General features: G+C 57.9%; 16 protein-coding genes, 1 long non-coding RNA gene and 1 pseudogene across 36 annotated transcripts in view; 11 read left to right on the plus strand and 7 right to left on the minus strand.

Moving 5' to 3' along the window:
• The first annotated feature begins 316 nt into the window (after window positions 1–316).
• Window positions 317–35,648, plus strand: LOC128086400 (SCO-spondin). The gene is made up of 105 exons (XM_052695006.1): window positions 317–414; window positions 497–703; window positions 791–873; window positions 962–1,132; window positions 1,203–1,402; window positions 1,535–1,637; window positions 1,799–1,957; window positions 2,059–2,144; window positions 2,286–2,408; window positions 2,474–2,636; window positions 3,974–4,214; window positions 4,303–4,441; window positions 4,511–4,637; window positions 4,718–4,890; window positions 4,963–5,184; window positions 5,255–5,420; window positions 6,164–6,416; window positions 7,094–7,274; window positions 7,858–7,952; window positions 8,018–8,274; window positions 8,342–8,476; window positions 8,565–8,767; window positions 8,878–9,005; window positions 9,093–9,202; window positions 9,384–9,533; window positions 9,605–9,698; window positions 9,786–10,186; window positions 10,308–10,538; window positions 10,616–10,801; window positions 10,997–11,233; window positions 11,404–11,526; window positions 11,612–11,703; window positions 11,900–12,137; window positions 12,736–12,888; window positions 12,969–13,103; window positions 13,196–13,378; window positions 13,449–13,599; window positions 13,720–13,879; window positions 13,980–14,034; window positions 14,123–14,233; window positions 14,359–14,577; window positions 14,680–14,777; window positions 15,105–15,246; window positions 15,318–15,492; window positions 15,580–15,649; window positions 15,739–15,955; window positions 16,161–16,307; window positions 16,388–16,543; window positions 17,183–17,347; window positions 17,786–17,965; window positions 18,109–18,231; window positions 18,316–18,445; window positions 18,535–18,660; window positions 18,736–18,827; window positions 18,935–19,108; window positions 19,272–19,436; window positions 19,509–19,761; window positions 19,837–19,883; window positions 19,960–20,130; window positions 20,519–20,647; window positions 20,983–21,128; window positions 21,210–21,304; window positions 21,376–21,428; window positions 22,000–22,158; window positions 22,251–22,330; window positions 22,411–22,580; window positions 22,732–22,778; window positions 22,864–23,064; window positions 23,261–23,431; window positions 23,526–23,708; window positions 24,381–24,477; window positions 24,587–24,810; window positions 25,306–25,458; window positions 26,153–26,319; window positions 26,495–26,655; window positions 26,747–26,967; window positions 27,045–27,080; window positions 27,166–27,339; window positions 27,432–27,641; window positions 27,742–27,909; window positions 28,196–28,327; window positions 28,939–29,179; window positions 29,269–29,421; window positions 29,858–29,904; window positions 30,000–30,188; window positions 30,256–30,402; window positions 30,640–30,770; window positions 31,137–31,261; window positions 31,353–31,399; window positions 31,648–31,869; window positions 31,944–32,105; window positions 32,178–32,294; window positions 32,382–32,520; window positions 32,640–32,842; window positions 32,917–33,081; window positions 33,156–33,283; window positions 33,353–33,498; window positions 33,598–33,644; window positions 33,725–33,889; window positions 34,133–34,341; window positions 34,426–34,521; window positions 35,033–35,093; window positions 35,192–35,322; window positions 35,405–35,555; window positions 35,626–35,648. Exons 1-105 carry the CDS (start codon window positions 317–319, stop codon window positions 35,646–35,648), a joined length of 15,795 nt encoding a protein of 5,264 aa, XP_052550966.1.
• Window positions 35,649–38,014: 2,366 nt separating this feature from the next.
• Window positions 38,015–39,566, plus strand: LOC128086441 (GTPase IMAP family member 1-like). Its single transcript, XM_052695115.1, has 2 exons — window positions 38,015–38,375; window positions 38,880–39,566. Exons 1-2 carry the CDS (start codon window positions 38,096–38,098, stop codon window positions 39,500–39,502), a joined length of 903 nt encoding a protein of 300 aa, XP_052551075.1. The 5' UTR covers window positions 38,015–38,095; the 3' UTR covers window positions 39,503–39,566.
• A 2,846-nt stretch (window positions 39,567–42,412) lies between these two features.
• LOC128086444 (GTPase IMAP family member 1-like) lies at window positions 42,413–44,789 on the plus strand. 2 transcript variants are annotated; one of them, XM_052695121.1, is made up of 2 exons: window positions 42,413–42,575; window positions 43,452–44,789. In XM_052695121.1, exon 2 carries the CDS (start codon window positions 43,510–43,512, stop codon window positions 44,323–44,325), a length of 816 nt encoding a protein of 271 aa, XP_052551081.1. In that variant the 5' UTR covers window positions 42,413–42,575; window positions 43,452–43,509; the 3' UTR covers window positions 44,326–44,789. The 2 variants fall into 2 exon arrangements, with proteins under 2 accessions (XP_052551081.1, XP_052551080.1); XM_052695120.1 differs by lacking the exon at window positions 42,413–42,575 and adding an exon at window positions 42,668–42,727.
• Window positions 44,790–47,949: 3,160 nt separating this feature from the next.
• On the minus strand, window positions 47,950–50,379 carry LOC128086463 (uncharacterized). The gene is made up of 2 exons (XR_008209373.1): window positions 50,120–50,379; window positions 47,950–49,543 (listed from the first exon to the last, which is right to left on the minus strand). It is a non-coding gene; the product is annotated as an uncharacterized LOC128086463 (long non-coding RNA).
• A 163-nt stretch (window positions 50,380–50,542) lies between these two features.
• On the plus strand, window positions 50,543–52,839 carry LOC128085213 (zinc finger protein 707-like). The gene is made up of 4 exons (XM_052692299.1): window positions 50,543–50,646; window positions 51,124–51,250; window positions 52,009–52,119; window positions 52,703–52,839. Exons 1-4 carry the CDS (start codon window positions 50,641–50,643, stop codon window positions 52,837–52,839), a joined length of 381 nt encoding a protein of 126 aa, XP_052548259.1. The 5' UTR covers window positions 50,543–50,640.
• A 9,086-nt stretch (window positions 52,840–61,925) lies between these two features.
• KRBA1 (KRAB-A domain containing 1) lies at window positions 61,926–66,629 on the minus strand. Of its 2 annotated transcripts, none has more exons than XM_052695071.1 (9): window positions 66,284–66,629; window positions 65,113–65,239; window positions 64,785–64,976; window positions 64,598–64,705; window positions 64,207–64,356; window positions 63,652–63,816; window positions 63,188–63,304; window positions 62,876–63,013; window positions 61,926–62,793 (listed from the first exon to the last, which is right to left on the minus strand). In XM_052695071.1, the coding sequence occupies exons 1-9, from the start codon at window positions 66,299–66,301 to the stop codon at window positions 62,135–62,137; spliced, it is 1,674 nt and encodes a 557-aa protein (XP_052551031.1). In that variant the 5' UTR covers window positions 66,302–66,629; the 3' UTR covers window positions 61,926–62,134. The 2 variants fall into 2 exon arrangements, with proteins under 2 accessions (XP_052551031.1, XP_052551030.1); XM_052695070.1 differs by having other exon boundaries at window positions 64,785–65,009.
• Window positions 66,630–66,741: 112 nt separating this feature from the next.
• On the plus strand, window positions 66,742–74,977 carry LOC128086413 (zinc finger protein 282-like). Of its 3 annotated transcripts, none has more exons than XM_052695053.1 (7): window positions 66,742–66,804; window positions 67,136–67,432; window positions 67,961–68,087; window positions 69,090–69,500; window positions 70,516–70,707; window positions 71,345–71,458; window positions 72,097–74,977. In XM_052695053.1, the coding sequence occupies exons 1-7, from the start codon at window positions 66,781–66,783 to the stop codon at window positions 72,930–72,932; spliced, it is 2,001 nt and encodes a 666-aa protein (XP_052551013.1). In that variant the 5' UTR covers window positions 66,742–66,780; the 3' UTR covers window positions 72,933–74,977. The 3 variants fall into 3 exon arrangements, with proteins under 3 accessions (XP_052551013.1, XP_052551014.1, XP_052551015.1); XM_052695054.1 differs by having other exon boundaries at window positions 70,519–70,707; XM_052695055.1 differs by lacking the exons at window positions 66,742–66,804; window positions 67,136–67,432; window positions 67,961–68,087 and adding an exon at window positions 68,130–68,978.
• On the minus strand, window positions 73,373–81,431 carry LOC128086420 (zinc finger protein 398-like). 2 transcript variants are annotated; one of them, XM_052695069.1, is made up of 5 exons: window positions 81,359–81,431; window positions 80,788–81,183; window positions 79,787–79,913; window positions 78,483–78,602; window positions 73,373–77,848 (listed from the first exon to the last, which is right to left on the minus strand). In XM_052695069.1, the coding sequence occupies exons 1-5, from the start codon at window positions 81,380–81,382 to the stop codon at window positions 76,797–76,799; spliced, it is 1,719 nt and encodes a 572-aa protein (XP_052551029.1). In that variant the 5' UTR covers window positions 81,383–81,431; the 3' UTR covers window positions 73,373–76,796. The 2 variants fall into 2 exon arrangements, with proteins under 2 accessions (XP_052551029.1, XP_052551028.1); XM_052695068.1 differs by having other exon boundaries at window positions 73,373–77,851.
• A 301-nt stretch (window positions 81,432–81,732) lies between these two features.
• LOC128086423 (zinc finger protein 777-like) lies at window positions 81,733–86,754 on the minus strand. 2 transcript variants are annotated; one of them, XM_052695084.1, is made up of 5 exons: window positions 86,577–86,754; window positions 85,450–85,576; window positions 84,376–84,486; window positions 83,754–84,107; window positions 81,733–83,237 (listed from the first exon to the last, which is right to left on the minus strand). In XM_052695084.1, the coding sequence occupies exons 1-5, from the start codon at window positions 86,736–86,738 to the stop codon at window positions 82,438–82,440; spliced, it is 1,554 nt and encodes a 517-aa protein (XP_052551044.1). In that variant the 5' UTR covers window positions 86,739–86,754; the 3' UTR covers window positions 81,733–82,437. The 2 variants fall into 2 exon arrangements, with proteins under 2 accessions (XP_052551044.1, XP_052551043.1); XM_052695083.1 differs by having other exon boundaries at window positions 81,733–83,240.
• A 140-nt stretch (window positions 86,755–86,894) lies between these two features.
• LOC128086412 (zinc finger protein 777-like) lies at window positions 86,895–101,854 on the plus strand. 4 transcript variants are annotated; one of them, XM_052695051.1, is made up of 9 exons: window positions 86,895–86,961; window positions 87,782–88,221; window positions 88,904–89,030; window positions 89,543–89,650; window positions 90,249–90,359; window positions 97,735–97,830; window positions 98,264–98,371; window positions 98,547–98,660; window positions 100,170–101,854. In XM_052695051.1, the coding sequence occupies exons 2-9, from the start codon at window positions 87,850–87,852 to the stop codon at window positions 101,117–101,119; spliced, it is 1,986 nt and encodes a 661-aa protein (XP_052551011.1). In that variant the 5' UTR covers window positions 86,895–86,961; window positions 87,782–87,849; the 3' UTR covers window positions 101,120–101,854. The 4 variants fall into 4 exon arrangements, with proteins under 4 accessions (XP_052551011.1, XP_052551010.1, XP_052551009.1 ...); XM_052695050.1 differs by having other exon boundaries at window positions 86,900–86,961; window positions 87,779–88,221; XM_052695049.1 differs by lacking the exon at window positions 86,895–86,961 and adding an exon at window positions 86,978–87,356 and having other exon boundaries at window positions 87,779–88,221.
• A 5,143-nt stretch (window positions 101,855–106,997) lies between these two features.
• On the plus strand, window positions 106,998–112,281 carry ZNF282 (zinc finger protein 282). The gene is made up of 6 exons (XM_052695067.1): window positions 106,998–107,110; window positions 108,265–108,666; window positions 108,755–108,881; window positions 108,990–109,103; window positions 109,886–110,218; window positions 110,669–112,281. Exons 1-6 carry the CDS (start codon window positions 107,087–107,089, stop codon window positions 111,394–111,396), a joined length of 1,728 nt encoding a protein of 575 aa, XP_052551027.1. The 5' UTR covers window positions 106,998–107,086; the 3' UTR covers window positions 111,397–112,281.
• LOC128086417 (uncharacterized) lies at window positions 112,162–117,765 on the minus strand. Of its 2 annotated transcripts, none has more exons than XM_052695062.1 (4): window positions 117,609–117,765; window positions 115,513–115,911; window positions 114,198–114,401; window positions 112,162–113,624 (listed from the first exon to the last, which is right to left on the minus strand). In XM_052695062.1, exons 2-4 carry the CDS (start codon window positions 115,898–115,900, stop codon window positions 112,603–112,605), a joined length of 1,614 nt encoding a protein of 537 aa, XP_052551022.1. In that variant the 5' UTR covers window positions 115,901–115,911; window positions 117,609–117,765; the 3' UTR covers window positions 112,162–112,602. The 2 variants fall into 2 exon arrangements, with proteins under 2 accessions (XP_052551022.1, XP_052551021.1); XM_052695061.1 differs by having other exon boundaries at window positions 115,513–116,139.
• Window positions 117,766–118,902: 1,137 nt separating this feature from the next.
• LOC128086431 (tigger transposable element-derived protein 3-like) lies at window positions 118,903–121,009 on the minus strand. Its single transcript, XM_052695101.1, has 2 exons — window positions 120,904–121,009; window positions 118,903–120,798 (listed from the first exon to the last, which is right to left on the minus strand). The coding sequence occupies exons 1-2, from the start codon at window positions 120,935–120,937 to the stop codon at window positions 119,111–119,113; spliced, it is 1,722 nt and encodes a 573-aa protein (XP_052551061.1). The 5' UTR covers window positions 120,938–121,009; the 3' UTR covers window positions 118,903–119,110.
• A 1,221-nt stretch (window positions 121,010–122,230) lies between these two features.
• LOC128085214 (zinc finger protein 777-like) lies at window positions 122,231–141,045 on the plus strand. Its single transcript, XM_052692301.1, has 13 exons — window positions 122,231–122,631; window positions 122,747–123,145; window positions 125,341–125,467; window positions 127,117–127,230; window positions 127,472–127,600; window positions 128,862–129,765; window positions 130,888–130,909; window positions 134,784–134,888; window positions 135,160–135,552; window positions 136,490–136,616; window positions 137,088–137,201; window positions 137,881–138,135; window positions 139,603–141,045. The coding sequence occupies exons 1-13, from the start codon at window positions 122,608–122,610 to the stop codon at window positions 140,688–140,690; spliced, it is 3,801 nt and encodes a 1,266-aa protein (XP_052548261.1). The 5' UTR covers window positions 122,231–122,607; the 3' UTR covers window positions 140,691–141,045.
• On the minus strand, window positions 130,583–133,487 carry LOC128086460 (uncharacterized; annotated as a pseudogene).
• A 2,216-nt stretch (window positions 141,046–143,261) lies between the features above and the next one.
• Window positions 143,262–148,584, plus strand: LOC128086426 (E3 ubiquitin-protein ligase TRIM7-like). The gene is made up of 7 exons (XM_052695089.1): window positions 143,262–143,698; window positions 145,516–145,602; window positions 146,048–146,278; window positions 146,428–146,450; window positions 146,691–146,806; window positions 146,980–147,012; window positions 147,917–148,584. The coding sequence occupies exons 1-7, from the start codon at window positions 143,279–143,281 to the stop codon at window positions 148,426–148,428; spliced, it is 1,422 nt and encodes a 473-aa protein (XP_052551049.1). The 5' UTR covers window positions 143,262–143,278; the 3' UTR covers window positions 148,429–148,584.
• Window positions 148,585–148,681: 97 nt separating this feature from the next.
• On the plus strand, window positions 148,682–161,796 carry CDC25A (cell division cycle 25A). The gene is made up of 17 exons (XM_052695058.1): window positions 148,682–149,290; window positions 149,375–149,684; window positions 151,380–151,465; window positions 153,537–153,591; window positions 154,216–154,251; window positions 154,391–154,427; window positions 154,785–154,886; window positions 155,676–155,786; window positions 156,394–156,528; window positions 157,122–157,196; window positions 158,181–158,333; window positions 158,601–158,693; window positions 159,017–159,079; window positions 159,168–159,266; window positions 159,742–159,872; window positions 159,972–160,083; window positions 161,315–161,796. The coding sequence occupies exons 1-17, from the start codon at window positions 149,179–149,181 to the stop codon at window positions 161,453–161,455; spliced, it is 1,851 nt and encodes a 616-aa protein (XP_052551018.1). The 5' UTR covers window positions 148,682–149,178; the 3' UTR covers window positions 161,456–161,796.
• A 15,221-nt stretch (window positions 161,797–177,017) lies between these two features.
• Window positions 177,018–269,778, plus strand: part of MAP4 (microtubule associated protein 4) — a 114,864-nt gene continuing 22,103 nt past the window's right edge. For 7 of the 10 annotated variants that reach the window (XR_008209370.1, XM_052695007.1, XM_052695012.1 and 4 more), the window contains exons 1-13: window positions 177,018–177,140; window positions 198,301–198,354; window positions 213,931–214,181; window positions 221,885–221,950; window positions 244,151–244,282; window positions 245,926–246,036; window positions 246,592–246,720; window positions 247,728–247,802; window positions 248,256–248,384; window positions 249,289–249,861; window positions 250,416–250,562; window positions 252,442–252,612; window positions 253,636–257,544. Coding sequence is in view for 9 of the 10 variants with exons in the window: in XM_052695007.1 (XP_052550967.1) it covers window positions 213,950–214,181; window positions 221,885–221,950; window positions 244,151–244,282; window positions 245,926–246,036; window positions 246,592–246,720; window positions 247,728–247,802; window positions 248,256–248,384; window positions 249,289–249,861; window positions 250,416–250,562; window positions 252,442–252,612; window positions 253,636–257,544 (5,674 nt within the window). In the remaining variant the exon portion in view is untranslated. The remainder of the gene's footprint in view (window positions 177,141–198,300; window positions 198,355–213,930; window positions 214,182–221,884; window positions 221,951–244,150; window positions 244,283–245,925; window positions 246,037–246,591; window positions 246,721–247,727; window positions 247,803–248,255; window positions 248,385–249,288; window positions 249,862–250,415; window positions 250,563–252,441; window positions 252,613–253,635; window positions 257,545–269,778) is intronic. The other 3 variants (XM_052695010.1, XM_052695015.1, XM_052695016.1) reach the window with 3 other exon arrangements.

Here is a 269,778-nt window from a genome sequence, read left to right on the forward strand (position 1 = left end):
GCTGTGGGTCTGGCTGGCCCCAGGTGAGGAGCTGGGAGTGGGGATATTGGGCACTGTACCCCCGAGTTCCAGTCCTGACATGGTCCCACTGGGCAGGGGGCGTCCCATGGGCAAAGCAATAGGGACTAGGACCACATCCCCATTCCTGCCATGCCCACCCCGGTGTGTGCCCTGAACTGGGGACCCCAGGAAGGATCCCTGAATGACACGAAGGAGTGGGGCTGGAGCTGACAGTGGGGCTGTCCCTGAGCGCTGCGAGTTCTCCATTAATACTGCCACCAAATCTCCTTCTCTGCAGGCTGGGAAGTGGTGTGCGATGCTGAGGATGGTGCGGTGGCAGCGGTGTGGGTCCCCTGTGGTTACGGGCATCGTGGCCGTGCTGCTGCTCTGCGTGGTGACTGAGGCTGCCAGAGGGTGAGTGCTGCGTCCCCGCGGGTCCCCACGCCAGGATGGGCGCACTGAGGTGACACCAGTTGGGTGGTGGGTGCCGCTGCAGGAGGTGGTGTGAGCAGACAGAGCAGGTGACAGAGGAGGAGGTGGTGACACCCCGGCGTGAGGACGTGGTGCCGTGCCCCAGCATGTACCAGTACAGCCTGGCAGGTTGGCGCATCGACCTCAGCCGCATGCGCCACGTCTATGGGGGGGAGCACGGCGTGCCCCCAACCAGCACCCATCCCGGGGCTGCCATGTGCTACATCTACAGGTGAGTGCAGGGGGTGACATCGGTGGGTGAGGGGCACGTCTGTCCCTCTGCCCTCTGCCTGATGCCGAGGCCGTGCCCACTCTGCAGACCCCCGGAGACGCAGCTGGTGGTGCGGAACCGCACGGTGCGTGCCTGCTGTGCCGGCTGGAGCGGGCCCCACTGCACAGAAGGTAGGGGCTGGGGGATGCGACGACACTGTGGTGATGCAGTGTGGGGCTGGGGAGCACCACAGTGCTGAGCTGCTGTGCTGTGCGGCAGCGGAAGGCTCACTGGGACAGTGCCACTCCAGCTGGCAGTGCCAGGACGCGCTGGGTGCCCACAACCTCTCCGCCATGAGCATGGCCGAGTGCTGCCGCCGGCCCTGGGGGCACAGCTGGAGGAACGGCTCCTCTGCTCTCTGCTTCACCTGCAGCCGCCAGCCCCTCACCGGTGAGCGCAGGGCACGGGGGGGCGGGGTGTCATTGGGTGCCCACTGAGCAGCACTCGCCCCCCGCTGCAGGTGACGTTCCCCTGCCTGCAGCACCGCGAGGTCCTGCTGCCAGGCATCGTGGACCCACCGCCAGCTGCACCACGTGGGCCGGATCCCGGTACCGCAGCTTCGACGGGCGGCACTTTGGCTTCCAGGGCGAGTGTGCCTACAGCCTGGCCGCCTCCACCGACAGCACCTGGGCTGTCAGCATCACCACAGGCAGCGCGCCGGTACCCACCACCCCCGGGGGGATGAGGAGGTGTTGGGGGGCTGGGTTACCCCGTGGATCATTGCTCTGGGGTAGGGGCTGTCCCCACTGCTGTCCCCCCACCTGGTCCCCGCTCACGGCCGCTGTCCCACAGGTGCTGCACATGATGTTTGGGCTGGACACCGTGGTGGCACGGGGGCTCAACGTCTCTGTGAATGGCGTGGCAGTGCCGGAGGGACAGCCGCACCTGCACGGCGGTGAGGGCTGAGGGGCAGCTGCGTGTTCCCATCCCCATGTGACAGCGCCGCTGGGGACGCAGTGGTTCGGGGTGGCACAAGCAGACAGTGCCAACCTCAGCCCTCACCATTCCCCTCGTTATCTCTGCGCCCTGCTGAGTGCCCTGGTTGCGTCCCTGCAGGGATCAGTGTCTCCTGGCTTGGGGACTTTGTGGCTGTGGACAGCGGGCTGGGTGTGCGCCTCAGGTTGGACGGGCGCGGGACGGTCTATGTGACGGTCAGCGCGGAGCTGCGGGGCAGCACACAGGGGCTCTGTGGCCCCTACAATGACGACCCGACTGGTAACACCCCATGTGTCACAGCACCACTGTTTGGTGATGGGGAACTCAGGGTGGCTGTGCTGAGGGCACGTGCCATGTCCCCAACCCCACTTTGCCCACAGATGACTTCCTGCGGGTTGAAGGGGACGTTGCCCCGTTGGCTGCCAGCTTTGGGAACTCCTGGAGGATCCTGGATGCCGACCCTGAGGTATGGGGCCGGGCAGAGCACGGACAGGGCTGAGATGGGGACCATCCCCTGTGGGGCTCCCTTGGGGCTGCGTCCCCACCCCACTCCCAGCACAGCCCTACAGCAGTGGGATGTCTCCGATCTGATCCCACCCTGGCGCAGCTCTCCTGCAGTGATGTGGTGGAGCCCCGTCCCAGCTGTGCCGTGGGCAGCACAGCACAGCGGGCGGCCGAGGCCACGTGTGGGATGCTGCTCACCGACCCCTTCCACCAGTGCCACGAAGCGGTGAGTCCTACTGGTGGTGTCGAGGCACATGGACCCCCATGCCCTGACGGTCCGTCCCACACCAGGTCGACCCCCGTGGCTTTTACGAGGCCTGCCTGGAGCTGCACTGCAGGGAGGGGGGAACGGGGCCCTCGCCACCCGCTGCTGTCTGCGACACGTTGGCCGCCTACGTGCGGGACTGCGCCCAGCGGAGAGCCTACATCGAGTGGCGCCGGCCGGGCCTCTGCGGTACGGGCTGTGGGGCTGGGCTGCATCCCACCCTGCTGGGACCCCATCCCCAATAGCTCATGTGTGGGACCCCTGGTGGGTTGTATGTGCACCCCTAGGGGTGTGTGTGCATTCCAGCTGCTCTTGAGGGTACCCCAAGGGCTCCTGTGGGTGCCCCAATGGCTTTTACATACACCCTGATCACTTCTGCATGCACCCGTTGGCTCACTTGTGCACCTCAATGGCTCACCAAAGCACTCGTGTGCGCTCCAGTGGATTGTGGTGGGACATGGGGGGATGTGGTGGGATGGGGGTGGTGGGATGCAGTTGACTGGAAATGGTGGGATGGATTTGGGTCATGGGGAGGTGGATGTGGTGGGATGTGATGGCACAGGTTTGGGATATGGTGGGATGGAATGCTGTTGAGTGGCTGTGGCTGAATACCATGGGATGGATGTGGTGGGATAGAGGGGGAGAGATTCTAGATGTTTAGAATGGGCCCAGTGGGACTTGATGGGATGGATTTGGGATACGGGGGGATGGATGTGGTGGGATGGATTTGGGATACGGGGGGATGGATGTGGTGGGATGGATTTGGGATACGGGGGGATGGACGTGGTGGGATGGATTTGGGATATGGGGGGATGGATGTGGTGGGATGGATTTGGGATATGGGGGGATGGACGTGGTGGGATGGATTTGGGATACGGGGGGATGGACATGGTGGGATGGTTTTGGGATACGGGGGGATGGACGTGGTGGGATGGATTTGGGATACGGGGGGATGGATGTGGTGGGATGGTTTTGGGATACGGGGGGATGGACGTGGTGGGATGGATTTGGGATACGGGGGGATGGATGTGGTGGGATGGTTTTGGGATATGGGGGGATGGATGTGGTGGGATGGTTTTGGGATATGGGGGGATGGACGTGGTGGAATGGATTTGGGATACAGGGGGATGGACGTGGTGGAATGGTTTTGGGATATGGGGGGATGGACGTGGTGGAATGGTTTTGGGATACGGGGGGATGGACGTGGTGGGATGGATTTGGGATACGGGGGGATGGATGTGGTGGATGCAGTGGAACACAGTGGGATGTGGTGGGATGAATGCAATGGGTTATGGTGGGATATGGTCAGAAAGATCTGGGACATGGTAAGATGGAGATGTAAGTGGGATGTGATAGGATGGACTTGGGACACGGTAAGGTTGAAGTGGCGTGATGAGGTGGAACGTATGGGGATGTGGCGGGATGGAAGCAGCGCATCATGGTGCGATGTGGGCCAGCTGCAGTGGACACGTTGGCATTCTGTGTGCCACTCTGGCACAGCAGAGCTGATCCCTGGCACCCCGCAGAGCGGCAGTGCGGCCAGGGGCAGCGCTACTCGGACTGCGTGTCCTCCTGCCCCGCCAGCTGCGTGGCTGCAGGCACTGCCGAGGAGGGGCACTGCCGGGACGACTGCGCCAGCGGCTGCGAGTGCAACCCGGGGCTCCTCCTGGATGGGGGGGCCTGCATCCCACAGAGCGCCTGCCCCTGCCTGCACCGCGGCCGCACTTATGCCCCAGGGCAGAGCGTCCGCCAGCGCTGCAACCGGTGGTGAGCACTGCGGAACGGGGAGAGCACTGCGGCAGGAGGGACCCCGTGTGGGGGCTGAGCACCCCCTGTGCTGTCCCTGCCCTCGCAGCACGTGCCGGGGGGGACGATGGGTCTGCACCCAGGACCGGTGTGCGGCGGAGTGCGCGGTGCTGGGGGGTCTGCACTACGTCACCTTTGACCACCGACGCTTCTCCTTCCCTGGCGCTTGCGAGTACACCCTGGTGCAGGTATGGGGGTGCCGGGCTGGGGGCTGTGGTGGGGGAGTTCCCAGGGCTCAGGGTGGTCCTTGCCTGCAGGACTTTGTGGAGGGGATGCTGCGGATCACAGCGGAGCAGGAGGTGTGTGGTGGCCACCAGCCCCTCGGCTGCCTCCGGGCGCTCTCCATCACAGTGCCAGGGGCCTCAGCCCACCTGCACAGCACAGGTTACCCCAGCTTGGACCAGGGTGAAGGGCACCGAGCAGGGTCCACACTCCCCTTACATCCTTTCCTGCACCCCACACAGGAGAGGTGGTGGTGGACGGGCGCGTGGTGCCGCTGCCCTTTGCCAGTGCTGCGCTGACCGTACGCCGAGCCTCCTCCTCCTTCCTGCTGCTCCAGACCTTTGGGGCCCACCTGCTGTGGGGCCTGGAGATCCCTGCAGCGTACATCACCCTGCAGCCTGCCTTCGCCAACAAGGTGAATCCCACTCGGTTCGCCATGCCCTGCACCATCTCTGCCCTGTGCCCCAACGCCATCCCTGTGCTGCAGGTGCGTGGGCTCTGCGGGACCTACAACTGGGACCAGCGGGATGACTTTGCCACGCCGGTGGGTGATGTGGAAGTCAGTGTCACTGCCTTTGCCAACAAGTACCGGGTGTCCACCGACTGCCCTGCGCTCGGCCCCGTCCCCTTTGAGCCCTGCAGCACCTATGCCCCGCGGAGGGAACTCGCTGCTACTGCCTGTGCCATCCTGCACGGCGCATCCTTCCAGGTGCTGAGCGGCCCCACGGTGTGCCAACACTGCGGTGTGCACTGCTCTGCACGTCCCCTCCTGTCCGCAGCCCTGCCACCACCTCGTGGACTGGGAGCCCTTCCACCAGCTCTGCCTCTATGATGTCTGTGCCTGCCCAGCTGGAAAGCACTGCCTGTGCCCTGCGCTGGCTGCCTACGCCCGGCAGTGTGCCCAGGAGGGAGCAGCCCTGAGCTGGAGGAATGAGAGCTTCTGCGGTGCGGGGCCTGGGGATGTGATGGGGGGTGGTGGGGAAAGGACGGGTCGGGACAAGATGAATGGGGTGGGATGAGATGGGATGAGATGGCCTGGATAGATGGGATTGGATGGGATGGGGTGGGACAGGATGGGGTGAGTGGGTTCCGATGGATGGGACAGGGTAGGTGGAATGAAATGGGATGGGATGAGATGACACAGGATGGATAGAATAGGATGGCGCAGAATGAGACTAGGGAGGGGAATGGAATGGAATGAAACGGTATGGATCAGGATAAGATGTGTCAAGATAGATGGGATGGGGTGTGACAGATGAGGTGGGGTGAGATGGACCAGGATGCTGAAGGGTGGGATGGGATAAGATGGGGTAGAATCAGACGGGATGGAATTGATGAGATGGGATAGGATAGAATGGGATGGGACACGATGGGATGGGGTGGAATGGGACAGGTGAGAATGGAATAGGATAAGACAGAATGGGATAGCTGAAGATGGGATGGAATAGATTAAATGAGATGGGTTGCACAGGATGGATGGGATGAGATGGATGAGATGAGATAGAATGGTTGTGATGGGAGGAGGGGGACAGGAAGAGATGGAACAGGATGGATGGGAGGGATGGGCTGAGGGGCATGGGGCAGAACAGGATGGATGTGATGGATAGGGCCGGGCGCTGGGGTGCAGGGCTGTGCAGGGCAAAGCAGGGTGACCGTTGTCATTCCCTGCACCGTGTCCATCCCTGCAGGCACTCAGTGCACAGGGGGCCAGGTGTACCAGGAGTGCAGCAGCCCCTGCGGCCGGACCTGTGCCGACCTGCGTCTGGACAGGGCCAGCTCCTGCCCCGGCCTCAATGACATCTGCATCTCTGGCTGCAACTGCCCCCAGGGGCTGGTGCTGGATGATGGGGGGCAGTGCGTCCCACCGGGCGTCTGTCCCTGCCAACACGGCGCCGAGATCTACCCAGCAGGCAGCAAGATCTGGCAGGGCTGCAGTGCCTGGTGCGTGCCATGGGGTTCTGCCTCTGGGGGCTCTGGGGGACTGGTGGGGCTGGGGTCTTCCCAGCTGGATCTCCTGGTCTGAGGGTGATGGGCTGCAGCAGGAGGTGGCTGTGGGGCCAGGTGGGCCAGAATGCTGCTGGAGGTGTGGGGTGGTGGTAGGAGACACCTGATGAAATCACCCTATGGCCTGTTTGTGATGGTACTGCAGGATAGGTGGGTTTCATTGGATGTCTGTGCCACATGGCGGCGATGCAGCCTCCAAAGGTGCTGTCACCATCCTTCTGGTGGGACTGGGGGCCGAGACACACATGCAGAGGGGATCTGGGCTCTATGGTCCAATTACCCTCCAGGGGATCAGAACAAGCACGTAGCTGTGTGAGGACCTGGGTGCTGCTGGAGGCTCCCTCCCTCCTTGGGGACAGCATCTCAGGGAGTCCTGGGAGTGCTGGGGATGCACAGGGCTGTCTGGGAGGATCCCACCCATCCCACTTGCCCCATCTCAGTTGTCTCATCCATCGCACCATCCCTCCCATCCTGCCCATCTCATCCCATCTGACCCGTTCCAGCCGTCCCATGCCATACTGTCTCATCTCATCCCACCCACTCCACATTTCCCAAAGCCGATGCCCTGCACAGATGTGCCAGCCCTCACTGCAGCCCCCCTCGTCCACCCCCAGTGTCTGCACTGCGGGTGCCTGGAGCTGCACCGATGCCCCCTGCCCCGACGCTGCCTTCTGCCCCGGGGACCTGGTCTATGTTTTTGGGTCCTGTTTGCGCACCTGTGACAGCGCTGAGCCCAATGGAACGTGCACAGGGATCGCTGATGGCTGCGTCTGCCCCCCAGGCACTGTCTTCCTGGTGGGTTCCCCCAGCTCTGCTGCTCCATCCTTGCCTGGGCACGTGTTGGGAGGAGGGGTCGGGGGAACCTGGGTGTTGGGGGGCTCTGAAGCCTTAAGGAGTAGAGTGGAGGGGACTCGGGGAACTGGGGAGCTGAGTGGGGGCACCATAGGGAACTGCAACTGTGGGCTAGGGGATGGGAAGCACTGGGGAGCTGAATGTGGGGTTACAAGGAAATGAGTTGGGGCTGTAGAGTATTGGACTGTGGACAGTATGGGACTTGGAGCTGGGTGTAGGGGACTTAAAGTACGATGGAGCTGGGGGATGTGGAGCCTTGGAGAGCTAGGTTTAGTGATGGGGTCATCTGGGACATGGGATTTTGGGGAGCTGGATCGAGTGGAGGTGGGGCACTGGGGAGCGGGATGTATGGGATGTGGGATATCCGATGTGGGGCCCCGGGAGCTGGATGTACGGGTTCTTGGGCACTGGGATATTGGGCTGGAGAAAGGCCTGGGCGCACTGGGATGCAGGCAGGTTCCCAGCCCATCTGCTGGTGCCTGTGCTTCGACATTCCCACGCGTCACTCTGCGGCTGATGTGTGCAGGACGAGCGCTGCGTGCCCCCGGAGCAGTGCCCCTGCCAGCACAACGGGCGGCTGTACCAGGCCAACGACACCATCGTCAGGGACTGCAACACCTGGTGAGCCTCGGCACACGTGGGCAGGCAGTGCTGGCGCAGCCCCGGTGCTCAGCGCCGTCCCGCAGCGTGTGCCGCCAGCAGCGCTGGCAGTGCAGCAGCGAGGACTGCGTGGGGACCTGCGTGGCCACGGGGGACCCCCACTACATCACCTTCGACGGGAGGGCCTTCTCCTTCCTGGGGGACTGCGAATACGTGCTGGTGCGTGAGGTCAGTGGGCTCTTCACCGTCACCGCCGAGAACGTCCCCTGCGGCACCGGCGGCGTCACCTGCACCAAGTCGGTGGTGGTGGAGCTGGGCAACGCCGTGGTGCACATGCTGCGGGGTGAGCTCATGGGGGCACGGGGGGACGGGGCAAAAGGGAAGAGCGCTCACGGTCCCGCTGCCTGCAGGAAGGGACGTGACGGTGAATGGGGTCTCGGTGCGTCCCCCCAAAGCCTACAGCGGGAACGGGCTGACGCTGCAGCGCGCCGGCACCTTCCTGCTGCTGCTGTCTCGCCTGGGACTGGCGGTGCTGTGGGACGGAGGTGAGACTTGGGGATGTGACAGCCACGTGGGGGTGCGGCACCCAGTGCGGGGACGGCCCCCGGCTCACCCAGCACCGGTGTCCTGCAGGCACGCGGGTGTACGTCCGGCTGCAGCCGCAGCACCGGGGCCGCGTGGTGGGGCTGTGCGGGAACTTCGACCGCGACGCGGAGAATGACCTGACCAGCCAGCAGGGCGTGCTGGAACCCACCGCCGAGCTCTTCGGCAACTCTTGGCGAGTCAGCCTGCTCTGCCCTGAGGTGGACGGCGCGACCGCACGGCACCCCTGCACCGTACGGATGGGCGCAGCGTGGGGGGACCCACGGGGCTGGTTATCGTGGGGACAACAGCGTGGGGTAAAGCAGGGGGGCTTCCGGTGGTGATGGTGACAGCTTCCCACCAGGAGAACCCACACCGGGCAACGTGGGCCCGCAAGCGCTGCAGCATCCTGACACAGCAGCTCTTTGTGCCCTGCCACGATGAGGTGCCGTGCCAGCGCTTCTACGACTGGTGCATCTTCGACGCCTGTGGGTACGTGCTGGGCTGCAGCCACCTCAGGCTCCCCGAGCCCCTGCCTGTCCCTGTCCCGGCCATCATCCTGCTGTGCCCTGCCTGCAGCTGTGACTCCGGGGGGGACTGCGAGTGTCTGTGCACAGCCATCGCCACCTACGCTGAGGAGTGCAGCCAGCGCGGCATCCACGTCCGCTGGAGGAGCCAGGACCTGTGCCGTGAGTCCTCATCCACAGCGCCCAGGTTGTGCTGGGGGTTCTGGGATGGGGTCCGGGATGAGTCCGGCACATGTGTTCCAGGATGGGGCCCAGGATGTGGGGTGCCTGGGGTGGGATCTGGGCTGTGCAGGCTCACCCCATGGCCGGCAAAATGTGACTTCAACACTCTGTGCCTCCGCAGCCATGCAGTGCGATGGGGGGCAGGAATATAGTGCCTGCGGCCCCCCCTGCCCCCAAACCTGCCAGAACTTGGGCCTGGAGCTGCCCGAGCACTGTGACACCATGTCCTGCCTGGAGGGCTGCTTCTGCCCCGAGGGGAAGGTGCTGCACGGTGAGCAGAGGGCTGCGGGAGGGCTTCCCCTTGCCGCCCTTTCTGACTCCTCCATCCCTCCCCGCTGTCAGAGGGCAGCTGTATCGACCCCGCCGAGTGCCCGTGCTTCATGCAGGGCATCGCCTTCCCAGACAGCGCTGTGGTGCAGCAGGGCTGCAGGAACTGGTGAGCGCGGCCAATGCCCATTCCCCATCCCCTCCCCTCCCATCCCGCACCCCACCTGCAGCCCATCCTGACCGCTGCTCCCCGCAGCACGTGCACCGCAGGGCTGTGGCAATGCGCACCCGCGGCAGAGCCCTGCCCGGCACAGCCCCGCTGCCCGGACTCGGAGTTCCCGTGCCGCACCGGCGGGCGCTGCGTGCCGGGCGCGTGGCTCTGCGACAACGAGGACGACTGCGGGGACGGCTCGGATGAGGTCTGTGCCCCGCGCTGCGCCCCGCACCAGCACCGCTGCGCTGACGGGCAGTGCGTGCCCTGGGCTGCCCGCTGCGATGGTTTGTCCGACTGCGGGGACGGCTCGGATGAGCGCGGCTGCCCACCCCCCCCCTGCGCCCCGCCGGAGTTCCGCTGCGCCGGCGGCCGCTGCATCCCGCGGGCGCGGGTCTGCGATGGGGAGCTGGACTGCGGCTTCGCCGACGACTCAGACGAGGCAGGCGAGTGGCCCCGGTGGCACCGGCTGTGGGCAGCGAGCACCACGGGTGGTTTGGGGACAGTTCTGCGTGTTCCCATCCCTGGGGCTGTGCCCGCGGCGGGCTCTGACCGCTGTCCCCGCAGGCTGCAGCCCGAGCTGTGGTGCGGGTGAGTTCCAGTGCGCGGCGGGACGTTGCGTGCCGTACCCACACCGCTGCAACGGACACGATGACTGCGGGGACTTCAGCGACGAGCGGGGCTGCGTCTGCCCGGCCGGCCACTTCCAGTGCCCTGATGCTCTGTGCCTGCCCCCGGCCGCCCTCTGCGATGGGACGCGGGACTGCGGGGATGGCACTGATGAGGCGTTCTGCCCAGGTGAGGGGCTGCGGCTGTGGCGAGCACGGGACTGAGCGTCTGGTGACGTGGCCCTAGGACTGTCCCCTTCCCCACAGACCGCATCACCTGTGCCCCAGGACAGCTCCCCTGCCCCGATGGCTCCTGTGTCAGCGAGGTGAAGCTCTGCGATGGCGTTTGGGACTGCAGAGATGGATGGGACGAGAGCTCTGTGCGCTGCGTGGTGTCCTGGGCCCCCCCTGCACCCACCGACCTGCCCACAGTGCCTGCTAATGGCACAGCAGGTGAGGGCACAGGTGTCCCCTGCGCTCCCCACATCCCCAGTGCAATCAGTGGGAACACTTCGCTCTTTGCTGGAGAAGCCCGAGGCGCCCTCTACCCCTGCTGGGGTTCTGCAGGGAAGGGGAAGAAGGCACATGGGGTCCATGCGTGGGGTTCCTTCTCGCTGTATCACCCCATGGTGACATCTCCCCCAGCAGCACCCGTGTGCGGACCCTACGAGTTCCCATGCCGGAGCGGGCAGTGCGTGCCGCGGGGCTGGGTGTGCGACAGCGAGGCCGACTGCCCCGACGACAGCGACGAGCTGGGCTGCAACCGGAGCTGTGCGCTGGGACGCTTCCCCTGCGCCCTGGGTGCCCACTGCATCCCCTACAACCACCTCTGTGATGGCGTCCCCCACTGCCCCGACCACTCCGATGAAAGCGATGACAACTGTGGTGAGGCGCAGCGTGTCCCCTCGTGTCCCTTCCCCAGCCCTGGGAGGCCATCTAGGGAGCAGGACCCTCAGAGGGGGTCAGCAAGGCTGCACTCCTTACTTGGTGCCTCACACCATCCCAGGGACCCCCCCTGTGGTGTCAGACCTGATGGGATGCTGTCCCCACTGCAGGCTCTACCCAGATCCCGCCGTGCCCAGGGCGTTTCGTCTGCAACAACCGTGTGTGTGTGAATGCAACCAGGGTGTGTGACGGGGCGATCGACTGCCCCCAGGGCGAGGATGAGCTGGCCTGCGGTGAGGGGAGACCGCGAGGGTGACAGGGAGCAGCGGGACTGGGGGACACGTGTGGGTGCTCACGGCACCCCTGTCCCTGTTGCAGAAGGCCGTGTCCCCACTGGCGAGAGGAACCAGACTGTGGGTCCCTGTGCCGAGTACAGCTGTGGGGACGGCAAGTGCATCTCCTTCAAGCAGGTATGGCCATGGGATGGGGATCCATTGATGCCATGGGATGGGGATCCATTGATGCCATGGGATGGGGAACCCAGCGATGCCATGGGATGGGGTCCACAGCGGTGCCCACTCTCCTGTCCTGGTGCCCTGTCGGGGTCCCTGTGGTGTTCCCCCATCTCCCTGCCCGCTGGGGGCTCAGCATCGCTCTGTGCCACAGGTGTGCAACGGGCTGCCTGACTGCAGGGACGGGGATGTGGCCTCAGGGTGGCTGCCCACAGATGAGAGGGACTGCGGGCACTGGGGCCCCTGGGCACCCTGGGGGATCTGCAGCCGCTCCTGTGGCCTCGGCCAGCAGCTTCAGGCACGGAAGTGCAGCCAGAGAGCCCCAGGTGTGCTGCACCAGTGCCACGGTGAAGCCACGCAGGCAAGGCCCTGCTTCATCACTGCCTGCCCTGGTGAGTGGGCATGGGGCTTGGATGGGTCTGCATGTGGGATGCAGGGAGTCCCAGGACTGGGAATGTCCAAGGAGTCCTGTTGTTCCATGGGCTGAGTTCCTGGGAGATTTAGGGATTTCTGTGGCTGGGGGTGCCCAGTGGATTTGGGGATTCCTGTTGCTGGGAGTTCCTGGGAGATTTGGATATTCCCGTTGCTGGAGAAATCAGTGGATTTGGGGATTTCTGTGGCCAGAGCTTCTGGATGCACAAAGGGGATTCCCACCACCAGGTCTGTTTTGGGGATCTGGGGGCAGTTCCCAAGGCTGAAGCTGCTCTGGGAAATGGGGAAGGTCTCCTACTACCAGATCTGCCCGGGGGGGTTGGGGCTTCCCATGGCTGGGGCTGCTAGAGGGAACTGATGGGGGTTGCATGACTTGGGCTGTCTGTGGGATGTGTGGGCTGCTTGGAGCGCCAGGGGAAATCCCATTGCCAAGGCTGCCTGGGGGAACAGGAGTTCCCAAAACTGGGATTTATGTGGGAAGTGGGGTCCTCGGAAGTGGGGCAGCAGGTACACGGTCAGGATGGTGCCCTCCACCCTCACTTCTCCCTCTGCCTGCAGTGGACGGTGCCTGGAGTGAGTGGACGATGTGGTCCAACTGCACGCAGGGCTGTGAGGGGGTGGTGGTACGGCAGCGGCACTGCCAGCCCCCCCGGGACGGCGGCCGGCCCTGCGCCGCACTGCCCGCCACGGCCCACGCCACGCTGGAGATCGGTGGGTGACCCCCACCCTGAGACCCCCCCCTCCCATGGCCGGGAGCTCACACACCCCCTGACTCCTCACCTGTGCCCCAGGCACGTGCCAGCAGGACGGGTGCCCCCCTGCCTCCTGTCCCAAGGGGCTGCAGCCCCGGCCCTGCGCCCCATGCCCCGCATCCTGCGCCGACCTCGCCGCCCGCACGCCTTGCAGCCAGGAGCAGTGCACCCCAGGTGAGGCCGTGCGCTGCCATCGTCCCTGCTGCGTGTTCCACCCCTGTGTGCCCACAACCCACCGGGCTCAGGGGTCTCGGTGGTGCCCACAGGGTGCTGGTGCGCAGAGGGGTTGGTGCTGGATGGCGAGCGCGGCTGCGTGCGCCCACGGGAGTGTCGCTGCGAGGTGGACGGGCTGCACTACTGGCCAGGGCAGCGCATGAAGCTCAATTGCCACCTCTGCACCTGCCTGGATGGGCAGCCCCGGCGCTGCCGCCACAACCCTGCCTGCTCTGGTGCGTCCTGCTCTTGTGCTCACCAGCTGGCACGATGCCGGGGCTGCTCTCACCGCGTTTGTGCCCACAGTGAGCTGCAGTTGGTCTGCCTGGTCACCCTGGGGTGAATGCCTGGGGCCCTGCGGCGTGCAGAGCATCCAGTGGTCCTTCCGCAGCCCCAGCCACCCCAGCAAGCACGGCACCAACCGGCAGTGCCACGGCATCTACCGCAAGGCCCGCAGGTGATGGTGCCCATCGTGTTCTGTGTGCTGTGCGCCACGTGCCGTGTGCTGTGCGCCATGTGCCGTGTCCTGCGTGCCACACACCGTGTGCTGAGTCTCTGCTGATGTCTCCTCTCACAGGTGCCAGACAGAGCCATGCCAGGAGTGTGAGCACCAGGGCCGGAGCCGTGCGCAGGGGGACCGCTGGCGCTGGGGGCCCTGCCATGTCTGCCAGTGCCTGCCCGGCCCCGAGGTGCGCTGCTCGCCATACTGTGCCCGCAGCGCCATGGGCTGCCCACAGGTGAGGTGCTGGGGTTTGCACTGAGCTCTCCATGCATGAGGTGGGATGTGGCAGTGCCGCCGCGGTGCTTGGGTGATGACAGGGCCTTCTCTTCACTCAGGGCCAGGTGCTGGTGGAGGGAAAGGGGGATTCCTGCTGCTTCTGTGCACAGATAGGTGAGCTCAGGGTTGGGGTGTGGGGGGTAAGGTCTCACTGGATTCCCGCTGGCACCTGGGAGCTGCACAGAGGCTGTCCCTACTGCAGGTGACAACGTGACAGCCGTCCCCACGGCACTGACAGTGGAGCACCCCAGCACCGTGCCAGGAGAGCCCCCCGGCAGCCCACTGCCCACATTCCCACTGCCTCCCCCGGGCGGTACGAGAGCTCTGCTCACAGTGTGCCGTGTCCCCACACATCCTCCCTCTCATGGGAATGGGACCCTGTGAGGTCACTCCCTCCCTGCAGGGGGATGCCTCCAAACCCACTCCCTCTGCCCACAGACCCCTGCTACAGCCCCCTGGGCATCGCCTCCCTGCCCGATAGCAGCTTCACCGCCTCAGCTGAGCAGCAGCAGCACCCAGCCCAGGCCGCCCGCCTGCACCACATCTCCCCAGGGCTGGACCTGCAGGGCTGGGCCCCCCCAGCTGACACCCCTCCCGGGCTGCCTTCCCAGCCACCCTTCCTGCAGCTGGACCTGCTGCAGACCACCAACCTCACTGGTGGGTGCTGCACGCCATGTGGATTTGGCACCGCCACACAGTGCGCCGGTGGTGCCAGAGCATGCAGCTGCATGCCAACACGTGCCATATCTCCCCCAACAGGGGTGGTGGTACAGGGGGCCGGGGCTGGGGATGCCTTCATCACTGCCTTCCAGCTGCAGTTCAGCACGGATGGGAACCAATGGCACGACTACCGACAGGCCTCTGCCAGCAGCTGGCCGGAGCCCAAGGTGCTGCTTGTGCCATGGGCACCTGCATGGGGTGTGTGTGAGGGGGATGGGGGTGAGGGGGGCTGCACAGGACTGTCCCGAAGTTCCACGAGTGTCCCTTTGCAGCCAGTAACATGACGACCCCATGTCCCCTTCCCTGCATGTGTGGCTGGGTGCAGGTGTGCTGGTGCTGCGCGCGGGGATTTGGGTTTGTGAGTGGGTTTGCACATGGGTGCGTGCATGGGTGCGCACAGGGGGGTGCGCACGGGTATGCGCCTAGATGCACAACCCTTCACACTCATCACTGCCCTCCCACAGCTCTTCCAGGGCAACTGGGATGCCACCACGCCAGTGGAGCAGCCGCTGGACCACATGGTGCAGGCACGCTACGTCCGCGTCGTCCCTCGGCGCTTCCACAACGCCATCTTCCTGCGGGCAGAGCTGCTGGGCTGCCCAACAGGTACCCTGCGCTGTGCTGTGGGGGTTACCCCCAGACCTCTTCTCCCTGCCCACCTCTCCCTCTCCCCAAAGTGCCCCTGGCCGTGACGGTGACGCCGGCATCCTGTGGCACGGGGGAGTTCTGGTGCGGGCTCAGCTGCGTCACAGCATCCCGGAGATGTGATGGTGTCATTGACTGCCCTGGGGGTGCCGACGAGGCCGGCTGTGAGCCCCCCAGCAGCACCACGCTGCCCACCCACCCTGCCAGGTACTGACAGCAGTGGGGGCTGGGGGTGCCTTGGCGTGCCGCATTTGGGGCACACAGCCCCTCACTGCCCAGCTCTGCATCTTGCAGCCTCACAACCCCTGGCAGTGCCGGCATCCTGGGGCTGACTACAGAGCCACCTGTGGCCTCTCCAGCAGCGGTGAGCCCTGGGACTTGGGGACAAGCGGGGGGGCAGGAGCCATGCGGCACACAGAGCAGCAGTGGTGACACTCATCTCCCTGTGTGCAGGTGCCAGCAGGGACAAGCACGTGGCCCACTGTTGGCTCCACCAGCCCTGCTGTGCCACCTGCCACCAGGCTGCCAGGTGTCCCCACCCCCACCATCACCCCCGAGGGGCCACCCTCTCCTAGTCCCCCCTCACCTGGCATGGCAGCAGTAACGGTGTCACGCCCTGTGACAGGACTGCCTGTGCCCCCCACTGGGGTCCCCACTCCAACATCTGCAGGTAAGGAGGCATGACTTGGCATCAGCCCTGTGTGAGGTGTGAGGGGGGGGGACGACTTCCCCAGCACCTGGCGCCATAGGGGTGGGGATGTGAATGTCCCCAGGGTGACACGGGGACAATGTACATCTTGCTGCTGGCTGGGTGTGCCATGAGGTGGGTGGTAATAACCCACGGCTCCCACTTGTCCCAGCAGCCCCCACCACAGTCCCTCATTTCCCACCGGAGCCACCCCTGCCCCGGCTCCTGTGCCCCCCAGACCAGTTCCTCTGTGATGCCTTGGGCTGTGTGGATGCAGCCATGGTCTGTGATGGGCAGCAGGACTGCCTGGATGGCTCTGATGAGGCGCACTGCGGTGAGCCCCCCAGCACCCCCCTGCCCCCACAGAGCCTGGGGTTGCTGAGCCCCAGCTCAACACAAGGGCCTGTCCCACAGGAGCCCCCCCTGCCTCCAGCAGCCCCCCAGCACCCCTGGCCTGGCCCACCTGCTCCCCCAAGCAGTTCTCCTGCAGCACTGGTGAGTGCCTGGCCCTGGAGAAGCGCTGCGACCTGAACCACGACTGCGCCGATGGCTCCGATGAGAGCAGCTGTGGTGTGTGGGGGGAATGGGGCAGGGATGGGGATGGGATGGGGATGACAAAGGGATGGGGAGGAGATGAGGTTGAAATGGGGATGGGGATGGGATGGGGATGGGGATAAGAATGGGATGGGGTAGGGATAGGATAGAGATTGGAATGGGGATGGGATGAGAATAGCAGATGATGATATGGGCATGGAGATGGGGACGGGAATGGAGTGTAATATGGGTGGGATTGAGGGAATGAGAATAAGATTGGGATAAGATAGGTGGGGATGGTGATGTTAGTGAAGAGAATTGAATGGAATGGTGATGGAGCTGGGGATGGGAATGCATTTGGCGTGGGGATGGGGACAGGGACAGTGACAGGAATGCAGAAGACATGAGGAATGGGGATGGGGATAGGAATGTGGAGAGGGAAGGGGTGGGGATGGGGATGGGGAAAGGGCATCCCTCCATCACCAGGCATCCTGTGCTGGCCAGCTCCAGTGTGAAAGTGATGGGATAGATGTTGGGAGTGCCAGAGCTGGTGACACCAGAGCTGGAAGGCACCAAGAGGGGCTGAGCTCAATCCCTGTGGGCCTTTCCAAAGGGGATAAGCTCTGGGCATAGGGAGGCCCCAGGGCAGACCTCACCCATCTCCATCCCCGCCAGCCGACTGCATCCTGTCCCCATGGGGTGGCTGGAGCCAGTGCAGCCACTCGTGCGGGTTGGGGGTGACATCTCGACAGCGGGTCCTGCTGCGGGCTGCCCTGCCTGGGGGCACCTGCCTCACCCCCCGCCTTGATACCCGCTCCTGCTTCCTGCGTGCCTGCCCAGGTACTGACCCTGGGCCCCACACCGTGCTGGGGTTTGTGATTGCATGGCTAGGGGTTGAGCCTCATGGCAGGGTATGGCACGGTGGCACAGTGTGGTGGCGTGGTGGGGGGGTGGGGGACAATGACAGCACAGTGACAGGGCATGGCGGTGGTGTGCGGTGGGGGGGCTCAGTGTGGGGCACAACGGGGGGGCAGGATGGTGGGATATGGTGACAGGACACGGTGGTGGGGCATGGCGGCACAGCAGTGTGGCAAAGCATGATGGGTGGCACATCCCTGCACACCAGCCCCATGGGCATGGCCATCCCTGCAACTGGAGGGTGGAATGGGGGGCTGTGAGGGGGGATTGTGTGGGGTCAGCACAGCCCAGCTGAGGGGGGGGCAGGGCTGAGCAGGGGACAGAGGGCGCCCGCACTGCCCCTGTTCCACTGCCCCCCAGTGCCCGGTGCCTGGGCAGCCTGGAGTGCGTGGTCCTCCTGTGATGCTGAGTGTGGGGGGGGGATGCGGAGCCGCATCCGGAGCTGCACCGACCCCCCACCCAAGAACGGTGGCCAGCCCTGTGTTGGAGAGGCCCTGCAGAGCCAGTCCTGCAACCTACAGCCCTGCGGGGCCACCCGAGGTACGGCAGCAGGGACATTGGGATGGGGACACGAAGGGGTGGGTGTGATGGGACGGGGGCACGGCGCTGCGGGGACTCTTGTGGCACCAGGGTGATATGGGGGAGCACTCCGTCCACATAGCAGCCCGGCTCTGCTCCCACAGAGTGCGGCCCTGGCATGGTGCTGGTGCAGGAAGGGGACTGCGCCCAGGGCCTGGTGCCACCCTGTCCCCAAATCTGTGGGGACCTGAGTGCCACCAGCAGCTGCCAGAGTCCCTGCCAGGACGGTGAGTGACAGAGCGGGCACAGCGCAGGGGGGGGGCTGGGTGCTGGTGTTGGCACACCGGCGCTGATGCCGTGCTGCTGGGCAGGCTGCCGGTGCCCGCCGGGGCTCTTCCTGCAGGAGAGCACCTGTGTCAATGCCAGCCACTGCCACTGTCACCAGGGCCAGCAGCGCTGGCTGCCCGGCCAGGTCTTCCTGCAGGACGGCTGCAGCCGATGGTGAGCAGTGACACCGTGTCCCCCTGCAGCCAGGGCCATCCCATGCACTTCTCCTTATCCCCGTGGCTGAACCCAGCTTCTGTTCCCAGCGTGTGCCAGGATGGGGTGGTGACATGTGAGGACGTGGCCTGTCCCATCGCCTGCGCCTGGTCTGCCTGGACACCGTGGAGCTTCTGTGACCGTAGCTGCGGTGTGGGCATGCAGGAGAGGTTCAGGTGTGGGTCTGGGGAGGGGACCTGACTGCACGATGCTGGGTGCGGATGTGGGACAAGGCACTGTTGTCCCCACAGATCCCCATCCAACCCCACGGCAGCCAATGGTGGAGCCCCGTGTGATGGGGACAGCCGGGAAGTGCGTGAATGCCACACACCCTGTGCCACCAGTACGTGCATGCCACCGCCCTGGGGACGGGACATTTGCTTTCCCTTCCACACCCGCTGCCTGTTGCCCACTGTGGCTGCTCCAGCACCACGCATCCATCTGTCCCAGCTGAGCCTAGCAGTGGTTGGAGCTCCTGGACCCCGTGGTCCCCCTGTTCCCAGAGCTGCTTCCACCACGTGGACCGGCGTGGCCACCGGCACCGCTTCAGGCACTGCGAGGGGATGGGGACCTGCCCAGGGCTGGGGGTGCAGAAGGAGCCCTGTGACACAGCTCCCTGCCCAGGTGGGTGCTACCGGGGCTGGGGGGGGGGCACAACACATCACTGAGACCCTGTCGTGAGGTTTTGTGGGGTGCCTCAAGGCAGAGTGGGTGCCCATGGAGAGGTGGTGCCCATGGTGAGGCAGGGTCCCACGGCGAGGTGGAGTCCCAGCCCATCTCCCTGCAGTGGCAGGTGTCTGGATGCCTTGGTCTGCCTGGTCTGAGTGCTCTGCTCCGTGCGACGCTGGTGTGCAGACACGCAGCCGAACCTGCACCCCCCCTGCTTTCGGTGGTGCCGAGTGCGCGGGGCCCCTCCTCCAGACCCGTGGCTGCAACCGGCAGCCCTGCAGAGGTGAGTGCCACGTGGGACACGGGGTTGCAGCACCGGCACTGACACCAACCCTGCACCTGCTCTGCCCTGCAGCACAGTGCCCTGACGCCATGCGATACCTCACGGCAGAGGAGTGCCAGCACAGTGGGGAGCGATGCCCACAGATCTGCCAGGACCTGGGCACTGGTGTGGCATGCATTGCACAATGCCAGCCTGGCTGCCACTGCCCTGCTGGGCTCCTGCTGCAGAACAGGACCTGCGTGCCACCCAGCCACTGCCTCTGCCACCACCAAGGCCGCCTGTACCAGCCTGGGGACATCATTGCACTCGATACTTGCAACAACTGGTGCGGGGGGCACTGGGGATGGAGTCTGGGGGGTTCCCCCCACCTTCACCCCTTGCTCACAGCACCTTTCCACAGCACCTGTGTGGCAGGGCAGATGGTGTGCAGCACAGAGATCTGCCCAGGTAGCACTGAGTGGCAACTGCAGGGATGGGGGGGTCCCAGGGCCTCCTGGTGCAGTGAATCTCCATGTCTCACCAGTGCCCTGCACCTGGAGCAACTGGACAGCCTGGAGCACCTGCAGCCACAGCTGTGATGTGGGGATGAGGCGGCGCTATCGGGTGCCCGTTGTGCCCCCCCTGGCCAGGGGGGATCCACTTTGCCAGGGACCCAGCATGGAGGTGGAGTTCTGCAGCCTGCAGCCCTGCCGTGGTGAGCAGCCCCCACCCCAGGGACTGTAGGGAGGGTCCCATGGAATGAGTGTCCTTAGGGAGGGAGCTGTTAGGTGGGTATCCCTGGAAGGAGTGCAATTGGGTAAGCACCACGGGGTGGGTAGCCGTAGGGAGGGTTCTGTGGGGTGGGGGCCACAGGATGGGTGTGCGTAGGGCAGGTGCCAAGGGGGTGGGCTGTCCCTGGGGAATGTCTGCAGGTGGGTATCTCTTGGGGCTGGCACCCATGGGGTGGGTGTCCCTGCATTGGGTGTCCCTGGGGAGGACAACCCCTAGACGGCTGTCTATGGGATGGGGGTGTCCCTGGGGTGGGTATCTTGGGGAGTTTCTGGGGCTGGTTGCAGCACCCAAAATCCCCGTGTGCACAGCAGCTGTGGCCCCATGGGGTCCGTGGTCGGGCTGCTCGGTGACCTGCGGGGGTGGCTACAGGAACCGCACGCGGGAAGGTCCCCCCGTGCACAGCCTGGAGTTCAGCACCTGCAACCCCACACCCTGCCCCGGTGAGCCCCCGTCCATCTGTCTGTCCATCTGTCCGTCCATCTGCCCTTCCCTCCACCCCTCCGTCCATCCATCCCTCTGTCTGTCCCCTTCCAGCAGCCCCTGTACCAGCAACCTCTGTTCCCACCCCCTGTGGTTCTCATCCCCATGTCCCCACCACACCATCCCCAGGCTGTCCCAGTGCCCTGTGCGCATGGTGTCCACGCTGTGTCCACCCACCCCATAAAGCCCCACACTGGGGTCACCCCAGCTGTCCCGCAGTGGGCAGACAGCTGCGTGTCAGTGCCGCCAAGCATGGTGACCCAGCTGGGGGGGCTCGATTGTGTTCCTTCCCCAGGCAAGGAGCCGGGGGTCTGCCCTCCTGGCAAGCAGTGGCGGGCGTGCGCCCAGGGCCCGGCCTCATGTGCAGAGCTGAGCACGGCCCCCCCTGTTGATGGGGGCTGCCACCCCGGCTGCTACTGTCCCCCGGGGGCACTGCTCCTGGTGAGTGGGGGTGAGGGTGTGAAGAAGGGGGGGCTCTGTGCAGGCACCCCCAAACAGCAGCACGGCGCTGTGTCCCTGCAGAGCAATGAGTGTGTGGCCGAGGCGGAGTGTCCCTGTGCCGTGGATGGTGTCCTCTATCAGCCCGGGGATGTTGTGCCACGGGGCTGCCACAACTGGTCGGTGCCCATCGAGGGGGTGAGTCTGGATAATGCTGGCCCCCCTGCCAACCGCTCACTTCTGTCCCCAGCTCCTGCATCTCCGGTCGGGTCACCAACTGCTCTCAGGAGGACTGCAGTGATGGTGAGAGCGAGGCCCCCACCAGCCCCACGCTGCAGGGATGGTGCCAACCCCAGCCCTGGTGGCACTGTGGGTCCCCTCCTGCTGCCTCTGTGGCCCCTGGTGGCCGTGGCTGGATTGTGGCAATAGGAATGGGGGTCTCACTCGTGAACCTTTGCCTGGGGACCTGGCCCTAAAGGGAGGGAACTGCCCCAAAGGGAGGAATGTTCCTCAGAAGGGATAGATTTACCCTAAAATGGTGCAAATTGGTGTTCCAAAAATGGTTTTCCCTGACCAAAAAGGAAGAGTGCGCCATGGAGGGAGGGATGTGCTCCAGAATGGATTGGTGTGTCCCAACATGGGGGACCTGCTCTGAAAGGGAGAGACTTGCCCTAAAGGGGACAGATGTACCCAAAAAGGGAGAAAGTGACCCCAGATGGGGGAGACCTGCCCCCACAGGGGAGGGTCTGCCCCAAAAGTGATGAATCTGCCCTAAAACAAGGGGATCTGCCCCAAAGCAAGTTCCCAGTCATCCCATCCATCCCCAAGCCAATGCTATGGGTGGGCTCATGCTGACACCCCATGCCCCGGGCAGTGGATGGGCCCTGGACCCCCTGGACACCCTGGAGTGAGTGCTCAGCCTCCTGCGGGCCGGGCCTCCAGCGCCGGTACCGCTTCTGCTCTGCACACCCCGGGGTGCCCTGTGCTGAGCCACAGCCCCAGGAGCGTCCCTGCACCCGACAGCCCTGCCACAGTAAGTGCCTAAAGCTGAGAGCGGGGATGGGAGGTGGTGGGGATGGTGATGGGGGATCATCCTGTGCTGACGGCCCGTTCCCCAAAACGCAGCTCCCGACTGTACCGCCGTGCCGGGATCGGCGTTCAGCCACTGCGGGCCCCCCTGTCCCCGCTCCTGCGATGACATCTCGGTGAGTGGCGACCCCTCATCGTCCCATCCCATCCCCTCATCACGTCCCCAGCGCTCACCGGGGCCGTGTCCCCATGGCAGCACTGCACGTGGCACTGCCAGCCCGGCTGTTACTGCACCAACGGCACGCTGCTGGATGCAACAGGCACAGCGTGCGTGGCCCCTGAGAGCTGCACCTGCCTGGATGCGCGCAGCGGGCAGCGGCACCGGCCTGGGCAGAGCGTGCCACGAGGTGATGGCTGCAACAACTGGTGAGCGGGGCGCGGTGAGGGCAGCGGGGCACAGCATCCGCCTCATCCCCATTGTCATCCCCGTTGCCGTCTCGTCCCCATTCCCCATCTCACCCCCATCCCTACCTCTTCCCCGTTCCCATCCCTGCCTCTCGTTGCTCTCTGCCCGCAGCACGTGCACCCAAGGGAGACTGCTGTGCACCGGGCTGCCCTGCCCCGGTGAGTGCGGGGGTCCCCCGTGGAGGGAACGCGGTGTCACTGTGCAAAGAGATGCTGCCAACTGTCCCCCCCCCCCCACCCACAGTGCCCGGTGCCTGGTGTGAGTGGTCCCCATGGACGCCATGCTTGAGGAGCTGTGGGGATGAGGCTGCCACGCGGCACCGTGTCTGCTCCTGCCCTGCCCCACAGCAGGGGGGGCCAGGCTGCCCCAGAGGACAGGAGGGCCACGGGGACACCGGGATGCAGATGCAGCACCAGAAGTGCCCCCCCGTGCCACCCTGCCCTGGTAGGTGTTGGGAGAGGTGTTGGGGTCTGGTGCCACGCTCAGTGCCCACCATCACGGCCATTCTGGGGGTATCCCATACTCAGTGCCCGCTGGGCTGCCCCATGTCAGTGCCTGTAAGTTCTATGGTGGGGGGCCATGTTGGGGGAGCCATGCTGGGGGCGTCCCATGCTCAGTGCCCACCTCTCTCCCCTCACAGAGGACGGGGCCTGGGGTGCCTGGGGGCCCTGGTCAGGCTGTGGGGGCTGCGGGGGGCAGGCAGTGCGCACCCGCTCCTGCTCCAGCCCCCCTGCCCGCTTCGGGGGGCTGTCCTGTGCCGGGGAGGCACGCCAGAGCCGGCCCTGCCCATGGGCCACCAGCACCTGCCCAGGTGAGGCTGCGGGGTCCTGGGGTCACGGTCCCCTCACCGCTATATCCGTGTCCACCCCCCTGCCGTCCCCTCTACACACTGCTGCTCCCTGCAGAGTGTGGTGGCGGTCTGGTGGCCTTCGCCTGCGGCAAGCCGTGTCCCCGCTCCTGCGAGGACCTGCGGGAGGACACTGCCTGCATGGCCACCCCCCGCTGCCTGCCCGCCTGCGCCTGTCCCCATGGGCAGCTGCTGCAGGACGGCGACTGCGTGTCCCCGGAGCGCTGCCGCTGTGCATGGGGTGCGTGCTGGGGACACATGCTGGGCGGTGGTCTGGGTGTGCTGGGTGCAATGGGGTGATGGGGATGGGGTACGGGGTGCAGATTTGGGGTACAGGACGAAATGGGATTTCAGGGATGGAGTACAGACTGCTATGGGGTGGTGGAGTTGCAGTGTAGGTTGCATTGGGGTGGCGGAGATGGGGTGCAGGGATGGGGTGTATGGTGCAATTGCATTGCAAGCAGGGGGTGTGTGGTGTCATGGGATGGCAGGAACGGGGTGCAGGGTGCAAGGAGATGATCGGGATTGCACACACCATGCGTGGATGGGGTGCAGAACGCTATGGAATGGCAGGGGTGGATGTAGGGTAGTGTGGATGGGATGTAGAGTGCGATGGGGTTGCAAGGGTGAGGTGCAGGATACTGTGGGGCTGTGGGGATGGGGTACAGCATGCAATAGGGTTGCAAGGGTAGTGTATGAGGTGTTGTGAAGTGATGGGGGGTACAGGATGCAATGGGATGGCAGGGTTGGGATGCAGAGTGCTGCAGGGTTGCAAGGATGGGATGCACCATGCAATGCCATGGCAAAGAATGCAGGAACGGGGCTGTGCTGTGACACGAGCTGGGCACAGGAGGAGGGCTGGGGTGAAGGATGTCATTGTGCATCAGGTGATGTGTGCCTGTGCCCCCCACAGGACCCTCTGAGAATGGGAGCATCTGGGAGCAGGACGGGGCCGTCCCCATGCGGGAGCTGCAGCCTGGTGAGACCTTGCAGAGACACTGCCAGAACTGGTGAGAGCCCCCATCCCCACACCCAGCCCCCAATGGAGGACCTGTGGGACCATCCTGGTGCACAGGGGTGGCACGTGGGCCCCCCCTCACCTTGCTCCCTGTCCCCCAGCACATGCAAGGCTGGCACACTGCAATGCCGTGCAGAGCCTGGGTGCCGCGTGGATGGGGGCTGGAGCCCCTGGGGGCCGTGGTCCCCCTGCTCCCCCGGCTGCCACGCTGGCACCCAGCTCGCCTCCCGCCAGTGCAACAACCCCACACCCCAACTCGGGGGTCGGGGCTGCTCCGGGCACAGCCAGCGCCAGAGACCCTGTCCTGCCACTGAGGGCTGCCCAGGTGGGGGCTGCGGAGCACCCGGGGGGCATGGAGGGTAGAGGGGGTGTGGTGGGCATGGAGTAGTTGGGTACACAGGGACGTGGGATGCGTGGGGCATGTGGGGTGGGTGGGGTGTCAAGGGATGGCCCAGGGGTCGATGGGATGCACAGGGTGTGCGGGGTGCATAGGGTATGTGATGTTTATGGGGTGTACAGGGTGCATGGGGTGCATTTGTGGCATGGCTGAGGTAGAAGGGACTGGCACAGGGTGCCTGGGAATGATGGGGTGCCGTGGGGTAGTACGAGGTGGGGGAGACATGGATGGCGTGGGGTGGGGTGGGGATCCCTGCAGGGCACCCTGTGGCACGGTGCCATGCTCTGCAGTGCCGTGCTGCGCAGTGCAGTGCAGTCCTGCACAGAGCAATGCAGTGCCATGCGGTGCCACTGCTGCCACAGCCCTAATGACACATGGGTCAGGGTCCTTTGTCATCCCCATGCCCCTTCCCCTGCCCTGCAGAAGAGGAGCCGTGGGGCGAGTGGTCCCTGTGGGGGCCCTGCAGCGTTTCCTGTGGTGGGGGGGAGCAGCTCCGCCGTCGGGACTGCCCCCACCCGGGGGGGTGCCCAGGGTTGGCCCTGCAGAGCAAGACCTGCAACAGCCACGTGTGTCGGGGTGAGTGCTGCGCCCTGTCAGTGACACAGGTGGCACCGTGTGTGGGGTCCTCGGGCCAGCATTTGGGGCACAGGGTGGCTGCAAGAGCAGGGAGTGGCACGGCGTGTGCAGGGTGACATGGGGTGACACAGATTGGGTGGAGTGGCATGGGTGGCACGGAGTCCTTGGGGTGGCACGGATCAGATGGAGTGGAATGAGGTGGGTGGTGGGACATGAGGCGGGAGGATATGCATGGGACAGTACAGTGTCCTCGGGGGTGGAACTGATTACCTGAAGTGGCAACAGGTGGATGGAGGGGCATGGGGTGGCACGGTGTGCGCAGGATGCTATGGGGTGGCACGAGGTGGGAGGGGGCAGATGGAGTGGCATGATGTGTGGGGGGCAGCACAGGTTGGGTGGGGTTGCGCAGGATTGCACACAGTGGGTGAGGGGACACAAGGCGTCATGGTGTGCACAGGGTGGCACAGAGCAGCAGGGAGTGGGTGGAAGGATCTGGGGTGCACGGGATGGGACGGGGTGCTCAGGGTGGACAGGATTGGACAGGTTGGTGCCTGGTGGATGAGTGAAGGGGTGGATGGGGTGGCATGGCACCCGCAAGCCCTGTCCTGCACGTGAGCCAGAGCTGCAGCGGGGAGTCCAGAGGCTCCAGGAGCCCTCCCTGGGTCCAGCCCCACTCAGCCCCATCCCTGCACAGAGGCGGGCTGCCCACCGGGACGGCTGTACCGCGAGTGCCAGCAGGGTGAGGGCTGCCCCTACAGCTGTGCCCACCTCGCCGGCCGCATCGCCTGCTTCCCCGGGGGGTGCCAGGAGGGCTGCCACTGCCCCGCCGGCACCCTGCTGCACCACGGCCACTGCCTGCAGGTGAGCTCCTGCACCAGGGACCCTGTGGGTGCAGCCTCCTCCTTGCACGCTGCCTGGCTGAGGGGTCTTTGCTTGGTCCTCCTGTGCTCAGGGGGGGCTTTGGCGTGGGTGCTCCCTGGGGCTATGAGTGCTCCCTGCTCCCATGGGTGACCCCACGGATGTGTCACTGGTGCAGGAGTGCCCCTGCGTGCTGACTGCCGAGGTTCTGAGGGAGCTCCGGAACAGCTCTGCTGACCCCCAGGCAGTCTCCCCTCTCCTGGGCACCCAGGGACCCCCATTGGCACTGGACCAGGAGGTGCCACCCGGCAGCACCATCCACTCTGCCTGCGCCTCCTGGTGAGAGCCCGGCCCCCTCCCCACTCATCCTGACCTCCAAATCCCCACCCCATTCTCACCCCATGTCGTTGTCCCCCCCCCATTCTCCCAGCACCTGCCTCCACGGCCGCCTCAACTGCTCGGAGCCCGTGTGCCCGCGGGACGGGGGCTTCTCGCCCTGGGGTCCCTGGAGCAGCTGCTCGCGGAGCTGCGGGGGTCTGGGGGTGATGACGCGCCGGAGGGGCTGCACCAATCCCGAGCCCGCCCGGGGGGGCCGGGACTGCGCCGGGCCGCGCTCCGACAGCAAGTACTGCCAGAGCCCCGAGTGCCCAGGTGCGTGACGGCCCCTTGCCCCGCCGTGCCGCGGCTGTGGGATGCGGGGGTGACACCGCGTGCTCTGCTCCCCGCAGCCGTCCCCACGACGGAGCCCGGCCCCGGTGTCCCAGGTAAGGGCTGTGCTGCCGGGGGGCATCTGGGACAGGGAGGACCTCGCGGGACCCACCCGGCTGTCAGCACCCCGCTCCCGGGCAGGTGCGGAGGAAGAGGACGGTTTCGGCCCCTGGTCCCCCTGGAGCCCCTGCTCCAAGACTTGCACGCACCCCGAGCGCCCGGCCACCAAGACCCGCGAGCGTCCGTGCGTCAGGGCGGCCGCCTGCAGCGGGGACAGCTTCCAGGAGCAGCCGTGCAACCTTCCCCTCTGCTCAGGTCGGTCCGGCCCCCCCTCCCCGCGCCTTCCGCACGAGCTCCGCGCTGCGTGGCACGGCCGGCAGGCGCTGCCACCCCCCGCGTCCCCGCAGACGCCCCCCCGTGCCAAGGCGAGGACTGCGCCGGCCTGAACTGCTCGTGGGCGCCGTGGGGGCCGTGGGCCGAGTGCTCCCGCAGCTGCGGTGTGGGGCGGCAGCAGCGGCTGCGGGCGTACAGCCCCCCCGGCGCGGGCGGCCGCTGGTGCCCGGGGATCCTCAGCGCCTTCGTGCAGCGCCGCTTCTGCAGCCTGCAGGCGTGCAAAGGTGGGGGGCGGCCGGGGGGTGGCGGCAGCCCGAGGGGTTTTGCTGAGCTCCGGGTGGCCCGTGGGAGTGACGCCCGTGCCCTCGTGTCCGCCGGCTGCAGTGGACGGTGCGTGGTCGGCATGGAGCCCCTGGACCCGCTGCGACCGCATGTGTGGGGGGGGGCGAGCGGTGCGCAGCCGGTCCTGCACCCGACCCCCCCCCAAGAACGGGGGACAGCGCTGCCATGGAGAGAGACACCAACTGCGCCTCTGCAACGCCCAGCCCTGCGGTGGGGGGGAGTGTGGAGGGGTGGGAAAGGGGAGGGATGGGGGTGGGGGTGGGGATGGGGGCAGGAAAGGGAATGGAGATGGGGACAGGAACGGGGATGGGGATGGAGATAGGATGGATATGGGGAAGGGGATGGGGTCTGGATGGGGATGGGATGGGGATGGAAATGGAGGTAGGGATAGGGATGGAAATGGGAACAGAGATGCAGACAGGAGTGGGGATGGGGATGAGGATGGGGATGGAGTGGGACCTCAGCGCTGGTGCCGCTGACAAGTGCCCCCTCCCAGGTGACAGCTGCCCCCCTGGCATGGCCCTGGTGACCTGTGCCAACCGCTGCCCCCGGCACTGTGGGGACCTACAGGAGGGCATCGTCTGTGGGGAGGAGGAGCACTGTGAGCCCGGCTGCCGCTGCCCCAATGGTGAGTGCCACTCTTGTGTTGTCACTGCACCCCTGAGGGATCACGGCCTGGGAGATGCTCAGGGGTTTTGGAGTGCACTTGGTGGGTGTGAGTGGCAGCAGGGCTCCGTGCTATGTGTGTGCACTGCAAATGCCCACAGTGCTGGGAACGCATTGCAAGCACAGTCATGCACTGCAAGAACGCTTGCAGGCAGAGCTACACATGCACTACAAGCACATGTGCACTGCAGACATGCCCAGAGCTGGCTGCAGTGTCAACATGCTTGCATGGCTGCACATGCACTGCAAACCCACACGGTGCTGGGAGCGCACTGCAAAGTGCTTGTGGGCAATGCTGTGCAGTGATGGGCACTGCAGGTGCTCAGTGCTAGCAATGCAAACCTGCAGAGCTGCACATGCATGATGTGCAGAACTGCGTGCACACTGCAAATCCAGTGCTGGGCATGCGCTGCAAATGCAAATGCGTGTAGAACTGTGTGTGCACTGCCAACGCACATGCATGTACAGCTGCATCCTCCACGTCAGGCAGTGCATCCAGCCGGAGGCTGAGCCAGGCGTTGCACACTCACATGCACACACACAGGCTTCCGTGGTGACGCTGCCCTCCCGCAGGCACCCTGGAGCAGGACGGGGGCTGTGTGCCCCTCGCACACTGCGAGTGCACAGACGCGCAGGGCCGCGGTTGGGTGCCGGGCAGCTCGCATCGCGATGGCTGCAACAACTGCACGTGCCTGGAGGGCCGCCTGCGCTGCACCGACCGCCTCTGCGCCCCGCTGCGCTGCCACTGGAGCCGCTGGTCCCACTGGTCTCCGTGCAGTGTCACCTGCGGGGACGGCCAGCAGACGCGCTTCAGGTGGGGACGTGGCGCTGCCAGTGCGTGGCCAGGCACCGTGGGCCGTGAGGACCCGTCAGCTCCGTGTCCTCTGCTTTGTGCCTCGACAGGACACCCGCGGTGGGCTCATGGGACGAGGAGTGCCAAGGGGAGCAGATGGAGAACCGGGGCTGTGCCGCGGGACCCTGCCCTCCGCTGTGCCCCCAGGGCAGCTGGGAGAGGAGGCTGGGAGACACGTGGCTGCAGGGCGAGTGCCAGCAATGGTCAGTGCCCCAAGGAGGGGATGTGGGGTGTGCGGGGCTGCTCCTGCATTGCCTGCAACATGGGCGTTACCTACCCCGTGGGTACAACCTACCCTTTGGGTGTCACCCATCCCGTTGGCATCACCCACCCCATGGGCACCATCACCAGCCCCATGGGCGCCACCCACCCTACAAGTGCCCTGCTCCATGGGCACCACCTACCCTGCAGGTATCATCCACACCTTTAGTTACCTATCCCATGGGCATCACGTATTCCTTGAGCATCACCCACCCCATGAGCATCACCACCCCGTGGATACCACCCACCTCCTTGGGCACCACCTGCCCTATGGGCATCTCCTGCCCCATAAGCATCACTTACCTCTTGAGCATCCTGCACCCCATTACCATCACCACCCGCCCCATGCTCACTGATCCTTTTTATCCTCTCCTACAGCACCTGCACGCCAGAGGGCACCGTTTGCGAGGACACCGCCTGTGCCGGTGGGTGCCGTGCAGTCCCAAACATCCCCGGGGCTCTGGGGATGGAGGGGACCGGGTGACACTGTGGCCCGTGACGTGCCACCTCTCCATCCCAGGGGCTGAACACTGCACATGGAGCACATGGAGTCCCTGCTCCCGGAGCTGTGGCACCGGCCTGACCTCCCGGGAGGGCTCCTGTCCTTGCCCTTCCCCGGGTCCCCCTGGTGCCCTCTGCAACGCCAGCACCGGAGATGGAGCCAGAGCTCACCAGGAGGTGCAGGCCTGCTTCCTTCGCCCCTGCCCAGGTAGGGGATCAGCACGGGTGTGGGGCGGTGGAGCCATACCCATTCCTCACCCTCTGCTCTGCCATAGCTGAGTGTTCCTGGAGTGTCTGGAGTTCCTGGAGCAACTGCTCCTGCAGCTCCCCACTGCAGCACCGGCATCGGCACCGGCACGGCGCCGGCCTCTGCGTGGGGCTGGACGTGGAGCTGCGCACCTGCAACACCTCGGGATGCTCTGGTGAGGATGGGGATGGCAGGGATCTTCCTGCCCCAGCACAGCCCTCCCCACATCCTGCCCTTTCTGTGTGCTGCCTGTCTGTCTTAGTGATGCTTGGGGTGCCCCTGCCCTGGTCCTGTGTATCCCCATGCGCTCACAGGGGTGTCCCTTCATCCCTTCCAATCCCTGTGCACTCTCTGGGATGTCCCTTCCTGCCACCATACACTCCCCGCCCGCATCCTGCCCTTGTGCCCACAGAATCCAGCTGTGAGCCCCCCTTCGAGTTCCGGACCTGCAGCCCCCCCTGTGCCCAGCTTTGTTCCACACTGCAGCATCCAGAGCTGTGCCCAGCCCAGTCCCACTGCCTGCCTGGCTGCTTCTGCCCCCAGGCAAGAGGGGCACGGGGAGGGGGGGGCTGGAGGCAGCCTGGTGGGCTCTGAATCTGCTGGGAGGAGGGAGGGCTTAGAAAGAACCAAATGCCACCAATAGGACAGGAGAAGCTGCAGGGATGCCATGGGGACACTGTGGGGACATGGGGAAATACTGCAGGGACATTGAGGGGACACCGCATGGACAATGGGGGCATGCTGCAGGGGTGCTATGGGGACACAGTAGGGACACTGCAGGGATATGTTTTGGGGGCCCTACAGGGAGTTGATGGGGATGCCGTGGGAATGCTGTGGGATGCTTGGGGGCGCTGTGGGGATGCTGTGTGGATGCACTAGATGCCTCTCCACATCTCCGTGTCCTGGCAGGGGCTCCTGGAGCAGCGTGGTGCCTGCGTGCCCCATGAGCAGTGTGACTGCCTGCACACCAATGGGTCAGGCGGCCTGGTGACACTGTCCCCAGGGGACATCATCCTGCTGGGATGCAAGGAGTGGTGAGTGGGGCTGTGGTGTGCCAGGGGGGTGTCCCCCACTTGGGGGGCCAGGGGCAGCACCTGGAGCTCAGAGCTGTTTGTTCCCTCATAGCGTGTGCCAGGATGGAGCCCTGCAGTGCAGCAGTGAAGGCTGCCAGGGTGAGTACATCCCTCCTGCCCCATGGCTTCCATTTGCCACGTCCCCATGCCCCATGACTGCCACTGTGTGGCAGTGCCGTGTCCCCCTGTCCCATGGCTGCTGCCGTGCTGGCAATACCATGTCCCCATGCCCCGTGGCTTTTATTGCGTGGCAGTGCAACGTCCCCATGCCTCATGGCTGGCATTCTGGCAGTGCCACATCTCATGCCCCAACCATGGAACGTCCCAGCATCTCCATGTCCCCACAGGACTGCTTCCGCTGAGCCCCTGGTCAGAGTGGACGCCTTGCAGCACCTGCCTGCCCCTGTCCCCATCCCACCTGGGGAATGTCACACCACACGTGTCAGTGCAGCACCGCTACCGAGCCTGCCTGGACCCACAGAGCGGCCACCCTTGGTCTGGAGATGCAGCTGTGTGCTCAGCTGAGCTGCAGCAGCAGCGGCTCTGCCCAGACCCTGACATCTGCCAAGGTACCGCAGTGCCGCAGGACATGGAGGTGAGCAGCTCCCTGCGTCCCCCCCTGAGTGACACCAACATCCCTTAGAGCTGTGCCTCTGGAGCCCCTGGGGGCCATGGGGGCCCTGCCAGCAGCCCTGCAGCGGGAGTTTCCGCCTGAGGCACCGCCAACTCCAACACCTGGCAGGCAGCAGGCAGTGCAGGGGGGCACAGACCCAGAGCGAGGGCTGCAACACGGCCGTGTGCCCAGGTAATCCCCCATCCCTCCCCCACCCCGGGACCCCCACCCAGACGGGGGCTGACACCAGGCTGCTGTGCACAGGGGAGGATTGTGAGGAGCAGGGAAGGATATTCACCGCCGCCTGTGCAAACAGCTGCCCCCGCGCCTGCACTGACCTCTGGCAGCACGTGGAGTGCGTGCAGGGGGGCTGCAAGCCAGGTATGGCCCCCCCACGCACTCCTCCCTGCTTCCATCCACCCAGACACTTGCAGCACCACGGTGCCATCCCACCCCCCTGCCCTGCAGGGTGCCGGTGCCCACAGGGGCAGCTGCTGCAGGACGGGGTGTGCGTGCCCACAGCCCAGTGCCGCTGCGGGCTGAACGGGGGCAACGGCACCCGGGAGCTGTGGCCAGGGCAGGAGGCCACTATCGAGTGCCACAACTGGTGGGTGCCACGGGGCTCACGGCACGGGCAGGACCATGCTGTGCCCGTCACTGAGCCCCAGTGAGTGGGGGGTGTTGGGTGTTCTGGTTGGGCTCCATTCTCACGCAGCTGCTCCGCAGCACCTGTGAGAATGGCACCATGGTGTGCCCAGCACTGCCGTGCCCATCCTATGGGCCCTGGTCCACCTGGAGCCCCTGCTCAAGCAGCTGTGGCAGCGGCCGCACCTCCCGGCACCGCATCTGCGAGCCGAGCCCCGGCGGGGTGCCCTGCACAGCCAGCGGGATGCAGGAGACAGCTGAGTGCAGCCCCCAGCCCTGCCCTGGTGAGTGCCCAGCGTCGCCACCACCATCAGCACGGACACTCCTCGGGGTTGGCACTGAGCCCTGTCCCCTGCAGCTGTCTGTCAGCTGAGCCCCTGGTCCCCTTGGAGCCCCTGCAGCAGCAGTTGTGGAGGTGGCCGCTCGGAGCGCAGCCGGGAGCTGCTGGGGGGCGAGGAGGAGCCGTGCCCCATCCCAGCACTGCGGCAGCACCGCGTCTGCAACGTGCACAACTGCACGCAGGGTAAGGGCTGCACAAAGCGGGGAGCCTCGAATTGGGGGGGTAGGGCTTACTGATGGCTGCGTCCTCGCCCGCAGAATGTCCCCACAGCCAGGTGCTCAGGGAATGTGCCAACACCTGTCCCCACACCTGCGCCGACCTGTGCCCACAGACACAGTGCCTCCCACAGCCCTGCCAGCCTGGATGCGCCTGCCTGCCCGGACAGGTGGGGCTGTGGAGCTGCACGGGGCTTCTGGGGATGGGGCAGCAGCCTCAGGCTCTCCATCACCCACAGGTGCTGCAGGATGGTGCCTGCGTGCCCCCTGAGGAGTGCCGCTGCGCGCTCGACCCCACCATGCCTGGAGTGCTCAACCTGTCACGGGAGGAGCAAGAGCAGGAGCACGCACCAGGCAGCCGCCTGCAGCACCGCTGCAACACGTGGTGTGTGCCCCCAGCCCCACAGCATCACCCCACAGCAGGGGACACTGAGCTGGGTGGTGCTGGGTGCTGGGTGGGCGCTGAGCCCCTCTCTGTCTGCAGCGTTTGCATCCGTGGCACCTTCAACTGCTCGCAAGAGGAGTGCAATGGTGAGGGCAACCCGTTCTCATCCCCGTGCCTGCGCCGTGATCCCTGTGCCACAGCCGGGCCTTGCTCACTCCCTGTGCAGTGGATTGCCTGTGGTCCCCGTGGTCGCCCTGGTCCCCCTGCTCAGTGACGTGTGGGATGGGTGAGCAGCTCTCACACCGGCACCCGCTGCGGCAGCGCCTCTATGAGGGGGCTGAGTGCGTGGGGCCCCCCGTGCGCCGGGCTGCCTGTCACCTCCCTGACTGCGGTGAGTGTCCCTGTTGTCCCCAGGTACGGCTGTGGCTCATCAAGCTGCTAAGCAGAGCATGGGGGAGCGGTGATGGGGTGGGTGGTGAAGGAAGGGCGCAAGCCGTCACCGTGGGATGCTGAGGCTCTGGGGGTGCACGAGCACCTGGGCGGGTTTGTCCGCCACCAGCCCTGGCCACTCCGGTCTCCACATGCTGGGCTGCTGCACGGCCGGTGCTGGTGACACATCCCATGCTGCTGGCAGCCTGCCCAGAGGGGGAGCGCTGGCAGGGCCCTGCTGTGTCACCAAGCTGCGAGCAGAGCTGCAGGGACATCCTCGATGAGGCCCCTCCAGGCTGCACCCCTTCCCCATCCCCTGGCTGCACCTGTGAGCCCGGCCGCTACCGCAACAGCAGTGGCCACTGTGTGCCCTCTGCCCTCTGTGAGTGCCTGCACCAGGGGCAGCTGCACCAGGTGAGCAGGGCACAGCACCTGGGGGTGCCCAGGGATGCCTAGAGGTGCCCCCACCTCACTGCTGAGCTCTCCCCCCCCCCCCAGCCTGGCAGTGAGTGGCAGGAGCAATGTGCCAGGTGCCGCTGTGTGGATGGCAAAGCCGACTGCACCGATGGCTGCACGCCGCTCTCCTGCCTCGAGGTACAACGCCACTGCCCCCCGCTGCACACCACTGCCCTTTCCATCCTCCTCCTGCCCCCCACTGCCCCTTGGCTCCCTGATGCCTGAGGGCTGCAGCACCTTCCCTAAGAGGACGGGCTGAGGGAGCCGGGCTTATCCAGCCTGGAGAAGAGAAGGCTGCAAGGAGACCTCATTGCGTTTAAAAGTGAATTATAAACAGGAGGGGAAGCATTTTTTTATGAGGGTAGGCAGTGGTAAGACAAGGGGGAATGGTTTTAAGCTCAAAGAAGGAATGTTTAGATCAGATGTCAGGGAGAAGCTCTTTACTATGAGGTGCTGGAACAGGCTGCAAAGAGAGGCTGTGGTGCTCCATCCCTGGAGGTGTTCAGAACCAGGTTGGATGGGGCCTTGAGCAAGTGTGTGTAGAGCCAGATAGAGATTGGTGGCCCTGCCTGTGGTGGGGGGGTTGGATCCCTGGGGTCCCTTCCAACCCAAGCCGTTCTATGGTTCTATGATGCTGCTGTATCCACAGGGTGAGGTGAAGGTGCGGGAGCCAGGACGCTGCTGTCCCGTCTGCAGGATGGAGTGGCCGGGTAAGGGCCTCAAGGGGAACCCCCACTGTAGCCCCTCTCCCGGGGACCCCCCTGGAGCCACCTATGGGGGCATCACTGCTCTGCCCCCCTCCCCGCAGAGGAGCCATCCTCCATGTGCCGGCGCTTCACCGAGCTGCGCAACATCACCAAGGGTCCCTGCTCACTGCCCAACGTGGAGGTCAGCTTCTGCAGCGGCCGCTGCCCATCCCGCACCGCCGTCACCCCCGAGGTGGGTCTGTGGGCACCGGGTGCCGCCCCCGTTCCATGGGCACAGCACACGAAGTCAGTGCCGCGGCGCTGTGCCCACGCAGGAGCCGTACCTGCAGACGCTGTGTGAGTGCTGCAGTTACCGCCTGGACCCCGGCAGCCCCGTGCGCATCCTCAGCCTGCCCTGTGCGGGTGGCGCTGCCGAGCCTGTCGTGCTGCCCATCATCCACAGCTGCGAGTGCAGCAGCTGCCAGGGTGAGCAGGGATTGGGGCACAACCCGGCCCTTGTTGCAGCCCCGGCCTCGCCTCATGCCCTGTCCTGCAGGTGGGGATTTCTCCAAGCGCTGATGCCCGGAGGGAAGCTGTCCTGCTGCGTGCCGTGGTGGTGGAGGACCCCGAGGCATCCCCCTTTCCCCTCTGTACTGCAATAAAGCTACGAGCCTCCACCTAAGCTGTTCCTTAGTGGGAGCGAGGATGGGATGGAGAGGTGGCAGGGGACAGCTGGGGACGGAGATGGCTGCACGGTGAGGGTTGGAGGTGCTCGAGGGGCTCAGGGGGACCAGGGCAGGACGAGGAGAGAGCAACATGGCCAGGGGTCCTTGGTGCCTCCTAGCAGCGGTGCCCTGCCATGCCGTGGTGCCCTGCCATGCTGTGGTGCCGTGCCGTGCCGCAGTGCAGTGCTGTGCAGCAGTGCCTTGCTGTCCTGCGATGCCTTGCCATCCCATGGCACTGTGCTGTGCCTCAGTGCTGTGCTGAGCTGCAGCACAGCAGAGCTTTGGCTGAGCCATGGCTGGTGCTTGGGCAAGGCACAGAAAAGCTGCCCCAGGCTCAGCCCCCACAGGACCAGAGGTTTGTTTGGGGCGGATTCACAGACAGGGCTCAGCACTCCTCCTCATGCCCCAGAGTCACAGTGGGCTGCCACCAGCTTGGCGTGGGTGATGCAAGGAGCTTGGCATTGACAAGAACATCCTTGAACGAACTGTTGGGCTCCTTAGGTGTCCAATTAGAGGGAATAACTGCAAAATCAGGAACCTTAAACTAGTTGGACAGAACGGTATGGAGATGGGAACTCAAACCCAAAAATGCTTCATCAAATGTGAGTGAAACCCACTGCAAGAGTGGTATGAGGGGAGAGAACTGGATGTGCTTGAAGCTCCCATGAATTCTGAGCGATTCCTTCCCAGCAGAGGGACTGATGGGGGGAAAAAAAGACATACAGCACTCATTTCACATGGTGGTGAGGCACTGGAACAGGCTGCCCAAGGAGGCTGTGGATGCCCCATCCCTGCAGGCATTCAAGGCCAGGCTGGATGTGGCTCTGGGCAGCCTGGGCTGCAGGTTGGTGACAACAGGGGGTTGGAGCTGGATGAGCATCATGCTCCTTTGCAACCATTCTATGATGATTCTATGATTCGTTGTGCACAGCTGAATATTGGAACGACTGCAGCCAGGTGATGCTGCCGTTTAACTGAGTTGGATTTGCTGGATGCCAAAGTGAAGTGCAGCCTGAAGTATCACATCACGCAGGAGACGGTTTGGGGCACCTTTCCAACAAACGTGCAGTGATGCTTCAGGCCTGGGAGCTGCGGTGGGGAATGGAGCCCTCGGGTTGCTCCTGCTTACAGAACTCGGGCGTGTCTGCAATGCGTAACAGAGCGGATGGCCTGCAGTTCCCAAGCTGTGGGTGGCTTCCCTTCAGGAAACCGGCTTAAACTCCTGTCTGAGCTGTAAGAGAAAGTCCTCCCTTCCGACTTTTTGAAATCAGGACCGGTGAATGTTTAAATGGGACTTTACAAGTCCCAAGAAAGCCACCCCGAGAGCCCCAAGCAGCCCTCTGCAGCCCCCTGCGCATCCTCAGCCTGCCCGGGGCTTTGCCCTTCCATTGGCTGGGACCCCGTGTCCCTCCCCTTTTCCACGTTCCACAGACTTTCTTTTTCCATCTCGGTCTGCCTACGAGCTCCTTGCTCACCCAATGAGGATCTCCCTTTGCCTGATTTCTTACTCCTAGGGATGCACCGATCTTGAGCTCAGAGATTTGGTACTTGAATATCAGCCATCTCCCTCAGTGCCCCTTACCTTCCAATGCTCCAACCCATGGGATTACCTCCAGATAAGTCCTTCAGGAGGTAAAGTTGGCTCTCCTGATGTCCAGGGTTGCAATCCTACTTACTGCCCTGATGCTTCCAAACTCCATCTCATGTCCTCTGCGTCCCAGACTGCCCCCAACCTTCATACCCCCAACCAATCCTCCTGCGTCTGTAAGAGCAAGGTCCAGCAGCAGTGCTGCCCCTCCCCGTTGGCTCTTCCACCTCCTGCAGCAGAAAGTTTCCTTCCCCTCACCCTGGGCAGGGTGAGCCTGGCAACGTCGCTTTTCCAGCAAATATCAGCTGACTGAAGTCCCCCGTGACGCACAGTGGTGTCCCCCACATTAGCCGGCCCTTTAATCCTCCCCTACGAGCCCTGCACTCGTTCCTCACTCAACCCCAGGTGGAGCTCCATAAGTTCCACTCGCTCCCACACACAACACTTGTTTCCATGTCGCTGACTCCCGTTGTCCCACTGTCCCAATATCCACACGTCCCGGTGTTCTCCCGCGCCACCCCAGCTTCGCGCTTCCCCGCACCGACACCGGGGACCGCAGCTCCGCCCCAGGAGCTCCGCGGCCGCCCATCCCCGCCCACAGGCCGTCCCCGTCCCGCAGAGCGCGGCCGTCCGCCGGGTGAGAGGGAGCGGAGCGGAGCCGTCGGTGCCGGAGCGGGTGGGGAGCGGAACGAGGCGGGCGCAGCTCCGCGCCCATGGCGCACCGCGCCGCGGAGACGGGAGCGGCGGTTCCCTCCCGGCATCGTACGGCCTCCGAGTCCCCCGCAAAGGCGGCCGAGCCGGGGCGGGAGGAGGACAGCAAGGAAGAGCCGCGGCGGGCGGGCGGCCGCGAAGGCAGCGAGTCGAAGCGAAGGGGACACGGTGCGAGAGCCAAGAGCGCCGGGCGGAGGGAGGAGGACGAGAGCGGGGACGGGGCGTGCGGGAGCACGGCGGAAAAGAGAGGGGAGCCGCGGGACGGCAGTTCAAGGGGCAGAGGTGAGCGCAGCCGCGAGTCGGGAACCACGGGGGACCTGAGAGCCGCGGGCGGCCCCGATGAGATGGCCGAGCGGTGTCCGAGAGGCCGGATCCGACCCACAAGCGCACACCGAGCTGCGCTGGGCTGGGGTGCAGGGATGGGGTCACGGCTGTCCTCGCTCCCTTCAGGACAGGCTCCCCAACCCCTCACTCCCCAGGGTCGGGGTCCACAGCGCCCTCACTCCCCGTCAGGAGGCGTTCCCGCAGCGTTCTCTGCTTGCAGCCATAGAATCACGGTAGCTGTTGAGTCCTTAAGGTTGGGAAACACCTCTGGGGTCACCGCCTCTGACCGTCCACCTCCCACCAGCGGTGCCCACTGACCGCGTCTGCCGCGCCGCATCCCCGTGGTTGGGAGCCCCCGTGGGGATGCCGACCCCCGCTCCCCGGGCAGCCCGTGCCGCCGCCCGGCCGCTCTCCGGGAGTTGTTGTCCGTCCCGTCCGAGCCGTGTCCCGCTGTCCCCGCAGGTCGGCGGCCGGAGCTGCGCGTTGTGCTGCTGGGGCGGAGCGGAGCGGGGCGCAGCGCCACCGGCAACACGTTGCTGGGCGAGGAGCGCTTCGAGTCCCGGCTGGCGTCCCAACCCGTCACCACCACGTGCAAAGAAGGCAGGCGGGATTGGGGCGAGTGGTCCGTGGTGGTCATGGACACCCCGGCGATTTTCGGGGGCTCTCAGTTGGACGAGCAGCGTTTGGCCGAGGAGCGCCAGCGCTGCCTCAGATTCGCTGCCCGGCAGCCCTGCGTGCTGCTGCTGGTGACACAGCTGGGCCGTTACACGCGGGAGGACCGCGAGGTGCAGGAGAGCGTGCAGAAGCTGTTTGGGAAGGGCGCTAAGCAGCGCATGATGGTGGTGTTCACAAGGAAGGAAGACCTGGGGGGCGGCTCGCTGGATGAATACGTGAAGGTGGCCGACAGAGGAGCGCTGCGGGAGCTGGTGAAGGCGTGCGGGAAGCAGTGCTGTGCTGTGAGCAACAGAGCGCCGAGGCGGGACCGGGATGTGCAAGCTGATGAGGTGCTGCACAGGGCTGTGAGCATCGCCCTCAGGCAGAGCGAGGGGCGAGGGGAGTCGTCGTGTTGGTTGTGTTTGCCGTAATTAAGATCTAATCACCGTGACGAGACCCACGGGTCCATGCCCAAAAATGAGGGGCGGGGGGGGGGAGAGGGGAGGGAAGGGAGATGGATCCGGACAAGGGAAGAGGTGGCAATGAGCTAAGGAAAGAAAGACTTAGTTTCCTAATTGTAGTAGTGAAATGTAATTGAAATTGAAGCTACTAAATAAACGAGAGTTTCCAGAACGCAAAGCTCTTGTGCCGATGCTGCAGCAGCTGTGACACACAGGGAGCAAAGGAGAGCGCTGCTGTGAGCTTTGGGTTCTGCTGTCATTGCCTCCTCCTGGAAGATGGAAATCACAAAATAAAGCGTTGTGGGAGCGCCGTGCCTTTCTGGGAGTTGTAGCTCATTCTTCGGAGCCGCCGCGTCGCCTCTTCGACTCCCATCGCTGCGTGACGCAGGGAATGTGGAATAACGAGGAAAAAACTCGAAACCGCGACGGCTGCGCGGCCGCGGCCGAGGTCGAACGGCGGCAGGTGAGTGCGGGCACCGAGGAGCCGCCCAGCGAGCAGCCCCGGTGCCGCTCCGTGCCCGCGGCCGTCCGCCGCCCCGCTCCCCGTCGGGCCGGCAGCACCCAGCGGAGCGCCCGGGAAGCGCCCGGCCACCCCGGAGCCCCCCGGGAGCTCGGCCCGGGCGCGGGGCGCGGGCGGGGCCGGCAGGGCGGGCGGCGACCCCCGGGGCCGCGCGGCGCGGAGGAGATCGGCTGGGGGATGCAGCGCTGCGGGAGCGCGGGGCGGGACGGGCGGCCCCTGGGGGTTGCGGGTGTCCCCCGACGACGCCTCACGCCCCTCCTCTCCCCCGCAAAGCCCTTTTCGCAGGCGGAGCCGAAGGGCCGCGGGGCGCGGGACGACGAAGGGCCGCTGGTCGGGAAGAGCAGCGGAGGGAGGAGCGCGACGGGGAACAGCATCCTGGGGCGGGCGGCCTTCGAGTCGCGGCTGTCCACGCGCGCGGTGACGCGGAGGAGCGAGCGGCAGAGCGGCTCGTGGAGGGGTTACCGCGTGCACGTGGTGGACACGCCGGACGCCTTCGACTCGCCGGACGCCTTCGACTCGCCGGAGCGCAGCGCCCGGTGCCGCCGCGAGGTCGCCGCTCGCTGCTGCGCCCGCTACCGGAACGAGCTCTATGACCGCACGGTGCTGGGAGTGCAAGGAGTGTCTGAGTAGCGAGAGCAGCGCCCAGGGGACAGGAGCAGCACCCACGGGATGGGAACTGCATGCACAAGATGGGAACGGTGCCCACGGGGGTGGGAGCTTCACACATGGGATAGGAACAGCACCCACAGGACAAGAGCAGCATCCAGGGGACAGGAACAGCACCCATGGGATGGAAATAGTGCCCAAGGGATGGGAACCCACAAGAAGGGACCCATCGGCAGCTCTGGTGGCAGCACGGTGGGGACGAGGTCAATCATGGGGCCCTCACTGCTGTGGTCTGATCATTCCCCACATCCCTGCAGGTGTTGGAGTGGGCACAGAGTTTGGGGAGATCCCCGAATGTGGCATGGAGAGAGTGGAGGATATGGGGCCAGGTGCCAGCTGGGAGCAGGGATCCCAAGGGACTCAGCCCTCCTTCCCACTGCCCTGCAGGATTTCAGGGATTCGTGCCACTTTGCTGCCATGCCTGGCCCATGCCGAGGGACCCATGGCACCTCCTGCATTCCAGGACCACGTGAATCTTGCTGCTGGTGTGTCGTGGGCTGTGAGGTGCTGCTGGTCCCAGAGGACACGTGTCCCTGGTGGGGGCCCGGGGCATCCCCACCCCCAAGGCAGGACCCAGCGGGCAGAGGTTGGGGGCAGGGGTGGGAGGAGAGTGCTGGGGCAAGTTGAGTTTACAACTGCAGCATCTGCTGGTGCTCGGGAAGTCGCTCTGCCCTGCACCTCAGCTTGCTTCTGTTTTCGACTCTGAGCTCAGAAACGGCAGCCTCCGAAAGTGAAAGTGATCGTGCTGCATTCCTGCGGGGTGAGCCTGGGCTGAGCCACTCCTATTCCGAGAAGTCGCACGCTTAGCAGAAACCACGCAGTGGTGTTGGCACAGCTGTGCAGGGTTTGCTGCTCCGGGTGGATGCATGCCAGGGTACGGGGCTGGATGAGGGGCTAGAAAGTGTACGAAGCTGTGCTGGAGGTGACTCTGAACTGGGAGGAGCTGTTGGCTCCCTTGAGGGCAGAGAGACCTTGCAGAGAGACCCTGACTGATGGGAGGGCTGGGCAATGCCTGACCACATGGAGGTGAACAAGAGCAAGGGCTGCGTTCTGCACCTGGGGTTTGAGAGGGAACAGCAGCTGGCTCATTCTAACCTTTCCCTTGCGATGGGTGTGGGTTGTAGTATATAATTAGCCCTTAAACAGCCAAACGGACAATCACAGGATGCTGCCTTCTCTTCTTGTTGACGCCTATGGCCCTACAGTCTCTCTTGGCCCTGCAGCTCCTCACAGGGAGTGGAAAGGCAGCGCTGAGCTCTGCTCCCTGGTGATGTTGGCAGCACCCGAGGGAACAGCATGGAGCTGTCAGGTCGGGTGGGAGTGAGGGAAAGGCTGTGCCCAGAGGGTGGTGAGCATGGAGCAGCTCCCCAGGGTAGCAGGCACAGCCCTGAGCTGCTGGGGCTCGTGGTGCTCAGCACTCTCAGACATAAGGCTGGGGTTTGGGTGCTCTTCTCTGAGGCCAGGGGTTGGATCAGCTGATCCTTACGGGCCCAATATTCCAACTCAGGATATAGCCAGAATGTAGAGGCAACCTCAGGACATCGCAGTCACAGCATGCCTGGGGCTGGAAGGGAGGAAATCCTGTTCCCTGTCCCGGCTGTCAAGCTGACGTGGGCTGTCAACCTCCCATGGGCACACCCGTGGGTCCTCTGATGATCTGCGTTACTGCTTATTATAGCCAATCTGCCTGCGGGGGCAGCGCCACGGGGCAGAGGCGGTGCTGGTTGGGACGGTGATAACGGCGATATCGGAACCAGACGGGGCCGCTGCGTCAGTGCCGCACTTCTCACTGCCGGTCCGACGGCTCGGACTGACGGGAGGCTGCAGCGTCCGTGCCTGGAGGAGCGCAAAGAAAGGGTGAATGTCGCACGGAGCGTCACCGCGCGGGGCAGCGCCGGGGAAGGGGGGGGGGGGAGCGGAAGGAGCCGCGATCGCTGCGCCTCCAGGCGGTGCGCGGCCCCGCGGGGTCCCGGCTGTGCCCGGCGGGGTGAGACCGGAGCTGCGGGAAGGTACGGCGGGGGGCGGGGGGGCTCCGTGCCTCCGGGAGGGGCTGCGGTGCCCGGGAGCCGAGGCAGGGGGAGAGGGGCAGGGAGCGGCTCTGTCCCTCGTCCCTTCTTCCCGTTTCCCCTTGTCCCTTTTTTCCCTGCTGCCCGTTCCCCTCTTCTCCCTTTTACACCTCTTTCTCCGTCCAGTCTTTTTTCCCTTATTCTTCTTTCCCTTTTCCCTTCTCCCCTTATCCTCCCCTCCCTACATCCCTTGTCTCCTTTCTCTGTTTCCTCTCCCCATTTTTCTGCTCCCTTTCTCCTCTCCCTGTTTCCTTTCTCCCCACTCCCCACGCTCACAGGAGCACAGCACAGACCTGACCCCGTCCATCAGCACAGCCACAGCCCCGGCATGGGGAGACCCTCGGCACTGCATTCAGCTCCACGCCAACCCCAGCTGCACGCGTGTCACTGCCCACAGGGGTCCGTCACCTCCCAAGGGGGTTCCTGTCACCACCCAGAGGGGTCCCTTACACCTCCTGGGGGTTCCCTGTCACCACACCACCGTGCCCCTGCACCCTGGGCTGTCGCTGTCCCTCTGCTCTGTGCCACCCCAGCACGTGGCGTCACGCCTCTCTTTCTCCTCTGTCCTTTCTCTGCTGCTCTCCGGGCCCTGCTGGAGCTGTCTGTGCTGCAGCATTTCCGGCTGGGCAGCCGATGGAGCCCTGCACCTCCGCTTGTGTCCCTGCAGCACAACCACGGCCACTCGACGCATCCCTGTGCTGCCTGGGGACGGCAGAGGCTCCACAATGCGGCTGCTGCTGGTCGGGAAGACTGGAGGGGGGCGAAGCGCCACGGGGAACACCATCCTGGGGCGGCGCGTCTTCGAGTCCAAGCTGTCCACCACGCCAGTGACCCGCAGCTGCCAGTCAGCGATTGGGCACTGGGATGGAGAAGAAATCGAGGTGGTCGACACGGCCGACATCTTCCATTCGTGGAATGGCAGCAATGAGGAGTGCAGGGAAATCACCCGCTGCATCGAGCTGTCCTCGCCCGGCCCCCACGTGCTGCTGTTGGTCACCCAGCTGGGCCGCTTCACCCAGGAGGACCAGGAGGCCGTGCAGGGCGTGCAGGACATCTTTGGAGTCGGTGTGTTCAGGCACATGGTTGTTGTGTTCACGCGGGGAGAGGAGCTGGTGGGGGGATCGCTGCGTAACTACGTGACCTACACTGACAACGCGGCTCTGCGCAGGCTGATCCAGAGCTGCCAGAATCGGTATTGCGGCATCAACAACCGGGCTTCCGGGCCAGAGCGGGACCAGCAGGTCCAGCAGCTGATGAATATGATCCGCCAAACCATGCGGGAGAATGAGGGAAGGTGCTACAGCAATGAGTTGTACCTGAATCCCTTTTTAACAGAAGAGAAAGTGAGGTATCACATGGAGAATGCAGCCAAACCATGGGGCAGGCTGCTCGACTTGTCATACAGGGGAGTCCTTTTAAAATGTGGGATAGTTCTCATTGTCATCGCCTTGATTGTCATCTGTGTCCTTATTTGGTGGAAGAGGCAATCGGATGAACCCCACAATGCACAGTCCCCCAGTATCAGAATCCCAGAACCCTGAAGCACTTGGGGCCGCAGGCACCGCTCCATCCCCACCCACCGCCATCCCCCAGCACCCGCTGCCCAGGGCTGCGTCCCTTTGGCTGTTGCACCCCTGCAGGGACAGAGAGCCCACCGTCGTCGAGGGGCTGCAGAGCCATGAACTGTCAACAAGAAGTGAAGGCGAAGTGTCCTGTAAGTGTCCCTTGTGTTCCCTGTGGGTTAATTACACACTAAAACCAACACCCGTCTCTGCGGAAAGGTGATCAGAATGAGCCAGCTATCCCCTCCCAAATGCAGTCTTGGAACCCCTTGTATGCCTGCCCAAAGATGTATCAGAATACCCAATTAGAGACTGTAGAGAGATGTAATTTTGTAAACTGTCATGTAAGGATAACTGCACTTCTGTTTGGGGCTGTGCTTGCTTTGGGAAGGATCACCAGACACCTGATTGTGACAGAAATAAAACAGAGACCTCTGTCTGCATCCCAGCTCTGTGTTTATGTCCTTTGGGCACAGACCCCATTAGGGATAACAGCTTCGTTCTTACTATTATTCAGCTCACCTCCAAGTCATGGATCCGGGCACTGAAGAGGACACTGAAGGGAATGGGAGACTGAGTTGGTGATACACACTGGGGGTGTAAGGGTGGAGCACAGCCCTATGGAAAAGGACCTGGGGACCTGGAGGGGCAGCAGCACGAGGCAGCACTGTGCCCCGTGGCAGCCAACAGCACCTTGGGTGCACCCAGAGCTGTGTGGCCAGCAGGGAGAGGGAGGGGGTCTGCACCTCTGCTCTGTGCTGGGAGACCTCACCTGGAGTGCTGTGTCTGGATGGGGAGGGCTCAGTGCAGGAGAGACGTGGAGCTGCCGGAGAACATCCAGAGGAGGGCACAAAGTGACCCCAGGGATGGGACACCTCCCTGCAAGGACAGGCTGAGAGCTGGGAGGCTGCAGGGAGGGCTGAGTGAGGCTTCAGTACCTACAGGGGCTGTAAGAGGGAAGGGGACAGAGTCTGTAGTGGGGTCTGGGTGATAGGACAAGAGGAAATGAACAAAAAGAGCAGAGGATTAGATGGATATAAGGAAGAAGCTTTGTACAGTGAGAGCAGTGAGGCACTGAACATCTTTCAGTGAGGAGTGGTGGCGTCCCATCCCCGCAGACACCCACAGTCAGGATGGGCTCTGAGCGCTGCTGGAGCTGCGGGTGTCCCTGCGCATTGCAGGCAGTGGGACCAGATGGCCTTCAGAGCTCCCTTCCACTCAAACCACCCTGTGACTCTATGAGATCTCTCCGTTTTCCCTTCTGCAGTTGAACAGCCACGGGGCTCTCAGCCTTGCCTCAAAGGGCCCATTTGCTCCAAGCCCCCAACCATCTCTGCACCCTGTGCTGGGAGGGCAGAGCTCAGGGCTGTGCAGTGCTGGGGCTGTGCTGCCCTGTGGGTGCCCCCGAGCCAGGCAGCGCCCTGCCCCACCTGCAGACACACGTGGTGAGGCACAAGGTCCACAAATAGACTTTCCCTTAACTGCACTCAGCTCGGGGAAGTGCAGAGAACAAAAGTAAAAGCAATACTTGGCAGAGAGGACCTTGGCTCTTGCACAGAGCAGCTCCCCCTAGCACTGAACAGCCACCCGCCAGAACACCCAGAACACCCTGCATGCCCCACAGCCTCGTGCATTGTCCCTCTGCATCCCATCCGTGTGTGCCATGTGAAGAGAGAAGAGTTCGTGAAGGATCACATGGGGAGGTACAGAGCTGGCAGGGAAGGAAGGAATTCTGCCGACTTCCCCATCTGTGCCATGTCCACCACATGCTGGGGCTTCACCCCCCCCTCTCCCCCCAACAGCTCCATGCCTTTCCCTTGGGCACCGTCACTGTCACCAGAGAGCAGGGCTCAGTGATGCCCCTCTACTCCCTGTGATGATCTGCAGGGCCATGGGGGTGCAGAGCCAGCACGAGGACTGACAGAAGAAAGGAGTGGACCCAATGGATGTATTGTCTCAAAAGGAGGAACTGTAGTCCACCAAGGTGAAACGCAGAAAGAGATGATCACAAACATTCAAAGAATGTGTGAAAAAGAAACTCTTCGGCCCCAGGGTGCTGCTGTCAAAAAGAAGGAAAGGGAAAATGTCCTTTGAGTGTCTGTGGTGCTCCTGAAGGGATAATTACCACTGCAAACCACCTCCATTGCTGTGGAAGGGAGATTAGAATGAGACAGCTGCTATCCTGCCTCAAATACAGGTGTATAGCCATAATGTGCCTGCCCAGCAAAGATCAGTCAGAGGACCCAATCAGAAGCTGTAATTGGAGAAGATTTTATAAACAGCCACGTAAAGATAACAACATTTCTGTTTGGAGGTGTGTGCTTGCTTTGTTAGGGATTGCCAAGCGCCTGACTCTGTGTAGAACTAAAAAAGGATGGGGATAACAAGGCACACAGTGTGGTGCGTGCTCTTGTTGTATTTCACATCTCCATGCTGCCATGCTGAGCTGCGGCAGTGCCCAGCCCCACCTGAAGGCACACAGGGTGAGGCTGAAGGCTGCACAGAATCCTATTCCTGTAAATGCACCACGTTCCAGGCACTGCAGAAAACGAAACTGAGAGCGCAGGGAGGCAGAGCCTCAGCTCTGCACCAAGGATCCTCACACTGAAGAACCGATTTCAGAGATTTACAGAATCATGGAGTTGTTTGAGTTGGAAGGGACCCTTAAAAGTCATCTGGTCCCACTCCCTGCGATGCACAGGGACAGCCACAGCTCCACCTGTGCTCACAGCCCATCCCTGACTGTGGGTGTCTGCAGGGATGGGGCACCACCACCTCTCACTGAAACCTGTGCAGCATCTCACCACCCTTAGTGTATGAATTTCTTCCTTAGATCAATTGAAATCTCCCCTCTTTTAGATTGAAGCCATTTCCCTTTGTCCTACCATACCATACTTTCCCTTTGTCCTCCTATAGAATCAGTCTCCTTCCTTCTTACAGCCCCTTCAGATACTGAAGGCTGCTCTCAGCCCCCCCTGCAGCCTTCCCTTCTCCAGCTGCACAGCCCCAGCTCTCAGCCTATCCTCATCAGGAGGTGTAGGGAGATGGATCATTGCTCAGCCTCTGCAGGTCCCTCTGATGGCATCCCATCCCTCAGGTGCGTCCATTGCACCGCGCAGCTCGGTGCCACCCACACTGTGAGGGTGCACTCAGTGCACTGCTGACTGATGGAGATGGGAAAGAGCACAGATCCCAGCCCTGAGGGACACCGCTGTCACTGCTCTCCATCCGGACGTGGAGCTGCTGACCGCAGCTCTGGGTACATCTCACAGCAGTGCCTCATCCACTGTGTCAAATCCACATCTTTCCCATCTGGAGAGAAGGATGCTGTGGGAAACTGTGTCAAAGGCCTCACTGAAATCCAGAGAGGTGATGCCTGCAGCTCTTCCCTCATCCACTGTCAGTGACGCCATCACAGAAGGCCACGGGTTGGCAGCCAGGCCCTGCCCTTGGTGAAGCCGTGCTGGCTGTGCCGTGCCACCCCTTCTTCCATGTGCCACAGCACAGCTTCCAGGAGGAGCTGCTCCATGATCTTCCCCAGCACAGAGGCGAGACTAACAGGCCGGTGGTTCTCTGTGTCATCCTTTCTATCCCTCTTAAAAATGGGTGTGATGTGCCCTTTATTCCAGTCACCAGGGACTTCAACTGGCCACCAAAATCTTTCAAATACCACTGAGCATGGCTTGGTGACTACATCTGCCAGTTCCCTCAGGACCCTGGGATGCATTTCATAGGGACAATAGACCTGTAGATGTTCAGGTTCCTCAGGTGGACACGGACCTGTTTTTTGCTTACAGCAGGAGAGCCATTGCTTCTTCAGTCCCATCAGCTAGATGGATGTGTGAAGAGCAGTCACCAGCAGAGGCTGAGGCAAAAAGGTTGTTCAGCACCTCAGCCTTCTCTTTGTCTGTTGTTACCAGCCTGCCTGCATTGCTCACTGGGGGGAGAATACCCTTTTGCACATTCCTTTCTGATTGATGCATCTGTAGAAACTGTTCTTGTTCTTCTCTGTACCCCTTGCCAAGTCCAGTTGGGCCTTGGCCTCCCTGACCCCAGCCCTACACAGCCCAACAGCATCCCTGTACTCCTCCCAGGCTTCTACCTCCTATGCATGTTCTTCTTGCTCTCAAGTTTGACAAGCAGCTCCTGGCTCAGCCATGCAGGTCTCTTGCCTTCCTTTCCTGACTTTCTACACCCCGGGATGAAGAGCTCCTGCACCCTGAGGAAAGCTTTCTTAAAGATCTGCCAGCTCTGCTCTGCTCCCTTGACCTCGAGGACAGATTCCCAGTGGGGGTTGTTGACAAATTCCATGCAGAACTGGAATTTGGCTTTCCTAAAATTAAGCTTCCTGGTTTTACTCCTTGTCTGTACAATATCTCTCAGGAGTGTGAACTTCACCATTGCTGCCTTTGAGAAATAGCCATGAGCAGGTTGAGAGCTTGTGGATAAAACTGAGGGACCGAACTAACAAAGGACATCTGGTGGTTGGTTACGGGAAAAAATAAATAAAGCAGAAAACAGAGCTGTGCTACTGAAACAGGATATTTGATAACTTTTAGAATCGTGGAATGGTGTGGGATGGATGGCAGCTTAAAGACAAGCCAGCCCCATCCATGGCCACAACCCTATCCATGGCCCTGGGCACCATGGGGATGGAGCACCGCAGCTCTGGGCAGCAGTGCCAGTGCCTCACCGCCCTCATAAGGAAGAATTTATTCCTGATGTCTGATCTAAACATGCAGTCTGATAGCTTAGAGCTGTTCCCCCTTGTCCTATCACTTAACTCCCTGACAAAGAGTCCCTCCCTGTTCTGCAGCCCTTTAATGAACTGGAAGGCCACAATGAGGTCTACCCAGACTCTTCTCTTCCCCAGGCTGAACACCCCCAACTCTCAACCTGCCTCCATAGCAGAGGTGCTACGGAGTGCTCCAAACTCTGAGCATAGTGCCAGCTTGTGTTCAGTATTTAAACCAAGAGCCCCAAGTCCTTCTCATGGTTGCTCTCAATCCACCCACTGCCCAGCCTGCCTCTGTGCTTGGGATTGCCCTGACCAAGGTGCAGCACTACGCACCAGGCCTGGTTGAATCACAGGCAGTTCACAACACACCACTCTCAGCCCTCCCCAGGTCCCTCAGAATGGCATCCCTTCCTTCCATCAGTCACACCAGGCAGTTTGGTGTCATCAGAAATCACGGACCTGTGAAGAAAAGTACAATCATGTGAAGACACAAAACCTACATAAGGACAGACAGATAATAACAGTGGATTGTTGCCCTCTATTCTGCCCCCGTGGGACCCAACCTGCAAATCTGTATCCAGATCTGGGACCACCAAAACAAGAAAGATGTGGAGTGGGTCCAGAGGAGGCCATAAAGAGGTTGGAGCACCTCTCCTAGAAAGGCAGACTGAGGGAGCAAGGGGGGTTCAGCCTGGAGAAGACTGCAGGGAGACCTCATTGTGGCCTTTCTGTACATGGATGCTTATAAATGGGAGGAAAAAAGACTTCTCATACGGGCAGATCACCACAGGACAAAGGGGAACAGCTTTAAACTAAAAGAGGGGAGATTTAGGTGGGATGGTAGGCAGGGATTCTTTACCCAGCGGTGATGAGGTGCTGGCACTGCCCAGAGCTGTGGTGCCCACCCCTGGAGGTGCCCGAGGCCATGGCTGGGCCCCGGGCAGCCCAAACTGTAGGGCAGCCAGCCCACGGCAGGGTGGGGCTGGGGGTCCCTTTCAATCCCAGCTATTCCATGATGCTCCGTGTGTGTCTCACCACCAAGGAAACGTGCTGCTTTGCTCCTTCTCCCACAGGCAGCCACTCCTTTGAGATCCGCCCCAGCACCTGCATCCCCAAAGCCAAAGCGCTGGGAGCTGGGAAGTGAAAAATCGCCTCGTCCAAATTTCAGCATAAATCGGGGATAATTAATGAGATGAAACGGAATGGCCGGGCTCCGGGAGCTGAAGCCGTGCCGCGCGCCAGGCCGGCACCAAAGGCAGCGCAGCCAGCGATCACGTGAGCTGCGGCACCACTCAAAATGGCGGCCCCCACACCGACTCTGTGTGTGTCCACCCCACTTCCGGTGGGCTGAGTGCTTCCGCTGGAGGCGGGACTATAGCCGGAAGTACGTATAAGGATGTGTAGGGTGCAACCTAGCGTCATGTGGCCTGCTTCCGGAGCGGGTCCTGCTTCCGGCGCGAGGCCTGCTTCCGGTGCGGAGCCTATTTCCGGTGACTGCCCGCCGGAAGTGCAGAATAGAGGCTCGCGAGGCCTTCACAGTTGTCACGGCCTCGCACATGGAGGTAGGATGTGGGACCCGGCGGAGCCAGGTGCTGCCAGGCCTGCTGTGCCCCTTGCTCCCTGTGCCTCCTGGCTCCTCTGTGCCTTGCTGCACCTTTTGCACAGCCTCGCTGCAACTCTGCATGCCCCACATCTTGCCTTTCTTCCTGTGGTGTGGAGCTCAGGATTCCTGGAGCTCACTCCCACCCACCTGCAGAGCTCGGTGCAGGCACTGCGGGTGGCCGGGCGAGCGGTTCTGGCTCTCAGGACATCGCTGACTGCGTTGGAAACACAGGGGAGCCCTGGGCGGAGCACCTGGCTGGGGCATCATAGGGAGATCTACAGTCATCCCATGGCACGTAGGCTCCTGGGAAGCGTTGTTCACTGATTCTTTGAACCTCACCCAGCGTGGTTCCCGGGGGTGGAAATAATGTTTGGGAAGCAAAGCGTGTTTTAAATGCTCTGGGCACATTTCCAACAGTACAATGCTTGCTTTGCAGGAGCCCGTCACCTTTGAGGACATCGCCATCTACCTGAGCCGTGCAGAGTGGGACATGGTTGCAGAGGAGCAGAGGGAGCTGTACTGCAGCGTCATGCTGGACAACTATGAGCTCTTGGCATCACTGGGTAACGTGCAGCTTCAGCTTCTAGAGGGCTGCAGCAGGGGTAGGGAATTCCATCACGTTTGGATTCATTGGGATCTTGCTGCTCCCATTGCTTTAGGGATTAATCAGCTACAGAGCCAGGTAACCACCCTGAGCACCTGTAGTCCTGAGAGCTTCGTGCTGGAAAAGCACAAGATTTGGGTGTTTTTCTGCTAGTGTTGGCTGCTTATGAAAATATAATTGCAGTGACCTGCACACACCTCAGTGTCGGGCAAGGACCTGCCTTGGGCCACCGCCTCAGTCTTCTTCCCTGGTTGCTGGCACAGGGATGCTATTTGTGAGCCAAGGAGTTGTAGTAAGCAGCAGAGTAGGAACAGCTTGTAGGTGACAGACCCAATGTGAGGACAGCTGGCAGGAGTCACTCGGCCAGCAAGGAGACCCAGAGATCATCAGCTTGTGATGGTGGTTGCTGTTTGCCTGCATAAGGGCCTGAGACAGGCCCTGGAGCACATCCTACACCCCAGGGCAGCTCATGGGACAAGCTGCTGATCTCCATGGCTAAGGAGTGCTGCCAAGCACTGCCTTTTGCTATGGAGTGAATTCACGTGACAGCTGTGCTAGTTGTCTTCTTTTTCTTTTTTTTTTTTTTTTCACTGTGGTTTCTACTCAGGCTTTTCTGACAGTGAAGCATAGCTTAAGACATCAGAGACAATGTTTCATTTCCTGTTATTTCTACAGCCAACGTTTTGTAATAGAACAACGTTTATCTCTGCTTCACAGGGTACCCAGGCCCCAAACCTGACATTCTGCATCGGCTGGAGCGTGGGGAAGAGCCATGGGTCAACACACCGCAGAGCCCAGTGAAGTGGGATGGACCTGACAGACCTTTTGGTGAGAAGTTGCAGTTCAGCTTCCTCAGTACTGCTTACCTGGACAAGGAGCACATCCCAGGGTCCTCACCAGGGTCCTCCTTCTATGTGGTTAGCACATCTCTGTGCTTTCCACTTGCTCTCCTGTCCTGATCTCTTCTCTCCATGCTACTTGTATTGAGAGCAACTCCCGTATTTCCCTCTGGCCATGCAGCCCTTTTTTGCACTTGCTGATGATGGCTAATGAAGGCTGTCATCCCCTGCATGAGTGCTGTGGCTCAGCAGGGTTGTAGATCTGCCGCTGCACCCAAGGAGAGTGCCCCCTCCCAGTGCCTATGAGTTGAGCAGTGGCTGCTGGTAGCAGATGGGAGCTACCCAGAGAGACTGTGGAGTCTGCTTGGGGATCTCCAACACCACTGTGATGTGGGGCTGGGCACCCTGCTCTGGGTGGCCCTGTTGAGGCTGTGGGGGAAACAGAGGGACTCAGAAGTGCCTCCAGCCTCAGCCAGGCTGTGATTTTGTAGGGCCTTTTCCTCCAGTTAGGTTGCTGTAGAACAGGAGGGCTTCTCCCGTTGGGAAGGAACATCTTTCTGGTTTCCCTGCAGGATGCAGTGGGGGGAAGAGATGGCTGGCAGAGTCGTGCTCCAGCAGGTGGCTGAATGTTGACAAGCACAAAGTGATGGAGGAGACACACACCCCCAGTCATGGTGAGTGCTGGTCCTGCCCCAGGCTCTGCAGCTGAGAGCCTGATGTGAGAAGGCAAACTGTCCTCCTCTCTCTAAACAGGAAAACAACGTGAGCCATGGCTGCTGCGGTCCAGCAGACTGCTAAGGAAGTTCGGGTGTCTTGAGGGCAGGAGTGAGTTGCGGTCAGAGGCAGCCAGCATCCAGCCAGCGCCAGAGGGAAGCCAAGAGAAGGCACAGATAGGCTGTTTGACCAGGAATTTAGAAACGGAGGATGAACGAGGGGTCAAGACAGAATTAGCACAAAGCATGGGAAATGTGGCTTCTTGCAAGCATCTGCACAATAACTGCATGGAGACATTTCAAGAGACTGTACAGAAACCACATAATGTTTTAGAGGAAGTAAGTGTTTTCCAGGCAAACAGGGGACGAGGGGAATCTTCTACTAAGGACCTGAATGAAACTGTTCTGGAAGACCACTGTTACTGTGTGAGTAATACCCTGCGCTGCACTCAGTTTCCACATGCTCTGAGAGAACATGACTACTGCGGTAGCAGTGATAGCAGTGTCTCAGTGCTCAGAGACCACCAATACTGCCAGGTACAAAGGTTTTCTTACCGGGACAGAATCCGTAAAGTTGTTTGCCGTACTTGTAGGTTTCGTGCCATAGCTTACAGGCTATCAAAGCGAAAATCCTACGTAGAGCGTATCATCTGGAAAGCTAAGCGGAGCGTGCGATTCCTCAAGCCCACCTTCAAAAATCTGCGGTTTTCTCGAGCTTTATTCTGCACAAAATGTCTTTTTCCTGTGTCATCATCTGTTCCTCTGGCTAGGGCAGATGACTCCACGAAGGAAACTTGTGGGGCGTTTTGTCCTCCTGCAGAGCAGGTGGCTGTGCCCCAACAGTCTCAGAAGAAAGAAGACTCCCAAGAGGTGACTGTGCTCCCACAGCCCGAGAAGGAGGACTCTGAGGAGGAGACATCAGAAGAACCCAGTGACCCTGCAGCACCTCTGGAATCAACAGCTGCATCGCCACCCCTCAGTGAAGCTCAGGAGGTGCAGGGTGTAGCAGCACAACCTGAAGCACTTGTGCACCAAGGGATGCAAGAGGCAGAGTTGATCCACGAGCCTGACACTCATCAAAACACTGAAGGATACAAAATTGTTAATACAAATTATGGATTGCTGCACGATGCTTATGAAATGGTCGTGTGGACTGTTGATCACGTGCTGGAGTCTGCGTGCCAAGCATTTGAGCTTGGTGGCTACAATCGGTGCAAGGAAATGCGGCCTGTGATTACCCAGTCTGACAGCTGACCACCAGAACGTTAGCAGCTGTGCCTGCTCTGTCATGCTGAACAGACAGAACCCTGCAGCAAAACCCACTAATGTGGCTTAGCAGGAAAAACTGAAAGGTGTACTAAGGGATCAATGCACAAATGGATACTACCACATAAATGGATGCAAAACTTGGTTTGTAATGCCTGCTGTGATCACCTGGGAGGCTTCAGGGAAAAGCCAGAGGAAGAGAAGTGAGACTGGTGCAAGTAAAAGAGGAAGAAGCCCGGGAAAACTTAGAAGAGATGGGAGAATAAGGGCAGCTGTGTGTTAGCAGGCTGCTGACTGGTTTACTTTCTGGCTGAGCTGTGTGTGATCACTGTGGACTTCCTCCTTGTTCAACTATTGCCACTTGTTTGTGTGAGCCCATGCTCACGTGTCAGCATGTGAGCTGTGCTCGCTTGCCTGGGCTGGACTAGGCAGAAAGGCATCTCAGGGTGCCGTGCACAGCTCTGCCTTGGTGCAGGCAGTGTGTCGTGTCCTGGGCTCTCCCTCTCAAAATTTAAGCTTTTTGACTATAGGGGAATTCTTAAGATGGAATGATAATCTCATTTTTTTAAAGAAACTGCATATCTCACTGTTGTGCAAGCAGGCGAGGATGTATTGTGCAAAGCCTTGCTGTATTCTCATGTGAAAACTATTGGGAAAAAAAAAAACATTGGGAGTTTTGGGATGCAATGGGAGGTGAGGTTCTGATACTGGGATGGCTGAGAAGAGATGCTGGGGCTGCTTTGTGCCAATGCAGCCACATCCAGTGGCCCTGGCATGGGGCACAGCAGATCCCAGCAGCTGAGAAGGCGGTGCCTTTTAGTTGGTCTCTGTTCCTCACTACTCAACTGTATTTCCATTATCAATAAATGAATTTCCCCCCTTTTCTTGAGTGTAACCAGTGAGTGACATCTGTGCCTTACTTCCACCGTGGAGCTTTTCAAACACCTGATAGCCAAACTAAACCTGCCCTTGGAGCTCAAAGCCCTTTCCCTTCCTCTCACCACAGACCCTGCTGAAGAGTCTGTCCCCTCTCCTTCAGATACTGAAGGCTGCCCTCAGGTCACCTCACAGCCTTCTCTTCTCCAGGCTGCACAGCCCAGGCTCCCTGCCTGCCACACAGGAGAGCTGTTCCAGTGGGAGGCGCAGTCCCCATGGCGGCACCGAGGAGCCGTGGGACACAGCAGTGCTGAGCACACGCTGTCAGGTGGGAAAATAGCCGAACTCGGCAGCTCCCGCAGCCTCTGAGGGCCAGGCCCAGCGCCTCGGTTCACGTGGGGCACGGCGCCAGTCCCGCAGGCTGCCGTCCAGAAATGGCGCCCGATCAACCCAACCTGCTACCGCCACAAAATGGCGCCTCCGAGAGCGACAGCCAATCGCGCTGCCGGCACCGAGTCACGTGGCTGCGCGGACTAGACGCGCGCGCCGCTGCATGGCGTTGTGGGTCTGAACATCACTTCCGGGTCACGGGGCGCGGCGTGCCTGAGGCGGTGCTGCGCCGGAAGTGCGTATGAGGATGTTTACAAGGGCTGAGATCTCCTTCCGCCGTGGTTGCCGGGCTGCGGCGGGGCCCGGGGCCGCATCCGGCTGAGCGGCGCGGAGCCCTGGGCGGCCCACGGCCTCCCCCGCCCCGGCTGTGCCCACGAGTTTGCAAACGCCGTGACATCACCCAGCTTTGTATCAGAATGGCGCGCGAGCAATACAGTCTGCTCCGCTGACGGCGCCCGCGTGTGTGAATGCCGCAGCCGCCATTTTGGTGGCTGTTACCGCAGCAGCGCGGTGCCGGTTCTGGTGCAATGCGATCGCCGCCCTCTGGAGGGCATTTTGTAGCTCACCTCGCCAGCCCAGCAGTGCCGCGTTCCCAGCCGTTCTGCCCGTTCCCTCCCGCATCCCATCTGTGCACACACACCTGGGGCAACTTCATTTGCTTTAGCAACCACAGACTCCCTAGAAATCGTTCTTCCACGTGCGGGTCCTCAGCTGTCCGCTCCTCCATGACACAAAGTTGTTCTGTTTATTCTCTATTCAGTCAGCTTTGCTGGACTCCTCGTTGTCCTGCCGGTGGTTCTTCCCAAGTCTCAACCAGGCAGCTTGAGAGGTGGCCCGTCTGAACTTCGTGTTGTTCAACGAGGCCCAGTGCAACGTGCTGCCCTTGCGTCAGGGCAAACCCAGGCATGAGTAGAAGGCACCGAGAGCAGCCCTGCGGGGAAGGACTCAGGGGTTCTGTGCAAATGAAATGTTGTTTCTGCATTAGATATGAAGAAGGGCAATTGATCTGAAGAAGTAGAACATGCTGTGTTTGTATCCTGTAACTTATCCTTAGAAGTAGTTGGTGTAAAAAGTGGGAGCACGGTACATGTTGGTAGCTTATCTTAGGAACATAGTTGCTGAATTATGTGATTCATTCTTTCTTGCAAAACTGCAATAGTGTTCAAATGTTCCAAACAATGCAAGCATAGTGTTAGGCACTAGAAAACATATTGTAGGGTTGTTCTGTTAGGATAGGAGACTCCCAGCAAAATAAAACAGATTTAACAAACATCAAAGAAGCCAGGGCCTCTACCCAAGGCTGGACTGTCTCACTCTGTGGGAAGGCATCCAGATACTCCCCTCTACCCTCCTTCCGAGCTTATCTCTATGCAAAGAAGGACAAGCAGATGTCCAGAAACAATGACCAAGTGTGGAGTAAGTGTTAGAAGTTAATTAAATAATTAGAGGTTTATGCTTAGCCAGCAAAGATTTATGTTTATCCAGTATCTGTATGTTTAGTGAAGCGTCAAGAAGACTGTGAACCTGAAGTACTCATCCAACAAGGAACTAGGGGAGGAAGAGATAAGCATCGAGTAAGAGGGCACAAAAGATGTAACACTGTTTTCTGGGCACTCTCCTGCTTACAGGAGGCCCGGCATTGCAATTGCAAATAAAATCTGCTTTATCAGAGATACCGTCCTGATAAATTATTTGGACATTTCCAACAGTTCTGATGGTACAAAGCTGCACATGATCCAGCAGTGTGCGCTCACAGCACAGAGTGCCAACAGTGTCCTGGGCTGCATCAACAGAGGGGTGGCAGTGGGCAGGGAGGGGATTGTCCTCCTCTGCTCTGCCCTCATGGGACCCCATCTGCAGCACTGCCTGCAGAGCTGGGGCCCCCAGTGCAGAGAGATATGAAGCCCTGGGAGCAGGTCCAGAGGGCCGTGAAGATGCTCAGAGGCTGCAGCATATCTCCTGCGGAGAAAGTCTGAGGGATCCAGGAGTGTTCGGCCCGGAGAAGAGAAGACTCAAGGCAATATAGCAGCATTCTCTTGTCCTCCCCCAGACCTCAAACCCAGCGTTCTCTATCAGGCAGATCGCGTGGAAGAGCCATGGGATTGTTATAAATGTAGGTAAGCACGTATTGTGCAGAATGCTGCAGCCTTCCCCTTCCAAATCTTTCCAAAGCATCACTGCAGTAGAAGAGATAAAAAATCCTTTTACAAGTATGTCAGTGGTAAGAGAAGAACCGAGGAAAATTTCCGTCCTTTACTTGATGCAGCTGGGACTGTAACCATTGAGGATAAGGAGAAGGCTGAGGTCCTCAACACCTTCTTTACATCTGCCTTTAACAGGCAGATCAGTTATCATCAGGGCATTTTACACCCTGATCTGGAAATCTGGGATGCTACACAGAATACACCCCCATCTTGGGTGAGATCGGCACATGCGTGGCGTCCAGGGGATCAAACCCAGCCAGCATGGGTTCATGAAAGGCAGGTCGTGTTTGACCTTCTATGACTGGGTGACCAGGCTGGTAGACAAGGGAGAGGCTGTTGATGCAGTGTGCCTAGACTTTAGCACAGCTTTTGGCACGGTCTCTCACAGGATTCTCCAGGGAAGCTGGCTGCCCGTGGCCTGGACAGCTCTACCTTTCTTTGGGCAAGGAACTGGCTGAGGGCCGTGCCCAGCAGATCGTGGCGAATGGAGCGAAGTCCTGCTGGTGACCCGTTACGAGTGGTGTCCCACAGGGTCGGTACTGGGGCCATTTGTTCAATATCTTCATTGATGACCTGGATGAGGGCATTGAGTGCACCTCAGTAAGTCTGCAGATGACACCAAGCTGGGAGGTGGTGTGGATCTGCCTGAGGGCAGGGAGGCCCTGCAGAGGGATCTGGATCAGCTGGATGGCTGGGCTGAGGTTCAACAAGGCCAAGTGCCGGGTCCTGCACTTTGGGCACAGCAACCCATGCAGCGCGATGGGCCTGGGGACGAGTGGCTGGGTGAGTGTGAAGAGGAGAGGGACCTGGGGCTGCTGGTTGGTGCTGGGCTGAACACGAGCCAGCAGCGTGCCCAGGTGGCCAAGAGGGCCAACGGCATCCTGGCCTGCATTGGAAATGGTGTGGCCAGCAGGAGCAGGGAGGTGAGCATCCCCTGTGCTTGAGAACCCCTGCACCTTGAGCACCGTGCTCAGTTTTGGGCCCCTCACTGCAGGAAAGATGTTGAGGCCCTGGAGTGTGTGCAGAGAAGGGCAGCGAAATGGTGAGGGGTGTGGAGCACAAATATGAGGAGCGGCTGAGGGAGCTGGGATTGTTCAGTGTGAGAAGAGGAGCTCAGGGCAGAGCTCACTGCACTCTGCAGCTTCCTGAAGGGAGGCTGTGATGAGGAGGGGTTTGGTCTCTTCTCCCAGGCAACAAACAGGACCCGAGGAAACGGCCACAAGTTGTGCCAGAGGAGGTTTGGGTTGGACATGAGGAAGAACTTTTTGTCTCAGCGGTCAGGCATGGAATGGCTGCACAGGGAGGTGGTGCAGTCGCCGTCCCTGGCAGTGCTCAGGAGGCGCCTGCATGAGGAGCTGCGAGATCTGTTTAGTGCTGGTGGTGGCCGTGGTGATGGGAGGGCGGTTGGACTGGATGATCTCGCAGGTCGTTTCCAACCTTGTGATTCTACGGTTCTATGATTCTATGGTTCTGTGATTCTAGGACTGCAGTACAGAACTGCCATGGGAGATTTGCAGCCTCTGCGGCCGCCCCGTGCTGATCACTGGTGCCTGGGGTCACAGGGACAGGGATGAGGTGGTGCAGAGGGACTCAAGGACGCAGGAGGTGGAGTCCCAAGACACCACTCTGGGCAACCATCACCTTCCATCATCCAACCCCAGCGTTTGAGGTGGCAGAGGGGGAGCTGCCCCATGTCTTGCTCAGAGGGGAGCGGCCTCTTTGCACTCCTCCAGCCCCTCACTACTGCCCTCCCCAAGTGACTGACCGCAGTGGGAGGCCCCACAGAGAGCTGGCCAACAGCAGGGTCAAGGTCCAGGCAGGGGGAGCTCAGTAGCACCGGGCAGCTGAGCTGTGCCCCACGCAGCGCCATGAAGCTGGGGTTGCTCTGCGCCCTCACCATGGCCCTTCTGGCCCTGGCCATGGCCGACCTCAAAGACTCCAAGAAGGGGAAAACGCTCACATGGAACAGAGAGGTTGGTGGTGGGTGAAGGGAAGGGTTCAAAGACAGCAAATAATGGTCAGGAAGGGAGGGAGGCTGTAGGGAGATGCCATGAGGAAGGGGACGGCCCCAAATGCGGTACAGCGCTGCAGGAAGCAAGCCCCCCTCACCGCACCCCAAGGGACGCCATCTGCTGTCACCAGCACCCTGTGCTGGGCAGGTGAGGGCCCTGGAAAGCTGCTGTCTCCATCCTGGTGCCCTGTGCTGCTCTGGGCAGGAGTGGCCCCAAGGATGGGCTAGGGGCAACAACGTGTGGCCAAGCCCTTCAACCTGAGGGGCTGCGCTGTGGGGAGCCTGGAGCGTCCCAGGGCCCTTTGCTCCCCAAAGCACTGTGACCACTTGCACAACCAGCAAACATTTCATCAGGGCTTGGCAAGGGGCTGAGAACGGAGAGGAGGGTTGCTCTTGGGGTCCAGAAAGTTGTCATCCCCTCCTCTTCCTCCCCATCCTTCTCTTCTCTCTCCACCACCCCACTTGCTGCCATGCAGCTCAGTTCTGCTCCAGTCCCACCATGGGAGAACAGCACCACACAGGTGCCAGTGCTCCTACTGCAGCCCATGGTTGTCCCACTGCTCCGAGGGCCCCGCAGTGCCCCCACTCGGGTCCCCATGGGGAGCTGACTCCTTCCCTCTGCAGGCAGGGACGCGTGGCGGGGGCCGGCGCCGACCACACCAGCTGTGCTCGGGGTGCTTCTCTGTGCTGAGCGAGGTGAGAAAGGGGCTGGGGACAAAGGAGGGGGGGAACCCACACACCCCAACACGGGGGCAGTGGGGGGCTCTGTCCATCCCCAGAGGCTCAGCTCTTGAGCGCCCCTTGAGAACCCCCCCAAGAGGAACACCGGGGGCACCCAAGACATGCTCCCCCCACATCACTCTGGACACCCCCTCTGCAGGAGTCCATCGCAATGTCCCGGAGCACTGGGGACGTGGATGAAGCTCAGGCAGGCAGGCAGGTAGGTGCAGGGACCCTCCATGCCACCAGCTTGGCTGGCAGATGCAGCACCCCCTCCCCATACCCCACAGCTTTGACATTGCACTTCTTCCCGTGCTCTGCCCAGCAGCGCACCAGGAGGGGAGTTGAGAAACCTGCACAGCAACGCCGCAGCCACTTCCCAGAGCCTGGGCAGGTAACAGTACAGCAGGAACAGCATGTCACCTTGGTGACACCCGAGCCCCTGAAAGGGGATCCCTACAGGGACCCTGTGCCACGTCCCCACAGGTGTCATGCTGTGTCTTGCAGGACAGGAAAAGAGGAGCAGCGATGGCCAAGCACAGGCCTGCGCCATGATGGAGCTGGGGATCCCAGCACCCCCTGACCGCACTGCAGCCCTGAGGAGAGTCAGGGGGTCCTGCTGTGCCTCCCGCATGGTGGGGCTGCCCCGCCACCCCAGAGTGCTCCTGGGGGGCAGCACCCCCACCCACCGCGTGAAGCTGCCAAATAAAACCACCAAACCAGCCTGAGGACGCCTGTCTGTGGAGTGGGGCTGATGGAGGGAGCCGTGTGCAGGCACAGAGCCCCCACCTGCCCTCCTGCTCAGCCACTCAGCTCCTACTTTGTCCCCATCTCTATGGGTAATGGCTATAGAGGGCACCACATTCCCCTCCATCCATGCCAACAGAACCGGGCACCTTCATCTCTGCCCCCTCCCTCAGCCTCCCTCCAGCCTGCCCTCTTGCAGTGCCCCAAAGACATGGAGGACCAGGCGCCCTGTCCACCCCTGTGAAATGAGGTTTATTTGTTCAGTGGGGAGAATGAGGAACGGGAGAGGACAAGGAGAGGTAGGACACCTGTCCAATTAGCCACACCTGCCCAATTAGCATTAATGAAGGCAAGCAGCGAACCCACTCAGCCACAGTCATTGTTGGGCTGTGAAATGCTGCCTCAGAGCTCTGCAGCAGATGGAGATGTTGGCTGGGAGGCCAGATGGTGGGGACACGGCTCTGGAACTGCCCAGCCCTGGGGCAGGAATGGTGCACAGCCCCAAACGTGCTGCAGGAGACAGGGATGAGTGAGGGGCACTGGAGCGTGATGCTCTGAACACCCTACATCAGGATATGGATGCGTCCTGCAGCAGTCCAACAGCCTGGGGGGGACACACGGGAAATGTCACCAGCGTCACTCAGCAGCGAGGCGTCGGCAGCGATGAGCCAGGCAATGCCTGCAGGTGCTGTGGTGAGTTCAGTGCCAGCACTGGGATGAGGACATGGGCTGTCCGAGCCAAGAAGCTGCCTGGCACTGAGGGGCAAAGGTGGGAAGCGCTGGGCCCCGAGCACTCTCATGCACGGGTTTCCTTCTGCTCCAAAGGGAATTGAGCTCCCCCTGTGCTCCCCAGCCTGCGCAGGGTTTGATCCCATCCAGAGCCACGGATGAAACCGAATCAGCTTTACCAGCCCCACTTTATTGCAGCATGGATCCATGCGCACTGCGGGGCAGGGGAGTCCTGTATTGGAAGCAGGGGACAGGGGGTACAGGAGGGGTTGAGCTCACCATGGTGGGGACCCTGCTGAGGAACAGGCAGCGGCCAGGGCTGGGTTAGGGAGCGGTGCACCACCCCCATCATAAAGCCCCGAAATCCCGTGGGGCCGCAGAGCTGTTGGCTGCTCCGGACCCACAGCGAGGAAGCGCCAGGCCCAGCACCGCCGGCAGCACCATCTGCAGGATGCTGACAGCATCGGAGCCGTCGGGCAGCGCACGGCTGCCGCGCCAGGCCCGGCTCTCCAGCGCCCAGCACCGTCCCTCCAGGCGCCGGATGGCATCACGGAGGCGCCGGCGGCTGCGGATGAGCGCAGCCACATCCCGTGCCCTGCCCCGTGCCCCCTGCTCCAGCCGTGCCAAGCGGCCGCGCACCCCCAGCACCTCCCGCTGTGCCGTGCCCACGTCCCGGCGCAGTCGGTTCAGCTTCTCTGCCACAGCAGTGCGCAGCTGTGCCAACTCCGCCCGCAGTTCCAAGGTTCCCCCACAGCCACGGCGCTTCCTTGGGGATGCAGGGACCCCCCCGGGACAAGTCCTGGGATGAGCGCTGGAGCCCAGAGCGGACGTGGCCCTGGGTGCCCCTGTGGCCGTGCTGCAGGAGCTGCAGGGTGAGCGCTTGGTGCCACCCAAGGAGGGTCTCTTGGTCGCTGTTCCCATGGCAGGGACATGGGCACACGGCCGCATGCTGCCATCAGTGCAGCTGTCCCCCAGCACACAGTTCTCTGCAGGGCTCACCGTGGTCCCTGGAGAGCGTAAGAGACCCATTAGTGGGGTGTCCCCAAAACACCCCCACCCATAGGATGCGGCACGCAGTGCGGTGCTCACCTGCAGTGGGGCAATGTCGGGGTGATGCCTCAGCACCACTCAGTGCCAACGCAGCACCCACGGGGTCCCGGCACGGCGCCTGCACTGCCACAGACCTCAGACACCGGAGCAGACTGCGCAGCGGGGCCTCGTCCAGCACTGCAGAGAGCAGAGGGGACAGATGTCCATCAGGGCCACCCCCACCCAAACACCACGCCTGCCATAGGATGGCTCCATCCCAGCACCATGGCACCAATCCCTGCCCCCCACCCGTCAGGCACCTCCTGGCCCCAGTAGGTGAATTTGTGATGCGTCCTGGAGCAGCTCACTCACCAGGGCTCATCTCCAGCCCCCTCTGCTCCTCTGTCCCAGTGTCCCCAGTGGATGTGTTCATGCTCGTCCACTTTGAGATCTCCATTTGGTGGACACATGGTGTCACCAGGGCTTTGCCTGCAGAGACAAACCAAGCACTGAACACTGGGATATCCCCTGATCGCCCTGCTTCCTCAACACAGGGGTAGAGGTGAGCACTGTGCACCCCAAAAAGGTGCCAGCCCCGAGGCCTTGTACCCCATCCCCAAATCCTGAAAACCCTCCCTCTGCCACCGTTGCATCCTCCTAAAACCCACAGCCCAGAGGTGCCCTGCTGCACCTTAAAACCCCAACCTGACTATGGGGGTGGGATCCTGGGACCCACAGGGCAAACGTCACCTGCAACCACAGATACGCCACAGCACACCGAGTGGCAGATTTGGGGCAGGGCCCCCAGAGGAGTGTGCCATCAGCTACACACCCACCTGCTGCAGAGGGGCTCTGGCCCCCCCTCCTCAAGGCACTTGGCTCCACAGCCCTCCATTTGCCATGGGAAGCCGCCAGTGGGGAATAGCACGATGTCTTTGGGATGGTGGTGGCCCTCAGACACTCGAGCAGCCCTTGCAGGGGGCTGTGCCCAATGCTCCCAGCTGAAGAGAGCACACAGCATCAGCAGAAGGCACATTAGAATGGAGGGCAGCAGAAACCCCTCAGGGACACCCCCATGGACTGGTCCTAGAGCAACAATGCAGGACTGTACTTGGGACTTGACCACACAGGGATGCCAAGGGGAATCTCTCTCAGGAACCAGACCCCCCCAGGATTTTCCCCATATCCAAGAGGCCCCACAGGTTTCACTCCAATCACAGCCCTAGTTGTGACACCGAAACCCAACGCTAGTGGCCATGGGGACCTGCAGTTCACCCTGCTGCCAAGAGCACTGTGCCCAGCCCAGCTTTGCCATGTCATGCTTCAACGTGCCATGCTGTACTGTACCCTGCCATGCCATGCCACGTGCATGGATCCTTGCCATGCCTCACCTCCATGTGAGCACAGCCCCCCCAGCTCTGCCCGGTGCCCCTCACTGCTGCTTGGAGTCCTGGGTGGGCGGGGGTCCCCCCTCGGCAGCTCCTCCAGGCACCTCTCCAGGCTCCACAGTGGGGAGCTCTCAGCCAGCGCTTCTGGTTTAACTGCAAAAACAAACGCTGTCCCCACACCCTGCTGATGGCCCCCCCAGTTCCCATCAGCCCCATGCCGTCTGCCTCCACTTCCCCAGCACTCCCATCTTCATCTCTTTGCCTCCTCCCTCCCAGTGCACCCATGTGGGATCTCCCTATTTCCACGAACCTCAGTGCCCCCACCCTGCTCCCCAAACCCCCCCATAGTGCATCCACACAGCACTTCCACTGGTACTGTGGTACCGGTACTGACCCCACTGCGGTGCCGTGGGCGCTGTGCTGCTGGGGCTGCCATGCCATGATGGTACTGCTCCCTCCGGGACATTGAGATTGGAATTCTCTGGAGCTGCCTGTGCTTCACCTGTGCATAGGGAACATCCCCACAGTGGTGGCTGTCACCCACCACCATGGACCCTTCATCCCTCCGGCCCCACACTCACCACCTGCACCCAGAAGCTCAGATCGCAGTGCCATATCCCCAGCAGCAGCAGCACGTGGCCCTGCAGCACTGGAGCTGCCAAAGAGGAACTGGGGGATGTCCCTCACCAGGCGCACCAGGGCACAGAGGGACGCACTGCTCGGGGGTCCTCGCGGCTCCTGCCCTGCAGCTGCATCTTGTGGTCCGTCCGCATCTGCAGTGCCAGAGGGAAGCGCCAGTTCTTCACCTGGAAATGTGGGTGCTGGATCTTGCACCGTGCCACCTCTTGTCCCCATGGCGGTGGATGGGGACGTGCAGACAAAGCTGGAGCAGCCCCTGTGGTGCCCTACCAAGAGATGCCAGCAGCTGCGCCGTCGCTGCCGTCACCTCGCGGTGCAGCTCCCGCTGCCACTCCTGCAGCAGCGCCCACTCCTCCACTGAGAAGCACACCGTCACCTCCTCCAGCGTCACCGGCACCTGCAGACACAGATGGTGGCAATGCAGGGGAGGAGGACATGTCCCTCCAGCAGCACCTGCTCTGGGCACGGGATGGTGCAGGAATGGGGCTATGGGGTACAGGGACAGCTTGCTCCTCGAAGGGGACAATGCAGAGCTCGGCCTCGTGGGGGCTGCAATTGCACCACTGGGCACCACGTGTGGCCCAGGTCCATTCAAGGCTGCAGGGGCAAGAAAGGATGTGCCTCTGGGGTGGGAGCTGTGGCTTCACTGGGGTACAGCAGAGCTGGTGGCACACTGTGAGTCGTGGCACAGACGTCCCTGAAGTGCTTGTGTCATAGAATCATCATAGAACCTGGATTGAAAAGGATGACAATGCTCATCCAACCCCCTGTTGTTCCAACCCCTGTTGTGTGCAGGTCACCAACCAGCAGCCCAGGCTGCCCAGAGCCACATCCAGCCTGGCCTTGAATGCCTGCAGGGATGGAGCATCCACAGCCTCCTTGGGCAACCTGTGCCAGTGCCTCACCACCCTCTGAGTTGTGTCAGCTGTGATGCTGTGTGTCACACACACATGGCATGCAGAAACCCAGTGCCCAAGCGCTGTGCCCTCCGAACACCCATTCAGCACTGCTTGGCGGAGGTCTGAGGTCCCGCGCTCCACATCTGCTCCAACCAATTGTCACTGCAGCCACAACCAGGAGTCCCACCACATCCCCGTGCACACAGCTTGTGCACTTCGCGCTCCACCAGTGACATGATGCATCCCGACACCATGCTATTTGCAGAGGTGCTGCTGCCCAACCTCATGCTCTGTATGCCACGCGTGATGCTGGCAGTGCTCCATCAGGGACGTGCCAGGAAATTAGCACAAATCGGCCAAAAAGGGTCTGCAGCCATCCCGCGGGGTTGGGGGTAGGCAGAGTCCAACGCTCCGCCCTGGGGGCTGCGGGGTGCAGGGAGTCCCTGCAAGGAGGGCACTGCTGGTTCTGTGCCCCCTGTGCCCACAGATACAGCTGAGGCAGAGCCCTCCCTGTGTCCCAGAGCCGCGCTGCCCCCTCCTACCTGGCGAGGCACAGCCATGGGTGGCTCCGTTGGCGGCTCCAGGGCACCGGGAGCTGAGGGGTGCCCTGTCCTGCCGCCGCCCGCCCTTGGAACAGCTCCACTCAGGACAGCTCTGTTGCCCCTCGTCCCCCCGGATCCCCGCGGTGCCGGTGCGGGACGCTCCTCGGGGCACAGCCGAGCGGGGGAGCCGAGGAGGGCCGGTCTGGGCAACCCGTGCGCAGAAGGGATGGAGCGGAGCTGTCAGGGGCGCCGGTCAACGCGATGCACAGCGCGCCCCGAGGTGCCGGCGCGCCACGTGAGCCACGCCCCCTCCCTAAACCACGCCCCCAAACGGTATCCAACCACGCCCCCGAGCAGGTAGGCCACGCCCCCTCCGCTCCTGCAGCCTCCAGGTGGCGCCCGATCCCCGCGCTCGGCCCCGCCCAAGCGGGAAGCGCCCCCTCGCGGCCCGGCGGAGCGCGGCGGCCTCAGGGCGCGCGGTGCCGGCGGCGGCGGCCATGTCCTGCCCGGGCCTCGCTGAGGTGAGGGTCGGGGCCGGGCCCCGCGGGGTTCCGAGGGTCCGCCTGGCGGGGCCGGCCCGGCAGCGGCCCCCTGCAGCCCGACGGCGGTCGGGGACAGCGGGGGTCCCTTCTGGGGGGGTGCATGCCGTGGCGCCGGGGGTCCCGGGGTGCTGGGGCTGTGGGTGAGGGGCGTGGAGCCTCTGGGCCCTGCGGCGGTTGGAGCGGAGCGGCCCGGCCGGGCGGCGGCGCCTCCGGGGGTCGGGCGCGGTGTGGGCTGCGCTGGGCTCCCCCCAGAGCGCCCCGCGGCGCCGGGCTCCGGCCCGGCCTCCCGTCCCGTCTGTTCTCCTCGCAGGCTTCGTCGTGGAGCACGCGCACCCGCAGGGCTCGGGCCGCGCAGGCCGCGGGGCAGGGCGAAGCTCAGGCCCGGCAGCTGCGGGAGCTTTGGAGCCGCACCGAGAAGGCCGAGCGGCGGCTGTTGGCCTTCGAGAACCTGGTGGGAGAGCTGGGCAGCAACCTGGCGGCGCTGGGCAACCTGCTGCAGGGCTACGGGCACCTCCAGCAGCGCCTGGACAACGTGGAGAACCTGCTGAAGAACAGGAACTTCTGGATCCTGCGGCTGCCCCCCGGCACCAGGGGCGAGGTGCCCAAGGTGAAGGCGCGGGGCTGCGCTCGCGGTCCTGCCGGTGCCGTGAGCCCTAAGCGCCTCGGTGGCGAGGAAGGGCCGGTTCCCATCCCCGCGGCTGGGGTGGTGAGCCCCGCAGCTGCGCTGCTGCCGGTGTCAGTGTGCAGAGATGTGGCAGAGAGCGCGGCGCAGACCCGGTCGTACGTACAGCGTGGGCTGCGGTTCTGTGCTATAGTCCTGCAGCTCTGTCCCTGGTGCCGCTCTCGCCTTGAGTTGTCTGAGGATCTGCAGCCCACAGCTGGCTCTGCATGCAGGCCCTGGAAGCACAAACGCCACAAATTGTGGAAATGCTGGAGCGCTCTGCTCTCAGCGATGCGCTGGGGCAGATGAACACATGTGAAACCGAGACTTGCACCCCCCGCGTGGCCAGGCGTGCTTTGCCCTCAGCTCCTGCGACCGAAGCCAGGCGTTCCCTTCATGTGTGCTACTTCCAGTTATCTGTAATTGCAGCAACCGAGTCACCAAGCGTAGCGTAATGTTAATTTGTGGTTCCAGGTACCCGTCACATTTGATGACATTGCCGTGTACTTCAACGAGCAGGAGTGGGAGAGACTGGACAGCTGGCAGAAGGATCTGTACAAAGCTGTGATGAGGGGTAACTACGAGACCCTCATTTCCCTGGGTAAGGCACGGGCTCTGCTTCTCCCAGTGAGCTTCTCTTGTGTTTAACTCGGGCTGTTTCTCTTTTGTTCAGTGAGGCTGACTGCCCATGGCTTGCAGAATCTGGGCAGCCAATCATTTTCCATCCTTCCTGCTTGTTACCAGTAAACAAAACCTATAAGTGATATATAGTAATAGTTAATAGTAGTGATAATAATGCAAACAGCATCTATTATTAAAAAAAAATATATCCATATGTGATGCTGTTCTTAATGACTGTATGAGAGGATTCAGGATGGTCAGGGAACCATCATGATCTTCCAGCGCAGTTCAGGAATTATCTAGGTGAAGTCTGATAATTGCATCTTGAACGACGTTTTGTTTTCTGTCTTTTTAGCACTGATGTAAAGCGACAGGGACATTTGCACATGCCTTGGTAAAGAACCAACTTAATGATGTTCAGTCCTTCTAAGGACATTTGACATGGTCTTGGATGGTTTGGGCTAGAAGGTATTTCTTATCAGAAGCTGTTTCTTGGGCAACTGGTAGCGTGGTGGTCCATGCAGTTACTGACAATGAGACTTCAGTTTTCTCAGTAGAGACTTCATTTTTCTAGCAGTACTCTGTAGAAACAGCAAACCTGTTCTTAAAATGGTCCATCTGACACAGCCGTCTCTATGGAGCAGGAATCTTTCTGTCCCTGCCTCAGAACTGAACTGATCTGATAGCGATGGATCAGCCATCTTCAAATCACTGCTAATGCTGAGACTGGAGGAAAATGTTAAATTCAGAGCCTCTCCTTTGAGGTTTTAGGTCACCGTCCATTATTTTGATCTTTGCTGTACTTGAGCAACAGCTGTGCTGATGTGTGAATCCCACCACGGAACCACTGTTCTCCCTTGTGTCAGTGCAGGTGGGAGGTCTGCGTCTGTCCAGGCTGCCTGCCAGCCTCTGGGGCCGGGCAATTTGCTACAGTAACAGCCAGTTCCTAACAAAACCTGTTGTCCTCTGCTTCTCTGAGCAGACTATGCTGTGTCCAAGCCTGACATCCTGTCTCGAATTGAGAGGGGTGAAGAGCTCTGTGTCAAAGACTGTTGGAAGCCCCCGCAGACGCTCGACCGAGGAGCTCCAGAACCCCCGCAGATGGTCCAGGATGGGCAGGAGCTCACGCAGACACACAGCCCAGGCAGTGAGGAGCCTCTGCAGGCACACATCCAAGGCAGGGAGGAGCCCATGCAGGGCTGCAGCAAAGACAGTGAGGAGCAGCTGAAGACACGCCTCAGAGATGGTCAGGAGCCCACACAAATGTGCATCAATGGCCACAGTACCCTGCAGACGTGCATCAAAGGTCGCCAGGAGCCCCTGCAGGCACCAGAAGAGATGGACCAGATGGAGGAGGCTTTGGGAAAAGATGTCCGTGTGGAAGCTGACAGGGGTAAGTTTCACATGTGCCAGAGGGACGTGGCAGGTCCTGTCTCAGCCCTGTCAGATCTCCCATTGATGTCTGTCAGGAATGACCTGCTCTGAGGTTCTTTTGATTGTATTGTCTAGTTAACTCCGTGACAGATTTTTGGACAGCTACCCAAGAGAAATGTTTATGCTTGGCCAGATGAATCCTGTGGAGACAAAGGGCTCGAGTAGAGCCTGCAGCAGCAGGGCAAACCTCGTGGTCTCTTCCAGCCCTTTTCCTGTGCAGTTCTGCAGTCCTTCACCTGATTGCACGCATCAGCCCTAATGCTTCTGTAGACAGTACTGCTTGCTTTGCTGAGAGAGGAGACCTCGTTGGAAGTAGGAGCCTGCAGTGGAGGGAGGAGGCTGGAGCAGCCTTGCTAGCTCTAGGGGCTGCAAAAGGAATCAGGAGAGCCATGGGGCACGGCAAGAAAGAGTTGGAAAAATTAATTGCCAGATTTTGAAGGCCAGGCAAGAAAGGTAGAAGATGCTGGAAAGCTGCAGTCAGAGCCAGAGGTGGAGCTGTGTTTGAGAGCTATTTCTTGTTGGAAGTACAAGCTGGGGGCTGCAGAAGCTTCAGGAAAGGCAGAGTGAATGCTGACAGGCAAAGGGCAGGCTCTGTCCTTGGAAAGTTACTCTGAAACTATAGGAGCCCCGTCATGACTGCAGGTTGGTTTGTGAAGCTCCTTAGGAGATAGAAAGTGATGTTCCATGGGCATGGTTTTTCCCTCTCCATTCAGATTTCAAGTCACGTTCTGTTACTCAGATTTTCTCTGTACTTGAGCTGCAGTTGTGCCTTATGGGCAGATCCTACCATAACACCATGAAATCAGCACCACTTTGCCTGTTAGAGCATGGGTAGCATTTGTGTCTGTCCTTCCTGCCTGCCATCTCTGGGGTTAAGGAGGAACGGTCGTTCTGAAGTTTCTGACCTTTCAGCAGAGTGTTGTTGCAGCCAGTTCCTAACAAAACATGCTGTCGTCTGTTTCTCTGTCCCTAAGCAGAGTCTGCTGTGTCCAATCCTGACATCCCATCCCAGACAGATAAGAATGAAGAGCTCTGTGTCCAAGACGCCCAGGAGCCCCCAGCGCCGTTTATCCAAGACAGTCAGGAACCCCCACAAACATTGAAAGAGATGGACCAGAAGAAAGAGGCTGTGGGAAAAGAAAAAGTCCATTTGAAAGGTGGCACAAGTAAGTTCCCAGGGTGCCAAGAGGAAGTGCTTCCCCAGCTGTTCCTGTCCCTGCTGTCAGATGTCCCAGCAGTGTCTGAAGGAGGATATGGCTGGCCTCTGTGCTTAGAGGAGCACTAGCATGGGAAGGCAGAACTCCTGGGGTGTGCTATTAATGTGCTACTAGGGAAAAGTGGAAGATGTTTAATGTTCTGAAGGCAAGTCATGGAAGAAATGCCATCTGTAGGGTCAGTGGAGAGAGTTGAGGAGGGAGTAGGCTGCTGTGCAGAAGGGATGGCATGTGGCACTTTGGTGGCTCTTCCCAGATCTCTCTCTGCTTTTGATCCTGCTGTGTGGCTTCATTCCAATTCCTGCTGATGCCTTGCACATTTTTGATGTCATAGAATCATTAAGGTTGGAAAAGATCACTGAAATCTAGTCCAGCCATGATCCCCACCTCACCATGCCCTCTGACCACGTCCCTTAGTGCCACATTTCTGTGGTTGTGGAACACCTCCAAGGATGCTGACCCCCACCCTCTGGGCAGCCCGTGCCAGTGCCTCACCATGCATGTCACACATCTCCAGGTAGCATCACACCAAAGCAAGGAGACAGAAAACTGGGATGTTTAAAATTGCTTTTATCTCCTTTACAAACAGAATTTCCCAGGGTGGTGATGCATGTTTTGTCCATGAGTGCACAGAAAAAGGAGGTAAGCAGGGAAGATCATCCCGACTCAGAGGTGGAAGATGACCCAGCAGAGTTTGGCTCTGGTGAGTATCCCTATATGTGGAGGATGCAGCACACAGCAGGCAGGAAGCAGCTCCAACAGGCTTGGAATGAGGGCTGAGGGGAATGTTTCTTTTGCTGCTGTCAGGGGCATAGATTGATCTAGTGAACTCCGTGACAGATTTTTGGACAGCTACCCAGTGAGGAAGGGCTCTGGTGCAGGGCACAGTGTTCAGCTCTATCATCTCCACAGAAGCAATGAGTTGGAGATGGTTCTGTCAGAAATTAGGGGAAATGTGCTCATTTGCCTGTAACATTTGGCATTTACTGACAGATGCAAGTTTGACAGGAGCAAAGAGCCTGGAGGTTCTGCAGAACGCGGCCCTCCCATCACTTTTTATCGTGCTACACCTCGTGGCCTTTGTTGGTATTGTTTGGGGCGGCTCTCTGCACAACCTGCCCTGGTGGCACCGCAGGGGAGCAGCAGATCTGCCCCTGGCACCCACTGGTCTGCTTCATGCATGTGGGCAGCAACTCTGCAGCAACACCTGCGCCTTTCCACACTGCGTTCTCAGATTTGTTGGCAGCTCAATTAAGAAGTGTGCTCAGTGCTTTGAGACCTTACCAAAGCGTCAGATTGCTCTGAGGGTGAGTGACTCATGGCTCCGTTGTCTCTTTCCAGAGGAAATCTTTCTGTCAGAAAATGAAAAGGCCTCTGAAGCGGCTTCTCGTCCTGTAAGCGTCAAGGTGAAAGAGGAAAGGCCCGTGGCCTCACAAGAGGCATCTGCACCTTCTCCTGACCCCGAGGTCCAGAAGTGCCCAGGAGAGCAAGGCAAACCCAAGAGCAAGAAGAAGCCGAGCAGGTACGCGAGCAGCAGCCTGCTGATGGGCGACTGCCGGCGCGGCTACGTGCGCGAGTGGTCGCACCCCTGCACCGAGTGCGGAAGGCGCTTCCGCCTGAAGATCAACCTCATCATCCACCAGCGGAGCCACGCCAAGGAGGGGCCCTATGAGTGCACGATATGCGAGATCAGCTTCACCGACAAAAAAAGCTTGGTCCTTCACCAGGGCATTCACACACAAGAGAGGGCCTTTGCGGCCAAGGTGTGGGGGAACACCCACCCGGAATTGAGGATGGGGCCGAGGAAGAAGCTCTGCAGGTCTCTTCATGGCAGTGCCCAAAGCCTGGCTTACGGGACACGTGCAGGGGGGTCCTGGCTGGGCCAGGCCAAGGAGGAGCCATCCAGACCCTATTTGCCACAACAGCAAATGCCTAGCGCTCATACAAGGAACGTGGTTAAATGCAACCTTTGCAACAAGAGTCTCTCGTGCCCCTCTTCCCTCCAGCGTCACCTGAAGACCCACAAGCCGTACTGCTGCTCCACCTGCAAGAAATGCTTCAGCCGCCAAACTCACCTGGTGCGCCACGAGCAAATACACGAACGCCAGAAAGCCCTGGAGAACCAGCAGCCCAAAGCAGAGCAGCCCACAGCAACGGCCGGCTGGCCCCAGCCATAAGGAGCCCTGGATGCCCGGCCAGAGCGCTGCTCACACGCTGAACCAGGCACTTGAGAAGTGCAGCCAGAGCTGTTCAGTGAAGGCACTCCTGGTGCTTGCTGCAGAACACATACTCCCAGATAATCCTAGACTTGTGGTATCCCAACTTGGAAGGCACCCTCCAGCGGCACCGGTTCCCATTCAAGAACTGCCGTATCCACTGCTGTGGTGGGAGCGCAATCCGGCCTGCTGTGAAACTAGGAAATAGGGTGGCAGTTTGGGAGGCAACAAACGACAACAGGAGAGATTCCAAATTGCTTGTTTCCCTAGGGAGAAACTGAGCATCAGGACGGATTTTTGCACACACTGGGATGGTGTGCCATCTATCAGATGGACTTCCCGTGGTTGCAGAATGAATCAAAGCCCGGATGCCATTATGTAGAACAAATTACGGAAGCCTCTGGTGATACAAAATGCTTTACTGTCCCTCAGTTTTGTGTCTGCTGGCTGATGCATGAAACTGTCCCAAACTGACCTCCCCACATGAGCAGGTATGTCTCCTGCAGCCCAGCAAAGGAAGTTGTAAGCAGCTGTTGAGCTCAGCTGTTATTTGATGCTGGAGCCAACCACTTTGTTTTGGAAACAGAATTTAACAGTGAAGTGGAAGGACAGAAGGGTCTCAGACTGGAAAATTAGAGTGAATTCCCAATGAGCTCTTCATTTTGGTGACCGTTTCTTGGCCACGATTGCCAGGTGGAGAACGGGGCACTTCTGAGATCCCATCATGTCCTGGCCATGCTTGTCTGATAACCCATCCTGCTGATTAAATCCACTGAACTTGAGATCTGCTGGGGAACACCAGTCCATTGAGCTGGAAGACAGGCAGAACAAGACAACCCGCGACTCTGCAGGGATGTTGTGGGTCGGGTCCCAGCAGCAATCTTCCCTTGAAGAAGGCCCGCCTTCAAGATGGCTAATAGCCTCTTAAAAGCTAAGAATGCTTTTAAGAAAACTCTGCAGGTAGGATTCCTCCTGTGCTGCAGCACAGCCTGCACAGGGACCCCCTTGCCTTGGATGTGTTGGCTGACACAGAATCACAGAAGCATAGGGGTCAGGAGGGGCCTCTGGAGATCCTGCAGTCCAACCCTCCTGCTAACACAGGTTCCCTATGGTAGGTTGCATAGGAAAGGGTCCAGGTGGGTCTTGCTAAGTCAGCTTCTCTGCACTGGAGTGTTCCTTCTGCTCGTCCCTGCTGTGCCCTGAAGCCATGCACAACCCCTCTATAACCACGTGGAAGAATAGTTACGCTAGCTACCTCAGCTGTCCCACGGAGAGGCAGCCTGGTAGGTGACAAAGCCAGGCCAGAAGGGCACTGGTGGCTCCAGGAACCACGTGAGCCACCAGATGCTCTGCTGGGGAATACAAAACACGTGTAGAGAGAAGCCCTGCTGGCATCGCCACGCAGGCCAAGCTGCTAGCACACTTGAGTTCTTTTTTTCCATTTAATTGTTTGATGTGATTACTTGAAATTATGAAGTGTGTGCCCCTCTCTGGGCAGGGTGTGTGGGGAACCAATTACTTTAGATTTTTCATTCCTGGCCACCTGTTAAGGTCTGAAGGGCCACAAGGTGACATTGCCTGGCCACATCCTATCGCACGCATCCATGGTGCACAGGACAGGGCTGGGCTGCACTGCTGTGCCCTGTTCTAAATGCTCCAGGCCATTCTCACGCTGTCCTGCACTTGTCCCCAGCACCATGGCACTGCGAAGCTCCATGAGACAGGAGTGGCTGCTGCCTTGCAGGCTCTGAGGTGATGGTCTGGCAGCAAGCTCTGCTGCAGCGTGGGCTGATATTGGTTGTCCCTGCCCAGGTAACTGTCACAGTAAATCCCTGCACTGCAGGGCAAGTCAGCTGCTGCAACGGTGTCATCACACACCTCTGAGTCTGGGGGCTGCGGGGAGGAGATGGGCCTGGAGCATTTGCTTTGTGAGTGGGACCAGTCTTTTGTAGGAAATCTCTCATCCCTTTCTCAGGCTGTGGAATCAGTAAAATGTTTTGTCTGTACGTGCGCCTGTTCTTGGTTATCTTTCTGCAGGTGTATGTGTTAGTGCTGCTCACATAGAAGGGAGCAGGGGCTGCACTGTGCAGCTTAAGGGAGATCTGGCCTCTGAGCATCTGGCACGCTGACTGATCTGTGTGTATGGCTGCACCTGCACACACCTCTATGGCTCCCAGAGCTGCACTGCTTCCATCTCACCCAGGAAGTCCCTCATGTGGGTCCCCATTGCCATTGTGGGCCTGAGGGTGTGAGGGAATGGCATGGAGCTGCATCAGGGGAGGGCAGGGGATAGAGAGAGGCTCTGCCCCAGAGAGCGGTGGGCACAGCCCTGAGCTGCTGGAGCTCGCAGAGCATTGGGACAATGCTCTCAAACAGAGCATTTGGTGGCTCTGTATGTGGCCGGGGTCGGACCTCAGTGGTCCTTGTGGGTCCCGTCCAACATGGGACATTCACTGGGCATCTTTGGCCATCAGTGGCCCATGGCAGTGGCCACGCTGCATCATGAGGGCACGGCCTCCCAGCACGCAGTGCACAGAACGGGCGGGGGGCGCTGGGGGGCATTTTCTCGGCCATTGCTGAGGGGGGGGGGTGGGGGTGCAGTAAGGCTACGCCCAACGCATCAGCACCACTGTGCTCAGGCCCGGCCTCAGTTCTGCCACCGTCCACAGGGTGTCACCAGGCTGCCACTGTCATCCCCCTTATCCTACGACGTTCCTAGGACGCCATTGTCCCCTCCTTCATGCCGTGTCCCACGCGGCTGCTGTTACCACACATCACCTGGCCAGGATGGGTGTCCAGCCTCAGCATCCCCTCTGCTGGGAGGCGCCGTGGTGGCCGTGGCCATCAGTCCTTGGTGCTGTGCCCACATCCTTCACAGTGGGGCCACCCAGTGCTGCCCAACCAGTGCTGCATCCAGGCAGCTCTCAGCCTGCCCCCATAGCAGAGGTACTCTGACCTGCTGTACCCAGAGCACGGTTGGCTTCTGGGCTGCAAGTGCAGCGTCTGCTTGTGCTGGGATGCATGACGGCAAGGGCACCTGGGACAGGGTGCGACAGGACCGAAATCGCAAAAGCTGGGCTGAGGAGAGGAGGAGGAGGGGCTGCCCATGGGCGATGGAGCTTTGGCAGGCCATGGGGCAGAGCAGAGGGCAGATAAGGGCTTTGTTGTGCCAAGAGCCGCAGTTTGCAGCTGAATGGGGCTGTGAATAGGAGCTCTGCATCTCTGTAGCCAGGCTCAGAGCTGGGCCTGAGACCCCAGGCGGTCAGCAGCACCCATGTAGTGACGCCAGACAGCACAGGGTTTTGGCGGGGACATGGGGTGACAGGCATGCAAGGACAGTACCGCGGTGCTCCCGCTGTGGCTCCGGCCCCATCGACACCCAAGCTCAACAGGAGATGGCGTCAGTCCAATCCTTTATCCAAACCTCTCCCCGTTTGTGTGGTGACTCCGGTTGTCCCAGCAACAACAGCCTCTCCCTGAGCACCTGCACTCCCCAGCCAACCTCAGCGCTGTTACGAACTGAAGTAACCCTGATTTCAAGTGCTCCGTTCCCTGTCCCACAGTGCCCAATGCACCGAGCTGCTCTTTGGCTCAGCCTTTTTCCACCAGGCAGCAGCACAGCCCAGCTCAGCCCTACCACCAGACCAGCTCCGGTGGGTCCAGGGCCACTCGGTCTCCTCGTGCTCACGCAGTGGATCAGCCGGCTCCATCCTCATCCCTGTGGGGCTGTGATGCCGGCTGCCTGCCGCATCCCTCCACCGCAGGCTGCCGCACCTCTCCACCTGCAGAAACGCCGCCCCTTCCATGCCATCTGCAGCCCTCGTGCTACGGATTATCCTGGGTCAGCGGCTTGCAGCGGTCCGTCCCCGGCCCGCGGTTTGGCAAGCTGGCAGCGGGAGCGTTGGCCACGGCGTGGACCTTCTGGTGGTGGTTCAAGGACTGCCGGTGGCGGAAGCTCTTGCTGCAGCCGCTGCACTGGAAGGGCCGCTGCTGGGTGTGCCGGCGCTGGTGCTCCTCCAGCAACGTCTGCATGGGGAAGCTCTCCGTGCACTCGATGCAGCGGTAGAGCCGCTCCCCGGCTGCGCTGGCACGCGGCCGTCCCGCCCAGCCGCCCCGCAGCTGCACCCCGTGGATGCGTTGGTGTTTCTGCAGGTGGTGCTTCTGGATGAAGCCCTTGCCGCAGGCGGGGCAGCAGTAGGGCCGCTCCCCGGTGTGGATGCGGTAGTGTTTGTTGAGGTTGGATTTCTCATTGAAGCTCTTCCCGCAGGCGGGGCACTGGAAGGGCCGCTCTCCCGTGTGCAGGCGCTGGTGCCGCAGCAGAGCGGCGTGGTGGGCCAGGCTCTTCCCGCAGGCCGTGCAGATGAAGGAGCCGTTGCTCTTCCTCGCGTGGCTCTGCTGCCGCGCCAGGAGGCTGCGTTTCAGCCGGACGTTCTTCCAGCCCGGTGGTGGCGGCACACGGGGCTCATCCCCCGCGCCAGGCGGGCCGTGCTCCTCTGTGCCAGCCTGCGTCGAGGCGGCCTCTGTGGCGGCGTCCTCCCCCAGCAGCATCCCCTGGGGCAGAGCGAATGGCTGCTCGGTCTCTGTGCCGTGCCCGTGTTCTGATGGGAAATGCAAGGCCGGGGCTGGGCGAGCTTCCACTGGGATGACTGCAGGCTTGAAGTCAGGCTGAGCAGCCCCATGTTTGCAGAGCTCCCCTAAGCCCTCTGCTGCCGCCTTCTGCTCATCCATGACGGCGTGGCTCTCCCAAGGCACCGGCGGCTCCTGGCCCAGGGGAACCTCCTCTTCCAGCCTCACAGAGGACACCTGTGGCAGAGCAAGCATTTCCAGTCCTTCCTCCTGCGGCTGCTGCTCTTCTGTCTTGATCACGATCTTCTCACCTGCTGAGAAACAGTAATTCATTCCCAGCAAAATAAAGCTCTCCCATGCCTGTATCCCCAACAGTGGAGCAGAAGCTGGCCTTCCCCGGCAGCACGCGGGTGAAACATGGAGCAGACAACCAGCAAATGTGCTGCTACAGATGGAGCAAGAGGGATCTACCACGAGCAAAGGGGGAGAAGGGCACAAGGCAGAAGGGCACTGTGTCTGCTGGGGGCTGCCTGGGGACATTCAGTGGAGCAATGATGTAATATTCATAAAGAACCCAAAGCAGGAAAACATGAAAGCAAAAGTGCAGCTGCAGAGTCCTCTGTCCTGGAGGGAACTCTGTTAGGAACGGCAGAGATTAGTTGGGTAAATCTAGAGGAAATGACCAAAGCAAAACCTTCCAGGAGCAGGACTGAGGCCACAGAGCCACTCTCACACTAAGCCTTGCCCATGCTTTTTCCTCTCTTGCCAAGTGTGCTGCTCTGGGCTTAGAGTTTTGGTGTGGTCTCTTCCAGATTTCCTTCCCCCTTCGGCACTGATTTTCCTTTTCCGTTTTCAATTTCCATTCACTCAACCTGCACACAACCCTTCCCCACCATCCTTGGCATTCACTGCAGTGCCATCAACGCCACCACTGCTGTGACTCACCGCCACCACCGTGCCCCAACACAGCTCCCTCCTCCAGCAGCCCATGGGTCCTGGAAGCTGAATCCTCCCCATCCTCAGTTGGCAACAGCAGAGCAGATTTGGAACTGGTGTCCCCGGGCCCTGGGGGAAGAAGCAGATGTGCAAAGAGCTGATCCTGGGCACCAACATGAGCCGACAGTGTGCCCAGGTGGCCAAGAGGGCCAACAGCATCCTGGCCTGCATTAGAAACAGTGTGGCCAGCCAGAGCAGGGAGGTGATCATCCCCCTCTACTCAGCACTGGTGAGGCCGCACCTCGAGTATTGTGTTCAGTTTTGGGCTCCTCACTACAGGAAAGATGTTGAGGTCCTGGAACGTGTGCAGAGAAGGGCAACAAAACTGGTGAGGGGTCTGGAGCACAAACCTTATGAGGAGCGGCTGAGGGAGCTGGGATTGTTCAGTGTGGAGAAGAGGAGCTCAGGGGAGACCTCACTGCACTGTACAACCTCCTGAAGGGAGGCTGTGGTGAAGAGGGATTTGGCCTCTTCTCCCAGGCAACGAGCAGGACATGGGGGTATTGGCCGCAAGTTGTACCAGAGGAGGTTTTAGGTTGGACATAAGGAAGAACTTTTTCTCTCAAAGGGTGGTCAGGCACTGCAATGGCTGCCCAGGGAGGTGGTGGAGTCGCCGTCCCTGGCAGTGTTCAAGAGGCGCCTGGATGACGTGCTGCGTGATGTGGTTCAGTGCTGGTGGTGGCAATGGTGATGAGGAGATGGTTGGACTGGATGATCTTATAGGTTGTTTCCAACCTTGTGATTCTATGATTCTATGATTCAACACCAGCACCCCTCAGGGAAGAGCTGCTCCTGCACGGCTGGGGCCTGGGCGCAGCTTCTGCAGGACAGGTAGAGCAAGGAGGCTGATGTCAGCCACGCCGGGTGTCTGACTTTAGTTACCTCAGCAAGAACTGAACTTCGGACTTTATCACTGTTTTAAAATTTCAGCCCAAAATAACCAGTGCTAAAATTTAGGACCGCTCCCAGCAAATTCCTCCAGGGTGGTGCATTGTGTGCAGGGGAACACCTGTACTGGAAGGCAGGATTGCAGAGTGCCGTGCCAGCGAGGCACGACGTTCCCCCAGTGCTGAGAACCACCAAAGGCTGAGGATGTGACGCACAGCTGTCACCCATGACCAAACCCTAACGGTGCCAAGGCCTTGCCATTCACTGCTTGTTCTCCAAATATCCAGATAACAGAGTAACCTATGCAAAGCAAAGTTCAGCATGGGATATGACAGTCTGACACAAGCACAGGGAATGAATCTCACCGAGAGAGACCACAGCCTCGTAGCTCCCCTTCACTTCCATCCTGTACAGCTCCTGCTGCCGGCTGTCCACACCGCCCCACTCCTGCTCTGCCAAACAGGCAGCATCGTCCTCACCTGACGCAGGGACCTGGAATGGCAGGAGGCACCTCCTGAGCGCTGTCTTGCCTCGTCTCTCCCCACACAGCCCCCCTATGTCTGTGTGACAGCACAGAGCTCTTGAGGAAAGGCCCATGCCCTGGCCTGAGGCCTCTCCCCTAACAGCCAGGAGGTTTGCAGCTCCTTCTCCAGATCCACGCCATCAACCTGGGGCAGTCCCCATCACATCAGAGCATGACATGTATGGGAAGGCATCCTATCCTGCAAGGCATCTAGCAGGGCTCAGCAGGGCTACATCTGTACTTCGTTCCCTTTTTTTCACTGGAGATGGGGAGGAGCTGGAAGGGCTCAAGGCAAAGCTTGGAAGGAGCCACATCCCTGCTGCCCCGCCCTGCACAACACCCACAAGAGCATTCCATCCGCACCGTTACCTTGAGCGCATCCTCACTGCCTTACACACATTCGTTGGATGAAGTTTGTCCCAGATTTCCTGAGGCTGGACCCCATTCCCCAGGGCTCACCCTTGCTACCTTACACTTGGTCCTTGGCCCCTGTTACTCCGAGCTTGTTCTCCACTCCCTAGCATTCATGCCCTGTGCCCCAGGGCTCATCCCCATTACCTTGGGCTCTCTGCCTGTTCCCTGGCACTCGTCCCACGTTACCCTGGGCTCATGCGCTGTGCCCTGGGATTCACCCCTACTACCTGAGGCTCACTCCCTGTGCCCCGGGGCTCATCCCCGTTCCTTGGCGCTTGTCCCTCACACCACAGACGCGCCCCCATGACCTGACGCTCACCCCCGTGCCCTAAGGCACATCTCCCATCACTTCGGGCTCAACCCCGTTCCCTGGGGCTCATCCCCCGCGCCCTAGCACCCACCCCTCACCCTGTCGCCTCCCCCCGTCACCTGAGGCTCATCCCCGCCGGTTCCCAGCCCGTTCCGCGGCGCCCAGCCGGCTCTGTTCCGCAGCTGCCTCTCGACGTGCTCCAGCCGCCTCGCGCTGTCCCGCAGCAGGGCGCTCAGCGCGGCCCAGCGGCGCTCCAGCTGCCCGCCGACCTCCAGCACGGCCTTCTCCAGCTCCGACATTTTCTTCTCGGCCGTCTCCGCGCGGCCCTCCAGGCTCAGCAGCCGCACGGCCTGCGCCTCCACCTTCCGCTCCACCGCCTGCACCGCCGCCACCACCGTCCACAGCGAGATCTCGTGCACCGCCGGCGGCCGCTTCGCCCCTTCGGAGGGGACGGCGACGGGGCCGGGGGGCTGCGGGGGGAGCGGCTGCCAGGCGTCGGGCCCCCACTCGGGCTCCTGCGGGCGGGGAGAGGAGGAGGTCAGGGACGCGGCGGGGCCCTCCCGCGCCCTCCCCGCGGTGGCGGGGCCCGACCCGGGCCCGTCCTCCCCGCCGCGGCGGGTCCCGCTCCCGGCTCCCCGCGGCGTCAGGCATCGCGGTGGAAAGGAGGCCCGCCGCCCGCCGCGCCCGTACCTGAGCGGGGCCCCACCGGGCCATGGCCACCCCACACCGCCGCCGCCGCCGCGCGATGGCGCCCTCTCGCGGCCCGCCGAAGCGCCTCCGCTTCCTCAGCGCCGCCCGGCCCTCCGCACTGCCCCGGATCCAGACGTCACTCAGCCGTAGGCCTCCCACGACCCCGCTCGCTCCTCCCAGTCCCCAAAGACCCCGAATCGTTCACAGAATCGCGGAGTTCCCCCTTCTCCCCGTACAACCCCAGCTCCCGACCCCCCCCCCCCCATTCCCAGCTCCCCCACTTCCAGCCGCTCCCTCAATCACCGACCCCCCTCACCCCCCCCCCCCACCTCTCAGTCCCCAAAAGCCCCACCAACGTTCACAGAACCACTCCGTTCCCAGGACTGGTTTAATTAGCCCATTAACCAGCCCGCCCCACAGCACGGCCCCCATCATACAGGCACAGGCAACCCCTCCCCCCATCATTTTCCAACACGCGTTATTTTCCAACACAACCCACTCTCGTTCCCTCGCTGCCCACCAGCAGTGCCCACCCCACATGCAGTGCTCCCTCCAATTCCACCGTTTTAACCCCGAATTCTTCCCGTCACGGCTCTAAAATGCCCCCGGCTTGGCAGCCTGGCAGGGGTAGACCTCAGGGCAGCAGCAAGGACCCGCAGGAGCTCCACGAAGGGCACAGACATGGGATGCTGCGGCGGGACACGGATGTGGGACACGGACGTGCTGGAGGGTGTCTGTATAAAGGTGACAAAGCTGGAGGTTTCCCAGCAGCAGCACAGCAGAGCTACATGCAGCTGTGGGGAGGAACCCAATTCCCACAGCCAGAGCCCCAAAGCAGCTCCTCCCACCTTCAGGAAGAGGAGCACGCAGCCATGGGCGCCAGGCAGGGTGGGATGGTCCAGCCACAATGCCCAGAGCCCACGGTCGAGGATGGAGAGAGAAGAGCAGGCAGCAGCCCCATCTTCAGAAGTGCCCCCTCGCCCTCCTCTCCCCCTCCCCTACACAGGCTCAGAGCACAGAGGCAGTTTGCTGCCGCTCTCATGCGGGCTCTCCCTTCTCATGTCGCTCTTCTGGTGCCCTCACGAGCAGTGGAGCTGCTTGTAGGCTTTCTGGCACTCGCTGCACCAGTAGCGCTTCCTGCCCGCGTCGCTCTGGCTGTGGCGGACGAACTCGGAGGCCCAGACAAAGCTCCTGTTGCAGCAGAGACACAGGGTGAAGTGATGCCGGTCAGCGTGCGTCCTCTGGTGCAGCACCAGAAAGTTCTGGCTGGAGAAGTTCTCCATGCATTCGGTACACGTATACGTGATTTTCTGAGGAGACAGCGGGAACCGGCTGGGGTTGGACTTCTCCCACTGCTCCCTGGTGCCGCTGCCCTGGGTGTGGGGCTGGGCGGCCCTGCAGGGCGCCAGGCTGGAGCCCCCCTCGCTGTTGGAGGATGGGCAGAACCCCGTGGCCGCCCGGATCCGCAAGTGACGCCGGATTTTCTTTTTGGACTTGAAGGTCTGGTTGCATTCGATGCAGTCGTACGGCACCCAGTTGCTGTGGCTCTTCTGGTGGATGATGAGGTTGATCTTGAGCAGGAAGTTCTTCCCGCACACCACGCACCTGTAGAACTTCTCTCGGGAGGAGTTTCGCTGGCAGGCAGCGGTTCTGCCCACGCTCTCCTCTGGCTTTGCCAGCAGATCAGCCGAGCTGCTGGGCTCCACGTGTGCTGCTGTTTGGCAAAGGTCTGGCATCTCCTCCTTGCTCGGCTCTTCAGGAGCATCTGCTGCCACACACTGGCCGCTGTTCCCTGCACCTTTCAAGTCCTCCTTTTGCAGACCCTCCTCGGCACCGATCCGCTCCTGCAGGACCTCTCCTGGGATCCCCACCTCAGCACCTGCTGGAAATTTGGCAGAACCCCAGCATCACTCTTCCGCTCAGTTCTGAGAACAAGGCATAAAGACCCAGGGGGCATAAAGACCCTCATGTCTCCCTCTCTCCTCGCCCAGGAGCTGCTACCAATGCCAGCACTGCTCTCTTCTTCCAGCCCAGTGCCTTCCCAGACCACAGACCCACCCAGAGCACAGCAGGACACCACTACAGCCAGTCACCTCAGACACCCCAAGGGATGATGAACATCACTGAGGATGGGAAGAGCCCAAAAGAGACATCAAGGGCTCATCCTTCAGCGCCAACCAACTGACTGACTTGGTTCACACCACGCCATATCCCATTTTTATATAGTTTCAAAGCTGGTAACTGGATTTACTGCACTAACCCCTTCTTGGCCCATGTGAATCATATAGAAATCTGTCCAAAAAGCCTCAGCAAAGGTTCGTGCAGAGCTAATGCTGCATACTGTGCTCCCTGAGCCCCCAGCCCAGCAGGAGGGAGGAAGGGCTCTGCACTTTACCTGCTGCAGGAGGAAGAGATGGAAGCAGGCTCAAGGTCAGCACTTCCTGGCAGCACGTGGGGATGGGGCAGGGAGGGGAGGTAGCCAGGTGGCTGAGATCTGCTGGAGCTCCTATGGCTTCCTGAGGAATGTGTGCTACAAGGGCAGAGGCGGGGATTACGACCTCAGGTGAGGCACAGCCAGGGCTCAGGGTCCCTCGCTTCGGTGGACTCGCCAGACACTCGTGTGCACTACTGTCAGATGCATCCGAAGAGCTCCTGCTGTCCTCCAGGTTCCTGCATCTCCCTGTAGAAGACTGCTCTGTCTCCACCTGCAGCAAGGCTTCACCGCTCGCACAGCCAGGACCGTTGGGTTCTGGGGACAGAAGAGTGCTCATCATCACCAGCCCCTGCTGGGGTCCATAGGAGTCAGCACAGGGCCTGAGGGTCCCTTCTGGGGGTCTCAAGGCACTGGGCTCCGTGCCAGGGGGAGAATTCGAGGCTACTGATGTTCCCAACACAATCCCCTGTGCACGGCCACAGGAGCTGCCCCTGTCCCTGTGGCTGAGGGCAAGGACCGCTGGCGTGCTGGTAAGCAGGCAGGAGCCAGGATCCGTGCATGGCTGAGACTCAGCATCACTCACCTGCAGCTGGCTTCAGGGACACCGCCGTGCCCTCCAGGCCTGGCTCTGCTGGTTCACATGGCTCTCCTCTTTCCATCTGCAATAAGACTTCAGGCTTGGCTAGGTCACAGTCTGCTCAAGGACAAGACAAACATCAGAGACGTGAAGCATCTTTGCAAGTGCATCCACTGTCTTCTGCACGTGCTGTCATCATACAGCCCACACCCCATCCATCAAAACCTCACCTCCAAACAAGCTGCACGCCAGGAGTTACAGGCAAAGACAGGGAGCTCTATGGAGGATCTGAAAAGCGCCCTCAGGCTCATCTGATAATTCATCTCTGCTCCACCTAGGATTACTACACAAACCTGTTCTCCCAGAATTCCCCCACACAACAGGTGTAAAGTGCCCTGAAGACAGGAAAACAATCTGGCCCACTGCAGGATTCGGCTCGTGCCTCATTTTTCACCTGGGCTGTACTTGGAGGTGAGCTCACGAGATGCTAAGGGGACACCAGCTGCAGGGAAATCCAAGCCCACTGCTCCCTTCACCTCAGCACTGGGTAGAATCAATGACAAGCGTGAGGGTTTCAGGTTGGACAGAGCTGATTTTGTCCTTGTGTCTGCTATGATGCCATGCTCTGGCCTTAGGAGAGAACCAGTGTTGGTAACACGATGATGTTTCAGTTGCAGCTGAGCAGTGCTGGGCAGACATTTGGGTTTCTCAACTTCTCATGCTATCCTGCCAGCAAGTGGGCTGAGTGGCACGAGGAGCTGGGAGAGGACAGAACCTACACTGGCCAGAGAGAGATGTTCCATACGACATCGTGGGATACACACAGGAAACCCGACAGAGATCGTGGCAGTGAGAATTTGTAAGGCAGCTCAGAGAGGACGGCATCCCAGCTTTCCACAGGGAGACACTGAGCACTTTCTACCCCCTCCTGAGCCCGACAGCCTCCGCTTGCTCCCAGAGGGGACAAGAGTTGGAGCCGATTGTTTGGGGCTACAGATCCCAATGAGAGGTAAAGAAAAGCAACCCAGGGAGAGCAGCCCGGATAGCGATGGGAAATGCCAAACCAGCACGGATGCATACACAGGGACACCAGCATTTCACAGTTGCTCTGCATCACGCTCCGATGCAGCTCCTTCTGCTCATCATCCAGGAGGGCCCACTCGTCCCTGCTGAACTCCACAAAGACATCCCTGAAAGTCACCGGCAGCTGTGGGCAGAGGGCTGGGCTCAGTGCGTCTGCCAGCTCCTCCCAGCCAGCTCCCAGACCCTGAGAGCCCCATTAGCAGCCCTTCAGATTCACCCCAAAGGTCCCTTCGCCCCTCCTAATGGGCCCACAAGCAACCTCCAGGCTCACTCTCAGCCCCCTCCCCCCATCAGCCCATTCAACCTCTCCGTAGCACCATGTGCATCCCATAGGCTACTGCACTGTTCCCAAAATGATTTCTCAGTCCTTCAAAGGCCCGTCATTGACCCCGAAACCTAAATCCAGCCTGCCTCACCCTTCCCCCAGAATCTCTGTGCAGGAGCCCCATGGCTCAGTGCCAGCCCCAGACACCCCCAGCCCCCTTCTGGCCCTTGAAGCAGCCCCCAGCTTCACACCCAGAGCATCAAAAGCCCCCAAACTGCTGAAAAAGCATCATCCCCCAGCCTCGGTTCCACAAAGTCCCCATCAGTAACTGCCAGACCACCTCACAGCCCCACAGACAACCTCTTAGCCCCCCACAAACGGACCTCAGCCTGACACCCAGACCCCCATAAGGAAGCCCTACGTTGATCTCCTGCCCCACAGACATCGCCTCAGCCCCCAGGCTGACCCTCAGCCAAAGGCTCCATAACAGCCCCCAGCCTGACTCCCAGCCTCAACACAGCCCCATAACGACGCCAGGACCGACCCCAGCCCCCCGATCACCCCCTCAGCCCCAACGAGCAGCCCCCAGCTCAATCCCTGCCCCCTAACAGCCCCGATCAGAGCCCCCACGTTCACCTCTGCCCCACGCACCTCCCCAGCCCCCCAGCAGCACCACCAGCATTCTCAGTGCAGACGTCCAGCCCGGGAAGCTTCACCCCCAAAGCCACCGGCGACCCCCAGCCCCACTGACACTCCTTCACAGCCTGAGGGCCCCCGAGCAGCTTCCAGCCAGACCCCCAGCCGGCCCCACGAGCAGCCCCCAGCCCCACGACCGACGCCTCCCCGAGAAGGGCCGTACCGAGGGCAACCGCGGCCCCCAGGCTTCCCTGTCCCTCAGCGCAGCCTCTGCCCGCTCCAGCCGCCGCTCCAGGGCCTCGATGCGGGCGTACAGCTCCTCCATCACCACACCGACACCCGACGGGACGGGACGGGGCAGCCCAAGGCACCGGCCCTCCCCCATCGCTCCCACCGCAGGCCTCGTGCAGGCAGCGCCCCCTGCTGGTCGGGATGCGCGCTGCACCGCTCTCTCGGCTCACGTGGCGGCGCCGCCTCTCCTCGCCGCGCATGGCGCCCTCCGGCCGGCAGGGGGCGCTGTTGCAAAGAGCGGCGGCCAGGCGGCACCTCCCGGCGGTACGGCGCCAGGTGCGGTCGAGGCGGCGGCGGCGGCTCCGGGCGCGGGGCAGGTGGGCCGGGGTCCTTCGGTTCGGTTCGGTTTGGCTCGGTGCGGTTCGGTGCCGTTGTGCGGGGACGGGAGCCGGGTCTGCGTGACTCTGTGTGGGGAAGGAAGCGTGGGCCCGGTGTCTCCGCACAGACTTGAGGCCCTGGGTTCGGTGCCCGCACGTGGAACGGCGGCCGGTCCCACGTCCCCGTCCCGGTGCCGTGTAGTGGGGGCGAGGCCCGGCTCTCCTGACCCCGCACGGAGAGATAGCGGCCCGGTCCTGCCGGCCCCGTGCCGGGGAAAGCTCCATCTGGGCGCCCTCGCAGAGGTGAGGCCTCGTGTCCCCGCACGGAGGGATGCGGAGGGCTGGGGTCCCCACGTGGGATGAGGGCCCCGTGTGGGGGCAGGCCGCGGTCCCAGGTGAGAACCCGTTCCTGGTGACGTGATACGTGGGGGGAGAGCTGGGATGGGTGTCCCCACGCAGAGCGAGGGCCCCGGTGCCGCTGTTCCCTACCTGACTTAAGAGCCCGTTTCCCAGCGGAATGGGAAAGCCAGGCCCCGGTGTCCTCTGTGTGGGGTTAACAGCCCGGTCCTGGTGTCCCTGTATGGGCGGGGAAGGCCGGGTCTGGGGTCCTGGCACGGAATTAAGGCCTCGCTCCTGGTGTCTTCACATGAGGTCACTGCCCCGGTCCTGGTGTGCCCGCCGTGCCCCAAGGCCTCACATGGCAGGAACCCCGGTCCTGGTGTCCCCATGTGAGAGGCTCAGTCCCGGTGTCTCTGTATGGGAAGGGAAGCCCGCTCCCGGTGTGCCAAGGCCTCACAGCTCTCCCTCCCACCCTTAGCAGCTCAAGGACCCTGCAGGACACCGGGAGCAGAACAGCTGCCGGCCTCAGCCTGTCCTTTGGAGCGGGACATGGCCTCCGCGCTCCCCGGCGGCTGCCTCTGCTCATCCGGCCTCCCTCAAGCACCAGGTGAAGCCGTGCCAAGCAGCGCCGCCAGCATCTCGCTGTGGACAGTGGTGGCTGCAGTGCAGGCGGTGGAGAAGAGCGTAGAGGCCCACGCCTCCCGGCTGCTCAACCTAGAGCGAAGGACGGTAACCACTGAGAAAAAGTACTTGGACTGTGAAAAAACAGTGGTGGATTTTGGGAACCAGCTGGAGAGCAAGCTGACCGTGCTGGGCACCCTCATCCGGGAGTACGGGCAGCTGCAGCGGCGTCTGGAGCACATGGAGAACCTGCTGAAGAACAGGAACTTCTGTGTGTTGCGTCTGCCCTCCGGCCTCAAGGTAACAAACTGCACCCACAGGGTGGTGAGGCACTGGAACGGGCTGCCCAAGGAGGCTGTGGATGCCCCATCCCTGCAGGCATTCAAGGCCAAGCTGGATGTGGCTCTGGGCAGCCTGGGCTGCTGGTTGGCGACCTGCACACAGCAGGGGTTGGAGCTGGATGAGCATCGTGCTCCTTTGCAACCCAGGCCATGCTGTGATCTGGATGTTCCCTGTGGGCACTGAGTGTCCCCCAGTGCTGGTGGCACCTGGTTGAGGTTTCCCAGGAAACCCTTTATTTCCCCATGCACATCAGCTGCCTGTGAGGAGGATGTTTTACTGTGCTAGAAATGCAAATACAACTGGGGGTGGTTGTTTGTATGTGTATTCGAGTTTATATCTACTTGAATCTCTTTGCAAAAGGACAGATGGTTACTAAATCCCCATAAAAATAACACTGAAGGAAACAGAACGGTGAGAAACTGGCAATATGCTTGCCCTGAATTAGCACAGAGGAAGAAAATTCTTCAGACTGAGGATCTGAGTCGTAACGATGCTTTGAGGCATAATTTCTTTTGTCCTTTCAGCACCTGATGTACGGTAGCAGTGATAAATAGAAATGCAGAAGTTCTCTCTTGTCAGTGCTGTAAGGATGGCAGAGGTATCTGCTTCAGGGCTGAGTTTGTGACTTTTACAATTGCAGGTCCCAGAGGCATCTGAAAGTGACACAGCTTGCTTTGCTGAGCAAGAGTGGGAGAACCTGGAGGAATGGCAGAAGGAGCTGTACAAGAACGTGCTGAGAGGGGACGGTGAATCTCTGAACTCTCTGGGTAAATAATGCTTTTAAAGTCAGTTCTTGGTGCTTCTGAGTTAGCTGCCATAGGGAACTTTCCTGCACTCAGGAGCCAAAGCTGTAGAAGCACACAGAGGTCTGTGCCCGCTGCCAGCATGGAGCACAGCTCGTGTTGCATCCAGAGCCTCAGCACTCAGTGGACTGGGAACTGGCTGCTGACTCTCCCAGAGCCCTGCTGTGTGCCAAGCCCAGCCTACCAGCCCCTTCCCTCGGGGCTCTGGGTGTTTTTGGTGCTGGGATGGAGTTTTCTGCCCAAGGCCATCTGCTGGTGGGCCGTGCAGAGCCCCCCGTGCAGTGGGCTCTCACTGGGTGGTGTGTTTTGGCCAATGGAGCTGTTCTGGGGCATGCAGCTGCTGTCAGTACTGTTTGAAGAGGTACATTCCTCCCCGTGACTACTTGGCTTGGCACCTTGTTACCTCTCCTGTCACCTGCAGCAATGAGAGCAGTTTGATGCAGCACAGAAACATTAACATTTCTGTTTCTCAACAGATTATGCAGTCTCCAAACCTGACCTCTCGTCCCGGCTTCAGAGAGGAGAAGTGCCCTGCAGTGAGGTGACCTCAGGACAGAAGGAGATTCCAACAGAACCGAATGCAGGCAAGAGATGAATTGATGGCATTTTTTACCCTTGGGGATAATGAGTGTGTGGTGCTGTCCCCAGACAGAGAATATGCCAGGTGATGGTCCTAATTTACTATGAAAGGAACTTCTCAAGGAGAGCAGGCTCTGAGGGAATGACAGTGTCAGAAAGCACGCAGTGGGTTTGATCTCCCATTAGCAGAATATCTGTTGATTAGATCTGATGCAGGCAGCTAAGGCAGCAAAGGAGTGCAGTGCCCTAGAGAACAAGAGCAACTTGAAGGAAGAAAACAGCATTCGGGGGTGTGAAGGGAGCATCTGTGGGGCTGGGGGTCAGCTGAAGGGGTCCTTCTGGGACTGGGTGTCTGCCAGACCCAAGGAGTGTTGGTTGGAAAGTGTGTGCTTGGACGTAGCACCGGGGAGGATGCTGTCCTGAAACACTGTCAGCTGTGGGGTAAGAGGAAGCCCTCTCCCTACAGGGCTGAGAACAGCAGGTAGTGCTGAGGAAAGGTTGTGTAAGAAATTGGGGTGGCAGGGAGCAAGCTGGGTGCAGGGAGGGAAGAGCCAAAGTGTGCTGTGATACCCAGTAAGGGAGTTTTTCTCTTGACATCAGCAGACTTCAGCATTCCAGAGCCGAGCTTCGCGGGAGCTCTGAAGCAGAATGAAGAGGTGTGTGCGGAGGAGCAGGAGGCCACGGAGGGTGCAGAGTTCACTGAGCTCAGCGTGGGTGAGTTCTGAGCAGTGCCACCAAGTGCTGTGCCACTGCGGAGCCGGTGCTGCATGAGGGCACCCCAGATGTTCCCCCTGCATGTGCCGGGCTCTGGGGAGAGAGCAAGAGCTGTGCTGAGGTTGGGAAAGCGGACTGAAATGTTACGGACAGTTTTACGTGTAGGAAGATTGAAGTGATGGGGAGACGAGGCGTTTCTGATATTTTTCCCTGGAATTTCTTCTGCTTGGTGGTAGCAGTCTCAGAGGAAGGAGCTGTGCTCCAGAGGAGTCCCTCAGCACGTACCTGAGGGCTTGATACCAGCTCTGCAGTCATTTCCTTGTTTCATACTTTCTCCCTCGCTCTCAGTCCTGGTCTCTGTTTCTTCTTGTGCTTCATCAGAGGCGTCCAAAGGTCTTGTTCAGTTTTTGTTGGTATTTGCCCTGCTGTGAGTGCTCTTTTTCACGTCCACCCGTAGTGTCACCTCTGCATGATGTCACCTTGTTACGTACACATCCAGAGCAGCACATCTCAAGTCAAAAACTGGGAGTGTTGATGTGTTCCCCTTCAACAAAGAGGCTGCACAGGGGGGTCACCACATCCTGGGAGGAGAGGGAAGGTGGATCTCGTGGAAAGGGCTGCCACTATCTGAAGAGTGTGAAATACTGGGACGTTGGTGTATGGAGGGCAGCGGATGCAGTGGGAAGCAAAGTCCTACCCCAGGTTCATGAGATCTTAGCACCTGGGAGGAGGAGGACAGCTGGAAGCAATTTTGGAAGCTCTGGGCAGCGCTGAAGCGTGTGCTGTCTTGGAAGGCTGCGCTTCTCTCTGCTCCCTCTGTTGTGGCTTCTGACACTCGCTGCTCAGCCAGCTGAAAGGGCAGCATTCCTGTGCTCTTCACTCGTATTCTGTCTTGTTTGAGTCCTCCAGTTGACTCGATCGGTACAGCAGTGTTTCATGCTCCCTGCTAAGAGGGGCCTGTTTGATGCAAGGGTGGTAGGGGAAGGACGGGCGTTTTAGAAGCATCTCTGTCTCCCGGCAGTGAATGTCCCCTTTGTTTTTCTCCTCAGTTCCAGCTGATGAGGTGATAGCATTCAAAATAGAGCAGCTGGACTCTGACGAATGCCTGCAAAGCTCAGAGTGTCCCACAGCTTTATCCGGGGAATCAGAAGACGTGGTTTTCCAGAGCGCCAACGAGGTGCTGCCCTTTGACAGTCAGTTCAGCTCTGCTGTGCCCCTGGGAAACCAGAGCATGAGCAGGTTGGTGCCATCTGCTTCTGGGGAAGGCGATCTTGGTGAAATCAACACCGTCACGTTCTACAGGCAAGAGTATCCCGAGGAGAGGCCTCACTCGTGTGTTGCATGTAGGAAGGGCTTATGTCTGAAGAAGATGCTGATGATGCAGCAGCAGAATTACAGCACGCTGTGTGGCAGTGAGCCCGCTGAAGACGAGAACATCTTTATCCATCAGCCTCACCAGCAGATCCACGTTGCCGCAGAGAGCTTCAAGCAGAACCCGAAGGTAAAAGCTCCCGCTGGCGTCTCAGCCACAAACAAGGCACGTGGCAGCTCCAGGTGCATGAAGAGCATCAGCACCAACCGCAGCAAACCGGGGCACCCGCAAGGGAAGCCTTACAAGTGCAGCAAGTGTCAGGAGTGCTTCTCCCAGAAGAAAACCCTCATCGTCCACCAGCGCGTGCACTCGGGCCGGAGCCCGGGGGTCCTTTGGTGCTCGTACTGTGGGAAGACTTTCAGCCATCCCTCCAATCTGATCCGGCATCAGAGGATCCACACTGGGGAGAGACCGTACCAGTGCAACGAGTGCTTGAAGCGCTTCACCCAGAAGCAGCACCTCCTTCAGCACGAGAAGATCCACCTGCGAGAGAGGAGCTGCGCCGTCAGGAGTCACACGAGGGAGGCACCGCTATAGGGCTTCTGGGTTGTGCAGGGCTCGCGTGGCCCTACAGCCCCCAGGCGAGGAAGGCAGGAGAGGACAGAGTCTCTGCTGCTCGGCATCAAAGTCTCTCTATTTATCATAAAGTAGAATTAGGATCCACCACGGCATGACTGCCCTCTTCTTCGTGGTGGTGATGATGCGATACCTCATAGTTAGCTGAAAGTCTCTTAAGAACAAAAGCGTGTCGGGTCTCTCCAGGTTTGAGTCAGTTATTTGAACTGGTTACAGCAAGCAGCTGCTTTTCACCTGGAGTTTCCCTCCCTGCATTCCTTGATGAATTTCTGCTGTGCTCAGTTTCGTGGGCAAGCTTGAGTGACGTGTTTGAAGGACTCCAGGATATTAAAGACATGCACGAGAGGAAGTGTCACTGATGACTTGCAGGGAGACCCTGGGTTTGTACTGCAGTGACAGGGGAATTCCCTTTTTGTCTTGCTTCTGAGCATACCTAATAGAGGCAGCATTGCCCAGGCTCCTCCTGGTACCTCTTGGACTCCCAGTGGAACTGAAGGGAGAAACAACTGGTAAGCCAGAGGCAGTGCTCAGCTGTGCCCTCAGGCTGAAGTGAGCGCTGGGATAATGTTCTGTATCTGCCCCTGCATTAACACTTTTTCCTTTGTCTTTATTGTCCTCATCTCTCTTTCCTCCTGCTAGCGTGGGGTACGTATGCTCTTCTGATAGTAGAGATGGGCTTTCATTATATCCCAGAAGGAAACGCGTTCGGCCAACAGCCCCAATACATCATGCAGCTTCAGGGCTCACAGCGCTGTCTGACCTGGCTTAAAGCTGCTGTTTGATCTCCCCATTGCTCACGGGGCTTTTGAAACCTCTCTGCCACTTCCTGGTCCCCAGGTGCCCACTAGGACGGGTGCATGTGGCTGGCTCGTGCTTGCAGGGACAGAAGTGTTCCTGGGCAGGTCTGTTAGCTGGAAGCTCTTCTGGCCCAGCAGTGAGCTCTTTCCAGGACCTCGCTGTTCAACGGAGCACAAGACAGCAGTGCTGCTGTGCCTGTTGCAGCCAAGCGGCGAGGCAGCTCCAGGCTCTGGTTTAGGCTAACCTGATTCCTGCAGAATCTGGAGCAGGTTGGGGTGAGCCTGTGTGAGCCTGTGTGAGCCTGTGTGAGCCTGTGTGAGCCTGTGTGAGCCTGTGTGAGCCTGAGTGAGCCTGCTCATCCGCAGGAGTGGCACAGAACTCTGCTGCAGGAGCGTCAACCGCTGCAGGCATTTCCCTGACACGTCTGCCCGTGGCCTCTTCTCATCCTAGTGCTGCTGAGGTCTTTGCTTTCTGACGTGTCTGAGCAGCTCTGTGTGTGATGAGCCTCTCTTTGTGTACTCACCTATTTTTTTTTCCCCAAAAATATCTCTGGGGAGCAGACAGTGTTCTGTGTTTTGTCACTTGTCAGCGTTCAGTGCCCCCTCGGTACCTCGAAGCACTGAGCGCGGACCAGTTTTGCTTTGCTGTGCGACATGCTAAGCAGAATCTCTTGGCAGCTAGCAGCAGAAGGCATTTGACATCCAGACAATCCGTTTGGGCCTGTTCAGTAAACTGATCCGTCCTCCAGTGCTTCCTGCTGACAGCTGCTCAACTGCTTGTTTCCTCCTTTTCCTTGCCTAGGCTGTGAGCCCCCAGGGCAGGGAGCACGTTTCGGTCATTTGCAAATGCCAGTTCAACCTGCAGCGGTAGATACTTGATTTTTTTTATTACCATAACATTAAACTTGAATGGATGAAAGCTGTGAAGCCTTAAGCACTTCTTCTTTTTTTTTGGGTCTTTTTGGAAAGCACTTTTCCTGCTTGCTTGGCCCCGGGTGTGTGTCCATAGGGAAGGGCTGTGTGCACGGTCACTGAGCTCTCAGGGGTCCTGCTGTGTTTGTGGCACCCTGCCTCACTGATGGGAAGACACACACCTACCTGGCATCACAAACACAATGGAGTTGTGGGTTTTGATTGCATTTTTTGGTTTGTTTTGATGCTGCAGTGGAACCTGAGCAGGAAAGCTGATTTCCATGTGTGTGTATCTGAGTTTCAAACGGTGTCACAGTGCCAATAGCACCTACAGTTAGGATGGAAATTACTCATTGTGCTGTTCTCACAAACAAACCAAGTCAGTGCTGCCATCAAAAAGTTTTCAGCAACCACAGGATTGCTGAAGGATTCGGTCATCAGGGGGAAATTCTTTACTCAGAGAGTGGTGAGGTGCTGGAACAGCTGCCCAGAGGGGCTGTGATGCCCCAATCCTTGGAGGTGTTCAAGGCCAGGTTGGATGGGGCCCTGGGCAGCCTGGTTTAGCATTAAACGAGGAGGTTGGTGGCCCTGCATGTGGAGGGAGGTTGGAGATTCGTGATCCTTGAGGTCCCTTCCAACCCTGGCCATTCTGTGATGCTGTGATTGCAGCCATCATCAGTTCGGCCCATTGGAGTCGAGGCAGAGCAGGATTATTCTGGGATACCAAGGTGGAGGTGCTGTTGCATGAAGCAGCAGCGGTGCTCTGTGATGGCAGCAGCCTGAATCTTGGCTAGGATCACTTTTGTGGGTCATTCTACAAACCAACAACTACAGGCAACTTTTAAGTACTGTTATGGCATGATACAAAAGGAGACAGAAACAATAGAAGTGCAGTGTTGCCACCTCTGCTCCGTGTTGCACTGCTGTTGCGTGAAAAGTTGGTTGTTTCAGTGTCACAGGATCATAGAACAGCCTTGATTGCAAAGGAGCACGATGCTCATCCAGCTCCAACCCCTGCTGTGTGCAGGTCACCAACCAGCAGCCCAGGCTGCCCAGAGCCACATCCAGCCTGGCCTGGAATGCCTGCAGGGATGGGGCATCCACAGCCTCCTTGGGCAACCTGTGCCAGTGTGTCCAGCAGTGTGGGCTGGGAAGGATGACACCATCCTGACAGCACTGCCCTGATTTTGATGGGGAGGCTTCACATGGTAGCTGCTGCCAAAGCTCCGTATTTCATCACTTACTGATGCCACCTTTGATGATACAGATGAAGCTGCACTTCGTGCAGTGAGTCATAGTTTCCCTGCTTGAGCTGAGCTCTTGTATTTCAAAGATCAATAACTGTATTTATAACAGATCATGGAGCTATTTTGAGCTTTGTGCTGCTTCCATTTTAAAAATTCAGCCCTGAATCCAAGAAGAAATGCCAAGCAGCACAGGAGCACACTGATCTTCCAAGGAGAAGAGAGGAATCCTTCCCTTGCACAGACGCAGCATTGCTTAAAGGACTGATCAGAAGCTGCAGGGAAGGGCCAGGGAAGATGCAGGAGTATTTCAGGAGCATGAGGTCTTCCACGTGCACCCTGAGCTGCATTGTGGTTCGTTCACTGCAGGACCTTCCACTGTTAAGCTGCTTCAGATGCAGCTCCACGTCTCTGATTGCTTCACCGCTTCAGATCTGCTTGGTGAAAGCCTCTCTGAGCGTTGTGCCTCATCGAGGCAGGAATTGTTTGCGTGCCATTGCTGCCACTTCAGTTTTGGAGAGGCACACCGGCATCCAAGCTCCTATGCACCAATTAAACAGAAGACATGAGAGCGTGTGTAGGTGCAGAGAAGGCCCTGTCCTCTGGCAGCCCTCAGCAGCAGGACCAGAACAACGCACGAGCCACACAGCTGCCTCCATGTCCAGCTGGGGTGGGCCGGGCCCTTTGGATGCGCAGGAGGAGAGTTTCTCTGCTCCAGCAGCCCTTGGTAGGGGCCCATGGAGGCCATGCTGGGGGAGCCCGCCTGGCTCTGGTGGCACAGCACCACGTCTTTGGCATCACGGGGCAACTCTCGGCCAGGAGCAGCTGCTGCCATCCACACAGACACGTGCGGTGTGTTTGGCGCTGTCGCACACGGCATCCACGTCTCTGTGTTGGAGATGTGGATCTGATGGATGGGCCGTTTGGTGGGTGAGGAATTGGCTGGTGATTGCACTCAGAGTTGTGGTCAGTGGCTCAATGCCCATGTGGAGATGGGTGACAAATGGTGTTGGGACCAAAACCATCTCATGTCTTTATCTGCAGCTTTGCTGATGACACCAAGCAGTGTGCTGCAGTCTGACATTGGAGGGAAGGGCTGCCTCCCAGAAAGGGCTGAGATCAGGCCATGCAAACCACCTGTGCTCCAAGAAGGCCAAGTGCACAGCGCTGCAGCCAGGTGAGGGCAATGCCAAGCACAGACATGGATGGAGCAGCGCTTGGATTGAGTGCAACCATGAGGAGGAGGACTTGGGGCTGTCGGGGCATGCAGAACTGAACACAGGTGTGCTTACAGCCCGGAAAGCTGCCCGTGTCCTGTGCTGCACCGAAGCAGCGTGGCTCTCATCCCCCCACAGTGCTGTGCTCTGCTCGGGGGTTGAGGTGAGGAGGTGATGGCTCAGGGCTTATGATGGAGGCACCTCCGTAGGGACACGTGCATGAAGTGGAGGACCTGGGGTGTTTTTGGCCTGACTGCAAATCTCCCGTTAGTTTGGTGCTCCTCGGGAGGTTGGCAGAGCAGAGCCACGGAGGTGACACCCCCAGATCCCAGCTGGGATCCCGCAGCGGTGATGTCTGCTGTGCTGTGGCCGTGGTGGCACCACGGAGCTCCTGAGAGGAACCACAGGCGCAAGGATGGGCCCGGGCTCCTTCAGACCGCAGACCCGCAGTGTGGCTGAGGATGGGGCCCTCGGGGTCCCTCCGGTCCCCCAACCCAGCAGGGCCCCCCGGAGTACAGCGGGGTGGGAGCTCCCCGAGGAGAGCCCGCAGCCGCCGTCCCCGCGCAGAGCTGTGCGCAGGCAGCGCCTGGGCTGCAGTTCGTGCCGGTGCCGCGTGCCGCCCCGGCAGCGCAGGGCAGAGCGCGGCTCCGTGCCCCGCGAACCCCGCCGAGCTCCGTTCCGCGCTCCGCCCTCCCGGCGCGGCAGCCCCGCCTCCCGGTGCGGGACGGCGGCAGAGGGCGCTGCGGGGCCGCCCGGGGTTGCGGAGCGCTGTTCGTACGGCCATGGCGGGGCCGCTGCTGGGCCGGGTGGTGTCGGCGCGGCTGCTCCGCCTGGAGGGCCGCCTGGCGCGGGCGGAGCGGCGGCTGAGGCTCGCGCTGGCGCTGCGGGGCCGCGTGCGGGCGCTGGAGCGGCGATTGGAGCCGCCTCGGGGAGCGCCGCGACGCGGGGACGGAGCGGAGGGTGAGCGGCGGCGCCGGGGCTGCGGCCGAAAGGACGGGGAGGGGAGCGGAGCCGCCGCGGAGAGCGGAGAGCGGGAGGAGATCGCGGCGCGGCTCCGCGCTGCGGGAGCGGAGGGCGGCGGGGAGGCAGCGGTGCGGCGCGGCACGAGGAACCGCTGTGCGTCCGATCAGAGCTTTGGGAGATGTGGGCGAGGGATGCGGGCGGGCCTCGCTCAGGAAGGGGCGCAGCCAGAGGTTCTGCTGGGCTTAGAGTTAGTTTCGGATACGGGAGCTGATGTTGCCTGAATTCCCCACGCAGAAGACGGCGGTGTCTGTGTTAAGAAGGAGGAAGAGCCGCGCGCAGCGGCGCAGGAGGAGCTGGAGGCTGCGGGAGCGGAGCGGGAGCCGTGCCCAGGTGAGCAACTGCGTGCCCCGGGGGGGAGAGAACGGAGCCACTGCATTCCAGGCCTTGTTGGGTTTTTTCTCTCTTCTCACGCATTCCAAAGCTTTGCTGAAACTCCTGCAGGTTTTGAACCGAGCTGGCAGTGCAGTTTGGTGGCACTGCTTTGCCTCGCTGAGCGGCTGCTGTGCTTTGGAGCTGGCTGCCCTCACTCCATACAAAGGGCAGCAGCTCGCTCTGTTGGCGCTGACAGTTTTATTTGGTCTCCGGCTTTGGGATTTTTAGAGGCTCGTGTGAGGTTCTGTGAATAAACCAGGCTTATGGGAGCCTGTGTAAAATCTAGGGTTGGCTCGTGGGGGAAAATATCAAATCAGAACAGGTCTCAGCCTTGTAACGTCCTGAACTTGAGCGCTTCTGGTAGGCTTGCCGTGGGCTTTCCCCTTTACAGAGCCAGCATTCTTTGAGCCTGAAGCTCCAGCTCAGACCAAGGGAGGCACGGAGGCGTACGGCAGGGAGCTGCCCAGCACAGAGCATGAAGACCTGCCAGGAGATGCAGGTGAGGATTCCCTGTGCAGCTCCCGCTGTAGGAATGGCCCCTCAGTGCCTCCTGACCTTTTGTCTCCCCCGAGGCTTTGTGGGTGCTTCTCTGATCTTTGTGAGCTCCCAAATCTCCTCTGCTTTGTGTCTTTCTCTGGTGTTTCTCAGTTGTGTGCATTTTCCCCAACAAACAGAGTCTCAGAGCTGTGTGACTGCGGTCTTGTCGTGGATTAAACGAGAGGAGGAGCCGCACTGCCCCGAGCAGCAGGGCTCAGAGAAAGGAGAAGTCCCTGCAGAGCCAAGTGCAGGTTGGTCGTGAATTTCAGCTGAGATTTCTTGGGATGGCGTGTCTAATTTAAAGCTTTTTTTTCATCTGTTAAAATTCATGGCCTTATAATGTAAGCCATGAAAGAACAGGTGCAAACCTCAGTCTGCCAGCTGAGGCTTGTTCACAAAGTAGGTTCTGTGCTTTCTCTCCCCCAGCAGCCTCACACTGTCCCAAATGCTGCCTTGGATTGTGGTTGAGGGGCAGTTAGGGGACAGAGGCACATCTCTGGATCCAGGCTCAGCCTTAGGGAAGCTTTAGCTGCACAAATCTGCACTGGGATATTAACTGCAGTCTTGTGGAGCACAGCTCCGGAGTGCAGCTCCTGACTGGGTGATTGAAGAGGGGATGCATCATCTTTAAGTTATTTAGGTGTGGTAAAGTTACTGTAGAGTAAATTAGACTCTCAGTCCGCCAGTCACCTTATGGGAACTGCCTCCCTGCATGGTTTTACCCCACAGAAGCAAAGAGTCATCCAGGATACTGGCTTGGTGGAAGGCTGGATCAGCTCTGCCTACACCTTTCCATAGAGATTCCTGTTCTGGCTGCTCTAAGAGTCCTCAGAGCACAGCAGGAGGAATAAGAGCTTGGGACGTTCGTGCAGTGTGGATGGTGCTGGTCTCAGTCGGCCACCCATGGCCCTTACAGTGCTCAGTGGAGCCTTTCTGCAGCAACTCTGAGCAGTTGGATGGGACACAGGTCTCAGGGGACAAAAGAATCACGGAGCACGAGAAGCCTGAGCTGAAGACAACTGAGGAAAATTAGTCTGAAAAATGAGACACTGGAAACTTTGATTCTAGAAAGAGGAAAATTGCAGAGCAGTGTAACGAGAGGCAGAGATGAGTGGGATTTGCTTTGGGGTAAATCTAGAGCTGTGCCTAAGCCGCTGGGTTGCCCGGTACCTGCTGGGATGGATTGTTAGGAGTCAGAAGAAAGCAGGAGGGCTTTCTGGAGGACAGGCAGCTGTCAGCTCTGGCTGCCTTGTGCCAGCAGCACTGGGCTCAGCTCCAAGTCACGGGAGCCTTCCTCTTGCCTCAGCACTGCTCTCAGCTCTCCCCACAGCAGCCCAGCCTGCAGAGGCAGCAGCTCACGCACAAGGAGGGGTTGTGCACGCTGAGCTGTTTGCCTGGCTTTGCTGCCTCAGCGTGGACCTTTGCTTCTTCAGCTGTGCAGCGGAGCGCTGAGCTGCGGTGCTGTCTGCCCTGTTGGAAACACAGGGAACTTAGGCTGACACGTTAGAGAACTGAATGAGAGCTGAAGGGGAGGTGTCACATTAGCGATTATTCACCTAGATTTGAATTGCAAAAAGGATCGTTTGTGTTCCTGGAGGTTTTGTTTCAGTGGAACGCTGGTTTTTCCCTCTCCCTCGTATTAAAGCCTCCCATCATACTGCCTCCATCCGTTGGTTGGCACCGTGCGGCTGTAGATGCGGCTTCTGGATACCATTAAGAGATTTCCTTAACTGATAGACTGTGGAATCTGTCTGTTTCAGTGCATGATGAGAACAGAAGGAGGGACTGCCTGGCTGACAGCTCTGTAAGCATGATGTGTGACTCCGACATGCTGGAGAGACCTGAGGAGAAGTTTCACGAGGATCCCGGCTCCGCGTTGACGTGGGAAAGTCAGTGGAGCTCAGAAATGATGGAAACAACCACCAGCAGGAATGGCTTTGGGGGTGATGCTCAGTACGACCGAGCCTTTGGTGAACAACTGGATCTCTTTATTGCTCAGCCAAATGATGTCAGAAAGAGGCTGTGCGTGTCCAGCAGGTGTGAGAGGAACTATATCCAGCAGGAGCATCTTCCAGCTCTGCAGGGAGCCCAGGAAGAGCTGCTGCCAGTCCCCAAGTGTGAGAACAGTCCTGTCGAGGCGGCCTTCCAGCACCCAGTGGATGCTGCAGGGGAGAAGTTTGAAGGGCTGCCAGCCAAGCTCGTGCCAAGCAGTGCAGGTAGAACCAGGCTTCGTGAGCACAACGGCCTTTGCAGAGAGGAGCGGCCGTCGATGGGGAGTGGAGGGAAGCTCCCTGCAGAGAATTTGCTATCCAGCCCCTGTGAGGCCGACCCACGGGACGTGTTGGAGGCGCCCAGGGGTGGCTTAGCGAGCCAACAGCAGAGCCAGGGCAGGGGGAAGTCCTACATATGCAACGACTGTGGGAAAAGCTTTGTTTGTCACTCCTGGCTTGTCCGACACCAGACCTCTCACACGGGTGAGAGGCCCTACAAGTGCTCCGAGTGTGACAAAAGCTACAGGAGGAAGGATTATCTCTTAAAACATCTGCGCCGCCACTCGGGAGAGGGGCTTTTCCCATGCCACCTCTGCAGCAAAAGGTTCGTACTCAGGAGGAGTTTAATTAAGCATCAGGAAAGCCACGTGCAGAGAACACATCAGACTGCCAGCTGGCCCTGCACAGAGATCAGGGAATCCGTGCTGCACTCCAGATAGGAAATCCTGCCCTGCTGTGGGCAGCCAAGCAGGTGCACAGCGGGGTCTTCCAGCTCAGCACTGAGCTGAGGTGGCTGTTGGATGGCAGCTCCCTGCATGGGGAGGGGAGAACGTTGGTGTTTATTTTCCACAGAGTGCATGGGGGCGATCTCTGGAGCTGCCTGACGGCTGCAGGGCAGTTGGACCGATGGCCTTCGAGGGTCCCTTCCAACCCTAAGGATTCTATGCCTGGCTATGGGATACGCAGGAAATCTGCAGCGCTCACAGCTCCTGAACCCACTCTGGAGAGAATTAACATCGACACAGAGCGCTGTGTGAATGCTTCGGGCTGGAGGACATCCCAGATGTCATCCCATGGCATCTCAGAGTCTGGGAACGGATCTGTGGGTGACTTCAGTATCCTGTACTGAGCACAGGGAGCCGTGTGAGCTGAGGAGGGCTGCGTTCCGCCTCCTGTGGTGGTGCAGGGAGTTCCCGTGTGACCCCACAGCACGCTGTGCCTTCTGGGCAGCCTTCAGGTGCTTCTCGGTTGTGCTTTGCTGCGCTGTCGCAGCTCTGGACGGTGTTGTGCAACTTGCTGAGTCCTGATAACAGGCCCTGTAAACCTTTGTAGAACGTCCTCCTCGAGGCGTTGAGTTGCTGCGTTTTTAGGGGGGGAGGGGCGCTGCCGGGTCAAATGCGCTGCGACATCGCGTTGCTTTTGATAATAAAGAAGCTTCTCGTGGCTCTCAGTGACGCTGAGCCTCGCAGGGTGGAAATGCAGGAGCTGAGGCCGAATCAGAGCCAGGTTCCCGGCTCCCACGTCCGGCCCGGCGCCGCGCCGCTGTCGTTATGGCAACGGGCCTGCTGTGGGCGCTTCCTGTGACGTCACGCTCGCTCCTCCTCCAATCAAAACGCTCTGCTTTCTCCATTGGCCAGCCTTGGGAGGACGCGCGGCACGTGCCCACGTTGATTGGCGCTAGTCGCGCGGGGGGGCGGGGCAAAGCAGCTGCAGGCCAATGGCGAGAGGAGGCGGGGTGGTGCTTCTCGCACCGAGCGTTCTGATTGGCTCGCACCGGGTCGAGGGGGGCGGCGCGCAGCAAGATGGCGGCGCCGTGGTGGCGGTGAGCGGAGTTGTGCCGGCCGGCCTTCGCACAGCCCTCCTGCGGGCCGCCGGGACGAGCCGCAGCGGCGCCCCGGGCACCCGAAGCATCGGGTTCAGGCCGGGATGTTTGGCTCTGGCCCTTTGTCGGGGCCCCTCAGTGAGCTTGGTGGCGGAACGCGCGGGGTTCCTCACGGAAGCGCCGGTTAACGAAGGGCGTTGCATTGCTGGAGGTCCGCGCCGCGCGCAGCTGTGTGCGAACGGCTCCTTGAAGCTGGTTTAAAAGGTTTTTCCCTTTCGGGTGTTTCGGTCGCTCCGATGCGGTGAAGCTGAGCGCTGCTGGGGCTGCGGCCCGCGCACAGCTCTTCTCGCTCTGAAATCTCTGGTTTTCCCAGAGAATTGCGGCCCGCTTCGAGCTAAAGCAGCTGGTGCCCCTGCTGCCCTCCTTCTGGCGCGTTACTTCCGAGCTGTTCCCATCTCTGCCTTTAATGGCTTTACTGCTCGGCGCTGAGCTGCCCGAGTGCCGCCAGCGGGGGCTGCGAGGACGGCGCCGTCACTTTCGATGGTTTCCCTCTCCAAAACAAAGCCCCCCATGAAGCGGTGGATCCACGCCACGGGCCGGGACGCGGGGGCGCCTTCCAAGCACCGGCGGTTGTGTTCAAAGTGCTTTGAGGACGGTTCTTTTGAAATCAACCCCTTAAAAATTAAGAGGAGCAGATGGCTGCTGAAAGGGGCCGTTCCGAGAAGTTCATCCTGGGGGAAGATGGGAACCGGCTCACGTGGAGCCCTCACAGCCTCTGTGGTGGAATAAGTAATTGAACTCGGAAGCAAAGCCAGAGCTCCTGAAGGTAATCAGGAGATTTCAGCTGTGTTTGTTTCTCTTAATAGGAGGGATTTCATGCAATGCCAGTCAAGGAGGCAGCAATGCGGCGTTCAGAGGTTGATGGCAGAGGGGACTGAATGCATCTGGGAGCTCTCTGTGCTCAGGTTCCAGCTGCAAGTGCTGCATGCAGTAGCTGTGAAGGCAAAGTGTGAACTGCTTCTCACCATGGATGGGTGCTGTGTTTGGGTTCCGACTGCAGCAACAGGGGCCGTTGTTCAGCACTGCTCAGCTCAAGAAAGATCCGGATGAATCAAAAGAAATTAATGGCAATATGAGAATACATTTTTAACATTTTGCCTTCAGTCTCTTTTAACATAAAATGTCTTAATCATCACTACTCGTAGGGCTTTAATTTTTGTTTGCATCACCTTCTGAGTCTTATCAGCAGGGGAAACTCTTGGTGCTGGATCTGATGGACTGCAGCAGCTCCTCAGAATGTGCTTTAAAAACACTCTGAAATTTCTTAGGTTTTGATTATTTTATTAATTCAGCAGCTGTGGTTTCCAATTCGCTGACTGTGTTTTGTTTTATTTTTTTTTACAACTAATTTTTGGCTCAGTTGCTTTAGAAAGTCATCAAGTCACATGATTTTAAAGTCATCTTGCTGCTTCCATGCTCCATGTAGAAATGACAGGAGGAGATTGAGCTGTAAGCTCCATAGGTCGTGTGCTGTGCTAACACTGTTTGAACAGAGGGCTTTCGAGTGTGTTCAGCACAGCACTGGCATTGAATGCTTTCTGTTTTAGGCCTGTGGGACGTTTGGGAACGTGGCAGCACAAGAGGGGAAGAGTGGCAGAAGGAATTGTACGAGGAGGAGGTGATGAAGAGGATTGCAGGTCTGTAAGCACTTGGGGTGGGGGTTATTTTTCCCCTTTATTTCTGAAGGCTGAGGGATCTGTGCTGTTTCTAAGCCTGCCTCTGGGCTTCCACTCACTCCTCAAACCCTTGGATTCTGTTGTGGATTAACCTTAATTCTGAGTGTTTATGAGGGGAGGTCTTTGTAGGATCGGAAGGACTCGCTTTGCTAACAGCTCCATGTGTGCTGCCCACCCCGCCCTCTGGTGGTGCGAGGAGCTGAAGCCACGCGCTGCACGGATGGGGTAAGAGGGGCAGTGGAGGCGCTGCCCTGCCAGAGAGCCCAGGGTCTCCGTTGGTGCCCCAGGTGATGCATGTACTGCACGTGAGGGGCGAAGGAGAAAAAGGCTTAAGCCTTAAAGCAAGGAAAAGGTTTAAACGCGGGAGTTAAGAAGCTGCCACGGTGATGGCCCTGTGATTAACGAGTCACAGTCGAGTTCTGTGTTCCTTCATCCCCAAATCCCACCGTGTAGTTTTTGTGATTCACCCCAGAGCACTGAGCTGTGTTTGGTGCAGGATGGTTAAATAACACCAGCAACAGCCCAGGAAATGAAGAAATCTCATTGGAAGTGAGAAGCATAGAAGTACGAAAGTAGAAGCATGAAGTACCCGAGGACATTTGAAAGCACTGCTTTTTAAATCTGAAGCTGTGAGCCCCTCTGCTTCCTCAGCTTTCAGGTGATTCCTTGGGCTCACAGCAGAGCAGACCTGATGCTAATTACAGGCTAATTACAGCAAGGTGCTCTGACTGCAGACCTGAGGAGCCCCAGCAGTTGCTTGCTCTGCTTTGTGCTGTTTGGGAAATGCTGATTTTAGCCTAACCTCATTCTGTTGCTATTTCCAGTCTCTCAAATGTAAAAATCCACAAAATAATGCAATGATGTAATTCCACCCTTTTATTCTTTGCGTAGCTCGTGGTTTTTACACACAGCTGGAATCAGCAGACAACGGCCTCTGTGTTTTTGTACAACTCTGACCTGATTAAAGAAAGAAGAGTTTGTGCCGTGCAGTGCATGAGAAGGAATCAGCTGGAGGAAAACAAGTGTGCCAGCAAGGCAGCCAGGAGCCACCGATGGCACAGTGCACCCAGTGCTGAGGTGCATTGTGGCTGCATCGGTTCAAGACCTCCCACTTGTTGACTTTTCAATCTTCTAGTTATGATTTCTGGAATTAAAGATGGGAAGACAAATACTGCTTCTGTTCCTCGCTCTCCCCTGAGGTGCCAGGGCAGCTGTGGCAATCATTTGCAGTCGTCTCCTCGTTGGACCCATCTGCAGAGGGAAAGGGAGAGCTGCATTTAGACAGTGGTTGCACAGGTTTTCATGGGAAAATGGTGCCTCAAAGTGTTTGCTTACAGTGCTGGCACCCAAAGTGTCCTTGGGGAAAGCAGAAGGCTTTTCATAGAATTTTTCATGGAATCATGGAGTTACAGAACGGCCTGGGTTGCAAAGGAGCACGATGCTCATCCAGCTCCAACCCCTGCTGTGTGCAGGTCGCCAACCAGCAGCCCAGGCTGCCCAGAGCCACATCCAGCCTGGCCTTGAATGCCTGCAGGGATGGGGCATCCACAGCCTCCTTGGGCAACCTGTGCCAGTGCCTCACCGCCCTCTGGGGGAAAAACTTCCTCCTCATATCCAACCCAAACCTCCCCTGTCTCACTTTAAAACCATTCCCCTTGTCCTATCACTATCCACTATTCACCCAAAGGCTTCTAAACCTTTCACACCAAGCAGGTTCACAGCAAGAAGCACCAGTGCTACAGACTGTGGTTGAAGCTTTGGTCACCACGCAGCCCCGATTGGACAGCAGAGAACTCACGCAGGAGCGCTGCCCTGTAAGTGGGCAGAAAAAGCCTTACAGAAAAACCCAAGCTCACCAACTGGCTGTGAACTGGTTGGAGGCCCGACGCCTCGCTGGGGAAGGTTTTGTGTTCTGTTACCAAAATGTCCTCCAGGGGTGATGGCTTCTATCAGCTGCAGGGGAAGGTTTGAAACCAGACGATGTTACTGAGCTGAATAAAGCTCCAAATGTCACGGTGTGATTTCTGGGTGGTCCTGTGTGGTGTTGGACTCTGTGCTCCTTATGGAGCTCTTCTGTGAGTCAATGAGGCACGGCTGGTGTCGGCCAAAGGGTGGTGATTAGGAGCTGGTGTTAATTGGTGGCTGGATGCTTCATGTGGAGCTGAACAGAGCCGTGTTGACTGCACCCAAAGCATTATTTAAGGAGCATTCTGATGCAAGGATGGGGAAGCAGTGACACTCTGGTCCAGACCCCTGAGACCCCCAGCCCACCCCCACCGTGCCCACAGCCCCGGGGCCGCATCCCCACGGCTCCTGAGCGCCTCCGGGGTGGTGACACCTCCTCGGGCAGCTGTGCCAGCGCCCGACTGCTGCTTGGAGAAGAAATTGCTCCTAATATCCGTCCGGAGCCTTTCCTAACACCCGACCCGACACTTCCAAGCACGTGAGGAACATCGGCAGTCGATGTGAGGAGGTCGTGCCCGACCGGCCGGCTGAGCTCCTGCGAAGCAACGGGCAGCGCGACGGGGAGCTGCGGGCATTCCTGCCATTCCGGATGGGTGCCGAGGCGGGTCGGACCCCGTCCGTGGGGTGAGCACCCCGCTGTGTGCAGGGAGGGACCAGAAGGAGCGCGAGGCGCCCTCGGTTCGCGGCCGGCACCGCCGCACCTCTGGCGGCCGAGCGTCCCCTCCTAGCGCTCCGGGCAGCCGCGGCGGAGAGCCCGGAGCCGCGGGCACCGCCGTCCGCCCGCTCCCCGCCGTCCCCGCACGGGGCGCCCCGGGGCGGCGATGCGCCGCGGTTGCCGCCTCCCCTCGGCTCCCAGCGCCGCGGTGCCGGTGCCGCCCGGTGTCGGTGCCGGGCCGGTAGGCGGCAGTGCTCCGCTCTCTCGCCGCTCCCCGCCCGCTCGGCCCCGGGAGCGGATGCAGTTCCCCGGCTGCCCCCGGCTGCTCGGCGGGGCGGCGGGGCCCGGCCCGCAAGGCGCTCCCCCCCGCGGCGCTCCCGGCGGCGCTCCCCGCGGCGGCCCCGCTCCGTGCGCGGCGTCGGGCGGCCCCGCGGCCCCGCTCGGCAGCGCTCTCTCCCCGCCTCGGCCCGGTCCCGGCCTGCGGGGCCCGGCGCAGCTCTGCGGGGCCATGGCGGAGTGGGCTCCCGCACAGGTAAGCGCGGCCCGGGCCGACCGCCCCCCCCGCCCCCCCTCCGGCCCCGCGCGCTGCCCGGAGGCGGAGCCGCCCCGCCCGGCGCTCCCGTAGGGCCCCGATGCGGCCCCCGCGGCCCCGCTCCTCCCCTCCCCGGCCGCCCCCGGATGTCCCCGTCGACACGCGTCCCCCCACCCCTCGCCCCCTCGGTGTCCCCTCTCCCCCGCCGCGACGTCCCGCAGCTCCGCGCCTCACCGTCCCCGCGTCCGACCCGGGGGGATCCCGCGTGAGCCGACCCAGAAGCCCCCCCCTAAAAAACAAAGGTGGTGGGGGGGGTCCCGCCCCATTGCCGCCGCAGGATGCGGTGACCTCGTGGGCGGCGCTGGGCGGTGGGCCGGGGTGCCGGGCGCAGTGGTGACCCCGGTTGGGGGGGGGGGTCCCTTCCAAGCGCTGTGCCGCGTGAGTCGGTGCGGCGATGGGCTGGGGGTGGGAGAGGTCTTTTCCATCTGCAGTGAATCGCAGGTGGCACGTGGGGACATCCCGGGGCTGTGCACGTGTGGTACGCGGACACGCTGTGGTGGGGCTGGATGCTCCTGGAGGCCTTTTCCAATCATTGTGGCTCTCAGCGTTGGCACCATGGGATGGGATGGGATGGGATGGGATGGGATGGGATGGGATGGGATGGGATGGGATGGGATGGGCTGATGGGTGGCTGGTCGTTGGAGAGGTGGTCTTCCATCCTCGGTGATCCTCTGAGGGTGTGGAGGGGGCAGTGGTGAGACCTGGTGATCTCGGAGGTCTTCTTCAACCTGTGTGGTTCTATGGAAGTCGGGGTGGTGGGGATGGCTGGGCATCATCCCAGAGGTCTTTTCCAACCTTCGTGGTTCTGTCATTCTGTGATTCTCAGAGTGGAGCTGTGGGGGTGGGACGCGGTGGGACCTGATGGTGATGGAGGACCTGTCCAACCACGAAGGTTCAATGGTTGTAGGAGCAGGCATTGGTGGGGACGGGTTGGTGGTCGGACGAGACGGTCCTGCTCCAAGCTCTGTGATTCTGCAGCCCCGTGACTCGTGCTGCAGCCTCTCCCGGGCTCGGGCACAGAACGGGGTTGGGACGACGCGGGGTCACAAGGAGCAGCGCTGCCGCGGCCCCCCAGCGCGTGCCTCCCCACGCAGGTGCAGGAGTGGAACGTGGAACCCCCCCACCTGATGCCTCTGCAGCCACCGCTGCTCCCGGAGCGGGCGCACGTGAGGGAGGCACAGCTGCACTCAGCCGAGGCGTCGCTGTGGACGGTGGTGGCCACAGTGCAGGCGATGGAGAGGAAGATCGACCTGCTGGCCACCCGGCTGCTCAGCCTGGAGGGCCGCTCGGGAACGGCCGAGAAGAAACTCCTGGACTGTGAGAAAACCGCCATGGAGTTTGGCAACCAGCTGGAGAGCAAATGGGCCGTGCTGGGCACCCTCATCCAGGAGTACGGGCTGCTGCAGCGGCGGCTGGAGCACGTGGAGAACCTGCTGAAGAACAGGAACTTCTGGGTGCTGCGCCTGCCCCCCGGCCCCCGCGGGGAGGTGCCCAAGGTGGGGCCGTGCCGGGGCCGGGTGGGGGCAGGGGGTCTTGGAGCCCATCGGGATGGCAGCGCTGAGCTGCGGGGTTTTGTCCCTTCAGGTGCCGGTGACGTTTGTTGACATCGCCGTCTACTTCTCGGCGGAGGAGTGGAAGAATTTGGAGGAGTGGCAGAAGGAGCTGTACAACAACCTGGTGAAGGAGAACTACGAGTCGCTCATCTCCCTGGGTACACGGCCCCGTCGGGCCCATATCGCAGCCGTCCTGCCCGTCCCCCATCACCGTCACGGGGACGGCCCGGCCGCTGCTGTGACGCGCGTTGTGTCCCCCCGAGCAGATGCAGCACTGTCCAGGAGTGACACACAGCCCCGGCTGGAGCGTGGGGACGTGCCCTGCGTCCCCGATCAGCAGGACCTGGAGCAGCGCGAGATGCCGGCAGATGCCTGTGCGGGTGAGGCACCGTCTCGGCCCCAGCCCCGCTGCCTGTAGGGTGCACACCTCCAGCATCCCGTCCCTACAGGCTGCGCTGAGGCCATCCGGTCCCACTGGCTGTGCTTGGTCCCCCATCGCTTTGGCATACCCTGCTGTCACGTGGCCCTGCGTGCTGGGCTGCCGTCAGCCAACATCATCCAGTAGTCACCTGTCCCCATGGGATGGATGTCTGCCGGTCACCCACCCCCATGGGATGTCCTGTCGTCACACAACCATACAGGATGTCTGATGGCCACCCGTCCTTATCACATGGTCACCTGTCACCATGGAATATCCAGTGGTCACCAACCCTGTGGGGTATCCCGTGGTCATCCGACACCGTGGGACATCCCATGTTCACACAACCCCGTGGGATGTCCTGTGGTCATCCATCCCCATGGGCCATTCTGGGCTCACCTGTGGGATATCCAGTGGCCACTCATCCCTTTGCGATGTCCCATGGTCACCTGTCCCTGTGGCATGTCCTGCAGTCATCTGTCTTCTTGGAATGTCCCATGGTCACCCATCCCATGGGGTGCCTCGTGGCCACCCGTCCCTATGGGATATCCTGTGGTTACCCAACCTATGGGATGTCACATGGTCACCTGCCCCTATGGCATGTCCTATGGTTACCCACAGCTCCCTCGGGGAGCTGTACACAGTCCCGTCCCTGCTGTGGGACAGCGGACACCCTGGGGCAGTGTGTGGGGCTGTGTTGGGTGGCCGCAGCCCAGCGCCGCCCAAATCTCTCCTTGTGCACAGAGCCGCTGATCTCCACCTCCGACATCCTGTCCCGGATCAAGCAAGAGGTGGCATTTGTTGGGGAGCAGCAGTTTGGGGAGGAGCGGGGGATGCCCACCGACCCCTGTGCAGGTGAAGTCTCCATTGCCCACAGCATCTGCCGTCCCTCAGCACGGTCCCTTCCCCACAGCCCCATGTCCCCATCCCTGTCCTTCCCCACAGGTGCAGACGCCCTGATCACAGCTCACGACTTCTTGTCGTGGATCAAGCAGGAGGAGGAACCGTGCGTCAGGGAACCCTGGGAGCTGCCAGAGAGGGAAATCCTGCCTGGTCCCGTCCCTGGTCCTGGCCCTGGTGAGCAACAGCCCACAGCCACTGCAGACTGTGCCGATATGTGCTGGGGTTTGGCCCCCATTTTGCCCCAGTGGGTTTCACGGTGGCAGTGAGGCCGTGCCCCTGTGGTGCTGTGCTCTGGTGTTGATGTGGGTTGGGGGTGGCACTGGGGAGACCCCACTGGGGTGGCCCCGATGGGCATCGTGGCGGCGGCGAGGACGGCCCTGCACGTGTGCTGTGGTGCCCTGGTTGAAGCAGGAGTGGATTTTAGGGTGCGTAGGCTGCTCTGTCCTGACGGTGCCCTGGGGTCCACATTGTCGCCGTGACCCCAGTCCTTCTGTGGTCAGGATGCACTGGAGACCACGTTGTTCCCACGACCCCGGTGCTTCCATGCCGGGGATGCAGTGCAGAGCACGTTGTCGGTACGGCCCCACTCCCCGCCAGCCGCTGACCAAAGCTTTCCCCCCGCAGCCGGTGAGGCGCTGCTGGTGAAGATGGAGGAGCAGCGCTGTCCCCGCGCCGAGCCCCCCGAGGAAGTGCTGCCGGGCGCCTCGGGCGAGCTGCTCTTCCCAGCCCCGAGCTTTGGGACCCCGGAGGGACAGGCCGTGCCGGCGGCGGCCGGGGGCAACGCGGCAGCGCAGCACAGACTGAGCAAAGAGCTGAGCGCCGAACCGGGGCCGGCGGCCGAGCCGGTGGGGGTCCCGGTGCCGGTGCCGGTGTCGGAGGAGCGTCCGCACGGCTGCGCCGAGTGCGGGAAGAGCTTCAGCGGGAAGAAAAGCCTCCGCATCCACCAGCGCAGCCACGCGGCCGAGCGGCCGTACCCGTGCGCCGAGTGCGGCAAGAGCTTCAACTGCCACTCGGGGCTGGTGCGGCACCAGATGATCCACCGCGGCGAGCGGCCCTACAAGTGCACCGAGTGCGGGAAGTGCTACAGCCGCAAGGAGCACCTGCAGAACCACCAGCGGCTGCACACCGGGGAGCGGCCCTTCGTCTGCGCCGCCTGCGGGAAGAGCTTCATCCGCAAGCAGAACCTGCTCAAGCATCAGCGCATCCACACGGGCGAGCGGCCCTACCAGTGCCCTGCCTGCGGCCGCAGCTTCCGCTACAAGGAGTCCCTCAAGGACCACCAGCGCGTGCACGGGGCCGAAGCCGGACCCCCGCCGCCGCCGCAGCCCCCCGGGTTGCCCCCCGGAGATTAGGGAGGGGCGGCCCGTGGCTGCGGACTGAGGGCCCCCCCCGCCCCCGGCACCGGCGGCTCGCGTCGGCCACGGAGCTTCGTACCAAACGCGGGCGGCCGGCCCCGCCGAGGCCAGCCGCTCGCAGCCCCGCGCTCACCCCAACCCCGACAATCCGGGGAACGACGGGCGGAGCTGCCGCCGCCGGCCGCGTCCCCGTCCCCGCCTGCCGCTCTGCCCTCCCTCTTTCCCCCCCCCCCGCTTATTTTTACTCCCCGTGCCGTCCCGCTCTGTACAGTGCTTGGGGTGTCGTTTTGTATGGACGGTGCAACGCAGAATAAAGTCGTGCTGGGCTGCCGCGCCTTCGCCCTGGCCCCGTGGGGTCCCCGCTCAAAGCCACCCCAGGACAGTGGCGGTGTCCCCCGAGCCGGAGCAGGGGTTGGAAGCAGAGCAGCCCCGCAGGGACACGCGGCGTTTCTCATTTTCCTTTCCCTCGCTGAACTCTTGGCCCTGAGAATTGGGCTGCGCGCAGAGCCCACCCCTCCCCGCATCCCCCCCGCATTTCCAAACCGGCACCAGGAATAAAACCCGGTGCCCGTCTCACTCCTTTGGCTGCTTGTTGTCTCCCAGAAGGGACCCGCGCCGCCCAGCAAGGACTGCAGCGCCATCACCCACACGCGGTGACACGTTCAGCCTCGCGGGGACAGCACGCCGCGCTGTCACCCCAGCATGGGCCGTGCTTGGACCGTGGGGGATGGGGGACACTGAGTCAACACATGCAGTGATGGCTTCTTTTTTTTTTTTTTTTTTGCCTCTTTTTGCCTTTTTTTTTTTTTTTTTTTTTGAAACAGAAGTTTATGGTTATATGCAAATTAGGTCATTAAATGATTTGCATAAAATGTTCGCCCACCAGCGACTAAAAGTGTTCCTAACACTTCCCCACCCCCCCCAAGGTAGTAAAATCCTACTCCACTATGCGCCGTCGCACGCGCGCCCCATCGGCACGGCGCGCGCACGAACCTCGCGTGTGCGACGCTGCACCCCCAGCCTGGGCTCGCACACGCGGGCAGGCGGGCAGGCGCGCACGGTGCCGGCCGCCCGCAGCCCCGTACCTTCGTGCCGGCACGGCGGGCACCGACCTCCTCCCGGCCCCCGCGAGCAACGCGCGGCCGCGGCTCCGGGCAGGGCTGTACGCACACCACGTCCTTCGCGGGACGGCACCCTCCCGCCCTAGCTGTTGGCGAGGAACAGCCGTCTGTGTCTGGAGGCCGAGCCGCGCGGTCGGCCCCTGCGACGGCCGCGGCCCCGGTTACCGAAGGGGCCGCGGCCGGGCGCGGCGGTCTCCGCCCAGCCTGCGTTCGCCGCCTGCGGCTCGGGGAAGCCGGGCTCGGCTTTGGGCTGCTCGAGGAGCGGGCCGGGCTCCGGCCGGGGCTCCGGAGGCGGCCCCTGGCTCTGGCGGGCGCCGGCCCGCTCCTGGCGCAGGTAGCGCAGCTCGTCGCGGATGTCCGTCAGGACGCCCAGCAGGCGGAACTGCAGCTCGCGGTCCCGGGCGCGCTCCTCGCGCTGCGTGGCTCGCTCCTCCTGCCACATGGCCAGCTCCTGGTGGTACAGCTGGTCCCACTGCTCCTCCAGGTCCAGCAGGTGATGGATGTTAGTCCTCCAGCTGTCCCGGCGCTCCTCCCGCAGGCGGGAGCAGCCCGGGCCGCGGCCGGGGGCGGCCGGGGCGTCGCCTGGCGGAGAGGCGGAGGAGGGCAGCGACTCCTCGGTCAGGGCGCCGCCGTGCAGCGGGGAGCGAGCCGGGGGATCCTCGTCGGGGGGCTTCTCCCAGGCGGGCCCCATCAGTACCCTGGGCAAAGAGCCCGCCTCCGGGCCCGAGCCCCCCGCCTGCTCCTCGGGGTGCGAGGAGTCGACGGCGCGGCCCAGGGCGGGCAGCTCGGACACACCATCGTGGCCCCAGTCCGAGTGAGCGTCCGCGGAGTTGAGAGGGTCCTCGGGCAGGGAGGTGACAGAGCCCTGGGAGCTGCAGCGGCGGATCAGCATGGCCTGGCGGGACAGTTTCATGTCCTCCTCTGCTGACATAGGGGCCTCGGGTCCGGGCTGCAGCCCCGCCGCCCCGCCGTGGCCCCTCTCCACCTCCCGGCCTTCCCGTTCCTCCTCCTCTGACATGGATGCGTAGGACACCAGGGACTCGTTGCGCAGGGATGGGGATATGGCTGTCATGTCCGGAGTCCGCAGCTCCGCTCCCGACTCGGCTGGAAGAGAACAGAAACCCTCCTGTGAGCACAAGCCCTCCTGTGAGCACACATCGCTGCCACATCGGTTCAGCGCTGCCCCCACCCCTTCCTGACGCTCTGTCCGACCCTCAGCACGCCTTCCTGCACACCTCCCGGCACCCACAGCTGTTGGTTCCGCAGGCCCAGTGCTGCAAGGAACACCACAGCCTTTGTCCTCCCTTGGATCCGCTACACAAACACTGCTCACAGAGCAGGGGCCGTGGACACGGAAGTTGTTTTGTTGAGAACCGCAGTGGTTGGATTTAATCTTGAAGGTCTCTTCCTTAAACGCCAACTTACACAATTGTGTGATTCCTGCCACTGAACAGCACTGATGCTTGCAGAACTGTGCTCTGGGCTCACGCACCCACAGCCTTTTGGGCTGTGCAGACATGGAGGCAGCACCCACAGGGCTGGGCTCAGAGCCGGGCTCTTCCACACCAGGATGGCGCTCCTGGTGCAAACCACTCCCCACCTCAGCCAGGTCCCCAGGCTCCAAACAGCCACTGCTGCCCTCCTCTCCCCCCCCACGAAGCCCCAGCGCAGCCTTACCCGAGCTGCTCTGCCCTTCCCCTCGGCTGTACTCGCAGATGACCGAGGGGTCGGGGCTCTGCACCGCCAGCCGGGGCACAGCGGAGCCCTCCACGTCGGGCAGGGAGGAGGGCTGCCCGTTGGTGTCAATGTAAATGCTGGGGTGGCTCACGCCGGGCTGCAGGTGCATGAAGGACTGCTTGGATGCACCCGGGAAGAACAGATCTGTGGGACAGAGAGAATCCAGCCTCAGTCATGGCGACAGCGGCACCGCCAGCTCACATGGCACGGCGTCGAGGGCAAGAGGGTGACCTGCTAACACCAAAGTGCCTCCTAAAGGGACAAGCTGCGTGGCTGCTTGCCATCGCCTGCCCACAGGACTGGGCCGGCACCCCCCGGTCCTCTTCCTCAAGCCCAAAACTTTTCTGCACCGCACTAAGAAGGGGTTCTGGTTCTGAAACAGCCCGAGCCTGCTTCAGAAAAGAAACTAGAGCCACGCTGCCCACCCATCTCCTGTGGAACCTGATGAAGAGGAGAGGAAGGAGCAGGAACAGCTGCTGGTGTCCTCGAGGGTACAAAGAACACAGACATGTCCCCTTGGTGGAAATGAAACGGCGGAGGGGATGTTTGCCTCCTGGCCAGTGACCAAGCACATTGGTGGCCCAGTCCACAGCATTGGCTACTTAACCACAGCATTGTCCCTGCAAGCATCTCCTGGGTTATCTGAGGGAAGTAAGTGTCACCCAACAGCAGAACCCACATGAGACCACGACTCAGGTGTATTCTGCAGATAGCAGAGGGTGCAGCGTGCCCAGGAAGCCCCAGCCTCACACAGCACCACAGTAATGCAGCAGCTGCTCCCACTCTCTCTGGCTTCAGCTAAAAGTCAACAGTGTTAGTGAACACTAACACTGAAAGGAACAGGGGAAATAAAATCCTATCCTGTCTTCTATTGGCTGCCTTCGGACAGTATCCAGCGATGCCAGGCAGCACACTGGACTTAACAAATACCCACTCCACAATGCTTGACGCGTTCATGTCAATCCCAGGTTATTCCCACGGTGGATTTTAATTCCAGCTTACTCAGCTTCCAACCCCAGTGCTTTGCTATTCAGATACGGGACTGCAGCCCTGCAATCCCGACACAAACCACATAGGAGAGCAAAACCCACAAGTCTCCTTCCACCATCCAACTGCTCGGCAGACCCCAGAGCTTGGGGCACCGCAGCCCAGTGACATTACCAGGGCAACATGACTTGAGAGCGCAGGCAGGGCTGCAGCACAGCACTCTGCTGCCCCAGCTCTCCCGGCCCCGGACAACCAGCACACGACTGACCTGGATCCAGGATGATTTCGGGCTCCGAGTCGTGACTGGCCTGCAAGAAGGTGGAAGCCACCATCTTCTCCAGGGGCGTGAGGCGCGGCTTGTGGAGCGGCCCTCCGGCGCGGTTCATGGGCAGGTGCTTCTTGGAGGTGATCTTCTTCTTGACGTCCAACCGCAGGTCGCGCCACTTGTGCTTGAGGTCGTCGATGGAGCGCTCGGTGTAGCCCAGGAAGTTGACACGGCTTTGGATTTGGGTCCAGAGCTGCTTCCGCCGCACGGGGTGAGCCCGAAGGGCTTCTGACCCATACAGGGCGCTGAAATGCCGGACCACATTCCAGACCAACGTCTCGGTCTCGTCATTGGAGAAGTTGGCCTTCCTCTTCCGGCCAGATGCTGGCATCGCCTGCGAGGCTGCGGCAGAGGTGGAAGGGGCACAATTGAACCTCGGTCCCCACTCCTCTCTGTCAGCTCCTGGGGGAAACATGGGGCTGCGGGAGCCCGAGGGAGCCGCGGAGGAGGGAGCCGAAGCAACGGCCCCCGAGGCATCCATGGCAGGGGAGGCTTGGGCCGGGGAGGATCTAAAGAGCCGCTTCGGCACACCACGCGGCAGGGGGGCACCTCATCCCCTCGCCCCGGCACCTGGGAGGGGAGAAAAGGAAAGGGCAGCGGTGGGTGGTGGCAGAGCATCGCCCCACAGGGCCCCTATGGCAGGCAGGGATACCGAGGGAGACCCGGCCCTCTCCAACCAGAGCTATCCGGGGCCCCCAGCCAGCTACCGGGGGGCACAGAGGGGGTCACGGTCACAGTGAGGTGGGCTGTGGTCCCACAGCGAGCACCTCGGGGCCACGGTGAGCGCCTTGGGGCCACGCACAGGGCAACGGGGAGAGCCTCGAGGCCACAGGGAGGCATCAGTGCCACACGGAGGGCAATGAAGAGCAGCTCAGGGCCACGGGGAGCAGCTCTAGTTGCACACTCAGTGCCCCAGCAGACAGCTTTGTGAGAGCACAGGGCCACAGCAGGAGCCACAGCGACAACTTCAGCACCACAGCGGCTGCTTCTGGGCCGCAGTGAGAGCTTTGGCCACGTGCAGCACCTCAGGTCCGCAGCCAGGACCTGGTGATGGCCGCAGCCACAGCCAAAGCATCAAGGCTTCAAGGCCACAGCAAAGACCTCGGCCGTGGTGCAGGCGTTGGGTCACGGCAAAGGCTCTGGCTGTGCTGAGCATCTCAAGGCTGCGGCGAAGACCTTGGCAGGGATCTCAGCCACGGCAAGAACCTTAAAGCTCAGTTTTTTCAGTCCTCTCCCATTGGGAAGGAGAGAGCGAGCAGAACACCGCCGGGTTCTGCACCTCAGGCTCCAGGTGTGGACCTCGGGGCCACGGAGAACCCCTCGGCTCCAACAGGAGAGCCTGGGAGCCACGGCGAAGCCCTTGACCCACGGCAAACAGCTCACGGCCGCGGCAAAGACGGCAGCGAAGGCCTCGGACACAGCGGGCACCTCGGGGCACGGAGGTGACGGCCCGGGGTAAAGCCTGCGCCGCGACGAGCGCCTCGAGGCCACGGCAAAGACCTCGGGCAAGACGGCGAGCGGAAGGGCCGCGGGGCCGCAGGGCTCGGGCAGGGCGAGCGGCGCCTCACGGCCACGGGGAAATGCACGGCCGGCCCGGGCGCCCGGCGGCGACGGAGAAACCGGGAAACCGCGGCGAGCGGCTCTGGCACGGCGCGGCTCCGGGGAGCGGCTCCGGACCGCGGGGGGGACGAGCGGAGGCCTCGGGCACGGAGCATCCTCGCGGCACGGCGGGGCAGGCAGAGGCCTCGGCCGCGACGGGAGGCTCGCAGCCGCGCCGCAGGGCCGCGGCGCCGCAGGGCCGCGGCGCCGCGGGGCCCGGCCGAGGCCTCGCGCCCCTCCGGGGGGCCGCCGCCCGAAGGGCCACCCCGCGCCCTGCCCCTCTCCGGCCGCCTTTTGTTCGCGCCCGCCGCCGGGCACCGGGGACAAAGGGGCCGGGAACGGAGCGCGCCCTCGAGCCCCCACCCCCCGCTCCGGGCGGGCGCCGGGCCCGGCCCGGGGCCGAACTGCCCCCAGCCGCGGGGCGGGGCGGCGGCGCCTACCTGTGCCGGGCCGGGAGCGGCGGGGGGAGCGGCGGAGCCGGGCTCGGCGGGCTCAGCTCCGCTGGCGGCGGGTAATGGCTCCCGCCTCGGCGGAACTCGCCTTCATTTCCTCCGCCTCCGAGCGGCGCGGCGCGGCGCGGGGCTGCGCGCCTCGGCCTGTGGGCGCCCCCTACCGGCGGCGCCGCGGAACGACGCCGCGTAGCGCTGCGCGGGGAGGGGGCGGGGCCCGGGGGCGGCGCTGGGCGGGAGCTGCGGGAGCTGCGGGAGCTGCGGGAGCTGCGGGAGCTGCGGGAGCTGCGGGAGCTGCGGGAGCTGCGGGAGCTGCGGGAGCTGCGGGAGCTGCGGGAGCTGCGGGAGCTGCGGGAGCTGCGGGAGCTGCGGGAGCTGCGGGTTCCCTGGATCCCGGCTCCTCCCGCTCTCCGCTCTCCTCCCCGCGCACCCCCGGGCCGTTCCTCGCACCTCCGTACCGCTCGCTTACACCCCCGTGCGGTGCCCCTCCCCCGGGCAGACTCACGACGGGTGCCCCCCCTCACTCCGTGCACCCTAAGTCCATCCTGTCCCCCCACCAGAGCTGCCCTTGGCTTCCCCCAGCGCCCCTTTGGGTGCACTGACCCCCCTCCTCCAGGCCCGTTGCCCACCCCCCCTCTCGCCGCATCCCGAAGTGCCCCCGCCCTGGGCACCTCATGAGCACCTCCCACGTGTCCCACCACAGCTGTGTTCCAGCCAGCACCCCCTGCCCAAAACACCCCATGACCCCCCCCACAGTCCTCTGTGCCTCATTGCTTTTGAGGGGGCAACAACCCAACACGTTCCCGCTTTGCCCTGGTGCTCTGTAGCATCAGACTGACGCCGGGTGTCAGCAGAGATTCTCCTGTGTGGAGGAGGGGGCTCCAAGCTCTGGCAGGAGCGGGCACGAGGCACCTTTGCAAGCTGTAGGGACAGCCTTGTCCCCAGCCCAATACACACAAATTGGGGGATGTCCCCCCCATGTCCCTTCCCAACCTGGGGACACACAGTGCCGTAGAGGATGACAGTGCTGAGGACAAGGTACCCCCAGAGGTACCCAGAGGTGTGTTAGGCTGAGGGGTCCTGCACACATCGGGGGGCTGTGCTGGGGGCTCCCAGGGCACTCATGGGTTCCACCGGTTGGGTCTGTCCCCAACCCACGACAGGACGATGGGACAATCAGGGTTGCACCACTGCTGTCAGCAGCAAAACCCCGGCCTGGAGGCATGCAGTGCCTCTGTTAATTGCTGCGCTAAACGACAGTAAATGACAACAATCACCAGCGCTCTGCGCTTTGCTGACTTGCTCAATTTTAATGTGCCCGTTGCCAACCTCTGGAGCTCCCTGCTTCTTTGCTGGGTCCAGCGAGCACAGTGACATTACCCCCCGTCCCCCCTCCCACTCCCATCATACACAGCGCAGCTCCACAGTGGCGATGGCTGCTGCTGGCAGAAGCTCTGCTCGTGATGAGACACCCACTGGTGCCACCACCCCACTCACTGCTTGGGATGGCTGTCCCCGAGCAGTGCTGGCTCTGCCCCCGCTGACACCATGTGTACAGCGTCCTGCAGCGTGTAGAACGTCTGCAAGAGGTCCGGCGAGGTGGCTCGGCACTCCAGGAACCGCCGCAGCGTGGCCAGGCTGTCCCACACCTCAGGCTCTGAGGGGCACGGCTGCACTGCCACTGGCTCCCCAGAGTCCTCGCCCTCCTCCATACCCCTGTCCCAGTCCTCTGCCTCTGCCGTGTCAGCATCCGCAAGGCGCTCCAGCCCCTCATCCATCAACCCAAAGCTCTCCAGCTCCTCCTGGCCGAGCCAGACGGGTGCCAGCAGCGCATCAGGGCAGCTATTGGGGCTGAAGCTGGCGGCACGGAAGCAGCTGGTGATGAGGCCCGGGCGCACGTCACCCCACGCTTGTGCCAGCATGTGCAGGGCATCCAGCAGGGTGGGCGGCTCCGAGCCACGTGCCGCTGGGATCTGGGTCAGCAGCCGGCGCCGGTAGTGGCCCTTCAGGTCCCTGGCGATGCCACGGTGCAGGGGCTGTGCCAGCACAGCCGCGGGGGGAATGAAGACCATCTGGACGTTGGACAGCTGGAGGTAGGGGTGCTCCTCGCGCTCCTCAACAAGCAGCAGGACGCTCTTTCCCTTGCGCTGCATCTCCTCATTGAAGTCCTGCAGCCACTCAGCAAACAGCGTGGCGCTCAGGCGGCCGCCCCCGCGGTAACTCCACGGCATGCTCCGCAGGTTGATGCCACGCAGGCACAGGGGACGGGCCGCGCGCCCCACCGCCCGCAGCGCCGCCTTCTCCGAGCCGTCAGCGTTGGTGCAGAGCAGCACCGTCAGCCTCTCGCCGTCGGCTCTCAGCTGGACCTCAGTCTCCCCACAGCTGTACACCTCCGAGGGCGCGTAGCTGCACAGCAGCTCGGGCAGCGAGCTCTGGTGCTCGGCCCCACCGTCCTGCACCAGCATCGGCTTCTCGAGTGTGACGTTGTGGCGCAGCTTGAAGCGTGCCAGCCAGCTGCCACTGGGCTCGAAGCCCGGCGTGCCCAGCGCCTCAGCCAGGTGCTTGGCCTTCAGCTGCAGCAGCGCGCTGCTGATGGGCAGCTCGGCGGCACGGGCGCCCTGCACCCACCGCAGCAGAGCAGCCTCCACCGCTCCCTCCTTGCCCTCCCTCTTGCGCTTGCGTTCAGGGTTGCCGTTGCGCTGCCACTCGCTCAGGATCCTCTCCTTGTTCTTAATGATGCGGCAGATCTGCGGCTGTGACACTCCGAAGCGCTTGGCCAGCTCGCTCTGGGACACCTTGGGGCCTTCCAGCATCTCCAGCACGCGCACCTTCTCCGTCAGCGACAGCTCCTTGCGCTCCTTGCGGGGCGCCGAGGGCTCCGGGGCCGGGCCTCCGCCGCAGGCACCGCACGGGACCGGGCAGCTCACAGCCGTGCTGCACGCCGGCGGAAGCCCCGTGCCGGGCCGCGGCCCAGCCGCGGCCCGCGGCCCCGCTCCGGTCCTCCGCGTGGCGCCGAGGCCGCACTCGGAGCACTCGGGCCCCGGCTGGGTCCCGGCACTCTCGGTGAGGCTCAGCCCCGCATCACCCGCACCGGGGCCCGGCCCGCGGCCGCCGCAGTGCCCCTCCCACGCCGGCACGGCGCTGGGTTCCTCCCTCCGCCCTTCCTTCTGCAGCCAGCGCCCTGCAGAGACACGGGAGCGTTTTTGAGGCCAAACCTTTCCAGTTTGGCACAATGCCCTCATCCCGAGGGCTCGGGTTGGCGATCCCCGGTCGGCCCGGGCCTTACCGACGGTGCCCAGCTGCTCGCGCTCCTCCTTCATGGGGCCGCACCGCACCGCACCGCACCGCGCGACCCCGGCTGCCGGCGCCGGGAGCGCGCATTTAGCCCCGCCCACCTCCGCTACTCTCCTGCCACCCCATTGGGCCGCCGCCGTAGGGTTCCGCGCGAGGATTGGCTGCGGGGCGGCCAATCAGAGGCGGGGAAAGACCCGGGGAGCGGGCGGGCGGGAGAGCGCGCGCGGAGCGATGTCAGTGATGTGCTGTGACGTCAGATGTGACGTCATCATGGCGTGGTGACAACAGAGGGTTGCGAGTGACATCTGCGATGTGAGGTGACAACACAGCGGTGGGAAGTCACACTGTAGCAGTGCTGGACGACATCACCAGTGTGCAGTGACATCAGAGCGGTGCAAGCTTGCTTCGCAGCCACATAGGATGACATCAGAACAGCGTGTGTGACCCAGTGGTGTGGAATGACACCATGGTGTCGGGCTGACATGGAGGCAGTGCTGTGAGAAGACATCCCAGCAATGTGTGATGACAACAGAGCCATATGAGATGATGTCAGAGCAGTGCAGTGGGCACAGCACAGCACTGGGCAGAGTGAGAGCAGTGCTGCAGTACTGGGCACGGAGCTGCAGTGCTGGATTCATGGCTGCAGAACGAAGAGCAGCAGGTTCAGCATTGCTGTGCTGAATGCACTGAGCGTTGTGGCATTGCAGCGTTGCAGCAGTGAGCACAGTGATGTGATGCTGTGTGTTGCAGTGCTACATGCTGCACTGCTGGATGCACGGTTGCGGCACCAGATGTTGCACAGTTGCAGCCTTGCTCTGTAGCAACATAAGCTGCTGCACACTTGCACTGTTGAAGAACAGGCAGTTGTGCTGTTGTGCTGTTGCACAGTTTTAGCGGGGACTCTTACACTCTTGCAGAGTTGCAGTGTTGCACTGTTGCAGAACAGGCTGCTTTGCTACTGCACTGTTGCAGTGCTGCAGTGTTGCATTGCAGAATATTGTGCTGTTGTGCTGTTGTGCTGTTGCACCATCTCACTGTTGCAGCTCAGACTGCATTGCTGCACTGTAGCACTGCTGCAGCTCATGCTGTTGCACTGTTGCTCTGTCGCACAGTTGCACTATTGCAGCTCGGGCTGTCACAGCGTTGCAGTGTTATGCTGTCACACCATCGTGACTCAGGCTGCTGCAGGATTGCATTGTCACACTGTTGCAGCTCAGGCTGTCACGCTGGCACAGTGCCGCATTGTTGCAACTCAGGCCATTGCAATGACGCGCTGTCACACTGTCGCACCGTTGCGGCTCAGGCTGTCACACTGACGCACTGTCGCACTGTCGCGGCTCAGGCTGTCACGCCGTCACACTGCTGTCGCTCAGGCTGTCGCGCCGTAGCGGCTCAGGCTGTCTCCCTGTCGCACTGTCGCGCCGTCACAGCCTCCCTCTGTCGCACCGCCGCGCCGTCGCACGGCGCCATCACGCACCGACTCCTCCCGGCCGCCAGGTGTCGCCGCGGCCCCACCCCGCCTCTCCCAGCATGCACCGCGCTCGCGCCATGGCCGCTCTGCTCCGCCGCTGCTGAGAGGCGCCGGGCCCGCACCGCCGCCGCCGCCGCCCCGCCCCTCCCCGCCCCGCCCGGCTCCACCCGGCCCCGTTCCGCTCCGCTCCGCTCCTCCGCTCCGCTCCTCCTCTCTCGCAGGGCTATGGCCGAGTGGGCCCCCGCTCAGGTAAGCGTTTCCCGCCCCGCTCCGCGCCCGCTCTCCTCCGCCCTCCCCGCTTCCCGCGGAGCCGTCCTGCGGGCCCGACCCGTCTGCCCACGGCCGTGTGTCCGTCCGTCCCCAGGACCTGGAGTGGGCCATGGAACCCCAGGAGCTGTCCCTGGAACAGCCCTTGGCCGCCCCCGAGGAAGGGCCGGGCGGGGAGGCCGAGCTGCCCGCCGCCGAGATCTCGGTGACGCTGGTGACAGAGGTGCAGGCCGTGGACAGGAAGGTGGAGGCGCAGGCGGCCCAGCTGATGAACCTGGAGGGCAGGATGAGGATGGCCGAGAGCAAACTGATCGGCTGCGAGAGGACGGCTGTGGAGTTCGGCAACCAGCTGGAGAGCAAATGGACGGCCCTGGGTACCCTCATCCAGGAGTACGGGCAGCTGCAGAAGAGGCTGGAGAACATGGAGAACCTGCTGAAGAACAGGAACTTCTGGATCTTGCGCCTGCCCCCCGGGGCCAAGGGGGAGGTCCCCAAGGTAACGGGGCCATGAGCCATGTCAGAGACCTCTGGGCTGTGTCAGAGACCTCATCTCACCTCTGTGAGGTGGTGGCAAGGTGGGGTCAGCCTCTGCTCCCAATAGGATGAGAGGTGATGGCATCGCACCATGGCTGCTCGTGGCTAGATAGGAGGAGGAGGTTTTTCAGCCAGAGGGTGGTGGGCACTGTTACAGGTTGCCCAAGGAGGCTGTGGATGCCCCATCCCTGCAGGCATTCAAGGCCAGGCTGGATGTGGCTCTGGGCAGCCTGGGCTGCTGGTTGGCGACCTGCACACAGCAGGGGTTGGAGCTGGATGAGCATCGTGCTCCTTTGCAACTCAGGCCGTTCTGTGATTCTGTCATTTTGTGCCAGGGAAGGATCAGGTTGGGTATTAGGAACCATTTCTTCTCAGAAGAGCAGTTGGGCTCTGGCACAGCTGTCCAGGGAGTGGGGGGGGGAGAGAGGAGGGAGGGTGTCATCGTCCTTGAGGGTGTTCAAGAACTGTGAGGATGTGACATTGTGACATTGAGGGATGCGGATTGGTGAGTGTGTAGTGAAGAGCTGGAATTGGACTTGGGGATCCCAGAGGTCTTTTCCAACCTCAGTGATTCTGTATTGTGATACAGAGCTTGTGCTTCGGCCGCAAGTTGTACCAGAGAAGGTTTAGGTTGGACACGAGGAAGAACTTTTTCTCTCAAAGAGTGATCAGGCACTGGAATGGCTGCACAGGGAGGTGGTGGAGTTGCCATCCCTGGCAGTGTTCAAAAGGTGTCTGGATGAGGAGCTGCGAGATCTGGTTTAGTGCTGGTGGTAGCGGTGGTGATGGGAGGACGCTTGGACTGGATGATCTTGCAGGTCGTTTCCAACCTTGTGATTCTGCGATTCTCTAATGCAGATTCCCAAACCTGTAGGAGTTGAAAGAGGCCTCTGCAGCTCCTCCAGTCCAACCCGCCTGTAATGCAGGTGCCCAGAGCAGGGTGCATGGGGAAGTGTCCAGAGGGTTTTGAGTATCCCCAGAGGAGATTCCACCACCCTTCTGGGCATCCTATGCCAGAGCTCTGCCACCCTCAAACTATAGAAACTCTTTCTCACGATCAGGCAGAGATATGTGTCTGTGTTCCCATTTATGCCCATTGCCTCTTGTTGTGTTGCTGAGCACTGCTGAAAAAATCCTGGCCTCGTTCCCCTTACCCATTAAACACTTATATGCACTGATGAGATCCCCTCTCAGCCTTCTTTTCTCCAGGCTGAAAAGCGCCAGGGATCTCAGCCTTTCCCTGTAAGGCAGTTGCTTCAGGCCCCAGCCACTGTGGATGATGAGCACGCAGCTCATCTACTGGTTGGGAACACCAGCACAGGTCCTTCTGTGTGGCTGCACACCCCTGTGCATGTGCAGCTGGTGCTTGGTTGCTGTTTGGGTCAGGCACAGGGACACGATGTGGGTCATCCCCACATCCCTGCCCATATTTGCACATGCACTCCCAGTTCTTGTTCAGAGGAGGCTGCAGCAGAATTATGTCCAAAATTGAGCAGGAATTATGGTGTATGATGTGCAAAATCTGTTGTATGAAGCGTGGGGAGATTGAATAGGGGGGCAAGGCTTAGGCAGGTGGTGGGGGAAAACATCATATCCCTTCACTGAGCTGACAGAGCCGAGCTGAGAACTGAGCCAGGTGTGTGGGGGTTAGAATGAGAAAACATCCTTACCTGTTTTCAACAAGAGACCTTTGGATCTGGAGGAGGCCACAAAGATGCTCAGAGGTTGGAGCACTTCTGCTGTGAAGATGGGCTGAGGAGCCTGGGGGTGTTCAGCTTAGAGGGAAAAAAGGCTCCAGGGAGACCTGTTGTGGCCTTTCTAGTACATAATGGAGCTTATAAATGGGAGGAAAAGAGACTTCTTGTAGGGGCAGATAGCTACAGGACAAGGGGGGAACGGCTTTAAACTAAAAGAGAGGTGATTTAGGTGGGATGGTAGGCAGGGATTCTTTACCCAGCGGCGATGAGGTGCTGGCACTGCCCAGAGCTGTGGTGCCCACCCCTGGAGGTGCCCAAGGCCATGGCTGGGCCCCGGGCAGCCCGAGCTGTGGGACAGCCAGCCCACGGCAGGGTGGGTGGAATTTGATGCTCTTTAGAGTCCTTTCTCACCTGAGCTTTTCCATGAAAACAGCTGAATATGTGGTGCTTCTAATTGCAGGTCCCCATGGCGTTTAACGACACCTCATTTAGCTTCTCGGAGGACGAGTGGAAGAACTTGAACGAGTGGCAGAAAGAGCTTTACAGGCATATCATGAAGGGCAACTACGAGGCCGTGATCTCGATGGGTAAAGGCTGGCTGGGGCTCCCCCTGTGCTTTTGGCATCACTGCTCCTCCGGGGCCGGGCTGTGCCTGGTGGATCCGGGAGGGTGGGTGGTGAGAAGTCTGGCCAGCTCTCATGCTGACTTTCAGTAGCGGCCCAGCAGGCAGTGCTTTACTCCTCGCTGTGTTAGTTGTGCAGTGGATGGATGTCTTGAGCAGTGCAGCGACTCTGCCTTTCTGATGGTCTCTGGCCATCCAGCTGGAGCCATGAGAGGACCTGGGTTATCGAGGGAAATGAGAGATTGACAGGCTCTGGACAAAAAGGGAGCTTCGTGGTGATGCAGAGGTCCACAGATGTGCTGCGCTGGGCGCCTCGGCTCGCTGCTGCTTCGGATGAGTGCCAGCAGTTCTTCCCAGCCTTGTCTGTAGATCTGCCCTTCCATCAGCAGAACGCTTGCTAGGGAAGTAGAGCACAGTTTGTCTGCCTTGGTGCTCTGCCTCACCCCCAGCCTGGTGCTGGAGAACAATTCTTGTGCACACTGTTGCAGCATCTGCTCCTGCAGGTCTCAGCCTTCTGCTCCACTTCTGATGGCTCGGGGCAGATTGTTCCACGCTGCACAAATGTGCCCTGCTGGCTCCTTCCAGTCCCGACTGTGGGTCTGTGCTGCACCTCACGAGGGCTTCAGGCATGTGTGTATTTTGAGAAGTGCTGCCTTGGCTGGACACCCCTGTGGGAGCGCAGACATCCCTGGCAGACAACCATCCTGCCCTCCAGTTCTGTACAATCCATGTCTTTCCAATGTTGGTTTTATTTTTTTTAATATAAATATTTTTTGGACAGTCCCTGTGTAGAAGAGAAAAAGGCAAAGGATAAAAACTGCCCCCATTCTCCCTTGTAAAACAACAGTCCTGTTGTGAAGGTGCAGGAATGTAAAAGCCCTACTGGAAGAGATCCGTGGGTCTGAGCCTGGAGCTTAGAAAAATGTATCTGTGCTTAATCTGAAGGTTCCCTTTTGTTTTGATTCATTGGGTTGAAGGCTAGGTCCTCGTTAAGGCTATGGATCCAGCAGAGCAGTGGTGGAAATTAATACCAGAGGCTCACGCTTATTGTTTCAAAATTAAGTTTCCGCTCTCCATGCTAGGGGAAATTTTAATTTTCCCATTTCCCCCACCAAAATCCACAAGCAGCCCTGTGACTCGGACGAGTAGGAAGGAACGGTTCTGGCTGTGGCAATCCGGGGCTGGAGGGAACCGTGTGGGGAGGGCACCTCCGCTGCTGCCGCTGGCTGACAGCTCTGGTTCTGACCCCAAGCTGAAGCTGCCATTGCAATGGATCCGCGGACTTTAGCACAGAGGAGAAGAGAGGAGGCCTGAAGGTAAGCACAGATGCATTTTCTTGTTCTGCTCCTCGCGCTGCAGGCTGGGAGGTGCTCCTCACCCGAGCAGAGCGTGCTCCTGCAGCCCGCTCACTGTCCCAGGGCCCAGACAAGGTGAGCGGTGCAGGCATGTGAGAGCATCTTCTCAAGTCTCTTTCCATTACCCGTCCTCCCCAGCAGTGAAGGAAGGTCGGTGGGTGAAGGTTTAAGGTTCTCTGCCCTGAAAGGACAAAGGAAACGTTCTGATTTTATTTTTCTTCTTCTTCTTTTCTTTCCTTTTCTTTTTTTTAACATACAGATACGGCGATTTCGAAACCTGACCTCCTGTCACGGATTGAGCAAGGAGAGGATCCCAATGCTGAGGACCAGGATGACTCTGAGGGAGGAGAAACCCCTACGGATCCCAGCACCGGTGAGACATGAAGTTCCTGGGTTGCAGTGGGGTGATGGAAAGCAGATGCGGCTCCTACTGTCTGCTTGAGCTCTTCCTCCTGCTTCTGCTGATGAGTGTTGCCAGCACTGTCCGTGAGCTCAGGAGTGGCTTTGCTCTCCTAGCCAGCTCCTCGCTGCTGCTGTCATCTGTCCTGAAACCCTCTATAAAGCACCTGGAAAGTGTGAACATAAACTCAGGTTGTTCTCCCTCCTGTGCACAGAGTTTTTCTTCCCCGGTCCCGATGACAACTCGTGGAGTAAATACGAAGATACCCTGGCTGAAAGTCACTACGGTTCTGAAGAAGAAGAAGAAGAGGAAGAAGAAGAGAGCATGGAGGCTCCCAATACATGTGAGTCAGAAGTGCAGAGCTTCACTGAGTGCTGCACAGAGTGGCAGAGGGGCGGCTAGAGATGCTCTCAGGCTCCTGGCTCTGGCTGGGGCTGTCCCTGCAGGAGGCCCTGCTGTCATTGCGGTCTGTGCCAGGCTTGCCTCAGGCTCAGCACGGGAGCTGGATGACAGCCGTGGCAGATGGATGGCACATGCAGAAGGAGCTCCTGTACACGAGCAGCAGGCTGTAAAAGCAGCTGTGGGCTGGCTGGGGGTGCAGGGCACCTGCACAGCATTGGCTCGCTCAGTGAGGTAGCATGTTTGGCCAGCTAGGAAGTGGAGAGGGCCTGGAGCGTGCGGGCAAGCTTGAATGGCTTTAGCAGCAATGTTCTTACAAGTCTTTTCCACTAATGGGTAAAGTGATATTTTTCACAGCTTTTATCTGTCAGTCAAATGTGAGGCTTTTTTGTGGTGCATCACAAGGCATGTCCTTGTCACTGCCTGTCCCTCCACATCCCTGCTTTGAAGCATGGGAGCACAGAAGCCGCGTGGGGAAGCGCACCCTGCTGGGACGTGGCTTTGGTTTCCTGGCCTTGTTCTCACAAGCAGCTGAGCTGCTGCAGCTGATGCTTTTCTTAAATTTCAGCCTGGTACAAACCAGTCAGCCTGTTTGCAAGCTGCACGTTGAGGTGTTTGGCAAAGCGACGAGCAAATGGAGAGTGCCATGATGGGGAATGCCGAGCGCTCGCTCTGCTCTGTGCACGCAAACGTGGGCACGCCTTTATCTTTGTGCACTGCAAAACCCCGTGGTTTTTTCAGACCCCTTTCCTATAGCCCCAGATCCTCTGTCTCTTTTCATCCTGCTCGCTGGGGCCATTGGCAGGAGCTCCGAGTTACCTGGGGAGATCAATCGGCCCCGGGTCTAAACACTGTACAAGCCCCAAAAGGAAAGAGGTTTTATTCCCCTTCCCTCTGTCTTTTTGTCTTTATTCTGTGCCACATGCTGACGTGGTCTGGTTCATCTCCAACTGAGAAACCCACTCCTTCCCTCTGTCTGGCTGTACAGAGAGGTCTCACCTTCACGCTGTCTGAGCTTCCCCAAGAAGTCAAAATACTTTGGCTGTGTTTGTATTGCAGTACTGCTTAGCTCCCAGTTGGGACTTGCAGCCCTGTCCTGCCAGGTGTGCAAAGCAGAGATCCCCTCTGCCCCAAAAGAACTGCAGTCTAAATGATGAGGCTGTTCTTATCTCAGAGAAATGACACGAGTGTCTCTGCTCTGTCAGATGCGCAGCAGTGCGACGAGGAAAGCCCCGACAGCCTCGAGCTTCCTGCCTCGTTAGCGGGAAAGTGGGATGATGTTTTCTCCAACCCGGAGGAAGAGTTAAAGCCGAGCAGCAAGAATCGGAGCGGGTCGGGTGCGCAGCAGAGAGGCGCAGCGGGCAACGGGCTGAGGCGCTCCTCGCGCCGCGGGAGGGAACTGTCAAAGAAGGAAGCTCCCGAGGAAATGGCCGCAGAGGAGGGGCCGTACATCTGCTGCGAGTGCGGGCAGAGCTTCCTGGACAAGGAGCTCTTTGCAGCCCATCAGAGAGCGCACGTGGACGAGGAGGCCTGCACTTCCCTGGAAGCCGGGGAGAGCTTCAGGCAGAAATCCAAATCCTCCGCCAAGGGCCAACGCTCCAGACCGTCCAAGCGCGCCAATTCAGAGAAGGGCTCCGGTTTCAAGTACGGCTTCGTCAGGCCGAACAACATGGTGGAAAGGCCCTACACCTGCTCGCAGTGCAAAGAGAGCTTCAGCCTGGAGGTGAGCCTCATCCTGCACCAGAAGCTCCATACGGGGAAGGGCGACGGGCCGCTGACCTGCACCTACTGCGGGAAGGACTTCCGGGACCTCTCCAAAGCCATCCGCCACCAGCGCATCCACACGGGGGAGCGGCCGTACCAGTGCACCGAGTGCGGGAAGAGCTTCATCCGCAGGGACCACCTGCTCAAGCACTGGCGCGTGCACACCGGGGAGACCCCGTACCAATGCCCCGTGTGCGGGAAGCACTTCCGCTACAAGGAGTCGCTGAATTGCCACCAGAAAATCCACTCCCGCAACCCCCGGCCCATGGAGGAGGCCCTGCAGCACAACCTGGAGTCGGCCACTCAAACCAGCCTCTTCTGTTTGAAGACGGAAACCAAGCAGTAGCGACGGGCGGCCGGGGCGGAAGGGCTCGCAGTGACGGAACGGTCGAAGCCGGTGGACGCGCAGCATGGCGAGAGGTGAACTTGTATCGCAGCTAATCCATGTGGTCTTGCTACCAAGCCCGCTTTGTTGAAGCATCTTAGGAATTCCTCTAAAAAAAAAAACTCTGATACGAAGGCCTGGGCACCTCTTCGGCCCCGCGGGGTTACGTGGGACTTCCTTGGCGGCCTCGTATTACTTGTCCCCTACGCAGGTTTGGATATTGCCTGTAGAGAATGCTCCTGAGAGATTCTCCGGGGATCTGTATTTAGCAGGTGTTTCCCCACCTATCTTTGTGCATATTCAGGAGTGACAAGCTTTCGCTTTCATTCTTTTTCTGCTCGTTTCACCACAAGGCTGGACGACGGAGGAAGGCAAGACGCCATTCCCGGGCCGCCGGCCGCCCGCTCCGGCTGCAGTGACGCACCTCGAGCAGCAGCCCCGTGCCACCAGGCTGGGCTGCCACAAGGGGACAGAGGCGAAGCAGGGCCGTGGTTAGGGACGTGGGGCAGAACTTGTCGAAGGCGGAAAAGCAGAGAGGAGAGAGCAGCGAAGTGCAAGGTGAGAAAAAGAAGGCGGAGGAGGAAAGGACGGGAAGGAGAAAGGGCTGAGGACATTGGAGCAGGAGGAGTTGGGAGAGGAGGCGTGGGTGCGCAGAGCAGCCGGGTCTCTGATCCGAAGAGGAGATGTCTGTGTGCTTTGGAAGGACGTTGCTGTCGTTTCCCTCTGGCGTGGGGGAGCAGCGCTGCTGGTCTGTCATAGGAACTCCCTTGGAGAAGGTGGTTTTACTGTTGCTTTATTACTGGGTTTGGTCTCACACTCAGGTAAGTTGGACAAGTGAAAGGAACTTCTCCTAACCCCTGTAAAGAGCTGTTCGGTTTTCAGTTAATGTAGAAGTAGGATGTTGTTGTTATTGTTGTTATTATTATTATTATTATTATTATTAATTATTATTATTATTATTATTATACAATGAAATGTGTGGCACTATATTTCACCATGGATCTAAAACACTTCAATGTATGCGGTGACTGACCGGAGTTTTCCTGACGTCCCTGTAAATATCGGTTGACTTTGGCACTCAGTGGTGTTGTTCTCAAGGTGACTGTGAGCAGTGTCTCTTCCGCTGTGTATCGTTGGCTGCTGATTTGTGGTTGTGTTTTGTAATAACTTTTGTAAAGTCTGTCAATACAGTGTTTCCATTCTGAAGCCCTGTGTCGGGTGAGTGATTGCAGCCCTGTTTGCCCCTCTCTCAGTGCTGGCTGTGCGCAGCCCTGCACCTGCCTGCTGGTTACCTGCATCCACTGAGCCGCACAAGCGAAGCCAAGGCTGCACCTTGAACGCTGCTGCCACAGCCAGAGGTGCATCAACACTGCTGGAGCTCCGGCACTGCCCTCACTGTGTGCCCTGTGTCGCCCTACTGGGCCGCCCCACTGCCGTGTGTCCCCTTGGCACGGTGGTCACCTCTCCCCGTGATGCAGTGCTGTGGGCTGGCGGTCCCAGGGCCGTGCTTGCAGGCTGTGTGTTGGCAGTGGCTGCAGCGGAAGCTCCGTTTCCTCCTTGTCCCACCCGGGAGCAGCTCCTGGGCGGCTGCCCAGCTCCTGCTGCCTCTGGCAGCCATCCCATCCCGCCGGCCCAGGGTTGAGCAACGTTGCCCCCATCCTTCCTGGTTGGCAGTGGGACGTGGGACAGCAGTGGTGGCCTTGTCCTCAGCCCTCTGTGGCTGATGAGGGTTTGCTAGTGGCACAAAAAGATTAAACCAAACATATAGACGATAAATAAATACAAAGACATCTCTGCTGGGGATCCCAGTCTGGGTCCCTGTTGCCATCGTGCCCCAAAGGCCAGGTGCCCCATTTCAGCATCACAGCAAGGGATGCTGCTTCATCCCGTCCCCCTCATCCCCTCCCTTTTTCCATAATCCGACTGGATGGCGCCCATCCTCACGCCTGGTGTCATGACAGCCCCTCACTGTCAGCCCATGCCAGGGGTCTCCAAAGTCAGGAGCAGGAACAAGGCTTTGTGCCACAGTGGGGGCCTGGATGGGGCTGAGAGCACGCAGCCGTGCCAGGATGGGATGGGGCAGGGGGGAATTGATGGGGTAGAGTAGATGGGATGGGAGTAAGATGGAGGGGAGGGGACAAGAGCATGATGAGACAGGATGGATGGGATGGGACGAGAGTGGGAGAGATCACAGTATGGACAGGATCGGACAAAATGGTGAGAGATCAGATTGTGGATGGGATGGGATAACAGGAGACAGATGGGATAGGATGGGGTGGGAGTAAGATGGATGGGATGAAGGCACGAGAGAGCAGGGTGGATGCGATGGGACAAGGCAGTGTGAGAGATCACAGTATGGATGGAATGGGATGGGACAGGATGGGACATGTGGGATGGAATGGCTGAGATGGGATATGGTGAGCTGGATAGGATGAGACAAGATGGGATGGAATAGAATAGTATAGGGTGAGACAGGTGGGACAGAAAGGATGGAAGATTGTGGGGTGGGATGTAAGGATAGGATAGGACAGGAGGGAACGGGACGGGATGAGATGAGGAGGGATAGGATGGGATGGGCTGGGACAGAGCAGGATGGATGTGATGGGATGGAACAGATGGGTTGGGGTGGGATGGAATGGGGTGAGAGAATGTGACAGCATGGGACAGGACAGGATGGTGCAGGGTGGAATGGGGCAGGATAGAATTGGGGCAAAGTAGATGAAATAGGATGGGACGTGGTGGGATGGGAATAAGATGGATGGGATGGGGAGGATGAGAGCATTAAAGCAGGATGAGTGGGGTGGGACAAGACAGGGAGGTCAGAGAGGATGGATGAGGTGGGACAGAATGGATGGGATATAATGAAATGGATGGGATGGATGTCACGGGATGTGACAGGTGGGATGGGGTGAGAGAACATGAAAACATGGGGCAGAAAAGGATGGGATGGAAGGGGATGGGATGAAAGGGGATGGGATAGAATGTGATGGTCTGGGATGGATGGGGTAAGGTAGAATTGATGGGGAAGGGTGGATGAGATGGGATGGGATGTGATAAGATGGGATGGGACAAGACAGGATGTGAGATCAGAAATAATGGATTGGATGGGATGGGATGAGACAGATGGGACGGAATGAATGGGATGTGTGGAATGGATAGGATGGGACACGATAGAATAGGACTGGAGGGAAAGAGATGAGATGAGACAAGGTGGGACAGGACAGATGGGGTGGGATCAGAGCATAATAGGATGGATGGGATGGGACAAGATAGTGTGAGAGATCAGAGTATAGATGGGATGGGAGGAGATGGGATGAGATGTAAGAAGGCAGATAGGACAGGATGGAAAGAAATGGGATGGGACGGGGAGGACAGGCTGGGACAAAACAGGGTGGATGGGATGGGAAGAGGACAGGATGGAATGGGACAGGGCAGAAAAGGATTGATGGGGTAGGGTGGATGATACAGGATGGGACACGATGGGAGGGGATGGGATCAGATAATGTGACAGCGTGGGACAGGACAGGATGGAAGAGGATGGGACAGAAAGGGACAGGACATGGATGGGCGGGGTGAAATTAATGGGGCAGGACGGAATTAATGGGGCATAGGGGCGAAACTGAACGGGACACGATGGGATGGGAATAAGATGGATGGGGTGGGGTGGACGAGAGCACAACGGGACAGGATGGGTGGGATGCGATGGGACGGAGAGAGAGATCGCAGCGGGCGGATGGGACGGGACAAAGCAGGGCCGGGGCCGCTCGCCGCTCCCGCTGGCAGAGCCGAATCCCCACCTCCGCATCTCTCACGGAGCCCCGACGGCGGCGCGGGGCAGAAGCGAAGGGGGAAATGCCGGGGGCTGAGCGAGATGGGGGGTGGGGGGGGGCCGGTCTCCATGGCAACGCCGCCCTCCGGCCGCCATTTCGCACCGGGCCGCGACGCCGCGGGGTGGGGGCGGGGGGGCGCTCTGCGGGGCCGCCCCGACGGGGCGCGGTGATGCCGTCGGTCCGGCAGGGGGCGCTGTTGCGGCGGAGGGCGCCCCCAGCTCCGCTCCGCCCCGCCCGGCTGCGGCCCCCGGCGCGGCCCGCGCGGCGGCGGACGGCGGCCCGCCCGCCCCCTGCCGGCGCGGCGGGGCAGCGGCGGGGCCGGAGCGCGGAGCGCGGAGCGGCGGAGCCGGGACCCGGAGCCGCTCGGTCTCTCCCCCCCCCCCCTCCCGCCCCGCACCAGCTCGGCCGCCCCGAGGTCCGGCCGGGCCGCGCCCCCGCCCCGCCGCAGCCCCGCCGCCCCCTCCCCGCCCCGCCGCGCCGCTCCGCACCTCCCCGGGCGCTGCCCGATGCCCGGCGGCGGCGGCGGGCGGAGGTGAAGCAGCGAACGGGCGCCGGATCCTCCCGGCCGCGGCCCCCCCGGGGCACCGGGCAGGGAACAAAGGGCCATGGCCGAGGGGGCTCCCGCTCAGGTAAGCGCCCGCCCGGGGGGAGGCCCGGCCCCGCAGCCCCAGGGCCGCACGTCGGGGCGGGCCGCGCCGTCGAGGCCGCGGCGGAGGGAGGCGGCCGGGCCGGGCCGGGCCGGGCCTCGGCGTCGGCGCTGCCGTCGGGGGCGGCGCCGGGAGGGCCGCGGCGGGGACGGAGCGCCCTTCCCGGAGCGGGGCTGCCCCTCGGGGCCGCCCGCCAGCCCCCGCGGCCCGGTACCGGCGGTCGGGCCCCGCTTGGGTGGTGGGGGGGGCGGTGGGGCCGTCGGGGCCCCCCCCGCTGTCACCGCTCCCCGTTGCTGCCCGCCCTTCCCCCCTCCTCCCCGTGGTCTCTCGGCCGTCTGCCCCCCGTGTCACCTCCCCGTCCCCATGGCGACACGGCCGGCTGACAGCGGCAGACCCCCCCCCGGCCTTCATCCCCGGGTGTCACCTCTTTGTCCCCATGGCGACGGGGCTCGGCCGTCCCTTTCCTCTCCTCTTCGCCCCACCGTCACCTCCGTCCCCCAGCCCGTCCCGCGGGACTGCGGGCAGCTCGACGCGAGCAATGTGTGGGGACGGCCCTTCTGCAGTAAGGGTGTTCGGCCCCGGGCCGTGGAGGTCCCCAACCTGCCGGTATCTCCATCCTTTGAGTGCCCCCAACCTCTGGCGGTCTCCAGCCCAGGGGATCCCCAGCCTTTTGGGGCTCCCGGCCGATGGCTGCCCTCACCCCATGGGATTCCCCAACCCTCGGTGTTCCCATCCTATTGAGACCCACCCTGAGGGTCCCCAACCTTTGGGTGCCCTCCAGCCCAGGGGTTCCTCAGTCTCTCTCAGTTCCCAACCTGTGGGGTACGTCCAGGTATGTCCCTAGCATCCTGCTGACACCCACACCCCCTCCCTGCAGGTTCCGGAGCTGGGGATGCGGCCGCGCTGCCCCTCACCCTTCCAGCCGCGCGCCGGCCCCGAGCGCACCTCCGAGCGCGAGACACAGACGGCAGAGCTGTCCCTGACCGTGGTGACGGCCGTGCAGGCGGTGGAGAGGAAGGTGGACTCCCATGCCACCCGACTGCTGGACCTGGAGGGCCGCACCGGGGTGGCCGAGAAGAAGCTGATCGATTGCGAGAAGACGGCGACGGAGCTGGGGAACCAGCTGGAGAGCAAATGTGCGGCCCTGGGCACCCTCATCCAGGAGTACGGGCTGCTGCAGCGGCGCCTGGAGAACATGGAGAACCTGCTGAAGAACAGGAACTTCTGGATCCTGCGGCTGCCCCCCGGCAGGAAGGGAGAAGTCCCCAAGGTAACGGGGCCCGGGCTGTGGGGAGGGCAGGGAGCTGCTGCGCCCTGAGTCCTCCTTGAGGTGGGGCAGAGATGGGGAGGACAGCTGTGAGCAGAGCTGCTCCCCATTGGGAGCGGGGGGGGCGCAGGCACTGCCTGAACTTCTTGGTACCCTCTGATGGGAGATCCTTAGAACTAAGATGGAATTGAGGGAGGAGGTTTCGTCTCCAGCTCACACGGCTGCGCTGCAGCCATTCACTCCTCAGCACACTTGGAGTCCGAACCAAGGAACCGTGGAGATTTGGCAGCGCTCTCATTGCCACTGTTTGGTGCTGGATCTGCAGCTCTGTTTGGCACCATATGGTGCTGGATCCCCAGCTCTCACACCGTGTGCTGCTGGATCCCCAGCTCTGTTTGGTGCTGGATGGTGCTGGATTTCCAGCTGTGTTGGGCGCTGTTTGGTTCTGGATCCCCAGCTGGTGATGCTGGTACCCAGGGAAGGAGCACACGATGGAGACCTGCGGGAGGGCAGTGCCTGCCCACACAGCCTGGGCTCCAGAACAACAAAAGGCGCCCGCCATGAATATTCATTCATCTCCTCTTTGCGCGAAGGGAAAGTTTGCCTTTGGGACTGGAAAATGGAGTGTTTGCACCCCGACCTGAGTGTGCGGCGATCGGGAGGCAGGGCCAGCATGGTGCTCCTCTCCCAGAGCTCTGCTCCGACCGCATCCTGAATTTATCTGCAGAAATTATAGCTCAGCAAACAGCCTTAGAAACTGCCGTCCGCTGCTGGGCGATTTGCAGACAATAACGGATGATTCCTCGGGGCCGGGGCAGAGCTTTCCCCGGAGTTTTGGGGTAATTGAATCTGGCCTTACGTCAGCTCGTCAGAGGGGATGAGGTCTGGCTGCAGTGCCTGGTTTTACCTCGTTTGTCTGAGCAGGTGTTTGTGGTTGCAGGTGCCGGTGACGTTTGACGACGTGTCCGTCTATTTCAACGACAAGGAATGGGAGAAGCTGGAGGAGTGGCAGAAGGAGCTGTACAAGAATGTGATGAAGGGGAACTACGAGTCGCTGATCTCGCTGGGTAAATCCAGGCGCTGCTTCCCAACCTGTGCTGGAGGTTCTGGGCATCCTCCCACTCCTACCAGAAGGAGCCAGACGTCCCATTTTAAAAGCAGACTTAAAAACACGGGAGGAGGTTTCCAGTCCTGCTCTGTTGCTGCTGTGTAGAGTCACCTCTTCCGAAATGCCCGCTTTGTTCTGGCACTGTCCCACAGAGCTCTCCTGGGCTCCCCCTGAGCTGTTGCCCACCCTGCAGTTGTTGCAGGGGCTTCCCCCCGTCCTCTGGGTCTGCTGCTGGTGCTGGCCCGGGGGAAAAGCAAATAGGCCAACGCAGTGTTAGCTGTGATCGTCTGGGGCTTTGTGTGTTGGAGCTGTAAGAAGCACCCGCTCTGGGGCCAGAGATAAAACATTTTGGGTTTGAGGAGAGCTGGGAAATGGGGCATTTCTGCGTCCCTCTCTAGTAACCCCCCTCCATTCCTCTGTCTCTCAACAGACTATGCAATTTCCAAACCCGGTGTTTTGTCCCAGATCGAGCAGGGAGAGGAACCACGGGTCAGGAATGAGCAGGACTTGGAGGAGAGCGAGATGATGAGCGATGCCACCGCAGGTGAGGCGGCCGTGGGGGGCTGGAGCCCATCCACCCCACCACAGGCAGGACGGGGCCGCGCTCAGGGCTTTGTTGCTGGGAGCTGTGGCAGGGTTGATCAGGAGGAGGAAAGGTTTGGCTGCTGGGGGATTTGACATCCAGGTATGGCTCAGCACATGAAGCAGGGCAGGCAGAGCCCGGAGTCGGGGAGCCGTCAGTGTGGGGAGCGTTGCATTCAGAGCACGTCCTCGGGCCGTGTGGGGAGAAAGGAGAGGCAGCTCAGCTCCCGCTGCAGCCATCTGAGGGATCCACAGCCTTCCACAACCTGCTCTGCCCATTGCAGGACAGACCTGCAGGGAGGGGGACATCCGGGAGGTGGTGGGCCTGGGAGGTGTTGGGCTGTGTCACTCTCACCTTCTGCCCGCAATCTTGGTCTGGAAAAACTTGATGTTAAATGAGAAAATGCCCCAGCCTGGGGTTTGTGCTGGCTGAGGGTGCTGGGCAGAGGACAAAGAGTGCTCAGAGCCAGTGGGGTGATTCAGGAGCTCTGCGTGCAGCGTTCACGGTGGGACTGAGCGAGGGGCAGGGGCACCCCGTGCACCCAGGTGGGCACAGCAGCGGGGACGGCCCTGTGGGAAGCAACCAGGGGCTGCTGGGATCCCTGGGGATGACTGCTGGTGTGCATCTCTCCTTGCTGCAGCTGGAATCAGAGTCGTGATCAAAACAGAGGAGCTGCTTCCAGAGGACAGCCCCGAGAACCCAGAGCTGCACGGCATGTCAGGGCAATCGGAGGGCAGCTTCCAGAGCCCAGATGAGGAGGCTGCCTGCGAGAGCCCCTATGGCTCCGTGTCCCCTCCCCGAGAGCTGCCGGGCACCAGCCTGGGCGACCCTTCTGAGTACGTCGGGGACTACAGCGAGATCCAGAGGGTCATCGTGCACCACGGGAGCTGCACAGGTGAGGGGTGCAGGGGTGTGGGAGGAGACACGCACCCAGTGAGTGTGGCCTGGGGGCTGCTGAGCTGCACCGTGGTGGGGATGCAGCGTCCCCAGCGCAGCCCTGGGGCTGCCTTTGTGAGCAGCCTTTACCCACGGGGCTGGAAAGGGAGCAAAGCCAAGGGCTTGGGGTGGGGGAAGGCAATGGAGCTGAAGGAATGAGAATGGGGTTTAAGAGAGTCATTTATACACATGCAGTGAGTGAGCAAAAAGAGATGGAAAGGGACCAGAGTCTGATGGAAAGGCACTCAGGGGGTCTCCTGGGGTGTGAGCCCCACTGAGGGGCAAAACTTGCAGTGTGGGTTTGTGTCCCTGCACACGTGGGTGCATGGGGCAGTGTGGAGGACAGGAATGAGGGCAGCCAGACTGCAGTGTGTGCGCTGTGGGGAGGGTGGGCGCAGTGAGGTTGGGGGTGGAGAGAAGTGGAGGTCTGGACAAAGTCCTCCCCTGCTCAGCTGGGTGTGGGATGGGCACAGTGGGCAGCTGCTGCCACCATGCTGGGGGGCACTGGGGGTGTGGAGAAGGTGGACCCTCTGCCTTTTGGTGTTGTTAAGATGGAGAGAGCTGCTGAGAGCAGCAGAGCTGAGGCCCTCCTGAGCTCTGTATCTCAGCCCCAAGCTCTGTGCTCAGGGCCAGCAGCAGGTGGGCAGCAGGGAGGAGAACAGCAGCCCTGGAGGATCACAGACTCATAGAACAGCCTGGGTTGCAAAGGAGCACAGCGCTCATCCAGTTCCAACCCCTGCTGTGTGCAGGTCGCCAACCAGCAGCCCAGGCTGCCCAGAGCCACATCCAGCCTGGCCTTGAATGCCTGCAGGGATGGGGCATCCACAGCCTCCTTGGGCAACCTGTGCCAGTGCCTCACCACCCTCTGGCTCAAAAACTTCCTCCTAATACCCAACCTAAGTGCTGCCACTGGGGGAGCGGCTCCTTGGGAATGCTTGTTCTCCATCTGCATGTGTCGGGGGGGAGTGCTGTGCCTCTGAGACAGCCTGGTGCTGGCCACTTCTATTGAGAAACCTGTCTGTCCTTCCTGTGGAGCCTCTCCTGGAACTCAGGGTCCACTGAGGGTGACAATGTAGGGCACACCATGTGTCACCCAACAAACTAAGCTTTAGGGAAAACCAAAAGCGGTGTCAGTGACACCAGTGGGGGCCCCCTGCCGTCGGCCATCCTGCACATCCCATCCTTTGGGAAGGACGGTGGCCCTGGGAAGCTGAAGGAGGGGATGGTGCCGGGCCGAGCGCTCAGAGCCAGAGGCTGAGGGGCAGCTTCTCTGTTCTCCTTTGCTTGCCGCCTTGCTGCCAGCAGGAGCTGCTCATGTTGCAGGGCAGATGGGGGCTGCAGAGTCCCTTTGGCAGCTCCCAGTGCTCTGAACCCCAGCCGTGTCCCACCTGCAGGGCCGTAACGCTGTTCTGCTTTCTCCTGGCAGAGGATGGCATCGTGATCAAGACGGAGGAGGAGGAGGAGGACGACGTGGACGAGCCGTGCTCCATGTTCTCGGGCCGCAGCGATGCTCCGGCGTTCCCCAGCCACGAGGCCGGGCTGGGCTGCGAGGCGCAGTGCAGCTCCAAGGCGGCTCCCCGCAGCCTGGCGGCCGCCCGCGCACACAAAACGCCGTCCTGCGAGAGGGATGCGGGCGAGATGAAGCCGGCCACGGCCCAGCAGCAGCGCAACCGCACCAGGGAGCGGCCCTACATCTGCCCCGAGTGCGGGAAGAGCTTCATGCTGAAGATCAACTTCGTGATCCACCAACGCAACCACCTCAAGGAGGGCCCCTACGAGTGCCACGAGTGCGACCTCAGCTTCCGCAACAAGCAGCAGTTCCTGCTGCACCAGCGCAGCCACACGCGCCGCGGCGTCGGGGTCCCGCGACGTCCCGAGCACGGCCTCAAAGCCCCGGCGCGGCCGCCGGCCCCGGGGAAGCCCTACAAGTGCTCCGAGTGCGAGAGCAGCTTCAGCCACAAGTCCAGCCTCAGCAAACATCAGATCACCCACGTCGGGGAGCGGCCCTTCACCTGCGGGGAGTGCCGGCGCAGCTTCCGCCTGCAGATCAGCCTCATCATGCACCAGCGGATCCACGCCGGCAAGAACGAGATGGCCTTCCTGTGCCCGCAGTGCGGGAAGAACTTCACGCGGCCCTCCCACCTGCTGCGGCACCAGCGGACTCACACCGGCGAGCGGCCCTTCCAGTGCAGCCAGTGCGAGAAGACCTTCAGCGAGAAGTCCAAGCTCACCAACCACTACCGCATCCACACCCGCGAGCGCCCGCACGCCTGCGCCGTCTGCGGGAAGGGCTTCATCCGCAAGCACCACCTCCTGGAGCACCAGCGCATCCACACGGGAGAGCGGCCGTACCACTGCACCGAGTGCGGCAAGAACTTCACCCAGAAGCACCACCTCCTGGAGCACCAGCGGGCGCACACCGGCGAGCGGCCGTACCCCTGCACCGAGTGCACCAAGTGCTTCCGCTACAAGCAGTCCCTCAAGTACCACCTGAGGACGCACGTGGGAGAGTGAGGGCTGCCGCGGCCCCTCCGCCCCTCCTCCGCCGTCTCTCCCTCCCCCCACCCCGGCTCAGGGCATGGACAGCACTCGGAAGCTTTGTGGTAGCGCCGCTGCTCTGCTGGAGGCGGCTCGGCTGATGGGAAATAAATTAATGAGTTAAAGCAAGCGCCGCGCGGCAGAATTCAAAGATTATATATATATAAAATTAACAGAAGCAGCTGATTTAGGGAGAATCCTCACCGTTAGAGAAAAAAAAAAACAACAACAAAGGAGAGAAAGCTGTACAGGGTGTTTTGCTGGAGTAGGACTCTTAACTGCTTTTTAAATCTACTGTTTGGTTTTTTAATAAATGTGGAGGAACTTTTAATTGGATATTTTTCCCCCAGAGCGCGGTGAGGCACTGGCACAGGCTGCCCAAGGAGGCTGTGGATGCCCCATCCCTGCAGGCATTCAAGGCCAGGCTGGATGTGGCTCTGGGCAGCCTGGGCTGCTGGTTGGTGACCTGCACACAGCCGGGGTTGGAGCTGGGTGAGCATCGTGCTCCTTTGCAACCCACACCATTCTATGATTCTATTATTCTATGATAAGAAAACCAATGATCTACATCTGTTCTTCCCATGCTCTGTTGGCAGCTGTGGCACAGAGCTCTGCCAGGGGCTCTGCCCATCCCTGGTGGGACGAGGAGGGTCTCTGTCTGATGAGAAGCACTGAGAGGTGCCTGCCCAGCTCTGGGGGCTGCACTGCGCTCATGGATGATGCCGTAGAATAAAATAGGAGTTGCAGCTGAAGGACGTGGTTGTGGCAGGGCCTGGCTGCTCCCAGCACTCGTCGCCGGCCATCCGTCCTTCCAGCACGGTTCCAGCAGGCACTGACCCAGTCCTGCTGCTATGGGAGCTGCGTGGCAGCACGGGATGCGGCTCCGTTCCTGGTTCCAGAGCCTCGGGCCCAGGGCGCACTGTGCAGGGACTCCCCTGTGTGTGGGCAGCCCTGGCGGGGCCCTTTGCCCCTCCTCCAGTCCCCGTGTTTGTGGCGGTGCGGGGCTCCTGGCTGCTGTAGGGTCGCATCTCGTGTTGGCATCAGTGAACAGAGCGAGCACAGGATGAAGCCACCAGGGTTTATTAGCATGGATCCCAGCTCCCAGTGGTCTCCGCTGTGACTTCAGAGGGGAAAAAAGAATTTGGAGTCAGCTGCCTGCCCGGTCATTTCCAGCCTGTGTCCTACTGAAGCCCTGGCTGCCACCGATGGGGCAGCATCCCCATTTCTCCCTACACGCTGATGGGTTCTGCTGGTTTTTGTGCAGCCTGGCCCATGCTGGGCTCTGGCTAAGCTGTGCTCTGCTTGGCCCAGCGCTGCACAGCGGCAACCCCTCGCTGCTCAGACCCGGCTCAGCCCCACTGCCCCCATTGCAGCAGTCAGGAGTGCTGGTTTTACCCCCACAGAAACACGCACAGCTCCACGGAGAGGCAGTGGTGCACACACACAACCACGTGTGGGCACACACATGCGTGTGCTGACATCACGGGCTCAGCAGTGCACACATGCACACACGGTCATGTGCAAACAGGACACAGAATGTCCTGAGCTGGAAGGGAGCCATGAGAATGGCTGAGCTCACCTCCTGGCTGCACGCAGCATGTGCACAGACTCAGGGAAACACATGTATGTCAATGCACACACATGTTGCACATTTGCATACATACAAACATTCACATGCACTCATGCACATAAGCAATTTGAACCTGTGTGTGCTGATGAAAAGGCACACAGCTATGCACACACGCACACATGCATGCAGTACACTGATGCACACAGGGATCCATGTGCAGATGCACAACACAAAGCACTCAGTGCAACACAAATGCACATGCATGTCTGTGCCAACACAAAGGCACGCAGATATGCACACACATGTGCACACACAGATGTGCACTGAAATCCATCCCCACGCCAAAATGGACATACAGACATCCCCAGCCCCACAGCCACATTCATGTACATGGGTGCACATGTAGTCAGAGGCAGACTTGCATTTGCACACACACACACATACACACATGCGCTGACATCCATCCCCATGCCAACATGGACGGACATACAGACACACGGACATCCCTGTGCCCACATGAGGACATACAGATGCACACATGTGGAGGCACACACACATGTACACACACACATGTACATGGACACAGATGTGCACACACACACACACACACACACAGATGTTCACATACACACGGAAGCACACACACACAGACACATGCACACACACGAACGCACATATGTACACACATGCACACGCAAACACACACAATGCACACACACACCTGCACACACGCACACACGCCTTGCACAGCACGCACTCAGCGCTATGTGAGCACACGGACGCTCCAGCAGCACGGAGCTCAGCCCGGAGCTCAGCCCGGCTCCGTCCCGTCGCAGCCCTGCAGGATTTGACGGCAGCTGCACGAGCCGGACCCCCCCCTTCTCCTCCCACCTCCCCACATCTTCCCCCTCCCCCCCCCCCCCCCAGCACAGTCCCCGCTTCCCCGCCCCGCGGCGGTTCCGCACCGCCCCCCCGTCCTGCCGCCGGCCCCGCCATGGCGCGGGCGCTGCGGGCGCTGGGCGAGCAGCTGCAGGCCGAGGCCACGTGCCCGCTGTGCCTGGAGCTCTTCTCCCAGCCCGTGCTCACCGCCTGCGGCCACAGCCTGTGCTCGGCCTGCGCTCGGCTCCTGCTGGGCTCCCCGCCGCGCCCCGCCGCCTGCCCGCAGTGCCGCGCCGCCGTGGAGCCCGGTTCGCTGCGGCCCAACTTCCCGCTGGGCGCCGTGGCCGAGCTGGCGGCCGCCGTGGAGGAGGCGGCGGGGGAAGAAGCGAAGCGGCCGCGATGCCCCGAGCACGACGAGGTTTTGGAGCTCTTCTGCCACAGCTGCTTTCGGGCGCTGTGCCCGCGGTGCCCCCGGGAGGCTCCGCGCTGCCGGCATCGAGCCCGGCCGGCGGAGGAGGCCGCGACGATAATGAGGGTAGGGGGACGGGAAGGGGGGTCGGGGGGGGGGTAACCCGGTATGGGGTTCCACCCCGTGGAGCCGCGGCAGCTCCAGCTGTAGGTGCGCGGGTCGGGGTCCCCCCTGGGCGCGGAGCCGGGGTGCCTCTAGCGTTAGAGGCACAGGCTGGGAACCCTTGTGGGTGTGGGTGAGGGTCTGTGCTGAGCGCGGAGCTGGGCCCCCCCCCCCCCAGGCACAGGTTGGGGTGCCCTCAAGGCACAGATCTGGGGTTCCTTTCAGGCAAAAATGTGGATCTGGGCCCTCTCTGGGCATGGGGGCGCAGGCCGGGGGTCCCCGCTAGGGACTGGTTGGGGTGTCTTCCAGACGTGGAGCTGGGGTCCCTTCTGGGTACAGGGACATGGCTCAGGGTCCCCTCTAGGCACAGATTTGGGGTCTCTTTCAGGCATAAATATGGGCCCCATCGAAGCACAGGCTTGGATCCCAGGCACAGGTTAGGGTCCCCTCTACATACAGATCTGGGTCCTGTCTGGGCACAGGTTCTTGTCCCACTGGGCACAGATAATGGGGCCCAATTCAGGTACAGATCTGGATCCCTTCTCAGCACAGGTTGGGGTCTCTGCCAGGCATGGAGCTGAGAGGCCCATCTGGCACAGGGGAATATAATGAGGTCCCCTCTAAGAACTGATCTGCAGCCCCATCCAGGCAGAGGTCTGGGATCCTATGTAGGCACAAATTTGAGTCCCCTCTGGGCACGGGTCAGGGTCCTTCTTGGGCATGGGTCAAGGTTCTCTCCATGTAGAAGCTGAGGTCCCTTCTGTGTGTGGGTTGGGGTGTCTGCCAGGCATGGAGCTGGGATCCCCCCTAGGCACAGGAGCACAGGTTGGGGTCCCCTCGAGGCACACGGAAGTGGTGTCCCTTTCAGGCACAACTATGGGTCCCGTCTACACACAGATCTGTGTATCCAGTGGGCACAGGTCAGGATCTGCTGAGCGCTGGCTGCAGTCCCCACTGGTCACAAGCATGTTCCCTCTGGGCACAAGTTGAGATCTCTTCCAGGTGTGGAGCTGGGGTCCCCTCTGGGCACAGATTTTGGGTCCATTTCAGTCACAGATATGGATCCTACCTAGGCACAGCTCTGGGCTCCTGCTGGGCTTTGTCTTGGGGCTCTTTTTGGACATGTGTCTGAATCTGTTCAAGGCACAGATGTGGGGTCCGTCTCCACACAGCTGGAGGTTCCCCCTGGGGCAAGGATGGAGGCCCATCCCCAGCTGCATGCTGGCTCCCAGCTGGCCCTGGGCTGTACTCCATGGCTCTGCTGCTCTGCTGGGGCTAACAGTTCTCCTGCCTCTTCCCTCTGCCTCCTCACCTCCCCCAGCCCCTCTCACCCCTCTGCAGCCCCTGAGCTCCCCAGCGCCCCATATGTCAGTAAGGCACTTCTATGTCACTCCAGAGAATTTAGGAGCACATCTGAGACACAGCTCTGCTGTTGCTCCAAACCTCTTCCCACAAATCCTGCTTCCAACACCAAAAGTTGTTTTTTCCTAATTAAAAATACCCACAAACATCAGGGTTTCCACATGACGCCGTTCCAGACGCAGCTCTGGCCAAAGCAGCTGTGTGCCAGGTGCTTTGCAGCCATGCACGGTGTGCTTGGGGTGAGCTGGAGGCTGGCACTGAGCTCAGCATTTCCCCTTGGGGTGAGCTCACAAATACACCGCACTCACCCCACGCTGCACAGCCGTGTTGTCTCCATAGGGCTGTTGGGTGTCACCGTCTTGCAAACGTAATGTTCCAAGTGCTGAAAGGATTTGCTTTTTCCTTTTTTTTTTCTCCAGGAAACACTCCAGAGCAATCTGGCATTTCTAGAGAAAGAGAAGGAAGAGTTTAATCCCGAAGGAGAAACCAGAAGTAACGTGCTGATGGTGTGTGCCCATCTCTGCCCTGCGCTCCCTGCCCGCTCACCCACCTCTTTGGGGGTGCAGCCCTTCTCCCCATTCATACTTACCTCCTTCTCCACAACAGCACTGCTGTTTCCTCTCTCCCACTCTGTCCATCCTTCTATATGTCAGTCCCATGTCTCCATCCATATATCCATCCCATATCTCCTTCCAGGTGTCCATCCCATATTTCCTTCCTTATGTCCATCCCATATCCCCTTCCATATGCCTGTCCCATCCATCCTGCTCCTCCTTCCGCTCATCCATCCTGTATATTTTTCCATATACCCATCTCCTATGTCCTGCCATCTGTCCATCCCGTATAACCTTCTGTACATCCACCCTTTTCCCTCCCAGCCTCTGTCTCCTCGCTGTGATCCCCTTCCCCTCCCCGCAGCAGACGGGGTGCTCAGGGCCGGGTGTCTCACAGGGGAAGGTGGCCTCAGAGCAGCAGAAGCTTCGTGCCGCCTTTGAGCAGCTGCAGCAGTTTCTGAAGGAGCAGGAGGGCACTCTGCTGGCCCAGCTCGATGAGGCACACGAGAGGCTGACCGAGCAGCACCAAGAGTACGTCTGCCGTGTTTCAGAGAGGAGGAGGCTGCTGGAGGAGCTGGTTGTGGAGATCCAGAAGAAACGTGACCAGCTGGCAGTTGAGTTCCTGACGGTGAGGCTGTGGTTGAGCTGAGGGATTTGGGTGACAAATCCCGGCGTCAAGCTGCTCCCCATCACTGTGCTACGTGCTGGAACTCAGCGCCTGGGGGCTGCGCTGCTCTGCAGTGCTGTAAGCCCTGACTGATGCTTTCTCTCTCCCAGGATATTGCTGGCATTCTGGACAGGTAAGAACTGTGCAGAGCACTGGGCAGGTGCTTGGAAACCTGCTGGATGCTGAGCAGCAGCACGCAGGAGGAGGTGGTTTTGCCCCACTAAGTAGTTAGGACCTAAGTGTGATGTGTCGGTGCCTGGGACGCACTGTGACCCCAGCCAGGCCCTGGGGAGTTGGGTGACATCTGTCCCCTCTGTTGTGCCCATTTCCCTCTGGCTCTGGATGTGGGCTCCCTGCAGGCTGTCTCCCTCAGGTGCATGGAAGCGAAGCTCCCTGTCCCAGAGCCGGTCTCCCCAGAGCTGCAGAGGTCAGTCAGCAACCTGTGCAAGATGAGCGAGCAGGTCCAGGCCGTGCTGGGTGACTTCAGAGGTAAAAAGTCAGCGAGCGATGCTGGATTTGCAGCCATGGTCCCAGTGGGCTCCAGGCTGAGGCAGCTCCCAGATGGGCACCACCGGAGTTCGGGGCTGCAGGAGCTGGGGGTGGGCTCTGCTTCTGACCCACACTTCCCAGAGCCCTCATGCATCTCCCTTTCCTTCCTGCAGTGAACCTGCTGAGCAAGTTGGACACAGAAAGAGGTAAGTTTGCTTAAGCTGGTGGGACAAATGAGAGAAAAACATTCCTGAAATGTTTCCTTGCCTCCTTAGGGCGGTGGTGGGTTCAAGGCACAACATCTAAATGCAATGGCCACCTAAAGCCGGGCCTCTTGCTTTTGCCTGCTGTACAAATGCAGGTCAGCCCTGTGCCAGAAACCACCCTGAGGTGCCACCACACCAAGTGACAGCTGGGCTGCGCTGGCTTGAGAGATCTTTTCATTCTTGTGCCATGATCTGGAAGACTTATGGGCCTATGCACACCCTGGGCCAACTTTTAGGCTCAGATTGGAAAAGCCTTGTGAGCAATCCCAGCAGCATGGTGGGGTTTGGGGCTGTTGTGTTCTGGTTGAAGCCATTTGCAGGCCGGCTGCTCCCTGCCCTCAGCATTGCAGATGATGAGTCTCAGTTTCCCCTGCACTGGGGTTTGGGATACGAGGCTCCAGGGCTCAGTGGAGGGCCTGAGGTGGTGACACTGAGTGGTGACACCTCTGAGGCCCAGGGTGACGTTCCATGTGGTCACGCAGCTCTGCAGGGAGGTGGCCTGGGTGCTCCCCAGAGCAGGGCTAGGAGCAGCAGAGCTCCCCATCACAGCAACCAGACTTGCCTTGCAGCCTTGCACTGCCTTGCAGCCTTACTCTGGGAAGCAGAGCAGCTCTGTCATGCTTAGACCTGGCTCTGTTCCTCTTGTGGGACTGATGGGGAGAACAGCAGGTGCGCCGTGCTCCATGTCTGTGCCCCCTGAGGAAGCTGTGGGTGCTGCATTTGTGGTGGGTCATGGTTGGATGCTGTACTCGTAGGACCTGTCCCAGCCCAATGGAAGAGGAAGGAAAGGTGCTGGCTGGTTTCTCAGCAGGCAGCAGGCTGATTCTTCTCTGTTGTGCATTAGTGAAGGTGTTGCTGGACCTCGAGACAGCAAGCCCGTACCTGACCATCTCAAGTGACTGCAGAACCCTGCAGATAGCAGAAGGACAGCAGGACCTCCCTGACACTCCCAAGAGGTTTACGGGCACTGCCAGCGTGCTGGGATCTGAGGGCTTCACGGCTGGGAGGCACTACTGGGAGCTGGAGGTTGGGGATGGGAACAACTGGGCTGTGGGGGTGGCCCTGGAGTCTGTGCAGAGGAAGGAGCCACTCAAGGTGGCTATGGAGAAGATCTGGGCCCTGCGGATGGACTGGGACAGCAGCTACACAATGCTGACCATGCCGCCCACCCCGCTGAGCCTGGAGGAAGAACCACGGCGCATCAGGGTCCATCTGGACTATGAGGCTGGGCAAGTAACCTTCTACAACACTGACAACATGCGACAGATCCTGCAGTTCAAAGTCTCCTTCAGCGAGAAGGTCTTCCCTTACTTCTGGCTCTGGCTGCCAGGAACCTACATCAAGCTGTGCTCCTGATGGAGTCGGTCACCCCTGCTCCCCTGCCCACGTCCTGGGTTGATGAGTATGGGGATGGCACAGCATCCATGCAAACTCACTGCACCTCTACCCTGGTCGTTGCTGCACTTCCTCCTGCTGAGTCCTTCAGAGCATTAAAATCATAGAATTGTAGAATCCCAGCATGGTTTGAGTTGGAAAGGATCTCTAAAGGCCACCCGGTCCAAATCCCTGCAGCACACAGGGATGCCCGCAGCTCCACCAGTGCTCCCAGCCCATCCCGTCTGTGGCGCCTGCAGGGATGAGCACCGCGCCTCTGTGCAGCGCTCAGCACCCCGAGCGTGTGAACTCCCTCCTCACATCCACATGAATCCCCCCTTTTGGTTTGCAGCCATTTCCCTTTGTGCCATCCCACAGCCCTGCTGCAGAGCCTGCCCCCTTCCTTCTTACAGCCCCCCAGGGTCTGTGCCCGCTGTGCGCTGCCCAGGTCCCTCTGCTGGTGTGTGCACGGCACGGCACGGCTCGGTGTCACGCGCTGCCGAGGGGCCGTTTGTGCTGTTTGTCGCACGCGTCTCCGTGGCTCTGCATCTTTCTGCTCCGCCGCCATCTTCCTGCGGGCAGTGCTTGCCGATTGCTTTCACAAAGATCTCTTTTGACCAGAGGTGACACGGTGAGAGCTCGTTGGCTCGCCAAGGCCCGGTTTTTGCTTTATATTGTGCGAGTTCTTCCTCATCTTCCCTTTTTTTTAATATCCTTTCGGGCCGAGTAGGGATGGGGCGAGACGCGTCTCTGAGGCAGAGGACTACATTTCCCAGCATGCGCCGGCGAGGCGGGCAACGCGTTCTCGGCGGCTGCACGCCGGGAAATGCAGTTCCACAGCCAGGTCAGTGGGATAACCTCTCCCTATTGGACAGATCGCCTGCCAATCAATAGGGAGTCGGCTCCTCCCTCCTCTCCGATTGATCAGAGGCGGGGAGAGCTGAAGAGAAAAGCCCTCCCTCTCCCCGCGCTGCTCCGAGGAGGCTTCTGATTGGTGGAAAGGCGGTTTGGCGCCAGCGACGGGTAGCGGCCGGGGTCAAAGCGGCGCGGGCGGCGCTGACAGCAGGACGGTCGCGCTCTGCGCTGCTCGGCCCCATGAATCCCGCACCGGCCGCCTCCCGCCGCCGCCTCCCGCACGTCTCTTCGGCTTCCCCCGCCGCCGCGGTCAAGTCTCTCTTTCCCGCCGAGCTCTCGCCGGTGTCAGATCTCCGCCTCACTATGGAGCAGCTGGGACACGGGTCAGTCAGAGCCCACCGAGGCCCTCTTTTACCCCCTCGCCCCTTAACCGGCGCCTCCGGGTTCTCCGTTTCTCCCCTCGGCCCCGGAGCGAAGCCTGCAGGTCCCTCTCCGCCCGCTTACAGCGGTGAGGCCGGCAGGGCTTCCCTCGCAGCCCCGGCCTGGGGCTCTTCACGCTTCGCTCCCCTCCGACGCACGGACAGAAAGGAGCCCTTCCTCCCTGGCCCTCGAGTACCGCGTTCACGACGCCGTATTCCAGCCCCCTCGACTTCCTCCCCAACGGCGCCTCGAGGCCCCGTTTCTCCCCGCTCCAACCTAAGCCCTCGAGGATTTCTTCGGTCCCTAATTCCGCGGCCCAGGGCTCTCCCTGCTCCGTACCCCCTTACGGAGCCTTCGATGAGCCTTTCCCCATCTTCTTTTTCCCCATCCAAACCGAGGCCTCCAGGATCTCAGCAGCCCCCAAACCGAGGCCTGGTGATCCCCCACCCCAAACGGAACACGGGGCAGTTCTTTCCTTGCCGCCCCCAAGTCGAGACCCCGCTCCTCCCAGCCCTACCGTGTCTCTTCTTCCCCCTGCTGCTCACAGCGCCTCTCGCCTCCCCTCCCGCCCTGCTCTCCTGCCCACACTCGGTGCCGGCCCATTCCCACATCCCCACGTGCCACCATCTTCCCTCGCTCTGCTCTGGCCGTCTCATCTCATCCCACTATGTGGGCGCTTTTCCTGCTCTGCAGTTTGCTTCTCCTGTGGCTCCCTTCTCACTCTGACCTCCTGCTCAGTCCTGAGTGCCCTGCCGGTATTTCTCCTTTGCTGCTTGCTTTTAGATGGTTCTTATTTCTGTATTCAGCCCTGTGATCCTTCCCACCTTCAGATTCCAGGGATTCCTGCTGAGGACTCCCACCGGGCCCTTCCATGTTGGGTGTTCTGCCCTGTGGCTTTGCACCTCCACCTTGTGCCCTGCTTCATCTTTTGAGTTGATCAGTACGATAAGAGCAGCCCCACTCGGTAGCTTTTTCCCCCATTTAAAGGTGATGCAGAGGAATGCCCTGTGTGATGCCTGTATTTTCTGCACCAGGGCTGCCCATGTGTGTGAGCAGTACGTGCCCACAGTGCTCCTGCACCCAGGAAGTGGGGGGGCTGCACCCATTGATGTTGGTGGGCAGGGAAGGGCTTGGGCTCAAGTTTGAACTTTAGCAACTTCTCTGCTTCAAAAAAAACCCACCAAAAACAAATCCCCAAAACCAAAACAGGCCAAACCCCCCAGTTCTCAACTCAAAGCTCGTTTTCTATATGCGGAACAATCATGAAATCAGTGCTGGGGAGGAGGTTACAGTCCTGGGAGAGATAATGGGCTGCTGATAGGGGTGTTCCCAGAGCACAGTTTGGGAGGTGCTGCTGTGCCCCCAGGCACCAATATCACACTCCACAAAGTGGTTTTAGTCCTGAACTTCTATTGCAAGCTGTTATTTTGTTCTATTAAATCCTTTGTTTGTGAAGACACAAGAGCATGAGAGGCTCTGAAATGGTCAGAGGAGAAAAAACCCCACAAAACCTCCTGGTTTTTGTGTTGTGCAGAAGGCTTGGTGGTGTGGTGCAAGGTGACTGAAAGGGCCCTCAGTCCTGTGCTGTATGCCTGCTCTCTTGTGCTCCTGTTTTGTATTTCTCACTTAAAAAGCATTTAAAAATCCTTCTTTTACAGTCAGCATGAAAATACTGCACAAGACCTGGGAAACAAGAGTGCCAATGGTTTGCAAAGAACAGTGTCCTCAGAATCAACAGACTCAGGTATGGTGTTCTCAGTGAATCATGAGGAAGGAATGGGAAGCACTGCATTCTCACTCTTCTTACAGTTTTGAATATAGAAATAGTGCTGCCTTTGGTCCCTGCAGCCATTTCTCACCCTCACGCTTGTGGAGGAAGGCAGGCTTGTTTCTGTTGCTCAGCAGGCCTCCTGCAGCCCATATTTTGGGATGTTTTCTCTTCTAATTGTCCTAGACTGTGTTTGCAGTGAGGTTTGCATGGAGGAAAAACTGGTTCTGGCTCCAAAGGGGGCCTGGCAGAGAGAGCATTTCTTTTTGCTTCTTATTACAGAATGGTTGGGTTGGAAGGGAGCTCAAGGATCACGAAGCTCCAACCCCCCACCAATGCAGGGCCACCAACCTCCCCATTGCACAGCAGCCCAGGCTGCCCAGGGCCCCATCCAACCCGGCCTCCAACACCTCCAGGGATGGACGGGGCATCACAGCCTCTCTGGGCAGCTGTTCCAGCCCCTCCCCGCTCTCACAGCACACAACTTCCCCTCACATCCAACCTCCAGCTGCCCTCCCTCAGCTCCAAACCATTTCCCTCGTCCTGCTGCCATCTCCCCTTGCACACAGCTGACTCCCCTCCTGGCTGCAGGCTCCCTTCAGGCACTGCAGGCTGCACTGAGGTCACCCCGCAGCTTCTCTTCTCCATGCTGAACAAGCCCAGCTCCCTCAGCCTGTCTTTGTAGGGAGGTGCTGCAGCCTCTGAGCATCTTTGTGGCTCCTCTGGCCCCTCTCCAACAGCTCCCTGTCCTTCTTGTCCTGGGGGCTCCAGACCTGGACACAGCACTGCAGATGGGACCTCACAGGAGCAGAGCAGAGAGGGACAATCACCTCCCTGTCCCTGCTGCCACCCCTCTGCTGATGGGATGATGATGAATCCTTTTAGGATCACTGTTAGATGTGGCTGCTGACCTGTTTTTTGCTCTGTGCTCCAGAGAGACAAACTCCACTGTGTCAGTGCTGTGTGCTGGTACCTTGCTGCTCTGCGCTATGACAGCAGTAGGCCTGCACCTTGTTGGGAGTGGGTCAGCCCTTGCAGAAGAGCTGGCTGAGAATGAGTGCTGCTCAAGGTGGCTGAGGCAGGCTGCCCCAGTGAGCTGGTGCTGCCCTGTGAGTGCTCCTGGCTGTGCTCTGGAAGCTGAGGTTGCATTCTGCTGCTTGCTGTTGGGACGCAGCACGTATCTGCCTTCAGCTCACTATGGGACCAGGTTGAGTCCCCCTTTGGAGGGTGATAACTCTGAGGTGTTGGGCTGTGGTTTCTCTCTTTAAAGGCAAGCTGTGCTACCCTGCTGTGCATGCTCTCGTGGAGGCTGCCAAGCAGGGTTTCTCTTGTGGCTTGGGTTTTGTCTGTGGCTTTCTGCTTGTGTGCGCTGATGTGAGTCTCACAGGCTGGGGAGCTGTTGTAGTACAGATGCTTATTGAGAAGTTCTCTTTATTTTTCTTCTTCAGATGAGGTGACTTTTATCAGTGGAAATGAAATAAGGTATTACCCTGTGACTTGTGGAGTGGGGAGAGCTTTTGATGTGTCACTGTCTCTCTCAGTGATGGAAATCAGTGCTTCCACCTGAGTTTCTGCACCAGAGTCTCTATGCAGTACTTCAGCCTTCAAAGGAAGCACTAAAAAGCAAGTGCAGCTGGCAGGCTGCATGGAGATAAGGAACTGAACTGGCTGCATTTCTGCTGCTTGGCTCTCTTCTCCTCTTCCCATCTCCTTAGCAAATCACAAGTGTTACAGAATGTTTAGGATTAAGGTGCTGAGCTGGGTGCCCGTTGTGTTACTCAGGTCAGTTCTGTGTGGCTGTGGGCTCAGATCACAGAGGCTGTATCTGGCAGTGATTAGAAGCTGCTGTGTGGTGGTGATGTTGTGCTTGTGCTGTGCATGGAGTGCTTGCCTTTATTTCGGTGTGCTGCTGGGTGCAGAGGACAGCTTTCCGTGCCAGTTTCAGTCTGAACTCAGCACCTTTGGAGGAGCCTTACGGCCATGCCCAGCACTTTGTGTTCCTGTGGGCCGAGCCGGGGCTCACCATGAATTGCTGTCTGTTCTGCAGGTTGTGCCTTGGACTCTCCTGGCACTCCGACCCCCAGCGACATCAGAGAGGAAACGTATGTAAGCAGCTGCTCAGCCTGAGCTCAGCAGCTTCACGTTGCGCTGTTAACAAATGTGGGCTGATGAGAGGCTTGACGTGGCTTCTCCTTTGCTCTTATTTTACCTCCTGGAAGGCTGTGCTCCCAGCTCTGCAAGTGCAGGCTGCCTTGCTGTGCTGTCTGCCCCAGAGCTCGCAGCTCAGTGAGCTGAGGCAGCCTGCAGTGGAAGCTGCAGTTTGCTCTGGGTCCTTAACTGGGAGCTTCTGCCTGGCTGTGTCCTGATTCCGTGCAGTTGCTTTTAGCATGCAATTTGTCTCTTGATCAGCTTTAAATGAACACGTTTCCTAATCTTCCATCCCGGGGGTGGGGGGCAGATGCCTTTGGTCCTCGATTTCCCCAGCTTTTCTCTTGGCACCGGCTTCGTGTCTAATCAATGCTGGAAGTCCTTTGAGGAAAGGGGGGAGAGTGGGATTCCAGCAAGAGCTTTGAGAACCAGAGTGGGATAAGCTGGCCATAAATACCTTTTGAGATGGACAGCGTTATCAGGAAGCATTTGGCTCCTGTTTGCTCTGTGGCTTAAAACAAGGTTGATTTTTGAGCATGCTGTCCTTTGTTGTTAACTGTGGGGCATTTCTCTTTCAGATTTGAGAAGGCAATTCTTGCATCTAGCAGGCTGAAGTAAGTATTCTCCTGTCTGACTTCTAGTCACTGCTGTGGGTTTGCCTCCAGCCTTATAGTCCTGCAAAAAGGGAGCGTTGCTCTCATTACTGTCTTACAAAAGGAAATGTTGGAAGTAAATGTGTTCTTCTCATTGCAGCCTTCGACTGCCTCTCAGAAGAATACATTCACTGCCGGTGAGTGAGGAGGTGCTGACCCTGCAGGAGTGTTAAAGGGTTTGCTGTGCTGACTGTTTGTAGTTGGGAACCTCCCACATCTTGCTCATTTACGCTCTTCTAGAGCAGCTGTTATGGTATTGATTGAAAACTGAAAGCTGGGGCTTAATGAACTTGAAATCTAGTTTGTGTGTTGGCTGCAAGATTTCTCCTGTGTAGCTTTGTTTGTAATGCAGCTGAAACCCCTGCACACAGCCTGCACTCACTTGCAAAAGAAGAGCTCACAGTGTCACTAATGCCCCTCCTGTGCTTAAGATGTACTTGTGCACAGGCTGCACTGCGTGGTGCTTAACTAGCACTTCTGTCTGCACTGTCCAGCAAAGACTCCTGGGCTCCAGTCCTGCTCTGAAGAGAAGCCATTCGGATTCCACGGATTGTAATGCTTTTCAGCTCCTAGAACAGAATGAGAATAAGGAGAATGTGAGTACTGCATGTCTCTGGAGGTGGTGTGCTGTGAGAGGCGGCGCTGAGGAATCTGCACTCCTCGTGGGGTGGGAGAGGTTTGGGAGCTGCTGCCAGGCTGCAGGGCATCACAAAGCTTTGTGCAGCTCAGCTTAGAGAAAGCTGCAGCAAAGTGGAAGGCGCTGATTGCGGTGACTGCAAGCTGATAATAGGTTAATAGCAAGGAGGGAGGCTTTAATTGTACAGCTTCTTCCTCCTTGCTGTAGCACCTGGCTCCTCTTGGTCTGCGGCAAGGCAAAAAGCTTCCATAACGCTGTCTGGGTAATGGTGCCTCCAGGAGGCTGCCCAGATCTCCATACCTTCTTTCAGCCCCAATGTGGGGAGCTCTGGTTCCTCAGCAGCACGGCTGGGCCGTGATCTTTGTGCTGTGGGAGGCCTTGCTGCTGGCAGTGCTGTGTGCAGGCTGCTGACAGGCCCAGCGCCATCACCCAGCAGCAGGCCAAGTTCTGCTCAGCAGGCTGCAGCTGTAGCTGCCTTACCGTGGCTTCTTTAGCAGAGAACAGAAGAAAACCAAAATGCCTTGAGCCTGCAGGTAGTGGGGTGAGAACTTGGTTGTGTTAGGTGAATCACTGAATGTTTTCAAAGCAAAGATGTTACAACGCACTCAGACTGTTGCTGTTTGGCAGCGGGGAGCTTGAATTCAAAACGTCAGGTAGCTTAAATGGGGAGAAAGGAGGTACAAAGGTCCTGGCAGTGTGCACAGCTCATTATTTTGGTAAACTGATCGCTTTTCTCTCTTCAATTCAGGAGTCATTTGAGTTTAAGAAGCCAGCCAAGCCAGCTTCTCGGAGTTCTGCACACATCCATGATGGGAAGAGTGTTCTTGGCCAAAGGCAGAACTCAGCCCTGGCTGAGGAGGTAAGACCTCAGTGATCTTGGTAGTCATTCTATCCTCTGCTACCTGCTGGCAGGAGGAAAAACCGTGTTGTGGCTGTGTTCTGGGACAGTGCTGTTAATATCATCACTATTCGTGTGCCCAAAAGGGAAGCTTATGTCTGTCAGATGTGAAAATCTGTTTTGTTTGGCTGAGACACTGGGCAATGCTGAGCTGTGGCTGTGGCACAGAGCATCCAGTGAGTGGATAGCAGTGCAGAGTAGCTGCTGTTGGATCCTTGCACAGAAACAGAGCCTGGGGCCGAGTCCTGTCTGTGCTTGTTGAATCTGGTAGTGCTTCATCTCAGTGCTCCTGACAGAGTTGATATTAATTCCTGTTCCTCTGCCATCATCTGTTCCTCTCCTTCATCCCTTCACTATCCAGTGTTTCCAGATAGGGGCCCTATTGATTGACCAGGCTGATGGACCAAATAAAGTATGCGGGCTTGGTTTGGGGTTTGCTCAGGTCAGTGCATTCGAGGTGCTGGATTAGCCACTATCTTAATCACCACGGTGAGATGGCACTGTTTCCATCTGCAGCATCCTGCTGTAAAGAAGAGGAATGTTGTTAAAACTAAACGTTTTGTCTCAGTTTCCCAGTCAAGAAATGCCCACGGGTGAACTGGAAAACTACAGGCCAGCTTTCCTGCAGCAGCCTTCCCTGACCTGCTCTGAAAGCGAAGATGACGACGGATTCCTGGAGCTCTTAGATGAGCAAGATCTGAAAGTAGGTACCAAAGAAATGTGATGCTCTTCTAACATCAGCTTTGTGTAACATGGAGTCCACAGCACACGCACGTTCTGGTGGTAATTCAGACTGCAGGTAGGCAGGCACGAGGGATTCCTGAGAGACTCAGGGGTGTTTCTCAACTCTTCAGTTGTAGCATCTGTTCTGTGCTGATCCCTCGTGCAGGTGATGGGGTTTGCTTGGTGTGTGAACAGCAGTCAGAGAGGTATTGCTGTTCCTACTGAGTTGTGGAGCCGTGGAGGATGACTGGAAGAGTTGGTGTTTTCTTTAGGAACTCACTGAGGGAGCTGAAAGTGATATTTGCTTTCAGAAGTCCAGTTCCTACTGAACTGGACTTGCTTAAGGCTTTGGGAGGGCGTCGTTTTATCAGTGAACGAATTGATTTAACTTATCCTTTCCAATGGGGCTCAGCTCATCTCCCAGTGAAATAACAGAGCCGGTAGCAGAGTTCTTAAAACTGCTCAGGCAGCTGAATTCAGCTGTAAAGTTTACCCAAGCTTACAGGAGCTTCAGGTATTTACAGCATCTGTCAGCAGAGAGGCAGATGAGAGCCAACTGTCTTTGTTTCTCAGAACGATGAGGAGATGCCATCCGACGTGGCGAGCCTCTGGACCGCGCCGCTGGTTGGCAGGAGGCCGGACAGCCGGGTGAGTGCTGTGCTCACAGAGCTCGAGGTGCTCTGATCCTGTACCTCAGCCACAAAACAGGGCAGTGTGAGACCCCTGCAGGACTGTGTTCCTGTTAAGCCTGCTGCCTGGGAGGCTGTGCCAGTGTAGGGCAGTGCTCTCAGTGGTGTGCATCCACGGGAACTTGCTTTTTACACAGACACTTAGAAATGGGGGGAGAGCTTGACTTCCCTTATCAGATACTGGCGTATCTTGAATACAGCCTTATCTGGAATGCCTGTAGCCCAGACTTCAGGTAATAGACTGTGAGGGCAATGCAGGCTCCGACAGCAGGCTCAGAATCTGCTGTTGGATGGTCTGCTGGTTGATACAAAGCATTCTGCCAGCACACAGCGTTGTGCTCTGAGCTCGTCTGTCCTCACAGCCAGAAACAATTGTTAGTGGGAATGTAAGCCCCCAGTGTAGGTGATCCTGAGCACATCCTGCTGTTGCTGTGCTGTGACAGCACCTTAGATGAGCCAAACTTTACTGCAGTCATATCGTATCATATAGAATAGTTGGGTTGGAAAGGACCTCAAGGATCACAAAGCTCCAACCCCTCTGTGCCATGCAGGGCCACCAACCTCCCCATTGCACAGCAGCCCAGGCTGCCCAGGGCCCCATCCAACCTGGCCTCCAACACCTCCAGGGATGGACGGGGCATCACAGCCTCTCTGGGCAGCTGTTCCAGCCCCTCCCCGCTCTCACAGCACACAACTTCCCTGACATCCAACCTCCAGCTGCCCTCCCTCAACTCCAAACCATTTCCCCTTGTCCTGCTAATACCATATCATCATATCATGGAATGACTTGACGTGGGAGGGACCCTAAGGATCATCAAGCTTCCACCTCTCTGCTGTAGGCAGGGCTGCCAGCATTTGATGCTAGGCTGGGTAGTCTGGAAGTCTGAGGCCTGCTTAGTTTCTCGTCTTGGTTTTTGCTGGACATCTTCTGTCTCTCCCCCAGGCCAGGCGATGCCGCCTCTTTGGCTCTTCGTCTCTGCCCAGCGGTGTGGGCAGAACCACCCAGAAAAGAATGGAGAGGTCCCAGGAGGAGAGTTCTCCAGGGAAAAGCAAGAAGAGGAAAAGCCTGCCTGGAGCACAGTCTGAAGACTCAGGGGTTGGTGGCTTGGTGCTGTGGTGCAGGGCTCTCGTTTGTGAAGGTCACTGGGGCTGAGCTGCTGGGCTTACTGGGGGAGCTGCTGCTCTGACAGTGGTGTGGGGCTGACGGAGGTGGCGCAGGGGCTTTGTGCTCTGAACCCTTATTGATCCTAAGGGGAAGCTGTGCGTCAGGCTGTCAGTAAACGCTGCCTCTTCTCTTACCCTATGGGGAAGGAGTCTCATGCCATCAGTGTTTGGCATTCATCTCTAACCTCTCTTCTTCTAGAACACAAAAATAGTAAAGACTCAATCCTCTGCAGCAGAAATTGAGAGCATTTTGGCCAGTGACCAGAGGGACCTTATTGGTGACTTCTCAAAGGTAATCACGTGCTTTGGTTTAATGGTCTCTTTTAGAGAGGTGAAGTAAAGCTCTTCCCTTCTTCGCAGTGCGTCCCCAGCCCCTGGGGGCTGCCAGTGGGAATGGTGCTGTCTTAGGTCAGTCCTGAAGTGATTTCTGCAAGATCTTCAGTGCAGGAGCCAAAGAAAAGCTGTGCCCCTGAACCCTGGGGTTGTGGACTTTTGAATGTTACGCTTAGCTTGAGAAATCCTTGTCAGTGCAGCATGTTCTGAAGCTGACTGCTGGGTGCTGAGTGTGTGGCTCACTGCTGGAATGTTCTCTGCTGAATGCTGTCTGTTTTCTAGGGTTATTTGTTCCACACTGTTGATGGGAAGCATCAAGATTTAAAGTACATTGACTCGGAAATGGTACGTGCTCTGGGGACAGCGAGGCATTCTTCAGTAATTAAAAAAGCCCTCTAAACAATTAAAGTGCTTCTTTCTTTTTTCTTTTCAGATTGTGTCTGTCCTGACTGGGAAGTTTGCAAGCTTCATTAAGCAGTGTGTGATCATTGACTGCCGCTATCCGTACGAGTACGAAGGAGGACACATCAAGGTGTGCTGTGGTAGTGGGAGAGCAAAGGCAGAGCGCATGGAACGGCAGCCCTGGGCTCTCGGTGTGCCTTTGTGCTGTTTGGTCTGCACACACACCTGGTTTGTGCTCTGTAAGGGGGGGGAACTGCTTCCCTGCTCCAGGGCAGGGTGCATCACCTGCAGTGCCCAGCATCCTCACCTCTGAGGTGCTGGTGGGAGTACGATGCTTCACTGAACGCACGGTCTTTTGCTATAGAATGAGTGGCTGTGGGGGTGTTGTTAAAGCTTGTTGCTCTTTAAGCTTGCTGCCCCTCTGCAGTACAGTGAGTGAGATCCAGCAGGCCGCCTCCAGCTGCTGGTGGGGCCCTCTGGGATGGGAGGCGGTGCGGCACTGGGCTGCGTGCGGTGTCTGCTTTGCTTTGAGGCTTTGTCCCCAGTATCAAGAGAGGGTTGGCACGAGTGGGATGGCGCCCATTGCTTACCGGCTGCCTTCACAGGGTGCTGTAAACCTCCACATGGAGGAGGATGTGGAAGATTTCCTGCTTAAGAACCCCATCCCTCCCTCCAAGAACAAACGGGTGATCGTTGTCTTCCACTGCGAGTTCTCCTCGGAGCGGGGGCCCCGCATGTGAGTTACCCCCAAACCCCACGTGAGCTGTGGAGGGCAGGGGAGGCACTGCTCCCCCTGCAGCTTAATGCCATCTTTAACACGGGCTCTCGTCTGCAGGTGCCGCTTTGTGAGGGAGCGGGACAGGCTGGGGAATGAGTACCCCAACCTGCATTACCCTGAGCTCTACGTCCTCAAGGGGGGGTACAGGGACTTCTTCCTGCGGTGCCGGGTAAGTGACGCCCCCTGAAGCTCCACGTTTCTGCTCTCAAAATACCTGAACCTCAAATCAGACTTTCTGTGGAGCAGAGAGTGTTTTTCCTGGGGTGTTTTTCTTTCTGCTGTTTCACAGCACAGCCCTGCACTGAGAGCAGTCAGAACTTGGCAGCAATAGTGCCTTCATTTCTCTAAGCCAATTCCATACCTCAGAACTGCCTCGCTGCCATGGCCAGGAGGCTTTTAATGTTTCTAGAGTAATATATGAAACTGTTTTGTCTTTCTGTAGCAACTAGGAGTTCAAAATATTACATAGAGAAAGAGTTTAAGACTTTTCTCCTAGACTTTGCAGGCTAGGTGAGAGACCTGGCAGTAATTTCTCTATGACACATGGAAACCTCAAGCCTTGTGCTGTACTAAAAAAGCAAAATCAGAAAACTTGAGCTCTGAGTTTCCAACCTATCCTTCCATGGAGGAGACCAATAAGTGCCAGTGGCTCTTCCCATCACAGTGCTCCTCATTCTGCTTCTGCAGCACTTCAGTCACTGTATGCCATTTCTCCCTGTCTGATGCTATGAACCTTGGCCTGCCTCTCACTTCAGTCCCTCCCAGGGCCTCACACTTTGGACCATCTCTTAGATTCTCTGCTTGGAGAACTGCTGCAGTTCCAGGCAGATGTGAGATGCTCATCCTCCCTGCGCCCATGTTTGTGGGGCAGGGCAGTGCTGTGTGCTGCTCCCCATGTGTGATATCCCAGCACTTGGGTTGCTGCTGTTCACAGTGGTGGGTGCTGCTGTGCTTTGGCCCTGTGTGGCTGTGGGTGCCTCAGGATTGTTCTGGCTCTGGGCTGGAGGGCCTCGAGGTGGCAGCATGGGACAGCTGATGGCGGAGTTCCATGTGCTGCTCTGTGAGATGGGGGCTGGCTGAGCCAGACAAGCAAGTGTTCCAGATCTGTATGACTTCAGGGTGAATGCTGAATATACTTGGCTTGCTTGTGCTGTATATTGAAGTCTGCCAAAAGGCTTGAGGTGAGAGCTCTGTCTGCAGGGCCAAAAGTGCTTTCTTTGGTAACCCTCGCTTCAGAAGTAGCTGTAATCTGAAGATCGCTGGGCCTTGCTCAGCAGTATCTGATGTGGGGCTCCTTGTGGTTTGTTCTGGTGGCAGCGGTGTCAGCAGCTCTGCTGGCTGTGCTCAGAGCCTGTGACACAGTCAGATGAGAGCAGAAACGAACGCGTTTCTTCCCCCAGAGCTTCTGTGAGCCCCAGAGCTACCGCCCCATGCACCACGAGGACTTTAAAGAAGACTTGAAAAGATTTCGCACCAAGAGCCGAACCTGGGCCGGCGAGAGGAGCAAACGGGAGCTGTACAGCCGCCTGAAGAAGCTCTGAGGGCCAAAAAAGTGAACAAAGACTGCATCCCGTGGCGGGGGGAAGGCTGCAGCCTGCTCCTTGCTGGTGGTTATCTGGTGTTTGCTCTCATCTCTTGGGGAATCCAATCCCATCCTGCTGGGAATGCTGCGGTCACCGCTGGAACTGAGCAACCTGGGAGCTGGCTTTGGGGCTGTGTGCTGCTCCATGGGAACGACTTTGCACATCACCACATCCCCCAGCTGGTGGAGGAGGCTGCGGTGCCTTGCGTGGGGCACGGCTGGGGCGAGCAGTGAGGGTCTTTTAGTGCTGGTAGCTTTTTAAATGCCTTGTTTTAATTTAAATACAGTCCGACCAAGCTTTATGGTGCTGCGGTTGAATCATCTGGGTTGTGCTGGAGGCTTGGTTCTGCTGTGGGGGGCAGGGGTGGGGTTCATTCTTTCTCTGGGCTTTGATTGGGTTTTGGTGAGGTGAGGAAATGGTTCTTTACAGCTGGGGCTCCCACGTGGTACTGCAGGAGCCCTCCAGACAAAACCCTGTGGGAAATGGTGTGTTTTGTGCTATCGTGTTCTCACTTACTGAACTGCTTTATTTCCTAACGACTTGAATGTAGCTGCTGTTCTGAGGAGGGTGGTGCTTCAGAGTGGGCAGTTTCTGGGACCTGACGTGGGTTCTGATGATGTGTGATGATGATGGGATGGCGCGGGGTGGCTCAGGAGGGCTGGGAGCCCATGCTGTGTTCCTGTGGCCGCTGGGCATTTTGTTGTGAGACTTCTGAAGGGAGCACATGGATCCATCAGCGTGCCTCTGGCTGCTCTGCAGACGCTCCTGCTGCTCTGTATTTGCCTTCAGCCACCTCTCAAGTAGCAAAGCTTCTCCTGCTGAGAAATGGGAATCCTTCTGGAGGGAAGAGGAGTTCTGCAGCCAGCACTGCCTCTAGCAGGGCGCTCCATCACCCCCCTGGAACAGAACTCACGGTTCCACAGAGTAGCAGGGCTGGTGCTAAAGCTGTGCTGCTGCTGCTTGTGTCACAACCTCAGTGACAGCAGGGCAGGGCTGCTGCTTTGCTATGGCTCTGCTGTGCTGCACAGAGCTCTTCCTCCATGCCCACATGGTGCTGCAGGAGCGTGGCCTGGCAGCTGTGCTGCTCCCATTGCAGATACCTCACAGCTCAGCCTGCTCTGTGGGAGCCCCTTTCCTGTGCCCTTCTGCAAAAAACAAACAAACAAAAAAAATGGTGCCTTAGGTGGAATTCTGACTTTATCTTGTGTTTTGTTGTGTTTTTTTTTTAATGTTTTTTAAACTGCTGTTCACACCTTGCAGAACAGGGAGGACGCATTTGAACTCAAACTTCTCATTTTAAAACAAGAACAACACCAGCTCAGGTTTGAGAAGGCAGCACCATCAGCTGGGTTGTAGGGCAGCAGCCAGTTCTGTGGGACTGCTGTGTGCTGAGGAACACGGGTCCAACGTTACAGCTGTCATAGCTGCAACCCAACCATCCCTCTGTGCAAAAAGAAAAAGCAGCAGCTGGCAGCTGTGTTTGAGGGGCGCTGCTCTTCTCTGGCATCACTTCTTGCCTGGTCTGTGGTCTAAAAACATTCTGCTTTTATCGTGCCTGCAGTCACACTTGGTGTGAGCCTCTCTACCTCGGCTCCTGCCCAGCTCTCTGCCATGCAGGAGCTCGCTGTGGGGCGGTGTTGCTCCTCTTATCCTGCCCAGATAGAAGCGTGCTCCTGCCTTTGTCCCGCTGTGCTGTGTGTACTGGGAGTCCTGGGCTGTGGAGGAGAAAGCTGTGTGTCCGGCTGGGCTCTGTGCTGCATCAGCCTGCAGCTGTAATAGACGTCTGCCGGTGCAGAGAATAAAGTCCTTAAACTCTGACCTCTGTCTGCCTCTTTCCGTGGCAGAAGGGCTGCAGCTGCCGTGCTGCCATCGCTTTCTTCCTCTGCTTCTCTGCTCCTGGGCTGGCCCGGAGCTGCAGCTCTGCAGGCACAAGGAGCAGAGCCCTCTGTTTCAGAGCTGTGCTCCCATTGCAGTGGGGCTGGAGCTCCCTGCTGGATGCGGAGCTGCTCTGTGCTGCACCCTGTCCCCAGGGAGTGCCTGAGAGCGCTGTTACGAGGGGCTGAGTTAAGGGCAGAGCACGCAGGGCTGCAGAGCAGGTGGCCCACAGTGGGGCTGTAAAACCTGCTTAAAAAGCAGCAGTGACTTCCAATCCTCTGGGGGCTGAAGCAGAGAGCAGGATGGGTTTGCTTGTTTTTGTTTTTTCTTGCCTCCATCTGTCATCCTTAAAAGTGATGCTGAAAGCAGCTTACGGCTTCAGTAGCTTTTGCCACAAAGCTCAGCACTCGCTTTCCCCTTGCTGTGCCTTTGTGGCCCATGGGAAGCTCTCCTGCATTTTGCAGGGTCTGTGGCTCGGGGAAGCAGGGGCTGCAAAGGGGCGGCAGCTGCAGGCACCCTGGCAAACCTCCCCTCTGTGTTTCCTCTGTGCTGCAGTTGGGCTGTGATGCAGCACTGCTGTGTGTCTGCTCGCTCCTGGTCCCGTGTTCTGCTTTTGGGACGGCGTTGTTTGGGCTGTAGGCAGGGCGTGCTGCCTGTGGGCAGCTTTGCAGCTCTGCAGCCACGAGAAGACGTCCCCGTTTGTTTCTGTTGGATGAACTCTGTGGCGATGTTTGCTCGGGCTTAAGGCTTAAGCAAGGAGCCGTAAAAAGGAGACTCACTTCAGAAGAGGAAAGTGGAAGGAGGCCAGGAGGAACGCTGCCAAGTTCTTTCTCTTTCCATCGGCGCAGGAAATCCCCAAAACTTTGGGCTTTGTCGCATCAGGAGTGACAGCCTGACCCCAGCTCTGACCCACACAGCACGGCCGCTGTGGGGCAGGGAACGGTGCCAGCCCGACTCGTCCCCTATTAGCAGCATCCAGCTGGGAAGTGAGGGCAAGAACCGAGGCAGGGCTTTGGAGGGCAGCACCAGCATTAACTTGGGCTGAGTGGGAGCTGTGCCACAGCCCTTTGGCATCGCACGCTGCTGCCCATCTCCAACATGGCTCTCTCTAATGAGCTTCTGCCCCAGCCCAGAGCCATCAGTCCTGCCAGCATGGAGACACTGTGCCTTGAGATCCAGCTCCTCCTGAAGAAGGAAACCATGCTTGAAGATTCACGCTGTCCCACGTTCTGAGCTTCCCCCATCCGAAGCAGTGATGGCTTCACAGGAAGCAGCGCAGCAGGCACAGCTGTGTGGTGGCTGTCCCTCTCTGCTGGCCCAGTGTCCTCATTCCTTGTGGCTTTGCTTCCACGACCATCCTCGGCCCATGGAGAACTTGTCCCAAGCTGTGGCATTATTTTGGGAAATGAGTGAGCAGGGCTGGTATCGAGCCAGCATCGCCCCAGGATGAGTGCAGGGGACGTTTGTGTGAAGCACTGGGGGCACAGCAACGTGCCCAGCTCACCTCCGGCCCATGGGGACAGCAGCAGGGAGGGATGCTGCAGCCCTTCCCTTCTCCTCCCATTGGGAACCAGCAGGACAGTGGCCACGCAGTTGGCTGTGGGACTGCTCACGTGCCAGCCCCAGCTGCAGCACCAGCAGCCCTGGTGCGACTGCAGCGTGGGATGGGGACAGCCCGAGGGGGGCTTTGTCCTCAACGTGGCAGCTGCTCACAAAGCAAACGTGGCTGTGGCCTTGGAGACCGCCGCTGCCCACACCAACAGCCCTGGGGAGAAAGGCATCCCCAGCAGCACACAAAGCCACCATTGTCGCTCCTGCGTTGCGGCTGAGCTTCAAACAGCAAGCGGCTGTCGCGTGTCGGCGCTGCTGTGATGCTGACGCGTCCTTTGGAGCTGTGTGCTGCTGCGGGGGGGCTGCAGCTCCTGGAAAGCAGCCCCACTGCCACTGGGCATCCCTGGCACTGCATCCGTGGGGAATGGATGTGCCAGGGAGGGTGGGGTTGGATGACAGGAGCAGCTTCTCCAAAGAGCAGTCAGTGCTGGCACAGCTGTAATGGGGGGAGTTGCCATCCTGGGGGTGTTCAGAGCTGTGGGTGTGGGGAGGTGGGCTGCAGGTGGGGCTGTGGATCTTGGAGGCCTTCTCCAAACCAATGCTGCACTGAGCACGGCCAGGTGAAGGAGGGATGTCACATCATTCCAGAGCAGGTGCTGGATGCAGAGCCGGGCCTTCTGCTGCCCTCCTTGTGCGCTTCATCCCGGATGGAATCATGAGAGCCCTCTGAAGTGTTTGCACGGAGCCCGCAGCAGCAACCTGGGCTGCTCTGTGTCCTGTGCTCCTGGGGTGGTGAGAAGAAAGGCTGTGAAAAAGTATGAGGTTAAAACAGGCGTTACTGAATCCTCCTCTTTGTGCTCACGCTCTGCTTTCGGCTGAAGCTGACCAGCAGCCTTTGTGCAGTCACTCACGTGGCTCCATCGGGGTTCAGGCGCAGCTTTTCCTTCTGGGAGGGATGAGGAGATCCCTGCATGGTCGGCACGGCGGCCGCTCCTCCTCATCCTAGGACAGCTAAAATTGCTGTTGATAAAGGTGCATAGGCACAAATCACTTCAGCTCTTTGTGGCTCAGCTGCAATGAGGACTTTCAGCATGCAGTGCTGCCGGGAGCCAGGAAAGACAGAGTGCCATTTCCTCGCTGACCGCTACCGATGTCCTGGGTGCTTTCCTCTTGTGTCACATTCCAACATCCGGGTAGCAGCAGTTGGGATTTGCACAAACAGCAGTGCCTGTGCTGCTGCACGTTCCCCAGGTGTGTCCCAGTTCCTGAGCTGGGCCCCATGGCACAGTGCGCTCCTGCTGGGTCTGCAGGTGCAGGCATGAAGTCCATCCTCACTGTTTGTGCACATCAGCAGCCGCTGGATGGAACAGCAGTCAGAAGCATTGTTACACATATGGGTAAAACAGTAATTTTATGGCATTTCTTTGTTGAGCAACTAGAAATGCTTGACAATTAATGGTCTGTAACTATTAGAGTCACAGAACCGTAGAATGGCCTGGGTTGCAGAGAAGCACAATGCTCATCCAGCTCCAACCCCTGCTGTGTGCAGGTCACCAACCAGCAGCCCAGGCTGCCCAGAGCCACATCCAGCCTGGCCTTGAATGCCTGCAGGGATGGGGCATCCACAGCCTCCTTGGGCAACCTGTTCTACACTGCATCAGGATGCAATTTTTGCTGTTCCACTGAGCTCCTCTGGGCCGTCCTGGCAGAAAAGCAGAAACTGTCAAACAAACACCAGTGTTTAAAACCACACGGATTGTGCTCAGCAAAATGTCTTCCATCCAGCAATGGATGGCAGAGGCACAGCCTCCGCCGCGCGGCTCCGTTTGCAGCAGGCTGCTCCCCAACCACAGCCTGCCTTCTCTCAAGTGGCTCCTTCAGCATTGGCCCAGCTCTGCTCCCCAGACAAGGAGCCGTCTGTAGGTGACTGCTGGAGCACACAGGATCTCTCCTTCCTTTGGCCAACGCTCTGCTGGGAAACCCGCGATGATAATCGCCGCGTTTGTAATATTGGGTTACAAATCACATCCTAATGCTCTTTAATAACTGGGCATGTTTACCCGACAAACACGAAGCTTCTCTTTCATCGCAGTTTCTCTGAGCTCCATTCCAGCCTATCATTTAATCTAACCCCACGAGGAGCCCTGCAAACAATGCTCACATCGCCGTCTTTTCATCATGCTGCCAAACGCAGTCGCTGGCTTTCCTTTCCCAGGCTGAATCCCGATGCTCTGTGGCAGCACACAGGGAATTCAGTACACAACTTTGTCAGCAGAGCTATCAGTATGGGAGCAACTCTATGTTCTGCTTCCAAGTTTCCTCCTGGAACGGCAGCGATGGGGATGGCAGCTGTTGGATCCAGGCCTTCCTCCAGGGCCGGCCAGGAAGGCTCCATGTGGACCTGGGCAAGGCAGCATCACCATAGAGCTCAGCACACAGCCCTCCCTCCCAGCACTGCCCTCAGAAGGCACTCAGCTCCTTTTGCAACCTCTGAGTGAGTGCCCCTCTTTAACGACCCCCCTCTTTAACGACCCCCCATTACCAACATTCATTCATTCATTCATTCTCCAGCTGCTCTGACTCCATCCCCTTTCTAATAACATCACATTCTCACCAATGCTTATTTAGGACGACTGTGGGAAGATTTTGAAACCAGATACAGGCTGGGCAAAATATTCATTACGGCTGTGGCTCATCTTCTCAACCAGGGAATTGTGTGTTCCTGCAGTGCTCCAAACCTGCCTCCCTTTGCTGATGCAGCACTTTGATTTGAAGTCGCTTGGCTCTTTGCATGCTCTGCCATTGCACTGCTCAGGTTTCCCGAGGAATCCGTTCATCAAGCTCTGTGGGGCAGCAGCTCAAGTTCAGCAAAAATACTGCTAATACTCAGCGGTGGATTCATTTAACCCAAAAGCAGATGTCTCCTAAAGCGATGGATTTATTTGGGCAGCAGTTGTGGGGGAATGCTGGGGCTGATTGCAACCAGCACTGCTCTGCTGGCACACGAAGCCACGCACAGCGCCTTCCAAACAGCTGCCACAAATGGATTGCTCCTTGCTCTCTCTTCCACAGGCTCTGTGGCCAAGAGGGGGAGACAGCACACATGGAGTCTGCTCTGACAGAAGGGAGTTCATCATCCACTTCTGAAACAGAATCACAGAACGGTTGGGTTGGGAGGGACCTCAAGGATCACGAAGCTCCAACCCCCCACCAATGCAGGGCCACCAACCTCCCCATTTCACAGCAGCCCAGGCTGCCCAGGGCCCCATCCAACCTGGCCTCCAACACCTCCAGGGATGGATGGAGCTGTGGAGGCTGACAGCTCTGAGCGACGCAGACAAGCTGTCCATTAGCAGAGCATGGAGGGGCGGCTGTGTGGGACACGGCTGCGGATGGAGCGCTCCCTTCCACAGCTCTGTGCTATGAGATTCACTCTGCTGAGAATGAAGGGTTCTCTGCTGCCCAAAGGAAGCCCTGAAGGTTTCTGTCAGCGGGATCTGAGCGCTGTCCTCGTTCCATCTGCTTCCATTCGGGGTTTACACCAACCACAAGCACAGCCCGCAGTGCAGGATTCAGCCAAAACCTTCAAATGGTGCTTTAGCAGCAATATGAGTCCCTGAGAGCTGCACGCAGCCAAGGCTCCTCTTACAGGAGGACAACAGCAGTGTCTTTCAGGGGCTGGGCTGTGGGCGTTCCTCCCTGAATGCAATGGCCAGAAGGTCACCACGGAGGGCAAACTCCCTGCGCCTCGGGTGCCTTGTGACCTATGGGTGCTTCTCACAGTCCCTCTGCAGTGCTCTCCAGTTACTTCTGTATCTAAGATTTCAGGTTCAGTCAATGCTATGTGTCTCCAATGCCTGCTGCTCGTGGGTCTGCTCGGGGCCTGGAGGATTCTGTGTTAGCAGCAGCACATCTTTCACGCCGATGTGAAATGACCTTTTGGGGTTGCTTTTAATTGAAGTTTTCTTGAGTCCCTTCAAACTTTCAAGGCAGTGTCACCACCGCTGTGCTCCTGAAGGTCTGCGTCCACCACCAATAAATTCAGCTCTCTCCTGAATTAGTGAATCCCAGCACAGCTCTCTGATCTGCCCTTCTGACTGGGAATCTGCTCAGCTCCTCTACCGTTCCTTTTCCCAGGCTCTCTCTATCTGCAAGGTTCTCTGTTTATTCACTGACGCTGGCACTGAAGACTCCTATTTATGGAAGTCTTTATCACGTATTTCTTTATCACTTGTTTGGTGTCATTTCGTGCCTGTACTTTTCCCAGCCGCTGCAAACCTCCTTCAGCTGCAGAACTGCGAGCAGCGCGGTGAGAGGAGCTCTGCTTCCTTCCCAGGGGGGTTTCTCCCTCTTAAAAGGGGACAGAGACACCGCTTTGCAGTTGAGGACAACGAGCAGAGCCAGCAAAGAATGGAGCCTGTGAAGTGAGGCCGTTTGGTCGCCTGGATCCTCCTCTGGCAAATGCTTCCTATATTTCCAAGCACGTTGGCCATGTTTGCCCAGTGCCCTGGGCCGTCCCTCTGCCTCTTGCTGACTGTAACTGCTGCAGCCCTCAGATGTCCTACAGCCTTCTGTCTCTCCCCTCCCTTCCCTTCTGAATTTTACTTCCTGCCAAGACTTTTTTTTTTTTCCATCAGATTATCATTATTTTTGTGGTACGAACCATCGGAATTCTATTCCAAGCAGCTGGGTGCTCCCCCCCCCCCTTCACGCTTAAAGACTCGTTTTTGGGAGATGAGTAAGAATTTAAATGGGAATTCTCGCCCGTAGGAAGGAGAGCTGCTGTCATTTCCCCCAGCTCTCATTTCTTTTTTAAGTGAGAGCAGAAGGAGATGTGGAAAAAACTGCCGCTGGTTGCAGCCTTGGAGCACAAACTTGGGATGCTGTCTGGATGGTTTTCCTCTGGGTGATGATGAAATTTCACAGCCACGTTTCCAGGTCCATTACGGCGTCCCGGGACAAGAAGGAATCTTCTAGAATCCCTGTTTACTTTGTCCCTTCCAGAAAGCTCGGGTTTAACCACGCCGTAATTAAATTTTTATACGGCAGACTGAGTTTCACCCAGCAGCATTTCCAAGCCGCTTTCAGTTCTATGCTGGCCCCTGCGCCCTGCACGCGGCCCAGGCGCCTCCTGCTGCAGCCGTGCTCCCAGCACTGCCGTGCTCCCAGCACTGCCGTGCTCCCAGCACTGCCGTGCTCCCAGCACTGCCAGGCTCCCAACACTGCCGTGCTCCCAGCCTGCTCTTTCGGGCCAATTCGCCGCTGTTACACCTTTTTTCCCCCACCGTAACCGTGGATGTGAGAGTTCCTCCCTCTGCCCCATGGGCTCGCTCACTCCCTCGCTCGCGCATCCCGCTCTGTTTTGGCAGCCAGGCCTTGGGAGCGCAGTCAGAAAAGCTCTCCGATCGCAAGCCTGAAAAACTCGTCTTGAGGAGGCGACGCATTTGAATGCTTTGGAAGGTCCTGCAGCTCGGGGCTGTGCAGGTGGGCAGGCCTCCTCAGCTGCTCCGTGCCGCTCTGTGGATGCGCCCAGCCGTTCCTCTCCAGGCTCCCTCTGCAGAGCCCCCGTGCGTTTTGGGCTCTGCCTTCCTCTGTGATGCGTCTGAGCAACCTGTGTCTCACTCTGCCCTGCTCCATCGGCTCACGCCGCGGGGGAGAGAAGCTTGTGATGAGGAAGGGCTGAGCTCCAGCCTTGCTGCTAATGTGACCCTGCCTGTAATCCACGCCCAGGGCTTGCTGCTAGCCCGAAAAGATGTTTTTCATGCAATTTTCATGCGTGGCTCATATTTTAAACTATGGCAGACAGATGAAAGGCGCGCACCCTTTATTTGCATGTCTGAACTGATGAGTGTGCAAAGCGGGACCGGCAGTGCTGTGCAGCGGGGGATGAGCGTGATGCGTGCGGTCCTTCCATCCCACGTGTCCTCCAAGGGCTCCCTGCAAATGGACAGGCTGCCCACACACCAACCGAGGCTGCCCTGGCAGTTCCTCAGACAGCCAAAGCGCTCCCAGCCATTTCCACAGACCAAAGGCAATTTTGTGGGAGTTGGGTTTCCAGAGTCGCTGCATCATTGCAGAAGGGGAAGCTGGGCATTGCTGTCGCCGTCCTTCTGCCTGATCTGAGCTGAGGAATGAGATGTTAGAGATTTCAGAGCGAAATGGTGAAATACAGTAGGAGAACTGGAACAGGAGTGAGTGTAGCAGGAGATGTGTGTGCCTGGCAGAGTCTTGCCAGAGACTCACAGCGCTGTCGCATCCCCCAGCTGGAAGAACTGAAGCGGGGTGGGCAGCCATGGAGGAGAGGAGAGCACATGGCAGGAGGGGATTGGTTACGCTTACCTTATAGAGAAGGAAAGCCAGAAATTATGTGATAGAAGCAAAGGAAATACTGAATGCCCTGCAGAAGCTACAGCAGGAGCTTTCATTTTCTTTTTTTGTTGCAACAGAGAATCAAGGGAATTAGAAAGCAGCACATTCCCAACTATTAATTTGCCCCGGGTAACCTGTTGCCACAAGAAAGCGCTGCCAGGGGCTCATTACAGCTCAGAAAGGGAGTGACCACTGGGTCCCAAGAACGTCCATAGGAGTCATAGTGAGTGGTGTGGAAAGGATGTGAAACCTCGTGTCCCAGAGCTTTAGAGAGGGCGGGATGATGAGATGAGAGCCAGGATGGGATTCAGCACAGGGCGAGGAGCTCCTGGCAAGTTAAACTGACCGTGTCTGTATCTGCACACCTGGCACCAGCTGCCACCAGAGCAAGGTGACGGGAAAAGATGGGAGCTTTTGTGGCCTCCCACACTGACCTGTTTCGTCCAAGCAGACAGCAGGTCTGTATAGGAAAGGCCTGCAGCCCTGCAGGCAGCCACATCTTCACAGCATCACAGAATGGCTGGGTTGGAAGGGACCTCCAGGATCACGAAGCTCCAACCCCCCTGTGCCATGCAGGGCCACCAACCTCCCCATTGCACAGCAGCCCAGGCTGCCCAGGGCCCCATCCAACCTGGCCACCACCACCTCCAGGGATGGACGGGACATCACAGCCTCTCTGGGCAGCTGTTCCAGCCCCTCCCCGCTCTCACAGCACACAACTTCCCCTGACATCCAACCTCAATCTGCCCTAACCTTCCATGCCTTGGTCTCCTGCCCTCAGATCAGCTCCTTCCACCTCCAGGTGAGCGACAGGAACGTCCCCCACTGACCTTTCTGTGCCTCATCTCACAGCTGGCCTGATGAAGAATGAAGAGAACAGTGTCATGAAAATGATAACAAACTGGGCTCTGGCCTGCAGACACTCCTGTGGGAGGGACCTGACTTGCACATAACTGCAGGACCCCGGAGCTTCACATGCTGCTTTATTCCATGGCTGCTCTTCTTCTGTCTCATCACTCAGCATCTGTCAGTTCTGCTGCATTCAGCTCAGGCTGGAAGCTCCTTGGGGCCTGAAAGCCCCTCACCCCGTCCATCCCCAGGGTGTCCTGTGCACCAGGAGCAGGGCAGGGACAGCAAACCACAGTCAGAGCCACCAGGAGGAATCGAGCTGCGTGCTTTGCACAGCGAGGGGGAAAGCAAAGCGTCACCAAGAGCTGCACAGAACGGCAACGTGATCAAAATCCTCTCCCCATTTAGAAGTTTGAGGGAAATAATTTTATTGAAAGGCAAATCCTTTAATCTGCAGATACAAATCGGCAGAATGGCAGAATTACTGATGACGGAGCACATCATATAGGGCACGTACTGAGTGTCGCTTCCCTTTAAACAAACACAGGCCCTCCAGCTGTTAACCTATTTATAAAAGGTAACTCAAGGCTGCGCAGGATCCGCAGGATATTTTCGTTCTGTCATTACAGCACAGACTCAATTCTTCTGCCTTGGAATAATCGGGTGCAGTTTATGGAGGCCCAGGGTAGAGATGGGAGCAGCTCTGCCAGCCTGATGCTAAGTGCTAATAGGGGAGAGGGCCTGAGCCCCTGTATGGCTGCCCTGCCTGCTTAAAGAGTGACGTGAGATCCAGCAGCCAGCCCATGACCCCAGGGTCTGCAGGTTCTCTTCTTCCACTGTAGGAAATCAGGTTGCCCACAGCAGGCGTTGGGGTGCAGAGCTGTGCTCTCACCAGCACCCCTGGGGCAGCAGAGCCCCAGCGTGGGTCCTTGCCTTGGTGCAGCACTGCAGCGCTCCTCACGGGGCTCAGACCAGGAGATCAGGGTTGTGCTGCCTGCAAGGCAACCCTCATGGCTGCCCAGAGAGACTCGACGGGTCGCTGGGGCAGCAGAGATCCCCGGCCAAAATTCCATGCCTTCCATTATGCTGGAGTCAGCTCCAACGAGCACAACGGCTCCGTCTGCCTGGCAAATATCTGCCTGTGACACACAAACGCTGCTGTTGTGGCTGGGGCTGAGCGCTGCCTAACTGAGCGGTTGGGCAGCTTCTTGCATCCTGATTCCTGATAGGGAAGTGGATTTGAAATGAGGGCTGGGGCATGGGAGTGAAAGTTGCAGGGCAGTTTTGTAGGAGCATTCAAATTCTGCAAGATGCTTCGAGGCTCACCTTCAAAAGCACACAGGCAGCCACGTTTCCTGGAAATGAGAGGCTGCAGTTCGTGGTGGGGTGATTCACTGCTCCTCTCCAATGCTTCAGAGATGTAGCTCGACTTTTTTTCTCTACAGAGGGTTTGGATCCACTGCTTAATAACTGCCTCTCCGATGAGTGATTTTGAAAGTGACCCCTCTGAAAGCTCTGCTGCACGTTTGAAATGAGTGAGAGATGGGAGGAATGACAGCAAACCCTTCAGCAACGAGCGGCTCTGAAAGCAGCATCCCTGCAGAGCCGGGGGCCCTCAGCCAGCCCTGCTGGGCTCACCCTCGGCTGTGATGGGTGCTGAGCAGCGAACGACAATCCCTTCATAAGCGGGCAAGAAGGCTGCCAGCTCCTTCCTCTTTCTTCCTGCAATCAGCAGAGCCAAGCCCCGCCACATCACTCGGCGTCCTTAATTTGCTGTGGCTCCTATCTAAGTGGAGATGAATGTGCATTAACCAGAAACAAGCTCTTCCTTTCCAGCTCCCTCGGTGCCTGCATGTGACTCCAGGTGACTCATGAGATATGAGCCGGGTCGGCTCTCAGCCCAGCTGCAGGCCCAGCCCTCGTGCCCTGCCAGACTCAGGCATGGCCAGCAGTGACCCTGCAGGGACGCGAGCAGGTTGTCCCCTTCCCTTTCTCCCCTTCTCTTTTGCTGTCTGGCTCGATGGAAAAGCAAAGCCATTGCCTGCCAAGCTTCTCTCCCCACAGCGCCTTCACAAAAATCAGAGTCCCCTCTCTATTACCAGGGCAGACACACTTGCAGTGTCACATAGATTTTGGCCTCCCTGTGATGTGGAAGGTGCTTCCTGCTCCCTTCCCTTTCAGGCCACGTGAAGCTGAGAAGGGGCTTTGGGGGGGTCTGGCATGGGAAGCTGGAAAAGCGAGAGGAGAAGGAGGTTATATTCTTCTGAGGGAAAAACAAAGATAAATGAAACGCTGAAGTTCTGCATAGGGGAGGCACAGAGAGAGGCCGTGAATGCAGTCTGTCCTTGAGCTGCTCCCAGAAAGCAAGCAACAGTTTCGATTTTAGGTGAGGGAGGTTTGGCACTAAACTAGATTAATAAAACGGCAATAGCTGTGCTTGTAAGTGCAGTATCAGCTGAGAGAGCAGAGCAGTCGGTTGTTCACCTTGAAACGCGCCCTGCTGGGATTTCAGCCTGCCCTCACGCTGGTGGTGTCTGAAGAGTTAGGGGAATTCATCTGCTGTGAGGAGAGACGTAGCTCGTGCTACACTTTGATCCTTCTGGTCAGAAACGAGTTATTCTGTTCTTCAGACGAAAGCTGAGCTGTGAAACCTCTCCTCCGTGCTGCTCCTTCCGAGGCCGACCATAGAAATGTGACTGGCATCAGCTGGGACAGGACAGGACTTAAGGAGAGCAGGAAGCCTGAATCCCAGTGTAATGAGAAGCTGTGCACAGCGGGATAAAAACCCAGCCCGGATCGAGGTGTGCACGGAGCATTGCTGCACAGGGAGCTGCAGGTAGGGCTGGCACAGAAGGATGTGCTCAGCAACGTGTGCACAGAGCAGCGGTGGCAGCGAGCTGCCGGGCAGCAGAGCTACAGGAAGATGTGTCTCCTCTCCATGGGGGCACAGCTTTCAGGCAGCTCACAGTCCGCACATTCTCATCTCATGAGTTCCACGTGCAGTGCTGTGTAGATGGGATTGCGGCGGGCAGCAGTGACGTGCAGTTCAGGATGGACACAGCCATCGCTGGCAGGGCTGCCTCTGCCCCAGCTGATGGTAACTGTGTGCCTGGGTGGGATGAGAGTGTTAGCAAGGCAGCCGCCTGGCAGAGTGAAGTCTGGACCTCCTGTTGCCTTAAAGCACCGATGGTTTGGCTCCTGTGCGATCAGTGCACTGAGGGCAAGGCTCTGGATGCTCACATTTTCAACTGAGGGAATAAATGAGCGGCTCAGTGAACAGATTCTGGAGCCCAAAGCAGGTCAGATGTACACCCCAGTGCAGCACTGATGTAACCCACTGCTTCTTGTTACATTACAGCCTTGGCACAGGCAGAGGAATTCCTGCCCTACACCTGAACAAGGGCTTACCCCTTCTCTGACCACACCTAGCAGAGAAAGGAGGATTTTCCGAGGAGGATAGAGGTATCTTTAAGGCTGTGCTGATCCAAAGCCCTGGGTGAGCTGGAGCAGCCCTGAAATTCAAACCATCGCCAATCCTCCCAAAGCCATTGGGAAGCTATTTTATCTGGGAGCTTAAAAATAGCACATGGTAGAAGCAGTTGTTATGCATGTGCCTTTCATGGGGACGCGGGGTTTCCCCTCCCTTGTCCTTACAAGCTGCGGCCCTGGAAAGGAGCCCACACTCTCCAGTTTGGCAGCGGGGGTCGGGGGCAGAAGCTGCACCTCAGCTCCACGTGGATGGGTTGTGCCCCTGCCCACAGCCCGATGCGAAGGGTGTTCCCTCCTCCAAATGACCAGAGGTGAGGGACACGACACGCCTGTTTGGGTGGATTTAGGCATGCTTTGATTCCCTTATCTGGCAGGGCAGCATGGCGTGTTCTCTATGAGATTTAGAGCTCTGCAGCTCCCTGGGGCTGGGTGCATGACACACAGACCTCATTGCCAACAGATGGGCTTCACCTCCTTCCTGCTCCTGGATCCCTATGATGGGTGGTTGCAATGATTCAAACCTCGAAGCACAAAGGCAGAGGTTCCTCCTGGGTGGCTGCTGTCACTGGAGCCATGTCTGACAGCCTCACCTTTTTCCTCCCTGCCCCCCTCGGGGGTTTCAGCCCTGTGCGGTGCAGCCGTGCCTGCTGTGCAATCCTTCCGTCGCTTAGCATCCTGCTGTCTGTACGTTTCGTCGCTATAATGTGTTTTGCCATCCTGGATGCAAAGAGGGTCATTTCTGGATCTAATGGGTCATTAGTGGAAGTGAAATTAAGAACACAAAGCGGAAGCACCAGCAGTGCCTGCCATTCCGATACGGGGATGGGTGTCCTCACCTCACCTGGGCACCGTGAGAAGGCGAGGGGAGACCGCACGGCAGCCTCCGAGTGCTGAGGGAGGTCATCTGCTGGAAATGGAGCGACTTCCAACGTGCTGTGAGGGGTGAGGTGAGGTGCTGGCCCTGCCCGGAGCTGCGGTGCCCACCCTGGCGGTGCTGAGGCCACGGCTGTGCCCTGGGCAGCCCAGGGCAGAGGGGGACCGCGATGATCCCTGAGGCCATTAAGCCGTCCTACGATTCCGTGATCCTTACGATTCTATGATTCCAGCGGCCGGCCGCTCCTCCTGACAGCCAGTCATTCCCACCCTCCGAGCACAACCCCCCCCTGCCACCGCGTCCCCCCGCCGCCCCGCGTCCCCTCAGCCCTCCCCCCCCGGTTCCCGCCATCCCCCCCGCCTCTCACGCCGCCCCCGCCCCCGCTGCGCTGTCACGGCAGCGCCGCCCGAGCCCCGCCCTCTCTTGGCCCCGCCCCCTTGCCCGCGCTCGCTCCGATTGGCGGGGGGCGGGCGCGGCGCGGCGCTATTGGCCGAACGGCGGCGGGCCCAGCGGGGCGGCGCGCTCGGCCGGAGGCCAACGGCGGCGGTGCGGCCTCCCCCGCCTCCTCCCCCCGCCGGGCCCGCAGGGGACGGCGACACTGAGCGGGCGGCTCCGTCCCGGCGCGCTCCGCCTGCGGTAAGGGCCGCGCGGGCTGCGAGGAGGGGGTTCCGCCGCGGGGGGCGGCGGGCGCGGCCCGGCCGGGCGACGGAGGAGCGGGGGGGAGCCGTGCGGGGCGGTGCGGGGCCGAGGGCGGCGGCCCCTGTGCGGCGGGGGGGCCGCGCCGCCTCCCTTGGGCTCCGCGCGCTCTTCGCGGCGCGGGGCGGCCCGGCCGTGAGTGGCGGGATCGGAGGGAGCCGGCGGTGGGAGCGATCCGCCGAGGGCCGCGAGGCCGCCGCCATCCGGGCGGGGGGGGCCGAGGGGCTCCGGGCGGCGGTGCGAAGGGCGGGGCGGGGCTGCGGCGCGGGGAGAAACTCGGCTCTTCGGAGCCGCTCGGGTCGCGGAAGAGCCGTGAGCTCCCCCGCCCCGCCGCCGCGTCCCGCATTCCCGCCGCTCCGGATCGAGTCCGGACGCGCTGCCGGCTCCGCTCCGTGGCGGCCGTGCCGTGTCTTCCCAAGGAGGGATCGTCCCTCGTGTCCAGCCGGAGCCCCCCGGCACGACGTGGGGCCGTTCGCGGGAACCGAGGCCGACCCCTCCCCCACCGCCACCTCCTTTCGGCCGCGGGCAGCGATGCGGGTTCCCCTGAGCCGCCCCGGCCCCCAGCGGCGCCGCGCTCTGCTGCCCACCCGTGAGTGGGTGCGGATCAAACCCTCCTGGACGCCTTTGTGTGCACGCATCTGGGTCCCTCCCGCTGTGTTGTATGGCAGCGGGCTGTGGGACGGCTGCTGGGGAGCCGCTGTTGTGCTGCTGATGGCGATCCCAGGGTGTGTGTTGGTGCGGGCGGAGTGCTTTGTGTGAGCTCTGCTTCTGGTGAGGTGCGTGAGTGTGTCACACTTGTGATCTACCAGCCTATGGAGCCCATTTTTATACATATAAAGGCATACTTTGTATGTGTGATGTATGTTAAGTAGGTAACAATGACAATTTTCATCTGTTTCCCCCTAAATCATAGAATCACAGCATGGTTGGGTTGGAAGGGACCTCAAGGATCACGAAGCTCCAACCCCCCACCAACGCAGGGCCACCAACCTCCCCATTGCACAGCAGCCCAGGCTGCCCAGGGCCCCATCCAACCTGGCCTCCAACACCTCCAGGGATGGACGGGGCATCACAGCCTCTCTGGGCAGCTGTTCCAGCACTTCAATGCTCTCTGAGTAAAGAAAGTCTTGTTTCCCTTTACTTATATCCCAGTTATTTTGTGAGTTCATCAAATAAGCTCATTTACCTTAACTTTTTAACAAGTTGTTCTTTCCAAGCCAAGTTTCTCTTCCCGGGGAGCCTCAGCAGCGTACCTAAAAGCTCCTTGAATAACAAGAGGGACATTGATGCTACCCTGGCATTTTAGCTGGTGGCCCATGAGCCCTGCGCAGTGCCTCCTGTGTCCTCTGTGTGCACGGCTTTGCATGAGGTTTTGCTGTGGCTGCCTTTTCCAAAAGGAAGGAGCCAGGCCTGTGCTGGAGGTCTGCAGCTGTAACGCTGATGGCCGCCTTGCTAGCACTGAATTATCCCATCTGGTATTGTATATTTTGCTGGTGTTATGCGGTGTGCTGTTGTAATGTGCTTCGCTTTATTTAAGAGAGACAGATAAGCGATAATTCAGCAATATTTGAGGTTGCAGTGGAACTCTTATCAAAGTGCCTGCTTGGCTGGCTGAGTTGCTGGCACCCCCACCTTCCCCTGCTGTATGAGAGCCAATGAAATGTCTGATTGTCCTTCCAGTTGTTTGGTGAATTCGTGGCTTTTTATCCCCTCAGATCAGAAGAGATGAAGTTTTCACTTTTGAAAGTAACTCAGCTGAGTTTCTGTTGCAGTAACAGCAATGCCCTCTGCTTTCTTTGTGGAATAAGGAGCCCTCAGTGAGAAGTGATTCTCCCAAAGGGAGAAGAGTCGATCTGTGTCCCATTGTGAGACTGAGGGCTGTCAGAAAGTCTCTCACGTGTGTCTCTGCAGGAACGGCACCGAGCAGAGATGGAATAACACAAAGAAACAGAACAAAGAGGGAAAGCCAGTGTTGTTTCAAAGGAGCAGGCAGTGGGGCTGCAGGGCCGGTGGGATGTGACTGGGTTCCCATTCCTCAGCTTGTTTCGTGAGCTCTGCTGAATGCTTCGTTTAAACAAATAAATTACGTGTTCCTTCTGGAGTCTGTAAAAGGGCTGAGTCAGCCTTAGTGCTGGTGAATGGAGCAGTAATTACGTCTGAGGGCCCAAACCCTGTTGTGTTTTAGTGGTTACCTCTCTTCCCCAGAAAGAAATGAACCTGAGCCATTGAACTGAATTCTTGTAGAGCTCAGGTCTGGTTTGTACCCATCACTTCTTCAGCTCAGCCTTGTGTAATGGAACAGGTTGCCCAAGGAGGCTGTGGATGCCCCATCCCTGCAGGCATTCCAGGCCAGGCTGGATGTGGCTCTGGGCAGCCTGGGCTGCTGCTTGGCGACCTGCACACAGCAGGGGTTGGAGCTGGATGAGCACTGTGGTCCTTTGCAACCCAGGCCGTTCTGTGATTCTAATAAACTCCCCATTCTTATCTTCAAGCAGCAACTCAGTCCTTAAGTGATGTTTGTCTGTATGAAGCACCGATGTATGGGCTTCCAAAGGCTGATAGGTGCCACGGTTCTGACTAAGGGAAACCACAGGTCAGACTGGCTGTAAGTCTGTCAGGATGAATTCAAGCCACTTGCAATTCAAATGAAAGCGATGGGTACTTAAAAGACAAATAAATTACAGCTGTACCTTGTTTTAGTCTGAAAATATCCCAAATAATTTATTTTGCTCGTCCAGGCAAGATGGAAGATGAAATTCAAGTCTCCTCCTCAGGGAGCTGGGAGCCGCAGGCCTGTTACTCATCACACTGCTGCCAGGCTGCGTTTGGTGTCAGCGCTGCGGAGTTTCAGGGCAGACCTGCAGCTGATGCTGCTCTGGAAGGCAGATGCTATTTCCTGTGGCTCCGTGTCGATGCTTCCTGCCCCAGTTAAAATAGCTCAATCTCTTGCTTAGTCACAGGCGGTGTGTGTGGCTTCCTCGTGTTGTGGCAGTGGAGTCAAACTGATTTTCTTCTCTTGGAGGCCGATGAAACTGCAGTGCGGCGTAGAGCAGCGCGGGGCTCCGTGATCCCAGCGTGGAGGTGAAGGCGCAGCAGGTCGGGCCTCACTGCTCACTGCTGTGTGTGCAAAGCTGGGCTCCCCGGGGACGGCAGGGCTCTGTGCTGTGCTGCTGGCAGCCCTGGGGATGGGTGCACACAGCCAGCAGGCAGAGCTGCGCTGGTGGGGAATTCGCAGCCTCCCACAGCTCGGAAGCCAACTTCACGACTGGGTGTTTTGCACATGTGAAAGAATTTCTGGTGGGAAGGAAAGGTCAGTGGAATCGGTTGCTGTGGATGTTAGGCAGATTTTTTGCTTGGTAACAAAACAGTGAAACGCTTCTGGCTCGTGTGAGCACCCTGCATTACTCACAGGGGGCTGTTAACCCCATTTGTGAGGCTTCAGATGTTCCAAATCAGTTCGTGAAGTCATTTTCCTGATACTAATCATAGAATCACAGAATGGCCCGGGTTGGAAGGGGCCTCGAGGATCCTGAGTCTCCAACCTCCCTCTGCCACAGGCAGGGCCACCAACCTCCACATTTGATACCAGACCAGGGTACTAAAGCTGCATTGTTCTGGGATTCTAAAGCTAGAGGATTACGGACAGATGTTGGGGCGATGCTGAGGGAGCTCTAGCACTTTTAATAGGATAACATCAAGGGTTTGCTGGGGAGCATGCATCTGTTCCCAAACAAGCTTAGTCTTAAACCTCCTCACAGTAAGCTGTTAAGTTCTGTGTGTTGTCATACGTGCCCATCTCACCTGAACAGGTTGCCAAGGAGGCTGTGGATGCCCCATCCCTGCAGGCATTCAGGGCCAGGCTGGATGTGGCTCTGGGCAGCCTGGGCTGCTGGTTGGCGACCTGCACACAGCAGGGCTTGGAGCTGGATGAGCATCGTGCTCCTTTGCAACCCAGGCCATTCTGTGATTGTTGTAAGCACTGGCAGGCCCAATAGCAGTGTGTCTCAGGCACTGCTGTGCAGAGCATCAGAGGTGCAGTGTAAGTGGAGCATGGTCAGGCTCCGTAATTCACATTCTTCCTTTGTTGTTCCTGCTGGCAGGTGGATGGTGGTGGTAATTCCGTGCTGCTGTAAATCAGTCCTCTCCTGGGAGCAGGGGGGAAGCTCTCATTTCTCCCTGCCTGCCAGGCACCTTGGTGCTGCAGATGGGTGTTTATGGGGCTCTGCTGTCCCTGTTGCTCCTCGTGGATCTCCCTGTGAGAGCAGCACTGCTGAGCAGCTCTACTGAGAGGGTGCGCAGTGCTGCCTGCAAAGGAGGGGTGGCTGATGTGGTAGGCTTGTAGTAGCTCTTGTTTGGAACAGTTCTCATTTGCAACCTCGTGGAGCAATAGCTTCTCTTGTACCCTGCCCAAAGTGCTGATGCTGGCCTGCTGGAAGGTTTGGTGTGTGGGTGGGATTAGGGCTAAGTATGGGGAATGTCCAGGACACACATGGTGCAGCTGGAGATTAAGGGGATGAGCAGCACTCTGGTATCACGCTGCTGTGCGAAGCTGCGGGAAGCTTCTAGGAGGAGTATGCAGTTAATCACTGCTATTAGCATGATTAGAATCCTGATGAGCCTGTGTCACTAACTCCCATTCTCCACCTACACGTTGCCCCTTTCATCTGGAGCATTTGCAAGTATGGGAAGAAGGCTGGGAACAACGCGGGTTCAGCCCAAGGGATGCTCAGGGTGCTTTTAAATCTACCTGGTCGCTGTGGGCCATCATTGCAGCAGGTAACTCTAAGCTGTGCAGCTGCTGGCTGAACATAAGGCCGTAAAAGTCAGCCCTTGTGGATAGAGGATCCCTAGCAAGGCTGGAGGAATCCAGCTGAACGCCAAGCAGGCTTGTCTTGCTCGTCAGCCCGGCGCTCGCAGTGCTCACCAGGTATCAAACATGAGTGAGCTGATGGTTTCATTCCAACACCCCCGTCTGCGTTTGATGCTGAAGCAGCTCCTCCTTCCCTGTGCTGCTCAGCACTGCCTGGGGAAGGGGCTGAGCACTCAGCACACAGCCGTGGTTCTGTAGGAGGCTGCCTGGTGCTGGGCTGAGGTAAGGCGTGCGGAGCTGCTTGGTGGGGCCAGGCAGCCAAACTGCCACTGCCATAAGAGCCCAGAGGTCGTGCTGTAAACTCAATGGTGCAAAATCTCTCTGTTAGGAAGGTACTGCACAGACTGAAGCTGGGTCTCTGTAAAAGCAAGCTTCTTTTGGAGCATTAGGTCATCCATTTCCAACCCGTTCCCGCCTGCCAGTGAGTCATCATTCCTTTTGTAAAATTGCACTGGAGCTACATCATCCTGGAAAGCTGCTTTGAGCCGAGTTTAGGGTGTTGACATTGAGTTTAAACAGATGAAAACGATGGGAGCTTTTATCAGGTGAATCTCAAAGCATGTTTACATGCACTTGGGTGCAGGGAGTTGAGCTCCATCCGTGCTCCCAGCACAAAGCCGGGGTGCTGGGGTGCTGCCTGCTGCTTATGGGAAGTGTTCAGGGCGTCCCGGTTAGCGCTGCTCACACAGCTGTACTGCCAATTCCTGCTGGTAATTTGAGCACTGTGCTGGGATTCCCTTTCTGTTGGCCTGGGACTGTTTGAGCATCACGTAAGGAATGACACATTTGGACTTCTGTTGTTCTGATTGATGGATTGATTTTTCCTCCCCTCCCTCCGTTTCCAGCCCTCCTCTTTGTTTACGTTGACAGTTCTCCTTCTGTCAGTCTTCTGACCCTCCAGGAGCTGCTAATTGCAGTTTTATTAAGTGTTTCTTATTTAGCACTCCTCAAAGATGCTCCTCTGTATCTCCACCTGTGGTGGTTGTAAGGATCTCCAGAGCGGGTTTTCTGCTGTCTCTGGATGCCTGATTAACAGTGCAAGTAATTGGAAACTTCAAACTGTGGAGGAGCAAAGACAGAAATCCACGAGAGGCTTCAAGCTACGTCTGCAGCATCAGGGGTAAAGAATGGGAGAAAGCAGTGAGTCAGAGCCTTTCCTTCCCTTCGGCTCTTGTGGGAGTGAATGGCTGCTTGTGTTGGTCACAAAATGGAAGCAATTAGAAGAAGAGTTCTTGAGTTAAGCCATTGATTTGGGCTTCTTGCTTAGCAGGGATGTGGGGCTGAATGCGGTCTGTATGTGCAGCAGTGACTCCAGTGTGTGCAGGGATCCTATGAAAGGCCATGCAGTGCTGCTGATACGCAGCTTCAGAAGTATGACTTGGATTATAACTTCATACCTGCTAATTTTATCTCTGAAAAGGCAGAGAAACCTCGGAAAGGAGAGGTGGGATGTGCAAGGGAGCCTTTAACACGGCCTTCAGGCTCTGGAGCTGATGTATGGTCAGCCGTATCCCTGCCCAGCTCTGCACAATGCTGAAGTGCCATCTCCATAGCACTGCAGGGCTTCTTCTGAGTGAAACACCCTTCTAGTTGGGCACTGGGATTTGGACAGAACATGTAGGGCAATAGGATCAGGCGTCACATTGGGGATTACATATTTGTCCTGGGCTGACCCTCTTAGTGTGGCCTGCATTGGTGTAACTGCTGAATGACTGCCTGGGTTTATAGGGACGTATATCTGCATTAGTTTGATGTAACCCTGGCTTATTTGCTTTTGGCCCAACCTATTTTCAGCTTGGGAATTCACTTTTAAGGAGAGATTCTATAAGTTGCCTGGATCTGGCATCGCAGGCTTGGATTTCCCCTTAAGTACAATGACTGTTTTACCAGCAGAGGCAGCTGCACTTCTGAATGCATCGCGCAGCGCTGCCTGCTGCTGAAAATCCAATCAGTCCACGGAGCCGTGGTTCCCTTGGGAGCTGCGATGTTCATTCAGTAGATGTCAGTGATGGTGCTTGGTTTTGAACAGCTCAAACTCACCGAGTTGCACGTTATTGTGATGTCTGACGTTCCTTTCTTGCAGAGGCTGCCAGATCTCCCTGTCTGCGCACGGCTCCGATGCTCTCCCTGCAGACGATGTGTCCTGGGGCTCTGCTTTCCTTCAGCCTGCAGTTCCCGTGTGTCTGCATGTTGTGTGCTCTCCTTGCTGCTGGCAGGGCGTGCAGCAGCCGTGCTGCAGTGGTGGGATAGCAGATGGCCGTGCACTGTGCTCCCCCAGCACGGCTGGCAGCCGGGTCGTACGCTGCATCTCCTCAGGTGCCGGGCAGAGCCTTCAGCCTCAAAGCACTGAGCCTTGTTGTTTAACTACCCGCAGCTGCCTGTGCTCAGGCTCTGCTCCTGCTCCTTTTCCTCCATCTGCCTCTGTTCTCCACCCTCACATCAGCTCAGCACGCATCCGTTTTCCTCCAGTATCTGTTCCTTGCCCACCAACCCTGCTGTGGGCCATCTGAATGTGGGATGGGTTCATTTTTTGCTTCAGACCGTTCGGGAAGGCTGCTGGAGAGTTGGTTGGAGCATGTAATATAAGACAGGGCTTCTAAAGACCTTAAATCTGGCTGACATCAGCTGATGCTGGGGCTTCTCTAAACATACTGCAGACATCTCTAATACTTTTCCCCTGGGGAACTGGCTTCCTGTGATAAAATGAGATTTCCTTTTAAAGTAGAGTCCATGGTTATATAATGAGAGTAGGAAATGGCCTAGAAGGGACACTGGGAAGACAGGGGAGTTACTTTGGTGAGTGCCTGCCAGGCAGGAGGGAAGAAAGCCGTGCTTGGGAGCAGCTTGGTAACTTCAGTTCTTTCCCAGCTGGGAGGGGATGCTGGAGGAGCTGAGCGAGGGAGTTCCCTGCTTGGAGCAGATGGCTCTTGAAGCTTAATTCTGGCTATTTACCCTTTTTTTTTTTTTTTTTCCCCTTCATTTCTGATGATATTTGTGATTTGTTTCCGTTTTTCTTGCTCTCCTGTATTGCATCAGTCTCTTTCCATCCCCAGTCCAGAGCTGGTTCCATTTTCTCTCCATAGAGTCATAGCAGGGACCTTAAAGATCACACACTTCCAAGCCCCGCTGTGGGCTGACTGCCAGCAGCAGCTCAGGATCCCATCCAGCCCGGCCTTGGGCACCGCAGGACGGAGCAGTGGCTCTGGGCAGCTGTGCCTTGCCGCCATCTGAGCGCAGAACTTCTTCCTACCACTAATGGTGAAGTTCAGTAACTGAGCCCTGTTAGCAGTGCAGCTATGGGAAGGTGTTCATCTCGCAGAGAGAGGTGAGAAGGACGGCGTTTGGAACGGCGGCGTACCCAGGAGTGGAGGAGGCTGTGGTACAGAGGAGCGCAGCCCTGTGCGTGGTGGAGGCACTGAGGTGAGCTGCTGCTCCTGGTTGCTGTGCCCTGATGGAGAGGCCAGCAGGGCGAGGAAAACAGCATAAACCACACGTGGTGCTTGCAGGTTTTCAGTGAGCTCACTTGACAGCATAGAGGGAAACGGGTGCAGGGATGGAATGGGGAGCAACACCTTGGAGCAATCACTGAGCCGCTCTCAGAGCCATGGGCCTGCATGCCGTGCTTATCTCCTGGCTGCCCAAAGCCTCCGAGAGCACTTCTCACACAGTTGAGTGTGTGGAACTATTTTCTGCTGATTACCAGCTGAAAAGAGGCTGGTCTTTTTCTTTCTATTCCTTAGGAAAGAATATGGGAAATGGAAGAACTCTGGAGGGAAGTATCCATGTCAGTGAATGTGGTTAAAAGTAAATGCGTCTGAATTCAGCAGGTTTCAGTCTGAAATCTCCAAATTTCTGGGTCAGCTGATGGGGTAAACTGTCCAGAAAAGCCAGATTTGTGTATTTTGTCTGAATTAATTGAGCTGTGGAGCCTGACCATAGAATCACAGCATGGTTGGGTTGGAAGGGACCTCAAGGATCACGAAGCTCCAACCCCCCACCAATGCAGGGCCACCAACCTCCCCATTGCACAGCAGCCCAGGCTGCCCAGGGCCCCATCCAACCTGGCCTCCAACACCTCCAGGGATGGACGGGGCATCACAGCCTCTCTGGGCAGCTGTTGCAGCCCCTCCCCGCTCTCACAGCACACAACTTCCCCTCACATCCAACCTCCAGCTGCCCTCCCTCAGCTCCAAACCATTTCCCTCGTCCTGCTGCCATCTCCCCTTGCACACAGCTGACTCCCCTCCTGGCTGCAGGCTCCCTTCAGGCACTGCAGGCTGCACTGAGGTCACCCCGCAGCTTCTCCTCTCCAGGTGCCCTGATTTCTGCCTGATTTGAGGTTCAGCCCCTATGGCAGGGGGTTGGGACTGGATGATCTTTAACCAAAGCCATTCTGTGACCTGTAGCATGGCCCAAGGGCAGCCGGTCTAAGCTTCTGGCAGAGCTTAGGTGTGCTGGTGAGCTCCATGGACGTGGGAATCCCTGAATGGCAGTGTGATATGGGCACTGCTTTATTTTGTTCTGCAGAGAAGTGAAGGACTGGTGTCTGAGTGCAGTAAGTCCACGCCTGGAGCTCAGTTTGAGAATTACAGCTTTTAAAGCCTGATCTCACTGGAGCTGGCTGCCCCTCCTGGAGCCGTTTCTGAGACCTTCCCTTCCTCTTCTGAAATCCTTTGTCAGCCTTCTCCTAAAGGAGCTGTTTGGGGACTGGGAGGAGCACGGAGTGAGCAGGAGAAGCCCTCAGCTATTGCAGTGAGAGCACAGACCCACTGAGGCTGCAGCAGAGCTGTGGGATCACCCTGCTGGCAGGGCCTGAGTGCCACAGCCATCGCACAGCCCCGCAGCTCCTGCCTGGTTCTGTGGTCTGAACCTGGTTCCTGCCACCCCCTCTGATCCTAACTGCAAATGCTGAAAGTTGATCAGAGAACTTTTTCTTCCCCTGGATCTGGGTATGTTTATTTTCTCTGCTATGCAATTGATCCGTAGCCTTTCTTTTTTTCTTCTTTCCAGCAGTGAAATATGCTGACTGTGACTGTTACATTTCCCAAATGAACTTCTCTGGCAAGCTCTCCATCTCCTAATACCGTTTGGGGTGCTGATGTAATCCTATGGCTGGACGTGAACTGAACAGAAAATTACACAGTACAAAACTCACCCTGAAAATCTGTACAGGATTTAAGTAGGTTTGTTCTTATCTACTTTTGCAGGAGGCGTCCACCCCATTCAGCACTTTCACTTTTGGCCATTGATTTAATGGCAGAAATGTGAATTTGCTGAACGCGGAGAGGAGGGAGAAGTGAGGCGTGATGTCTTACAGATCCTTCACATCCCAGCCCTTCCAGTGGGAGTTTCCCTCACGCTATTCCAGTGAGCACATTCAGCACGGTGATTAACTTGCAGATTTGAGAGGGTGGCACAAGGGGGGCACAGCAGTGGGTGACCTGTGCTGACACTGCCAGCGGTGTCTTTGTAGAGCCGTGCAGCCACGCTCTCCTGCTTTTCCGAACGGTTTTAGCAGTGCCTAAAAGAAACCTCACAACTTACACTGCGTGGAATAAGGTATAAACAGAGTTGTCACCGATCCTCAGGAACAGAAGAGTGGGGATCAGGGAGTGCTTCTGTTTCAGTGTCTTACTCAGCCTGCACAGATAGGTGCGAGGAGCTCTGCTCTCCGTGCTAAATCTTTAATGCACGCAGTCAGAGGGAGACAACGTCCCGAGTTACAGAGTCACACAGTGACCCTCTTGCCCTGATTTGTGCTGAAGTTAAATTAATTTTCAAATAAAAGGTGACTGGGTCTGGCTATTGAAGCAAGATGAGCTGAGGGCTGAGCTGGGAGCTGTTGGTGGTCACAAAGAGAGGCCAGTGCCAGAGGGCAGAGCTGCGTCCCTTCCAGCACGCTGCTTACAGCAGCAGGAGTGCAGGAAATTCAGGCCTAAGCTTTTATTAGTGGGATGGGGGGGGCAGAAAAAAAATGCTGCATCAGGGGAGGAAATGGAATGTGTTGGGGAGGGGGGAATATAAGCCACCAGTTCAGCACAACGGCGGAGGAGTGGGACGAGACAAGGAACCACTGATTGCTTTGACTTCTGAAGATCAGTGAGCTGCTGGCCCACTGCTGCAGCACGGAGGTGAGCACAGAAGGGGGGATGGTGGCTCAGGTGGGAGCTGGCTGCGTGCTGTCATCTCAGCCCGTTTGCTTTGCAGCCTCTGCTGTTTGCAAAATGCCTTTCATTCATAGGAGGCGAGCAGTCTGCTGATGTTAGGGAGGAAACACACAGCTCCGAATGAAGGCGGTGTTGTTTCTGTGCTGTTTGCTGCTACCTTTGTCCTCCAGCACCGCTTATCAGAGCCGCAGTGCTGACTGCTCCGTATCGCTGCTTATCTCCTCTGAGAGCTTCTCCTTCAGTCTTTCAAAGTCCAGGGGCCACAAGTTTGGGATGAAAGCTCTGCATATTGCATTTAAAGATAGTACTGAGAGGGAGATGGGAATTGAGGGGATGCTTGATTTCGCAGAAGGGGCTCAGCTCCTGTACTTCTAACCTGCCGGTGGGTCGGTCTCTCTCAGCTGGTTTTTGCTAGGTGACTTCTGGTAGCGTCATTCTTTCTTTTTGAAGTTGTTTGAGATGCTCACTGCTCTGATGGAAGGCCTTCTGCTTCCACATCTCTTTTGTGTAAGCTGGAGGTTAATGAAGTGACTCATTCATTCCTTCTGGCTGAGGCTGAAAGGCGCCGTGTGGGTGAGCTGCAGCAGCAGATGTTTGGGTGAGAGGAGGGACAAAGCAGCCGTGGGGCAAAACTTCCTGAAGCATCTGTGCTTCTTTCTGATGGGCTGGGGACAGACAGGCTGAGCCCTGAGAGCTGTGCACTCCATTGGTCTGTGGGGTGCGAGCCAAGGTTCTTTCGATTCCTAACTGCTGTGTGTCTTCTAGGTGTTCATCTTTGCTCTTCATTGCTGTGATCCAGCTGTTAATAAATGCTGCTGCACCTTGGTTTGTTTTAGTTGTGCTCTATGCAGTAGCTGATTTTAATTCTGCATCCATTTTTCTTTGGCTTTTCATGGCTGAGATGGGAGGTCTTTGTGACTGCAGTAACAGGACAGTGGAGAGCTGGAAGGAGGGTCGAAAACCGATGTCCTCAGGTGCTGGGAGTCGTAGAATCCAAGACTCATCAAGATGGGAAAAGACCACTAAGATCAGCTAGCCCAACCATGGGTTCTGGCTTTTGTCTTTAGGATTGGTTGCCCAAGGAGGCTGTGGATGCCCCAGCCCTGCAGGCATTCAAGGCCAGGCTGGATGTGGCTCTGGGCAGCCTGGGCTGCTGGTTGGCGACCTGCACACAGCAGGGGTTGGAGCTGGATGAGCATCGTGCTGCTTTGCAACCCGGGCTGTTCTATGAGTCTGTGAAACCACAAAGCTCCTCTGATTCTTGGAGTCAGAAATCATCCTATTTAAACCAATAATTTGCCTAAAAATTGTAAATGTGTTCATATGTGTTGTAAAATCTAAAGAGGTAGGAATAAGAAAGATTTCCTATTAAGATGACGTTCTCTGACTGACGAACCTTCCCAGGAAACGTCTCTCCTACCGCCTCACAGACTGCAGCTCGCTAACTTCCAGCAGCACAGCGGTGTGTAACAAGCAGCTTTTTGAGCAAGCCTGCTGCTGGGAATGATCTCATCGTGGTGCCCAGGCGGTCGCTGTGCAATGCTCCAACTATGTGCTGAAACAAAAGTGTGCTGAGTCGGCTGAGCGCGGAGCAGCGCTGCTCGCTGCTGGGGGCCGTGGTTGTGCAGGGCAGGTAGGGGCTGCCAGCTGCAAGGCTTTGTTTGGCCACTTCCATCTTTAAGGGGTAGGTTAAGCAAGGACTGCTTTCTGTGTGTTTAATGCATCTATTTTCCAGGCTTATTAGTATACTTTTTTTCTAAGGGTTTTTTCCTGTGTATAAATAGCAGTGTTCTCTGACTTGGTTTTAAAGCCTAGTATGGCGGATCAATAGCCCTGATGTATGAAATCACCCATCTGTGTGTTCTTACTCTGTTGGGGCAGAAGCTCTGTGCCAACAAGGCCATCTCTTATGCAGGTGGGGTGACCTGTTGCTCTCAGGGCTCTGTCACAGCCTTACCCACAAAAGCATTCAGTGACTGCTGTGTGGTGATACCTGGAGTCGGCCCCAGCACCATCCTTCCCAGACATCCATAGAGTCACAGCATGCCTCAGGTTGGAGCAGGTCTTAAAGGTGCTGGAACCAGAAGGGCCTGGGTTGGAAAGGACCAGAGGAGAGCGTCCTGTTCTTGTTGGAGAGGGGCCAGAGGAGCCACAAAGATGCTCAGAGGCTGCAGCACCTCCCTACAAAGACAGGCTGAGGGAGCTGGGCTTGTTCAGCATGGAGGAGAGAAGCTGCGGGGTGACCTCAGTGCAGCCTGCAGTGCCTGAAGGGAGCCTGCAGCCAGGAGGGGAGTCAGCTGTGTGCAAGGGGAGATGGCAGCAGGACGAGGGAAATGGTTTGGAGCTGAGGGAGGGCAGCTGGAGGTTGGATGTGAGGGGAAGTTGTGTGCTGTGAGAGCGGGGAGGGGCTGGAACAGCTGCCCAGAGAGGCTGTGATGCCCCGTCCATCCCTGGAGGTGTTGGAGGCCAGGTTGGATGGGGCCCTGGGCAGCCTGGGCTGCTGTGCAATGGGGAGGTTGGTGGCCCTGCGTTGGTGGGGGGTTGGAGCTTCGTCATCCTTGAGCTCCCTTCCAACCCAGCCATGCTGTGGCTCTATGATTCTGTGACCCATGAGGTCCGTCACATCAGCTCAGCTCTGCACAGGGCCGTCCACAGATCAGACCACAGAACCATGGGACCAAGAGTGATCCAGTTCCAACCCCTGCCCTGAGGCGCTGGTCCTGTTGGGCACTGCTGTATTTGTGCTGCTGCAGACGAAGTTCTGAAGCTTTTCAAAATGAGAGCATTGCCAGAAGGACCCTCTCCTTCCTCCTTGGCATTCCTGTGTGTGTTATCAGAGGTGCTTCTGTGGGGCTGGCGGCTGCTGGACTTCAGTAAACCTGGGAATGATGGGGTCTCACCTAGCAGTGCAAGCTGCTGCTGTAAATAGTGACAAATTGTCACGTGCCTTCTACATATTTCCATCTTTAAGAGGATAGCATTGCTTTAAAATGTGCAACTGATGGAGAAAGTGTTCTGCAGTGAGAGCCAACCCCAGCTATTCCCTTGGGTTTGGGTGTGAGTGACAGCTGTATCCATCTTGCTCACTGAATGGGGGTTCAGCTGTGTGCCAGAAACAAAATGAGTTCAGCTGGGATTCCATTGACTGAAAAGGAGATCTGCAGTGCCCAGAGCTGCAGCAGTTTGTTCTGCCTCTTGTAGCAGTCGCTGTGTTTTTCTTTCAGACTCTCACCAGAACCTGGTTATCTGCTGCCATTGGATGTGCTGTGAGCTGTGTGCTGGCTCTGCTCTGCTTGGAAACACAGCATCTGTGGAGGGGGAGCCAGAAAGTTTCACTTCAAACTCATTCCAATGTTTTATTTCTATCGGTGAAATGCTGAGAACTGTTTGGGGAAAGAGGAGAAAAGGAATTGGCTGCAGTGGCAGGAACTGCTGCTCTGGAGATGGGAGAGCTTCCCTCCCATCACAACAGAATGTTGAGATTCTTATGGGAAAGCCCTCCGAGCACCGTCCCTATTCCAAAAGAATGTTTTACTTTGGGTGGGAGGTGGCAGTGGCAGATTGATGGTAAGGAAGAGGCGTTGCAAAGAGTGCATGATCACCCTTTTTAATTACACCTTAAGGAAAGCATAGCATCTGCTCTGTTTTGTCCCCTCTTCCCCCCTTGAGAAACCAGCCAGCCAAGCCGTGTGGTCTGGCTGTTGTGTGCACGCTGGAAGCAGCCCATGCTGGCCAGATAGGAGTGCTGTGGGCCGGGCTGGCTGCTGAGAGAAGAGGTGAAACGATCTCCTTTGTGCCTCAGAAAAGTGAGATGCAATCCTATAGCAAATGGCTACATGTTAATGATCTGAACTTATCTGGCTGCACCGCTGTGACCTCTGTCTCCCCTTCTTCCCTTTCACCAGGTGTGGCTATCACTTTCTGTTACTCCTTACAGGATCAATCTCCTCTTACTCTGATTTTTAGCTGGAAGTCATAAATGTGAGTGCTGGGCTCAGAGGCTGAGAGCTTCATCCCAGAGGGGCTGATGGCAGCTGGGTGCCCCATGGAGCTCACCATGCCCACACAGCCAGGCCACCCACAGCACAGAGGTGGCGTTTGGGGCTGCAGCAGGATGTGGCCTCCTGCTGAGGCTCTCGTGTCTGTAACCAGACCCCATGCTGGGCTGTTTAGCAGCTCTGGTGTCCTGGGTGCTGCTGCTGCGTCATGGCAGCGAATCCAGTCCTGTGCTCAGAGCTTTCAAGCAGCCAGTGCTCTGAAAGCTCATCGAATCACAGAATGGTTGGGTTGGAAGGGACCTCAAGGATCACGGAGCTCCAACCCCCCACCAACCTGTCAGCTCTGTGCAAGGGGAGATGGCAGCAGGACGAGGGAAATGGTTTGGAGCTGAGGGAGGGCAGCTGGAGGTTGGATGTGAGGGGAAGTTGTGTGCTGTGAGAGCGGGGAGGGGCTGGAACAGCTGCCCAGAGAGGCTGTGATGCCCCGTCCATCCCTGGAGGTGTTGGAGGCCAGGTTGGATGGGGCCCTGGGCAGCCTGGGCTGCTGTGCAATGGGGAGGTTGGTGGCCCTGCATTGGTGGGGGGTTGGAGCTTCGTGATCCTTGAGATCCCTTCCAACCCAACCGTGCTGTGATGCTGTGATGTGTGCCAGCACTGGTGCTCTTGTACAGCTGGGTGTTGGAGGTGCTCCATGTCCCTCCAGCAGCTCTGCTCTCAAGCTGCCATATTGGTGACTTGCTCATGCTGAGCTGCTCTGCGAGGTCCTGGAAAACAGGAGATGGGAGCTTTTCCTCTTTGCTCGTTGTCTGACACAGCAGGCAGCATTTTGTAGTCTGGTTAATTTTGTCAAATTGCTGTTGGCATCTGCAGCTTTCTGCAAAACGAATTTCCTTTCCTCGGGTCAGGGAAAGACGGCCTTTCAGCGTCCAAATGAGATGATGGAGTTCCCCGTTTGGGGAGTGGCAGCAGCTGGGTGTATTCCCTATATGCTGAAGTTACATTTTTTGATGTCTGTAGATAGCATCTGCTCTTTGATGTGCGCCGTGAGTTTGTCTATCTGTGGAGATAGAAAGGAAAGTGACCCCGGTGGCTCAGGAGCCATTGCAGGACGTGCCAGATTGGGGTGTGGGAAAAGAGCAGTGCTGCTAAAATTAGTGCTGCTGCACAGGGATGGGATGAGAGGAGTGCTGTGTGGTTTGGGTGTTGTGCAATGTGCCTCTGGCACCTCCTTGGATGGCCATCGGTGTTCAGAGCCATGGGTGTCCAACCTTGTGGCCGCCTGGGCTGCGTGGAGCAAGGAGGAGTTCTCTTGGGCCACACAAGCACAGTTAATGTATTTACATGAAAAAAAGGGCAGCAAAGCCATGAAGCTTGTGGGCTGGACGTGTATGGGAGGGGAAGGGCCATCAGCTGAGCCTCAGCCTTGTGCAGTTTAACTGAAATGTGTTGCTGTTCTTGCAGTTCGCAGCTCCACTCTCGTGTTACAGCTCCATGTCCCAGCCCACGCACAGCAGGATCCCTACTGAGCCTGTGACATCGCAGACATCTCTGGTCACTGTTACCCAAAAGATGAAGGCTGTTGGGTAGCACTGAGTGTGGGCACATGCACACAAAGCATGTGATAGGAGTGGCTCTGTGCTGATCAGATACACAACAGGGAGAATCCTGAGCACCTGTAGTGCTGCGTTGCTCTTAGCCAGGCTGAGTCCAGAAAGTAAGCTTCAGAAGAGCACTAAATTGACATGCAGAAGACATTCATGCATCAGTGTTCACGGAAGGAAGTGCTCTTCTTCTTAATTGCTCTTCTTCTTAAATTTACATTCTCTGATTGCATGCTAAAACTGCTTTTAACCTTTTTACCACTCATCCACAGAGGCTGTGGGTGCCGTGGGGAATGCAGCCGTGGTCATTAATTATAGAGGCAGAATTCCTCACTGTGAAGAGGGAGACTTTGGTTTTGCTGCAGTCATGTTCTGTTTTGGTTGAGCTTTCAGCAGAAAGGAGCTGCCTTTGATTCCTATCGAGGGGAATCATAAAGATCTGCTGGAGTCGTTCAGCAGAGCTCTGCAGGGTGCTGCCATCCTCCCGCTGTGCCCATTGCCCATCTCATGGCACACAGCAGTGCTGGGCTCCGCCTGCTCCTCCTGCTCTGAAGGCCGTGAGCTGCTGCTCCATCCTGCAATCCCCGTGTGTCGTTTCCTTGGTCACTGCTCTGGACACACAAACAGCCCCAGTGCTGTGAAGGAAGCCATGTGCAGCTGCTGCTGGGCTGTGTGACCGCACGAACCTCGCTGTGTGACTGTCAGCTCCATTCCCACAGAGCACTGTTTGGTAAAGCCTGTCCCCTCTGATAAGGAATAAATGCAGACATTGCCAAAGAGTGTCTGTGTGCTCTGCGGCTGCACGTCTCTGTCTTTCTGCGTTCTGTCTCCGCTGGGGGAAGCGTCGTCTCTTTGTGCAAGGAGTAATGCTGTGTGACTCCAATGGGAAAAGTCTGACTCCATGTGCATGAATGTTTCCCCGGAAGATGGTCTGCTTTCGGAGTGTAGTGGAGCTCCATCTTGTCTTCAGCCTGGAGAAGAGAAGCTGCGGGGTGACCTCATGGCAGCCTGCAGTACCTGATTGACTCCATGGCAGAGGTTCCCATGGAGAAAACAAGTCCACAAGGAGTGGGCTGACCGTGGGGAAACTCCCACTGGTGCTGGCTGCAGGCTGGCATGGGCAGTGTGCCCCATCAGGGCAGTGTGCCCCATCAGGGCAGTGTGCCCCATCAGGGCAGTGTGCCCCATCAGGGCAGTGTGGGTGGCAGAGGGGACTATCGTGTTTTGACACTGCTTTGCATAGTAATATCACAAGCAAATGTAGGAAATGAGCTGTTAGCAAAGGTGTGAAATGGCTTTGTGCTTCATTGCAAAGCGCTGTCTGAAGAGTGGGAGGGGGATTTCCTCACATCCAGCTGTACCAAAGTCCCTGCTTGTGTTTTTCCTCCAGGACAGCACTGGGATGGAAGTCTGGGATGTCTTTGGGCGTGCTGCCCATGTGGTGCCCATGGAGCTCACAAGGCCATGCTGAACCCTGGCTGTTAGGCAGTGTGATGCTGCTGGGCACGCAGCCCTCCAGCCGTGATGTGCCGTCCTGCAGGGCTTGTCCCATCAAGCACTCCCCAGTCGTGGTGCACTGGAGATGGGGAGCTGTTGGCAGGAGGCTGCCTGCCCATGGAGCTGGAAATGCAGCAAGAGGGGGGTGAGAGGTGTCAGGAAACCCCGTGTGTGGCTTTCTCATCCCGGGAAATGGAATCTTCTGGAAATGGAGTGTTGCTTATCTAGAGAAACGAGGGAGCCTGGAAGGCATCTGATGGGAAGAATGGCACATTCTTTGTTATAAGCTTAACTGCACTGAAGCACATTCCATTTTGGTGGATAAGTGGTAATCCCGAGTGTAACTGGAGGATTGTTCTGCCTCCCTTTGGCAGCACAGCAGTGCATGTTCAGATTGTGGCAAATGCTGTTGTATGTAAAGCACAAAATCATTGGGGTTGGAGACTGCACGACTGTGAGTTTTGAGAGGTGGATGTAGGGAGTGGTGGATGTCAGGACGGTGTCCCCAGGTGCCACATCCTCACTGTTCTGAACACCCCTGGGTTGGTGACCCCAACTGGGGCGCTGGAACAGCTGCCCAGAGAGGCTGTGATGCCCCGTCCATCCCTGGAGGTGTTTGGATGGGGCCCTGGGCTGCTATGAAGTGTGGAGCTTGGTGGCCCTGCATTGGTGGGGGATTGGAGCTTCGTGATCCTTGGGGTCCCTTCCATCCCAAACCACTCCATGATTCTATGACTGCTGCTCCCAGGGCAGCTGTGCCAGTGCCCAACTGCTCTTTGGAGGAGGGATTTTCCCTGATGTCCAACCGTCAGTACAGTGTAGAAAGGAGGGGAAAACAAACGACCCAATTTGTTCATGTTTACTTTGAATGCTTTTGGGACTCTAAGAATGACTGCTGTGTTCCAGGTGCTGGTGTGTAACCCATTGGGAAGGAGGAGCAGCTGGGGGGGAGGCAGCAGCGCTGGTGGGAGAGCTGCCATGCAGGGCCCGGATGGAGCTGGAAGGCTTTGAGATGCTCCCTAATGAAAGCATGTGGAGCTGGTGTGCCAGAAGGGCTGAGGAACCAGAACTACTGGTGCAGGACGTGAAACTGTCTATTATAGGGGCAGCATGATGGGACAGAGCGCAAACCAGGCACTACCTGTTTTCTGATAGCACAGGTGAGGTGAAAATGAGGAGTGGGTGTGCTGTGGGATGTAAATGAAGTACAGGCAGCTCCTCCTGCCTTGTGCTGCTTTCCTGTGTCACTGATGTAAAAACAAACAGCGGGGAGGAATAAAGCTGCAGATTTGGGGCGAAGGCTGCAATGTATGAGCAGCTGTGTCAGGTGGCAGGAAATTCCCCCCGATGTTTCTGTGAATGGTGAAGTAGCTGTGGCTGACGGTGCAGCATGCGGTTCGGCCCTTGCTGCCTGTGTGGTCCTGGTGCTTCCCCCACTTACAGCACTGCGCCTTCTGCCCCAGGACAGCCCTGTTTGGTGTAAGGGAGATGAAGCATTTCCCCGTGCGTAAGGAAGAAAGCAGTGGTTACAGCTTTGGGAAGTTCCTGGGACTTGGCAGCGTATGAATGCTCTTCTTTGCAGTTTGTAGAAGCTGCAGGTTTGGTGCAGGAAGATGCGGCCTTGCCCAGGGCGGGCTGCAGCAGCTCTTGCTTCCCTGGTGTCAGATGGTGTGGTTGGGGTGGCACTAAAAACAGGATGCTTCTCATTCAGCAAGACAAATGTCTTCCCTGGAAGAGTGCTCAGCTGCCAGGGGATGGGGGCTGCTGACCCTGGAGGTGTTCAGGAACTGTGGGGGGTGGCACTGGGGGACTTGGGCATGGTGGAGCTGGGCTCAGGTTGGGCTTAGGGATCTCAAGGGTCTTTTCCAGCCTTAGTGACTATGATTTCTTCAGTGCTCTGCCACAGAAGGTGTCCGTTTGCCTTTTCCTCTTAATGTAGATGTTGTCAGCACACAGAGGGAGTCCCCGGGGCTTTGAGGCTGCAGGTGGTGATGTGGGAAAGGACCGTGTGGGTTTGGTGTATGTTTACAGCATCTGGTGGAGGAGAAACATTCATTTACTGTGCAGACAGCTCTTCCATCACTGTGTCCCTGAATCATACATGACGTATTTGCCCGCTCCCTGATGAGCTGAGCAGCTCTTCCAGCCCTTGGGAAGGGAACAGGGCCCTCAGGTTTTCCTCATTGCAGCACCCTTCCTTTAGTCCAGCCTGCAGTGGTACTGTTTGCATGGGACTCTTTTCCATGGAACATGAAGCGTGAATCTGTTGGGAGAGGAACAAGCACAGGTAAATCTGCCTAACTTTGCATTCATAAGCAGATACTGAGATGCTGCTTTGTTGAGGCTGACTTGGTTCTTACTGCGGTGAAGAACAAGCTGGGTGTCTGTCCATACACACTGAAATACTTAACTGGCTCTTCTTTTGCAGCTTGATTTGTGCTCTTTTCCACAGAGAGTTGTGTGGAGGGTACAGGAGTGCTGTTTTGGTATATATTTTTGGACTTGCTTCCCACCAAAGGAGCACGAAGTGTGGTGGGTCTCATAGCCAAGTCTTGGGAGGCAGCGCACAGTAGGGGAGGGGAGGGAAGTGGCTTCATGGAGCTGCAGTGTGCACAGAAAACGTGGCCCTTCGGCCATGAGATGGGCAGCTGCAGTGCTGCTCAGTGCAGGAATGTCCTAATTGGCCCCCTGGGGTTGAGTGGTGCCTTTGGAAAAAGCGATTGAAGTCTGAATTAGAGAGAAGATGCTCGCAGTTTTTATTGTGAGTGTTGGTGTGAAATAGCTGGACGGTGCTGCTGAAAAGGAAACCTCAGGGAGAGCCTTCTGCAGGACTGCAGCAAGGCTCCTCGGGTGTGAGGTCGTTCTGTGCAACACAGATGGTGTTCTAGACAGTCCTAATAAGCTGATACGCAAATACTTGGTAATTGTTTGGCTTCCTCTTAACTCTGCATGTATTGTGTTTTGCAGATAGGCATTTTCTGAAGATTGAAGGACCTGCTGAGGGGATCACCTGCTTTTGAGGTATGAACTGCTTTTGTTTTAATCATCCAGCATTAAATCTGTGATTAGCAGTGAAGCTGTGTGTACACTGAGGTCTCCTCTCTCCTGGGCCGCACATCTGCCATCCAGAGCTCTGGGATCTCATCATCTCCCATGGAAGCTCGCCATCCAAGCTTGGCAGAGCCCAGCTATGGCAGCTGGGGCTACGTGGGCTCTGGGACAGCCTCCTTTCTTTGAAAGGTGCTGCATGGAGAGTTCCTTGACCTCTGCAGAACGCATGGCTGACACACACTGAGCTTTTGATTCTGAATCTATCATGAGATCAGCAGTCAGGGGTGTTGGGGGGGCAGGTGTTCACATAATGTGTTTTAGTGAAGGAACTGCAAGTTGTTAGCATTGTGTGACCCAAAGGACCCGGATGGATGCTGCACTGCAGTTTGAGGAGCGTTTCTCCAGGTGCTGGGAGTGGGGTCAGCCTTTTACTACACTAATTGATACTTGTCTTCACCTTAAAATTAAAAGTAATCCAAAACTATGAAATAGAGGCACAGACCTGTCCAGAAAAGGCCAGTCTGCCATTGTAGTGAATCATAGAATCACAGGGTCATGGAATGGCTTGGGTTGGAAGGGACCTCAAGGATGATCAAGCTCCAACACCCCTCCTGCATGCAGGGCCTCCAACCTCCATATCTGATACTGGACCACTGCAATGGGACTTGGCTCTGAAGAGCATAGAGGAGTCAAAATGCAGCTCAGTTACAACTCTAAACATTAACAGCAGTCTCCTGTGACTTGTTAAAACTGTCCTGGAGTGACAGTGGCCTTGTGTATCTCCTGAGATTCTGTTGTGTGTGTGGGATAAAACAGTCCCTGGAATACCTTTCTTTATTATTTTCCTCTGTAACCGATGGGAAGAGAGGTGTGAAGTCCCAGCTCGTTGGTCAGGCTGATGCTCTTGTGAACCCATTCACGACTGAAACCAGGCTCAGCAGCAGCACCAGTTGTTTGTGCCATGTGTTGTGGCTGCCTGCCAGACTGTCTGAAGTCATCCCCTAAAAGCTGTTTGAAAGAAAGCCAAAGGAGCTGGCTTATCTCGCTCTGGGTGGGATGGAGGGGGTGGGAGGGAGGTGCCCAGGTGCCGTGCCTGCTTTTCCTTCTGGCCTCAATAAAGCTGAGGAGGTCACGGGAGGTGGGGTGTCACCTTCTCCCCAGGGAGTTGCTGTGCTAAGAGCTGAGCCCAGCTGACTGCAGAGTGGGAGAGTGCTGTGCTGTCCTCCCTGCATGCTCCTCTTCTGCACTGCTCCTTTCTGCTTCGTTTGGCTTTGGCTGCTGTGGTTTTACATCTGCTGGACTCCTTGGATGTCTTAATTTGATCACAGAATCACAGCATGGCCTGGGTTGCAAAGGAGCACGATGCTCATCCAGCTCCAAGCCCTGCTGTGTGCAGGTCGCCAACCAGCAGCCCAGGCTGCCCAGAGCCACATCCAGCCTGGCCTTGAATGCCTGCAGGGATGGGGCATCCACAGCCTCCTTGGGCAACCTGTGCCAGTGCCTCACCACCCTCTGGCTCAAAAACTTCCTCCTCATATCCAACCCAAACCTCCCCTGTCTCACTTTAAAACCATTCCCCTTGTCCCATCACCACCCACCCTCACACACAGCCGTTCCCCTCCTGTTTATCCGCTCCCTTTGGGCACTGAAGGCCACCATGAGGTCTCCCTGGAACCTTCTCTTCTCCAAGCTCAACAAGCCCAGTTCCCTCAACCTTTCCCCATAGCAGAGCTGCTGCAGCCCTTTACTCAGTTGTGTTAACCTCCAAGTAGGTTGAGGCGGTGAGTTTGTTTTCCTTTCCCTCCTTTCTTTTTCAGTTGCACAAAAACAACAGTCACAACACAAGCTGACTTCCAGAGTCCCAGGAACACTCCTGGTTGTGCCTTGCGACCTGCGTTGCTCCATGGTTTCAGGACATGGACACCAAACAGGTGTTTCCCACTGGCTGTATTCAGCAGCTAAAAATGCCTCCTGATGTAACTGATCAGGGAAAACCTCATCCATCCTTGCTGAGTGCCTGAATGAATGAAGGCAGCTTCCTCCCCAGCATCCTCTGCAGCAGCTGGGGTCAGGCAGGAAGCAGTAAGTGCTGGGGCAGGTTGGCTGTTAGCTGCTTATCAGGGGATGCCTGGGTGAGGAACATCCAGGCTTCTTTGTGAAACAAAGCTGAGAATCTGCTCACCTCAGAAAGAAATTGGTTCTTCCTTATTTGATCAACTGTTTGGACCAAGTATGGTTCTGCAGTGTTAATCTTCCAGGCTGGATGTGGCTCTGAGCAGCCTGGGCTGCTGGTTGGTGACCTGCACACAGCAGGAATGGAACTGGATGAGCATCGTGCTCCTTTGCAACCATTCTGTGCCGTGATTCCCTGCTATCTTAAATCACAATCACGGACTGGAGCTCTTGTAGCTCTCCGTTTCATTTGGTTATTGCAGTGTGCTTAGGCGGAGAAAGTACTTCTAAAAACATTTCCTGCTGGATTAACTTCCATTTTTTGTGTAACTGCTGGAAGGAAACATGCACAAAACCACATCTTTAGGATCAGTTTCATTGGTGAAGAGCAAACTAGGTGGAGGCTGCTGCTGACATCACTGCATAGGAGTGAGTAGCTGCTTGCTGTGCAACGCCCTGCTGCATCCTGCACAGAGCTCTGCCCGCAGACAAGTCTGCCTGGGAAAGAACAGCCTCTGCCTTTGTGCCAGGCAGGTGGGACTGCTGGTCCTGCTGGGGGTTGGCAGGTTGCTGCTGGGGGGCTGCAGCCTTGTCTGTGCCTTTTGCCAAAAGGATGGGGGGAGCTGCGTGCTCTCCTTCTGTTTGGAGGCTTGAGATGGAGGCATAGCCTGGATGTAAGAGAGAAGCCCTTGGAAGAAGGCAGTGGTGTGACATCAGCTACGGCGTGTGGTTTCACTTCTGAGAAGAGATGTGGGCAGAACTCTGTGTTATAATCTATTTAGAAAAGGGAAAAAAAGGTGGGGGAAGGGGGTTGTTCACACCATACTGAGCACTTACCTGTTTGGTCCCTTGTCTTTCTCTTTCTGGATGGGAGCTGCCCCTGTGGGCATTGGCTGCTGCAGCTGAACCTGCCCTGTGGAACCAGTCCTTCTCTAAGGCAGCCAATAGCCCTGATAACACTGCGTGGAGACCTGAAGGGTTTTATTGATCTCTTTCACAAAAACTCTGCTTTTGTTCCCTAGCCAGTGCCTTGTTGTTCTGCTATAGCTGGATGTATTGCTGTCAGGAGCACGGAAACGTAAATACAATAACAGCCAAACTGCAGCAGCTACTCCCTTCCTTCTTGAGTGACTTCCTGCTCGTGCTCTGGGAGGTGGAAGCTGCTCCTCTGCATTCATGAGCTTCAGAAATTGGTGTTGTTCTCCTGCTACCCTTCCATTGGGCTTCAGAAACCGAAGGATTGGAGCAGAAAGTAATAGTTACTCTCATATAAGTGCCTGAAGTCCAAGAAGCAACTTGAGGCCTCGTGCTGGAGCTCCTTTGGTGCTGCCCTGTGCCCGAGGGTGGAGCAAATGCTGCTAACAGGGCGTCTTATAGATGGAGTCATTCAGGCTGGAAAAGACCTATGAGATCATTGAGTCCAGCCATCAACCCATCAGCTTTAACCAAATAACCTGAACCTTTAACCAGATACCCACAGGCTGTTAGAGCTGAACCAAGCCTGCGTTCTGCTTGTGACGTTTGAGCAAGGTGCATAAAAGAGTAACTCACACATTGGAGCAATGACTGCATTCCTTCCAGGCTTAAGCTTACATGTGTTCCATACTTTAGAGAGCTGTTTCATGAATGTAGGTCCACTTGTTCTGGTAACTTACTTCCTTTTGCACCTCCCTACAAAGACAGGCTGAGGGAGCTGGGCTTGTTCAGCATGGAGAAGAGAAGCTGCGGGGTGACCTCAGTGCAGCCTGCAGTGCCTGAAGGGAGCCTGCAGCCAGGAGGGGAGTCAGCTGTGTGCAAGGGGAGATGGCAGCAGGACGAGGGAAATGGTTTGGAGCTGAGGGAGGGCAGCTGGAGGTTGGATGTGAGGGGAAGTTGTGTGCTGTGAGAGCGGGGAGGGGCTGGAACAGCTGCCCAGAGAGGCTGTGATGCCCCGTCCATCCCTGGAGGTGTTGGAGGCCAGGTTGGATGGGGCCCTGGGCAGCCTGGGCTGCTGTGCAATGGGGAGGTTGGTGGCCCTGCATTGGTGGCGGGTTGGAGCTTTGTGATCCTTGAGGTCCCTTCCAACCCAGCCATTCTGTGATTCCCTCATACCTAATGCCAGTCGCTTTCTTATCTGGGCATGTTTTTTGTTATTAAAGCTGCATCAAGATAATGCAGAGACTCAATGAGTGAGACCTGGCTCTGATTGGCTCAGGGGGTTGGGCTGTCCGAAGAGCCCAGCGAATTGAGTTGGATTGTCCTCAAGCCATGAGCTGTCATGTTAAAAAAGCAGCACAAGACTCTGAGCAGACCAACTTTCTGGAACAAGTTATGTATCTGCAGTTCTTTCTTGCATAACCTGCCGCTTCCAGTGCTGTGAACGTCTCTCGCTGTGCTGACGCCGCCGCCGTGGCGGAGCAGAGCGCTTCTGTGATGCTCTTATGGCACGCGGCCAACTGCGTGACTGGACTTAGCTCAACAAAAATCCCTGGGATCTTCTCTAAGAATAATCATCACGTGAGAGCAGGAGCACTGCTCTGCTTTGAGGGAATTGAAACGGCCTCGGGGTGGCCCAGCTCGGGGGGATGCGCAGCGCTGTGGGGCAGCAGCAGGGCCTGCTTTGTAACCTTGTGCTTTCCTCCCTGTTCACTTTGTCGGTCCATGATGACACAGTGCTTTCAGAATGTTCTATTTTATAATTCAAGAGTCTGCTAAGTATCCTTATGAAAGGAGACAGGAGCGTGCTTGCTTAGCTTTGAGTCTAGCTGTGTTTGATACCAAGGCTTGGCTTGCATCTTGCAGAGCTCATATTGTGGGCAGTGAGGGCAGAGGAGCGCTGGTATGGGATGCGCAGAGGGGTGGTGGGCATGGGGGGGTGGGATGGGGGGTCTCAGAGGTGTCCTGTGCACTGAATGACTCTGTGTTCATTACAGGGCAGTTGGAGCAGGCAGCCTTAAAGGTCCCTTCCAACTCAGACCGTTCTCTGGCTCTGCGTGCAGTTGGGTGACCTTCTGAGCACTCATCTCCCTGTATTTTCTCTCTTCCCCTGTGGCCTGGGAGGTGCAGAGCCTGCTGTGGGTGCCGTGGGTTCATCAGCGGCTCCAAGAAATGCCTGTGTTCATCCCTCTGGGAGCTTTATGGCAGCTCGCAGGGCCTTCCCCTGCTTTGCTTACAGTGCTGGAACAAAACTGGCCGTTGCTTTGAAGCTCTCTGTAGTGGAGTGCCCCTTTCTCTTGGATCATACGCAGGCAGTACTTACTTCCCAGGCTTCTAGCAAATCCCTCCACGAGCTCTTATGGCCAAAGACATCAGTTCCTCACGTGCAGCTCCTCAAGCAGCGTGCTTCCACCCTGTGTTGGGATTGCTGCTGATTTTGTCTTTCTCACTTACGCACAGGCATAAATATCCATTCTAAAAGCAAAATCGAAGAGCATGGGCTGTGTTCTGATGGGTTGTGCCCATCCCTGCAGGCATTCCAGGCCAGGCTGGATGTGACTCTGGGCAGCCTGGGCTGCTGGTTGGCGACCTGCACACAGCAGGGGGTTGCAATGAGATGAGCATCGTGCTCCTGTGCAACCCAGGCCGTTCTGTGATGCTATGGAAGGAGTTTGGCAGTCAGCTCTTCATTCTGAAGCTACCAGTTCTGTGTCTTGATCTGCAGGTTCTTGCACTGTATAATTGCACTGTCAAGAGAGGTGCTTATTTAAGTGAAGTAACTGCTCTAATGTAAGGAGAATTATTCTGTGTAGGTAAAGGAGCAAAGCTGGTCTGTAAGCTGAGCTCCTGGGAGTTGTGTGTTGGTGTCGGTGTGGGCCTGGATGGAGGCACTGCAGCAATGGTGAACCTGCAGTGTGTCTCTGAACGGCCACTGCTGTCACTGTGTGATCGTGAGCTGTGTCACAGCTGGCTTTGTGGTTCCACTGTTTGCAGTGCATTGTTTGCCACACAAGCAGCACTGGAAGAAATCGTCTTAAAGTGAGAATAGAGATCCTGACGTTCACACGAGGCCTGTTACTGGGGAGCAGCACACGTGGGACGTGGAGCAGGAGGGATCCCGAGGGGCAGACGTGGGGCTGTGATGGAGATGAGCTTTGCGGCGCCGCTCCTGGGTGCTCGCGGTGCTGGGGAGCAGGAGGCTGATCTAAGAGGTGAGCAGCGAGCCTGCCTCCCTCTGCTCCCAGCAGAAAGGGCTGCAGGAAAAGTCCAAAGCCATTATTTTCTACTGCTCGCTTTCAGTGAGATGGGAGCTGCTTTCCTTTCTGATGCATGCGCTATTAAAGGAAAGCAGCTGACGGCAACAGCTGCTTGCCTCGCCTGTTTGGTTTGTGGCTTAGCAGGCAGTGTGCAAGGCAGAAAGTGCTTTGGGAACAGCCACAGCTCTCCTCCCCTGCACCCCCCTTCCTTGCCCGCTCCCTGCCAAGGGAGGCAGGATGGTTCCTGCTGTGATTAATGGGGCTCTCCTTGTTTGGTGCGGCCGCCAGAATCCCGTCCTCTGGGGGAAGCAGCCGAAGGCTCCGGTTGGTTTTCTTTCTTAAAAGAGTTAAGGAAGAAAAAGAAGAAGAGAGCTGAAGCTCAGTCTGTGCAGAGGTGGGCAGGCGCCTGTATTTTCCTTAGCTGGGTATTTATGGCTCTGCAGATAACACACCGACCTTTTTTGGGCTCTGATTTCAGTGCTCCTGGGTCGCTGCTCAGCGAGACGCTTCAAAGTCCCTCGCAGTTATTATCTATGAACTCATCTTCCATGTGGCTTTTCTGAAGGCCAGCCAAGGCCATTAATCCCCACCTTTTAGTGTCCGTAATCCCTGCTGGGGCTTAGGGGAAAGTTATTCTTGTACTGCCAGCCACGCTGCTCTGGGAGAGCATCTATCCTGCTGTAACTTAAGGCAAGTTTATTAATGGGACTTTTTATCAGCTTGGAAACCGTACAGCTCATAATGTAGCAATCTGACTTGGACAGCCTCACCCCTTCTTGCTGAGTGGTTAATAGGGAAATTGCCCAAAGGAAGGAAATGAGGAGGCTGGTATTCAGGCCTGTGGTTGCTAACAGCAAAACGCTCTTGGAAGGCACAAATCTGCCATGTATTTCTGAGGAATGGGAGCAGGTGAAGCCGGGCTTGGAAGGGGTCTGTTGCACTGATGCTGGTGTTGTGTCACTCTTCCTCTTCGTGGCCTGGTGCTCCAACAGCCTCCTGGCTGTGAGCTCTGTCTGTGGCCAGCTGGATGCACACTCATCCTCATACGTGTGCTGCTCTTCCTGCCGTCCTCATTCAAAGACTCCTTTTGGTTCCAGCAGCTTCTCCAGCCCTCAGGATGAGTGTGGGTGGAGCTCCTTTGGGCTGCTGGCCTTGCAGGGGTCCAGCCTTGCCCTGTGGGTCAGCAGTGGTCAGCCCAGCAGTGGTGCTGCCCCTCCACTGGTACGCATCATGGGGAGATTCCAAACTGTGCACCATTGCAGTAGTGCAATTTAAGCCTAATTCCCATGGATGTGGTAGAATTAATCTCTTAAATGCCCTGAATTTTCTTTCTCCCCGAGTTCTGTGACCAGAATTAGGATTTTCAAGGCCAGATGGCAAAAGTTGCTATCTTAGCTTTGCTCAGCTGCTGAGGGGCTGATGGGGAGCATTATGGCTCCATGCCGGTCCTTCCCAAGCATCTTTCTGGGTGCACTGCATGGGGTTACTTCCTTGCACAGAAGAGAAGTTCTGAGAGAAGCACCTCTTCACCCTGAGCAGAGAGAATACAAATGGAGCCCCAGAGGGAGTCCAGCAGAAAACTGACACTCAGAGTCAGTACAGCTGTCCGTGCCCAATGGGCTTCCTGCTGAGATCTGGGGAAGAAGCAGGGATCTGGGCTAAGTGTTGTGTTCAGAGAAATGCTGCTTCTGGATATGATTGCCCTTGAGTCCCAGGATGTTATCTGAGAGAACAGGAGCAGCAAGCAGGTAAGTCCTGCCTCTGCAGGTTCTTGAGCTGCTCTGGGTGCTTTTCGAGCAACAACTGGGCCTGTTCCATGACCTCCTAAAGCAATGCTTTGGGAACGAGTTCTCAAAAGGAAGGACACGAATGTACAAATACAACCTGATGCAGCCATCTTTGGCTTTCGTGAAAGTCCACTAACAGGTTGGCATAGGTACTGTGTCACTATAAAAGGACCCTTTTTATCTTGATGAAATCCAGTGCTCCAGATTTGGATAACAAATTAAGAAACTGCACTTATCCAGAGTGCTCTGAGAATCATGAACTGATTTGGAACAGGTTGCCCAAGGAGGCTGTGGATGCCCCAGCCCTGCAGGCATTCAAGGCCAGGCTGGATGTGGCTCTGGGCAGCCTGGGCTGCTGGTTGGTGACCTGCACACAGCAGGGGGTTGGAGCTGGATGAGCATCGTGCTCCTTTGCTCCTTTGGCTGTTCTGTTCTATGATAAGATTCTGTGATGTGCACAGAGCTGCTGCTGCGTGCTGCCTGCACTGCTCTGGTGCTCATGGGCAGTGCAGCAGTGCAGTATTCTTGCCACATGTGGATTAGAAGTCAGCTGTACCCACATGGAGAGGCACTGCATTTCCCTTCATCCCCAAGTGCTTTTCCTAGGTAAAATTTGCTCCCATCTTTAAGCTGCAGGTTTGTGTACGTTTCTGTGCAGGGAAAAGGTGAGCAGTGAGAAACTCGCATCCATCTTGTGTGTGTGTGTGTGTACATACATATGAAATTCCAGCTCAAGGAGGTGACCCTCCAGAATACTACTGACTGTCCTCATAGTTACACAAGTCAAGTTTTTCCTGTTGTATCATCTTGTGGCCTCGCGCTGCAGACAAACCGAAGCTGTTGGAGACAGGTAATGACTTGTGGGTCTTTTGAAGCAGCAGGAGGAAGGCCTGTGTGTGTTAGCAGGAATGCTGGCCAGTCCATTGCAGGCCTAGCTGGCACTCCACGGGCTAGCTTCATAGCACCTAAAGCTATGGGACCTCAAGGATCATCAAGAAGATCCAACCCCCGCCACGGGCAGGGCCACCAACCTCCACATTTCATAGCAGCCCAGGCTGCCCAGGGCCCCATCCAACCTGGCCCTGAACACCTCCAGGGATGGAGCATCAATTATTCTCAGTTTGCATAAGTGCTGAATTCAGACTTTATTTTTAACTCCTTTTACTTAATTGGGGAAGAAACAAAGGAGGAGGGAGGCACACGAGGCGGGTGCGAGCGCAGCGATCCCTTGGCATCTCAAAGCACTGCAGTTTTCTCTCTGTTCATAGCAGGTCTGGCTGCAGTTGTCAGTTTGTGCATAGGGCTTCCATAACTTGGAGGTGTGCAGCATTGCTGCCCTCGCCTTCACCTCTCTCCAGCAGCTGACCATGAGTGCTGTGCAGGGCAGCTCCTGCCCAGAGCCTTGGAGCCCTCACGCTGTCCTGGGACACACACTGCATCACCAGAGAGCTGCTGTTCTGCAGAAATCTATGGCAAGATCCATCCCTCAATGGCAGCTGAGTTACATGTCAGTGAGCCACCTTTCTCATGATCGGGGATCACTGTTAAAGCGTGTTCCTAAGGCTGCTGCAAAGCCTGTTTTAAGCGGGCAGCACAGAGCACTGAATTCCCTTGGAAGAGTAGATGCAAGTGCAGGGATGGAAGGTGGAGTGATGCTGTGATCTGTCCCTGCTGATACAAGGTTTGCATTTCTTGGACAAGATCATGCTATGTCACAAGGCTTTTGCCCTGGAGATGCTGGAGCAGCTTTGTCATCTCACCGCTGTTTGGTTTTTACGGCTGTTAATTTAAGCATCAATTTACATAGGCCTGAGGTCTTTCAGTAACAGCAGCTGTTAGAACAATCTGCAGAATAGCCAGATCTGGTGAGATTCCTGTTTGCATTTGGGAGCTTTTCAATCCTTGCCATCTCACGGGTTGTGTGAATGTGTGCTTTGCAGGTCTGCCTGATGTGAAGGCGGGATGGGCTGCAGAGCTGGTGGCCGAGTCGTGCTGTGTGCTGTTGGGACAGGGTGGTCCCTAAGGGCCTTGCAGCCCCTTGGTCACTGAACACATCAGGCTGCTCTTCCCAAAGCACTACAGCACTTGTCCACCTTGCTTGCAGCTTAATTAGAGCTCAGTGCAGGCAGTGGGGAGGAGGTGTTTGCTGACCTCTGCCCGCATTGCAGCCTTCCTGGAGCTCGCCCAGCCTCCTGCCCAGCTTTCCCTATGGATGTGGATGGAGTACAGGCTGCCCATGCTATGGGTGTCTGAAAAGCAGGAAGGAAGAATTTGTCTCAGATCTCCAGAAAAGTGGGAGAACTTTCCCAACACATGCAGATGCCAGGAGACTGATGTCTTACTTTGCTAATTAGTAAACTCAATTCACTAATTTACATGCTATCTGAATAATTGTGTATGGCAAAAGCGTGCGTCATTAGCTTCATTAATGCTTTCCCGAAGGAATTTGAGTTGATGGAAATGTTTGGAACTTATGGAGCAGAAATGTTTGTTATGGGCTCATCTGCAGCCTGGCTGTAGAAGCTGCAGCTGGTGAAAGTTGAAGGCAGGACACGTTTTGGAGTGCAGTCATCAAGTGGGAAGGGGCCACGGCCAGGCTTCTGCTCAGACTCCGTGCAGCTGATGGAGTTTTTCCTCTTTTGCCTCCTCCTTCTGCTTTCTTGGTTCTACTTCCTTTTTCTGACCACGTTTTTATTTTCCTATCCAAAGCACACTCTGACGTGTTCCTCCCACAGCTTTACCCCAGGCACTGGTTTTGCTCGCACTCCTCCTGTTCAGATGGCCTCCAGCTGTCCTCTCCCAGGTGGAGCAGCAGTGCTTGGAGCAGCTGCAGCTCGCTTCCTTATCTGCTTGGGTCCACGTTAGGCCCTGCTTCTGCAGCAGGAGTAGCTTCAGAGTGTGTGCTGTCATCCAGAGCCTGCTGGGTCTGCTGTGCTGCCAGGGCCCTTGGCTGCAGAAGCTCAGGTGAGAGTGGCAGCCTAAGCTGAGGGGTGTGCAAGTGGGGAGACAGCAGATGTATGGAGAGGAAATGGAGCAAGCTGCACTGCCAGCAAGCAGTGGTGGCTGGAGCTCTGTCTGCTCTCTGAAATGCTGTTGACAAGCACAGCTGTAAGCCTGTCTGAAGTGAGAAGTTAAAGCGCTGCGTTTATCTTGCATGGCCATAAGCTGATTGTGAAGGTTTGCATCAACTCATTGCTTTACGCTTCCTGGCGTGTGATTCAGTGGCTGCTTCCTGCCAGGTTCCCATTTTGAGCTCATTGCAGGTTGGGCACCTTGCTCCTGCTGGGGTGGAGGGACCAGAGGGACCTCCAGCCACGGCCGTGCTGCAGCTCTGTGATAACTTCTGTTAGGAGTGTGCTGTTAAAGGACCTGCATCTTGCTCTGAGAAGGATCCTGTAGTAATCTGAGTATTTCCTGGGAATGGGAACATGCACAGGGATGAACCCCGGATCCTCTTGGTGCCCATCCGTGGAAGGTGAGATGGCAGCAGTGTGTCTCACCGCCGTCCTTTCTGGAGGCAGGCATCCTTTCCGTGTGACTGCTGCAGCTGGGCATGACTTAGCATCTCTGCTCCTTCTGCCTCGTGGAGCCCCACAAAGTGCCCATGGGAGCACAGCTAAGAAAAGCACTGAGTGACAGCCCCAGCCCTGCTCTTCTCTGTGGCGAGGAGCTAATTTTAAAGGGTGAGGGGATCTGCTGAAACAATACACCTGCTGCCAACAGATCAGTGTGTCAGCACCTCCTTAAAGCAAAAGCAGGAGCGGGGCAGTGGTGCTTTGTTGCTGTTTTCACTTAGCCGTACGGCGCTTGTGAGTAGGTGGTGCCCCTTGCTATGGCTGTAGGGAGGCCGTGCTGTGAGGGATGCTCTGCACCCAGCCCTTCATAGGACCACAGGTCAGAGGGATCCTGTCCCGTACCTTCTGCTGGGGGAGGTAAGTTGGTGGCACGGCTCGTGGAAGCAGCTGGCAGCTTTGTCATTTGAGGGGCACCCTGCCCACACCTGCCCAGCTTCCCCATCGCCGTCTCCAGGCACAGAATTTGGGTCAGGCTGATCATAGCTGCAGTCAGACTGCGTGCCTGCAGCTGCGGCGTGCTCTGAGGAGCTGCAGAATGGAAATGCAAAGTTCAGGAAGCAAATTCCACTCTTCCCTAGATGGGAAGCCAGAGGCAGCGGCGTCTGTGAGTAAGCACTGTTGGTGCCACTGCTGTCTGCAGAGGGTGGATGGGGAGGGGGGGGGTCCTCCTGGGAGAGGCTGCTGGAAGGAAATGTTCTGCAAGCAGTGACTGCTGGGGTTTGTTTCCAGGGCTGTGGCTCTGGGCAGAGCACACGTGTGGTGTGTGCTTGTGGGCTCTGCTGTGCTGATGTGGTCAGATATTGACTGAGATGGGGGCAGTGATTGGGGATGAGAGACCCCTGGGTGGGCTGGGGAAGGGGGGACCTGGTGGTTGGGGAAGGGATGGGAGGTTGGGTTGGGGGAAAGAGATGTAGTGGTTGGTGAGCATTAGGAGCTCCAGGACTGCAAGTCTGACGTTGGCAATGGGTGGAAATGACTTTTCTCGGTTCAGCTTGCTAGAGGAAGGCTTTGGTGTGCTGAAGTGAGAAGGTTCCTTGCTGGGTACACACAGATTCCAGGCAGAAAGCAGAACAGATGGGGCAGATACTGGGTGTAAGCAACCAGCTGCTGCTGGGACAGGAGGTCTGAACAAATCATTTTGCCCAGGGAAGAGAACAGCAACAACAACAACAAAACCAAACCAAAAAGAGGGAAGGATTGATTTGCTGTGGAGCAATTTGAAGACTTCTTGGAATGGGCTGAAGAATGCATCGCTACAGGAAAGCTCTTTTCCTCTCCTCCATCACTGTGGTTGCTGTGGGCCGGTGTGCCACGCTGTGTTCCTTCCCACACCTCGCCGCAGAGCCCCAGGGACATCATCCTCGTTGCTGCTTTCCCCTTGGGCTGTGCTCTGAGCCCTGGGTTGTGTGGGGTGGCAGCTGGGGGCTCCTGCTGCAGTGCCAGAGGTGGAAAGCAGAGGAGCTGCTCTGAGCGCAGCGTTGCTTTGGGTGCCCTTTCCCCCTGCTGGTGCTTCCTGCAGCCGTGGCACTGCTCTGTGTGGGTTGGCCAGCTGTGGGCTGGCTGCTCTGAGGGCCAGAGCCCACCTCTGTGTTTGCTGTAGAAATGCAAAAGGGCTTTTATTAGTTGCACTGATATTTCTTAATGTCATTTCTGCGTTCCTTATTAGGTTAAATATAGACAAGGAAATGTCCTGCTGATAAATCTGCATCAACTCATGATTAGTTTTTCCCAGCAGCTGGGCTGTTTCAGTGTCCCAGCTCCTATGCAGGACTGACACAGTCAGTGCCACTCCACAGCAAGCATTGAAAAGAGAAGTGGTGCCACCACAGGGATGAGGAACAGCAGCTGCGTGGAGTGAACCAGAGCTGTGATGGGATATTCTGTGCCAGGGGGGACTCTGGGTGGGATCAGCCTTAGTTTGGGTTTGAAACTTCCTGCTGGGATCCCCAGCCCTGTCCACGTGGCAGCTCCTGCTCTGCTGGTGCTCTGCAGGCATTTGCAAGGTTAATTCACACAGCATCACAGCATGGTTGGGTTGGAAGGGAGCTCAAGGCTCACGAAGCTCCAACCCCCCACCAATGCAGGGCCACCAACCTCCCCATTGCACAGCAGCCCAGGCTGCCCAGGGCCCCATCCAACCTGGCCTCCACCACCTCCAGGGATGGACGGGGCATCACAGCCTCTCTGGGCAGCTGTTCCAGCCCCTCCCCGCTCTCACAGCACACAACTTCCCCTCACATCCAACCTCCAGCTGCCCTCCCTCAGCTCCAAACCATTTCCCTCGTCCTGCTGCCATCTCCCCTTGCACAGAGCTGACTCCCCTCCTGGCTGCAGGCTCCCTTCAGGCACTGCAGGCTGCACTGAGGTCACCCCGCAGCTTCTCTCCTCCATGCTGAATAGCAGGCCAAAGGAATGATGACAGAGTATCTCAATGGAGCAACAACTAAGTAATTTCTAGGCCATCTGAGTAGCACTAATAAGCCTTCTCTGCCTGCAGGGTTATGGCAGTGCATGTTTTATGAGTTTTGAACCTGGCTGAGGACGCCCACCTGGCACAGATTGCACTGGGAGGGGATGCTCAGTGCTGAAGGACTTCTTGTAGGGTGGTTGGGCAATGGTTTCCAGTAGAGTGGGAGGATGGCAATGACCTGCTGTTTGGACAGACCCTAAATTAAGTTGTCAAGGCCCCTCCTGTGCTTGGAATTAAAATAGCAGGAACGTTTATGGATGTGGATGTGTGAGCTGATTGCAGTCATTGCGCCCAGCTGCCTTTTGCTTATGATTATTTGGAGTGAGGTTAACAAGAGGTTTCCCTAAATGCCATAGACATAAAGATTCAGGTTTGGGTGTGTTTTGTTGGTGTGGGACCCCAATATGGTGCTTACAGCAGTGGGTGCAGGAGTCCAGGCTGCCCAAGGAGGCTGTGGATGCCCAGCCCTGCAGGCATTCAAGGCCAGGCTGGATGTGGCTCTGGGCAGCCTGGGCTGCTGGTTGGCGACCTGCACACAGCAGGGGTTGGAGCTGGATGAGCATCGTGCTCCTTTGCAACCCAGGCCATTCTATGATTATGATTCTATGATAGGATTTTGTGTCTGCAGCTCCAGTACTGCTTTCTCCCCGTGTAACTCAGTGGCTCTTGGTGTCTGTCTGTTGTGAGGAACTTAAATTCACTTCTGAGCTTTAGACTGGGGAGGAGAAGATCAATGGTGGCTCTTTCTGCCTTGTGTTCCCAGTTTGTAGCTTTGTGTGTGATGTGTATCTGTGCTCCACTCTATTTTTTATTCCATGTAAACGTTATTAGAAGTTTTACCTTCCAGTCCAAATCCCAGGGTCAGGATGGGTTTGTTGGCATTAGCAAGGTTCGTTGAGGACATAAACACTCTGCTGGATCAAAAGCATTGCTGAAGTATCCATCAGGTTACGTAAAACCCTAATCTCCATAGGGGAGGCTGGGTGGAGGCCGACCAAGAACTGAATTCGTGTGCGTCACACTTGTGTGTCTGCTGCTGAGGATCTGTAATTAACTCCCAGATCTGAGGCAGGGCACAAATCGATGTAGGGCTGCTTGTGCAGGGCAGGTATTGCCCTTCCGTGTCGTGATTGAGTTCAGGGTTGTGATGCAACATCCCGTGGTACGTAGCAGTATTCATGCAGTACAACCTGGTTGGGATGGTGAAGGTTTTTGCTTTGGTTCATGTGCTGCAGTGAGGGTTCTGTGAACATGTGGGAATTATTGAGAACTAAAACAAATGTTACTTGTTGTGCCAGCCAAACGCTGAGCTTACAGCATCCCTTACTAAAACACACTTGTTTCTTTTTCTTCTTCCCCAAATGATGCAGGTTGCACAGGTGCTAAGCCATGGCTGACTTGGATCACAGCCTCAGCCTTGCGGATGCTCTGACAGAGCCACCTCCTGAGATTGAGGAGGAGGTGAAACGGGACTTCATTGCCACGCTGGAAGCGGAGAAGTTTGACGACGTGGTTGGAGAGACGGTGGACAAAACAGATTACGTGCCTCTGCTGGACGACGACGATGCAGTGAGCCAGGAACCAAAAAGCAAAGCCCACGCTGACGGCATTCAGGCGGAACGTAAGTGTCTGAAGTACAAGAGCAAACCTGCTGTACTCAGCATTGCAGGACTTTCTTCTGGCTGTGATTTTGCTGGGCCCGCTACAAAATCTCCTTAGATGTTACTGGTTTTAGGCTGAGCCAGTTATTTTAAGAGCTAAGGATGGAGTTCAGATTCTTCTGCTCTACCTTCTGTTCTGCAGCCTGTAGTCGTTCCTACTCAACACAAGGTGCTGTTACTTATAATAATGACTTGCAGGCTGGAGCTTTTTAGAGGAAGCACAGTCTGAGGGGTGTGAGTGCCACGCTGCTGTCGCACGTTCAGTGCTTCCCATCCCAGAACAGCACATGGTTCGATAACCCCATACGGAGTGTCCATAGCCTGCTGCTGATGAGGTGTGCGCCTTCACAGGGCCACGCCGTGTACTGAGCAGCTGAGGCTGATGCCCACAGCTGAAGCTTTCTTTGTCCAGCAGTCCAAGGATCTGCTGCTTTTGATTTAGAGCCACAGAACTGTTTGAGTTGGAGGGGAGCTCTGAATGCTCCCAGGTCCACCTCCCTGCAGTGACCAGGGGCACCCGCAGCTCCGTCTGCTGCTGGGGGTGTTTGCACTGCATGCTCACATCCAGTGGTGCTGCAGCTCTGTCAGAAACTGAGATGAAGGAGAGGTGTAAAAGGCCCCAGCTGAGTGAAAAGGAAAGCAGTGGGACGTGAGGGGGTCCTTCCTAGTGCTTCTCAATATATCCAGCAAGGAAGGACGTGGAGCTCTGGGAGTGGGTCCTGAGGAGGGCACTGAGATGATCAGAAGGCTGGAGCAGCTCTTCTATGAGGAAAGGTTGGGGGAAGTGGGATTGCTTAGCTTGGAGAAGAGAAGGGTGTGGGGAGACCTTGTTGTGGCCTTCAGTGCTTGAAGGGAGCGGATAAACAGGAGGGGAATGGCTGTGTGTGAGGGTGGGTGGTGATGGGACAAGGGGAATGGTTTTAAAGTGAGACAGGGGAGGTTTGGGTTGGATGTGAGGAGGAAGTTTTTGAGCCAGAGGGCGGTGAGGCACTGGCACAGGTTGCCCAAGGAGGCTGTGGATGCCCCATCCCTGCAGGCATTCAAGGCCAGGCTGGATGTGGCTCTGGGCAGCCTGGGCTGCTGGTTGGTGACCTGCACACAGCAGGGGTTGGAGCTGGATGAGCATCGTGCTGCTTTGCAACCCAGGCCGTTCTGATTCTATGAATACATGCTTGGGTTCTTTGTTCCCCCTCAGACTGAGCCTGGTTACCTTTGACTTTTGTTTTTGCTACGTCGACAAGAATGCTGATCCTTCGTGGAGGGGTGACCTGGTGATTTCCTGCAGAAGAAAGTTTGTTGGCTTTTTCTTTGCCTTAATCTTAATGCTCATTAATGCTGATGAAAGTGGGATGTGCAAGAGAACTGTAATTAACATCTACAGCAGAACTGAGCACTGCAGGGCTGTGGGCTGGGGAAGCACAGAAAGGGAACATGCTCTGCTTTGGAGCTCTGGGTTGCTTTGTTTAGAAGCGAGCCAGGTGTCCTGCAATACAGAAAGTACTGCTCAGGATTTTCCACCTAGCACAGCTCTTACATTGGAACAAACAATAGGGAAGGAAGGAAGCGGGCAAGGAGGCTGTAAGCCTTGGAGCTTTGCTCTATTCAGATGGATGTTATCCCATTCAATTATAGGAACTGTAGTGACAGGTATTTATGTTCAAGCACTGCAGAAGGGGGGTAGAGCGACACGCTTGTTACTGTTTTTGCATGTGGCAGAAGGATGTTCTGAAACAATTCTTTGTGCTGCATGTAGCAGATCCTGCAATATCTCAGCACCAGATTTTTTCAGTTACTGCTAACATCTCAACACAACGTGTGTTTCAAACACCGATTCCCAGCTCTGGAAGCCCCATTCCTCCCCTGTGTGTGTGCCTGGGCAGAGCTGTGTGCTCCTGTGGGTGATGGGAACACCATTCTGCATCTGGTCTTGCTCAGGAGAGTTGATTTTTCCCTTTTTTGGGATAGTTGCAGCACAATTATGAGCATTATCTACATCTTTGGCAAGATCAAAATGAGACAGTAACTAAAGAGACCAGAGAGCACATTTGCCCAAGTGGATTGGATGTGATTTTGCTTTCCAGCCCTTGTGCACGGAGGGTGAGGGTTGTCACTCCACACCTTCAAATGGTGTCACTTTACTGCAGGCTAGTCTGGCATTTCATCTTTTATGTCCTAATTAGTCTGATAAGTTTTTCCCCCCAAAGTGAGTGAGATACGTATTTCTCCTGGAGCCTCTCTCTGGTTGCTTTAAAGAAGCTGTGGAGCTGCGTGCTCCTCTTCTGGGGCCCATAGAACAGGATGTGAAGCTGCATGCTCCTATTCTGAGCCCAGGAGCCCCAGCACAGCCCTGGGGAGGCACAGTGAGTTCTGCTCCTGCCCTCATCCTGCTGCAAGGAGCCCCAAGCTGCCGGCAGAGCACAGCAGCTCCCACAGCAGGCACTCAGCCCCTGCCGTTCATTTCTTGATGTTAAAGCTACAAATGTGTTCAGACAGCGCACTGTCTGCTGCCCTTCCCCAGTCAGGAGAGGTTTCATCACACAGCCTGGCAGGCTCCAGCTATTTCGGGTTTGTTGCACTCTGTTTCTAAAGCCACGAGCCAGTTTAGGTGAGTTTAAGCTGGGTTGTTTGACATGGAGTGCAAAGAGATGGAGAGGAGGAGGAGGTGCTGAGCGCTTTGCGGCCACCGAGATGCGTCCTAGAGCAAAGATTTAATAATGGTTAATTTGAAAAATGTCACTGGAAAGGCACGGATTAAGAAGAAAGCGTTTTATTCTTTCTAACAACTGGCTGAGCATCGTAATTTGCTAAGTTCTGGGGTAATCCTCTTACGACCGCGGGGTCTTTACGTAACGCTGAGGGATTGCCGTGGGCTCTGCCTGCAGCCCTGCACGGCTCTGCCCCGGGCTCAGCAGCTCTGAGCTGGGGGGCTGTGGCAGGAGCGAGGGTGGCTCTCCTGCTGTGCACTGAGGGCCGAGCACCTTCTGTGCAAAGGAAAACCTCGTTAGGGGAGCTGAGTTTCTGCAGCGTTCGTGCGGCTGGGAAAAAGCAGAGCTGCGCTGTACCGCTTGCTCAGGGCCTCGGCCACCTGCGTGCCGACGCGCTGCCTTCCCGCACTGCCCAGCTCACTGCTGTGGCTTTAGAGCTCCAGCAGCGATGCATGTCGTGCTGGGGGCAGCGCTCCGGGCATCCCGAGCACACCGTGGCCACGAGGTGGCTCTGTGGGGGCTGCAGGCACAGCTCTGCCCGGCTGGGGGCACGCGGAACCGCTCCCAGCCTGCAGCCGAGCCCCAGCGCTTCCTCTCCTCCGCAGTGGGAGCGAGCGCCCTTCTTGCAGCAGGAGATGCTCACCTTTGGTCCCACGCAGAGCTGGGGGCAGGGGATGTGCCGAGTACTCCTTTGTTCGGAGGATGATGAAGTCAGCAGGTGGTGGCAGATTCTTGTACCTTGGTCTCTTAGGAGAGAAAGACAGTATTTGGTGGGCTGGGGGCCGTGGGGTCCCTTCTGACCCAGCCACGCTGAGATTCTAGGAGCTAAAGGCTGTGATTGCCTGCTCTTGTGCCTTCAGATGCTGACCTGCCCATGTGTCTGTCCTGGAACGTGAAACCAGGCAAGCCTCTATTGCCTTTTACATTCAAATTCTCCTTTATTCTCCAGGTTAGAAGTTGAAAACCTGAACCAAGCGCCATCAAGCAAGCGGAGCTGTAAGCCTTTTAGTGACTCTGGGTGCTGAGCTTGACTTCTGCTCCAGAGCCATTTTGAGGCAGAAATGCATGACTCAAAATAGCCCAACCTGTTACTTGAGACTTTGCATCTCCTTTTGACCAGATGATGCTGTTACCAGCACTTTTGTTCCCACTCATGCCTTTTATCTGGGCTCTGCAGCCAAGTCTGTGCGCTCACATGGGTGCCAGACCAGGAGTGCTGCAAGGGCTGTGCCACAGCCTGCCCAGCCCTCCTCCATCCCATAATGATGGTGAAGCCATGCTCTGCCATGGCTGCGCTCACACGTGTGCTGCACCGACTGGCTGCTGCGGATTAGGGCTTCTTACATTGGCACCGACCATTTGCTTGAGATTATGGGTTTAGCAAATGCTGCCTTAAATTTGTTTATATAAAAACAATCCTTTGATCCGCTGGCCAGATGCAAATACCATCTTGTGATTTTGATGAGGATTATGTAGTTACAACATCTTGACATGCTTTTGTTTTTAAGCAATTTAGAGCATGAGGGAGGAGGAGACCCGGCCCGCGGGGCTGCACTCAGCTATCTGAGATTCCATTGCTCTGGAGGAGCTGACCTTCAGAGCCACAGAAATCAAATCTGCCCCAGCAGAGAGGAGCTGTTCTCATGGAAATGCGTGGTTGGTTTGACCTGATTTTCCAGAAGCAGCCTGTCTTCCAAAAAGCCCAAACTTTGAAGGAAACTGTTTTACCTGTTTGTCACCCTCTGAGATGAGAGGTAACGGCCTCACGTTGTGCCAGGGGGGTCAGGATGGGTGCTTGGAAGTATTTCTTCTCCAAAGAGCAGTCAGGCACTGGCAGAAGCTGCCCAGGGGGCTTGGGGTGATCATCCCAGGGGGTGTCCAAGAATGACACATGGGGATGTGGTCAGTGGGCGTGGTGGGGTGTGTGGGGTTGGATTTGGGGATCTCTGAGGTCTTCTCTAAGCTTAATGGTTCTGTGATCCTTCCAAAGTTGTCGTTGTTCCACAGAAGGGCAGAAGCAAGCACGTGGCTTTCTGATTCTTCTGATTCTGCTCACGTGGGATTTCAGGGCTCAGCCTCAAATCTGGTTTGGCTTTTGCCTGGTTGTGTTTGATTTGGAGATACCCCCATGCACCAGCAAACATCACACAGCATTGCAGGATGGTTGGGTTGGAAGGGACCCCAAGGATCACGAAGCTCCAACCCCCCACCAATGCAGGGCCACCAACCTCCCCATTGCACAGCAGCCCAGGCTGCCCAGGGCCCCATCCAACCTGGCCTCCAACACCTCCAGGGATGGACGGGGCATCACAGCCTCTCTGGGCAGCTGTTCCAGCCCCTCCCCGCTCTCACAGCACACAACTTCCCCTCACATCCAACCTCCAGCTGCCCTCCCTCAGCTCCAAACCATTTCCCTCATCCTGCTGCCATCTCCCCTTGCACACAGCTGACTCCCCTCCTGGCTGCAGGCTCCCTTCAGGCACTGCAGGCTGCACTGAGGTCACCCCGCAGCTTCTCTTCTCCATGCTGAACAAGCCCAGCTCCCTCAGCCTGTCTTTGTAGGGAGGTGCTGCAGCCCTCTGAGCATCTTTGTGGCTCCTCTGGCCCCTCTCCAACAGCTCCCTGTCTTTCTTGTCCTGGAGGCCCCAGACCTGGATGCAGTGCTGCAGATGGGGACGCATGAGGGCAGAGCAGAGAGGGACAATCACCTCCCTGTCCCTGCTGCCACCCCTCTGCTGATGGAGCCCAGGTTACCATTGGCTTTCTGAGTTGCAAGAGCAAGCATGGCAGGCATGTAGTGTGTCCTGCTCATCCCTGCCTTTCTTCTCCCAGTGGGAACTGAATAGGGAGCGGAATAAGATGGTGCTCTTCTGGAGGAAGGCATTTATTCTCTGTAGACTGGCGCTGCATGGACTGGAGGGCCCTCTCCACTGCTGAAGGTGAAGCCAGAGCACAACTGGCTTTGAGCTGTCCTTGTTTCCATCCCTATAGCATTTGATGGGCTTCAGTAGTGTTTCAGTGGGTTCTGGTTTTGTTTTCAACTTGCTGAGCCCTCGACAGGGCAGGGTGCGTTGTGCTGAGTATGGCAGAGGGCGGCCGGCTCGGAGCCTTTGCTACCTGGGGGGTTTCAGTGAGACTTCTCTCTGCATGAAGTGTTTGTGTTCTGAATAGCTGCAGTGCATCGAGTGCCACCAGCACAGAGTGAGCACAGAGTGGTTACCCTGAGTGCCAGCAGCCCGGTCTGACGGGGAAACACTTCTGCACCCCTGAGCTGTATGAGGAGTGCGCTGACAGATGGGACGTGCAGCACACGGCCATGCAGGGCCAACCGGATCCCAGCTCCTGAGAGTGCTGTGCTAAGGGACAGGGCCTGCACAGCCTGACAGCAGGAGGAGCTGCTGTGTTGGGCTGCTCAGGAACGGGTCCAGGGATTCCTTCTGCGTTCTCAGGCACTCGGAAGGGATGTAGGTGTATGTTTTGCTGTAAGCTGTCTAGCAAGTTCGGGTTGCATCTCTGTAAAACACGAGCCACTGGAGGAACTGCACAGAGCTCCCTTCTGCTGGGCTGAGGGCTGAGTGGAGCCCTGCAGCTCTGTGTCCCAAGTGCTCTTCCGTGCAGCTCTGTTCTCGCACAGCTCGTGCTGGGGAAGGGACAGCAGCGCTGCTCCGTGTTGTCCTGGCAGTGACTGGGGGAATGATTTCAGTTGGTTTCACCTCTGCGGTGGCTGACAGAGAACAAAGGGACGCCCCGAGGAGCTGAGCTGCTGACAGTGTGTGCTGCATCTGTTCTGAACCAATGCCGTTGCCATTGGTCATGCAGTGGTTTTGTCTTTCCTCTTTTCCAGTTCTGAAGTAGTTCAGAATAAGTTCAGGCAGATTGAGTAGAGTTTACTGAAGAAATTAGAAAACGTGTTAGGATTTGATGCTTGTTGTAAGGGTGATGTATGTCTGTGGTAGTTTGATCCCTGGGGCTAATGTAGAATGCAGTTTGGATTTTGGGTCATGTTGTGTGGAGCTGGGAGCTGGGCTCAGTGATGCTGGTGGGTCCCTTCCAGCCTGGGGTGTTCTGTGGTTCTGTGGATGTAAGTAAACAGCCCTGTGATGTTCAACTGAACCCATGCACTGCTGGCAGTCAGTCAGAATGGCAAGCTGCTGACTGAAGCAGCCTTCCCTTTGCAACAGGCACTTATGTGCGGCGTAGCACAGAACTGTATTGTAGGGCTAGGGATAGAAATCCAGAGGTGTCACTGAATGTCCCCTGTTCATGGTGCCTGGTAATGGCCCTGGGTTGGTGTTGTGCCACAGGGGTGTGAGTGGTCATAGAATCAGAACGGCCTGGGTTGCAAAGGAGCACGATGCTCATCCAGCTCCAACCCCTGCTGTGTGCAGGTCGCCAACCAGCAGCCCAGGCTGCCCAGAGCCACATCCAGCCTGGCCTTGAATGCCTGCAGGGATGGGGCATCCACAGCCTCCTTGGGCAACCTGTGCCACTGCCTCACCACCCTCTGGCTCAAAAACTTCCTTCTCATATCCAACCCAAACCTCCCCTGTCTCACTTTAAAACCATTCCCCTTGTCCCATCACCACCCACCCTCACACACAGCCATTCCCCTCCTGTTTATCTGCTCCCTTCAAGCACTGAGGGCCACAACAAGGTCTCCCCACACCCTTCTCTTCTCCAAGCTAAGCAATCCCACTTCCCCCAACCTTTCCTCATAGCAGAGCTGCTCCAGCCCTCTGACCATCTCAGTGGCTCTCTTAGTGATCACTGTGCCGTGGGTCTCCATCGTGGGCTCCTCCTTTGGGGTTTCACGTGGCACAGACTCAGAACCATGTGGGTGCCTTAATTCATTTCCAAATAATTCTGGGGAAAAGTCCTTCTGTGTTTCATAACGTTGGCATTGCCCTCCTTTTGAATTGAGGTCATGCCATCCTAACGCTGCCTGTGCTTTGTTGCAGATCCTTCAGCCACTGGGCCAACTGTAATAGAAAATGGTGACCATGGGATGGAAGATCACCGCCCAGGTAAGTGCCAGCACAGAACCTGTTGTCTTCATTTGTCCTTGGAGCAGTCAGAGCTCCCTGTGAGCAAACAACTCATCTTTGTCAAGTATTTCTCCGCAGAGGGTTGGTTTTATTTTGTCTTTTTTAGATGAACTCCTTTGTTTCAAATGCTTCATAGACTTCTATTTGGAGTTGGGTTTTGCTTCCGTGTGTGAAGCTGTGTGTGAGTTATCCACACTCAGTGTGGGAAGGTGGCATCCAGGGCACCGCTACCCAAATGGCTTTGCAGGAAACCCAGATAGTCTGAGCAGAGCTCTCTGCTAACCATAACGTAGCAGAAAAGTATGGCATCTGTTCCTGGTGGGACAGGAAGGAATGTTTCCTTCTTTCCCCCACTACTCAGTACTTGTGGAAGTACTAAGAGCTGCTCTTTGTTCTGTAGCTTCTCTTGGGTGCTTCCATGGCTGCCTTGCTGTAACTGTGTCCTAATGCTGGCTTTGGCTGTGTGCTGTCAGAGCCGAGCTCTCAAGCAGCACAAGGGTAGCTTATTCCACAAGAAACTTGTGATAAGTGGACCAATATTCCACACTGGCAAGGAGTCTGGAACATAATTCATCTCTATCAGCGTGGCACATGCTGAAGTTAGTTGTCTTCCAACAGCTGCCTTTAATGACAAGCAGCAGTTCCCTCTTTTGAGACCTTCTGCTGTCAGTGAGGTTTCCAACCCAATTGCAGCCAAACTCTTTGGGGTGAGCTGCACAGCACTCCAAGGCTGCATGCAGAGCCAGCAGGGAGCTTCTTTGTGATGGAGTCAGCCTTGACTGCCATGGCTTGTGTCGTCCTGCTGGTCCCAGCAGTAAGGATGCTCCTGAACTGCCCAAGGAGCACTTCCTGACTTTTTAACACATAAATAACAGAATGAGGAGTAGGACATGGCAACGATGGCTACTGAAATGCGTTGGGAATTTTACAGAACTCCTGAGCTTAAAAGAATTCTTGTTACGTTTTCAATACGAGCGTTCTGGAGGTTGAACTCCTTGTGCACGCAGTGTGAACAGCTGTGATCAAAGATACCTTCATGTGTCTGCAGCCCTGCAGTTTATTCATATCATCCGTCTTTATGGGGCAGAGCTGGATTGTTTCTCCTGGTGAAGGCTGTCACAGAGTGACATCGAAGCAGCAGAGGCAGCGTGTCAAAGGCAGGCGTCGAGTTAATGAGGTTCCTTGGAACAGCACAAGGTCTGCACAGTGGAGCTGTTGCACTGTTTCTTCCTTATGGAACAGCAGAGAAACCAATGTTCCTACATCTGAGAGCAAGGGCTAAATGCTGCTATAAGGCACGTAATGGAGACTTTCACTCGCGTGGAGCTGAAGAGCAGCTGAAGCCATGCAGGAGCACAGGGGGGTTGTCCTGGGGCAGTGGTGGGCATCAGTGGGCTCCACGCAGAGCGAATGCTGCTGTCTGTGTCCAGGCAGCACACTGTGGGCTCTCTTGTGTTCAGCTGCTCTGTTCCCTGTGCTCTCTGTTGAAGCTGCAGTGATCCCTGTGGCCGTGGGGCTGGGATAGGAGCAGCTGGGAGCAGGGTGATGCTCATGGTGTGCAGCTTTCTGCTGGGAGCAGGCTGTGCCCAGAGCTGCAGGGAGCACCCAGCAGCGCGCTGTGCTCACCTTGGATTCCCAAACAGACTTAAGGGAGGTACTGGGGAAACGCAGGTAGGGGATACAGGTGTCTGCTTATCCCCCCAGTCTAGAGCATGGGAAGTGTTGCTGTGCTTCTCACCTGTCCAATAAATGGAGGTGTTGACTTGTCCATGTCTCACTGCTCGCTGCCCCAAGTCCCAGCAGAGTGATTGGGGACAGCCCTGCACTGACTGCGGGATTGCTCTCATTGTAACCACGATGCATTCATGTGATGGACGTAAGGATGTGCATAAGTCAGTAAAACCTGGGTGCCACGGGGCTGAGAATCACAGCCTGGGTTGCAAAGGAGCACGATGCTCATCCAGCTCCAACCCCTGCTGTGTGCAGGTCACCAACCAGCAGCCCAGGCTGCCCAGAGCCACATCCAGCCTGGCCTTGAATGCCTGCAGGGATGGGGCATCCACAGCCTCCTTGGGCAACCTGTGCCAGTGCCTCACTGCAGGGCGGCAGCTCTTTGGGGAGCTCCATCTTGGCAGGTTGTTTCTTCACTCTGTGCGTGTTCTTTTGCTCTGGTCTGGAGAACATAGGAGCTACCAAGCAGGAGCTGTGAGTTGGGCCCCCAGCACCAGCTGGAAGCAGTCATTGCTATTTCCTTATAAGGGTAAATGGAGCAGCAGTTGCTGCAGTGCTGGGGGAGCAGCCATGCATGCCTGCTGCACGTGGGATGGTGTGGGAGTGGGGAGGCAGCAGCGAGTGCTGCAGTGGGCCTGACTGCTGGCTGCACGAGTTCAGAGTGCCCAGTGAAACTAACAGCAGCTCTGAAACAGAAACAAAAGTGATCTTGGAGCAGCGCTACGTTTGCAACTCCTGATGTGGGATATTTGCCCAAAGTTCAAAGGAATTATATTAAATAGTAAAAAAAATAAATAAATAAATAAATTGAAAGACCAATTTATGGAAAGAAATCCATCAAGGGTGATCAGGTGGATGAGTGGGAGCAGCGCTCATTGCACGGTGCTGCCTGCTGTCCTGCTGGGAGCAGTGAGCTGCACTGGCTGTGCCCATGTCTTTCTCTCAGGTCGGGCCACAGAGATGCTGTCACTGATTTCAGTGCAAATTGTGCTTGTAAGCATCATCCTGAGCTGCTGCTCCCGGCAGCAGTGTGCCACTGATGGTGCCACTGATGGTGCCTGGTTGTGGCTGATCTTTGCAGCACTGTGCCCTAGCATGGCTGGGCTGCATTCACAGACACCTGGAGAAGCAAACTGTGCCATATCTGATCTGGCTTTTGGCAAATGTCCCGGCTGCACGAGATGAAATGTTGCTTGTTGTGCAGTGTGCTACCTGAATGTTCATGTTTACTAATGACTTGCGCTTTTTTGCCCCTCTCCCCATCCCTCTTCCCTCTCCTCCTCCTTTTCCCCTCTTCTATTTTCTCCTCCTAGAAGCCTAGACTGTCTCCTAACACTGGGGCTGCCACTGTTACAAGACCAGTGTCCTTTTCTACCTGCCATTGCTCTTCTAAAATCTTCAGCATTTTGCAGAGCTCTTGCTTTACACCTCGGACTTTGCATATAGAAGAAGCCAAGGGCGGCAGCGCCGCGGCCGATCAGCCCTGCTCCTCCTCCCTCTGCTCTGCAGTGCTTGTTGAGACCTTCCTTTCTTTCTGTGAGCACAGCTGTGCACTGTGCTCCTTCACTGTTTCAGCTCTCCTGCTGTGTTCGCATCACGACCGCGGCTCCGTTTTCGGTTGAACCACTTTTAGCTTGCAGCTGAACGCTGCTGTCATGGATTTAACAGCAGGGATGGGGCACCCGCAGCCTGCTTAATGGTTTAACAGCAGAGGTTGGGGATGGCACTGGAAGGTGCTCTCTCCTGGTGGATGAGCAGTGCAGTCCCACTCGCCTTTCCCCTTGCTGCTTTGACACCTTCCCATACGAGCTTCTTATCTCTGATGATGTCTTAAAACTGAGTGTTTCCACGTCGCAGCATTTATCATGGAGACTTGAAGAGTGGATTAGGAATGGCTGCTTTCCTCTGGGCTGTGAGGGGCATTGCCAGCAGCTGGGGGTGGAGAAGGCTGGGAGGTTTTGCACTGCTTTGGATGAGGCAAAATGAGGCGGGGTTCTCGCAGACCCACGCGTGGGTTGTTTGGGGATGGGGGTGTCGTATGGTAACCATTGCTTTACCCACAGCGTCTGCTAAAAGCACGGGATTTGTCTGAGCCAAAATCCACTCTGAGATGCAGAATATGATTCCCCAGAAGCTCTTACTGTAAGACTTCTGCCCAAAAAAGGTAGCTGCTGCTTTGGGAAGAGAGTAGCTGTCAGTTAGACCCCCCAGTGCCCCGCTATCAGCTGCATGACAGCAGCAGGCACGCAGTGGCTCGTTGCAGGAGCAGCGCATCTCAGTGAGCACCGCTGCTCCCACCGCCTCCAGCTGCCCTCTGAAGCTCTCCCTCAAACAGAGGCCAATCCCATCTTCATTATTTGGGACCATCTCAGCCCCTGGTGCTCCCCACCCCACGCCTGGGCGGCTGCTGGGTGCTGTGTCACCAGGCCTGGTTCCCTGGGGCTGGGCCGTGCAGTTGCCCAGCGGCAGCTCTGCCCTCCTGATGGTGCAGATGGGGCGAGGAGAGCACGTGGGGGCCCTGCTCTTGGCAGGAGGTTCTCTCCTCCTTTTCTGTTGGCTGTTGCCAAAAGCAGAGCTTTGTGTAGTTGTTTATTGAAGACCTCCTGTACCTGCTTGCTGAGCTTGGTGCCTCAAGCCGTCCGTTCACCTTTTGCCTTACGTGGCCCCCGTGTCGCAGGAGCAACGTGAGGGGTTTTCAGGCTGAGCAGCAGAGCTGTGCATGGTGCCTGCACGCAGTGCCCCCACAGTGCTTTACTTTAGCCAAACGCAGGCTCTGTGCAGGTGCTGCTCCTGGAGGCCCGTGGGGTCACTGAGCCCACAGTGCCCCCAGCAGCACCCATGGGTCCCTTCTGATGGGAGATTCTGTGCTCCTGTGGTAGCCAGGCCAGGCGCTCAGGGTGCAGTCACTGCGTCACAAGCAATGCATTCCATCACACTGCCACTGCTTTCCTCAGATTTCCATCCTTGTTTTCAGTAAGTTTACAAACCCATCTGCAGCCACAGCTGGATCGGAGCTGCTTATCGCCTCAGCCCTGACCCCCCCTCCCATGGCCCTGTGTGCCAGCATGCCCTGCCCGTGTGCTGCAGGTGGGCTCTCCCTGCTCAGCACTCGGTGTCCAGGTGCTGCCTGGAGCCTCACGCTGTGCCAACAGCTCTGCACTGTAAATGGGTACCTGGGGGTCTTTGAGTCTTGGCTTTCTGTCCTTTTTTCCACCGAGTAGCGACCAAATGTGTCACAGCTTCAGCTCTGCTCTCCCTGACTTTGTCCAGGTTTTAGAGGTAATGATGTGTTTGCGGGACTTATTCTCACCTTTCCGTGCTTATAAACCTATCTGCTGTCACCTCTGGTTTTCCTCACTGCTGCCAGTGCTGTGTACCATGTGAAGCTGTGTATCACTGCTGAATAAACCACTGTAATAAACACCTGAACTGAACCTCCTGCGTTGTACTGTGGTGAGAACCTCCTTGGTGCTGCTGTTATCCCTGCTCTCGTGGCTGAGAGTTTCCAGAGGTAAAGGCTCAGAGCAGCACGCAGTGGCTGTGCCGTCTGATGGGAGTTTGCAAACACATCCATCCCATCAGAGCTGAAATGCTTTCAAGGAGCCACGTGGTTGGGTGCTTTGAAGGGGATGCAAAAATAGAAGGAAGGAAAATCAGTTCTCACGGCATTGACAGGAGAGGTGGGGGCTGCTTCCTTGATGCAGGGAGCAGCAGCACACATGGAGCAGCTCTCGGTAGCAGCCGGTGCTCGTGGTGCTGCTGGGGGTGCTCAGCTCATGCTGGGGGTGCTGAGCTCCTGCAGGGCTCCTGGAGATACGGCACGGCTGTGGGCATCTCATCCACACACAGTGAGATTCCTGAGCGTTGCGATGACTGCGGGTGGCTGTTGGATTTTGGGGTGGTTATTTGTAGGGCTGAGATGGAGCACAGAGGCTCCCATTGGTGAGGGGCAAAGCCAGGGGACGTCCTGCTGCTGTGGGGACGGAGCCGTGCGCCCAGAGGGGCCAACTCTGCCCAGCTGCTGCAGGGAAGAGCAGAAGTGCAGAGCTGTGCTCTGTGGGGCTCCAGAGCAGGGTTCTGCATCGTGTTTTGCTGCTGCTGGGCTTTAAACTCAGGGGGTTGCATTGCAGTGCAGCCCTGAGCCCCTCCTGCTCTGCTCCGTGGCTGTGTTTTGTGCAAAGCCCACATGGCACTCAGGTGGTGGTGCCCACAGTTTTCTGCCTTCTCCTGGTTAGGAGCTTGGGGATTGCAGTGACTGCTCCCCTCTGAACTCTCCCTTCATGTGCACCTCAGAGGGCTGCGTGGGGTTCAGATGCTGTTGGAGCAGCTCCTTTGCAGAGCTCCAGTGTTGGGAGATGAAGCAGAGGAAGCGTTCCTTGGCAGGCAGGGGCAGCGGCTGCTGCCAGCACGGAGCTCCTCTTGCAGATGGAAGCTTTCAGTGCGAGGATGCAGAGATGTCGTGGTGCCCCTTTGGGGTCAGGCAGGTGTGCATCAGTTCCATAGCACTGATGGGCCCAGGAGTGGCTGCAGTCCTGAGTTCTGCAGCACAGGGCAGTCCTCTGTGTGCATGTTCTGCTGTAGTGTCCCATTGAGATCCCTTTCATGCTGTGTTTCTTTGGAGCTGTAAGTTTAGTAAAGTTCCAGCCATAGAACCATAGAACCGTGGACAGCCTGGTCTGCTGGTTGGCAAGCCTGCACATAGCAGGGGGTTGAAACGAGATGATCATTGTGGTCCTTTTTGACCCAGGGCATTCTGTGATTCTAACCATTCAGGTTGGAAAAGACCTTTAAGATCAGCACGCCCAACCCCAGCCCACCCCACCGTGCCCACTGCCCACATCCCCACAGCTCCTCAGCATCTCCACGGACCCCCCCACCCTCTGGGCAGCTGTGCCAGCACCCGGCTGCTCTTTGGGAGCAGGAATTGCCCCTAGCATCCGACCTGACCATCCTCTGCTGCTGCACCGTGAGGCCGCTCCCTCTCATCCCATCCCTTACCCAGGAGCAGAGGCCGACCCCCCCTCACCACCTCCTTGCAGGAGCTGTAGGGAGCAAGAAGGTCACCCCCGAGCCCCCACTCTCCACACTGACCCACCCCCCACCCTCAGCCGCTCCCCAGCACGCTGCTGCAGACCCCCACGCCCCGCTCCCCTCTCTGCACAGCTCCAGGCCCCCCATGAGGGTCCCAGCACTGAGCGCAGCACTGCACTGCAGCCCCACCGCCCGCCGCCGTGCAGAGGGACGGCCACCTCTTGCTCTGCTGCCAGCACTGCTGCTCACACAGCCAGGCTGCTGCTGGCCTCCTTGGCCCCTGGGCACGCTGCTGGCTCCCATTCAGCCCGCTGTCAGCTGACATCTTTTGTGTTCCGTTTTCCTTACAAAATTCAACCTGCACGGAGCCTCGATCTCATCAGCAGAGGGCTGTGATGGGCAGCGCAGGCTGCAGGCAGAACTGCATGGCCGAGAGCAGTCAGCCCGTGCTGCCCAGCCCAGGGAAGGGACGGCTCCTGCCCCAGCACTGTGAGCACCAGCAGCTCTGCAGAGGGCTTTTTGTGGCACAGGGGCACGTTTTAATGGCTGTTTTGGGTTTATGTGACACAAATAGTGACTTCTGCTGAAGGGCAGAGCGATGCTGGTGCTGGTGCCCGTGCCTTTGCTTCATGTCATGATGCAGTAACACTGCTGGACATCTCCTGTCTGCTTTCAGAGAAAAATTGGCACTACTGCCCATTCCAGGTGCCTTCCTGTACATGTTCTGCAAACTGTGCTCTTTCTGAAACCTTCTGGAACTGCTTTAAATGCAGTGCATGGTCCTGGGGCTGTGTTACAAGCTCTCTTTTTGGTAATTTCAGCGAATTGCTGGATAAGAAAAAGTAATAACAGCAAGTTGCTCTTGCTGCAAATTTTGCATTTTGTCTCTTCTGCCCTGCACAGGAGTGTGGGCTGCAGGCTGTGCCCCATGGCAGTGCTGGAGCTGCAGGCTGTGCCCCATGGCAGTGCTGGGGCTGCAGGCTGTGCCCCATGGCAGTGCTGGGGCTGCAGGCTGTGCCCCACGGCAGTGCTGGGGCTGCAGGCTGTGCCCCATGGCAGTGCTGAGGCTGCAGGCTGTGCCCCATGGCAGTGCTGGGGCTGCAGGCTGTGCCCCATGGCAGTGCTGAGGCTGCAGGCTGTGCCCCGTGGCAGTGCTGGAGCTGCAGGCTGTGCCCCACGGCAGTGCTGGGGCTGCAGGCTGTGCCCCACGGCAGTGCTGGGGCTGCAGGCTGTGCCCCATGGCAGTGCTGGGGCTGCAGGCTGTGCCCCATGGCAGTGCTGGGGCTGCAGGCTGTGCCCCATGGCAGTGCTGGAGCTGCAGGCTGTGCCCCATGGCAGTGCTGGGGTTGCAGGCTGTGCCCCACGGCAGTGCTGGGGCTGCAGGCTGTGCCCCACGGCAGTGCTGGGGCTGCAGGCTGTGCCCCATGGCAGTGCTGGGGTTGCAGGCTGTGCCCCATGGCAGTGCTGGGGCTGCAGGCTGTGCCCCATGGCAGTGCTGGGGTTGCAGGCTGTGCCCCATGGCAGTGCTGGAGCTGCAGGCTGTGCACAGCATGGTTTGGGTGCAGAGCAGCCCCCCAGGGCCATCGGTGCACGGTCAGACCTGCGGTGCCGCTCACATTCCAGCGTTTGCTGTCCTCTGACACAAATGGGGAGGCTCTTTCCCTATGTTAAGTGACACAATCGGGGATTTTCTTCCTGGGCTGTAGTCTTGTTTGCTGCTTGTACCAAATCAGCTTAAGCTGTTGTGTAAGGAGCTCTGTGATTTGCAGGGCCGTGCGGCCGTGCTGCGCTTCCCAGCAGTGGGGCTGCAGCCCTGGGCAGCGGGGTTGGAAGGGGGAGGTGGGGATGGGGGGCAGTGGGGATGGAGGGCAGGGCTGTGGATGGCACTGCTGTGTGGCTGCTGGCTGCAGGTGTGGGATGGACCAGCGCTGGGCCTCCCTCCTCGGTGCTCTCCTATCAGCCTTCCACTTCTGCTTCTCCCATTCTGCTTTTCAGCTTTGATTCTGAAGTGCACCATGTCTTTTTGAGTGCAAAATAAGAACCATTGAGGTTGGAGCCCACCCCCACCATGCCCACTGTTCCCCATTGCCACGTCCCCACGGTTCTGCACCATCCCAGCACCATAACACCTCCCTGGGCAGCTGAGCCAGCACTGACTGCTCTTTGCAGGAGGAGTTGCCCCAGCCTGACCCTCCCTGGTGTAGGAGAGACAAGCAGGACCTCCCTGCACTCTGCTCTATCACCCATGGGCAGTCATGCTCTTAACCCATGCTCACGTTGCCCAGTTTTCCTGTCATTACCATCTCTGGGACATTTCTGCATCCAAAAGAGGTACTTTCCTTTTTCCTCCCTCATGCTTGGGCTGACATCCCCTTTCTTTTCTTGCCTATTCCAATAGTTTCTGGTACATTTTTTGGCAGCGACCTTTTAAATAAGTGGAGTTCATATGAAGTTCATGCTTGCAAGGCTTGCCAAAGGAAACAACTCAATGCAGTGAAATACACATCCGAATGGAGCTTAGCCTAAAACATGACCACCTTTTTGCTGTGTCTAATGTCATCATGCTGCTGTCCATCATATTTGAGAAGTTGTGGCTGTCGGGCAAAGTCCCCAGGGACTGGAAAAATGGAAACATCACTCCCACTTAGAAGACAGGGAGGAAGGAGGACGCAGGGAACTGCAGGCTGATGGGCATCACCTCTGTGCCTGGGAAGATCACGGAGAAGGTCCTCCTGCAAGGTGTGTTAAGGCACACGAGGGATGAGGAGATGATCCCAGACAGCCAGCATGGCTTCACCAAGGGAAGGTCGTGCCTGACCCACTGGTGGCCTCCTGTGATGGAGTGATGGCATCGGTGTCTAAAGGGAAGGCAGCTGATGTTATCTGCCTGCCCTTGTGCAGGGCCTTCGGTATGGTCCCTCAGCACAGCCTTATCTCCAACTTGGGGAGGTATGGTTTTGAGGGCTGGGCTGTTTGGTGGATAAGGAGTTGGAAGGGTTGTGTTGGGTGGCTCTGTGTCCAGGTGGAGGCCAGTGATGAGCAGTGTCCCCCAGGGGTCTGTCGTGGGACCAGTGCGCTTCAGCATCTTCAGCAGTGACGCTGATGATGGAATTGAGTGCACCCCCAGCAGGTCTGCTGGTGGCACCAAGCTCAGGATGTGGTTGACTCATTAGAAAGAAGGGATGTCACCCAGGGGGACCACGACAAACTCGAAAGGTGGGCCCTTGTGAACCTTGTGAGGTTCAACACAGCAAAGGGCAAGGTGCTGCACTTGGGTCAGGGTGATCCCAGCTATGAATACAGACTGGGAGAAGAACTCCTTGAGAGCAGCCCTGAGGAGAAGGACCTGGATGAAAAGCTGACCGTGAGCCAGCAGGGTGCTCTTGTAGCTTGGAAGGTCAGTGGTGCCCTGGGCTGCATGGTTTGAGTTGGAAGGGACCTTAAAGATCACGTCGTTCCAACCCCTGCTGTAGGCAGGGACACCTCCCAGCACAGCAGCTGCTCACAGCCCCATCCGGCCTGGCCTGCAGTGCTTGCAGGCAGGGGGCATCCACAGCCTCACTGCACAACCTGTGCCAGTTCTCCCCTGATCTCTTTTTGTGTCTGCAGTACCTGATAGAGTGGGATTTAATCCTACTTTGGGGCAGTTCAGAAAAAGGCATGGATACCAAGCTGGGGAAGGAGACCTCCCCTATCCCCTGTCCAGCTCCCACTGCCAGCCCAGAGCTCCGTCACCTTCTCCCATCCCAGACCCATTTCTGAAGGTCAGGTTGTGCACTTTGATGCAGTGCTGTGCTGCGTCTGTTGTTGTCGCCGCGTTTCAGTGGTGCCGACTGCAGCTGGGGTGAGCACAGGATGGGCCCAGTAAGCTGCTTAGTGAGAGGACTGGTTAGGAGCTGGGCGTCCTTTGCACGCCTTTGGCACGAGCTTTTCCATGCCCTGCAGGTTCATCTGCCTTCCTGAGATGCTGAAGGCTCCTGCTGGCCGTGCTGCCTTCTGCTGCTCCCATGTGCCGGGCTGTAGCAGCTCCCGCATCTAAGAGGATTGGTGCTTTCCTCAGAGACAGCCATAGGATTAAATGATGGCACTTAATTCTGCGGGGGTCCTTTCTGTGCAGATTGTAACTTAGAATGCTTGGTGGCACTTGGCCAGCTTTGGTCTCCAGAAGGAAATCAAAGTGGATATTGGGAACCGTTTCTTCTCCAAAGAGCATTTGGGCACAGCTGCCCAGAGAGTGGGGTTCAGCATCCTGGGGTGTTGCGGAGCTGTGGGGATGTGGCACTGGGGGACAGTGGGAACAGCGGGGTGGGTTGTGTTGTGTTTGGGATCTCCGAGCTCTTCTCCAGCCTGGATGGAGCTGTGATTCTGTGAGTCGAGATGGGCTGATGGTTGAACGTGGTGCTTTCAGAGGTGTTTCCAACCTCTGGGATTCCATGCAGTGCCCGGTAGCTGGTGGTGAAGCTGGGTGGTGAGCTGTGGGGTGCTGCAGTGGGCACAGGTTGGCCATAGAGCAGCACAAGGTGTTGGGAGCCAGCAGGGATCACCACTGTTGGGATGCGTGGCCTTAATGGGCCTTGGCACGGCAGAGGGGCTGGAGGTGGCTGCGCTCTCGCTGGGACGCCGCGTTCTGTGCCCTAATTGCACAGCAATTTGTATTTAACATCTCCCAGTGCCAGCTGAAGACGTGTGGCTGTAGAATGGAATTGTGCATCAGGGCAGAAAGGGCAAAGCTGCTGGGATAGCAGAGAGCAGCAGCTCATCACTGCCTGCAGAACGGGCTGATCCGCCACTCGGGTTACACAGCATCTGAGATGGGAGGGATGGTGAGGTCTGAGGAGATGCTTCTGCTGTGTCATGGAGGGAACTTCTTCATTATTTATGTTGGTTATAAAACAGGGATCCTGTCGTGTTGTGGCGGTGCGCTCTCACCTCTCCCTGCTCAGATGCAGCATCACCTCAGCAGCACCGTGCTGCTATGGCCTCAACCACAGCCATGGCACACAGCTTAGAGACAAAGCAGCAACCAAACACAAAATGACGTTTTTAGGCAAATATTGCGGAGTGGGAGGAGTGCAGGGCAGGGGAGGCCAGGATGGCTCGTTAAAAAGGTGGAGCATGGAATCTCACTGATGGAGATCAGCCTTTCTGAAGTCAGCTCAGGTGAGATCTCCTTGCAGTCTGTCTGCAGGCCCAGGCCCTGCCCAATGGGGAACTGCTTTGTGAGACCACCATGACACTCATCTGGGACCCAGCTCATGTCCACAGCAGTGTGAATGCACCAAATCATGGAATCACAGAATCACAGAATGGCCTGGGCTGAAAAGGACCTTAAACATCATCCAGCTCCAACCCCTGCTGTGTGCAGGTCGCCAAGCAGCAGCCCAGGCTGCCCAGAGCCACATCCAGCCTGGCCTTGAATGCCTGCAGGGATGGGGCATCCACAGCCTCCTTGGGCAACCTGTGCCAGTGCCTCACCACCCTCTGGCTCAAAAACTTCCTCCTCATATCCAACCTGAACCTCTCCTGGCTCAGTTTCAAACCATTCCCCTTGTCCTATCATTATCCACTAGCCACCACCAAACATCACCTGCTCTGGTCCAGCTGCTGCAGCCATGCACAGGGCTCTCCCCCTTGGGGATCTCCCACCCCTGGCTGTGGTGTTGTGTCCCCTGCTCTGGGTGGCCCTGCTGGGCTGTGGGGGGACCAGAAGGACCTCGAGGTGCCCCCTTCCTCAGCCCCATCACGCTGTGCTTCTGGGCTGAGCTGGAAGATGTGCTGCTTTGGGGCTTTGGAATTCCACTGCCTCCATTTCTTGCTGCTTGCTTCCATTGCCAGGGCTCTGTGCTGTCGGATGCTGTGTGCTGGAGCTGTGCTGTGTGTTTGCAGGAGCAGCCCTGTTGGTTTAGTGCTGCCATTCCCCAACAGGCTGGGCTCTGCACTCTCATCTGCTTTCATCAGTCACAGCTCAGTGCTGGTGGTCAGGAGCCCCTCTGCTTCTCCTTCAGCTCCTGTTGAGCTCTGTTTCCTCCCTTGCATAACATTGAATTTCATAACGTCAAACTTTCTCACGTCTGCTGTTCTGATCGTGGAAATCACGGAGTTCTTCCCAGCTGCCATCCTAATGCTGCATGCTGACTTTATCTGTCATTTCAGCAGAGCCCTTCCCAATCTCTCCCATTACAAAAGAAACGTTAAGCACAACTTATTCTGGATTCTTGACCTTCATGCTCTGGCTGCCCGTCGTGCTCCTCCAGCAGGTAATCCTCCTGTGGCCGTGGCCTGGCCAATGCTTTATTTACCTTTATGTCATTTCCTTCTGCCTCCAGGTTCTCTAACATTTCCCCTGACTGCAGATAAAAATATTTGGCTCTTGGCTCAGTCAAATCTTCCGTGCTTGCTTTGTTTGGAGAATCTGTGACATCCAGACTGTTACATCAGTGCCATTCTGGTTTCCAGTGATGCAAACAGTTTGTCTTTCCAAGTGTCACTTGTAAAGAACAGTTCTGCGAGGTTTTAAGATGTGATCACTGTCAATCTCACAAGCGGAATAACTGCTGAAGTATGAGAGGAGAAATCTCCATTGCCACACTGCGTTCTGCTGTGGATCCGGGCTGAGATTCACCAGGAATGGGAAGCAGTTCATCGTTCCAGGCCCCAGAGTGGAGCTGCCCAGTTCAGGAGCAGCTGGTGAAGATGTGCTGCTTGCTGCCCAGCCCTACGGAAGGAAGGATGCTAAAGGAGCCGTGTTGTGTTGGTTGTGGAAGGGCTGAGCTCAGGATTCATCAGCTCTAAGGGGATTCAGCAGAAAGCAGCCAGACAGGCAGCCCTGCTCACCGTGAGCTGACCTGTGCCTGAAGGTTGCTGTCTGGAAAACCAGAAGGGATGCAGGAAGGAAAAAGCCAGGCTGTTGGTCATGAGTGCCCCAATGCTGCACCTGTGGTGTGCTGGTAGCCTGCTGGATGTGCGCTGCACTCAGGGAGCACTCAGTGCTGTGGGTGCAACAAGGGATTCAGTGAGTCTGAGTGCTGGGTCCTGTGCTTCAGTCACAGCACCCCGGGCGGCGCTGCAGGCGTGGGGCAGAGCGGCTGGAAGGCTGTGTGGGGGAAATGGACCTGGGGGTGTTGCTTGATGCTGGGAGCCAGCAGCGTGCCCAGGGGCCAAGGAGGCCAGCAGCAGCCTGGCTGTGCGAGCAGCAGTGCTGGCAGCAGAGCAGGAGGTGGCCGTCCCTCTGCACGGCGGCGGGCGGTGGGGCTGCAGTGCAGTGCTGCACTCAGTGCTGGGACCCTCATGGGGGGCCTGGAGCTGAGCAGAGAGGGGAGCGGGGCGTGGGGGTCTGCAGCAGCGTGCTGGGGAGCGGCTGAGGGTGGGGGGTGGGTCAGTGTGGAGAGTGGGGGCTCGGGGGTGACCTTCTTGCTCCCTACAGCTCCTGCAAGGAGGTGGTGAGGGGGGGTCGGCCTCTGCTCCTGGGTAAGGGATGGGATGAGAGGGAGCGGCCTCACGGTGCAGCAGCAGGGCATGGTCAGGTCGGATGCTAGGGGCAATTCCCGCTCCCAAAGAGCAGCCGGGTGCTGGCACAGCTGCCCAGGGGGTGGGGGGGTCCGTGGAGATGCTGAGGAGCTGTGGGGATGTGGGCAGTGGGCACGGCGCCGTGGGCTGGGGTTGGGCATGGGAATCTGAGGGCTCTTGTCCAACGTGATGGTTCTGTGATTCTGTGACCGCAGAGCACAGTGCAGCCCTTCTGTGTGTTCCAAGGTCAGACGTTCGGTGCTGTCTGTATTTTTCCTAAAACAAAAACAAGAACGAGGCCATGACTGCAGCAGTGCCCCGCAGCGCCGTCACTGCGCTCTGCATGCGCCGGAGCCGTGGAAGGTTCCCGACAAGCCTGGAAACGTCCACTCTGCTCAGCATCAGCAGTGCTCTGTGCTGGCTGCGTGCCCTGCTCTGCCATTCACAGCTGGGTGAGACAGCTTGCTGTGAGGCCAGGGATCTGAGTCATGCAGGTTTTGCTTTGTGTTTTGGGTGTGCAGTGTGTCCGCAGGAGCTGCAGCGCGTGGACCGACCCCATTGCTCCTCCACTGCTCAGCTCCATCTTCAGTGGCTCATCCACATGAACAGAGGTACCCCTCTGGTTGGTTTTAGAGCTGCCAAGGTTTCATTAGTCTTCACTAATTGCAAACGCACCTCCTCGGTGAGGGATCTGGAGGCTCCTAGCAAACTGGGTGACCTCCCAGGGCTGCAGGAGGGCCAACGCAGTGCGTCACATCTCTCAGAGCAGAAGCTGGAGCACTGGCACAGGTTGCCCAAGGAGGCTGTGGATGCCCCATCCCTGCAGGCATTCAAGGCCAGGCTGGATGTGGCTCTGGGCAGCCTGGGCTGCTGCTTGGCGACCTGCACACAGCAGGGCTTGGAGCTGGATGAGCGCCGTGGGCCTTTGCAACCCAGGCCATTCTGTGATTCTATGATAAGCTTCCTGAACAAGAACAGTAGATCCTTCCCATGCTATGCAAATGGCTTCATGCTTTGATATCCCCGATGTCATTAATTTGACACATTTGGAATGAATGGCCATAAAACTCTTCTTGCAGACGCGGCAGATAGATTTCTCCCGACTGCTGCTGAGCTTTGAGCAGCAGAAAGTAGGTCAGCAGCCTGTAATCTCAGCATTAAACAAACATGACTGCGGTGCTGAAGGGAGAATTGCTATTTTAAGGGCTTTGCAGAGCTGGTGGATGGTGTGGATCTGTGCACATCCATGCTGAGTGCTGAAGGAGTGACACGAGTGGACTGGCGCTCCGAAGGGGGCTTGTCCCCCTCCAATCCACCTGTGGAAGTTCTGAGGAATGTAGGTCAGGAGAACTGAAGCCAGCAACCAAACCTGTGCTTTGGGGGGGAAGGGTTGGTTATCTGCCGTGGGCTGAGCGATGGCTGGTTGTCTGCAGGTATCCAAAGGAAATGGAATATGTGACACGAGTGGCTTGGGGTTTGTTTGGCTGGAAGGGCTACAAAGAGTGGGCTCTATCAGAAGAGGGGTGGCCAGTGGGGATTGTCCCTCTCGACTGTCCTCATGTGTCCTCATCTTCAGCACTGCGACCAGGTCTGGGGCCTCCAGGACAAGAAGGACAGGGAGCTGTTGGAGAGGGTCCAGAGGAGCCACAAAGATGCTCAGAGGCTGCAGCACCTCCCTACAAAGACAGGCTGAGGGAGCTGGGCTTGTTCAGCATGGAGGAGAGAAGCTGCGGGGTGACCTCAGTGCAGCCTGCAGTGCCTGAAGGGAGCCTGCAGCCAGGAGGGGAGTCAGCTGTGTGCAAGGGGAGATGGCAGCAGGACGAGGGAAATGGTTTGGAGCTGAGGGAGGGCAGCTGGAGGTTGGATGTGAGGGGAAGTTGTGTGCTGTGAGAGCGGGGAGGGGCTGGAACAGCTGCCCAGAGAGGCTGTGATGCCCCGTCCATCCCTGGAGGTGTTGGAGGCCAGGTTGGATGGGGCCCTGGGCAGCCTGGGCTGCTGTGCAATGGGGAGGTTGGTGGCCCTGCATTGGTGGGGGGTTGGAGCTTCGTGAGCCTTGAGGTCCCTTCCAACCCAACCATGCTGTGATGCTGTGATGCTGGTGCCATGCCTGGTGCGTGCTTTCGCTGATGAGAGCTCTTGGGAGATGAGAGTAGAAGATACATTTAGGACAAGACGTTGTGCTGGGGAGAGTCGGGTTGGATATTGGGAATAATTCTTTCTCCAGAGAGCCCTCAGCACCACCACAACTGAGCCCAGGGATGGGGGTCACCGTCCTGGGGCGTCCCAGAGCTGTGGGGATGTGGCACTGGGGACGTGGGCAGTGGGGGGGGTGGGCATGGGGATCTCAGACATCTCCAACCTCAGTGGTTCTGTGATGAGGAAGTAAATACTTGTGATATAATTGACTGTTTTGAGGCAAGTAAAGGTCTGAGCAGCAGTGAGAAAAGGGCTGTGGACTGAAGCTTGTCTTGATGGTGAGCTGTTGAGTTAAATCTGTTGGAAAAATGGGGAGCTACAAAGGCAGATTTGTGTGTTATACGAGATTAAGGTACAGAGTGATGTGTCACTACCAAAACACATGGGTCAAAAAGAAGGGGCTTTCTGATTTCTTGGAAAGCTGAGGATTGAATAAACAAACCTCTGTTGTACAGAGCTGGAGGAGAAAACGGTGCAGACAGGCTGTGGCGTTCAGACCGTTGTCTCCTTTCATTCTGTTCTGTGTTATTTGATGAGCAATGCAGGCCTCGGTCAGGGGAAAGAAAAATGTTAAAGCAGGTTTAAATCTGGCTGCACGCTGTTCAGCCCCACCAGGGTGAGCATGGAGCACAGCAGGGTCAGCCCCGAGCTGCTGCTGGAAGCTGTGGGGCTGGGGCTCAGGGTGCAGGGATGGGCTGGGAGCAGAGGCTAACCTTAAAGCTGGCGAAAGGCTCTGCATGGAGTGTTTGCAGGCTTGTTTTTAGCAATAGCTTGGGTCAGCGTGATTTGGTCTCAGTGCAGAAGGGTGAAGCTCAGATCCGTGGCCCAAGGGGGTGGGAGCTGCAGCTGGCTCAGCCTTAGCTTCGCTGCTGCAGGACTTCCATATGTCCAGTGTTGTGTCGTAGGCTGCCTGCATCCCACACTGGGCTCTCGTGGGATGGCTTTGTGGGTTTGGTACAGCTTTGGGTTGAAGGAGACACTGGTAGGGCATGCAGAGAGCCCTCTGCTGCAGGAGGGAACCCCATGTGAATCAATAGCACTGTCCATTGAAACACTCCGTTCTCAACCTCTCCGTTTTTAAATGCAAATGGTAAAAAAAAAGCACATAAAAGAAGTAAATAATACCAATCCAGAGCCTGATGTCAAAGCAGCACAGGCAGCAGCCCTGTAGCCCCACCTCCCTCCAGCAAACATCCTTCTCAGCTCACTGTGCAGATGCCCGCTCCCTTTTGAAGTCAGAGGTTTCCAAAACAGAGCTGTTGTGTTTCCGTGTGCCTGTGACAACGCCGTGGAGATGAACCTCTGGCGTCAGCTGTACAAAAATAGGGCTTGAAGTGCCTTTGTTACAAAAATCAGACCAACCTGCCCCAAACCAGGGTCAGACGCCTTGTTCACAAATGCTTTTTTGGGTCAGTGAGAATGGTGCTTCTGGAACGAGCCGAGCGGGAGAAACCCATTTTGCCTGCTGTTTGCTGCTCTCTGGGTGCCTTGCTTGGCCACGCTTGCTTTCTCCAAGCTTCGTGTCGATCACGGAGCCGTGCAGGTGGGAGGAGGCCTCTGAGATCCACCTCCGACCCCAGCCTACCCCCCCATGCCCACTGGTCGCATCCCCCAGCGCCGCATCCCACCTTTGGGACTCCCATCCCCAAGAAGGAGGATCTGGGGAACCGTCAGCCTGAGCTCGGTGCCCCAAGGGTTGTGGAGCAGATCGTCTTGAGGGAGATGAGCTGTGTGTGGGACAGCCAGACAACGACCCAACCAGCATGGGTCGATGAAGGGCAGGTCCTGCCTGGTCAGCCTGATCTCCTGTGACGGGCAACCCGTCCGGTGTACGAGGGAAGGGCTGTTATGTGGTCTGCCTGCAGCAAAGCCTTTGGCACTGTCTCGCAGCGTATTGTGGAGAAGCTGGCAGCCCATGGCTTGGACAGATACACTTTTTGCTGGGTAAAGAACTGAGTGGATGTGGCCGGGCCCAGAGAGTGGTGGGGAATGGAGTCGCATCCCGCTGGTGCTTGGTCAGAGGTGGAGCTTCGCAGGGGTCGGTAGAGGGTCTGATTGGGGGAGCAGAGCAGCTGAGCCCAAATTGCAAGGAAGTCTTGATCTGCCTGGGGGTGGGAAAGCCAACAGGGGGATCTGGAGAGGCTGATCACTGGGCTGAGGCCCCAAGTGGTGAACTCTCATTGAACTTTGCAGCTTCTGACTGTGCATCTTTGCAGAGAGGTGACACTGGTTCTGACTGTCAGAAGCACTCAGCTCTTTTACCATTCCAGCTTATGTAACGGCGTGGAATTTCGTCAGGAAAGCAATAAATGCTTCTCCAATTGTCAGCGCCATCTGAAATGCCCTCCAGGTTCTTGTGGACCCTCCGTATCTTCCTGATCTTCCCCATCCAACTCGGTGGTGGATTTTAATTTGCTTTTCCCTGCAGCGAGGTCAGTTTTAACGTAACCTCATCCAGCCCTGGGTGCAGTGCAGTCTGCTGATAGCTAAGCCTTTTTCATGTAGCTGCTTGTCTGCCTGTCCCTTCGATCCTGGGGCATGGGTGCAGCTTGTCTGCAGTGCTCATCTGCAGGGTTTGGAGCCTTCCATGGAACGAAGCAAGAATCTGAAGTTGCTGGTGTTGGTGGAGCAGTGCAAAACAGAGGAGCTGGGATGCTCCCAGTGCAGCTCACAGCTTCACACGAGCACAAAGCCATGCATGCTCCCAACTCTCTGCCTGCTGCCAATGTTCATAGAATCATAGAATGGCCTGGAATGAAAAGGGCCTCAAAGATCACCTAGTTTCCAACCCCCCTGCTGTGTGCAGGTCGCCAAGCAGCAGCCCAGGCTGCCCAGAGCCACATCCAGCCTGGCCTTGAATGCCTGCAGGGCTGGGGCATCCACAGCCTCCTTGGGCAGCCTGTTCCAATGTTGCTTCACGTTCCTTGCAGAGGAGGGTTAGATGTGCCCTGCTGAGGCTGTGCAGCCTCATTTCCTTTGTGGTCCCCACAGATTGGTGGTGGGATGGGGATTGTTCCACCAAAACAAGTCTTGGTGGATGCCTTAGCGTGCCTGGCATCCCATGGAGATGCTGGACCAGCGCAGTCTGAGCAAATTAGCTTGGGGATCAGCCATATGAGAGAAGCTCTTAAGCTTCTCTTTCCCTCTTTGCTTGGTTTGGCTCTGGCAGGGGCATCCCGTGGCTCCAGACTCATTAACTTAGAAGGTACTTAACCTCGAGCTAGAGATCTGCCCTCCCAAGATTAGCATCTCCCCCAGTACAAAGGCTTTGCCACTGTAATCCCCTCCCCACAGTGCTGCTCTCCCCTGTGCCCTGCAGCTCTGTGTGCTGTGGGTGCTGCTCTGCATGGATTAACTGCGAGCAGATGACAGAAGAAAGAAGGGGGTGCTGGCAGTGGCTGTGCTGAATGTTGTGTGTGTCCAGATCATCTCGGGGAAGGCTGTGTGCATGGGATCCACATTCCTGCTTTCAGAAGGGACTTTGCTGTGTAAGTGCTGTGCAGGGAATGCTTTTCTTCAGCTGAGGTTGTGTCAGCTGTTACCTCCTGTTAGTGCTGATCATAACGAGGTGTTCAGCTGTGAGCAGAGCTTTAATACCGGAGGTAATGGCAGGTTTGTAGGATGTTCAGTTGATGTTTTGTGCTGTGTTTGCTGCTGGTTGGTGTTTGGAGGCACTTGGCTGCAGTGCTCCTTGAGGAAGTTCAGCTGGAGGCTTCTGTTTGCTTTGGGCTTGTGTGGTGCATCCCGTGGGTGCTGTGGTGCTTAGCTCTGCAGAGCTGCATTTGGAACTGGGAAACCTTCTTTCCTGCAGTTTTCTGCCATCTCTTTCCTCCACTGGGCTCAGTTCAGTGGGGAGGAACCAAGCGTTGGGATGGGGAGGGGGCAGATTGACTGCAGGTGTCAGCTCTGCTGTTTTGTGGCCGGGAAGCAGCACACCGCGTGTCCAGGAGTGGTGATGGGTTTGTTGCTCTCACTTGATGTGGGAGCTGACACAGCCTGTGTTTGGCACCCTCGTGGAGCCAGAACAGCTCAAGGGGAGCTGCTGCTCCCAGCTGCACTGCACAGCTGCTGCTCCTACGCCGGCCATCAGCTGTGCCCTGTGCTGCTGGGTGTGAGCAGCGATGTGATGCTGCTTCTGAGCCCTGGTTTCATCTGATGCCTCATTTAATGTTTCCCATCCAGGGGAGCTGGCATCACTCTGCACCAGGGGAGGCTCAGTTTGCCTTATAGGGACAATTCCTTCTCCAAAGGGTGATCGGTGCTGGCACAGCTGCCAGGGGGGGGAGGAGACCATCCTGGGGGTGTTGCAGAAGCAGGGGATGTAGCATGGGGCTAATGGCAGTGGGCATGGTGGGGGTGGGTGGGAATGGTGGCCTCGGGGCTCTTCTCCAGCCTGAATGGTTCTGTGATTCCATGGGTGGCCATAGTGGGGGTGGGGGACAGTTGGACTCGGTGATGGTAGGGGTTTGGTGGTACTGTGATATTGATCACACGGCATCACAGAATGACTTGGGTCGGAGAGGACCTCAAGGGTCATGAAGTTTTAACCCCCCCACCATAGGCAGGGCCACCAATGGTGTGTCCACATTTCATACCAGGCCAGGCTGCCCAGGGTTTCCCAGCTGCCATCAGCTCCTGTGGCCGTGGCAAATATGGGCACAGAGCAGCAGAGAGCCACTGGCAGAACCTGACTGGGATGCCAGCAGCATCTGTGGGGCTGCATCATGGCCATGGGCATCACTCCCCTCGTGGGCAGAAACTGCTTTTATTGCAGAGCCGTTCTCTGATGTTGTTTACACATCAGAAGGGAGGCAGTGCTTTGTAATTACAGGCATCACAGTTTGCATTTCCACTCTCTGGCCTTCAGAGTGCATGCAGAGGTTGGTTTATTGCTGTGTAGCTGGGTCAGCGCTGCGGCAGCTCTCCTGCAGTCATGGACTCCCATTAAATCATCTGTCTTACCTCCCTTGTCAGGGCAGGGTGTTGTCACACAGTCATAGAACCACTGCATGGTTGGGTTGGAAGTGACCCCACAGCCCCCAGCCTCAAGCCCTGCCGTGGGCTGCCTGCCCCCAACTCGGGCTGCCCAGGGCCCAGCCATGGCCTTGGGCACCTCCAGGCCTGGGCACCACAGCCCAGGGCGTTGCCAGCGTTTCAGCTTCCCCCCTTTTAGTCTGAAGCCATTTCCTTTCCAGATTTCCTTGGCTGGTTGGAAACCTTCTGTGTGTGGATGCATATGGAAAGCTGGCGTTGTGAGTTGGGGAAGGTTTGGGTTTGGGAAGATATCCAAATAACGGCCTTGTAGGTATTCAGGGAGGGCATTCCCTAAGATGATCTGGTGTTCCTTGTAACTGGAAGCAAGCTGTGCTCCTGTTGTTTGCTGCCAGGTGTGGTTGGGGCTGTTCTGCCAGCTTTGGGGGTGAGCTCCCAAAGCAGCTGCCGTGGGTCGTCCAGCACTTGGCAGTAGCACAGCACTGTGCTGTGAGCTCTCTGTTCTTGGTCCTGTTTGTCATTTTCTGATGCAGAAGTTCCCGTTGTTCTGCGTCTTCCATCTAACTATCTGGATCAAAGCAGTAGGAAAAGAGCCATGAACTCTTGGCCAACAGTTGGTGCTGTTTGTTGCCTTTTCGATGCTGTATCGTTCAGGAGTAAATGTTGAATTGCTTTGATTTATTATTTTTGTATGGACTGCACCACTTTCTTCTCCAATTTCAGTGTTCCCGGGAGAAATCATGGATGAAAAGCTGTCCTACAAGGAGTTCCTCGACCGCAACGACACGTGGGCCATGGATGACAGAGATCTGTGCTTTGAGCCACAGCCTGTGTTCAAACCCATGGAGATGGCAGGTATGGTGCTCCACAGCTGTAGCACCACTTTGGTCACTTCTGTAACACAGCAGAGCCCTCGCATCCATCCCTAAAACTTCCTTCTCGTGCTCACGCCTTCCTCAGAATGTGCTGCTGTTTTCTTATAACGTGGAACCTCATCACACCAGGTTGAACTGCTGTCAGGCTGGAGCTGAGCCCAGCCCCTGCCTTGCCCTGGAGCGCAGTCTGCACACCTATGGGCAGCGTGCCCTGCGCCTGCACAGAGATACCTGCTCTTCCAGCACCCAGTTTTCTCTTCACACAGCATCACAGCATGGTTGGGTTGGAAGGGAGCTCAAGGATCACAAAGCTCCAACCCCCCCCCAATGCAGGGCCACCAACCTCCCCATTGCACAGCAGCCCAGGCTGCCCAGGGCCCCATCCAACCTGGCCTCCAACACCTCCAGGCACTTCTCTTGTTTTTGATTAAAAAAAATTATGGAAAATGACTTGCAGGTTTTTGAGTAGGAAAAATGTGCTGCCCAGACTGCAGCAGGCCGCCAGCCTGAGAAGGACAGTGGCAGAAACAGGACAAAACCTGATGTGTTTAGGATTTTTGAACACGGCAGACCTGTTCACTCAATAACCTTCTTGCTGCCTGAATCTCGTATTTTCTAAGATGCCCTGTGAAGGAGTTCTGTTTTGTTACGATGATGAAAAATGATTCATGTGACAACTGGAAGCAAAGAGCCTTTAGTTTCTGAAGTGCAGCTTTTCCCCTGTTGCTGTGTTAGATGGAAGAGTGGGATATTGGAGCTGCACTCCATAGCCAGGTGATGCTGTGGACGATGGGGGCAATTTAAGCACTGGGCCCGTTGCACTCTGTGCTCTGGGCCTAAATGAAATGAATGTGAAATGAAGCGAGTCAGTGGGTTATCTAGTGCAGAAACCATTTTCTGAAGTGTATTCTGAAGGCAGACATTGTACTGGCATCTCAAATAGTCTGATGGATTTATAAGAGATTGCACGATGCTCACTCCAGTGTGACATTTTGGAGCACAATGAACAGTGGCAGTTGTGCTGTCATCTCCTGAGATAGCATTTCTGACATTTAAAAATACAAAAAAAAGAGAGAGAGTGAAAGCCTTCAACTGAGGCTCCTTTAATTGTGCTTAATCCAGAGATCTGTGTGGTGTCTGAAATGGGCCGTGTGGGGAATGGGAGGGGGCTGTGAGCCACGGGGAGCTTTGCCTGCGAGGGGAAGGCCGTGCTTCCATCCCTTTGCAGCCTTACAGAGCCTGGGTGTGTTGAGGCACAGCGAGCAGCTCATGGGAAGCTCATCTCTGTGGCATTTCCTTGTCAGAGGGATGGCATTGTGGGGAAACAACCCATCTTACAGAACGCAGCGGCACAAGGATTCTTGGTGCAGCAGCTACCATCTGAATTGCGGTTGGTTTTCCTTTCTAAGCAGTCTGAGCAGCCAGCCCTGGTTCCTGTAGGCCGTGCAGTCTAAAGATGGAGGTGCTGGCCCTCCTCTTGCAGGCAGCTTTCCTTGGAGGTCCTTCCCTCTGCTGTGCTGATACCAACCTCCGTGGCTGCACCGCATGCATCTCTGCCAACAATGCTGTGCCACGCTGTGTCTTCAGCCCTGCAGTAATGCTGCCTCATTCTGTGTCCCTCAGACCCCTTTGGTGTGCACCGAGCAGAGAACCTGCCAGACCTGTCCTTTCCTCCTGACATGAAGAATGTGCAGCTCTTCACAGACCATGCTGACGCTTCCACAGACATCCATGGTGAGTTCCTCCTCAGCGCTCGTTCTGGTGGCCATTTGTGGGTGTCTCCTCCATTGACTTGCATGCACTGAAAGCTGTTCAGCTGATAAGAGATGTCATCTCTTTGCATGGTTATTTTTTGTGGTTGAAGGCATTCCAGTGCCTGCTTCCAGGAAGGTCATTTTTGAAGTGCCTTCATACAGAAAGGCCCTGCACCCATTGAGTTGGGCTGGAGTTGCCACTGGCTCTTACCTTCAGTGCTGAACTCTCAATTTCCATGAGCCTTTCCCTCCAAGGGAGCTTCAGTGCCTGGGCTGTTGCATCTGGTGTGCTTGTTAACAGGAAGTCACAGGAGCAGAAGCACTCATTTACTGTTTAGACCTTGCTGGAAAAAAAACCACATATGGAGTTCACAATACGAAGGAGCACCAACTGGTAGAGTTGGTGACAAATCTTATGTAAGCTGCTTGTGAGCAGAGCAGTGTCAGATATTTCGCAGATGCTGTAGACTTAAAATTGTGGAGGGGAGTTGTTAGAGGCAGCCCAGGGCTGACAAACAGCTTTTTGTTTCTTCAGTGCCACATGGGTCTGTGATGGTGCCCCAGCAGCCTTTCCTGGGGTCCCCCTATTGCCCTGCAGAGGTCTTGGACCCGTCAGCCTTCATGGGCCTCGATTCAGCTGCACAATTTCTGCAAGACAAAGCAGGTGAGAAACAGATGTTTTGCTGTCACCATCTGTCTTCCTCTGGTTGGGTTTGGAGGATGTGCCACTGGAAATTGTCCATGCAGTAGTCCTAAAGAACCTTGGTGGGGGGTATCATAGAATCACAGAACAGCCTGGGTTGCAAAGGAGCACGATGCTCATCCAGCTCCAACCCTTTGCTGTGTGCAGGTCACCAACCAGCAGCCCAGGCTGCCCAGAGCCACATCCAGCCTGGCCTTGAATGCCTGCAGGGATGGGGCATCCACAGCCTCCTTGGGCAACCTGTGCCAGTGCCTCACCACCCTCTGGCTCAAAAACTTCCTCCTCATATCCAACCCAAACCTCCCCTGTCTCACTTTAAAACCATTCCCCTTGTCCCATCACCACCCACCCTCACACACAGCCGTTCCCCTCCTGTTTATCCGCTCCCTCCAAGCACTGAAGGCCACCATGAGGTCTCCCTGCAGCCTTCTCTTCTCCACAGTAGAACAGGCAGTACATAGAGTGAGTCAAAATTCCAAAATATCCCATTGAAACACCAGTCCTTGGTCAGTGTGAATGTTCTAAAGGTACTTTGGAGATGAATATTCCGTCGAGCAAAGATTCTCACTTCTCAGAGAGGTGGTGGTTCCCCATCTCGAGTCATTCGGGGTGACAGAGGATGGGCTTTGAGCACCTGGTGAGGCTGGGGCTGTCCCTGTGCACTGCAGGGAGTGGGACCACGTGGCCTTTTAGGGCCCCTTCCAACTCAAACCATTCTGTGGTTGTGGAATTGTCCAAACCTGCTCTGTCAGCTCCTGGGCTCAGTGCTGGCTATAACTCCTGTGCGGTGCAGGCTGTGCCTAGTAGTGATTGCAGAAGACCACGGTGTTCTGATGGCATTCCTAAAGTGAGCTGGTAACTCGTTACCCAAGAGTGAAGTCGAAAAAGCAGCAGTTGATCCCTTGAGCAAAGAGCTTTAAAAATGAAGCAGTGTTGGGCCGGGACTGACTGTGTTGTGTTTTCCATAGTGCCTGAAGATCATTGGATGGGAGCTCAGCATTACGCAAAGGGACCGGATGCCTCTTTCTTTGCTGAGCCCCCAGGTAAAAATAGTTCTGAGTTGATCTATGGGAACTGTCTGTAGAGTTTGTGAAGAGCAGAAGCAGAGCCTCTGTCCTCATCTGCCTTTTCAAGAAACAAAAAGCAGTGGAGAAATGAAAGTCAGATTTTGGGGGGGGGGGAAGGGTGTACAAATCAGGGCTGTGTGTTCACTCCCAAGGGTCTGCCTCATTTTGGTGAAGGAGCCAAAAGTAGAGCCCTTCAGCACTGCTGATGGATCTGCTGTGGGTTTGGAGCTCAGGGCTCCCTTACAGCTGGGTGCTGTACTGCTGGGTGCTGCACAGTGCTGCTGCAGGGCTTCCCACAGCATGCTGTGTGCTCTTACATTGCCCACATCGTTCTTCTGATGACAGAGGAGCGATTCGCGCCCCAAGTCCAGGAGCTGAAGCTGTTTGCTGAGGTCCTTGAGTTCTTACTAAACTGTTCTTTATGCCCAGTGCCCCCCACAGCCCTGGAAGCAGAAGTGCTGACTGTGCCGGAGTGCCCTGCAGCAGCAGCTCCTTACTTTGTTCCTACGGCGTTGGCAGCATCTCCAGCAGAGGCCGAAGCTGCCGAGGCACCACAAGGTACCACTGCTCATCTGTAGGGTATTTATTGACAGACAGCAGGGGACTCGTGGTACGGGTTTGTTTCCTCACCGTCTGATTCAGCAGTAAAATCAAAATCCTTAAAGAGAAGAAAGGAACCACCCCCCTTTTGCTTTTGTTCAGCGGAATGTTGGTTTTATCACAGTGGGACTTCATTGATTTCCCTAATGGCAGCGAGTAGAGATTCTGCTTTTGAACCTCAGCTGTGCATCTCAGGTATCGGGGTCACCACGTAGAGATGCTGCCTGGGGTGGCTGAAGCTGAGGGCAGCTCTGACACTGGGGCTCCTGATAATGTGGCCTTTGATAATCATCACAGACTCATAGAACAGCCTGGGTTGCAAAGCAGCACGATGCTCATCCAGCTCCAACCCCTGCTGTGTGCAGGTCACCAACCAGCAGCCCAGGCTGCCCAGAGCCACATCCAGCCTGGCCTTGAATGCCTGCAGGGATGGGGCATCCACAGCCTCCTTGGGCAGCCTGTGCCAGTGCCTCACCACCCTCTGGCTGAAAAACTTCCTCCTCATATCCAACCCAAACCTCCCCTGTCTCACTTTAAAATCATTGCAAGCTAAAGCTGGAAAAGTCCCTTCAGGACTCTGCTTAAGTGCAGAGATATCTGATAGTACTAGGAGCTGGCAAATGTTATTTTGAAACCAGCAGCTCGAGTTTTAGTAGATAATGTGTAAAAATGAATGAGGCCACGTTGGGCATGGAAGAACAGAGTGCAGCTGGTGGTTCACTGGGAGGTGGTGCCATCTCTGTTGATGTGTAAAGTGTGAGAAGAGGGGAGAGGGAGCCCTCTGTTCTCCAGCCATAGCCTGTGCTGTCAGGTGTTCATGTTCTTTATTTTTTGCTCGTTTCTGCCATCTGTGTTTCTGTAGCAGATGCTGAGAATGTTGTTGCCTCGGATGCAGAGCAAGCTGGGCCCGTCCTGGCAGGGGACACGAAGCCTCCTCATGCTGTGGATGCTGGATCTGTGCCTCCAGCAGAAGCTGAGCCCCCCCAGGGCACGGATGTGGGCTTTGCCCCTGCAGCAGAGGCCAAACCTCCCAGTGCTGCTGCTGCATCCACCCCAGTGCTGGATGCTGCCTGGAGCCCAGCTGCAGACGCTCAGCCCCATTGCGCCGTGGATTTGGAGTTCTCCCCAGCAGCAGATATGGATCCTCACCGTGCTGTGGATCTGACATTTGCCCCTGCAGCTGATGCTGAGTCTCATCGTGCTGCAGATTCAGAGTTTACCTTTCCAGCAGAAGCAGACCATCTTCACGCTATGGATTCCAGCACTGCTCCAGCAATGGATGCCAAACCTTCTCCTGTAGATTCAAGTTTTGTCTCTGCACCAGAAGCAAAGTCTGTCTGTGCAGCTGACACTGAAGTCACTGCACCGGAAGAGCTGGTGACATCCGAGCCCTCTGCTGAGTGTGACAAGTCCCCCTCCCACGAAGCTCCTGCAGGTGAGTTCTCTGCCCAAAAGCTTCCATCAGCTTTGAAATGATGTGGCAGGACAGCAGTGGCACCCACACTTCTGGTGGGATAATGGAGCGCTGCGGAGCCTGTGCGATGGCACAAAGGGAAATGCTTGCAAACTAGTAGAGGAGAGATTGAGATGGATATAAGGAAGAAGTTCATGCACTAAGGGCAGTGAGGCACTGCACAGATTGCAGTGACTGGTGGTGGTGCCCCATCCCTGCAGACACCCACAGTCAGGGATGGGCTGTGAGCACAGGTGGAGCTGTGGGTGTCCCTGTGCATCGCAGAGGGGTGGACAACAGTGGATCCCTTCCAGCCCAAACCATTCTGTGATACAGATCTGCTTTAGCAGGATGTTTAAACTTGCAGGAGGGGAGAGCTGGTGGGGAGTGATCCCAAGGCAGGTTATCACTGTTTTGAAAGCGAGGAACTCCTCTCGCTTCCTTCAGAAGACGGGGGTTAGTTAAGGAGGTGATTTTATGTTGCTTAATCTGATCCAAATTAATGCCATTTTTTATTCTCTGCGTTCCATTTTCAGAAACAACTGTAAGCATGGAACAAGAACCAAAAGCCCCCGAGGGTTATGTTGATGTTTCATTAGAGAAGGCGAAGGACGGCTCACCGTCTGCCAGCCACCATGCTGAGCACCTTCCAGCACCAACCAACCACGTCCCAGAACCCACAGGTGAGGAGCTCAGGCCAGCAGTGAAACCACAGAGGCCCTTTGCTCTCAGCTGAAGGCACCCAAGTTCTTTCTCAGACAATTTTTCTTATTCTCACAAAGGACAAAGCAACAGATTTACCTATGAGGTTGTAAACATCATGTAGGGACTGTGTTACAAATACACCATGGAGTCACAGAACTGCTGAGGCTGGGAAAGACCCCTGAGGTCCCCATACAATGACCTGGGTTGAAAAGGACCACAGTGATCGTCTAGGTTCAACCCCTCTGCTGTGTGCAGGGTTGCCAACCACCAGACCAGGCTGCCCAGAGCCACATCCAGCCCCATGTCCAACCCCGACCCACCCCATCATGCCCACTGACTGTGTCTGCTGGTGCTCTGACTTCAGAGATGACCTTTGTGGAGCTTCTTGTTTCCACTCGTGTTTGTTGTATCAGCATTTCTCAGTCCCTGAACCGTGGTCTCTGCTGTGGGTGTTTTACAACTTGAAACTTGTTTTAATTGCCAAGCTGGGAATTTGGTAGTGTCTGTGTGGTTATCTTCCAAAGTACATGTGAAAATATTCCAAGGTGCCTATGAATCACAGAATGGTTGGGTTGGAAGGGAGCTCAAGGATCACGAAGCTCCAACCCCCCACCAACGCAGGGCCACCAACCTCCCCATTGCACAGCAGCCCAGGCTGCCCAGGGCCCCATCCAACCTGGCCTCCAACACCTCCAGGGATGGACGGGGCATCACAGCCTCTCTGGGCAGCTGTTCCAGCCCCTCCCCGCTCTCACAGCACACAACTTCCCCTCACATCCAACCTCCAGCTGCCCTCCCTCAGCTCCAAACCATTTCCCTCGTCCTGCTGCCATCTCCCCTTGCACACAGCTGACTCCCCTCCTGGCTGCAGGCTCCCTTCAGGCACTGCAGGCTGCACTGAGGTCACCCCGCAGCTTCTCTCCTCCATGCTGAACAAGCCCAGCTCCCTCAGCCTGTCTTTGTAGGGAGGTGCTGCAGCCTCTGAGCATCTTTGTGGCTCCTCTGGCTCCTCTCCAACAGCTCCCTGTCTTTCTTGTACTGGGGGCTCCAGACCTGGACACAGCACTGCAGGTGGGGCCTCATAAGATCAGTGCAGAGAGGGACAATCACCTCCCTGTCCCTGCTGCCTCCCCTCTGCTGATGCAGCCCAGGATGCCATTTGCCTTCCAAGCTACAAGAGCACACTGCTGGCTCACATTCAGCTTTTCATCCATCAGGACCCCCAGGTCCTTCTCCACAGGGCTGCTCTCAAGCACCTCTCCTTCCATTCTGTATGGATGCCTGGGATTCCTCCGGCCCAAGAGCAAAACTCTGCCCTTTGCTGTGTTGAACCTCCTTGGTTCACCTGTTCCCACCTTTCCAGATTCTCGAGGTCCCTCTGCACGGCATCCCTTCCTTCCATTATTTCATCCACGCTGCTCAGCTTGGTGTCACACAAACACTGGGTGGTGGCATTGGGTAGGGATGCCGTGCTGGTGATGGTTGTCAGTCTGTTCTACAGTCAAGAGGGCATAGAGTCCAAATTCAGTTGATTCTTTAAAATTTTTGTGTATGTTGTTACTACTTTTTAATTAACCATCTCACCCTGTGTCTGTGAGCACCACAGTGGCCTTTGCTCCACGCTTTACCTATCCCTTGGCCCATCAGCCAAAATATAAAACTGCTTCTTGACATGGGATCGTGGGGAGATAATACATGGCCAGCTATCAGACCTTATCATCTTCATCCCTGCTAAAAGTGAAATAGAACCCAAACCCTTCCCAGCAGCTTTTTTTGAGCTGATGGTTTCTGTATTCACTAAGGCTGAAATATTCTGGTCGTGTGTTTTTGTATTTCAATTTTTCTTTTCAATTTCAGTTCCAGTAGAAACAAAAGGAGACACAGCACTAGAAAACAAAGAGCTCCCTTCAGAGCAGAGTGTCACTGCTGTGGATGTGCCTGCAATGGAGCAACGGAAGGAGGAGGCTGAGCAGAACCACATCCAGCACACGGAGCCCCCGCAAGAAGCAGCCCTGCGAGAGCCTGCAGGTAGAACATAAACAGCACTTTGCTTTTAGGAAGGAAATGTCCTCTGGGAGCCGCTCACCTTTTCCTGCTGACTGCTCTGCCACCTGAGCAAGCAAAAAAGGTTTTGCACCAATGAGCTGTGTGGTTCTTTGCATCCCTCAGAGGTTCTGCTTGCACTCTGCCTCTGTTTGCTGTGCTCCCTCTCTTTTCCCCTCCTTGTTCATGGCACCAAGAGCCCACGTGTGGCTGCTGCTATTGATTTATCACCACCACTGCCTTGTATCAGTTGTAGAGTACAGGAACTCGCCATCTTTTTGCCATTACCACCATTTTATTTTTAGGGTTGTTTTTTTTGGCATTAAACGAACCATTAACTCTTATTGCAGTACTCCCAGTGAAGACCTCCTTCCAAATTGGATTTTGTAATTAACCAAAGGAGAAGGTGATTTTTTCCCTGCTCCACTAACGCAGCCCCTCCAGTGAGCCGTCACTGCTTGCACGTGTGGCTGGAGGCTGATTTGTGGCCCAGGGCTCGCTGGCAGATGATGGATGCTCCCTTGAAGCGGTAGCTAAGGAAACCTGGTGCTGCTTAGAGCTGAGCACAGCAGATGACTTCTGCTTGCTCTGTGGGTGCTGGGGCCGTAGCTCCTTGCTGCCCTCCCCCCCAGGCTCCTCTTCCCTCCAAAGCTCTATTTTTACACGATGGAAGGCTGCCCGTAAGAGAGATAAGAAGCCTATCTGTGATGTTGTGCTGAGACAACGCAGGTCCTTAATGCAGTCCTAGCGAGAGATGAGGTGTCCTTACAAGAGCCAGTGCTCTTCAGTGGGGTCAGAGCACGTATTGGCAGTTGTGCATTTTTAAACAGCACCGACGAGTTTATCGCTAACAGTTTAAACTGTTTGCTGTGTAGAGACGCCTTTCCCAGCCCCACCGAGGACTTTGACCTCCTGCTGGAGAGCTGAAGTCGCGTTTGCAACTGTACCTCTGTATTTGATTGCAGCCAATGGTCGCTTTGATGTTTGAGCAGGCTTCCTGTATTCCAGGTCCGCCTCCTGCACAAATGAGGCAAGCTAACAAACCGAGTGGACGCGGGGTTGGCCGAGCGCAGCCTGCCCTGCTGCCCACTGCAGATGGAGCAGAGGAGCGCCCCGTAGGTCCCCCGCAGCAGAAGAGCTCTGAGCCTGGAGCAGAGCAGCGCTGTGCTGCAGAGCTGCCGTGCGCTGCCGGAGCTGCCCTGCATGGCACGGCTGCAGCCAGGAGGGCGGCGGAGCCTCTCCCAGAGCTCAGGCAGAGCTGCAGAGATGCGCCGCGGGAGAGCTGGGATGTGGAAGGAGCTCTGGCCATGGGCAAGAAGAAGAAAAAGAAACCGAAGCAAAGGAGGAACCATCTGCCAAGAGCCGTGGAGTTCTGGGATGAAAACACGGCGGTCTGCAGAGCTCCTAAGAGTTCTCCGTTAGCTGTTGAGGTGCAAAAAGCAGCCGTTGGGCCCAGCGCGCATGCGGAGCTGTTGGTTGCCTCAGGAAACAGAGCTTCAGATGTGCCAAAGGATGCTGCAGTAATGACTGGGAGTCACGTCCTGGATGATCCAAAGGGCCGTGTCGTGCCAGCGCCGGGCCGGCAGGGCACCAAGAGCAGCGCGCCGTTCAGATCAGTGCTGGATGAGAAAAACAGAGACATCACGAGAGCAGAGGAAATGAGAGCTGACAGCTCGATGGTGCAGTGCGAAGGGAAAGGAAAGGTGCCCTCAGAGCAGAGAGGAGAGGCTGAGGTGGGGGAGCCCATAGCAGCAGAGGTGCCAGCCACGTCTGTGGGAAGATTTCCTGATAGAGATGGGAAGAGGGAGGGTGGGGAGCCAGCGAGGGCTGAGCTGAAGGCATCTCCTTCAGCAGCCATCGATACAAGCAAGGTAGAAACTCCTTCAGAGATTAAACCTTCCCAAATTCTCCCTTCTGATAAAGGTAAGGATGCTAAGGGTGTACCTCCCAAGCACAGAGCACCCAGTGACACCAGCTGCGAGCTTCAGGCTTCCAATGGGTCACTGGGAGAAGCAGCGCAGGAGAGTGGTGAGCAAAACAAAGAGCTGAGCAATGGATCCTTCCAGGCACCTCCTCCAGCCCCATCCACCCTGCTTCCCAACAAGCCAAGGGCAGCAGATGGAGCTAAGCTGGCATCCCCCAGTGAGCGCGAGGCTGTTGGCTTAAGTAGTTCTGAGGGAGTCCTGAAGAGCCCAGCAGATGCCACCAAAGTGTCTGTTACACCATTAATGGCTCAGAACCCCGAGGAAGGCTCTGCTCTGCAGAACAGGAAGGCTGATGGTTCTGAGCAGCCAGCTCAAATGGAAGGCAGAGCTGCTCCTGCTGAGGCAGCACGCGGAGGTACAGCAGCGTATTCCCCTGACAGAAACAAAGGGAATGGGTTTATTGCAGAGGAGCAGCAGACTGGAAGAGACCTCGGTGTTGCACACGGGATGGACAGACCTAAAAAAAAGCGCAGTGAAGGGAAAGGCAGAAAAGTGAGAGGTTTCTCTGAGGGTCTGGAGGATGTGGGCACTGATGGAGTGAGGATGGGGGAGGTGATGAGGGAAAGGCCTTTCCCTGATAAAGGCAGGGAGGGAGGTTATTCTGCCAGGGGACACTGGGCAGACAAGCCCAAAAAGAGAGGTAACGATGGGAGGAGTAAAAAAGGAGAAAAAAGCTTTTTCCAGCAGCCTTTTGTGGAGAGTAAGATGGGCCTTAATAGCTCTCCTGACAGAGCTGGCACAGCTCAAGAGGTCAGCCATGAGAGGGGCTGTGTCACCGCTGTGTGCTTCCAGGAGAACACGTTGGATGTAAGTGCAGCACAAAGGCCCATTGAGGGAGTAACAGAGGAGCCCAGAGAAAATGCTGGGAAATGTGAGATGGCTGAGCTGGGGGCTTTGGGCCAACAGTTCCTTCCAGCGGGTAGGAGAGATGATACAAAGCATCTCGCCGTGGCTGACACCGTCAGCAAAACAAAGGAGGTCAATGTTGTGGGTGAGGGCAGAGAGGCTGGAGATGCTTCTCCAGGTGGATGGGTTGGGGTGGGTTCTGATGCAGACAAACGTAGGAAAAGGTGTAGTGATGGGAAAAGGAAAAGGAGTGAGAAAGGGCCTTCTGGGCTGACGGCTGTCCTGGACACTGGGGTGGGAGCTCTTCCAAGCAAAGAGAAGGGCACTGGGGAAATGAAGGCAATGGCCTCTGGGAAAGAGAAGGTGCCTGGTTCTGAAAGAGGGGTTTTGCTGGAGAACGTGACAGCTGTAGCAAAGGAGGTGCTGGAAAAGCCCGAAGGAGAGGGTCAGAGTTCCTCTCATCAGCCAGTTCTTCCAGGCCATAAAACAGAGCCAGAAATAGGCGATGCTAATGAAACGTGGCGCAGTGCTAAGTGCAAGGAGGCAGATGTCCATCCAGCAGAGCACAGGGCAGACACAGTGATGGCACGTGGTCCCACCGCGGAGATGGAGGCAGACAGACCTGAGGAAGAAGGCAGAGGGACGAAAGGCAGAGAGGCTGAGGGCGGCCGTGGGCAGTCTGTAGCACCAGGTCTGGGTATTATCCCTGCCGTGGGTGGAGAGGTGGGAAATGCTCAACAAGTTCAGCCTAAAGAGAACAATTTCAGTGCTTCAGTAGGTCTGCCAGGTGACACGAGTGATGCTACTAAAGCACAAGCTGCTGCTGTACCTCTGGAGCCAGAGAAGCTGAGCACAAGGGATAAAGAGAGATGCCAAGGGGCAGAGGTTGGCCCAGAGCTCCTCCTGGAGCCCAGCACAGGAGTGGAGTTGTGTCCTCCCCCTGGCAGCAGGGCAGTCAGCCTTCCTGGTGCAGAGCATCCTGCAAAGGTGGATCGCAGCTCATCCGAGAGATCTAAAAAGAGAGGTAGCGAGGGAGGAGGCAAAAAGCCCAAGGCTGGCCCTGAGCAGCCACCCGTGGGGCCTGAGATGGAGTCTGGGATGGAAGAAATGGGCTTTGTAGATGAGAACAGAAATATTAGTTTCCCCATCGGCCCTCAAACGCTTTGGGATAATCAGGGAAACCACGTGGAGTCCTTGGCCTGGGGGGCACATGGGGGGCTGCCTTCAGCTGGAGTGGCAGTGGAGGAGAGCAGCAAGGAGCCCGGATCCGGCGATGGGAAGGAGGTGTGCAGCCAAACACTGCCTGTGCAACCCGTGGGTGTGGGGCACGAAGAGCCTGGGGAAGAGGGGCCAAAGAAAGGGGAGGATGGAGCCAAAGAGCCCGCTGCCCAGTGCGGGTTGGAGGCAGATGCACCGCTTTCTTCTGCTCGTTCAGCACAGCGAGGCGTTCGGTCAAGAAAGGATGAAGTTCTGCTTTCTCCTGTGGTGAAGGCGGATGATAAAGGGACTGATAAAAAGCAAAGCGGTGCCAGCACTGCCTCTGCCCTTCCCCGGGAGGAGGTGGACGCACAGCACTGCCCAGCACCCGGCGGTGCCCGAGGGGTGGGGGAAGAAGGAGGGTTCCCCTCTGGGGAGAAGGGTCCTGTGGCAGTTGGGAACGGAGCGTTGCAGGCTGCAGTGGAAGGGCTGATGGGGAAGGACGGCGGGGGGAACGGCGTGGGTGCAGCCATGGAGAGCGGCCAGCGCCCGCCTGGGTGGGGAGCTGAAGCGGAGGCGGCTGCTGCGGGTCCGACTGCTGCCCCAACATCCCACACCCACCCCGAGGATGGCGGCGACGTTCAGCGCCGAACCGCAGAAGGCGATGCTGGAGCAGCCCGCCCTGCTCAGGAACAAGAAGAACCTGACCCAAGAGCTGCCCCAGAGGCAAAGAAAGAGCGAGCGAAAGGCGCGGAGCAGCTGAAGGGCTACATGAGACCCACCAAGGCCAGAGGGCAGCCCGCGCTGCCGGCCCGGCCCGCTGCTCCGGATGGGGAGAAGCAGAGGCAGCTGAGAGGCAGCGCTGTGAGCCGGCCCAGGCAAGGCAAAGGTGTGTGCGTGTGATGGGCTGGCAGCAAAACCTGGAGCTTGCGTGCGAGCATCGCTGCTCGGCGGCATGACCACGTCACCTTAATCCTCGGTGGCACCAGCGAGCGGGGCATGAGCGGTGTGTTGGCTGATCCTAAAAGGCTGCTGGTTCTGCTTGCCTGGCGCACAGTGCTAATTCCCAAACCTTAAAAGATTCACAGTCCGGTCTGAGTTCCAGAACTCGATGATTTTTTAATTCGTTCCGAGTTGATTTTCCGTATAAATTTTGTAGCACTCTGAATTTTGAAGCAAACTTGCACTTCTCGGTGTTAAGTTCCATTAGCTTCTCCTCACCGGAGACCAAAAGTGGCATCCGTGTGGGATGCTGCAGTGAGCCGTCGCCGTCACTGCGCAGCATCGGTGCCACCAAAGGGCAGGAGCTGCACATTCCCACGGCAGGGAACGTTCCCTCTCGCTGTCACGTTATGGGGTTTGGTTTTAATGCCCCTCCGGGCCAAGCGCAGCCATCTGCTCCCCTCCTGCAGCTGGTCTGTGGCTTTGCCTGAAGGCGCCTCGAGCATCTCTGTACAAAGCACCTCCTGCCAGAGCAACCACTGTGCTGGAGCAGAGCAGAACAGCAGAACCCCGCGCTGATGGGCTTTGGGACTCTCCGCTGAGGATGGACTGGAGGGGTTGGTGCTGTTTGCCTGGCTGCTGACCGAGGAACAGATGGCATTAATTTCACAGAGTGAAAGGAAGTTCCTGGGAACTTCAGAACGGAGGCTGTAGTCACGATACAGATGGTATGTCAAATAACACCCTGGGTTTTCTGCTCAGCCCGAGCCTTCCTCGGGAGAAATTGGTGTCTGGGGATCGCAGAGGTCGGGTGCCTCATCCCCAATCCTTCTGCCTTGTCATCAGGCGTGGAAGTTGGGTCTGTTCCTGCAGAGTTCCTCGCTGCCAGTTTGCATGATGCAGTCACTAACTTAACAACCGTCGAGCTCGAGTGCGCCTTAACATGCTGGTCAGGTTGTGGAGAGGTTCTGTAATTTTAATGAGCGTTGCATAACCCAAAGTAGTTCTATTTTGGTGGAAGTGGTGTTCTCTGCATGAACTTGTGCCTGCAGAAGTAATGTTCTTTGGTGCATGATGCTACAAAATTGGGAAGCTAAAGACAGCGTCATCCTTTTTATAGAGATGTGTGTGTGTGTCTAACCTTTCCATCATCTGCTGGAAGTTGTTATTTTCCTTGCTAATGGGGTGCTGTCCTGGTAGGAGACCCATGCAAAAAAGGAACTGGAGGAGCACATCAGGTAAATGCAGGTGGTGCAGCAGGGGCTCTTCCGTTTCCTTCTGCTGCTGCTCAGTGAGTGGCAACAGGGCAGCGATGCCTGAGCTGAGTCCCCATGTGGAGTATGAGGGGTGTAGATTGCCTTAGGCTGCATCAGAGGATGAGTGAGGGCATGCATCACTTGAATGCAAGTCAGAAATGGATATCAGGGAAGGGAAAGTGTTGAGATTCAAGACCATGAACGTATGTGCTGCTTTGCTGGATAGAGAAGGAGTTGAAGAGAGCCAAGAGATGGTGTGGTTGTCCAAATGTTCATGAGGCTGATGGGCCGTGGGCTGTACATGCTGATGGGGTCAGGGATTGTACTCAGCAATGGGGCCATGGGTTGTGCTTGATGGTGGGGCCATGGGATGTGGTTGGTGATGGAGCCAAGGTTTGTACTCACCAGTGGGGCCGTGGTTGATGATGGGGCTGTGGGTTTTACTTGGGTAGTACTTGCCTTCTACCTGCTGCTTCATTCTCCTGTTAAGATACTCAGCAGACCATGGGCAGCACTCTGTGTGTTAGGTGGGACTGTGAAGCTGACACTTGGCAACATCTAACAGAGAATCATAGAATAACACATCCTGAGTTGGACCATCTGCACACGGGAGCTGCTTTGTTGCCCCAGGGGGCGAACAGTGATGCGTGACCAGAATAATGTGGATATTCTGGACAGTCTTCTGCTGAGGTTTGGTAACTGAAATCTCCTCAGAGACAGGCTGAAGTCTCACACTGTGTTCTAGAATAACAGGACGACGCTCCAAAATGCATCAGCTCCTGCATGAACTGCTAAAATAGGTCTGGGCTCGGTGATACGGCTCCCTGGGGAGCCATGGCAACAGTGATGCTGCAGATTTCTTGCTGATGAAGTTGTGTGTCGTGGATTAACTCTCCCTACAAACTTCTGTATATATTTTTTAAAATATTTTTTAATTTCAACAGCGATTTAAAGTGAGGAAACATCAGGATGTAGCTCTGCTCGTGCAGTTTGAATTTGATCTGTTGTGCATCTTTTGCATCTGTTTCGGCTTCTCGTTTTTGTTGTTGCCAACGTAAAAGCTGCCCCAGATTCTTCTGCAAAACTGCTTTGTGCCCTTGGACGTTGGGGGCAGCTGATGATCAGAGTTCAGTGCTTCCACAGTCCCCCCTCATCCCTACAGGGGCTGCAGTTCTCCTGTGGGACCCCAGGCTGTAATTGGGTTTGTCCTAACGAGGAACGGAACGCGCTGGGCTGCCACCCTTGTGCTTGGGGACGTGTCCTTAACAACAGAGCTGCTCTGTAACGGTGCTTTCTTAACTATCAGGATAACATCACACCACGTTAATGAAGCCTTGGGTTGTGCTCCCCTGTGGGGCCATGAGCTGTGTTTGATGATTTGCTAATTATCCCAGGTAGTTGTAGGAGGTGGAAGCAAGGCAATGGCACCAGCCAGTTCTCCTGTCAGCCCTAAACGTGTTTATGAAGCAACAAGAGAACTTTGCTCTTATCTCCTTTTCCTCCAAAAAGCACCGGTGTGTATTCAGTTCTGTTCTTGGGGATATCAGTTCCAGTGTTAATGAAGAGGTGAATATAGAAGGCAATGTAGCAGGCTGCTAGGGATCCAGAGGCCCCTCTGTGTGCTGTTTGTCAGTTTGTAGCTCCAAAGGTGTTCCTATGAGGATGTGCTCCTGTAAGGTTGTGTCCCTGCAGGCACCCAAGGACAGGGGGTGGGTTCTGAGCACCAATGGGGCTGTGGGTGCCCCTGTGCACTGCATGGAGTGGGACCAGGTGGCCTTTAAGGGTCCCTTCCGACCCGAACTGTGCGATGGTTCCGTGTGCAAGCTCCAAAGTAAACTGCAGTTGTGTGGATGATGCTGGGGGGTCAAAACCAGATGATCATTGTGGTCCTTTTCAACCCAGGCCGTTCTGTGATGTTTGAAGGCTCCTCCCAGCCTCACTGTCGTGTTCTGTTCCGAGTGGAATTTGGGCTGTGGACGTCCTGCCCTGGAAGCAGTCAGCCTGTGCTGAGCGTGGCTCCACGCCTCGTGGTTCAAAGCTGTGATGGCTGGATGCTGAGCGTTCTGCTTCACTTTTGTATCTCTCAGACAGGTTTTGTGGGGGATAAATGAGGGGTGTGAGCACCAGGGCACGCTACAGGTCCTGCCTGCGTGATGAAAGCATGGGGGTCCCAGTAGGTGTGTGAGTTCACAGCCCTGCAAGTGTGCCTGGCAGCGGTGTGTGAGGGATGGGGCCGGTCAGCCTGATCACCAGCTGTTATTGGTAATGATGCTTAATTAGAGATGATGTTGGTTGGAGACGCTGGCAAGGAGGAGCTCATCCTGGAAAGCGATGTTGCCTTAGAAACCGGCGCAAAGGACTGCACAGAAATGATTGTGTTAGATTAGGAAAAAAAAAAAAAAAAAAAGGAAAGCAGCAAAGGCATTAGGAGGGATCAGTAATAGCTTCAGGAGTGGAGCAAAAATAGAAGCACTGCGCTGATCCATCTGCCAGGGCTGGGAGCCGCGGGGCGGGCGCTGCCATCAGTGCTCCCAGCCACGGAGTGCGGCTGCACGGGGAGCTGTGGAGCGGTTGGAGGCCTTTGGAGGGACGTGGGACATCTTCCCTGGGGAGTCCTCCCCTGCAGGGAGGGCATCAGCACGTGTGGGACCCTGCAGGGCACGGTGCCAAGAGCTGCACTGAGGCCTCCCCCACTCCTCAGCTCCCACCATGGGTTGCGCTGCCATTTTGTGTCGTATTCTCGACAAGGAAGATGGTGGAGAACCACGTGGGTGGGGAAATCCCAGATTTGGTGTTTGAAGGGTAATAACCCTTCCTTCAAGGGTGAAAAAGCAGTGGGTGGGTTTCCTGCCCAGCAGTCTAACACCCTGCTGGTCCAACAGATCTTAGCAGGAGCCCTGCCCCACATGAGGTGGTTCTTTCTAAAGCCCTCCAAGGCCTCGCACTGTCTGGCCATCCCCCCATCCTTTCCTGCGTGTCTTCCATTGCCCAACACTGTTAGTGCTATAATGATGAAGGAAACAAAAACTTTGCAGAACTTTTTAGGAAGAATGGGGTCCGAAGCTCTGGAATGGGGCTGCTGGCCCCGCGCTGTGTGCATTGGCCAACTGGTTCTTGCTAAAAGCTGAGCATTGTGGATGAGAAGGGAGGTGGTAGGGGCACCGTGCAAAGACAGGCTGAGGGAGCTGGGCTTGTTCAGCATGGAGAAGAGAAGCTGCGGGGTGACCTCAGTGCAGCCTGCAGTGCCTGAAGGGAGCCTGCAGCCAGGAGGGGAGTCAGCTGTGTGCAAGGGGAGATGGCAGCAGGACGAGGGAAATGGTTTGGAGCTGAGGGAGGGCAGCTGGAGGTTGGATGTGAGGGGAAGTTGTGTGCTGTGAGAGCGGGGAGGGGCTGGAACAGCTGCCCAGAGAGGCTGTGATGCCCCGTCCATCCCTGGAGGTGTTGGAGGCCAGGTTGGATGGGGCCCTGGGCAGCCTGGGCTGCTGTGCAATGGGGAGGTTGGTGGCCCTGCATTGGTGGGGGGTTGGAGCTTCGTGGTCCTTGGGGTCCCTTCCAACCCAACCGTTCTGTGATTCTGTGTAACAGCACTTAGATGGAACCAGATGGCTTCAGGGCTCTTCCATTTTTGGGACCATGCTCCGAGTGAGGAAGTGCTTGCAAACATTAATCCCACCTCAGTTAAGAGAGCAAATGCAAGCCTCGAGCCGAGCTCCCATTTCAAGTGGAAGATACCCACGAATATTTTATTTTTAAAATAAAAGCTGTGGAGGCCTTTTGAGCAGTGGAGCTTGTGGGTGGAAGTATTCTGGTTAATTAGAGGGTGTTGTGGAAGATGTATATAACTTACAGCTCCTTAGTCATTGTTTTTAAATATAGCACTGTCTTAACGCCGGAGCTCCGCCGGCAGCGGCTGGGTGTGTGGATGGCAATGCTTCTCAGCAGGTTCAATTCAGGGGGCGTAGCACAGGCTGTAAAAATACTCTGTGCTCAGTCAGACGTTGGGGGAGCTGCCCTGGGTGGGTGCTGGGGAGGAGTGGTGGTGGTGGTGATGGTGGGGAGGGGGTCCTCCGTGGAACCGGGGAGCTGCAGTGAGGGCACAAAGCGTGGGGAGGTGTGGGGCTGTGCGTGGAGCCAGGCTGAGCACGGTGTGCATTCAGGGCAGTGGAAGCCAGGCAGGTCCGAAGCATCATCCAGTATGTTTTATTTTCTTTTAATTTAAATGAGGGAAATAAGAAGTCTGGCTTGTGGTACTGCAAACTACAAACCCTCTGCTGTCTGGGATGAGGTCCTGCCCAGCTCTGCCCGCTTGCCCATAGGAGCAGTGCCATTGGTGCTGTGTGAACCCCACAGTCCTCCCTGCAGCAGCACGGTGGTCACCGAGTCCAAAAGCACGCGTTAACGTTGGCTGCAAACAAAGCCCCTCTGCTGGAGGTCACGGCTGTGCTGTGCTCAGGATGAACTCCTGTGTGGGTTTAGGGTTTGTTCCAGGGGAGGAAAACGCTGACCTTCATTCATTGGTATTCCTGAGAGCGGCTCATCAGTGGGAATTAATGATTGTAAAGGCACCGATCGTAACACAGCGCGGTGGAAGAAAAGGAGGAGGCACCATTTCCAGCAACGTGCAGCTGCCAGAAACGCTGGTCTTAGAAAATCCTCTCCCCGAGAGCTCTGAGACCCTGCGAGCATCCATCCACAGCCCCACCGCCGCTACGGAAATGTGCAGAGCCAAAGAGGAGCACAGGGGAGGGCGGGCAGCGGTTGGGAGAGAGGCTGCGGTGGGCAGGAAGGGGTGGGAGAGGGGCGGGGGGACGGGAGGGAGCTGCCGTGAGTCGGGGGCACGCGCAGCATCGCAGCCGGGCTGAGCCGCACAGCGCCGGGAGACGCCGAGCTCCAGAGATGTCTCTCTCCAACCAGCAGCCCGCTGCCCTGTCTGAATACAGCCAGCTGTGCAAGGGCAAGACTGAGAGCTTCTCGGAAGCTTTCCGCTGCATGGAGACCCCGAAAGACTTCGGGAAAACGGAATTCGAATGGCAGAGGACGGAGGGGAAGCTGAATGAGATTGGTTTGAATGTGAACTCGGGGGGACCGATGAAGGACGGGCTGGTTAAGAACGCCGGTTTCACGGATGAGGACAAGCTGTGCTTCTTTGAAGGCAAATTAGACAAAGAGCTAAAAATAGCTCAGAAAGACAAAAGAGAAATTGAGGTGCAAGGCAAAGCGTATCAGGCGGCTGCGGGTCACCTTGAGAGCTGGTCTTTGATCGCCGACGCGTTCCCTTCGGCCGAGGGGAGCTTTGCAAACCCCAAAACGACCGATTTCCACGTGGGGCCAACAGGAGCTGAGAAACCGTGCCCTGGGCTGGGCAAAACCACAGCCATCACCGACCAGGAGAAGGCAGCCGGGAGGGCTGGCGTGGAGAGCCGGAGCCAGGCAGAGTCCAGCCCTCTGTCCGTGCCGGGGAGCGATCCCGGTAAGAGCACCAAGGAGCAGGAGGTCAGCGTCTGGAACCCCAATTTCCACCCTGTCCTGCCTAATGATTCGGGCAGTAAAGAAGCAGCCGTGAAAAAAGATGGAGCCCCCAGCTATTGTGTGGTCGGGGTGGTTAATGACAACTATGTGCAGAGTGGATTTCCTTCTTCCTCGACCGCCGCGAAGATGGAGCCCCCAACCACCACTGTGGAGCTGGCACAAGATGACTCCAAAAGTCACTTCAGTAACGCCGCCGAGATGGAGGAAGAGATGGAAGAAGAGATGGAGGAGAAGCTGAGCTGTGCAGATGATGGTTTTCTGAACAGAGCTGCCCAGCAAAGGAAGGCGATGAGGCGTGCCATGTCCGAGTGCTCGCACTTGTCCGTGCCCCTAACCCTCAACCTGGCTGACAAGTACCCGGAGCCGGTGCTCCGCGAAGACGTGGCCACCGGGCTGCTGTCCCCCAGCAGCAGCCTGAGCCAGTGCTCCAGCCCCACGGCCAGGAAGCAGAGCGCTGCCATCAAGAGGTCAATGACGGTGGCAGAAGAGCAGGCGGCCGGCGTCGGATTGGGCACGGAGCTGCCCAGTTTGGTGATAAGGGAGCACCCCGAGTGCGCGGCCGAGGAGCCGAGCTCCAAGAAGAAAGAGGAGCGCGGAGCTGAGCAGCCCCAGTGCGTATCACAGCAAGCTGGAGCAAATCCCTGAGATGGGCTGCCTCGACAGAGGGAGGGAGGAGGGGAAGGGGGAGAAGAGAGATGCCACCGGGGGAGCTGCCGGCGCTGAGCCTCCGAAAAGCAAAAGCGCCGAGATGGAATCCAGCAAAGCTGCTCCGCTGGAAAGGAAAGAAATTGAGGTCAGCGATGCGCGGAGCACTCTGACTCCCAAGCAGGATTCGCCACGTGATGGTATGTTGCTAATTTTTCCCTCCCTGGGGAGGATGCAGACAGGAGGGGAGTCAGCTCTGTGCAAGGGGAGATGGCAGCAGGACGAGGGGAAATGGTTTGGAGCTGAGGGAGGGCAGCTGGAGGTTGGATGTGAGGGGAAGTTGTGTGCTGTGAGAGCGGGGAGGGGCTGGAACAGCTGCCCAGAGAGGCTGTGATGCCCCGTCCATCCCTGGAGGTGTTGGAGGCCAGGTTGGATGGGGCCCTGGGCAGCCTGGGCTGCTGTGCAATGGGGAGGTTGGTGGCCCTGCATTGGTGGGGGGTTGGAGCTTCGTGATCCTTGGGGTCCCTTCCAACTCAACCTTGCTGTGATGCTGTAATTCTGTGACACAGACAGGAAGAGGAAGCAGCTCGCTGAGTCCGGGCTGTGGGAGGAGAGGTTCACACACCTGGAGGGATGGCACTGGTTGGAGGCTGGTGCTGGGGACAAAAGGTGGATGTTTGGGTGGAGGAAAATGGAGAAACACTTCAGCAGCTCACTGCTTTAGTGGTAGCTGGGAGCCCACATAGACTTCGCATCCTGCAGTGTGCATTTCAGTGAGGGTGGGATTTCAAACCTGTCAGCTTCTCCCCAGGTGGCTGAGCAATGCCCTTTTCAGCTCAGCCTTCGGCACCCTGTGCTGTTTATCCAAGGTGATGAACAAAAGTCTGTGTGTGGAATGGTTTCTGTCATTCAGCTCTTCATAAGTACTTCTGTGCTGGAACTCAGGATGGAATTCCTGCAGCCTTTTGCAGCCCCTTTTCCAGCACCCGGCTCTGACAGAGCTTTCCCTATTGCTGGGTGGCAACAGCAGCTTTGTGGTGGTGCTTGTGTGAATGAGATCAGTCTTCTCAGATGTACAATTTGGGAGAATTGTGGTTAATCTTTGCTCTCCAGCCTGGAACAGCATCCCTGTCCCTTCTGCCAGTCTCAGCCCGTGCTGCACCCAGATGTGGGATGGGAGGAGGGTTGGTGCACTCCCTCTTTGTAGTTTGTGCTAAGGAGCATTCATGGGAAGGAGAAAGAAAATCTCTTTCTCCTGGGGAAGGAAAGACAGAAGATTGCAATGGAATTCTGGCACCAGTGACTCTTTGTGCTCAGCCTTCAGAGGAGGAATCCCAGAAACTTGAGGTTGCGATGCCTGCTGTGACAGGGGAGGGTGACAGCACGCAGAGAAAGGCAGCACAGGTCAGAGGGGCTCTGGAATGCTTGTTGGAGGGGTGCTGGGCTGCCCCTGTGCCATGGCACGCAGAGCAGGGCAGGTGCTGTGCCATGGGTTTGGCCATGGTTCGTGGTGTGCTGCTGACACCCAATGGCTGCTTAGTGACCCCAGGAGCGTGGCAGCCCCCAAGATGCTCTGATCTTCCTTCCAGCTCTCAGTAACCACATTCAGCACGGTTGTGTTCTGTCTCTAATGCCCTTTACTCGTCTCTCATTTCCTGATCTGATGCCTGGTTTGGTGTCCTGCACCTAGGAGTTGGAACTGGACGATCTTTGAGGTCCCTTCAACCCAACCATTCTGTGATTCTGATCCTATGATTTCCTCGAGGTGCTTCAGGTCCCAGGGCTCCCTCCAGACCCACAAACCTCCCAGCTCTGACACACCACCCCCTCTCCCCTTCTCTTACCTTACTCATTATGGTCTAGTTGGCATGCAGATTTCGAGTTTTCCTGGCAGCCCTGTGGTGAAGCAGCATCACTTCTGGTTGTTGTGGGTGCAGACATCCGTCCTGAAGGGGTTAATGGGGTTGTCACAGACCCACAGGAGCCAGCAGGTCCCACTGCTGACAGAGGGGTCAGGTTGGGGCATAAGAGGATCTGCGCTTCTGGACTGCTCAGCCGTGATTAGCAGTGATGTCAGGGTAAAATGGGAGCAGGAAAATGCCTTGGACCTTTCACTTTAGGGAATTTCTGTGCTGTTGGGGTCTGCTGATGCTGAGGGTTATTTGCAGGGACAGCCCGTGTTGTTGGTGAGGAATCGTGGAATTGTAGAACCTTTTGAGATGGAAGGGACCTTCAGAGGTCCTCTGCTCCTGCTTTGGACACACAGGTTTATGCTGGGCCTGGGCTGCCCGTCCCATCAGGCCATTTCAGAACAGATGTGCAGCATCTTTTAGGCAGAGAGGCATAAGAAATGGTTTTGAGTGGATTGATGTGTTTTCCCCTGGGGGGCTGAGCACCAGCAATGTAAAGGTCACTGAAAGCTGGGGACGTGCAGGGCCTTCTGCTTGGCTTGCCTTTGCTGGATGATCGCTTCGTAGCACCGAGATGTAAGCGTCCCATTTGGAAGTTCTTTCCTCTGTGTTTTAAAAGCTGATGTATGGACCTTAGGGCACAGGTTTGAGTGTGAGCTGGTGCTGGCAGAGCTGGCTGGGCTCTCCTAGGCACGGCAGTGAGAGTGACTGCTCCATCCCCTGCCCCAAAAGGAGCAGCGAGGGCTCAGGCAGGTCAGGTTTGCTTTGTGCAGAGCCTCGCTAAGAAATCCGCTCTGGATTTATTCTCTGCTGGAAGAAAATTTGGTTGGGTTTGGTGACCTTCCTGGTCTTTTTCAGCCTTAATGGTTTTATGCACTGGCACAGGTTGCCCAAGGAGGCTGTGGATGCCCCATCCCTGCAGGCATTCCAGGCCAGGCTGGATGTGGCTCTGGGCAGCCTGGGCTGCTGGTTGGCGACCTGCACACAGCAGGGCTTGGAGCTGGATGAGCATCGTGCTGCTTTGCAACCCAGGCCGTTCTGTGATTCCATGATTCTTAATGACTCTATGAAAATGTAGCAGTAGAAGCAATAGAATGTATGTTTTTGCTTCATATATCTACAGTTAAGAAAGAATTGTTGGAATGCTAAAGAAAACAGAGCAAAATTCCTTGGCTGTGTATGCAACGCTTCCAAATCTGTGCTGAGCTTTCGCTCCCCCTCTGCTGGCACAGGCAGAGTGCCATCAGTGTGCTGCAGGTTTGGGCTGATAGAGCTGACTGGCACTCCGTGCTGTGCTCCCTTATCACATCAGTATTGGCCACAGAGCCCAGCCACAGCGTGAGCTTGCATTGTTTCCTGTGCTGAACAATAGATCTGATTCATATGTGCGCTGTAGAAGCAGCCAGTGTGTGATTTCTTGCACATACCAAAAATGTCGGCCCCGATGGCATCCCGTACAAAAGCGATGCCGTTCCCCACTGCTTTTTTTGCTACTTTCTTTGAATTTCCTCCAATTTCAAAGATTTTTTGCTCTCAAATATCTGCAATCCCAGGCACTGCTGGGATATGACAGCCCTGACTGTCGCTCCCAATGCTCAGCCCAGTGTGTGTGCATCCAAGAAGCCATCCTGGCTTTGTGAGCATCGTTCCTCTGTCAGTCCAGGAGCAGCAGAATGCTGTTCTTGTGTTCAAAGGACCATCTGAGCCATCCCTCCCTGCTGGGGGAGGCTGTGCTGTCATCGCCCCATATTTAAATAGATTAAAGTTAATGATGGGCTTAGGAAATATCAGCCCCACTGCCTTGTAGCCAAGTAATGATGTTTGCTCAGGGGATGCTGGCGGCGTGGTGGCTGCTTTGCTGACATGGTTCCTTGCTGGGTGAAATCATGGTTTGAATGAGAAGGAAGGGAAAGTGAAGGACTGCAGGATGGAAGGGAAAATCAAGAGATAAGTGATGAACAGAACCTGATACAGGGTCCCATAAAGTCCTGGTTTGGTGTTCAGCCTTAAGCACAGAACGGCATCAATGTCTGTCGGGGGCTGAGCTGGAAATGAATGTGGGAGATTGATAAGAAGGAAGGTTTGATAAGAAAATAGTTTATACTGAGGGCAGCGAGGCACTGCATGGGTCGCAGTGAGAGGTGGTGGTGCCCCATCTCCTGCAGACACCCGTGGTCAGGGCATGGGCTGTGAGCACTGCTGGAGCTGTGTGTGTCTTCATTCACTGCAGGGAGTGGGACCTGATGGCCTTCAAGGGTCTCTTCCAAGTCAGACAGGTCCGGGATTAGCAGGATAGCAAGATAAGGGGAAATGGTTTGAAGCTGAGGTTGGATGTCAGGGGAAGTTGTGTGCTGTGAGAGCGGGGAGGGGCTGGAACAGCTGCCCAGAGAGGCTGTGATGCCCCGTCCATCCCTGGAGGTGTTGGAGGCCAGGTTGGATGGGGCCCTGGGCAGCCTGGGCTGCTGTGCAATGGGGAGGTTGGTGGCCCTGCATTGGGGGGGGGTTGGAGCTTCGTGATCATTGGGGTCCCTTCCAATCCAAGGCATTCTGTGATTCAGGATTCTGTGATTCAGTGATCCAAGGTGTTGTGTTGGTTGCAGTGCTCACATGTATTCCTTAGAACCATTGCCATGGAGGCACAGGTTCAGCTCTGGAAGTGCATTGAAGTGGGGGGAGCGCGGAGAAGCAGCAGGGCAGTGCAGAATTTGCTCCATCCAATAAAGTTATTGTGCTCTTTGTAGTTTTTTCCATTTAGTTTCCAGGGAAATAAATCAAAGGCATTGCTCTTGGGGTCACCTACATGTGTTGGTTACTCTAACTGAAGCTGACTGCAGGCTGTGC

This window comes from Tympanuchus pallidicinctus, unplaced genomic scaffold (assembly GCF_026119805.1).
Source record: "Tympanuchus pallidicinctus isolate F22 unplaced genomic scaffold, pur_lepc_1.0 scaffold3, whole genome shotgun sequence".
Classification (NCBI taxonomy): domain Eukaryota; kingdom Metazoa; phylum Chordata; class Aves; order Galliformes; family Phasianidae; genus Tympanuchus; species Tympanuchus pallidicinctus.

Bases quoted from the DNA above. Each gene is read 5' to 3' on its own strand.
- LOC128086400 (XM_052695006.1), top strand. From the start codon at position 317: ATGCTGAGGATGGTGCGGTGGCAGCGGTGTGGGTCCCCTGTGGTTACG. The intron at 26,656-26,746 runs GTGAGAGCCCGG...CCATTCTCCCAG, and splicing joins CACTCTGCCTGCGCCTCCTG to CACCTGCCTCCACGGCCGCC. The intron at 29,905-29,999 runs GTGGGTGCCGTG...TCTCCATCCCAG, and splicing joins CGAGGACACCGCCTGTGCCG to GGGCTGAACACTGCACATGG.
- LOC128086441 (XM_052695115.1), top strand. From the start codon at position 38,096: ATGGCGCACCGCGCCGCGGAGACGGGAGCGGCGGTTCCCTCCCGGCAT. The intron at 38,376-38,879 runs GTGAGCGCAGCC...CTGTCCCCGCAG, and splicing joins CGGCAGTTCAAGGGGCAGAG to GTCGGCGGCCGGAGCTGCGC.
- LOC128086444 (XM_052695121.1), top strand. From the start codon at position 43,510: ATGCGGCTGCTGCTGGTCGGGAAGACTGGAGGGGGGCGAAGCGCCACG.
- LOC128085213 (XM_052692299.1), top strand. The intron at 51,251-52,008 runs GTAACGTGCAGC...TCTGCTTCACAG, and splicing joins TGAGCTCTTGGCATCACTGG to GGTACCCAGGCCCCAAACCT. The intron at 52,120-52,702 runs GTGAGAAGTTGC...GTTTCCCTGCAG, and splicing joins TGGACCTGACAGACCTTTTG to GATGCAGTGGGGGGAAGAGA.
- KRBA1 (XM_052695070.1), bottom strand. The intron at 64,706-64,784 runs GTGAGTGTGGGG...CCCTATGCACAG, and splicing joins TGAGCTTCTGGGTGCAGGTG to GTGAAGCACAGGCAGCTCCA. The intron at 63,014-63,187 runs GTGAGTGAGCTG...TGCTCTCTGCAG, and splicing joins GGGGCTGGAGATGAGCCCTG to TGCTGGACGAGGCCCCGCTG.
- LOC128086413 (XM_052695053.1), top strand. From the start codon at position 66,781: ATGTCCTGCCCGGGCCTCGCTGAG. The intron at 68,088-69,089 runs GTAAGGCACGGG...TTCTCTGAGCAG, and splicing joins CGAGACCCTCATTTCCCTGG to ACTATGCTGTGTCCAAGCCT. The intron at 70,708-71,344 runs GTAAGTTCCCAG...CTTTACAAACAG, and splicing joins CCATTTGAAAGGTGGCACAA to AATTTCCCAGGGTGGTGATG.
- LOC128086420 (XM_052695068.1), bottom strand. From the start codon at position 81,382: ATGGCCCGGTGGGGCCCCGCTCAG. The intron at 81,184-81,358 runs GTACGGGCGCGG...CCCCGCCCGCAG, and splicing joins CCCGGTGGGGCCCCGCTCAG to GAGCCCGAGTGGGGGCCCGA. The intron at 77,852-78,482 runs GTGAGTCACAGC...ACTGTTTCTCAG, and splicing joins GTTGGGGCACGGTGGTGGCG to CAGGTGAGAAGATCGTGATC.
- LOC128086423 (XM_052695083.1), bottom strand. From the start codon at position 86,738: ATGGGGGAGGGCCGGTGCCTTGGGCTGCCCCGTCCCGTCCCGTCGGGT. The intron at 84,487-85,449 runs GTATGCATCCGT...GTCCTTGAGCAG, and splicing joins TGAAATGCTGGTGTCCCTGT to ACTGTGACCTAGCCAAGCCT. The intron at 84,108-84,375 runs GTGAGTGATGCT...TTCTGTCCCCAG, and splicing joins GTCCCTGAAGCCAGCTGCAG to AACCCAACGGTCCTGGCTGT.
- LOC128086412 (XM_052695049.1), top strand. From the start codon at position 87,293: ATGCGGAGGGCTGGGGTCCCCACGTGGGATGAGGGCCCCGTGTGGGGG. The intron at 89,031-89,542 runs GTAAATAATGCT...GTTTCTCAACAG, and splicing joins TGAATCTCTGAACTCTCTGG to ATTATGCAGTCTCCAAACCT. The intron at 98,372-98,546 runs GTGAGGATTCCC...CCCAACAAACAG, and splicing joins AGACCTGCCAGGAGATGCAG to AGTCTCAGAGCTGTGTGACT.
- ZNF282 (XM_052695067.1), top strand. From the start codon at position 107,087: ATGGCGGAGTGGGCTCCCGCACAG. The intron at 107,111-108,264 runs GTAAGCGCGGCC...CTCCCCACGCAG, and splicing joins CGGAGTGGGCTCCCGCACAG to GTGCAGGAGTGGAACGTGGA. The intron at 110,219-110,668 runs GTGAGCAACAGC...TTCCCCCCGCAG, and splicing joins CGTCCCTGGTCCTGGCCCTG to CCGGTGAGGCGCTGCTGGTG.
- LOC128086417 (XM_052695061.1), bottom strand. From the start codon at position 116,050: ATGGATGCCTCGGGGGCCGTTGCTTCGGCTCCCTCCTCCGCGGCTCCC. The intron at 114,402-115,512 runs GTCAGTCGTGTG...TCTGTCCCACAG, and splicing joins CGAAATCATCCTGGATCCAG to ATCTGTTCTTCCCGGGTGCA. The intron at 113,625-114,197 runs GTAAGGCTGCGC...GTTCTCTTCCAG, and splicing joins GGAAGGGCAGAGCAGCTCGG to CCGAGTCGGGAGCGGAGCTG.
- LOC128086431 (XM_052695101.1), bottom strand. From the start codon at position 120,937: ATGAAGGAGGAGCGCGAGCAGCTGGGCACCGTCG. The intron at 120,799-120,903 runs GTAAGGCCCGGG...GTGTCTCTGCAG, and splicing joins CGAGCAGCTGGGCACCGTCG to GGCGCTGGCTGCAGAAGGAA.
- LOC128085214 (XM_052692301.1), top strand. From the start codon at position 122,608: ATGGCCGAGTGGGCCCCCGCTCAG. The intron at 123,146-125,340 runs GTAACGGGGCCA...TTCTAATTGCAG, and splicing joins CCAAGGGGGAGGTCCCCAAG to GTCCCCATGGCGTTTAACGA. The intron at 138,136-139,602 runs GTGAGGGGTGCA...TTCTCCTGGCAG, and splicing joins GCACCACGGGAGCTGCACAG to AGGATGGCATCGTGATCAAG.
- LOC128086426 (XM_052695089.1), top strand. From the start codon at position 143,279: ATGGCGCGGGCGCTGCGGGCGCTGGGCGAGCAGCTGCAGGCCGAGGCC. The intron at 145,603-146,047 runs GTGTGTGCCCAT...GGTGTCTCACAG, and splicing joins CCAGAAGTAACGTGCTGATG to GGGAAGGTGGCCTCAGAGCA. The intron at 146,807-146,979 runs GTAAAAAGTCAG...TCCTTCCTGCAG, and splicing joins CGTGCTGGGTGACTTCAGAG to TGAACCTGCTGAGCAAGTTG.
- CDC25A (XM_052695058.1), top strand. From the start codon at position 149,179: ATGGGGCGAGACGCGTCTCTGAGGCAGAGGACTACATTTCCCAGCATG. The intron at 154,428-154,784 runs GTGAGTGAGGAG...TGCACTGTCCAG, and splicing joins GAAGAATACATTCACTGCCG to CAAAGACTCCTGGGCTCCAG. The intron at 157,197-158,180 runs GTGAGTGCTGTG...TCTCTCCCCCAG, and splicing joins GCAGGAGGCCGGACAGCCGG to GCCAGGCGATGCCGCCTCTT.